The sequence below is a fragment of the Mustela erminea genome, chromosome 12 (assembly GCF_009829155.1).
Source record: "Mustela erminea isolate mMusErm1 chromosome 12, mMusErm1.Pri, whole genome shotgun sequence".
NCBI classification, from domain to species: domain Eukaryota; kingdom Metazoa; phylum Chordata; class Mammalia; order Carnivora; family Mustelidae; genus Mustela; species Mustela erminea.
The window spans coordinates 19,405,543-19,693,900 of NC_045625.1; the positions used below are offsets into that span (position 1 = coordinate 19,405,543).

The 288,358-nt window shown below is 47.4% G+C and overlaps 2 protein-coding genes and 1 pseudogene across 16 annotated transcripts in view; 1 reads left to right on the forward strand and 2 right to left on the reverse strand.

Moving 5' to 3' along the window:
• The window catches only part of AMBP (alpha-1-microglobulin/bikunin precursor), a 13,411-nt gene extending 4,397 nt beyond the window's left edge, over positions 1 to 9,014 (forward strand). Inside the window, exons 5-10 of the mRNA XM_032306328.1 lie at positions 153 to 254; positions 961 to 1,007; positions 6,461 to 6,542; positions 7,546 to 7,713; positions 8,039 to 8,212; positions 8,895 to 9,014. Coding sequence (XP_032162219.1) covers positions 153 to 254; positions 961 to 1,007; positions 6,461 to 6,542; positions 7,546 to 7,713; positions 8,039 to 8,212; positions 8,895 to 8,926 — 605 coding nt within the window. The 3' untranslated portion in view covers positions 8,927 to 9,014. The remainder of the gene's footprint in view (positions 1 to 152; positions 255 to 960; positions 1,008 to 6,460; positions 6,543 to 7,545; positions 7,714 to 8,038; positions 8,213 to 8,894) is intronic.
• Positions 9,015 to 11,891: 2,877 nt separating this feature from the next.
• ZNF618 (zinc finger protein 618) lies at positions 11,892 to 220,476 on the reverse strand. 15 transcript variants are annotated; one of them, XM_032306318.1, is made up of 17 exons: positions 220,230 to 220,476; positions 95,841 to 95,884; positions 78,104 to 78,363; positions 69,008 to 69,103; positions 65,610 to 65,687; positions 65,018 to 65,056; positions 60,157 to 60,246; positions 59,201 to 59,236; positions 59,031 to 59,108; positions 52,357 to 52,416; positions 51,723 to 51,812; positions 39,501 to 39,740; positions 35,812 to 35,895; positions 33,840 to 33,884; positions 32,782 to 32,859; positions 20,308 to 20,409; positions 11,892 to 19,686 (listed from the first exon to the last, which is right to left on the reverse strand). In XM_032306318.1, the coding sequence occupies exons 3-17, from the start codon at positions 78,270 to 78,272 to the stop codon at positions 18,170 to 18,172; spliced, it is 2,802 nt and encodes a 933-aa protein (XP_032162209.1). In that variant the 5' UTR covers positions 78,273 to 78,363; positions 95,841 to 95,884; positions 220,230 to 220,476; the 3' UTR covers positions 11,892 to 18,169. The 15 variants fall into 15 exon arrangements, with proteins under 15 accessions (XP_032162209.1, XP_032162218.1, XP_032162203.1 ...); XM_032306327.1 differs by lacking the exon at positions 220,230 to 220,476 and adding an exon at positions 195,656 to 195,815; XM_032306312.1 differs by lacking the exon at positions 220,230 to 220,476 and adding an exon at positions 195,656 to 195,776 and having other exon boundaries at positions 35,812 to 35,892.
• A 10,704-nt stretch (positions 220,477 to 231,180) lies between these two features.
• LOC116570602 lies at positions 231,181 to 231,604 on the reverse strand (annotated as a pseudogene).
• Between the last annotated feature and the right edge of the window lie 56,754 nt (positions 231,605 to 288,358).

Sequence of the window (288,358 nt, forward strand, 5' to 3'; positions counted from 1 at the left end):
TTGTGGGAGCCAATCTTTCCATAGTGTTTTGAAGAGATCGCATTGGGCTGATGGTTTTCAACTTCTAAATGAAAATCCCTGTGCACCATAATCTCAGGCCTTGCCAGTCCAGGTACCTGTGGTTCTAGGCGTTTTTTCTGCTTCCACTACAGGGCGACAGCCGCGTCTTCGAGAAAGCTTGCTGGAGGAGTTCCGGGAGGTCGCCTTGGGTGTGGGCATCCCCGAGGACTCCATCTTCACAATGGCTGACAAAGGTAAATGCAGCCCCAACCCCCGTCACAGTTCTGCCCCCTCCTCATTCTTCACAGCCCTCCGAGAACATCTTCCCATCCCCTGGGTACTTCCGAAACCCTCGGAGGTAAGTAGGGTTATAGTTCCCCCAGCACCCATCTTACAGAGGAGGCAGCCCGAGCCCCCGTATTTGCTCCAGGTCACACAGCATATACCCGGGAGAGCAGAGACCGGATCCAGTTCAGAGTCCCCCCTAGTGCCACCTGTTTCAGTAAGGTTATATCCAGAACCCATGGGCACATCTTAGGAGGCAGTTCAGTGCTGGACAGGATTTCACATGCAGCTGGAGGACTTCGGGCTACTCCGCCTTCCAGAGCCTTGCTTTCCTTATCTAAAATGGGGACTAATAATGCCTCCTTTAGACGTCATCGTGAGGAGTCACCGAAATAGCCTTTAAATATGGCAGTGCTGTGCCTGGTGTCTGCCAAGGGCTCGGTGGAGGTGAGCCGTTGCCGCTGGTGTCTTGGTGCCCGCGGCAGTGACGGCGCGGCCACCAGCCTGTCGCTTTGCCAGTCATGACCTTCAGCACGCCACGTGTGGGGAACCATTCTTGAAGTGGGAAGATGCCCGAGACCGGTCCCAGCTCGTGCCCGCCTGGCACACACAGTTAGCATGATGAAAGAAACAGAGTGCTCTTCTTACTCGCCTCTTTCTCCCATCCTGACCTAGGTGAGTGTGTCCCCGGGGAGCAGGAACCGGAGCCCACTCCACACACGGTGAGCACCTCTTTTTCTCGCTTTGTCCCCACCGCACCTGATTCTGCTGCCCTCGCTCAGGTCCTGCAGGGGGGATGGGTGGGTGGGTGGGGTCACTGAGAGAGGTGGAGAGAAGGCAGAGCTAGGCACAGGGCTTTGAAGTCAGACCCCCCCAGGGCTCAACCCCAGATCTACCATCTGGACCAGTTGCAGTCCCATCCAGACTTGACTTTCCTCTTCTGTGAAATGGGGTAGTTACCCTTACCTTCCGTGTGCTAGAATTCAGGGACATGTTGGAAAAGTTCTTAGCGCCGTACCGCCCACAACCAGCAGAATACTCGAGTAGGATAAAGTCAGTTGATCTCTTAAAAAAAAACTATAAACCTGAGAGCAAGCAGATTCTCAACCAGCTCACCTCTCCCTATTCTGCCTTTTGATTTTTTGGGGCTTCCTTACTCTTCTCATTTATTTTCCTGCCTTTACCATATTGATTAAGCTTTCTCCATTTTTTTCTGTGATTATTTGGAAATTATATATCCTAATTTATCCTACTGTTGTGTGTGTGTATATATAGGTATGTGGGTGTGTATATTTCTATATATATATATGTATATTTGTATGTATACATTTTCAAGGCTATGTTTCTAAGCAAATACATATCCTAAAAATATCAGAAACATAGGTTTGAAAATTAAAAAAAAAAATACCAGAAAGTTAAAAAAAAAAAGTGTCCCTATTCCGATATAGAATTAATACTGTTAACCTATTACTTGTTTGTGCCTGTATTTTTAAAGAAAAATTACCACTGATTTTATAAAAGTAACATATGCTCATGATAAAGAACTAAAATTAGAAAGTAAAAAAGTTTAAAAACTACATTAAAAAAAAAATGCCCCCACCCAAAAACTACCAGCATTCCCATTATCCCAGGAATCGTGACTCGCCCACATGTGGAGAGGAGGAGGATGTAAGTAATGTTCGATGGAGAGTTGCACAGATTAGGGCGTCGTGTTACTAAACGGTATTACATCAGAGATGCTATTTCTAGGTCTTTAAAGCACAAAGTGTAGTGTCATTTGAATTAAAAGGAAGTGAGTGGGCTTCTCGAACTTCCAAACAAGCGTCTGCCGCCATCTTTCCCAGGCATGGAATAGGAGTTCTGTAGTCTCCACGCTCTCTCCTAGTGAGTGTAACCACACGGCTTCTCCGTGCCCGAGTCCGGGAGTTCTGTCAATCTCTTCATTCGTGCCCCTTGTTCACCAAGTGGTGTTTTCACGGAGGGTTCTGGGCGTTTTAATTCCTGAATTCGTCCCTGTTTGAGAAAGCCTGCCCCTTTTCTTCACACTGAGTGGTATTTTGCTTGCGCATCAGTCTTGGGTCATGTTGCCATTTCCTCAGAACATTGTTTGCACTGCTGCATTGTTCTTGAGCACTAATTATGGCTCTGGAATAGCCTGAGGCCAGTCTGGTATTTCTTCTCCTTGTAAGCAATTTGTTTCTTGTGCCCAGATGCCTGGACAGACTTTATCCTTGAAGATGGCTACATCTTTTTCTTTTCTTTCTCTCTCTGCTTCTCTCTCCTCCTTTCCTTTCCTTCCTTCCTTTTTTTTTTTTTTTTTTAAATGTAAGCTCTAAGCCCAATGTGGGGCTTGAACTCACGACCCTGAGATCAAGAGTAGCATGTTCTACTGACTGAGCTAGCCAGGCGCCCTGCAGTTGGCATTCTAACTAGGATAGGTCTTGGTGCTGAGCATTCCATATCGGAGGTTTCTGGGATACACTGTGTTCTCTCCATCCACAGCTTTCCGTCTTTCCGTTTTGGGGGACTCTCTTCTACTAGATGGAATTCATCTTCCGGTCCCGTTTTGGGTTTTGCTACCTCGGGAACCCTTGCTCTTTCGTCCTGGAGCATCTTTTTGTCTTTCACACATGGCAGGCGTTCTTATGTTGCTTTTGCCGGCATTCACTGGGATTCTCAATTGTCTCTTGTAGGACAGTCATTCCATGTCACAGCGTCTGTTCTGTTCCTTTGGCGGTTTCTTAGTAGCTCTGAACGTATGTTGTCTTGGTTCTCAACTTGTTTATCTAGGCCCTCCCTGGGTTCTCTCTCTTCATCTTATTCTGTTGTTTACCATTTTGTCTTTGAGTCTTGTTTTAATAAGTACCTATTTTCGTGAAGTAATTCTGCTGCTTGAGGCCACTGAGGAATGTCCTTTGGCTTGCTGAGTTATATTCTCTCCCAAGTTGGTGTCGTAGGTGGGGTTTCCTAGATCCACACCTGTGGAAGAGAAGGGACAAAGGGAGGATTGAGCAGAAGCAGCAGAGCTGTGATGTGGTCCCGATGCCTCAGCCAGCCCTGGGAGCGTTCTAGAACTGGGAGGGCCCTTTGGAGTTGTCCCATGAGGGCCCCACGGCGGGGGCCTTAACACCCTTACGTTGCTCAGTCTGGCGAGGAAGCACGACCTCGAGTGAGAGGGGTCCTGCTGGCTGAGGCAGTTTCCAACAGGGCTGACAGATCAGGCTGGAAATGTGACTCCATTCCTAAGGGGACATTTAGGCAGTTCATGACCAGGGCCCACCACAGCCAGGCCCTGTTTCTGGTTCAGGCTAGTTACTCCTTCATTTCAGACATGGGTCTGGATAGTCCCTGTACCATTTCTTTACCTTTTCTTCTTGCTCCTGCCTCATCAGTTTTTGCCTGTCTGTTCTGATATAATTCAGTCCTTGACCCTTTCTTTCCCCCACTAAAACTGAGCCGAGTGCCCAAATGTAGTCTAAAGTCTGGGTGTTTTATGTTCCATCTACTTTACTGAAATTCAGGGAAAGGGTCAGAAGGGAGTAGTGGCGGAAGAGCTTTCCTCAGGTGCGCCATCTTGGTTGGAATACCCTTGCTTGCTTTCTCTTTTGAAGAACTTCTTAATGTCCTGTGTGGGATTCGTTTCCCCTGGTCGGGGCGGTGACGTCCATTTGTCAACACCCCCGGTGCATCAGATCATGTAGCCCCAAAACATTCACCTAGAACGAGTTGGCCGCTGGTCTGTTTTCCCCTTTCCTTCCCAGAAGCCATCTTCACTACTCCTCTGTCAGAAGAGGAAAAAAGATAGGGCCCCTCGGTTTCCTTCTCTCAGGATTTGGGAGTCTTAGGGAGAAGTATCAGAAATTTGATGACTTGGGAATTAGAGGGCAGAGTTAGGAACTGACCCTCCTCTTCGGCTCCAACATACTTGATTTCGTTCCTTCATCAACAGTTTTACTTTTTGCTTTAAACTGTGCCCCATTCCACGACTGAGTGACGCGGATGGACACGTGGAGATCGGTATTCTGAATTCACTTTTTGCTGTTAGGAATTGGAGAAGGCAACTGGAAATGAATTTTCAATTTGACATCTTAATCCAGATCCTGACGGATCTGTATTTCTTTATCAGCATCAAGAATGAAGCCGTAATGGGGCGCCTGGGTGACTCAGTGGGTTGAGCCGCTGCCTTCAGCTCAGGTCATGATCTCGGGGTCCTGGGATCGAGTCCCGCATCGGGCTCTCTGCTCAGCAGGGAGCCTGCTTCCCTCTTCCCTCTGTCTCCCTCTCTGCCTGCCTCTCCATCTGCTTGTGATAGCTCTCTGTCAAATAAATAAGTAAAATCTTAAAAAAAAAAAAAAAAAGAATGAAGCCATAACTAGTGACTCCCCTTGCAGAAAAGAGAAATGGAACACACTTCCACTTCTTCCTTCCAGGCTTCCCACATCCCCGCCTTTGTGGATGTAATCCCAGATTGATGTTTATATTTTCCACCTTTTGAGAATTAAGTTGTATGAGCTTTGTAACAATCATTTAACCTCAACTCCCTATTTGATTGGCTTTAGTTTCTATCATCTTTTCTTTGCTATCACATCCCCTGTTTTCCTGCACTTAGATTCCCTTCTCAATCAGTGGGGATTTTTTTTTTTTTAAGATTCTGAGTAATTTCTACATCTTCGTGGGGCTGAAATTCACAACCCCCATGTTCTACCAACTAAGCCCCCTGCCAGGTGCCCTGGGATATTTCTGGAAGTAGTTTTTTTTCTGGATAAACACACAGGTGGAAAACTACTGGACCCTCGCATGAGTGAAATGCCTGCCTGTGTTTAGATCACATGGTCAACAGCTTGGATGAGTGCAGAATCCCGGGGTTACCTCTGCCCTCTTACAACCCTCAGAGGCTGCTCTACGGCCTGTCCCTTAATGCTGTTTACTCCAAGGGCCACTGGGCTCTTTACCCTTGTCTCTAGGGAATGTCTAGGTGGGGGCTCTTCACTCATTCTGCCTCATCCCTTCTGATCCCTACTTATAATTAGCCAACTCAAGTCATTATTCAATGCAGCTAAGTTTTCTTTTGTTATTTCTATACTGACTGCCTCTCCTTCTAGAATTCCTACTATGAATTTATTTCTTATAATCACTAACCTGCGGTGTAGTATCTCTTCAGGGTTGTTAAATTCATCAGAATCCTTTCCAGGTCCAGTAACTTTCTCCTCCTTTCATTCTGTTCATTTCCATAACGGGCAGCCCTGTGATACCGATGCGCTGTCAGCTTGAGTGTCACCGACGGTTTCAGTTTCCTCCTGGTTCCTGCCTCCGTCCTGTGTGTGGTGGAGCTACTTCTCCGGCTCTGTAGGCCCCTCCCAAGCAGCGGCGTTGTGCACAGTGCGCCGTGATTTTTCCCTTTCCCTTCGTGCTCCCCAAGGCACACCCAAGTGCAACCAGCTTGACAGCAGGGGTCCCTAAGCACAGCCTTTACTTGTACCTTAAAAGGCGAAGGGCCGCGGTGAAGGTTAGCACGGGTGTGCTTGTTCAGAGTCCGGATGGACTCTCCCGGACTCTGGTCCGGATGGAGAGGGACCCTGGAAGGCTGCGTGCTGCTGGCTCTCGCGGCCTGGGACCCCGCCGCAGTGGGCTGTGCGCTCCTGGAGGCTCTCACCAGCATTCGGCATCCCGCCCCGCTCTTCAGCCTCTGGCGCCGCAGCTAGAGGTGTTAGGGGCAGTCTCAAGGTCCCTTCTCCATCCTCTCTATGTGGCTTTTCCTTTGCAAGGAGCTAAGGATGATGGTCTGGTCCGCCCTTCCTGCCAATCCGTCCCACCTGTTCGCCGCCGGGTAGCAATGCCCTCAGGTTTCCGGCACAGCAATGCTGCCTTTCCCTGGCAATTCAGATAGACGCCCCCCCCACCCATTATTTTATTCCTTTGGACATTTCAGCCAGAATTTGGACACAAGGGTATTGTCACACTTCACAGTTCTGAGTTTCCTTTCAGACTAGAAACCTCTCTTGTGATGCCCGTTCTGGGATGGAGGTTGATGCTTCGGGGAAGACAGTCCGTTAACCAGTGTAGTTACCGTGCTCTGTCTACACCCTGATTCCCCGAGTGTTTATACACTCCAGGGGTACAGGTGAGCCAGTGGAGGCAAAATCCCCGCAACAGCTTGTCTCCCTCTCCCCCGCAGAGAGCCCGGCGGGCTGTGCTGCCCCAGGAGGAAGAAGGATCGGGGACCGGGCAACTGGTCACGGACTTCCACAAGAAGGAAGGTAACGGCCACTCACCTCCCCACTGGCTTCTGTCACACTCCGGAGAGGAAGGGCCCATGGGGGGCTCACCCGGGCTGCCCTCATCACCACAGTCTCTTATTTGTCTGCTGGGCAAGGACTAGAACTAGAAAAGCCCAGTCAGGCCCCCTCAGAACTCGTAGGTCCAGGAGGAGCGAGTTCCGGCCCTGTCTGCAGCACTGTGTGGCCTCCCAGCCTCGGTTTCCCCCTCTCTGTGGCTGGCACAACAGCTGGCCACGGTCTCCATCAGGGCTTTTGTGGGAGCACGTTGGAGAAGGACGGGAGCACGCTGTGTGTAGCTGTGTTTGCAACGGACTCCCCACCTTGCCCCCCAAACACTGAGCCCTGCTCCACCCTGTGGGGGTACTGGGGTCACGGAAACAAACCCTCATCTTTTTGGAACTTGTGGTCCAGTAGAGGAAGACAGGCAGGGGGGAAGTCGATGGACTCAAAAGGGAAGGTTAGCTAAAGGGTTGGGGGAGCCCAGGAGGGAGGGGTAAGGGGATCAAGGAGTCCTTCCTGGATGAAAGGAAGCTTCATCCTGCTTTGTCCAGGCGTCCAGGTAGGGCTCTCTGCAGGACGGCATTTCAGGGGCCAGAGCGAGGGGAGCAAAGGCACAGGGGCAGGACTTCAGAGAAAAGGTCCAGCTGGCTGGCCAGGGAGCTGGTGGATGAATGTCTCATTGGCTGCTGTTACCGCAGTCTCGGGACGGACTAGACCAACATGGGGGAGCTGGGGTGGGGTCTGGGGGCCGCTGCGGTGCAGAGCGGAATAGCCACGGACTCTGGAGTCCAGCAGACACATCGTTTTGAATCTCAGGGCTGTGTGACCCCAGGCAAGTCACTTTATCTATCACAGCTCATTTCCTTGTCTTCCTCACAGCGCAGCGGGGAGAACTAGGCGACAGGGGGCCCGGTAAGCATCTGGCCTGGTGACAGGCACACGGAAAGTACTCAGTCCGTGCTACCATTCTGCCCCTCCCCAGACTCCTGCCAGCTGGGCCGTGCGGAAGGCCCTTGCCTGGGGATGGTCACGAGGTTTTTCTATAATGGCTCCTCCATGGCCTGTGAGACCTTCCAGTATGGCGGCTGCCTGGGCAACAAGAACAACTTCGCCTCGGAGAAGGAGTGTCTGCAGACCTGCCGGACCGTGGGTGAGTGTGGGCCCCTCGCCGCAGCGCACGCCGCAGCCCCCGGCCCGTGTTCCCAGCAGGCTACCCGCAAGGTGGACGGGGAGCGGGGTGGGGATGTGCCTGGGGTGGTTTCCCAGTACAGGTTTCCTGAGGTCACAGGAGCCATGGCCTGGGACTGGGGGATACGGGCCGGCCACTGGCTGGCGTGGGCTCCAGGTTCCCGGGGCTGGAGGGGCCCGGTGCTCTCTAGGAGCAGGTACCCTGGTTCGGGCCCTTCGCTGGGGGTCTTGAGGGTCAGCTGAGCATCAGCGTTGCTCACACTCCGCACCTGCCCCCCGCCTCGCAGCGGCCTGCAGTCTCCCCATCATCCCCGGCCCCTGCCGAGGCTACCACGAGCTCTGGGCATTTGACGCTGCCCAGGGGAAGTGCGTCCCCTTCATCTACGGGGGCTGCCAAGGCAACGGCAACAAGTTCTACTCAGAGAAGGAGTGCAAGGAGTACTGCGGGGTCCCCGGCAATGGTAGGTGGCCCCGTTGGGGGGGGGCTGAGGTGCAGGTGGGGGAGCCTTGGGAGGAGGTGGGAATCTGGAGAGGCAGTCTGGACCCTAGCAGGTGACCAGCCCACGCCCCTCCTCGGGCCTGTCGCCCATCTGTAGAATGGGGCTAAGCCCTGGGCCCTCCCCCAGCTGGGATGCTGCAGCGGGGAGGCACTGGCCAGACCCGGGCACCTGGCTGAGCCGGGTCCCAAATCTGGTGGAGCCACCTCCAGGCTGGCCACGTTGGGCGAGTGCCAGCTTGAGCCTTGGCTTTTACTTTTGTAAAGTGGGACAGAGAACCCACTTGGCCGACCTCACAGCACCTTGTGCACTTTGGACTCAGCTGATGGCAGCTGTGACCAATGCTGAGGGTGAGGCAGTGATGCCAACAGTTGTGGCATTGCGGGGGAAAAGCAACCATCTGACCCCCGTGCCTTAAAGGGCACTTAGAGTCAATGAAAAGAGGCTAAAGCCCAGACTGTTTTGCGGAATGTGCTTTGGAGATACCAAGTCGTTCCGCAAGCGGCGGTTTCTGACCCAAGCTCAGGTCCAAACCAGCCCAAGCTGCCTTCCCTCATTCACGAGGCATTCCCATCCCCGGACCGTTCCCATCCCTGGACCCCAGGGGCTCCCCACACCTACTCCCTGAGCTTCTCTGTGTCCTCAGGGGACAAGGAGCTGCTGCATTTATTCAACTGACGGGGCCACCGGATGACAGGGAGGCTACGGGCTGCTGCGTGTCCCAGGGGCCGGGTTCAAAATAAAAACCAACCTGTAGAGTCCTGAAGTTCCATGTCGTGACTGTTCATTGTCCTCATGTGTTTAACGAGGTAGCAGGGATGGGGGAGACCAAGCTGGGGGTCGGGGGGCTGGAGTAACCCCATCTTCCCCCAGAAATGAAAAAATCTGTGCTGGAAATAGAACAGTCCTTGGTATGTGAAATTGGCTCCACAAATTATGAGACCTTAATCATAGTTCTGTTTACTCCACAGTAGTATAAAATGGGACTGTTTGTTTTATTAAAGCCAGAAAAGAGGAAGGGAGAAAAACCTCTGGGTACTTACTTCTGGGAGAGGCCTGACCAGGTCATCAGCTATCCAGGGTTGAAGAGAGGACTGTGCCCTCATGTGCCCAGGCCCCGGGGCTGGTCACAGCCACTGACCCACCCTGCCTGCAGCAGTCTGTGTCCTGGGGCCACCAATACTTTCTCCAACGTCCTACCTTGGTCACAGCCCTGTCCCAGCACCAGCTGCCAGGGGATGAAAAGCCTCAGGCGGTTTCCCTACAAGGCTCTCAAGATCCCATCTCCTGGGAGCATCACTCTGGCCCTTTGCCCCATCAGAAGAATGTCACTGACCTTCACATGGCGTCTGGGACTGGCAAGGCACCGGAGCCAGGCCAGAAGCCCTCAGCCTGGCCTGGCTTGTCCTCCCTTGAGAAAGAAAATAGGCAGGCTGTCCATGGTGGTTTGGCCTCAGAACATGACTCCAGGAGCTTCCAACTGGGACTACACAGGATTTATAAGCAATTGATTTACAAATCCCTCTTGCTGGGTCCATTTATCCAGAGTGCGGAGAGGTGCTGCAGGATAACCCCCCGGTTTTGTGTCCTCTGAAGTGGCGAGGCAAGCCGTCACACCTCTTCTCTGCAGGGTGACCCGTGTGCTGAGGGCTGGCACCTAATTCAGTCAAGGGCCCCTCTCTGGCCATTAGCCCGTTTGCTTACGAGACTCCTAAGAAAGGAGGGAGGGAAGGACGGAGGATGAATCCAGAGGTTAAGGATTTGGGCACTAGAAAGCTTTGCAGCTTCCTTGGCCAGAACAGAGAGCGAGCCCCTGCTTCTCCCTAAAGTCCTAAGCTTGGAGTTTCCGGTTCCTGCCGAGGGGACTGTCAGGAGGGGACAGTGTGCGGTCATGGCCAGGACTCTCTGGGTAGGAGTGGGTGGGTCAGGGGCAGGGACACAGGTGACTATTCAGGGAGACAAGACAAGCTCTCCGCCTGAACAAAGGTCACAATGTCCTACGTCCATACCGTGCCTTACGGATCAGGGCTGGCCACCTATGGTGCTCTGAAGGGGAATATTCGGGAAGGGCACTGATGGACAAACGCCTCAAGCACAGACAGCAAGCCTCAGGTGGGAAGCAGCTGCAGTTGGAGACGGGATGCTGGCTCCTAAGGTATTTTTCACAGTTCTGAACTCACCATTTAAAAATGGGTCTTCCATTAAAAAAAAATCTAATGATTCTCCTGAAATACATGCCAGCAGCCGTGGGACAGCAGCCCGCAGGCCACAGGGCAGGGCTGAGGGGAGAAGGTTCCTCTGGCCGGGGGCTCCCCTGCGGTTCCCTAGCTGGCCTGTTGCCTTGTCAGGTCCCAGAGACGGACAGGCAGGGTTGAAGCACGTCCGTGCCCCGGAGTCCGGAGCCCGCGCCACTCACCCCTGCAGGCCCCAGAATCCTTCTGTTGAAGCTGCCCTGAATGAAGACTCAGCGTGGTTCTCAAGGATCCTTACCTGAAATCCTCTCTTCAAGATACTGGTCACATTTGGTACAAAATCAATGTGGCTGCTTTAGTAACAACACGTACCCCTCTTTTTAAAAACCCAGAGTCTGGCCCTTCAGCGGCATGAAGGCTCCGGGCCATGCCCTTGGCCTTCTGGGACTTCGATGTTGGGGCTTGGGGGAGGACTCTTAGAGCTACAGGAGGCTCCTGACTTGTTTCAGACGGCGTGGCAACTCCTCGATGAAACGATGAAATGTCAGTCAACCACTGTGGGCCATGTCCCCGGGGTACTCATCACAGGAAACTCCCAAAGGATGGTCCTGAGGGCATGGCTCACGCCCTGTGGGAGGGTGTCCAGCTCGGCAGCCTGTTGAGATGCTCCACATGCGACCTGGTGGGATTTGTCCGGCCAATCCATGCAATATCCTCTTCGGGGACTGCACCCCACCGTCTGGTTGAGGCTGGGAGAAAGCACAACAGACTTTCGACAGCAGCACCCCTGCGCCCTTCCGGCCCACTCAGACCGCTGCTCACCTTCTGAGGCCTCCCCTCTCCTTCGACCTGCCCTCAGCTTGACTCGAAGCACGGATGTGCATGTCGCGGGGGTGCGAGGCTCCGGGTAAGACTGAGCTGAAGTCCACCCAGGCTGGAACCCCAGAGCTCACTGTGGAGGGCACAGATTTTTAACATGTTTAGAGCCACAGATGTCATCAGGAATCTGGCAAAGCCGCACCCTTCCCTAGATGGAAGAGGATACAACACACAGTCACACAGGTCACCCAAGGTTGCCGAGGACAGGGCCACCAGAGGCAAGAGGCATAGCAGTGGCCACAAGGCAAATGTGGCTGTGTCCCGGAGACACCGGACATGTAGGACACAGATTAAGTTCATCCTCCTTCCGTGGGACAAGGGTCCCTAAGCAAGGCCCACAGGGGCCCTAGCACTGATCTCACACGGGCTGAGCCGACTCTGGGTCTGGACCTGTCCACTCAGCTGAGGAGACGATATCCCTGACCTCACCGTGTCCCCTCAGCACGGACTCCACCCCACTCCGTCGTGCCCAGTGGTCCTGCCTCTCGCCCGTCTCTATTCCCCCGCGCCGCGATCCTCACTGGATGACATGGCCCAACGCCAAACCCAAGAAATAAGACCACACACCGCCATCGTCCTAAAGGTCGTTTTATTGTAAAACCATAAATACAACACTGACATGAAATCATTTAAGTAACTGATCCTCTCTAACCATTAAAAGGATGTCTTTTTGCCTTGGCATCAACCAACTGGGAAATAATGTTGCAAGAATTCGGGGGATGGGGGGTGAATTCTGGGCTAGGGCTTTTGGCGATTTAAGGAACCAAGTGGAACCTTCCTCTTCTTCCTGGGAATGTCCCACTTTCGGACAAGAACAGACAGGTAAAAACAGCAACATTTAAACAGCTCAGTTTTAAATTTTATTACTCTGTAAAAATCTTTTTTTTTTCCTTTTTTTTTTTTTTTTTTTTTCTGTTCCTTTCCTCCATTTGACATCAGAAAAAGTTTTAAACATCACGAAACTGATTTGGCTGTAAATGGAGATACGGTACCAAAACAAAGTGAAACGAAAAAACCCAAAGGACAAACAGAAAACCCTAAATAAACCCTCAAGTTTGGTCTCGGGGGTTTACAGATCACAAGAACTGTCAACTCAACCCCCATGCAACGTGACTCCTTGGAGAGCCGCCGGAGCCACACCGACGACACGGGAGACCGCAAACAACGTCTTTTGTTAATTAACACAGCAAGGGTGACACTAGGTAACTTTTTTTTTTAAATACAGTACATGGTACACAGGGCCCCAAGAGGGCCCCTGCATGAACCCCTCGTGAAGACTGGAGCCAAGCACTGGCTGTTTATAAAAATATTGTGTTGCTACAAAAGTATAAATTAATGCTACCGGTATTAAGAAATATTAAACACATAAAACTTATAAGGATTAAGAAAAATATTCATTAATACCTGTAGAAAACTCTGGCCTAAAAAAGATATTTTTTTTGTGTTTGTTTTTTTGTAAATTTTTTTTTGTATTTTTTTTTTTTAAGATGACTTGAGTTTCTTGCACTCGGAGAGAGAGACACAGTCAGATGTGCCTATGGTATTGCCTAGAACATCTTTAACTACTGAGAAAGGATGGGGGTTGGAGGGTGCACGCACGTGGTTACTGAGCGGGGCGTGGGCAGGAAGGGGCACCAAGGCTTTCTGAAGATTTACCTGATGTGAAAGAATCACCGACGTGAAGTTTGCAGGGGGAAAAGAAAAAGGATCAGAACACAAATGAAAAATAATTTACGCTTTTTAAAAAATATCTCTGCTTCGGGTGGTTGTACAAAATGATTTCCTGATGCTTGAGATCTGAATGGCCCCGGACGCACTGCCCAGCAGGTCCCCTCTCTCCCGGTTGGCGAGTCCCAGCCGCACGCCAGTCCACGAGCTGGCTCACCACCCGAGGAACCCGGCCACCCTGGCTGGGCGGGAGGGAGGGCCCTGGGCAGGGACCGGCTGGCACCTGGGCTGTGGGAGGAGGCTTCCCTCCGGCTGGTCTCGGCCAACTGGACGTCAGGAAGCGCCACAGGGATCCCAGGCCCCTGAGGTTGTGGACAAGGCTGGGCTGTGCCCCTTTAAGGAACTTTGGTTCGAAGAGTCAAGGTGCCCAGTGGGGACGCACAGGTGGGTAGGACCCGTGGGTCCTGATGCTGACGCCCGACTGCAGACCTACCCAACTCTTCTCTGGACAGGAGTTGGGTCTCAGAAGCAACACCCGTGGCGGCGGCGGGGACATGAATACAGTGAACAGTGACCCCGGGATCTTCACCCTCATCAAAGCGGAAGCAGGTGCCTCCTCTCCCAGAAACCACAGGGCCCCCTCCGGGGAAAGGCAGGCCTCTAGTGACCACGACCCTCAAACCCAAATGAGAGAGGAAGAAAAACAAAACGGCGACAACTAAATCCTCCAGAAAACCCTGAAGAGGGAACCCAGGAGGGAAACATAAGAGGAAAAACAACACCGTATCATTGGTTCACCATAACTGGCCTAGCAAACATGAGCCACAGTGAAGAGAGGGGCAGGCCCAGCTGGAGCTGGGGGCTGGGGCAGGGCCGGCAGGGCTGAGCCCGGAGCCCCCGCCTACCGTCTCCAGGGAACAGCCTGGGCCAGACTCCGCCTCGCCGTTCTAACCAGCAGCCTTTCCAGGAGCTCCCCCGTCAGGTACATCACAGGAAAACGGGCGTTGCCACCATTCTCAAGGCCAAGGGCAAAGCTATGAACTCACCCCAGCTCAGCCGGGCAGGAGGCGGCTGCCCACCACACCACACCCCGTGTGCCTCCTCTTCCCGTCTTTGCCAGCGCGTCCATCCTGGTGACAACATCCAGGCACCGTCCCCTTCCCGGCTGTTGCTCACGGGACCTTCCTCCGCCATCCGCAACCCAGCTTCACTCCGAAACTTTCTTGGGAATGTCTGGCCCCCGAGAGTGTGCGCCGTATCCCTGATGTCTCTCCAGGTGGCCCCTCGCTGAGGAGTCTAGTCCCAGACCGGGCAGCAGCAGGTGGCCTCAGCCGAGCACAGGGGACCCCCGAAGGCCGAGGCTCAGCTTCACAGTGGAAAACACGCCTTGCCGAGTTCTTCCCTGGTGTTTCTTCAAAGTGCAGGAAATAAAAGAGGAAACTCAAGGGGAGAACACTTGCCAGTTTACGAACCAGGTGTAAAAAGAAAGTCCTTCCTTGGACCGTTCTCTCCTGACCAGGAAACCTTTGTACCCTTTTCCCATCAAGAGCCAAAGCCTGAACTCAAAGCCCAAGGCTGTCGGGGGGGCACGTGCTCGGGGATCCGGCAGCAGCTTTGCTCACGAGGCCCTTCCGTTTTGCTTCCCGGTTTCGGACCACTATCTGAGGCCTGGCTGGTGGGCCCAGGCACCGGGAGGGAGAACGGTGCTGGGACCGGAGCATCCGCGCCCGGGCCACTCAGATCGACCACGCATGAGGCTGCAGTCCTTGGCCTGGGCTTGGTGGTGAAGCCGGTGGACATCAGATGAGGGGAGGCCACCCTGCAGGATGGAGGCGTGCTTTCTCTTCTCCCCCGCTGGGATCCACATGTGTCAAAACCAGACCACTTCCGTCTCGGGAATCGCATGGCTTGAGTCAAGTTGTGTCCAAGTTCAGCAGACGACCACACTGAGCTGCCAAAAACATGACTGAGATGGCCCTATTGCCTGGCCCGCCAGCAACCAACGGCCTGTGGTAGGAAGTCCCGTAGTGGTCACAGAACGCGGGGAACCGAAGACAAAATCCTTCGCAAGGTCGGTGCCAGGGGAGGAGCAGGGAGACGAACTGGAAGAGTCTACCCTCAATCCTTTGGCTAAACTAGAATTTGGATAAGGTGGATATTGCTGGAAATGAGGGGCCAGTGGCTGGACCTGTGAGATCTTTGGGTTTTCCTAAGCCGTTCACTGCAGCAAGATTTGCACTACGGGAACCGCATGCATGACGCGGCAGACCGAAGGGGCACCTTGATACAGCCATTCCTGTTGGTGACATCTTTTGGGGGAAACCAGCGGCTGCAAGAGACAAAGGACTACCTGCCACCTTGTTACCGAATCCGGATGAGGCAGCCCCAGGAGACAGCTTTCAGAGCGACTAGTAGCATCTCTCCTAAACCTACAGAGCGAGCCAAGCCCAAAGGGTTGAAAGGAGGTGGGAAGTTAGAACAGAACAAGGGTGACAAGTAGGACTCGACACTTATACAGTGTAGCTAACTAGACTTACACAGACTTTCATTCTGGAGGGCAGACAGCCTCGTGTTCTGAAGAGAATGTGGAGTGCTCTGAATGAGTCTCTGGGTTTGGTCTCTGATGGCTCTGCAAGGAAGAGAAATATCTGGCCCAGTAATGGGGCAACACAGAACAGCTCTACTCTCAGGACGGGATGGTGGGCTCCAGGGCTCTGTTCCCACCAAACACACAAAGCTCTGATCCTCCATGTGTGGTGGGAAGTGCCAAGTCGTGGACCCTTCCGCAGCAGCCTCACAGCTACCTTCTGGAACGTCCCCAAAAATCAGATCAAAAAGTTCCCTGCTGCTCCCACACTCTCTCGAGCGACATGAGGTGACTGTCCAGTGCAAATGGAGGCTCTTCTAGTGGTGTGACCCCGGCTGGAAATGTGGGGAAATGCCTAGAACTTCTCCAGGAGAGGCAACGGCACACTGGTTCCTGAGACCACCGCTTGCTGGAGCGAAGGTGTGAACGGCCTGTTGTGATGCATTTCAGTCTGTCCAAGACTTGGAGGGAAAAGCTGGGTTAGTTCTCATGAGGTGACGTGAGCAGGCCTGGTCCCCAGGGACACTGTTCTGGTCTAAGATTGATCCTAAGCCTTCTCGAGTTTTTGGACCAACTTGACTTCCCGATCTGCTCACGGACCTGGGGAGGGACCTGTTGTACAGTGCTTTTTGGAATCGAGGTATCTCACTGCTAAGTAATGCTTTATTACCAGGAAAGGAGGGAGCGGACTTGGTCAACCCTCAAGATGGTGAAACATGCCTTTGCAAAGAGCCCTCTGTGAGGGTGGTCATTCTTAGCCTGAAGCCCTCAGTGTAACCATCTATCCCACTAGCCATGGCCACTGGGGGGCCAGAGGCCACCGGCGTATTACTCGTGGGAGGGCTGGGGCGGGGGTGGAGTGTGGACCCTGACAGAACCACCTCCTGGGAGGGCAAAGGGGCCAAGCTCTTGGCACCTGGACTGAGCGTGTAGAACCTAAACTGCTCACAGAGAGAAAATCCATCTTTCACAGCCTCATGTTAAATGTGGCCTGATGCCACTGTGCCCTCCATATATCAACCGTTTGGCCACCAAGGCACCAAGCTCAACTACTGTCCTGGCAGAAGGGCCGAGGCTCATGGAGGGGGAAGGACCCCCTCCCCCAGGCCTGGGGCAATGGAACTCAGAGGAACCCCATGGGGCCCCAGGGAGGGGGGAGGGGCTGTGGGTCTGAGGTGCTACGGAGGTGAATGTGGAGGGACTTGGGAGTCCCCGCTGAGCTGGAAGTGTCAGTGACGTGGCGAGTAGTGTAATGCACTCTGGGTACAGAAGTCAGACATTCGCGGTACCAGACACAGCAAACCGGGAGGGCGGGTCTTCCGCGTACATTCACGAGCACGCCTAAGCCACACACTTCCCTATGGCTTCCCCCGAACCCCACGTCCGTGAAACCTGTGACTCCAGCCCCACTCCTGGTTTCCAAACAGCAACGCCAAGTTCGTGGTCTTGGCCGTTCGAATACATGAACATGGGACGGTAGAGGGAGGGCTAATAAAAACCTTAGGCTACTGAAGGTACCACTGAGATGAGCTAGTTTACAGTGTGATTTGAGGAACAAAAAGGGCAACTGAAAAAAACAAAAAAACAAAACCAAAAACACCTCCAAAACATAAGTTACAGACATTCAGTGCCTCCTAGCAGAGTCTAAAATCAAATTTGAGGGAGGGGGAAAAAAAAAAAAGGTAAAAACTGCTAAAATGTTAGGGGAAAAAATTGAGTGGAGACAGTATCTATACTTCTTTAAAAAATGTCTTTTTTTTTTCTATCTTATATTAAAAAGCAAAAAGTCAGTTTTATATTCTTAAACTCTCCTTTCCTGATTTGGGGAGATAGATAGGTGTGTTTCTAAGGCGGCTGCCCCGGGACCCACCCCCCAACACGGGGAGGAAGCTCGGCGGCAGCAGCTCAATGCCCTGAAGGTGAACGAGAACACAGTCCAGTGCAGACACTGTCCGTCTGATGCGGTTTGGAGAATCCATGGCAGAGCAGCCGGGGTGGGAGGTGGGTGGGGAAGCGGTGTGGTCAGGAGGGCTGGGGGGAGGGGGAGAGGAGAGGGGGAGGAGGGAAGCCATGGGGGCAAGGACAGAGAACGTCAAGTCACTTCAGATCTCAGCTGCCTGAACATTTTACGACATCAGCCTTCTACCAATCTGCACACCTGAAAACGGAGTCTTTGCAGCCCCCTCACTGAGAAAGGGAGGTGAAGCGTCTTCCCTCTTTCCCACATAGCTTTCCTGACACACCCAGCTTAATGCACAGGCGCCCGCGAGCAGGCGTGTGTGCATGCACCAGGGTTGTGTGTGTGTGTGTGCACGCGTGCACGAGGCTGTGGGGAGGCTGCGCGGGAGAGCACAGCACCCCCTCCCCCGGGCTGCAAACCCGCGGCCCACGCGCTCGGACGCGTGCGCACACCACATGCACACGCACGCTGAAAAAGCACTTAAGTTTCCAGGGGGGCGTTTATAATGAGGTCCACAGTGTTTAGAACTTAAATTCCTTTTTCTTTGCGACAGTGTTGTGTGTGTGTGTGTGGTTTTCTTTTTCCTAACGTTTCTCTTCTCTTTCTCTTGTCTTCCTTGTCAGCGTCCCGAAGTCTTAAAGCATGTTGGATTTCAGAAACATGAGTTTGTTCATGTCTTCCGGACTGAGCAGCCGCCTCCTTTTGATCAGAAGTGCTTGCTCACACATATTTACACACCCGCTCCTGGCCCCCACGGCCGGAACCGCGAGCAGCCAGAAGGCCAGTTTGGCGAGTTTCGTGTGCTTTTGGGTCACGCACGACCAGTACTGGAAGAGATCGGGGGTGGCCTGGAAGAGGGGCTCCTGCAGGTAATCGTACACCTCGTTCTTCCCCAGCCGATCGTCCTCCTGAGCCACGGGGTGTTCGCCCGCGGTGGAGCGGGGCTTCTTGGCGGTGGGCTCAAAGTCGGCCTCCTCGGCCCAGGACTCCTTCACCTCGTTGATGAGCTCGCACACCTTGCCGATGATCTCCTCGTGCTGGTAGGGCGGCACAGGCCTCAGCTTCTGCTGCGGGTCCAGGATCATGGCCACCTTGTGTGCCGGGTGCACCTTGAAGTTCTCCTTGAGGGCCTCCAGGAAGAGGTGGCACAGCTTGCTAACGGTGCCTGCGTCGTTAGCCTTGGCCGTGAACAACTTCTCCAGCCGGACATAGGTGGGCAGCACTAGCTGCAGGGTGGGCTGGCTCTCGTTGCTCAGCTCGATGACCGCCTGCTTGACGGGCGTCAGGATGGCCGCCAGGTTGCTGAGCAGGTGCTTGTTGAGGCTCTGGATCAGGTTCATCTTCTTGGCGCGGCTGTAGAACTCGCAGATCTGCTCGTAGCGCTCGTGCACCAGCAGCAGCGAGTCGGTGACTGAGTTCCAGCAGGGCGGCGGCGAGGTCTCCTCCAGCGAGCCGAAGGTCTCCTTGGCCAGGCCCGTGGAGCCCGCCAGGTCCTCGCACACGTTGAGCAGCTCGATGACCTCATGCATGCTGCGGGCCTGCAGTGTCCGCTTGCTCAGCACACTCTGTACCACCGAGTTCAAGGCACAGGCTGAGCAGCGAAGGCACATGCCGGCCTTGGAGAAGGCCGACGCGCTCACCCGGCAGTCTGTCACGTACACCGTCCTGATCTCCGACATCACGAACTCTGACAGCACGTTCTGCACCCAGTGGTGCACCAGGTCACCACTGTCGCGGATGTCCGCGCCCTTGACGCCCAGCACATAGCTCTTGATGTGGTTGCCCTCGGCCTGGTAGGCCGTGAGGATGTAGCACGAGTCGGGGCCGACGCTCTGTGAGTGGCAGGTGACGCCGATGCCCAGGCAGGCGTTGCTGCCCAGGGCGCACGTCACCTTCACCTTCACCTGGTTGTACATGCGCGGCAGGTGCTTTAGCGCCAGCGTGTTGAAGTTGCCCAGGATCTCCGTGACGGAGAAGGCCCCATAGCGGGCACCGCTGTCCACCAGCGTCTGGGCCAGCTTCAGGAACTCCTTCCCGCTTACCACGCTCAGCGCACCCAGGTCGGCGCACATGACCCGCAGCAGGCGCTCTGCGATGTTCTGCCGCTCCTTCTCGGGGATCATGCTGTTGGGTGTCAGGCCACTGGTTATGGCTGGCGGAGGACACAAAGAGAGATGTCATTAAACCTGGCATCTGAGGTCCCTCTGTCCCTAGTGCTCAAGCACCTAGTATTAGAAACTGTGAGGAGGTTTCACCTTGCACACTGTGAGCCTCAGAGGAGTAATGTTCTGGGATTGACTAGTAATGCCTGCCATGAGCACGGGAAGAGAATACAGTGGGACGTGTGCAACATACTTGCTGCATGCGTCATTCACCTAGCCTCTTGAAGCCAACTAGTCTAACTTCTTCAATATAGGAATTGCCCCTAAGAAAGGAATCTCTAAAATAAACGAGGCCACAGCATCAGCAGGAAAGAGCAGCCTACAGAAGTTGCAGACAGTGGATTCCAGTTGTGACTCTATGACTAAATACATGCGCTCTGACCACAAAAAGGTCACCTCCTCTCCCCAGGCTTCCTTCTGCCTGTGCAGTGAGATCAGAATTTCCACGGGTGAGGTCTTAGGTGTGTAAGAGCTTCAGACGTGGTCTCGCACCATCATGAGAGGCACAGGTGGTGGGATGGGGGAGCAGAGGGCAGTGACCAGAGCCAGGGCTAGAGGTGCACAAGGAGGACCTCTGCGAGCCCCCAGGCTCTGGCCTGGGAGAGACCTACTGTTGTTGGCGCTATTCCTCTGGGCCTGGGGTTTCCACTTCTCTTCTACAACAGCAGGCGGCGATCGGGACTGGTTGGAGGCAATGTTGTTCTCGTTGTCCGCTGTGGGCAAAAAGGGGACAGCATGTGACCCTGAGGTGCAAGAGGCCTGCCTACTCACAAGATGAGAATGACAGCAGGGCTGGAGAAGTCCATACAAGACTTCTAGGATGCAGGCCTGGGTCCCAACCCTGGCTCCCGCTCAACCTCCGATGCTTGCAAAGCCTCAATTCTGTCACTTGGAAGAAGGAAGATGAGCACGTGGGTGGGACACATGGGCTGGAAGGACCAAGAAGAGAGAATGCAGGGAGAAACCGGAGCACGGGGCCAGGTGCAGAGTAACTGCCCAGTGGGTAGGAACTGCTGACCCAACTCGACCTGAGAGGCCTCACACCCACACACAACCCCATGTTCTAGCTCAGATATGGGTGAGGGGGGCCAGGTACAGCAAGGGACCTAAGGAACCTCACATTCTCTCACTTCTCTCAAGTGTGCTTTCTCATCTTTTCAGTTTATTGACTAAATATTTAATTAAAGGAACAAAACCCAACCAAAGCCCTATAGGATACTAAGTTCTCAACCCCTTTCCCTGTCCGAGGTGGAAAATGATGCCCAGAGACAGGAAAGGATCTGCCCCAGATCACACCAAAAAAACCAAAGGCAGGCCTGGGACAGACATCCAAGGTCCCTGATTCCTAATGCCTGCTCCATCATGTCCCTAACTTCTGTTTACTTGTGCATACGCAACTGAATCAAAATGGTACATGCTGGGCGCCCTGGGGGCTCAGTGGATTGAGACTCAGACACTTGATTTCGGCTCAGGTCATGATCTCAAGATCATGCAACTGAGCCCCGTGTCGGGCTCCATGCTGGGCATGGTGCCTGTTTAAGATTCTCTCCCTCCCCTGCCCTCTGCCCGTCCCCACCCCCAGCCCACATGGTCTCTCTCTTGCTAACAGACGGACAAAACGGCACATGCCTACTTTCCTCCCTTCACTGCCGACTCCTTGCCATTTTTATAGAATCATTTCTGAGCAGAAACGGTCTAAGTACTGTGTTTGTCATTACAAATGACCACAGAGTCTTCTGTTGTAGGATCCCCCATGGATTGCTGAACCACACATCAAGTACCTAATTTCTGGGCCGTTTCCAATAGGCACCTACTATTTCTGCTATTAACCTACTTGCCTAATATTCTACTATCATTTCTCTGTGCTTTTGTTGTGGTGGTGGGTTTCTTTCCCGGAGACATCATCTTACAGGCAGAATCACAAATGCAAGGAGATGAACAGGCCAATGACACTGGCTCAGGGTTGCCAGCATCTTCCATTATTCTCTGTTCAAGGCTTGAGGCCCTGGAAGCCAAGGCCACAATTTTCATAGCAAGGGAAGAGGCTTCCCCAGTAGCTACATGTTCAGTCCTGCAAGGGTAACGAAGAAACTCCAGGAAAAAACAAAACCAAAAACATCCCCCCCAAAACACAACAAAAAAAGAAACTCCAGGATATCCACTCAAAGAAACATATTCTAATCCCTAAAAAAGGTGGCTGCACAGATTGTGATAACAAGAGAAAAGGCATAATGAAATGATCTCATCACAATTTATACATATTATTTATATTTGTATTTTGGACTTGAAAGTCAAATAACAAATAAATCCATGCACCAAAAATAGGCCGGGGGTGGTCGAGTTGGGCAGGGGACCGGGGACTTTCACTTCTACCCATGAAGCATGACCTGCCGCAGGAATGGCTCTTTCAGTTGGAAACAACTGTGAATCACAATTCCGCTGCTTTCGGACAGATAACCCAGGTTCTGATCCCAGAAAGGGGTGAAAAAATGTGGTGAGTAATACCACTGGCCCAGCTGGCCTGAAAGCAGTTCATAGGCAGCAGCACGGGGACGGGAATGGGAACAGAGCCCAGAGGTCTTGCTGATTTGAAGAGGCAGAAGCTGATGTTTGGAGGCCCAAGGGAGCTAATATTTACAGGGAAGTACCAGAGAGGAGAAAAAAAAGCACATGCTGGAGACCTTCAGTAGGGTTCCCTGAAGTCTGCTCAATACTCATCTGCCCAAGTACAGGGTCAAATTCCACAAGACTGGGTAAAGAATCACTAGAAAGCACCAAGTGGAGGGGACAGGGAGGAAATAATTTGTATTCCCTCAAACAGAAAGGAAAACTACAATGTGTAAGGGATTGGGTAGGGTCCCCTCATTATGGGGCAAAATTAATAAAAGATTAAGGGCTGCACTAGACTTGCCCTAATACCTTTTTTTTTTCCCCCTTAAGATTTTATTTATTTGAGATAGGGAATGAGTGGCAGGGGGTTGGGGGGAGGGTGTAGAGGGAGAGGGAGAAGCAGCTGCCCTGCTGAGCAGAGAGCCTGAGGCAGGGCCCAATTCCCAGGACCCTGAGATTATGACCCGAGCCAAAGGCAGAGGCTTAACTGCCTGAGCCACCCAGGCGCCCCCTCTGCCATAAATACATCTTAAGAGTAATCCTCCAAAGTATCAAGGTAGTCCTATGTTACTAACCTGTAAATCAGAACGAAGTTCAATGTTTTTTCAAAATCTAGCACCTAACATTATAAAAATTCCCAATGTCGATTATGCAGTAAAAAATCGATCAGGCATTCCAAATAGTAAGAACATACGACCTATCAACCAGGAGAAAAACCAGTCAATAGAAACAGGGCCACAAAGGACAGAGATGATGGAATTATCCAGTAAGGAGCTTACAGGGGTGTTATAGATACCATAAATGTGCTCAAAGACATGAAGGGAAACATGAACACCATCAGGAGAGAAACGGAAGATGTAAAAAACCCAAAACTAAAACTAACCAGTTCAACTGGAACTTGTAGATATAAAAATAATCTAGGGCAACAACACACCGTATGGGATAAAAGATCAGATGCCACAGAAGAAAAAAAATCGGTGGAGAAAGAGCAAGAGAACCACCCAACATGAAAAACGGAAGGGTAAAAGGCTGAAGATAATGTAACAGAGCAGGGATGCTAGCAGACAGGCAATTTCATATACATGTAACTGGAGTCCCAGGGGGTGAAGGTAGGAAAAAATACCTGAAAAAATGGACACAATTTTTCCAAACTAGATTAAAAGTCCAAGTCCAGATTCAAAAAGCTCACTGGACTCGAGGTAGAATAAACATAAAGAAAATACCACCGAGGCACAGCATCATGACAGAATCGTTGAAAACCACTGAAAAGAAACTCTTAGAAGGAGCCAGAGAGGGAAAGAAATTACACACAAATGAACAACAGTAAGAACGACAACAGACCCAGAGGCAACGGAACAAAGCATCAACAGAAAGGATCAGCCTGAAGTTTTTTATCAATCAACCTAACATTCTAAATCCAATGACATTATCTTTCACAAATGAAGATTTTTGAGATTAAAAAATTCCAAAAAAAAAAAAAATCAGATCTGCACTGTAAGAAATATTAAAGGAATTTCTTTGGGTCTTAGCAAAAACAACATCAAATAAGAATCTAAATCTACAAAAGAAATGAAGGGTGCTGGAAACTACGCATGTTGGTAAATGTATATATATTAAAAATGTTCCCTCACTTTTGAACTCTTTAAAAGATAAAGGACTACTCAACAGAAAATAATAACAATGAACTGCAGTAATAATATGTACAGTAAACTACAGGACAAGAATATCACAAAGAGGGAGATCTGGGTGGTTCAGTTATTGGGCATCTGCCTTTGGCTTAAGTCACGATCCCAGGGATCAAGAGCCGCATCTAGCTCTCTACCCGGTGGGGAGCCTGCTTCTCCCTCTCCCCCTGCCTACCGCTCCCCATACTTGTGCTCTCCAATAAATAAATAAGTAAAATCTTTATTTAAAAAAAAAAGAAAAAAGAAAAAAATAATATCACAAAGACCAGGATGGGGAAAGAGAAGATGCTGCTGAAAGTTTCTCACACAATATGGAAGGTTGGCTGATGCCACTTGACTTGACACGAAATATATAGTTTCAAGCCCAAATAAACTGTAATAAATAAAACAAAGAGCTGGCTTGATGAATCAGTGGAGATAAAAATGGAATCCTAAAAATATCCTCAATCCAAAATGAGGCAGAAATATGAGAGAAAGAGAAACTAAGAAATGAGCTGATTAGGAAACAAGTAGTAAGATGGCAAATTTACACCCAGTACTATTGAAATTACATTAAATATAAATAGTCTCCACATTCCAAATAAAAGCCAGAGACTGTCATACTTAGTAAAAAAAAGTTAAGACTCTACCATATGTTATCTATAAGGAACCTATTTAAATATTAAGACAGGGTAAAAGGCTGAATAAAGGCACACCATACAAATAGTAGAGAAGAAAGCTGGTGATGTTTGCGATAGCATTACAGAAAAATCAGACCTCAGGACAAGAAATATTACCAGGGATAACAAGACACTCTATACCATGACAACAGTCAAAATACCAAGAATAACATAATAATCCTAAACATGGATATATCCAAACACATGAAGCAAAACCTGAAACAAGAAGTAGACAAATCCATAATTGTACCTGGGGATTTCAACTCTCCTCTTGGAGTAACTGTTAGTTAGAAATGAAGAAAAAGGACTGCACATAAATGAACGGACAGTGGATAAGATTAAGCAGCCTAATACACATATAACTTGGCTCCCAGAAAAAGGAAGGAGGCAGAAATATAGTGAAAAAACTGCAACTCTTTGAATAATAAACATCACACTTCTAAAATCACAAGGACCAAAAAATATCATAAAGGAAATTAGAAAATGGTTTGAACTTAATATTAAAACATAACCTTTCAGAATTTGTGGGTTCCATCTAAAGCAGGGCATATGTATAGCATTAAATGATTACATTAAAAAAGAATAAAGAGGGGGGGGCGCCTGGGTGGCTCAGTGGGTTAAAGCCTCTGCCTTCAGCTCAGGTCATGATCCCGGGGTCCTGGGATGGAGCCCTGCATCGGGCTCTCTGCTCAGCAGGGAGCCTGCTTCCTCCTCTCTCTCTGCCTGTCTCTCAGCCTACTTGTGATCTCTGTCTGTCAAATGAATAAATAAAATCTTTAAAAAAAAATAAGAATAAAGGTTTAAAATCAGTATTATAAGCTTCCGCTACAAGAAAGATCTAAGGAGGAAGAGCAAGTTGATTCTAAAGTAAGAAGAAAGGAAATCCTATAGCTAAAAGCAGAAATGAATAAAACAGAAAATAAATACAATAGAGAAAACTAATGAAACAAAAAAGCTCATTTTTTGTAGAAATGAAGAAAAGTGATAAACCTTTAGACAAAAAGATTTTTTAAAAAAGGATACAAATTATCAGTATCAGGAATGAGAGAAGGGGACATCACTACATATGCTACAGATATTAGAGGGATTAAAAATGATGCAACTCCTTCAGTGAGGCAAACAAACAACCTAAAACATACAAAGAACCGAAGTCCACTCCAGAAGAAACAGATAGCCTAAAGTATCTATTACAAAAATTAAGTTCATATACAGGCACAAAGAAAAATCCCGTATGGGTTAACTGGAGAATGTGACCAAATATTTAAGTAGTAATACAAATTCTATGCAAATTATTCCCGAAAACAGATGAGAGAAGAACATCTCTCATTTTAGGAGACTGGCATTATTCTGATCCAAAATTAGAGAAAACCACTTCAAGAGAAGAAACCACAAACAAATATTCCTCATAAACACACATATAAACATCCTTCACCAAATATTAACAAACTAAATACAGCAATATATTAAAAAAAAAAATCATCACTAGGTGGAATTTACCCCAGAAATATAAATTGAGGTTAAAAAAAAAAAAAATCCAATCAGTGCAATTCCCCATACTAAGAGAAAATAAGAAGAAAAATGATCTCTATGGCTAGAAATACACATTAAAATGTGAGAAAATTTCAGAGGAGCCTGGTTGCTTTGTCAGGTAGGTGTCCGACTCAGTTTCAGCTAGGGTCATACACGATCTCAGGGTCATGGGATTGACTCTGTGCTCAATGGGGAGTCTGCTTGAGATTGGCTCCCCTTGGCCCACACCCACATTGTCTCTCTCTAAAAACAAGCAAGTCTTCTTAAAAATGTGACAAAATTCAATAGCTACTCTTGACACAAACTCTAAGTCAACTAGGAAGAGAAGGAAACTTCCTGGACCTGATAAAGGAAATCTAAAAACAAACAAACAAATAAAAATCTTAAGTCTGCTGACTTGATAGAAACAAAAAAGATTTTAAGGAAATACTATGAACAATAGTATTCCAACAAACCACAAAATCTGGATGAAATAAATGTTTTTCAAAGATTTTATTTATTTGTTTGACACAGAGAGACACAGCGAGAGAGGGAACAGAAGCAGGGGGAGTGGGAGAAGGGTAAGCAGGCTTCCCACCAAGCAGGGAGCCGGATGCTGGGCTCAATCCTGGGACCCTGGGATTGTCATATAACCTGAGGTGAAGGCAGATGCTTAATAACTGAACCACCCAGGTACCCCAAACTCTTAGAAAAACATAAACTACCAAAAACCAATTCCAGAAATAGAAAATCTGAACAGACCTATAGAAGACTGAATTAGTATTCAAAATATTTTCCACAAAAAGAAAGAAAAGCTAAGTCCAGATTCTGATGAGTTTATTAGTGAATTCTAATGTTAAGGAACTCTTCACAAATTGTTCCCCCAAACAGAGGAGGGAACATTTCACAATCTATTTCACAAGGCGAACATTATTCTGATACCCAAATCAGACAAAGAAATTACATGAAAAGAAGCCACAGGCCACTATGTCTTAGGACTATAGACACAAACATCTTCAATAAAACAGAGCAGACCAAACCCAGCTATAACAAGTAGGATTTACTCCAGGAATACAAAGTTGGTTCAACATACAAATAAAACATATTAATCGAACACAGAATAAAAACCACATGATCATCTCAACAGATGCAGAAAAGACATCTGACAAAATCCAATACTTTTTCATGATAAAAACAATCAGCAAACCAGGTACGGAAGGGACCTTTTTCAACCTGACAAAAGGGCATCTCTGAAAAACCCACTGTTAACATCACATTTAATGGCTAAACACTGAAAACTTTCCCCCTAAGATCAGGAAAAAGACAAGAATATCCAGTCTCACCTCTTTTAATCAACGTGTATTAGTGATTCTAGCCAGGGCAAGGAGGAAAAAATAGGAATTTCAAAAAATCATCCAGATTGGAATGAAAAAAGTAAAATGATCTCTATTTGCAGGTGACATGGTTTATGGTACATGAATAATCTCATGAAACACACACACACACACACACGAAAAACTATTAGAACTGATAAGTAAGTTTAGCAAGGTTGCAGGGAACAAGATCAACATATATGAAAAAAATCAACTGTATTTCTTTATACTAACAAATGACCACCCCAAAAATTAAAACTAAGAGAACAATTCCATTTTATAACAGCATCCAAAAGAATAAAATAGTTAGGAATAAATTTACAAATGAAGTGCAAGATTTAGTACAATGAAAACTAAACACATGGCTGGAAGAACTCAAAGGCTTCAACAAATGGAAAGATATTCCATGTTCATAAACTAGAAGATTTAATATTGTCAAAATGGCAATTCCCCCCAAATTACTCTAGATTCCACATGATTCCTGTCAAAATCCATGCTGGCTTTTTAACAAAAATTGACAAGCTAAACCTAAAATTCACGTGGAAATCCAAGAGAGGCAAAATAGCCAAGATGTTCTACAAAAAGAACAAAATTAGAGGGCTCAGACTTCCTGATTTCAAAGCTACTGCAAAGCCACATACTAATCAAGACAGTGTAGTACTAGCATGAGGACATACAGATTAATGGAACAAAATTCAAATTTTAGAAATAAACCCTCACATTTATGGACAACTGATTTTTGACAAGGGTGCAAGGAAAATTTAATGGGCAAAAGGATATTTTCAAAAAATGGTGGTAGGACCATGGATATCGCATGCAGAAGACCAAAGTAGGACCCCCTCGCCCAATAACTCACACAAAAATTAATCTGGAATACAGTCATAAATGTAAAAGCTAAAACTCTGGTTTCTTAGGCAAGATGCCAAGAGCACACATGATGAAAGAAAAAACAAATGGACTTGACCAAAATTTTAAACTTCTGTGCTTCAAAAGCCAGCATCAAGAAAGTAAAGAGACAACCCGCACTATAGGAGAAAATAATTACAAACCGTATACCTGTAAAAGTCTTATATCCAGAAGATGTAAAGAACACTTAGAATTTAACAAAAAAAGACCAAAAAAAAAAAAAAAAAAAAAGACCAAAAAAAATTAAAAATGGGCAAAGATCTGAACAGACATTTCTACCAGGGAGATATTCAAATGGCCAGTAAGCACAAGACAAATGTTCAATGTCATTACTCGTCAGGAATATGCAAATGAAAATCATAATGAAATACCTCTTGGCACACATTGGGATGGCTGTAACAAAAAATCAAATCATAGCAAGTACCTTGAACAGGTTGGAGGAATCACACCCCTCACACAACTGTTCACAGGAATGGAAAAATGGTAGAAGGCCCTTGCAGAAACAATCTGGCCATTTCCACCTAAACATGAGTTATCATGTAACCCAGAATTTCCACTCCCAGGTGTACACCCAATAGTTATAAACATATATATATATATAAACATATATCCACACAAAAACGCATACTTGATAGTTCACAGCAGGTGTGTTCATAATAGCCCCAAACTGGAGAGAATTTAAGTAGCTATCAACTGGTGACAGGATAAACAAATTGTGGCAGGGCCAAACAATGGCGTCCCACTCCATAATAAAAAGCACTGGTTACTGATGACACAGATTCATCTCTAAAGCATGCAAAGTGAGAAAAGCCAGACACAAAAAACTAAATGCCATGTAATTCCATTTATATAAAACTCCAGTAAAAGCAAAACTAGAGCCAAGGGAAGCAGAGAGTGGCTGCCGGGGCTGGGCTCGGAGAGGGGACTAGCCACCAGGAGGCAGGAGGGAACTTCTGGATGGATGTGGTCATGTTACACATCTTGACAGCAATGGTGATCAGATGACCATCACATGTCAAAACGATCACATCATACTCTTCAAATGGATGAATTCCATGTATGTAAAATTTTATCTTCATAAATCCAGTTTTAAAATGAATGAAAAGCAGCCCATCCCGAGAGTAACAAGAGTGGGTAGCTCTGAGTAGTGAGATCATGGCTTCATTTCCTAACTTCCCCACAAGTACCCGATTTCTTTGAAGGAGTAGATATTACATTACATTTATATTACATTAAAAATGGGGAAAACACATGTTCTAGAACAGAAACCAGCAGCCGTTCTTGTTGCCTTTCTCCACCAACATACACAGTTTTGAATCGGGCTCTGCCACAGTTGTGGGCTGGGAGCTGGAGCTAACTGCTTCAACTTTCTGGGCCTCATTCCACCCCACCCCACCCCAACCAAAATGCTGGCGCAGGGCAAGCTGTAGGCTGATTCCCCTATCCTCTAGGACCTAGAATGGAGAGGACTCAACCCAGCAGTGGAGAATAACATCTAGTATTAGCTGGCTCAATCGACTTTTTTCTCCAGATCCCACTGATACTGCCTCTGATATGGACGAGGTACTTGGTAAATACCCGTGAAAAGGCTTGATTTATAGCTTGAGTAGAAAATAGCGTTTACTCAGTGTGGCTATTCCCTAAGTCCCACAGGTGCACATGCCCGACCCCATCAGCAAAGGGCTGGATGAGAAGCTGGAGTCAAGGCCATCTCGTGGGGAGGGGCCACTGTAGGAAGCAGCTGTTGGGAAAAGAGGCACCTGTTGCTTTTCAGTATGAGACTATACCACGACCCTCAATATGGGACAGATGTCATTATCAGTCCCCTCACCCAGCCTGTGAGAGTGCTGACTGGCCCACTTCGTGGATGAGAAGCTTGAGGCCCAGATTGCTCAAGTGGCTCCAAGGGAAAGTCTGGGACCGTGCAAGAGCTCATATGATGCTAGATAGCTTTTAGAAGCTCTGCAACTTTGGGCCAGTGATTCTGTTCTGTGAGCCTCAGTTTCTTCATCTATATAATGGGGATGAGAACGTCAGCTCATTCAGGAGATCTGATGGCACAGCCTTGTCTGACCCATAGTAACTGCTCACTAAACGTTAGCGATTGCTAGTACGATGACTCCCCAAACATACTCTGGAATGGACACCAGGGGCAAGACAAATTTTCCTACAGCACAGAAAAGAAGTTTATTAGGGGGAATTACCCTGTGCCATTCAGCAGCCTCTTAATGAGATTGGTGTTATTCGAGGCTGATCCCCCTTATCAGCGACACCGTGAACTGCACAGATCATGACGCTTAATTTTTCTCTATGGAGTCAATCCTTTAATCCCGACTCAGCCTGGCTGGGATTCAGGCTGGCTTTGCACTGGATTGCCCGTGAGGCATTCTTTGCCAGCAGTGGACCAGAACAAAGCGGCCCAAAGCTCTCCCTAGAAAACAAGACAGGAGGCCTGGGAGCCGCAAGGCTCCATAGGCACAGCCTTGATTTGCATTTTAATGGCCTCCACCCCACTGCCTGAGCACCCAGACAGACCCTCCCCTAACAGGCCTCAGCTTCCGAAGCTGGCAGGGGGGCAGGTGGAGGGTCCTGGTTTCAGAAGGGAAGTCAGCGGACATTGGACTGTGGGAGTCTCTGGTACAAGAGATGTGCCTGTCACTGGTTCCCACGGGGTCAAGTCTGAATGCCTTCAGCGGGCATTCGAGGCCTTCCATGGGGAGGGATGGTTGACGGCCAAGGCAAGCAAGAGGGGTGAGGCTTGCGAAGCCTCGTGGGAGGACAGCCCGACAGGACATATCTCCGAGATGGAGAAGGCTCAGACAGGGGGACACATTTACTGCCCGGGGCACTCGGCCTGGCGGTACACCAGAGCTTGGAGCTCCCATGTCCTGGCTGCCACAGTGGCTCTGCTCTGATTTTAATGAGTTCGTTAGAAATAAGTAATAGCTCCCCCGACTGAAGAGCACATGACTGAGTGCCGAGGGGCCAGCACCCACACTGCACGCCGAAGAAGGGAATGGATGGACACAATGAACGAAGAGGGGACACGCTCACAGAACAGAACAGCCCCCGCCTAAATGAGGGTCCAGTCCTGCTTCCTCTGTGCAGGTCAGGCCAGCCCTAAGAGGGGCACGAGCAGTAACGGTCACCATCAGAGACACAGCAGCGACCACTGCTTCTACACGGCCCAGTGTGTCAAGGACGTTCCTCCCACTTCCAAGCATCCCCAAACTCCACCCCAGGAGGCCTTGTAGAGAGGGGTGGCAAGGATGGCTAGCTGAAGCCCCATTCCCGTTTCTCCCGAAATGTCAGGCTGTCCCTGGACAGAGGCGCTGGGCATGCTCCTCGCCCCTGGAATGTGGGCGCACAGGACCACGTGTCACTCATGATCCAAAGTGGTATAGGAGGAAGTCTGCTGCCCTCCCGGCTGCCCCGTCTGAGACACGGAGACTGAGCAGCCACGGGGAGGACGGAGCTTCGGTCACCATGGTCAAGGCCAGCTAGCCCGGCCACCTGCGTCAGGCCGCGCTGGGACAGCAGAAGTCAGTGATTACGTGAAACCGCTGCAACTCTGGGGCTTACCCACTATCACACACAGTGGCATCCGCCTGACCAGAACAGAAACTGGACCAGAAGCGGAGTGCTGCTGCGAAAAGACCCTGAAAACGGGAGGCGTGGCTTTGAAAGCAGGATGGTAGAGGGGAGGGCGCTAATACCACATACTTGGAAGGTGGCCGCACAGCTAATGAAAAGGTCACCTAGACAGCGTGCCACTAGCCAGGAGCTTGTCCCCGGTGGCTCTCATCATACTCCCTAGACTCATGGCAGGGCCGAGGACTTGCCAGCAACGCCAGCGCCAGGCCCTGTCGCAGACCTATAGACCCCAGCATCAGGGTGGGGGGCCTGGGCACGCTCCAGTCTGAGGATGGCTGCTGTCATGTCTGGGACACTGTCACAGTGAATGTACCTCTACTCGGAGCCGGGGCTTGGGTCCAGGCTGCCCTGGCAGGATCCCTCTGTCCCGTCTGGCTCCCGCCTCAGCTCCCCGAGATCTCAAACCACACTCCCTTGCCCCCGTGAGGTCCTTCCCAGTCAGCTCCTATGGTTATGCTCGGGGGCCAGAGCCACAACCTTCAGGAAGCTTTCTTCAGCTCGTTCCCCTCTCTAACTAGGCGCCCACCACCATCTCCAGCACAGACCTCCCCTGTGGGGCCCCAGGGCTCCCTGAGGGCAGGTCCCAGGTCCTGTGCCCATTTCCTGAGACGGCCTGGCCTCCGGGCAAGCTCTGGGGGGCACCGGGCAGGAAGAGCACTTGGTACGGCCCAGACCAGGGATTCCCTTACCTGCGTGGGACTGCATGTGCTCCAGCAGATTGTTGTAAAACTGGAACTGGATCCCACAGGCGCCGCAGGTGTACGGTTCTGGGGCGGGAGGGGGAGAGACGAGGCAGCTGCATTAGTGGCAGAACGACCCTGGATGCCCGGGAACCTGCTGGGGCTCTGCGCTCGGAGCTCTGGGCCCAGACTGTCTGCCCCTGTCACTAACTGCTGAGGGAGAGGCTTGGGGGAAGGAGCAGCAACAGAGGGAGGAAGACCTGCAGATAGAGACCATCTAGTTCAATCACACAGACATTTATTGAGTGCTTACTGTGTGCCAGGCACTGTTCTGGGCACTGGGGAGGGGAATGGGGCAACACTAACGGACCAAGTGCTGCCCTGGGACAGGGACCATGTCCCACATGCCCCACAGCCCATCCTCGGCCCAGAGGAGTGCAGACGTCCCCACCGAAAAAACAAAGACGTGAGCGTATGAATGAAACGAAAACCAGGTGAAGAGCACAGAGGGCCGTAAAGGGGGCGGGCAGTGATCGGGAGAGCAGGGTAGGAGGTGGAGAAGGCCACAGGAAGGTGAGAGGACACAGGACAGGTGAGGACAGGGAAGCAGTGCGTGCGGGACAGAACCACGTGCGCAGGGGGACCTCCCACCTCTGTGTCCCCAGAACTCAAGTCAATGCCCAGCACGGGGGAAAGTGGAAGGACAAGGAAAGAAGGGGGTCAAAGAGGAGTTAAGGAAGAGACACGAGATGGGCCTGGAAATGCTGTCCTGAGGCCGCCCCCATGAGTAGCTATGGGAAGGCCTGGGTTACTGCTAGGGCCGGGGTCGGGGGGTGGGGGGCGGGCGGTGGAAGCAGGATGCCTGTAGTCAGGCTCTGCCTTGTCCCCTGTCTGGACTTCCCCCTCCCGCCTGGGGCTGGCCCCTCCTCCTGCCTCTGCTGGCTGCCAGCTCTGCCAAGGGGTGGTCCAAGGGCAAGGGCTCTGGGGAAGTCCTGAGCAGGTGGCTGGCTGAGTTCACTCCCTGCCCTGCCTTGCCCTCTCCAGCCCCCCATGGGACCGTCACTTACTCTGTAGGAGAGGGAAAGTATTGGAAATCAGGGGACTTGCAGTTTCTGCAAAAGAGAAACAGTTTAGCTAAGTCTCTTCCCATTCTGGTGCTCTGAGATGATTGTCATTACTTCTGTTCTCAGGAAGCAGTAAGCCACCGGGACTCTCGGAGGAGGAGGAAGAGGATCTGAGAGCCAGGCTCACATTCTGGGCTGCTGCTGGGACACCAGGCAGGGCAAGGTCAGCCAGGGCCATGCCTCCAGGACACTCTCAACTCTCAGAGAGTGAGCACACAGAGTTCGAATGAGGAAATGTCCCTGTGTAGCTGCCACTTAAGGAGAGGGAGCTGGGAGCTGCTTCTAGATCCTGGCACCGGCCAGGGGAGGGCTGTGCTGGGACAGGTTTTGCTTCTTGGCATTGTTAGGTGAGCCTCAAAGGCAAAAGGCAGCAGGCATCCCTTATAGACTGGGGACCTGGAACCGTGACCGACCTCTCCTGGGCCTATTTCCTCATCCAGAAAATGAGGTTAATAAGAACACTGACACCCCACCCCCACCCCGGGGCTGTGGTAAGGATGAAAACAGGGGAGACACAGACAGCTCTGAACATAGGCCAGGCACATAGTAAGCGCTCAATAAATGGTGGTTGCTAGCAGCAGCACGTCATGCTGTCCTCCAGGCAGCAGTGTTGGAGGACTGAGAGGCGGGGGATTCAGCCTGGCTGCTAAGGGGAGATGGTGCTCCCAGTCCTGGCTCTCCTGCTTCCTGTGTGGCCTCCGGCAAGCCACGCTGTCGCTTCTGGCACTGTCTTTTGGAGACTGGGTCACATCTCAGAAGGTGAGCGGCTTGGGAAAGTCGGCAAGCTCTCTATGGTTTACAGGGCTACACAGGCATTCTCAGCCCCCAGCACAGCCCATCTCCCTCGGGGCACTCCCCACGTCACCTGGTTTAGTTAAAACTACCACTGCCACCACCGCCACCAGAACACCAGCCTGCTGCCACAGGGACGTGTGCGCGAACCCCACTTCACAGCGCAGGTGAGGTGAAGAGGCCACCGGCCCCAGGCACTAGCCTGGAGGTAGAGCCGACGGGGTTTACACTTCGGCTCAAGATCAGAGCTGGAGCTCGCCATACGGGGCAGAAACGTCCACATCCAAGTCTGGGCTCCTGGCTGTGTTTCATGACAGCCCCGACTGCCGGCCCCGTCTGTGCCCAGCACGGTGCCAGGCACATGCCAGCCCCTCACCTGCTGAGCTGAACTGCAGCCGCACGGAGGCGGGGAGGTACCCTACCCTAACGTGACCCCAGCACCAGAACCGTTTTCCCATCTTGCCCTGGTTGTCACTGTGCAGGCCGGCTTGCTGCGCCTTTCTCAGACAGGGCCCCCCCAGCGCCCTGCTAGGCTAGCGGAGCATCCGTCTGGGGAGGAGCGGCCTTTGGCTGCTCCAAGGTGCGAGAGGCACGCCGCCAGGGGGCACCAAAACACCACCAGGAACCTCGGCCAAACCTCCTTCGGAGGGCAAGGGCTGACAGAGGCCCTTTGGATGGCCTCCGATTCAAAGTGGGGCCAGAACTCATGGGTCTCTGGCTCTTTGGCTATAGCCCTCTCTGCTGCCCCCTCCTTTGCCTGTCCTGGAAAGAAACTGGCTGCAATGTTTACTCTAAAAACCCAGCAGTAGCTCTCTCACTCCTCCCTGAGTCATCTGCATCTATGCTGTGGGCAATGGGGAGGGGGAGTCCCTCGTCTGGGGGGGGGGGAACGGACGAACAGCAGCAGTCCCAGAGATGCCCCGAGGCCCAGAGGCAGGTCCCTGGAAGAAAACACCCTTCCCATGTCTGCCTGGCCCCAGCCCCCTCCTAATTCCCTGCCCGCTGCGTCTTCCCAGGAACAGCATCAGGGACCATGAAGACCCCAGCCCAGAGTGCCTGCCGCCTCCCCACGTAGGAGTAGTGGAGACCACAGCACGGGATGGTTGTCACAGGGTACACTCACCGCTAGAGTTTTGGGAACTGCTATTTGTCTCTTCAAAGTGGTTTTGTGCTTTGCCTTCTACTCTCCGACTGAAAGCGCTTTCTGCTGGGTGGGGACAGGAGAGAGGGAGAAAACACCGGTGACTGGTTAGCACGATGAGGGCCAAAAGGAACTGGCTTCGAGGCCAGGGTACTCGGGAACTGCCTGGTCCAGGGTCTGGGAGCGCCCAGGGCTTTATGTGGGGAACCTGCACAGCGAGGGGCGCTGGGACCCCAAAACAGACCTCCAGCTCCTTGGGCTCACCTGATTTGCCTGATACCTCATCAGGCAAAAGATTTCCCCCTACAGCGCCGAGCATGGGTCAAGGGGCAGGCACAGGGGGCACACGTGTGTGACCTGAATGCCCACATGAAATCCAGCTGAGTGGGCGGATGGCCAACGGACCCAGGTCTCCCATCTCTGGTTAAAGAGCCACATGTGTGACACTAAGTCATTGGGACCTGCCACCCGCTACTTCCTCAGCCAGAATCTGCTGCCACAGGCTCCACCAAGGAGCAGGGAGGGTGACAGATGGTTTTCTGGCGGTGGCTCCGGCAGAGCAGGAGAGCCAGACAGCAGATTCCAGATCTACAAGCCAAGTGGTCGCTGGGTGGCAGGGAGGGCATCCTGGAGAGATGGTGTGAGCGGGGGCAGCCGCACACCCTGAGAGTCTGAAGACCAGATGAGGTCTGCTCCGAATTCATCGGCGGGAAGGACTGGATCCTTATGCGATTCGCGGCATCTCCACCTAGAGGGGGCACCTTCCTGGCGCCGTGTGAAGAGATGGGGTCCGAGCAGGAGCAAACAGACCAGTTTAGCTCCCACCCCTGCCCCCTGTGGAAGGTCCTGAGACAGAGCTATCAGAGCCTGAAGGCAGCTCTGCTTTTCCCAGTTGCTCCTGGGACAATGGGGCTGCGGCCACGCCGGGACATAAACGCTTCTGGGAGCAAGTCTGGCTGGGACAAGCAGCTGACCCAGCCCCTTTTAAGGGGAAACAACTCACACAGGGATATCAAAGGCTCTGAGAAGCTCCACCAGAAAGAGACCCGCGTGGTTGTGCAGCCTTCCCAGATACATTTAGCCACTGAGGCCCATTTTAAAAATTCCTTAGTACCCCTCAGAAATGGTGATCCCGGAGCCCACTTTGGGAAATGCCACTGCCACCCAGCCCACCCCACATCAGAAAGACAAGTGCTCAGACTGTGGGGGCTGGGGTTCTGCACGAGGATGGGGCAATGGGAAAAGAAGCCGCAGGAAGCTCCCTCAGCCCCTGCTCCATGCTTGGGCTCCCAAGCCCAATGACGCCTCCTGACTCCGAGGCTGTTGATGGCATCCCAAGAAGACCCGCTCTTCAAAAGGTGTCTGTGAAATGCCTGGGCTGACAGCTACCCATCGGCTCACCTCAAGGTGCCATCTGTAAATCAGCAAAGAAGGCCCCTCAATTCTTTGTGTGGGGTTGGGGGGGTGGGGTGGAGGATCTCATTTACTGAGCACCTACTATGTGGCCAGCACGGTCCGCACACCTGATGCCTGTGGTCTCCCACAGTCCTCCCGACGGTGCTGTGACAGCCACACTGTCATTCCCATTCTATAGGCAGAAAGACAGGCAAGTGACACTGCCCAGTCCTGGAGGTGGGTGTATGCTTAACCCACTGGCTGTTAGAAGAGAAGAGTTCGTTGCTGAGACACATGCAGTCTCCTGAAGAGGGTCTGGGGTAGTAGGGACAGGATTCCTTTCTCCATCTTATGTCCTGTGCATTCCTTCAACGCTTCCCCCCCACCCCCGCCCGCGGAGGCGTTCACTGCAGCCTGACCACCATCTCAGTAGGACGCAGCACCACAGTGCTGACAGTTAGTCCCCTAATGCTCAGCGGACCATGCAGACCGGGAACAGCTACCCCCGAATCAGCACCCTGGGTCAAAAAGCCAGGGGCAGTGCTCCCAGCGGAGTGCTGTGTGCAGACACGCTCGTACCCAAGGAGCACGACCTGTGAGCGGGACAGGGGCAAGGACAACTTCCAGATCCGATGGGCAGGGCCCTGCTCACCCACTGCTGTCCTCTGCCCCAGAACCCCCAGCACAAGCCTTCCAGGTCACATGGAGGCAGCCAGAGGCACGTCCCGTAGTTGGCTGGAAGCTTACTATGGGGCACTGAGGTCTGGGAAACACGAGAGACCACAGGGCCCTTGTAGGCACTTCTCTGCACAAAACGGTCAATGCACAAGCTCCCACCCACAAGGTCGTGAGTAAAAGCCAAGACTTGAAAGCCAGGATCCCTTTATTTAGTTGAGCCAGTATCTACCGTCACCGAGCCCGTGATGACCAGTTTGCTTCCAAACAATGTCTGACTGCTGTTGCAAAAACACAACCAAAGGCTCTTGGCTTTTCTCAGCACAGGGCCTGAAAAATCATTACCTTCAAGGCTGACGGACTACTTACTCCTCTTCCGAAAAACCTAAGCACAATAAACTCATCCTCAAACATTTTGAAGAATCAAATCTTTGTCCAAAATTGAAACACAGAGGAAAGGCAAAAGCCCAACCCGCACCTGGCTGTGTGGCGGGTCCAATCTACTCATTCACTAAACTGGATTCTCAGTCTCATTGCTGGTGTAGCTCTCTGCTGGCTCTAGGCCTCCCGAGGGTGAGGAAAGGCCCACAGCCCCAGAAGGCCAACGTCGTCACTCCTTCCGCACCCCGCACACCCCGGCAGACAGCCCAAGGCTCAGCACACCCAGAAAGGAATGAGGATTCCTGACCGTCGCCACTCAGCAGCTGCCGTGTCTCGTCAAGTCTCCCCGGGCATGGTGGCTGCTATGTACCCTTCACTGCCGGGTCCCCACCTGCAGCCACAGACGCCGAACACACCGCAGCTGGCGTCCATTGCTTTCTTGTTGGGTTAGGGCCCACGGAGGGGCTTCACGGGCAGGCACCCCCCTTCCCAGGCAGGGGGAGGCTAAGAGAACAGAGCTCTGCTTCATGGGGAGCAACTCTTCTAGAAATGAGTTTTTAGATTTTTTTCAGGAAGACGGGGGGATGTAAAGTCATGCCAAGAGGGTCCAGGCAGGTGATGTAAATGGATGAGCGGGGCTGGACGCCAGACAGACAACAGCGTGATCACAATGAGAAATGACGCCTGCCACGTGGCCACTGTGTTAGGGACGCAGGAGGGAGTGGTGAGGACCACGGAATACTGGGCAGCCTGTGCTCTCTTCAAGGTGGCTGCTGTGGCTCAGTCCCCATGCCAGCGGCTACCCTCTGGGGAAGCCGGTCCGGCACTGCCAGAGCTGACTTTCCAACGTCAGCAAGAACTCAAATGTCTTATGCAAAATCTCTTAAGTCTCAAAGGCTGGCAGTTAATTTAAAAAGAAGTTTTAACTCCTTAGGCTATGACTTGGGAAAATATAGTACCCGCTTAAAAAAAAAAAAAGAATTGCAAACTGTCACATACAAACTCTCTGATATAGGGTAAGAAAACCGAGGCTCAGAGAGGCTAGGTGGCTTGCCACGGTGAGAGCCAGCTAGAGGCACAGCTGGGACCCAGGCCTGTCCCAGAGAGCCACGGGACCTCCACTCGCTCTTGCAAGGAACAGTGACCCCAGGCACAGCTGTGGCAGGTGGGAGTGGGGTGGGGAGTGGAGGAAGTGCGAGCATGACAGAGGCCATCGGTACCTGCGGTCGCCTTGCTTGCCGGAGATCCCGAGTTTGGAGTGCGGAACGTCTGGGTTTGGGTGGCTGGAGGGGTGCGGTGTAAGAGGGCGCCACATCGGACCACGGAGGCCGGAGCTTTTTTCCCCGACTGGTTCGTCTGGGTCTTCGCTGCCACGAAGCGTGGAGACGGGGAGACCTCCGGATGCGAACACTCAGAGCCCGTGTCTGGATCGTCCGGTGGCTCCCACCCGGGGGCAGTACCTGAGAGGGTCATGCTCTCAGTCCCCGTGGGCCCTCGGAGCTGGCCGACTGAGTGGTCTCTTGGGCCACAGAACCCCATGCTCAAGGGTCAAAACCTCTTCTTGGTCCACAGAGGGCAAAGGCTCTCTGTCTCTCTCTCAGAGCCTAAGAAAGTCCAGGATTCTAGAACCTTCCCCAGCTTCTCCTTGAAGGAAGCCTGATCATCAACTAACACACTGACTAGCTCACTGGGAGGGCTCCCCCTTAACCCGAGACCAACCCAGGCTCTCAGTGCCTAAAAACGCTGCCTATGACCTGTTGGAGCATGTGAATTAGTCAACCCAGGCAAAAAAGCATTTTCTAGAACACTGGCTCCGAAGCCTCTTTTCCTTCCAAGGCAGGCTGGCTCAGAAGGAAAAACAGAAAGCAGACAGCCAGGGACACGCCAGGGTTGCCTGGTGGTGGTGGGGGGAAGCAGAGGGGCTCCATGGAGCCCCAGGGTTTTAGAGAGAAGGGGTGCTGGAGACTTGCTGCTCTCGGGGACAGTGCGTGAAGTCTACGCTGCTGCTTTCACCAAAGTCAGTGCAGTGCAGCAGTTCCCCAGTGGCACTGGGGGAAGTCTGGGTCACCATTTCCCAGACCCCCTGCCTCCCTCCCCTGAGTCCTCTGCAGAAGCCAGAGACGCTGAGAACTGGGGGCTGACACCCAGGTGGTCTCCACCTCTGGCCATCCTAGGCGGGCAGCAGTCTGCCTCCTTCATGCCGCCCGGGGCCCTAGGCTGAGCCCTGAACCTGGCCGCACTCCCACGTTCAACACAGAACAGGAGCAGGGAGGCAGTGGTCTTCTAGCTCAACGGCAACCCTCCTCCCCGAAGGCAAGAAGGGGACTAGGCAGCACGGGAAGGGGCTTCATCAGTGCTGCTGCCCCCAGCCTCTGGTCCCCATCAGTGTCCCCATCCTGGGCATTAGACAATTCACCCACTATTTTCAGAGCCAAAAAATAAAAAGGAACTTCCTGACCCTCTACCTTGGGCCATTCCTGGCAGCCACGAGCAAGCCCTGGCCTAGAGAAGCAGGAAGCAGGGCTTCGTGCGAGGCCACACAGGACCCACTCTTCAGCCCGAGACACTGAGATGAGCTCAGAGTACTCGGCTGCCCAACGTCCTCTTGGAAGTACCCCCTCCTCCATTCACAGTGGTGGCCAGATGCCAGGAGCTGGGGGACACTCTGCTCACAGCCCTCTTAATTAAGCAAGCCCTCACCCCAGCCCACCCTGGCCCCCAAGAGGAGTTCCCAAGGCCACCATCCACAGAGGATACAGGTGTCCCTCACTGTCTCAATACCCATTCGCTGGACTCTGGCTTTCTAATCACAAACTAGAGGTCTGGGTAGGGAAGGACACTTCCCTATGTTCCCTCCCTCTCTCTCTCTCCCTTTCGGAGCCAAGGACCTTAGAGGCCAATCTAAAGGGTGGCTTGTCTCACCATTTCCAAATGTTTTTAGCCACAGAACCAGCTAAATACCACACTCCATGGTGTGTGTCTAGAGCTCTAGCTCTGAGCTCCCAACTACCTCCCTGGAGCGGAGTTTGGGGACCGAACGTGCAGCAAGATGAACCCACCTTCGGATGCCATGTCCCTGCCCCTTCCGTCTCCATGGTCTTGGCTTCTTTACTTCTCCTCTCTTGACCTTAGCTCCCCCCGACCCATACCCCTTTGGGCACACCCGGCCTCACGGGGATTCTACGAGAGCTCAAGAACACACAAGCTCCCAGAAGTCCCGTGAATGGTACATGGCTCTTCACATGTAAGCAGCTACTGTTGGGACTTGGGACAGATAAGGACACCGAGACCCAGAATGTTCGGTCAGTTTGGGTCACATGGCAAGTCTGTGTCAGGATTAAGACAGAAGCTCAAGCTTGTCAAGCTACCTGCACAAGGCCGTGTGGTCCCCTGTGCCATCCACTCACACATCCCAGGAACCTGGGCACAAGGGACAGAGAATTTCTGAGCAATACACTGAGCACATGGCTTTCATTCTCAAGCCCCAGGCTCTACCCTGAAGGATGGTTTCTAGAAGGCCCTCCAGATCAAGTTCTTTTCGGGGTCTGTAATTCCTGATGTCAAAATCCTGGCCTGTGGGACAGCCTCCGCCTCCCTGATAGGGCAGGGAGCTCGGGGACACCCATGAACCACACAATCCAGGCAATCTTCAGGCACCTGGCCTGGGACCAGCTCACCTCTTGCCTTTCTTGTTCTCTAACACCTTCTCTCTTCCAAGTCTAGCAGCTCCACATATGTCATATTCTTCTGGAACAATGCTCCCTCCAGTTTTCACCTACGTAACTCGTGCTGGTCTGACACAGTGTCACGAGTGTGTCAGACTGGTACCCCTGCCGACACCTCACATGGATCCTTCCAGTCTTTCAGTCGCCCCTCTCCTCCTCCCTTCCCAGAACTGATCACCACCCGTACTGACACACGGTGTGATCTTTCGAATGGGATCTCTTTCCCCATTAGTCTCAATGTTCTGGGAGGGTAGACGCCGCCAGTGAGGCCCAACCATGCACTCAGGACCTAGCACATTCCCTGACACACAGGAAGTGGCTCAAGAGGTGTTGTGGGATCAGAGAACCACTGCGTGAACGGCCAAAGACGGGATGCCGGAGAGGAGACGTGAGAACCTGGCCCCTGCGTCACCCTCCCATCAGCCCCCAAGGCATATCTAGGGACAGATAACCTCTCCGAGCTCAGAGAGGTATGGGAACCACTCCGCGGTCACAGAGCAGGTAGGGACAGAGCAGGATGAACTTTGCAGACTCCTAACTCCTTTCACTCAACAATCTGCTCCATCTGTGGACCTTCTCACACAGAACGTTATCAGGCTGCAATTCCTACCCAAGTTCTCACTGGGAAAGAAGAGCGAGCTTCAGACAAGACTGGCTGACAGAATACCCGTGAGAGGTTTACATCTGGGAGATACTTAAAAATATGAGGGCACTGAGGTCTCTACTTTCTGTAAAGCCAAAAATTCAATAGTAGCGAAATCAATCAATCAATCAGAGAATAAAAGGATTCCAGAAAAATAACCATGGGGTTACCGAGAGCGCAGAGAGAGCAGGGGGTCTCCCTGAAACTCTCATGGGGCAGAGGAGGGTGGAGACCCATCCGAGGCAAAGGGGAATAGCGTGCTCAAAGGCTGGGGGTGGGACGGCGGGGGTCGTGGCGCAAGGGGAGTCTCATCTGGGAATGCCGTGTCCTGGGTTTTCATTTTAGTTAGAGAACGGGACAACTTACTCCTCCGGCCATCCCAGAGTCCCCAGTGTCGGACTAAGCCCTCCTCCAGATGCAGCCGTAAAGCTGGACAAAATACACAGAACAGGGCAGCGCAGGGCTGTGATTCACGAGGGAAGACCTGATGTGTGATCACTCCAGTCTCTACCTGGATATCTTCCGGACCACAGCACGGGGGTGGAGCCCAAAGAAGGCACTGCTGTTGGGATCAATGGGGGAGGCAATGGTCAGAGTTCAGGGCTTTTGAGGGAGCTGGAATGAGCAGGACAGAATAACAAAGAGGAGGGAATTTTGAAGGGGGAAAAAAAAGAAAACCTCCAGAAATGTGCAGAGGGAACCCCTTAAAGTCTGAGACTGGATGCCAGAATGATTTGTACAGAAAAAGCCTCTGAAAAGTCTGGCAGGTAACCGCTACTGAGGGCTGTTAGCTGAGCAAGGATTCAGAAGTCTCACAAGATGAGGAGATGTCTGAGTTCCCATCTGCCGGAGAAGACGGACCTTGCTGAACACCTCGAGCATTTAGTCGGGGACCAGAAAGGTCAGGCCATAGAAGAATTACTCTAACCCTAGAATAAGAACAACTGGAAACCCACCCTAACAGTTTAAAAACAAACCACTGAAGTACAAAGCTGATCTGTAAGTTAAGTAACCATTTGCCATAACAAAATTCAATACTTTTCAAAGGAAGATAACAAAATCCAGATGCTCAACAGAACACTGCAATGTGCAGCCCAGAATGAAAAATCACTTGTGAGGCAAAGCAGGAAAATGTGACTAATAACCAAGAGAAAAATACCACTTAACAGACACGACAAGGATGACGGGCTCTGCTGACAAGGGCCTTAAAAGAGCTTTCATAGATATGCTCAAAGATTTAAAGGATAATGTGAACTAAATGAAAAAAAAAATGCTATAAAAAGGAACCAAATGGAAATTACAGAGATGAAAAATAGGATAGCTGAAATGAAAAATTCACTTGACAGGTTTTTCTAATAAAAAAGATTATGGGGGCGCCTGGGTGGCTCAGTGGGTTGAAGCCTCTGTCTTCAGCTCAGATCATGATCCCAACATCCTGGGATCGAGCCCCACATCGGGCTCTCTGCTCTGCAGAGCCTGCTTCCCCTCCTCTCTCTGCCTGCCTCTCTGCCTACCTGTGATCTCTGTCAAATAAATAAATAAAATCTTCTAAAAAGAAAAGAAAAGACTGCATACTAGAGAAGAACAGAACAGCAAACTTGGAAGACAAGGTACTGGAAACCATCCAAATTGAAGCTCGAAGGGAAAACAGGAGCTTCATCACCAAATGGTTTAATACATAAACAAATAAAAAGTCTCAACAGCAGAAAAAAGATTGGGTAATAAGAATATTTACAGAAATACTGACTGAAATTTTCCAAATCTGATGAGAAATATAAACACCACTGAACCACAAAACTCAATGAACTCCAAACAGGAGACACACACAAAAAATTATACATTATAATCAAACTGGTAAAAAACAGTAACACAGAGATTTATTTAAAACCACCCAGACAAAGAAGACACATTAAATATAGAAGAGTAAGAATGATCTTTGACTTCTCATCAGAAACAACATAAACCAGAAGATAAAAGAATGTCATTTTTAAAGAGCCAAAAAAAGAAAAATTTCTCAACCTAGAATTTCATATGCAGAGAAAGTATCCATCAAAAGGACAGATAAAATAAAAACATCTTCAGTTAAGCAAATCTCTCACCAACAGACCTACAATTAAGCGTTAAAGGAAATTCTTCAAAGAATAAGGGAAAATGATAACAGATGGAATTTAGATTCATACAAAGAAAAGGAAAGGAATTGGTAAATATGTTAGAAAATTTAAAAATTTCTTAGGTAAAAAAATAATTCACTGTTTAAAGCAAAAAGATAACTGTTGGGTTTATAACTTACATACACATAGACATATCAGAAGAGCACAAAGGACAGGAGAGTAGTAAATGGAAATGCACTGTTATAAGGTTCTGAGATTATTGTGATGTTTTGAATTCATCATATATTGTAACACTAAAGATGTCTATTATAAACTACAGAATAACTACTAAAGAAAAAGAGGAGGTACAGTTGGAAAGCTAACAGGAAATTTTTAAGTTCTCAATTAATATTAAAAGACAAGAAAAGAAAAAAATAAACGAGATGGGACAAACAGAAAAAACAAGACAAAATATACAAAGTACAAAAAATATGAAATACAAAATCCAACCATATCAATAAATAATATTAAATGTAAATGGATTAAACACTTCATTTAAAAGGCAGGGATTATCAGACTAGAGAAAAGAGTGAGAACCAACTATATGTACACACTTCAAATAGAAAGACACAAAGATTATAAGAAAAAGATCAAAAGAAATATACCACATAAATACTAAGCCTAAGAAAGCCGTAGTAGCTATATTAATAAAAGATAAAGCAGATTTCAGGACAAGAACTATTACCTGTTAAATAAAAAAAAAAAAAAAATTAAAAATAAAGAGATAAAGGTATTGAACAATTTTTAAAGAGTCATCAAGACATTATGATCCATGGACGCCTGGGTGGCTCAGTGGGTTAAGCCGCTGCCTTCGGCTCAGGTCATAATCTCAGGGTCCTGGGATCGAGTCCCGCATCGGGCTCTCTGCTCAGCAGGGAGCCTGCTTCCCTCTCTCTCTCTCTCTGCCTGCCTCTCCATCTACTTGTGATTTCTCTCTGTCAAATAAATAAATAAAATCTTTAAAAAAAAAAAAAAAGACATAATGATCCAACGTGTATGCACCTGAAAGCAAAGTTTCAAAGTACATGAGTCAAAAACTGACAGTAATAAAGGGAGAAACAGCATATTCATAATTACGGTTGTAGATTTTAACGCCTGTCTCTCAATACTTGATAGAACAAGCACACTTTTTAAAAGCCTGAAAAGGAACAGAGATTTGAACATTATTAAGCAACTTCACCCAACTGACACTACACTCAGGAAATACTCTTCCCAGCTCATTCTCAGAGACCATGCAAAAGGGCATAACCACTTGGCAAACAGTTTAATGGTTTCTTAGAAGTTAAATGTCCACCTATCATGTGATCCCACTATTCCATTCCTCTAGCTGTTTACTCAAGATTAATGAAAGCAGCTGCCCATACAAGGACTTGAACACAAATGTTCAGAGCAGCTTTGTACTATAGTGCTCTAAACCAGAACCACCCAAATGTCCATCCACAAGTGAATCAAGCAAACTGGGGGATGTCTATCCATGCAGTGGAACACTACTACTCATCAGTTAAAGGGAATGAACTGAATGAACTGAATGCAATCATGGATGAATCTTAACACAATCCTGGAGAGTAAAAGAAGCCAGACCCCCCCCCCCATAAGCCCACACAGAAAGGGAACATATTGTAAGATACTACATATAAGGAATATTCTAAAAAATGTAAACTAATACATAGTAACAGAAAGCAGATCAGGGGCGCCTGGGTGGTTCAGTGAGTTAAAGCCTCTGCCTTCAGCTCAGGTCATGATCCCAGGGTCCTGGGATCGAGCCCCGCATCGGGCTCTCTGCTCAGCAGGGAGCCTGCTTCCTCCTCTCTCTCCTTCTGCTTCTCCGCCTACTTATGATTTCTCTCTGTCAAATAAATAAATAAAATCTTTAAAAAAAAAAAAAATGAAAGAAAGCAGATGGGTGTTTGCCTGGGGATGGGGACCTGGTGAGTAAGGGATTATAAAAGAGCACAGAAAGCTTTAGGGTGCTAGATGTGTGTTATCTCAACTACAGTGATAACTTCATATACACTTATCAAACTGTACACTTTAAATACGGGCACGTTACTGTAGGACAGTATGCCTCAATACTGTTTTAAAAAAACCTCACCAGAAATATTTATTTTCTTGATTATGACCATCAGTCAACAAACCACGGATATTCATGGGGCACGGCTAATTCTAGGATTGCAGCTCCCTAGCTTTGAGAAGTCAGTTAGGGGAGTGATACCAAAAACCAGGTAAAATCCTGGGGAATTTTAGATAGAAGTGATCAGAAATTGTGTTCTTAAAAGCAAATAACTCTACAAACTGCCCTAGATGCCTTTCCAAGAAAAAGGAGTTTCAAAGAAGAAAGTCACTCTCCTGGCAAAGAGGAAACATCCTAACATTGTAAGTTTCTTCAGTTCATTTCATAGTTGGGACTCTTACTGTTTTAATGTGTTTTAGTAAAGTACAGGCACAGTGATTTATTTAAGACCTATGATAACAAGGGCGCCCAAGTGGCTCACTCCGTTAAGTATCTGCCTTTGGCTCAGGTCATGATCCCAGGGTCCTGGGATGGAGCCCCACATCAGGCTCTTTGCTCAGCGGGGAGCCTACTTCTCCCTCTCCCTCTGCCTGCTGTTCTTCCTGGTTGTGCTGTGTGTCAAATAAACAAAATCTTTAAAACACAAAACAAAACAAAACAAATTAAGCCATGTAATATACCACATTATCAGAATAAAAGAATCACAGAATCATTTCAATACACGGAGGAAAAAACATAAAACAGTGATTTATGACAGAAAATTTCAGTGAACCAGGAATAAAAGGTCACCTCCTCAACTGATAAAGGGCATTTATAAAAACCTACTTCAGCTACTATAATTCTTAATGATGAAAATGATTACTCTTCATGGTGAAAAACTGAACCCTATGATTAGAAAAAAGACAGAAATACTTGATTCTTCTATTCAACATTGTACTGGAGGGTCCTAACCAGTATATTGAGATGAAAAAAAATATTAAGAATAATACAGACTGGGGCGCCTGGGTGGCTCAGTGGGTTAAGCCGCTGCCTTCGGCTGGCTCAGTGGGTTAAGCCGCTGCCTTCGGCTCAGGTCATGATCTCAGGGTCCTGGGATCGAGTCCCGCATCGGGTTCTCTGCTCCGCGGGGAGCCTGCTTCCTCCTCTCTCTCTCTCTCTGCCTGCCTCTCTGCCTACTTGTGATCTCTCTGTGTCTAATGAATAAATAAAATCTTTAAAAAAAAAAAAAGAATAATACAGACTGGAAAGGAAGTAGTAGAGCTATCTTTATTAGTAGATGACATAAGTATGTACAAGGAAACTCGTAAGAAACTGACCAAAAAGCTATTAGGACTAGTTCACTATTAGTTACCTTAGCAAAGTTTCAGGACACAAAATCAATACACAAAAATAGTGTGTTTGTGTAACGGCAACGAGTAATTGGAAAGCTAAAAATCACAGAGAAAAAACAAAGTACTCGAGATAATTTCAAGAAATATGTACACGATCTCTGCTCTAAAAAATATAAATTATTGCTGAGAGAAAAAGGCCTGACTATATCCAGAGATAAACCATGTTCATGGATTGGAATACCCAATATTATTATGACATTCTCGTCTCTCTAAATTGGCCTATGGATTCAGGGTAATCCTAAACAGAATCCCAACTGAATTTTTTATAGAAAATGGAAATTAGAAATTCCCCTAACATTTGTATGGAAGAGCAAAGTTCCTAAAATTGACAAATATTCTTTTAAAAGGACAAAGTTGAAAAACCAAGAGTACCTGAATTTAAGATTTCGTATAAAACTCCAGTAAATAAGACCATATTAGCACAAACATAAACAAACAGATTGACAGAACAGAAATAAACTCATATATACTTAAGCATGCAACTGATTTTCAACAAAGGCTGCAATGTAATGCAATGGGGAAAGGACAACTCTTTTAATAGATGATGAACAACCAGATCTCCATATGGGATAAAATGAATCAACCCCTACCTCTCACCTCTCATAAAAGTTAACTTGAAAAGATCACAGACCTAAATCCAAAGGCTAAAATTATAAAGCTTCTAAAAGATAATTAAGGAGACTGTCTTCACAATCTTGAGATAGCTAAGACATTCTGGGTAGGACCCAGTAAGTACTAACCATAGAAAAAAACTGATAAATTAGACTTTGTTAAAAAAAAAATCTATCAAAAGATACTGTATGCCACAAAGATAAACTCGAAATGGATAAAAGACCTCAACGTGAGGCAGGAATCTATCAAAATCCTACAGGAAAACATAGGCAGTAACTTCTTCGACATCGGCCACAGCAACTTCTTTCAAGGTACATCCCCAAAGGCAAAGGAAACAAAAGCAAAAATGAACTTTTGGGACTTCACCAAGATCAAAACCTTCTGCACAGCAAACGAAACAGTCAACAAAATAAAGAGGCAACCCATGGAATGGGAGAAGATATTTGCAAATGACACTACAGACAACGGTCTGATATCCAAGATCTATAAAGAACTCCTGAAACTCACCACACACAAAACAGATAATCACATCAAAAAATGGGCAGAAGACATGAACAGACACTTCTCCAAAGAACACATAAATGGCTAACAGACACATGAAAAAATGTTCATCATCACTAGTCACCAGGGAGATTCAAATCAAAACCACACTGAGATGCCACCTTATACCAGTTAAAATGGCCAAAATTAACAAGACAGGAAACGTGTGTTGGAGAGGATGTGGAGAAAGGGGAACCCTCTTACACTGTTGGTGGGAATGCAAGCTGGTGCAGCCACTTTGGTAAACAGTGTGGAGATTCCTTAAGAAACTAAAAACAGAGCTTCCCTATGACCCTGCAATTGCACTACTGGGTATTTACCCCAAAGATACAGATGTAGTGAAAAGAAGGGCCATCTGTACCCCAATGTTTATAGCAGCAATGGCCACGGTTGCCAAACTGTGGAAAGAACGAAGACGCCCTTCAGCAGATGAATGGACAAAGAAGATGTGGTCCATGTATACTATGGAGTACTATGCCTCCATCAGAAAGGATGAATACCCAACTTTTGTAGCAACATGGACGGGACTGGTGGAGATTATGCTGAGTGAAATTAAGTCAAGCAGGGAGAGTCAATTATCATATGGTTTCACTTACTTGTGGAACACAAGGAATAACATGGAGGACATTGGGAGAAGGTGAGAAGTGAGTTGGGGGAAATCAGAGGGGGAGACGAACCATGAGAGACTGTGGACTCTGAGACACAAACAGGGTTTTGGAGGGGAGGAGGGTGGGGGGATGGGTGAGGCTGGTGGTGGGTATTAAGGAGGGCACATACTGCATGAGCACTGGGTATGGTGCATAAACAATGAATCTTAGAACACGGAAAAGAAATAAAATTACAAAAAAAAAAAAAAGAATAAAGATAGTGTGTGAGAATCAAAGGGCATGCTGAAGACGGGAAGAAAATATTCACAGTGTATGTGTCTGGTGTAAGACCTGGATCCAGAATATATAAAGAGAGCTCTTACAACTTAATGATACAAACTCCAACCACAAGAAGGACAGAAGACTTTAGACCATTTCTAGAGTAAAATATACAATGGCCCCCGTGCAGACGAAATAGTGCTCAATGGTCATCAGTCATCAAGAAAACACAAATTAACACCAAAATGACCATGTCACACTCACGGGAATAGCTAGAATTAAAGAGCTCATCACCTCCAAATGTAAGATGCCACAGCCATTGTGAAAAATAGTTCTTAAGTCTTTACAAAGTTCAACCCTCTCCCCTAAGACTGAGCATTTTACTCCCTGGTGTTTATCCAAGAGAAATAAACACACACGCCCTCAAAAGCCTCCTACAAACACGTTCATAGCAGCTTCATTCTTAAGAGCCTATAACAGGAAACAACCGAAATGAACAAGCACAGGGCTAAACCAACGGTGGGCATTTTCACAAAACGGAACACTGCTCGGCAGTCAGGCAGAATGAACTGATTTATTCAACACCGTGTACGAGTCTTATAGACATTTCGCTCAGTGAAAGCAGCTAGACACAGGAGAGTACGGTTACACAACTCCAGTTGTAAGGACTTCTGTAGTCAGTGTAGGTTCTTCTAAATACTCTCTTCAGACCCAGGGTCCCCAAGCCCGAGCCCCAGGTACCACCTGAAGCCAAGCCCAGCCCCTAGTTCCGCATAGAACCCAGCAGCGTACAGACCTCCAGATCCAAAGGGCTGTTTCAGCCTCAGCAAACCAATCCTTGGTTGGATCTAGCCGAAATCTCTCATACCCTCCTAGCCCCACATTTCGGGGATCTAAGGATGGAGCCCCCTCTGACACCCAGGAGGGAAGCTGTCAAACAGGAGACTGGAAGGCTAGGATTAGAACTCTTTTCTTCCAGAAGGGCCATCAGAACTCTTTTCTTCCAGACCAAGGGAGAAGGGAGAGACTGAGGGCCAGAGACAGGATGGGGCCTGCCCAAGGTTCTACAACCCTGAGACCCAGCTGATTACAACCCAGGACTTCTGAGTCTTGCCTTAGTGTCCCTTCTAGCTTTCTACCACTCCACCAGCAAGGGCAAAGAGGCAGCTGTCTTGCCTCCTTGGCCGTGGCTTAGTGGCATCACGTAGCACCGGCTCTCAGGAACCACGACATGCAGAGGGGCTCAGAGGTGAGGACAGGACCACTGAAGGAAGCGGTTGAGTGATGCCCACCGTAAGCTAACCAAGGGCAACTCAGGCTTTCGGCTTTCCCAGCCATGCCAGCTACTACAGTTAGGTGGCCCAGGTCAGACCCGGACACCTGGGGATTGCCCCAGGGCCAAGCTCACCTTCGTGGTCACCCTCCCCTGGCAAAGCCTCCACCTTGGGGCCAGCCCACCCCTCCCCCACCCCCCCCCCATTCCCCAACCAGAGAAGGTACTCACTGATGGGGGCGTGTAAGGCCACGTGCTCCTGGTAGGGTGTGTAGTACTTGTACTGCTTTCCGCAGAATTCACAGGTGTAATTGCCAGTTTCTGTCCAAGGAGAGGGAAGCGTGGGAATGGGTGCCCGGGTCCCACTGAGAAGCAGCATGCTCCCTCCCCTCCAGCTCCCCCTCATCCTGGGACCAACTACAATCAGGAGCACGCTGGAGTCAGACCGCCTGGGTTCAAGTCCCAGCAACTCCACGTCAAGCTGTGTGACCTTGGGCAAATCTCTTAACCTCTCTGTGCCTCAGTTTTCCTATCTGTAAATGGGGGGGGGGGTAAATAATAGGACCACCTTCTAGGATTGCTGTGAGGATTAAATTTATATGTCAAGTGTTTAGAACAGTACCTGGCACACGCTATTTCTCCAACACTCCACCCCCAGGCCCTGGTGCTCAGGAAATGTGTAGTGACCTTAGCTGACCCCCCAGTGCCAAGCGTGCATTCACTCCCTTCGCAAGTCCTAGCCTCTGCAATGGTCACGCTTGGGTCCCCTTGTCTCCAGGACCTTCCCCACCCCCAAGCACCCCCACCCCTCCCCAGCAGGAGGGGTCACGTCTTCCTCTCGGGTCCCACCAGACTTTATCTTTACCTCTCTTTTGGCACTGCCTAACTTCTTTCTTCTTAAAAATTTCTGATGTAATATTGTTCACTGGGGGAAAATTATAAAATACTGATAAATACAAATACAAGATTTGAAGAGTAAGAGAAATTTCAACCATCCGTCACCCCCAAACAAAGAGCAGCAGCTACCCCTTGGGAATGGAGTGTGCAACCTTGCCATCCGCCCCAGGCCCCGCCCCTCTACTCCCATCTCATCTGGAGGGTGCTTCTCTCCCTGACATCATCTGTCTGGCTCCGGTGGGCCCTGAATTAGCCAGCCCTGATCCATATCCTCTTTGTAACCTGGTGTATGTAATCGACAACACTTTGTGGACATCTTGCTCAATCAATAAACATCGATCCCTACTGCATTTATTGGCTGCATGCATCCCACTGGACTCTGAAATCTGCTGAGCCAGCCTCCTACACCAGAGGATGTTTGGATGGTTTCAAAATTTCTCCCTTACCACAAAAAAAAAAAAAAAAAAAAAAAAAGGCTGTGATCCGCATCCCTGTAGAAATGTCTGCCCAATTTGCTCATTATTTTTCATTATCACTGCAAAATAAGGATTATTGTGCATAATTGCTGCTCATTATTTCCCCGGGATAAATTAAGGGTAGGCATTTTTAAGGCTTTTGATAACCACAGCACCAACTACGTATCAAAAGGTTGGGCTAATTTTCATCCTAATCAGAAAGATGGGCCTTATAGAAGGAACTATACGGCGCCGCTGCTTTCATTTTCCATTTGTTTGAGTTCTAAAGAAACTGACCATTTTTCATGTTTCATTAACCGGTATTTTTCCTTTTGTGACTTTCCCATTTGTGTTCACAGTCAATGTTTCCATAGGTATATTTACTTTTAATTGCCAAGAACCCCACAGACGAAGGACATCAACGATTTCATTCTACAGGTTACAAGTATTTTTTCTCAATTTTTAAAAATTCTGTGTATGGTTTCTCTCTCTCAATATGGACTTAAAATTTTTTTTTTAATTTTTTTTTTTAAATTTATTTGACAGAGAGAGATCACAAGTAGGCAGAGAGGCAGGCAGAGAGAGAGAGAGAGAGAGGAGGAAGCAGGCTCCGAGCTGAGCAGAGAGCCCGATGCGGAACTCTATCCCAGGACCCTGAGATCATGACCTGAGCCGAAGGCAGCAGCTTAACCCACTGAGCCACCCAGGCACCCTGGACTTAAAATTTTTTCAACAATAACTTTTATAACTGATTCATGAACACTGGAAAAGATCTACTATTTGCTGTCCATAGGTTTCAAAGTTGTGAGATCAACTGTATTGTATTCCTCAAACCCGGTAGGATCCTATCTGCCCACCTGCTCCATTGAAGACTGAAGGCTGTGCTCAATCCTTCCACTCTGTCGGGCTTCCACATCTGTTTTGTATATTCAGATGCAATGTTGTCTGATGCATATAAATAAGGCTTAGGAGATCAAAATCGTTACTGCTAACTGTAACCTTCAGAACACGATACAATTTGTAAAACGGTGCTTCTCAAAGATGAGGTTCCTGGACCAGCATTAGCATTGTCCGACAATCAGTGAGAAATGCAAATTCTCAAGACTTAATCCAAGACATAATGAAAGAAAAGTTCTAGGACTGGGATCCAGGAATCTGTGTTTTAACAGGCTCTGTAGAAAAATCTGATGCATGGGAAAGTTTAAGAACCCCTGCTCAGATACTTAATTATACTGTTGTATTAGCTCGCCTGACATTATTTACTAGGTTTTGATCATTTTTAAGAGCCTCCTTTCTCATTGTTTGCATGCGCCTAGAAACATTTCCCTAAATTTTCTTGGGAAAATTCATTTAAAAAAGATACATTGGTAGATGGCCAGCACAAACTGCTGAGAAAAAGGAAACATGGCTCCAGCCTTCAAGGAGCTTACAGTCTGAAGGAGGAGACCGAAAAATCAAATATGACACAAACTTAAAACTGCAACCCCAATGGGTGTTCTTAAAGAAGACTTTTATAGGGCTATGAAAATCCCAAAAGAGGATTCAATTTAGTTAAGGAAGCAAGAGGGAGCTCCCTGAGAAAGAGATGGGGAATTAATGAGCTAGGTCTCTAATAAACCATTATTTTAAATTAACTTGAGAACCTCTGTCCCCTAATAAAAGAGATGAGGCCATTTGGTTTTCTAGCTATAAATGACTTGGTTTTACTTCTTTTGTGTTTTCTTTCTTTCTTTCTTTCTTTTTTTTTTTCTCATGTTCCACCCTTCCGGGTTTGTTTCCTTAGTTTGCAGCTGCTTGATGCATGAAATCTTTTCTCTGCCTTTCCATTATTTGCCGATATTCCATTATTTTCCAATATTCTCCTTTGTTTGTTTTACACAGCATGTAAGATACATCTATTACCGTTAAGCAGAAAATGACATTTTCAAGTCTATTATCATAAAGAAAGGTAGCCTAACTCTGTGCTTCTCCAACTTTGGCAGGTTCAAGAATTATCTAGAAAGGTGGTTACAACACAGATTGCTGGGCTTCACCCCAGAAACTCTGATTCCCAGGGTCGAGGGTGAGTCTAAGAATTTACATTTCTGATAAGCTTCCAGGAGATGGCGCTGCTGCTGCTGCTGGTCTGGGGCCCACGCAATGGGAAGGACTGGTTCAACCTTCTCTACCGTATTCTTCCCCTTATTCCTTCCTTCTCGCGTGTTCTTACAAATCGTTTTTAATACTGCAGAATGATCTTTGTCTTCTGCATTCAATTTTGTGTCCAGATTCATAACACTTTAAACTTATGTCTAGGGATGGGTGGCTTAGTTGGTTAAGTGACTGCCTTCGGCTCAGGTCATGATCCTGGAGTGCCGGGATAGTCCACATCCAGCTCCCTGCTCAGCAGTGAGTCTGCTTCTTCCTCTGATCCTACCCCCTCTCTCAAGCCGTCTCTCCCTCCCTCTCTCATTCTCTCTTTCAAATAAATAAAGTTTTAAGGATATACATCTAAAAAAATAAAATAAATAAACTTATGTCTAGTTTATCTGGTTTTAACACTGACCAGAAGTCCTCCTATGCTACGAATTCATTCTTCACAACTGGGGTGTACTTGATGAATTTTTTAAAGATGGGTACATGGGGAAAACTGTCTTTTCAAGCCCTCATTTCTCCCTTTACTAATAAATTACAATCAGTCTAGATATAAAATTCTTAGGATGTAATCTACATTTCCTTTCAAAATGTATTCCAGTATCTTTTGGCATTTAGCGCTGTACGGAAGTCTGAGACAAGTCCCCCTTGGATTCATCTGTTAAAAACTGGCTTTTCTTATACCTAAATGCCTGCATACTTTTTCCTTTATATTTATAGTTTAAAGAAGTCACAAACATCTGTTGAGTTATGGGTCTTTTTATACAGAGGTAGATTATAGCCCAATCATCTGTCACCCCCGACACATGGTGAACCCTTACATCAGTATAGTGGGTCTGCCTTCAGCACATTTTTCTTCTGTTGTATCTAGTATGAGTATTACTTCTGTCCCACCAGTAAAATTACCTGGAACTGGCTCCCCAGGTTCCATAGTTAGCTTGTTTTCCCCTTGTTCTTTTGCTCTGTTCAGGTTTCTCCTCCCCGTATTTAATTCCATTTCATTTAATTCCAACAGATCAACTGTTCCAACAGATCAATTCTGGTCTTTACTACGTACCATGTAGATTTTAATTTCATTTTCTGTTTCTCTGCAGTCCTCCACCTCACTCTTTTCCCTGCCTCCTCCTTTTATCCTTGCTGCTTTGTCACCGGACAACTTCAGGCTCCTCTCTCACAGGGGTCATGCTACAGACTGAACCGTGGCCCCCCCAAAACCCCCCAAGTCAATTGTTGATGCCCCACTTCCCCACGTGAAGGTGTCTGGACATGGTGGGTAACTGGGCTGAGATGAGGTCACGAGGGTGGGGCCCCCAGGCCTGGATTACTGCCCTTGTCACAAGAGGCACCGGGGAGCTGGCCTACATCGGTCTCCCACCACGTGAGGGGCACAGACGGACGCGGGCCAACTCCAACTCCAAGTCAGGAAGAAGGTTCGAACCTGACCACGTTGGCACTTCGATCTTGGACTTCCAGCCTCCAGAACTGTGAGGAAATAAAGCTGTTTAAGCCATCCAGTCTGGGAAGTTTGTTACCATAGTCCAAGCAGACTGACAGAAGTCATATTTTCTTATACTCGGTTGCGGTGGTCAAACAGAATTTTCTTCTAGATTTCTGTAGTAAGTCATTTTCAGAGGTATGCTTTCCCTCCGAGTCTCCTAATTTCTGTCTTGTTAGGTGGAATTTTTAGTTTCATGCTTTGGGGTCTTTTTCTTTTCATTTAAAAATTTTTTCAAGTTACTCTTCCTCGGCCACCTATAAAAATCGAGTAAACTACAGATGATCCAGACTTACTATTTTCAGTAGATGTGAGCAAACTGTTCTTGAGCCTCCCATTATCATGGCAGTAAGTTATCATGGCAGCCCACAGTCCCAGTTTAATTCTCAGATTTGCAGCTGGAGAGCAGGCGGACATGCAGGACCCCTATGGCCAACTGTGTTCTTCTAGAAGGATTCTTCTGCTGTCATGGCTCCAGCAGCACCAAGTACCCTGTTCAGATCACGTGGTGGTGGGAGGTGTGCTTCCCAGCACGCACTGCTTCTGGGGTTTTCCCCTTCCCAAGTCCCTTCATGGGGCTCTGTGCCTCTCACGGCTCTGCTTACTCTACACCTTGTCACTTCTGGGGTTCTGTGACCTTGGCTTTTTGAAACCCAAGACGCAGCATTCTCATCTCATGAAGCAGCTCCTGAGGTGTAACAGGAGAGGTTCACACGAGTCCAGCAATCTTGGTCCCATAATGTCTAGCTGGGGGCGTGTAGGGAGCCAAACCCAGTACCATTTTCTCAGTTCAATTCCCACCTGCGTATGGCGTGTGACCCTTCCTCCCAGATCCAACTCGGTTACTGACAGAACAAGCTGCATGTAGTTCCGTTATCTTCCTGGGCAACAGGTACTACTTCTTTAAAGCCTTCCATGCACGTGTTCAGGACCAGACCTACTCCCTTGCAAATGTAACCTCATTCATTCCCCACGACCATCCTCAGAGGGGAGTTTTCTCGTCGTCAGCCCATTCTCGAGTTAAGGAAACTGTGGATTAGGAAGATTATAAAGCGTGTAGGACGTCATGTTGGTATTAAGTGTAGGGCTGGGGCTCACGGATGGGATGCTCTGAAGCGCCCACACTTGGCCATTTCTTGACAACATCACTCATCTGTTACACCCAGAATACAAGCCAGGGCGCTGGGCTAGTCCCTTCCTATGTGTATCCTCCACGGGCCCTACAGAACAGAGAGATGCTCTCGTCCCCAACTTAGAGGAGTCAAAGGACACTCAGAAGGGGGATAAGGAGCTCGTCAGTGGGTGATGCCCGCATTCAAACCCAGGCCTCCTGATTCCAATTCTGTTTTCATAATTATGATGCTACGAACGGCTGGAAGGGCTGTGCTCCCCGGGGAGAATGAGGGTGACAGCTGGGGGGAAGTGCTGCCTGGAAGCTTTACTGTAATGAGCCAGAGTCCACAAAGGTCTCTTCTTGCTGTTTGGTAACTGAGAGGAGGGGGAATGCGGGTTGCTGAAGGCGACCAGACACCTCTCACTGGCTGACTCCACCTAACCCATTCTTCTAGAAACAGCCAAAAAAGACTTGTAAATCTAACCAAGATTTACCAAATGTAAGTCTGACCAAGTCCCTTCCCCACTTGGGGTAACCCTCTAGCTCATCTCCCTCAGAAGGAATTCTAGATGCCTTCCTCTGGCGTTCAAGGCTCTCGAAGGCCCCAACTCAGAAACTGACTGGCCTCTCAACTCCCCAGAACAAAAGCTGCTCGCCTACCTTCACCCTGTGATGCAAAAGGGCTCATTCTCCACCCTGGTCCCCAACGCAGAAGCCTCCCCGCTTCCCAAGGCTGGAGAGGGGCCTACCCCACCATCCCCGGCTCCCAAGGCTCCCTGTGAAGCAGGTTATGCTCTAACTGTCGGGCACACTGCCTAACTGTCCCCTTCCTGGGCCAAGGACCCAAGGGCAGGGCCACGACTGCTCCATCCACTGCTATGTCCCCCCCCCCCGACTCCACACAGCGCCCCGAAAACAGGCGGGTAGCAGGTGTGGCTCCTGCCCTCAAGGGTTTCATGGGACAAGGACAGACTATCCAGGTGGCTCCCTTGAACAGCTACACTTGCCGATGAACCCCTTCACTGGCGGATGATGACAAAAGGAGTTATTTTCCGAGCACCTCTTATGTACCAGGCACTGTGCTAATAGGTGATTTACATTCACGATCTCATTTAATCCCCCAACAAACCTTCGGGGTAATGTAGTCCTCATTGACATGTGAGGAGCCGAGGCTCAGGACGGCTAACAGACCACCAGGGCACCAAGCGTGTGTGACATTCACTGCCCTGACCTTGACCCTGTGCTATTCTGCTGCTCCTCAAAAGCTGAAGTCCTAAGACTGGCCCATTTGACAGGTGGGCAAAGTAAGGTAAAGGAAGCCAGTGGTCACTGGCCAGTAGCACTGTTGCAGGATGAGTGAGGTCACCCCCTTCCAATGGCAAGACTCATCCCGCCCCCCTCAGCCGGCCCCCACCTAGCCCACCCCCAGAGAGAGGCCCGCATACTTGGCCCGATTTTCTGGAATGGTTCCGGGGGTTCCTCCTTCACCTCATCAGTAGCCACAACGCCTTGTTCGAAGGGGTCTGTGGGAGAACACATAGCCCTTAGCACCCTGGTAACCAGGTCCCCTGAGCCCAGCCAGGGACAGGGAGGTGGGCAGTCACCAAGGACTTACCTGCCCGATTCTCGGGGGCCCCTTCCACACTAAACACTGCGCCCAGGCGGTAGGCAGCAGCCGCAGAAGGAAAGAAGGAAACAGGAGCCCTGTTAGTCCCTGTCCACAGCGGCCTCTGCCCAATGCTCCCAGCCTCTCTGGGACCCAGGAGAGGCACCATGGCCAGCATGAAAACCAGGGGCCACAGGAAGGCACAGCTCAACCAGGATGCAGCTTCTGCCTCCATTCCTCGCCCTCCCCATGGGCTGGGGACCAGCCCAGAGGCAGGCAGGCTCTCTGCCCAGCCAGTTTCTGGATCGCTGGCAGCCACTCAAGGGGCCAGGACAGGAGAAAACGAGGAAGAGACCAGTTAGGAGACAAAGAGGGGATGAGAAGGACAAGCCAGTGGCAATGGGCAGCCGGGCCTGGTTGTCACAGCCCGTGACAGGCCGGGGTGCGGGGCTGGAGGAGGAGCCCCCTCCACTCTTTCCAGGTCCAAGACCCTATTTCTGGGATTGAGATTCTAAAAATAAATTACCTAAATTTATTGTTCTAATTTCTAACTCTATAACCTAAGACACTAAAATACCATCATTCATTTTAAAAAACTGGTTTAATTTCATCAGAGCATATGACTACTCAGTATGAAATTGTAAAATGCATCGATATGAAATTGCTGAAATTCGACGAATTCTGACCTACAAAAATGGCAATTTCACTTGGGCTACCCTAATCAGAATATATGGAATATGACGGGGACCTTCTCTCTCCCAGAATCCTCGAGGGTTGGTCACTTCCCTCGTGGTCTTGGCTGCTGCCTGACCTTCCTCTGGGTGGGAGCAGAGAGGGGACACCTGGGGGCTGGGAGGAGCCAGGTGAGCAGCCCTGGCACTGGGGGGTGGGGGTGGGGAATGGGGGACGGATGGGCGCTCCTCCTCACGTGACTCTCCTCCCTCGGAGCCAGGGGCCCGACTCACCATCCACGGCGTGCAGGTCCCGGTGCTCCTGGAAACAGCTGTAGTACTTGTACTTCTTCCCACAGATGTCACACGTGTACCTGAAATTGTCTGTGGGGGATGGAAAGACACAAGCAGTTACCAGGGCTTCGGTCACATGGGATGGGGATTTGGTGGGGGGGCTAGCTCATCTGCCTTAGGAACCAACATGGGACCAGCCCACACCAGCCCCAACTGGTGCCCCCTGGATAATCACACTCCTGGGAGTGTTAGGGGTTCTTTACACAAGGAGATAGGAGAGCTTGGAAACCACCTTCAAACAAGCCCCCAAACCCACTCTGTGAGAACCAAGTGCCTAAGGGCCGGGCCCCATCTCCCTTCTCGAGGTTACATGAGAGTAACTGTCACTGCAGTCACTACTTCCTGGGCACTGCACGGGCAAGGGGTCAGGCCAGGCACTTCTTCTGCCTTTCCTCCATTAGTCCTTGTGACTGAGCAGTAACCCCCTGAACACACATGTAGATGCAGGGTCAGAAGGGACCCAACCCAAGCCCCACAGCCAGGAGGGCCTGTGGTAGGCAGCTTCCCAAGGACCCTGGCCTCCGGGCGTTCACACCCGACGTGATCCCTATACTCTGAGCCTCAGGTGGGCCTGGTGACTTGCTTCTAATGAAGGGAATGCAACAAAGCGATGGGATGTCGTTTCTGAGATTCACTTACAGAAGACTGTGACCTCCGTCTCGCTGCCCAGAGTGTGAGCCAGGTGGGAAAGGTGAGGTCCTCAGCCCCCCAGTTTGGGAAAGACTCCGCCTAGTGACAGCCACGGGAGTGCGATAGCATCTCCTTCCCTGGCTGAGCCCTGAGAGGCGCCTTAGCCCTGACCAATACCTCCCCTGCCTCAGGAGACCCACAGCCGAAGGACCCAGAAAAACCACACCTGAGGTCTGACCACATAACCCGAGAAAACCAGCATTTGTTTACATCATTCAGTTCTCGGGAAACTTATACAGCAAGAGGTAACGAACACTGGGCCAGAGTTTGGATGATCCCAGGTCTATCCAAATTCTGAGGCCAGACTCTCTCATGGCATTGCTCTCAGCCCGCACCAGCATGGACCTCCCCTGTGTATTCCTTGGGCAGATCTAGAGATGCCCCATTCAACCCCATCTTCCTGACGAGGCCCTGCCCAGGGGGACGGAGTGGCTTGCTCAAGGCCGCAGAGTGGGGTGAGGAATGACCAAGATTCAAATATTCACTTCACTCCATGCCACAGCGAAGTCAGGGCACGTGTCCTTTCTCGGTCCGCACAGGCCACCTTGCGCTCCTGACTGAGGCACCAGCCTTCCTACCCATCTTCTACTCCCCAGCACTCAAAGACAGGATTTGATGGGTCTACCTCCATCCCGAGGCTGCAGTGCCAGGCAACTGTACAGGAAGGTTTCTAGTCCCTGCTTAGCTGAACTTAGGGGCACAAATGACGTCAGCCTTCTCCTTGCCTCTGCCCCCTACCTCTTCCACACTATACCTGCAGGCTCTCAACGTCCCGTCAGGTACCAGGGCCACACAGACGAACTGGTCCAAGAGAGGCACGCAGTGTCAATACACACAGTCCTGAAGGCCTGGGGACCGGGTCCTGCCACCCCCATGCCTACCCGTGAACCAGCCGGGCGGGGGGGGGGGGGGGGGAGGCGGGGCTGGAGGAAGAGAGGCCTGGTCCTGCTCTGCCTCACCCACACTGTCAGCAAGTGCTGACCCCACCTCGAGATTCAGCTTCCCTTCTTCTCCTCCTTATCTGAGGGATGGGAGGGTGGTAATGAGCTGACTTCCACGGCCTCTTCCAGGCTGCCCATTCTAGGCTTCAAGCCTGGCTCCAGCTTCAATCCGGCCTAGACCATAACCACCACCTCATGCCCCATGATGTCCCATCTAGACCTGAATTCTCTCTCAGCGGTGGATACCAGGGAATACAGCTGAAGAAGTCAAGGTTGTCCAGGGTCTGGCTCCGGACAGGACCCTGCCCCCGAAATGCCTCTCCCCCACTGGCCAGTGCTGGTTGCCCTCCACAGCTGCTGGGAGCACTTGTCTCACCTCTGCTCACAGAGCGCCCCCCACCACCTCCGAGAAAACGAGAACCCCCAGCTTTCTGCCACCAAGAAGTGCCGTCACCCTGCTCCTCCTTCTCAGCGGTAAGTGTTAGGGGTTCTCAGAATCCCACCCCACACCTCCTTCTCAATGTGCATGGGGACCACGTTCCTGGGCCCACCTAAGGCAGGAGTAGATTAGGACAAGAGAGTTATCCCCAGAGGAAGAAAAGCAAAATGATTTTTCTGTCAATAAACCACAACTTCTGAGCCTCCAAGAGAGCTCAGCGTCTCTAGGAACAGCACTGAGCAGCAGTCCGAGGAGACAGGCTCTGGGGTCAGGCTGCCAGACTCCAGCCTGGCTTGGCCACCAACCAGTGTGACTAATGCTGGACATGCTCCCTAACTGCTGCACCTCGGTCATCTGCAAAATGGGTATGACGGTCCCTTCATCTCCCAGAGTTGGAATAAAGAATGAGCCAGGACAATGCCTCACAAACAACAGATACTAGGTAGATGGCACCTAATACTGTTCTGAAAAGGGAATCAATGTAACAGCAGCAAGAGAACCGGATGTGGCGTCAACATTTATTTTCTCAGCTAAGAGATGGGTGAGTGGGTATGGGCCTCCCTTTCAGAGTGCACAATTTTTCTAATAACTAAATGAAAGACTCTGGACCAGAAGGAGGGAGGCCTGGTTTCTAGGCCCACCTGAACCACTAACAAGTTGCAGGAGTTCTCTCTGGGACTCAGTGCCCTCATCTGTGAAATGGGTAGGCTGGATCTGGTATTCTGGACACAATGCTTTTGGCTCCAGGACTCCATGGTCAGGCTCCTGTCATGAGGCCGGTGTGCGAGGACACCAGGCCTTCTGACCAGGCGCTGCTGGCTTGGGTCAGGGTGGGGATGCACGACTGAGAACAAAATAAAGCACAGTGGCCATGGGGAGAAAACTCCCTAGGCAGGAAGGCGAAAGTGATGGAAAGACTAAAAATACCCCAACGAGAGTCCTCTACATCCTCTGGGAGCCAAGGAAGCCAGACGGAACACAATGGATCATTGAGGGGCTGCCCGAGAGGCCAGGGGCCCAGAATAGCCAAGGAAGAAACGATAAATAGAGAAGATCTTTACATGTGTGGCTGACCACAGGCAAACCACGGGAGCCGGGTGAGAAGGAAGCTTCTGAAGGAGAAGGGAGCCAGAGGCCAGACTGGGGCAGGGCTCAGGAAAGAGGGGCAGGCCTACACGGCCCCCTGGCCAGGGTCCTCAGGCAGGTGTCAGGCCGGAGCCTCAGAATGTCTAGAACACAGAAGCTGAGCCTCGGCCCCGCCTGCCTCTCACGTGATACGGGAATCCAAGGAGAGAGTGGCTCGGAAAGGGCCTCAGAAGAAATGCTTTTTGGACCTAGTACAATTAAGGCCTTTCATTGACCCACACACGTCCTCAATCGGCTTTGTTTGGGATATGGGGGGGGGGGACCCATATTTATTATTTTTAAAGACCTTCTACAGCAAGAAGAAAAGGGTTTGACAAACCACGGCCTGCCCACCCTCTGTTTTGGTGCAAAGTTTGCTTCTGTATCATCTCTGACTATGTTCAGGGGTACACGGCAGAGCTGAGTGGTGGGGACAGAGATGTCTGGCCTGCAAAGTCTAAAATATTGACTATCTGGTCCCTACAAAAAAGTCTGCTGACCCTGAGACAGAAAGCTGTTCAGCAACTTCGATTTTCATAAACCAGAAACACCTGTGTCACCAGTGCCCAGAAACCCCTTCCCAAGGCTAGCATGAATCACTTTCCCAATTTTGTACTTCCTGTACAGAGATCTTAGAGGAGGGGCTCTTGTGCTGGGCTCCTTTGGCTAACGGGTCTGTTTGTGTGTAATCCACGTCGCTGGGAGTAGCCGTACATCCTTCCTTTTTGCTGCTTCACATGAGCACACCACAAGTGATTTGTCCGTTCACTTAGCGCTGGGCACTTGGGTGGTTTCCAGTCTGGGGCTGTTACGAACAGTGCTGCTAAGAATAGGCTAGCCCCCCGGGCAGCTGGGTGGCTCAACTGGTTGAGCACCTGCCTTCAACTCAGGTCATGATCCTGGGATCCTGGGATCGAGCCCCGCATCCAGCTCCCTGCTCAGCACAGTCTGCTTCTCTCTGCCCCTTCCCACTGCTAATGCTTGCACGCTCTTTAATAAAATCTTAAAAAGAAAATATCCACTTCCCATCTTTTGGTGGACATGTGGCACACAGCTCTGTTGGGGATACACCTGCGAGGGGAAAGTCTGGGTTGTGGAGCTCAGGCTCGTTGGGCGGGGAGAAGTTCCACCCCAGCCTACGCCCATGTGGCTTTTCTGAGGCCTATAGGTTTCGATCTGGGGGAGGGCAAGCAGAACCTGGTCCTCAGACGGCAAGGCCCTGTGCAGCCCAGACTGGGGTTGGGCACCCAGAGAGGAGCACCCATGGGTGCCCATGAGGTAAGACTTGAACTAGCATTTCCCAAACACCAGCACTGAGTTTTCCCGTGAGGGCCCCCGAGGAGTCTACGACAAAGAAATATGTTCATCTTGGCAGAACTCAAGGCTCAGGAACTCAAGAACTCGGGCCAGAGAACCCGTTACTGACAAAACACCTGGTAGCTTCTGCAGGACGCGTGCCGCGAACACATTTGGGAAAGGCTGCTCTGAGGTTCCATCCTCCAATGTGAAGACCCTCTGGCCCCAAAGCCTGAACCACAGCCAAGTTGTCTCCCACAGGCCCCTTAGGACAGTCCTGAGGGGGAAAGAACAAGGGGGAAATACTCACTGCCTTGGGAGGCTCCCTCCCCTGAGGTGGCTTCAGTGTCTGCATGAGAGAAAATGAGAAGGAAGTGAACAGACTGGACCCCCAGTGAGGCCGGTGCCAAAGAGCACGAGGGACTAGGGAGAGACAGTGACCCCAGCACAGCGTGCCCACGACACTCTGCCCATTCACAGCCCTTCCCTGTGCCCCCGGCCATCAGCCCCGGACCCACTGGCTGTCCTCCCTGGCACCATCTGTCCTGTCCCCTCAGCCCCTCATGTTCAGAATGGAGACAGTGCCCCGACCCCACACCCGGAGAAGCCGAGAGGAGCACACAAGAGGACATGGGAGCACCTTCCCTGTAGAGGCCGCCTCCTCCAGGCAGCCCTGAGGCATCCTGGGAGAAAGAAGACCCACGTGGAGCAGAAGGCTGGTGGCATGTCCTCCCAACCCCCCACTGGCCCCGTGTGCTCTCCCACATTAGGAGGCCTCTTCTCTCCACCTGGGTCTCCATCCTACGGCACACAGCACGGGGTGGGGGCCCTGCAGTCATCATCAGGCCAGGAAGGGAATGGGGAGGTGTGGCTCCCGTCTCTGCTCCCGGGACGCCCCTCACCTCGGTGTGCCCGGACGTGGGTCTGGAAACAGTTGTAATACTTATACTTCTTGCCACAAATTCCACACTCATAGGATCCTAGAAAACAGGAAAGGGAGGGACAGGTCAGTAAGTGCCCAACATGTACAACCATGAGGTCCCAGGAATGCCCCCAAGGATCACGAACTCCACGACCAGGGGGGCACCACGTCCTGTGGGCTGTATTAGCCCCGACAAGCAAAGACACAGCAAGGACCAGCAGACAGCCCCAGGCCAGAAGTCGGGAGCCCGGGGTCTAGTTCCAAGTTTCTGCCCCAACTCTCTAAGTGACCTCGGGGAAATCGCTTCCCATCTCCGGGCCTCAGTTTCCAAATCTGTGAGAAGGAGAAGACAACTCTTTCTTAAACTTATTCCTTGGGAGGAAAAAGGAAATGAACCTTAAAGTGCTCTTTCCCAAAATAAGGAATAAATTGCATCCAAGGAAAGAAATCAACACACACTTGAGTAACTTTTACTTCTCCTCCTTGCCGGGATGGTACAGAGATTAAGAGGACAGTCTTTGAACCAGACGGATCTGATCCCTGTCCCTGTTTTGCCACTTACCAGCATCATGCCCTAGGTAATTCCCTTAGACACATTAAACCTCAGTCTGTTCATCTGTCCAATGGGGCTATAAGCACCTACCTTACAGAGTGGCCCTATACTCCTCTTAGGACGTGCCCAGCCCTATTAGAGATGTGCCCTACGGGGAGAGTACCCCTCCTCCCCACCGCAATCTACTGAGAAGCTTTCTTGTTCTCTCAGACATACAGAGACGAACAGGGTGTAACTACTTGACCCCGGTCCTCTGCTGGCCCCTTCTCCCAGGAGCTGGGACTGAAATGGCTGAGTTCCCAATAGGCATTTCAGACAGGTCAAGGCAGAGCCTACCCATACAGAGCACACACGGAAGGCCCACAGAAGGGGGTCAGGCAGAGCCCATCGGACCCAGCCCGGCAGGGGGGCCCTAGGAGAGGAGGCCCGGCTCATCCCTCAAAGACGCCCGCTGCCACCGGAGGCTGGGCCGCATCCTTCCTAATAGAATGATCAGGAAGCTTGCACCACAGAGGCCCTGGCCCCATGCCAGGGTCAGTGCCCTAAAATGGCTGGGGCTAGGGGCCTAGGAATCTGCCTTTTACAAAAAGGTGCCTCCGTGGATTCTGAGCAGACCAGCAACCAGGTTCAGGAACCACTGATTCTAGAATAAGACAGACCTGGGAGGGATCTCAGCTCTACCATTTACTGGCTGGGCCTCTGTTCCTGACGGGAAAAGTGGATAATGCATGAGCCTAGGGGTTCAGGGAACGCCCGCATCACCAGCTCTTACTGTCTTTCCCAGGAGAGGCCTGTATACCAGGCGCAAATTCCAGGTACCAGATTAAGTCTGAGGAGCACGGAGCCTGGCGTCAGAAGGTGCACTCAACTCTGCCACGGCCCCCAGTGGACAGCAGGCACACCCCTTTTTCCGGTCAAAGCCGCAGCGGCCTTTCCTATAACCCAGGATGGTGACCCCTACGTCTCACGACCACGATCAGGACTAACAAGACACATCCTGTGAGCCGGCTGTCACACAGGTGGCCTCGCCACCTTACCACTGTGGGTCACAGAGGGGACGCTGTCATCCCAACACCAGCGTGGAACCTAGCGGCCTGTTACCCACTGGTTTTATACGTGTTACCCTTGTCTCACAGAGGAAAAAATACAAATACGGGGAGGGCAAAGATGAGACTGGGTATTTGTCTTTAGTCTACTGATCGGCACGCAATGGGGCTCAATAAATCCACGGAGTCCTGCCGTTCTACTCATCTGTCACCGAGTCATAATGACCCCGACTCCCTTCCCGTGCCTCTACCCACTCTTCAGCAGTTTTTGCCAATTCTCCTTCAACCAACTGAGAATTTGTGGAACACCTTCATCGCGGCTGGCACCGAAGCCCCAACCACGAGCAAGTCCATGCGTGATCAGCGCCCTCTGTGACAGGAAAGAGACAGTTCACTAGCCAAGAGGACAGGCAGGGTGACAGGGTTATGACAGTGAAGCACTGAACCTGGTGGGCACGGTGCAGGACCCTGATGTGGCCACAGCGAGGGGCCAAGGTCATGCGGGTGAGCAAGCAGGAGGCCGAAGTAAAGGGCAGACGGAAGGGAAGGCATCCAGGGAAAGTGGACTCTCGCCCCAGAAGACTTGAGGCCACAACAGGTAAAACTTGGTTCAGATCTGACCTTCTTCCAGATGAAGTCTCTGTGCCCCATCCTGTCCCCTCTCTGGCCACAGACCTGGGCCTCAGTTTCACCCCTATCGTCAGTGACCTCAGGACTCTCAAACTGTGTAGTAAGTACATGCTGCAGTGGGTCCCCCAACTTGCCCATCTACTTCATCCTGTGGATAACCAGGCCAGGTTCCTCCCAGCTTCACGGGATTTTCCCCTCAACCCACAGAGCGAGCTGAGGATCCTTGAAGCCTTGCTCCTGGATCTCAACCCACACAGAGTAACAGGGGGGTGTAGCCATCAGTCTTATACCCTCTCCTGGCTCCCCAGGGCAGAGTGGGGGCCCCTTGCCCCATGCACAGAGTCTTAGAATCTCCTCCCAAGGTCCTGCCTGCCTCTCACTCACCCTAAGACCCAGGCTTCAGGTGCTCTGCAGAGGGGCTGGATGCTCAGGTGGCTGGGGGCTAGGGGCCACCGCCAGGGGAGAGCGCACCAGAGCGGCAGCCCCACACTACGGTGGTGACAGCACACCCGCTTCAAATCCAGGCTCACCACCTAAGCAGCCAAGGGTCCCGAAACACTCGTGCCTCAGGCTTCCTCTCTAAGCACAGGAAAATGGTAACCACCTCAAGGGGGCGCTTGTGAGCAGTAATACTTCGGCTACTGAGCACAGTACAGAGTACAAAGCAGGCACTCAGCACAGCACAGCCGCTGTCATTATCCGCATGTTCCAGAGTTCTTCAGAACCCAACTTCCGGAACACAGTCCAGGAAAAAGAGACCTATAATGAAGCTAAGCTGGTGGGAGGCACGGTCGTCTTGGGAAGGTGGGGCACAGAGGGAACTTGGGAAGATGTCCTACAGGAACCCTGTTTAACCCCAGCCCTTCCAAAACACTTGGGCCACAGGACTCCTTTATACAGCCTTGGCTTGTTTCAAAGTTGCTGCCCACAGCAGGCACTGCCAGAATGGTCCTGGTGTTCTAGACTTGCCGATTTCCACAAGCCGGCATCCCCCAATGGCCAAGTCCTCCAAGCCCCTGGCAGGCTCAGATGTGCTACCCTCTGGCAGCAACAGGGCAGATGAGTGTGGCCCCACACGGCCCTGTCTGGCCATGCCCCACCCTCACACTGGCCCCGATCAGGTCCTCCTGTCCCTCGGCCCTCACGTACCAGATGTGTATCTCAACGCTTGGTCAAAAATCCAGGTCCCTGAATAGCGGCTTCGCACCGATCCACCGTGGGGGCTGCCTTCGGGCACTTTTCCATCTGAATTATGTAAGAAATCAGAAAGAGCCCTTGAAGTTGGGGGTGCTGGGAGGTGGGGAAGGAGCCAGGTGAGGGGGTGCCCCACATCTCAGGAAAGCCAGTCACCTGAGCTGCTGGGGCCGGGGGCCTTGGTTTCTCCATCCACACACAGGAGGGCGACCAAAATCATACGGTCTCCTTTTTTACTGGAGAACTTGTTCTGCCCAAGGGGCAGCACACCTGCCCTGGAAGGCTGAGCTATGGCAGAAAGCAGCAGCCACAGGCCCAAATCCTCCCGAAGTTTGATGTTTTCTCTGTATTCTAGCTCGTGACATAAATAAAACAAAATTATCCACTGTATGGCTATGACATTACTCCCCCAAAGCCTTCCAGCAAAATGACCCTATAGGGAGGCTATGCCCTGCCTATGCTGTGGCCCCATTGTCGTCCCCCCACCCCCACCCTCGCCACCCACAGTCACTGAGTACCTCAGTGTGGTGCAGGGGGGCGCTAGCGAGCCTTCCTGGGGATGCTCAGCTTGGACAGCCCCAGGCCCCACAACTGACTCCCTGCCAGGCACACTTCCTCACTCTGCTGGGCTCCCCAGCAACCCTTGTCCTTTGTCACCACCACAGTCTAAGTGACAGGTGCTTAATGCACTTCATTTGAGCCTCCCCTGCGTCTCAGCAGAGCTGGCCTCCGAGACCGACACACAAGCAGAAGCTAGCCAGGGTTGCAGCCCCGTGGCCAGCTCAGCTCACCCTTGTGCACCTAGCAGACAGAATGATTATCATCCCCATTTCTCAGATGAGGTAAGTAAGAGTGGCTCAGGTCAGCGGTGATCCAGCGCCTGTGTGCACATGTGTGCGCGTGTGCGTGTGTGATCGCCACCCCTCTGGGAAAGGCCCAAGAAGAGACAGTGCTTTTTAAAATGTACCATCCACTGGGGGCACCCAGGTCTTGTTCCCATCCTCTATCCTCCCAGAAGTCCTGGACTGCTTGGGACAACTCCATACCCAGTTCACTGATGAGCGTGAATGTTCTAAGGGCCAGGCGGTCCAGGGTGGGGGCTACTCAGCTCATGGCTGGCCAGCCTTCCGAGCCACTCTGCTGCCCCCACACCAAGTCATCACTGGATGCCAAGAGAGCTGGGGCTTCCCCCTCAGTCCCAGGGCTCCCCCTAGCGCAGCAGGGCAGATGACCCCCCCCCTTCGGCCCCCGCTTGCCCCACCGCGTCCAGTCCTACTGCGGGACTCCCAGAGTCCCCCATCCACTCTCACGGCCGCCTGGGGCAGCAGACAGAGCATGCCAGCACACGGCAGCCCAGCCTCTTCTTCTCCCCAGCCCCGTCACTAGTGACGCAAGAACCCACAGGCACTGAGTTGCAGAGAAAGCTGCCCCTGAGGGCCAGGAATGAGGGCAGCAAGCCGCAGCCCTATCATGTGCACCCAGCTAGCTCCAGGCCAGCTCACATACCTTTCTAGATACACAAAATGCAACGAGGTCTGCAGAAATCTGCAGCAGGTGAATGAGAGGAAAAACGCAAGAAGGTAGGGGTGTCAAGCAGTCCCGAAACCTCTCTCGGTTCCAGGACCCCACAGGAACGAGGCCCAGGGCCTGCTGGCGGACAAGGGAGCCAGAGAGGTAAATCATGGACAAGTGGGTTTCCCGAGGCTCTCTGGGCTTGGACTCAGCCCAAGTATCCTTGGGACCAGGGTCTTTCAAGTAGAGTACAAATCACCTGGGGATATGTGAGCACAGGTAGTTTTAAGAGAATCAATACCTTAATCATCAACTTTCAAATATATTCTTCGCTAAAATCAATGTGCTAGGGATGCAGCAGGGGGCGGGGAGGCCCCACTCAGCGGGCTCTCCTTCCCACGTGTCTCCTCACTGCCACCCTGATACACTACACGCAAGACGATTCCTCACTCCCCCATCCCACCACGGTGCCCACCACGGGGGCTGCCCATCTCACGGCTCCAAGCAAAGGGGTCTAGGAGGGAACCTAGAATGGGGGCAAAAGCTAATGGCAGGGCACAAGGCCTTCTGGGAATCGGGTGATTTCCCATTCTTTACTCTCAACGAAACAGAAGACGAATCTAATGGAATTACCAGCACAGAGACCCTTAAAAACAGCGTGTGATGACATACCCCATGCGATTTTCAGCACACAACTTGGGAAGAGTTCCAAACATTGAGTGACGCTCAAAACTCCATCCATCCCTGGTTCTTTACCTACGTGATTAAGCTTTCTAAGTACTTACATGTACAGAAACAAACAAACAAACAACAACAACAAAAAAAAACCAGGAGTTAAATTAATGCCGAATCTTGCCTCATTCAATAATGAGAAAATGTTAATTCATAGAAACAGGAGGCAATTGAAAAAGAAATAAAGCCCCATGCATTTCATTAAGAGATGCATTTCCAATAATTTTTTTTTTATTTTTATGTTTACTGTTTACTCCAAATTTGTTTTTAACAAATGGACTAATACTAATACTAACTCGAGCTGGGGGGAAAAATGTTTCAAAAAAATAAGAGTTTTATGATCCTGACAAATTTTTTAGAAATTTCTATTTCAATTTATGTACATCTTGTTGTGGGAGAGGAGTGTAAAACAATGATCAATAAAAGACTCTCAGGCATAAAAAATATATTACATTAGGATAAAATCCTGTGAGGGAAGTGGACTGGAAATATGAGTTCAAGGAGAGAAAAGGAAAGATGTAAAATTTCTGACTGTTAAAGATGAGCCGGTTCGCATGTTTTTAAAATGGATGATGGCAGGTATTAAACAGCAGTGGCTCTGGATTCTCTCCGATACGTTTAAAACAGTGGTTTCACAGTTGCATTTCCAAAAATGACACTTTTTTTTTTTTTTACACAATACTCCAAAAATTAGATCCTTTGCGATTATCTAAACTTTGGATAAAAATGTGAGATGTCAACTCGAAAATATGAAAGCATATACAATTTCTCAGAATTCTTTTAGGACGGGATGAGCATAAAAAGTTGAAAGCCACCAGCCCGTCAGGTTCCTGGCTGTCCAGATGTGCCAACGTCCTGAGGCTCCCGCAAACACTGCTGGGAGCTGTTTTGCATTTTCTGTCTCTCCGTGTAAAAAACTTTCATACCTGTTACCTCCCTGTGCCCCCAACATGCCTCCTGGAAAGACAGGCAGACGTTCTTACACCCACCAATCTATGAAGACAGCACGGTTCAGAGAGGTTAAGGGTCCCATCTGAGATTCCACCGCGGGGCAGATGCTGGGACTCTCGGATTTACAGCCCAGGGACCCTTTCCCGTGGGGACCCTCCACCCAGGACCCCTTCCCACCCTGAACCCACCGGCAGCAAAGCTAAGACGTGCCTGGGAGGGTGGCCAGAACCCCTCCTTCCCACACGGCTGCAGCAAAGGGCTGAGGGCTGGTTCTGGCAGGCTCCGGGGTGAGGCCTGCCAACCACCCACTGAAACAGGAAACTATCAGCTGGCCTGATATGGGGCAGGACCTGGCACCTCCATTGCCCGCATTTGTCACAGACCCAAATCCACGTGGCCAGGTCTGAACGGCTGCCTGCCCTCCTACTGCTCCTTTCAGAGCTGCAACAGAGCCACCACCCCCTTTCCCTGTGCCGCCTCCCCCGGGCAGTCCTGCGGGCATGGAAACACCTCTACCCACCGTGCTCAAAGCTCACTGCTTAAAAACACCCCTGCGGTCCTCCATCTGCTCCTTGACTCTGCCTCCTGAACCCCATCCAGTGATTTCCGGGACAGAACTCATGCCCTCCCAGGCTTGTATCTGGTTCCAGAAAGTTCCCACAGTCACAGAGGTTCCTGTTACTGAGCTGAATTCACTGGTGATGCCCCTTTACTGGCTGGGGCCAGGCGAAGCACATCCACTCCTTCTCCTCCTACTCAAATGCTTCCAGTCATGACTACCTCTATCCACCCCCTCCACTGGACCCCTAGCACCGGCCCCCACCCCCACTCTCTTCCTCCCCAGGACAAAGAGCCCTTAGCTCTTCTATGGGGCTGGAAATAAGCTGGTTGGCCCACACCCCACATCTGAAGAAGGGCCCCACTGGCTGGCTTGCTCCCTCTAGGGGCTCCTGCACCACTGGTCTCCAGGCACCTGCCGTTCTCCCTGGGCTCCCCTGACATGTAAGCTCCCCAGAATTAAGGACCAATGTCTCACCATACAGAGACGAGCACCCACTGCTGGGTAGTACCTTCTGACCACTACGATGGGATGCGAGCATCCTTCTCTCTCAGAACCAGGAAACCGCTGCATGGACTGAATGTCCTGGCTGCTCTAAACCCAGCTTGCCCTGTCTTCACCATCTAGGACAAGAACAGCAAGTAGGTTTCCGCTTGCTACTTTTCAACCCCAGCTGCCTGGCAGTGCCGTCCGGTGGACTGTGTTGAGGACACAGAGGCACACTGCTGCTGTCCCTGGTGACCCGTCAGTGACACCGGCTGCTGAGTGTGGGCGGAGGTGGCAGCAACGGGAGCACCCTGTGTTCAACACTCCTCGTGGGGTTCTCAAAACCTTAAGTGTGGATCCAACCTCCCTCGGGGCTGCTGTGCCGAGATGCGCATGTAGCCAGCCCATCAGGTGTACACAGGCCATCGGTGACCTCACTTCCTTTCACTTCTGGTTTTATCCAACAGAGTCATCGAGTTCAAGATCATCTCAGCACTTCTGGCTCAAAACCCCTGGTTTCCCCCACACTGGCTCCAATGGTAGTGACGTTCTTTCTAAGAGTGAGAGATCGCTTTCTCAGCACAGGAACTTCTGGCAGCAGGGAAACAGCCGTCCCCACTGCAAGCCTGGCAGCCAGCCTCCTGGGCACTGATGCCCCTCGCCTCTCCCAGCCTCAGAAGCTGCCAGATGCCATCGCCCTCAGGTCCAAGTCCCGGCTCCCCCACGGGAAGTGCGCTGGGTGAGGTCTGTGCCACTGGAAACTGTCTGATGGCCGCTACAGGGCCAGCGAGGACCTGCGGATGGGGCAAGGTTCCCGCACAGCACAGCACTGAGTGACCATGGGGGACACTGTTCTATTCAGTAACTGAGGCCGGCTCTGAGCCCTGACTGTGGTTGGGGGAGTGGGGCACTCCGGAGGCCCTTGGGTGCACAGAACTTCATGCTTCCCCGCCAAGCGGCTGGGGAACATGTTCCTTAACTCCACGCCACCCAGCCTCTGTGGCACAGGTGCATTTAAAGAGATGGCTCTAATCAGCATTCGGCCCCTGGCCAGATCCCCAGAAGTGCTTTCCCTCCTTGTTTTCCTTCCAGGTGGGACAGGGTCGCTGTGAGGTGGATAGTCCCTTCACGAAGTGGAAGAAAATGCCACTGATTCGCTCTGTGGACCACTCGGAGCCACTCTTTTCCTTTCTGTTGGCCTCTGTTTGCCCCTTTATAAAATGAGGGGATAAGAGGTGTCAAACCCGTAGCAGACAGAGCCCCAATGCCTATTCCCACATCTGTGGCAGACATTAATAATCGATCATGCTTAATCATGCCGCCCCTTTAGAACCTTTAACACAGAACCCCTAATAAACAGCAGCAATTACTCAGACTTGGCCCACAAGATGAAACCTACTTGCCATCTTGAGAACAGCTGAATTTGAAAGGTTCAACTCTTACATCAATTTTTATTTTAATGCTTTTCTTTTCTCGTACTGAGGCCAAGCCAGATTTCTCTGAACCTGATCTTTGACAGAAACTACACCCCCAAGGAGGAAGGTCTGCCCCGACGGATGCAAGATGAGCCTTGATAACCAACAGGGAAGGTCCAGGCCCTGCCTGCCTTCAGGGTTCCAAAACGGTGGTTCCACTCCCCCTTGCCACCGTGGCTATAGTCCTTTTTCAATAAGGATCTACCAAAAGCAGGTTACTTAGCAATGTCACCATATACCCACAAAGTCCCTGGATTCTAGGGGCAGCACTAGCAGGGGCTCCGGGGACGGGACAGGTTGTCCTGTTCAGATGAGACCGTGGAGGCTCAATTAGAACCCACGTCCTCTGACACCTCACCCAGAGCCAACTTCTTCCCCAGCCCATTTTTTCTCTACACCACCTTGGCGTATTTATTTCTTAGGCTTCAGAAAAATGCAGGAACTATTACTACTCTTCCCCCTTGAAGAGGTACTTGAAAGAGGCGCTCTCTTCCCTAGAAGAGCAATACTAATCCTACTGATAAAAGCTAGTCTTTACCAAGTACAATGCTGAGGGCTTTACAGACCTCACCTCACTGAATCTTCGCACAACCCCACAAACTGGCAGTTCTGAGAACTAAGGAACAGGGAGGTCAAGCAGCCCGCCTGACGTCCCACAGCTGTTACATCAGAGAGCCTGGATGCACTCGGAGACCGAGCCCTGAGCTCATCTCCCTTGCACAAGGCTGTTCTCTTCCATTGCCTCTTTTGATCTGCACACCCGTGAGTGGGCAGGACGGGGAGCCTCACTGAACAGAAGAGGACACTAGGGCACCGCAAAGCCAAGAACCCTGCCACTGAGCGGCCACCGAGCTGGAAACCACCATCTGTGGCCGGCAGCTGGCGCAGGGAAGACTCCCTCTGAACATTCACTGGCATGGCTGCCCTAGGCCTTCCCCACCGAACCCCGACTGCTGGCTCCGTCCCAAGATTCAGATTCACCTGCTCTTCACTGAGCATCTCCTGGGGAGGAGGCAGAAATAGCTCCTGAGTCCAGTGAGTCTTAAAACACAACCAAGTGAGCAAGGGCACGTCCTGTCTTGGGTCAGTGGCAGATCCCTAGTGGCTAACACCGTCCTTAGACCCAGGGAACGCATACTGATGGAGGAAGGCTAGACACAGGCTCCTGAAAAGGCCCTTCTGCCCCTGGGCTTATTAGCACCGGGCTGTTACTCAAGCTCTTCACCACATACTGCTGGGTCATCCCAGTTCCGTCACGGGGGAGGACGACATCTCCTGGCCACCTGCGGTTGGGTGGGGCCATGTGACTAATGTAGCCAGTGACACGGAGGGGACTTGACTCTTTTACCCTCTGGGCTGCAGCAGGTAATAGCCAGTTTGAATCCCTCCAGAGCTTGCTTGCTTTCTGTCCCTTGGCCAACAGCATTTCACACAATGGCTGCTTTCAGCCTGGGTCCAGAGCAGAGCCCCCAGATGACCTACAACGTACACGCAGTGTGACCAAGGAAGAAACCTTGGTGGTTCTGAGCTACCAAGATCTCGTTACTTTCAGGATCTGTTGTGACTGGGGCATAACCTAGCCCCATCCTGAGAGTTACGACACTGATGTCAGTACTGCCCCCTAGAAGCTGGTACCTTGCTGGACATTGTGGGGTGGAAGCAGCAAACCCAGAGACACAGATCAGACAAGTCCCGATGCACCAACCTCCATGGGCTCCTAGTCTTGTGGCAGAGGTAGGCACAGACAAGGTCCCTCTAATTTCAAACAGATCGTGGGGAGTACCCAAGTGAGGGGCAAGGTAGAAACAGAACACGCTGACTAGAAGAAAGTCAAGAAGGCTTCTGGGAGGAAGTGGCACTGGAGCTGGTCTTGAAAGACGGGCTGGATCTGGGCACGCGCACATGGGCAAAGGAACTGCAGGGAGAGGAATGAGTACCAGCGAAGGGCAAGAGATGCCGTGGAAAGGCAGCGTGTGTGCTGGAATGCAAGGTCTGAAAAGGTCATAAATAAGAAATAGGCATCAGGCTATAGGCGATCTTGATACTACGGCCTTGACCCTACACACAGTCGGGAATCCCAAGTTTATAAGCAGAGAGTGACATGGTCAATGACTTGTTTTTCCCAAGGCCCCCAGCAGCCAGAGTGGAGGTCAAGTGAGGGCAGAGAGACACGAAGGCATGGCTGTCTGCAGGATGCCACATGGCCCAGGTGGGCGGACAGAGAACAGCCAGGAAACGGAGGACGAGGCTGAGTCCTGGCAGCTGGGAAGAAGAGGCAATAGGACTCGAGTGTGAACTTGGGGACAGAGACACAGGGGAACCTCTACACGAGGCCCTGCATGCCACACGTGGGACATGAGCCCAGGAGTCTGGAGCAAGTGAGCCAGAGCTGGACCAGAGAGGACAGGGAGAGGCAGGGGGCGGCGTGTCGAAGACGGGGAGGACCGTGCGGATGGGAACAGACCCGGCAAGGCCTTGGCGCCAGGGTAAGGCCCGCAGACTTTATTTTACACACCAGGGGTTGCCAACCTGTGCCACGGAAGGACCCGGACCCCCAGATAGGTTCTGTTAGGCAGATTTCAAAAGTCAAATTAGTCGCAAACACCTAAAGCCAAAAGAATTCACATCAGATGTCGCATTTCAGGCCTGTGGCATGTCCACGGAGATCCGGCCACACAGAGCCTGTCTCCCACCTCGTTAGCGCGGCCACGGAGGACAGAGCCGCTCCATGTTTGCGCTGGGCCTCACGGGCATCTGAGTCTGTGACCCTGGTAGGGGTGCAGGCAGCCTCTGAGGGGACTCCCCTAGTGGGGGAGCAAGGACTGCTACAAAGCTCGTTTCCACAGAGCTCCTCTGAGCCTGACCCAGTCCAGAAGGGGCAGGGGAAGGTGCTGGTCGGTCGCCAATGTGATCCAGCCCGGGGTACCTGCTCCAAGCAGGACAGCACTGGAAGCCGCCTTCAGGAGCCCGCGGTAAAGCCAAGGAGGAAGAAACGCAGGCAGGCGTTTAGGACAACGAGCGATGTGTCTGTGCCAGACCCACGTGGGGAGCATGGGTGCCCCCCAACATGAGGGGTTCACCACACCTATACAAAGTCCAGGCATGTGACCTGAACAAAGTCTTAAAACACAGGCTGGGCTCTGACAGGTCAGGTGGAAAGCGCAGCGGCCCAGACCTGGGCTGTACAAGCCAAGGGCAAGTCTAAGGAGACTAGGTCCTTCCCTGAAGGCAGCGGGGAGCCACCGAAGGCTCTCTCAGCCAGGGAGAGGCAGGCCTCTGCTCTTCAGACTCCGACCACCCTGGTCCCAGCCCCGACCCTCTCAGGCAGGCACTCACCAAGGGTCTGCTGGTTGCGGACACCACCGATCACCACGCAGATCTCGGCGGGCACATCACCTGTCCCATCCTTGCCGACCGCCTTCTTCTCCTCCTTGGCCTCCCCCTGCCAGATCACCTCCTGGATGTAGTCATCAGGTAGCTCGGTCTTCACCTTCACCTCCGTCATCGTCCCCTGCTCGGCACTCAGCGAGGCCTCAGCCGGCGCGGGCTCTGGCCCCTCCACCTTGGTGCTCTTCTGGCTGCGCTTCAAGCGCTCCCTGGGCGAGAAGAGAGTCCGCTCAGTGTGGACCCGGAGCCAGCCCCCAGACCCACCTGGGAGCCCACCGGCCCAGGGGCTTGCAAAATGTTTAGCTACGTATCTCACCCTGAAGCACACGAGCCCCACAGCAGCCCCTCGGCGGTCTTCCTGGGAACCCACTGTGCTCGGAGGAACACAGTTTGAAAACCACTGGACTAGTATGGCTCCAATTCCACCCATTTTACAGATAACGGAAGCTGGGCTCTCCTCAAGAGAGCTAAACTCTTTTAACTGGAGTTACGAAAGGCCTACAAGGGCTGCTCTGGATGGCTGGGATCAGTTCTCATCAGTGTGCACACACATCAGCTGAGAATATGGGCAAAATGCCGATTCTGGTTCAGCAGGTCTGGGGTTTTGCCTGAGAGTCTGCTTCTCTAACAAGCACACAGCCGGGCCGGGGCTGCTCACCTTCAGTCTACATTCTGAGCATCAAGGGTTGAAGTGATGTGTGCAAGGTGCCCCGTGCTGTTCCTTCCCCTCCTTGGCAGAAGCGCTAGAGAGTTCATCAACGCTCCCCCTGTTCCCGGCGAACAGACAGGCCACTAGAAGCCAAAAGCCCCACTCGGACCAACACTCTGGCCTCCAGGTAGGTCTTCAAATATGGGAAGACATCCTTCAGGTCATGAGCTCGGTGCGGAGGGGGACAGGACCCCGGTTACTACTGAGCCTCCTTCATGAGGGGCCCACCGCGGCCCGGAACAGAGCTGGCACGTGTCCAGCCCCACACACGACACTGGGAGAAAGGCCGTGACAGGGAGCCGGGTCCCTGCCATCTCTCGAGCAGACGGTTCGGTGGGCTGCTATCCTAAGGGCCCCCTTGGCCTTTTGGCAGGGGGTTCATCATCACCACTGCCATCTCTGAGGTATAGGAGCCAAGGTGCGCGAGAAAGGGGAGACCACATCACGGTCCAGGCTGGGGGTGCCGCCCTGCACATCTAGCCCTCTCCATGGACTGCACCTTAAGGCCTAGGCTCAAGCCACGCTCAGGCAAGACCCACTAGCACACCGACTAGAGGTGCCAGGCTGGGAGGGAGGGACGCAGGTTCAGACCCTGGGTCTGCAGTGGGCTTGCTGTGGGACTCTGAACAAGACCTTGCTCTGCTCTAGGCCTCAGCGGCTCCATCCGTCACCAAGTGCATGAGTCTGCTCATAATCTTGGTCCCTCCCAGCTCTGAACTTGCTCTTGGGTTGGGGAATGGAAGAAAGAGAGGAGGAGGGTCCCAGCTAACGAGGAGGGAGCCAGGAGAAGGCACTGGGGAGGTGTTATGGCCTGAATTGTATTCCCCCCACCTCCGGTTCCTATGGTGAATTCTTAAGCCCCACCATGACTCTAGCTGGAGACAGGGTCTTTAAGAGATAATTAAGGTTAAATAAGGTCATAAAAAGTAGAACCATAATCTGATGGACCTGTGGCCTTAGAAGAAAGGGAAGAGAGAGCTCTGGGTCCCCCCCGCCATAGGAGGGCACGGAGAGAAGGTGGCCTCACCAAAAACCCACACTGCGGGTGCCCTGATCTCACACTCCCACCCTCCAGGACCACGTGACGATACATGTGTCCAAGCTACTCTGTCTGTGGTCTTCCGTGATGGCAGGCCGAGCAAATACACACGACTCAGATGGGACAGCTGGCGTGAAGCACAACCTGGGGGGAACAGCCAGAAGCCAGGGCTGTCCCATCAGCCACCTCCTTGCTGGGGTCACCTAAGCCGGCTGCCTAACCTTAGAGTCCGAGTTTTTCCATCTGCAAAACGGAGCTAATGGGACTGTCAGTGAGATGTCAGCCAACGAACCGAACACGCACCACAGCAGCTGGCCTGTAACAACAGCTAACGAGACACGGCCATCATAGCTATTATTAATAATGACAAAGTGTTACGGCATCTTGAGCACTCGGTGGGCCCAACGATGCTTCCTCCTGACATGTCAGCCACACTAGGGCCACCTGATGCCGTCGGAGCGTTTGCCCTTCTCCGCAGCGGGAAACCTGAATCGGGATGGTTCGATCGCCTCTGGGATCACTTCTTTTACTGATTTAATAAACTCTGAAGTTGCTTCCTATGGGCTGGGACTATGCTAACATACAGACTTCTTTTCAGCTTGGGAACAACTGCGGAGGAAGCCTTAGAATGATCTGTTTTACAGAAAAAGAAACGGAGGCACTGAAGAGGAGAAATAACATGGTCCAAGTCACACAAGTAGGAAGACGTGGGACCAAAATGGGATGCAGGCATCTTGGTTCTTAGCCTCGGTGCACTGCGGTTAGGGGAGAAACCTGCAGAGGGAAGCCTGCCCACCTGCTCCTGGGGCAGTCCCCATGTCTCCTACTCCTGACCTTCTGCATCTAGAACAGACTCAGAACCAAGGTGTAAGTGGGGAACAGGGCAAGGCAGGCCGCCTGACTTTTCTGGCTGCTGCTTCCTCAGAGGGGGCTATCTTGAGTTAGAGCCCCCTTGCTGAGGACTAGCGCCCCCTGGGAAGGGAGCAAGACGACCCATCCCCCACTTTATAGTTGTCACAGGGCCAAAAAGCCTCAGGCTCAGTGAGGCCCCAGGAGCCACAGGACCAGTGGGTCTGAGAAGTTAACAGGGGAGAGCTATGGCTTCAGGGAAGGAAGATAATCTGCCAGCCAGCCAGCTACAGAAGGTGACATCCTGGGGGCAGGGGGGTCCTCCCCAGCACCGGAGCACCAGAGCAGAGGTGCGTGGATAGCCTGGCAGGAATGGGGCCATGATGGATTCAGATGGAAGATTCTGTGAAGGTGGATGTTTGGTCACACAGCCAATCTCAGAACTGCCGCTCTCAAGCTCCGGGTTCTTGTGCAAATGACTCCAAACTCCCTTCCACACCTCAGTCTTCATACCTCTACAGTGGGGACAAACACAGCACCTGCCCCACAGCGCCGTGATGCAGAGACAAGCCAAGGTCTGTAAGGGACCCGGAACGGGGGACCCGTGGAGACATTTACGCACGTCGACTGTCTCACACAGGGGGCCGGGGAGGGAAGGATGCAGAGGACACAGGGAAGGGCCTGCACGGCACAGACATCACTGCAGGGGCTGTGGAGACTGTAAATCAACAGGGGTTCAGGTCCCATCACGATCGCATCCCGGCTGGTGACCCTGAATGAGCCTATTTCCACATCAGTGAAGTGGGGAGCCCCACATCCACTCAAAAGGTCTTGTGAAGTTCAACCGCAAAAATGTAGATCCAGGACCTCGTCTAGAGGGACTCAGAGCAGAGATGCTCATGCCGATGGCGACTGCTAACAGTTACTGAGACCGCTGCTCCCTGACCGAGACCACGCAGACACTAACAAGGCCCTGCTAGTCCTAAGGCTCACAGGGCACGGCGTGGAACATGGGGACCCCGTCAGGGCCTGAATGCCAGCCCACAAGTCTCGGGGGCTTGGCCCTGGCTCGTCCTGACCCTGACTGCACGAAGGGTTAAGCCCCAAGGACAGAGCAAAGGCACTTCCAGAACAGCAAAGAGGCCCCCTAGAGACACAGGTCCCCTGCCTGTGCTCCCGTGACAACTGAGGTCACAAGGAGGGAAGGGAATAGAACAGACTCTCCCCCTTCTTCCCTGCCAACCTTCAGAAGCCGAGCCTGAGGTCTATGAGCACTTGCCCATCCCACCTGAACGGACTCAGTGTCCCCGCCTGCTCTCAAGGACCCCACCAGCATTACAATGTGCTGGTGGGAGGGAGGAGCTGCTAGAATCAGACAAGCTGGGCATCCATACACCCTGTGACCTTGGGCTAGGCTCCCTGAGCCTCAGTTTCCTCGTCTGTTAAAGAAGGACCATGATCCCTGACAGCTTGGGGATGGGGAGATGAGCCAGGGAGACGGGCAGGGTAGATTTCCAGGCATGGCAGCTGACATTATGCCACTGTCACTAATTCATGGGGACGCCCCCACCTTTGGGAAGCCTTCCCAGCTTGCTCAAGGGGGAGTAAGACCCCCTTTCTGAACACCCACTGGGACCCCACACGAGACTCTTAAACTGGGAGCCACGTGTGCCATCCTGTCGCCCACAGACTCTCCTTTAAATGGGACAACACCCCCTCCCCCGCCCAGCCTTGGCGGCACCAAGGACACTGGCAACTTCTCTTTTCCTGGCTTCGTGCTTTAGATTTATAAGCCTAAATGTTGCTTTTCTCGGGTGCTTTGCATTTAATTAGGTGTCCTAATAACAATGGAATCACTGAAGTACTTATATCACTTTGAATTAGTGGTGTAGCATCTTCTAACTTCTTTAAAAAAATTTTTTTTCATATATCATTTTTTAAAATAGAGCTCATTATTTTAATTATATCCATTTAAATGTACAGTGGAGCCCTTGGATATTCTCAGCACGAATCATTAGGTATATTAGTGAAAAAGCACTCGGAATCTATCTCCATGCTGACACTCCATAATCTATTCTATTTGTGTCGCTGTAAAATAGATTTATATATAGATAACTACAAAATAGTTGCTCAAGATATGCTATGAATTTTATATTTAACCTGAGTCACACTTCAACATAAAATCTAAAGTCAGGCACTAAAAAGGGTATTTCTCTGTAAGTAGATATCGTCTGTGGCCACTGGTTCCTGCTCACGCCAGAATCCCAAGGGAGAAGCCAGACCCAGTGGTCCCTGCCCAAGGATTTTCCCAAGAGCACTGACCCTTCATTAAGGCAATGGCTCTCAAAGTGTGTTCCCTGAGGGCCTAGGGGTTCCACAGCGGTGGGTCAAAAGCACTCTCGAGGCCTCAATAAAGAGGGTGGCGATGAGTGGGGCTCCAAGACCCGTGCTCCCTCTTTGATTTATAGCCTGAGGTACGTATACATGGGCTTCTATCTCCCTGTCGTGGGGTAAACAGTGCTCCCCTATTCAAGATATCCCCATGTCCTAATCCCCAGAATCTACTGGAAAAAGGCTCCTTGCAGATGTATTTAATTTCAGGATAAGATGAGAATCACGGTGAATTACCTACGTGGGCCCTAAATGCAATGGTAAGCATCCACATAAGAGACACACGGGGCCTATGACGGGCAGAACAGGGGACAAGGCACAGAAGAGGAGAAGGAAACATGACCACGGAGGCCAAGACTGGAATGACGCGCCCACAAAGCAAGGAATCCGATGGCCACGAGAAGCTGGAAGAGGCAAAGGACTGAGTCTCCCCCAGAGCCTCTGAAACAGCACAAGTTTCTGGTTTAAGCTCCCCTGGTTTATGGCAAACTGTTACAGCAGCCACTGGACACTACTAGGCGGTGTCAGACTAGCCCTGGAGAACCAGCTCCACCGTGGTGAAGTCTGCAAGCCGCTCCCCTCCGTTTTCTTGTGCCTCCTTCTTACTCACTCCCAGTGCTGCATGTGGCCCCTCCGATGTGCCTGCACAGCCTGCCTGGGAAAGTTTCAGAAGCAAATCTCTTCTTCTGGGTTTTACCAGATGGTTCTTCAAGTGTTTCTTTTTTCTTTCTTTTTTTTTTTTTAAAGATTTAATTTATTTATTTGACAGACAGAGATCACAAGTAGGCAGAGAGGCAGGCAGAGAGAAAGAGAGAGAGAGAGAGAGGAGGAAGCAGGCTCCCTGCTGAGCAGAGAGCCCGACACGGGACTCGATCCCAGGACCCTGGGATCATGACCTGAGCCGAAGCAGAGGCTTTAACCCACTGAGCCACCAGGCGCCCTCTTCAAGTGTTTCGACCCTCCCCAGAGAGGCATTCACGAGAGCCCTGGAGCCAGATGCAGAAACCGAAGCCCAGCACAGGGCCCGAGCCTATTTGGTTCATGTCCACGCCCCAGGCCTGCACCAGGCCTGGGGCACAGCAGGACCTCAGTCCACACTGGGAATGAAGGGCATGCCCAAGGTCACACAACTTCCAGAGACCAAGAACAATTTTTCTGACTGCCATCCTAGTGCCATTCCCACGAAGCCAGACAGCCTAAGACAGTAGAACCAAAATAACCTGCCAGTGGACTTGAGGCCCAAAGACAAATGTCACTTTGGCCACGTTGGAGAAGGCAGGGGATGCCATGTGGCCAGGAGCCAGACAACTCTGTTCTGGGTGTAATTCTCCATCATTGAAGCTCTACCAACTCACAGTAGTTATGCGGGTTCTCCACACGCTGGACGCCACCTTGTTTTTGCCTGACTCAGTTTCCCCATTCGCATGACAAGTGCACTGGAGTCTAAGGCTGTGACAGAAGCCAGACCTCCCCCAGCAGGGTGTGTGCCCCTTCTTGCACAGGCTTGGGACCAGTGCCCCCATCTGTGTCCCAAGGCTCAGCCTGAGGACCACCCCACCACCTGCGAAGGCTCCGCTCACTCACCCCAGTACTTCGGCCCCCTGAAACAATGAGAAGGGTGGGTGCAAAAGCTCTAATCGCAGTGTGTAAATAATGACTCGTTAACTCCCACTAGAATAAAACTTCATTAAAAGACTCTGCTCATTAGGAATGAGGGTAAAGGAGCCTCAAGCTGAGCTTAAATACACTCTCCACAAATGCACAGATGTACAGGTTGTTAACGGAACTAACGCACACCTAAGCCATGACCTCCGGGGCTGCGTGGACCCCGCTGCGGAGGCTGACCACTAACCCAGTCCACCAACGCTACCCATGTGCCCACTCCTGATGACCTAAGAGCTGCAAATGACTCTTCGCTACTCACAGGTGTCAGCAGGCCCCTTCTTGGCAAGGCTTCCAAGTCCAGTGAGGTTTCTGCCTCCCCCATTCCACCAGAGCTGCTCTTCCCAAGGCCTCCCGTGACCTCCATGCTCCTAGAGCCAATGGTCCCTTCTCGTCCTCGGCCACCTCGTCCTCTGTCGGCAGCCTCGGATGAACCTCCTTCTCCCCCGTCAAACTCTGTGTGCCCTTTGGCTCTGTGCTCAGCTGGGGGGCCTCCTACCTCCTACCCTTCTCTGTCCCCTGCTGATTCCTCTTCGCCAATTCCTCACCCTCACATGCTGACATGCCCCAAGGATCCGTTCTAGAACCTCTTCTATCTTTATCCACACTCACTCCCTAAGTGATCTCATCCAGACTTGGGCTTTTAAATATTAACAATGTGATGATGAATCCCAAATTCCGTCTCCAGCTTGGACCTGCCCCCCCGAACTCCAGACCTACATACATAACTGCCGACTGGACACCTCCCCCTGGATGCCCGAGAAGCACCCATATTTAACAGGCGCCAAATGAGCTACTGCTATACCCCCTCCCCCGAGTCCAGACAATCCTGACTCCCACCCCAGTGCTCCTTCGGCTAAACCCCGCAATCCACAATACCACAATCAAACAACCGCACACTTCTCGATTTCAGTTAGGAGCAATTCCAACCCTCCAGCTTTTCAGGCCCAGACTCTAGAACCAACCTGTCTTCCCTCTCCCTCACTCCGTACTAATGATAATGAGTCCACTAGAAAATCCTGCCACCTCCACCTGCAACATGTGTCCAGAACCTGACGACCCCTTAGCAACCCCTGGTCCCCGTTGCCCTCCCCAGCCTCCCGTCTCGTCGTCAACTACACAGCCAATCTCCTGCACCTACCCCTGCCCGACACCCCGAAATCAACATTCAGCACAGCAGCCAGAGGGACCTAGTTAAAGCAAGCCAGGTCATGTCACCCATAGTCCTCAAAACCCATTATGGTCCCAGACCTCACCCAAGCAGAGTCCTGACCCCCAGAGCTCCCCGGGACATGCCCCAGGAGCCCACTGCCTTCACCAACACAGCTCCTTGCGGGCGACACCAATCTCCCTGCTGTGCTCTGAGCACAGGGGCCTGGGGCCTCTGCCCCTGCTCTTTCCTCTGCCCTTCCTGGCTGCCCCCATGGTTAGTGCTCATGCAAATATCCCCGGGCCAGCGGAGACATCCTAGCTGCTTGATCTACACCCGCACACAGCTCACCCCAGTCTTCCCCACCCCGTCTCCCCACTTGACCCGTTCTGTTCACTACTCATCCCGTATCACCCACCCATCACCTCTTGTCCCCTTTGCCGTCTGTCTCCCTGGCTGGAACGTGAGCTCCAGGAGGACAAGGACTCTCTCTTGTCCATCCCCTGTCGCCTCCCAGTGCGGACAGCTGCACCTGGCACAGGAGAAGCCATCAGCAGGGGCCTGTTCCCTGAAGGAGCCACGCAGTGAGTCTTGGAAAGGCTGGTATGAGCGTGGCCTTCAAGGTGTCTCTCCCTCGCCCCCCACCCGACTCACAAAGAACGTCGATGGTTTTAACCGCGTCAGTTAACGTTCAGAACCGAAGTCGGCGCGGTCCACCCCTGGGCCCTGGGCAACCACACGGCCCGGAGATGTTCAATCGGAGCCCCATTCTGAACAGAGAAGCTTATTCCACAAGGGCTGCGTTCTTATCCTACTCCTCTCCGGCAGGAACTTTCTCAAGTGTAATGCACTCTTCCGTCCTCCCTCCTGAAATGCTAAAAGAGGGCAGCCGGACGATGCTCTGACCCCAAGTCTTTTTCTTCTCCCGCTCTGCTGAGATATTACTGACACGTAAAGATATGGAAGGTGCAGGTGCACAGTGATGATCTGTCCTGCAAGGGGGCACCAACTCTCGAGCACGCAGACGGGACAGGATGCTGAGCTCCCAGGGCAGCTGCTGTCTCTGACATCCACCCGGAGCCTGCGGCCTCGTCCCCACGGTTACTGGGAAAGCCCCCCTGTGCCTCTAACAGGCTCTGGCTGCGAATCTGCCCTCTGATTCCACGTGGCTGAGAGCCCTTCAGCCGTGAAGACTCTATCCAATATCCGTGTATCCCTGAGTCTGGCCCCTAGCAGACAGCAGCTAACGTGTGCTCAATGACACAGACAGAGAACCACCAGAGATGCACATGTCAGCGTGAAGGTGGAGGTGACTGTGGCAAGGATGCTGTCACGAGGGGAGGAGGACAAGGGCGGCTACTTTGAGGGGCTCTGAGTGGCTGGGACAGGCTGCGGGCACAGTGCTTCACCCCAAGTCCAGGCACCGCCCCTGTTCCCAATGCCTGATAGATGCTCATTAGAAAACTGAGGATCAGAGACACCGAGTGACTTTTTCAGGGTCACACAGCTTTCCACGGACAGAACGGGATGCACCCAGATCTGCCTGACTCCATCCCCTGGGCTTTTAGTCGTGCGGATGATTCGTTTTCCCTTCTCAAAAGGAGAGATGATTAAAGAAACAAAAACACAGCACTTGTTGAATGAACAAAGTCTGGCTTATCAACCAGAAACTCCCAAGAGGTGGGGAGCATACCCCCTCGTCTCTTCCTGTATCCTCAGCATCCTGACGGAACGGGGCACGTGCCAGATACTTAACACAGTAACAGAGAAATGTAATAGAACTACGGCATGAAGGGTTCCACGTCTGCTACGGAGGAAGTGCCTGGGCTTTATGTTCCCTGTCGACCTCTAAGTCCCCTTGACGCGTTCCAAATTGGCTGCCGTGTGCAGACGTGTCCTGCGGACACACAGTCTCCTGTTTTTGGTGACAAGGACAGGAACCGTAACAGGGATAAAGGCTGTGGCTTCCACCAGCCTGGAAGGACCAGGAGAGAGAGAGAACCTACAGCGAAATCCCACTTTCCACAAACCCCAGTAACGAGGCCTGTGTCTGTCTGTATTTACTATTCTACCCGTGTTTCAAATCTTCACACCATCACCCATGCCTTCATAACCCTCAGAATTATCTGCACTTCCATTTGTCATGTATCCCTGATATATTTTAATAAATAGTCAAGGAGAAAAGATGAGATTAATAGATTAAAACTATTAACCTATTAAACAACTCTTAACAGCCTAGAAATTCAAAATAACCTACAATGCATAAATATATCATTAGTTTGAGATAATTCCCAGGCACTTAATTTTCCTTAGTGTATATTGTCAGTCAGCCACGACGCTGGGTAATACTAGTTCAGAAAGGCAGCGTGAAGATTTAAATACTAAGACTGAATTCCCCGGTTAATTTAACCGAAAAGAGAAAAGGCAGGAGTCTTGAGCAATGCTGTCAAGTCACAAACTCCGACACGTGGCAGGACAGGGCCCTCCGGGTAAAGCTGCGAACTTCTCTTAAGAGAATCAAGGCACAAGGAAGGCTGGCCTGGGCCGTTAGAAAGAATTACCACGAACAGCATGTTAAGGAACACGCCACCTTCGCTGGAAAGGCGGGTAGCAGTGGGGCAGTCTGGACCCATCAGCAAGGCGCATGGTCCTTTCAACACTCACCCTGTTGAGGGGTTCCCCTCACCCCACGGTGGCAAAGCTGCAGACTCCCGTTTTCTCACCGGGACAGAACTCCCTCACCAGGTAAGGTAGGAAGGGGAGGCCCCCGAGGGGTTCCTGCCTGTCGTCTTGCACAGATCCTCTGGGCCAGCCACAGGCTCCCATGCAGATCCCAGAGTGCAGCCAAGTCAACCAGGGGAGACTGAGGCAGCCCCCAAGCTAGTCCTCATGCTGGATAAAGAAGATTCTCCTTCTGCCACCAACGCGATTTCCCACTGAGGCTGTGACTTTGCTACTATCCCCTCCAGTCCCCTCTCTGACGCCCGGCACCTCTGACCACTGTCTCCTTGGAATGAAAGATAAAGAACTTCCCGAGAAGACCACAGCGCTCCCACCATCCTGCCCACGCTGACCACGGAGGCCCGGAGCTCCCCAGCTGCCGGCCTGCCAACGTGTCCCTGACCTGGTCCAGGTCTTCCTGAGGTGCTGGGGGCTGGGCTCTGCCAAGCTTCCTAAACCACCTACACCCCTATCTCCTCACACGTAAGCCCGAGAAGTTAACACGATCCGCTCAGGGCCGCTTAAGAGATTCGAGGGCAGAGATACACGTAAGGAAGGCAGCCGTCCTGGCCCCCCACACACAGAGAGGCTCCGTCAGTGTTAAGTTCTTTCCTCCTGTCCTTACCAAGCATTCGCCAGACAAAAATGTAGAAAGTCTGGTCAAACTATCAAAAACATCAGCTCTCGGGCCACGGATGGAGTACTCACAAATGAACACACAGGGGCAATTTTAGGGTCCTCTGAAAACAGAAGACATGGGGGGCATGGCCACCCCCCTACACCAGCAGTGACAGGAGGGGGATGAGGACACACGCTGCAGCTAAGTTCACAGCAGGATGGGCAGAAGGGAGTGATCAGGAAGGTAGGTCTGAACCTACGGAGGTTCTGAAACACCAGGCTTTGCGTGGAAAGCTGGAGAAAGCATAAGCCAGGAGAGAAGATCTCTTTGAGGTGCGGAGCCAGACAGAGGGGGAAGCTGTGGAAATTTCCCGAGTTGTTTTCTCAGATGAAGGGCCTCTGGCATCAACGGCCTCCAGAAGCAGCCAGGCCAGGTCACCCTCGTTACCATCATCAACGCTGTGCTTCCTCAGGACAAGCAGCCAAGACTTCCAGACACCCTGAGTGGTAAGAACAAGGACCCAACAACATTCTCAATCTGCTCCAGAACACAGAAGGGAGACTCCTGCTAGGAGTGTGCACTGAAAGGAGGTTTCCTAGGGACCGGTCACCTCCCTCCACTGGACTGCCCCAAGCTTGAGAGCCACAGTGCTATTGGGCAAAAATGATTCACCAGTTTTGATGTACATCAATTTGCATTTCTGCGGCTGTCTCCGCAGGGCAAACCTAAGGATGTGCCTGAATTTTCAAGAATCCGCTCTATGTGCAGAATCTAGGTCTAACAGTAATAGATCAAGCAGAAAGGAAACTCTGCCCACCAAAAAAGCACTGGCCCCCACAGGGGATGAGTATATGAACCCCAGAGTCAGCCTGCGATTTATGATCTTTGTGGCCCAACTTTGCCCCAAAGTTCGATAAGCTGAGAATTCACATTTCTGGAAATCACATCCGAGCTCTAGTAACAGCAACATATACCTAGAGTCAAGATAAAGATGTGCCCTGGCTAGAATATACCCAGAATTCTTAAATAACTCTGTGCTGCTACCGTACTGGTCACTGACTACCATTGGGCTTACTGCTACTGCCGGCTTTTGTGCAAATCAAATTAATTTGTTTAGGGCTACTTTTATTTTTACTGCTGAAAACTAAAATTCTAAACAAGAAGATGTTCTTTAAAAAAACAATTCTGTAGCTGCACACACGCGGTGATCAGATTAAGAGTCCACCCATGAAAAATCTTAGCTTCAAGGACAAGACGCGGCTAGGCCCAAAGCTATTTTACTACGCGCGTGACCTTGGACAAGCCTATTGCTTGATTCCCTCTGGGGAAGAGGGGTAGTATCACAACTTCCAAGGGCCATTGTGGGGCCCAAGGGGGATCTATGCATGATCCTGCATGACAAAGGAACTAGATTGTGGTCAGCCCTCCACCCCCACCCTCGTCCCTGACTCCAGGCCTTTCTACAGTGTCCAGACTCAAGAAGAACTCAATCGCCATCCCACTTCTACCTCCTCCTGGAAGGGAATCCAGCCTGGTGATGATAAAAATAAACATTTTTTGAATGCCTACTACGGGCCAGGCACTGTGCTAAGCAAATGAATATTACTATTATTATACTTAATCCTCACTGGCAACATTATGAGGGAAGGTCTAATATCATACCCATTTTACAGATGAGGACACTGAGGTCGGGTAAGTAGCCCAATGTCATACAACCAGGTAGTGGGTAGCCCCAGGACATGAACCTAGGCAGTCTGGGCTCCTCAACACAGTGCTAATGAGCTATTTGGCCTTTAGTGAGGCTAGAGAAAAGGCAAGGGAGAAATCTGGGAGACGAGCCATGGAGCAGCATACATTTTTTGGACACAATGCTTTGCTGAATCAAATTCCTCAGACCTGAGGAGATACATACAGCCTTTCGAAAACTCACTTCCGAGCCAAATTTCTAAGGTCCTGCTTGTCCTGAACCCTTGGCAACACCTCTTCAATCCTGCCCCTTGCAGTTTATTCACCTCTTGGCAAGTGGTATGAGCCTTTTAAAACCAAATTGTACCATGCCCACCTCTGCTCAAAATCCCCAGGGGAATCCCCCTATCTCATGCAGGGTAAAGGTCAAGGTCTTGAGGATAGCCTCCAAAGCTCTGTCAGTCATGTCAGCCTTCCTACTGTAGTTCCAACACAATGTAACACACTCCTGCCCCAGGGCCTTTGCACCTGTTGTTCTCTCTGCCTAGATGTGGTTCTCCCAAATGACTGCTCAGCTCAGTCCCTCCTTTCCTTCAGACCCATGTTCAAATGTCACCTTCTGGTGATGCACTAACTCCTTCTGTCACTCCCAATCCCCCACCCTCCCTTCCCCTCCACCCACCTCACAGCATTGTTTATCTTATGACGTACCATCCATTTTATGTATTGATTACGTCTCCTCCACCTTGCTAGAATGTGAGCCCCTCCAGATTTCTGTTTTGTTCACTGTTGTATTTCCAGCGCCCAGGTCAGATTTGTAGAATGAACCAGTGAGTTTTGGTCTTATCACTTCCCCCACCGCACCCCCAATCAGTATACTAGATCCTGATTGCTAGTTAGGCAACTGGTCCACACAACCACCAAATGAGTCCCTTAACCTCTTCTATCCCTGGTTTCTTTATCTCCAAAACGAGCCGGTTACTCCAGATTATCTCCAGAGCCCTATCAATTCTGACAGCCTTCAGTGGACCACCCCCGCCCCCGGAAAAAAAGGGCAGAATTCTTCATTACCACAAGCCTATAGCTACATTTTCTTGATTATAAAGACTGCACTTTCTTAAAACGTTCCTCAGTTAAGCCCCACAGCCCCCACGCCTCTTAGCCTAAGTGGGGCTTGGCTGCTGTTGTGCTCCGTGATTTGCAACCTGCGCACCAAGTCAGCATTAACCTCGAGTGCTGGGATCACTGGTCCTGTAAAACAGACCCCGGCTGGGTTACAGAGAAGTAAACCAAACCACATTTGGTTGTTTTGTAGGATCAGAATCACCACCACTCCTGGTCCCCCTCAATTTAACATGAATTCCTTAGCAGTCCATGCTGTTGGTTTTGGGGCTCAGCCAGAGGCCCTCTGGAGAAGTACCAAAATTAGGTGTTCTGGGCCAAAAGACAGGCGCTGGGAAGAAAGCAGAGCCCGGCGCAACAGCCGAGGGGGCCATGGCACAGCCAGGAATGGACGCCCATGTCAGAGGACCAGGGGTCCTTCAAGGTCATTCCCAGCCAGGGCTCAGTTGGCACAGCCTCACACTGACCTCAGGGAGCCTCACCCTTGTGTTTCTCCATCTAAAACGGGGACTAAATACGCCTAACATGCTAGAGTGCCAGCATGTCTAAACCCCACCCGGCCAGGCCACGATCGAATTCACAACCAGCCTCAGGTTAGGCCCACATTCAAGTTCTCCTGACGTGTGATGGGTAATTCGCTTTTCGAACTGGGTGCTGGGTCACAATACAATAACACTGTTTTGGTTTCTCAAAGACGCTCTATTACCTTTAATTATACAATCAATACAAACTCACTCGTGGCGCTCCTTCGAAGTCCCTGCCTTTCTCACAAGTCCCTGGCCCATGGCACAGCCCGGGGTCCCTAACAGACTCTTCTAACATCTTAACTGACCACTTCATCCCGAGAAGGGGGAGGGCGCAGTTGTTAAGCACACGCACCAGAGAAATCAGACCTGGGTAGGCATCCGGGCTCCATCACACATTTCCCACTGGGGAGCCTGAGGCCCGTACACACCCGTCTCTGTGCCTCAGCTTCCTCATCTGTAAAGCAGGACTAATAAGAGTACCTCCTTCACAGGGCTGTTAGAAAGACTGCATAAGTTAACAATGAACTAAATCACATAGCTCTTACTTACTGACATGTAAGTGCTGACTGAACGGTAGTAGTCATTATTATTAGAAATTGCTTCTTTAGGTCTCAAGTCACACACAACCCTAAGATTTGGGCTGGCATTGTGGCAAGAACACAGGGCTCCATCACTGAGTGTGTGCAAGCCTGAGTAGTCAGGTGGGACAAAGAGATGGCACATGTTCCATGTTCCCCCTCCTCTGACCAGGACAGGCATCGCTAATCTATCCCCGCACTCTTCTCACTCTGACTGCAGCCTGTGCCTGGTAAGACTCAGTTCAGAACTTCAGGCAGCTACTACCACTATGGAGGAACCTGCCTGCTGTCTTCCCACCTGCTGTGGGAGAAATTCTACAATAGAAAGTTAAGGACAAGGTGCATGAAAAGTCATGAGAAACAGATGGAGGTTTGTCTCTGTCCACTTCTCTAGACACTCAAGTACCTGCTGAATGACTGACTATTCAGCTTTAAATCCACTGCAGCAGGGGCCCAGTGAACACGGAGGGCGCAGTGGGAGAAGCTGGCCAGACCCTCACTCAAGCACAGCACTGGTGAGTAAAGAAAGTACCCTGCTTGGGCAGGTTTGAGGCCTGACATGTGACCCTGAGCAGGGCCATCCCTCCCCACGTGTCCAGTAAGAGGGTGGGACTAGACAAATCCCAAGGGCCCATCTAGTCCGGACATTCCAACCCAGGAAACACTTGCACTCGCTCCTAGGCTAGAGACTCCCACTGCCCCCATAGACCACAGCCTCATGCACTGCTCTTCACACAAAACTCCACAACCAGGGGCCCAGGAGAGAGACACAGGCACTGGGCAACTGCTCGCCCCATGCATCCCTGCCAGCATTCACAGGTCCCAACTTGGCAGCCCACCCCTCCTTCCCAGACTGCATCCCAGCCCTATATCACCCCCACTTCTTCCACCTCATTCAGGTAGCCATCCCATTAACTCTGAGCACTGCTAGAGGTTTCTGCCCATGGACGTGACACCCTAAGGGGAGAGGCAGCAAAAATGATACAAACATGTGGCATGAAGAGCGAGCATGAAGAACCCAGGAGGGACACAGGCCACAGGCCCTTCGAGGAGAGGCGCCGGGAAGGTTTCTCGGAGGTCAGGATGGAGTCAAGAAGGAAGAGCAGAGAAAGAACATTCCAGATAAAGGGAACAGCAGCTGCAAACGCTCTCAGGCAATGTCAGCTGAGGGCAGGGGCCGGCAAACCCCAGATTGTGTATTTATGTCTTATCTGTGTTCTTTCACACACACGGGGGGTGCAGAGGTCATCACAGAGACCTATGGCCTTCAAAGCGCAAAATATTTACTATCTAGCCCTTCACAGGTAAAGCTGCTCGACCCCTGGTTTAGAGTGTTACATACACAGAAGGTCACGGTGGCTAAGACAGACTGAGCAAGGGGAAGACTGATGCATGAGGAGGTGGGTGGGGTGGGTTTCGATGACCTCCAGCCGGGTATCTCTGCCTCCACGCTGTGCGCCCCCAATCCATCCTGCAAAGGGTTCCCGGGTGATCTTCCCAAAACACACAGCCAAACAGGTTACTCTTTCTCAAAGACCAATGGCTCCCTGTGGTTTCCCAAAGCACGTTCCAAGGAATACTTCCTCTGCAGCTGAACTTCAGTAAGAGGGTTCCTTGGTTAAGAAAGTTTGAGAAACACGGCATTCTCATCTCGGATGCCCTCAAGCACACACGTCAGTCCACGAAATACTAAGAAGTCCCTCTGCAAAGAAATCTGTTGACTTTGTTTAACCTACTGTCCTTCCAACTTGCTTGGCCACAAACCTTTTTTCCACCAAAATCTCTCAACATTCTGAAGCACTAGTGTTCATGGGCTACAGGGTGAATTCCCTGCCTGGCCTCCGTGCTCTGACCCCAACTCCAGTAGGTAATCCCAGAGCCCATTCCAGAGTTCCAGATCTCGTGTGCGTGGCCTGGAGCGCCCTCTCTGGTCTGTCCTTTGCCTTCCTATTGCCTCTGATGCCCCCAGTAAAGGTCGTCTTGCTGCTCGTGCTCTGCCCTCGCTGAGCGACAGTGGTGGGATCAGCGCTCACATTTACGGAGTGCCTGTGCCACCCACCAGGGGTGGACAGCCACTCTGCAGCCCTGTCCAGAGTTCTTCCTGCCTTCTTTGGTAACGACAGCCCAGCTTTCCTTTAGAGGCTACCCCCCCGCCCATCTCCTGCCAGTTCCCAGGGTGAGGACACAGCCCCCGTGTGGCTCAGCAGAGTATCCCCTCCCCTTGCTGTGGAGTGACTGGTTCAGGCAGACGAGCACAGGACCCAAGCTGGGCCAATGAATTCCAGACCAGGATAGATCGGGCGGCTCAGGAGTTCACAACAGAGCAGCCGAGATGGGATTCGAGCCCAGTCCTTCTGCCCACTCTTCTGCTTGTCCTCTAGTTTACTGCCAGCATGAGTGCCCAAAGGCCTATCGGGGATCTAGTCGTCCTTGGTGCATCATGGGTGCTCAGCGAGGGTAACAGGAGGGCTGGAAAGTGCTGCCCATAACCACACATCCTCTGGGGAGGTATGTGTACTTCTCAGCCAAGGGAGCTGGCTGGCAGGGAAGGCAAGGACCAGAGAGAGGAGGCTGTTGGTTGGGAAATGCGGAGAGGGAGGGGTACAACTGGAGGCAAGAGAAAGAGAGTGTACCTGCTTGCGGTGCTTTTCCTTCCGGCTGCACTGGCTCCGTCAGCCTGCAAAAGAAACCCAAAACACCTCTATCAGCCAAGGGAGGGGAGCCCAGATTGCACCCACTGCCACCCTACCAAGCTCCCCCTCAACACCAGTCTTCAGACTGATCCAAGGGAAGAGCTGGCCCAAGCCCAGTTCCATTCTTGCAGGCTGGGAAAAATCTGCCCCTAGTGGTAACAGGGAGTCAGGACACCCCCACCCCCTCACACCACACGCCCCCCCAGGCCCTGCCCCCGGAATTTGCTTGGCCCTTTAAATCTAGCAGAGCACCCATTGCCAACACAAACCCAGCAACCACAGGGCCCTGGGGACTCAGTGAAAAGTAAGTAACCAGCTAAATCTGAGATTGAATTGCACCATTTTTATTTTCATCTGGGATTTCCAATAAAACAGTAGCCGCAGATTTATTCCTACCAACCAGAGGGGGAAAATCCTATTATGTTAAAATATTCTGTTCCCCCAACCCTACTAGCAGGGAGAGACAAGAAAGTGCCGGTTCTTAATCTCTTTCACTTGGGGTTGGGGCGGGGGATGAGGAGATGTGGCTGACCCAATGAAAATTTCAGAAATCATACAATTCTGGGTCAGATGGAGAAACTGAGGCCCGGGGCCAGGAGGGAGCTGCCTAAAGTCTCAGGAGGACAGAATGACAAACATCTGGGGTTCCTGACCTCCCTGCCCAGGCCAGTGCTGGGAGAACCTCTGCTGCAGAGGCTGAAGTAGGCCATGGACATGGAAAGAAGGCACGGGTTGTAGCCACTTTCTCTGGCTTTGTTAACGCATTTATAATAATAGTAATCGCAGAATAACGCAGGCTCCAAACTCTGGCACACACGTGTTTCCAAATTCAGAATACTTCCAAGTTTAGAAAGGTAAAGTAGCACATGTGCTCTGTATTTTGCAACAACCCCGGCAGGGTCTGGGCAGCCCCCCACCAACCCCAGATTCAAGCACGGTGGTATTTCCACAGGGAAACTTGTGCAATCAGGCCCTACGGAGGTTGAACGAAGACAGAATTAGTCTCTTCTCCCTTCAGGTCAAGTCCGACCACCTCACCAGTCATGAAATTCTTTTTGTTTTCGAGTTTTGTGAATTTCAGGACTGCAGGTCTAAAATAGCGACAACAGCTACCTTTTGACGCAGGTTTTTGAGAAGTTACAAACTGGCAAAACCAGATGGCAGGCTTCAATTCAAACAGTCAATATGGAGAAATAAAAGAATTTCACCCAAAGAAGGCCAGATTTCAGCGAGTGAAAGCAGCACTTAGTTCCACGCGACCACAGTCAGCGAGAGCTGCCAGTCCCCACCGCTCCCTCTTGCCTTATACCCAGCCCTCTGGCCTGGCTCCCTGGGGTATCCGGACTCCCTAACCTCCCCTGGGGTGCCAGTGTATGCACATTTAATGCTCCTTATTCAACCCTCGGAACAGGTCCCCCAACACATACAAGGAAGCAAGGAGAGTCAAAGAATTTTAAGTCACTCGTCCAACATTCCACAGCTACAAGCCCAGGTCTGGGTCACTCCAGGCAGGGCCCAGCTTCCTAAGCTCTGGAGTATTTTCTCTCCCATCAACATTCAGAACAGCCAATTGGAAAATGAGGTAAACCCACAGCCCCCACTGCCCACAGGAGGGAAATGCAAAGATGAAGGACAAATAAGGAGGCAGAAATGTGAGGCCTGGGAGGGAAAAATTAATGGGATGCTGGTGTATTATTTCAGTGGCAGAAACAAGAAAGCGGAAAATGGTTTGCATATCATTTCACTGGGAGCAAAAGAACAGGATCAATTACAGCCTCCTTCCGACATCTTGCATTCCTCCAAACTTCTATGGAAAGTGAATGGGACGACGTTGTTTTAATCTTCATATCGTGAAGAGGCAGAAGTGGTTAAGGGGTGGGTGCAGATTCTGCCCCAGAGAGCTTAAAGAAAATTTTAAAATCCCAAATGATCTCTCATCTTTCCCACTCAACTCTGGGCACATATTTCTAGCATTTTGCACATATTGTTGCGGTGTTTGGTTTTTTTTGGGGGGGGGTCCTCTTCCTTCCCAGTTTCACCCAGAGTGGACTGCATGCGGACAGGGAACACGAGGCTGGGGAGAAGAAAAGATGCTCCGTCTCTGGCAGAGCTAGGCACTGCCACCTATGTTTCCTTTTTATTACGTTTGCAATGCTCTGCACTTCTTGCCACCAGTGGCAAGACTGAGTTTTGTTTTCCACCGATCTTTATGAAACAAAGACAAAATGCTAAAAATGTTCAAACCGTTGCCCAAAGAAACCCTTGCACAGAAACTCAGGAGAAGCCACGGGAGAAATGGGGCTGCTGGTGGGAGGAGCCTCACCTGGGCAGGTGTGATGCGCCCCAGGGGTGGGGTGGCTCCCGGCGGATCCGGGGAACTGATACAGGTGGGCCCGTGCACGGACAACAGGCTCAAGTGAGAGATGTCCACAATAGCATGTGTCCCCATCACAGCTCCCGTCGGTCAGGGCACATGGGCCTGGCTGGGTCCAGGCCCACCATAGGACCAGGGATAGCCTCTCACGCCCTCCCTGCCCCTATGGAAGCCCACAGTGCCAAGGGCACCAACCTTCAGTTGCAGGGATCAACCTTCAGTTGAAAGGATCACTGAGAAGCCAGACCAGCTCTGTCCATGTCCTCCCAACTCCTGACCACTTGAATGAAGCTGACCCTCTGACGTGGCCATTTTCCCAGCAATTTCCTATAATTCAACCTAAACCACAAACTCACCTCAACCCAGTGTAACCTGACCCGATTCCCAACTGGAACTCAAATCAAACAGCACAGGGTAAAGCATCAGACAGTGTTGCGTCTGGAGCCCCCAACAGTCCTGCCGTTTCCTAGCTATGGGGTTCTTGGCAAGCCACCTGCACACTCAAGACCTCGGTCTACCCGCATGCAAAATGGCAATAATGCCAATTCCTGGACCGATCTCCTAGGACCGACAAGGTTAACTAGTGGGGACTATGCTGACTGCACCGCAGATGGGCGAGAGGCGGAGCCAACCTTGCACTGCCCCAGGACTCTCTCCAGCCTGTCCTAGGGTCTGGTCTAAATCCTGGGCTGCAGGAGCAGGTCGGCATCTCACGGGTGCCCACCAGACCCCACAGCTCTGAGGCTTCTTGCAAAGGGCTGGTAGAAACAAAGTCAAATAAAGTGATACAGCCTATGCTAAGCACAGGCCAGCGTAGCAACGGCTTAAGCAACGGCAACACGGCAGTGGCTTCCACTGGACCATGGGCTCCTACGGACACAGCTCTGCCTGATTGTGTCCGTGTCTCACAGGCTCCTTCCTTTCCCCGGACACAAGGTTCTCGCTGGTAAAAACTAGACGAGAAGCACGAGAGTTAAATCAGATCCTCTCCTGCTGCCTGTGGAAGTGACCCAACCTTAACCAAACCCCACTATGGCAAGTGAAATGGGGCGTGGCACAGTGGGCCCATGAGAAACCCTCCCCCTCAAGCCTACCACGCAGGAGGAGGGTACAGGCATCCACTTCCCCAGCTCCCCGTAAGGGCATCGGTCCCCCTTTGCCAGCCCCATCCATTCCTCCTCCACCAGTTTCTCTGTAGGACCCGGGCAAAGCTATTTTTGGTTTCATTCGACCCTCCTCTTCCCTCCCAAATGAATGTTAAGTTGTTCTTTTCCATTCTCTTATTAAGGATTTTCTTGGAAAGAAAATATTATTCCAAACCCAGAAATTTTATTTCTGAATTTGTGCAAATGTAAGTTGTAGGACATTAGCTGCATTTCACATTTTGTGCAAATGGCAGAAACAGGCAATTCGTGTGCTACGGGATGGGGGCTGGCCAACGATTTCGATAAAATAAACCCTTTTTTAATTTAAATGCTAATGCACTGAATTAAAATTTAATAACTGAGGAAATTGAAAAGCCGAGCAGGAATATTGGAAATAAATCCAAGCAGAAACAGCTGAAATTAAAAATTCTAGAGAGTGGGAGGATAGCAGCTAAGCTGTCTTATATGATTACATTTTTTTTTTTCAGAATGAAGCAAAAAAAAAAAAAAAAAAATCCTATCTCTCGCTGGCTCTAGGGCAGTAAATCCACAGTGCTGTGATTTATTGCTCAATTTTCCTGAGGGAAAAAGGCTTTCTTTCATGCTGAAATATTTCATAAATTTCAAGCCAGCATAAATTCTTAATTTAAAAGTTATGGAGGTCACATTTAGTGCACTGGTACGGTTCCAAAATCTTAAAGCAATAGCAGCGACCAAAAAAATAAAAAATTTTAAAAAAAGCAAAAAAAAAAAAAAAAAAAAAAAAAGCAAAAAAAGGGGTAGAATTGGTTCTTTTTTTTTTTCCTTTTTTTCATTTTGGTTTTAATTCACGAGTCGAAATTTCATTATTAAAGATCCCTCCTGGATGGATGGAACCCAAGCACATGGGAAACTGGTATGTGTTTGGAAATCTGCTGCAAAAGATGAAGAGATAAAGATTTAATTCAATTATAAAAGAGGCTTTTTTTTTTTTTTTTTTTTTAAGCCACTTGAGGAATTTCTGGTAAAAATTTCCTCCCTTCGCTGCCTGGGAAGGGGTGAGGGTGGGGGAGGGTGGCCAATGTAATTGCTTCTCTTAGATCTCCAATCTTTTGTGCACACTGATATATTCATTTGTTATACAGCTGTTCAGCGGCGGAAAGAATGCTGGGGCGCCCATAATTCTAAGCAAATCAATCAAAAATTAATGATTTGTCATGCTTGCACAATGGAGGAAAACAGCTCCTTGGGTCCTGGCTGCCTGATCTCGAAGAATGAAATGCCTTTCTGCGATAAGAGAACCAAGCCGGAGGCTCAGCGAGGCTGAAGCGCCCCTGTGAATGTGGGTGCGCATGGTCCCCTGAGCTCCCAGAGGATGGAGGAGGGCCACCATCTTGAAGAGAACATCTCCAAGATGGTGCCTTGGCCAGTCAAGGACAGACGGAGCGAAGCACATTTCCCTAGAGGTATACTTAGGATCTGGCCTTCTCCCTCCCCCACTGCAATGCAAAAAGTGCTTCCTTTTGGGACACATCAGTGACTCCCCCAGCTCTCCAGCCAGATTTGACAGGTCTCTGTTCACTATCCCCCCACCACTCTTAACCCACCAACACCAGCACTTTTCACCAACTCTATGGGATGGGGACCACAGTTCCTGAAGCACCTATGTGCCCCCAGACCATGTGCTCCTCCTGGACAAAGACCACACCCCACACATGGCTGTGACTCTAGCACCCAGCTTGGGGCCCGCACGCGGCCAATCTTCCAGCAAACAGGGTTGACTCCGTTAATTATTATTTCTCCGGAAACACAGAAAACGAAGTTCCTTATATGCATTATGAACTACTAAAGAGAACAATTGATCTTAGATAATCAATCACTCCTTTATTCATTCAACAAACATTCCTGAAAAACCTACTGTACTCTGCTTTGGATGAACAGCCTCAAATCCACTGGGGGACAGTTCCAAACCCCTAACATTTACTGCTTCTTGGCTTCTCTCCAACCTCGGAAGGAAAGAGTGAATGTGAACCCACAGGAGAAGCTCCCTGCATGCTCAAATGCCTTTCAGGTCTTCTATTCTTTCTTAAGTCACGTGAATGTTATTTTTGCAAGGATCAAATGCACATTACTCCAAACTATGCCTGTGCAAGTCATACATACGTATGTTTGAATATACAAATACCATCTTATATTACCACCATGCACAACTGATCCTGTAGGAAGATGCTTAGCCTCAGCAATGAGGGAGGCCAAGGGCACTCACCTGGAGGCCTGCAGGAGGCACTGAACCTGTGGGATGCACCTGCCAGAGCCGCGGACTCCGCCCAGAGGGTCACTCTCTCCTCCTCTTCACTGAGGATGGGAAAAGTAGGCCCAAACAACCGGAGCCTCATCTGCAAACCCCTTTCCTTTCCAACAGCCAGTGGATCCCCAAAACTGAACTTGAACTTTCTATCCCACTGAGGCACAAGACTCAAATTAGGGAAAGTCATTCACTCATCCCAAAAGTATTTCATGAGCTGCTTCTACACACGAGACACTGTTCTGGGCAGTTGGGCTATATTCCTGCCTTCAAAGCGATCACATTCAACTTCGGGGAGAGAGCAACATTAGGTAGAATAAATGAGTAAAATATATCCTATGCCAGAGAGTCATCAGTTCTGTGAGAGGAAGACAGAAAGGGAAGGGGGATCGGAGTGCAGGCGCAAGGTAGGAACCACAGGCTTCAATCTTTTTTTTTTTTTTTTTTAAGATTTTATTTATGTATTTGACCCAGAGAGAGAGATCACAAGCAGGCAGAGAGACAGGCAGAGAGAGAGGAAGGGAAGCAGGCTCCCCACCGAGCAGAGAACCCGATGTGGGGCTCGATCCCAGGACACTGGGATCATGACATGAGCCAAAGGCAGAGGCTTAACCCACTGAGCCACCAGGGCGCCCCAGGCTGCAATTTTAACCAGGTGATCTGAGCAGGTGTCGTTAGGCAAACAATGGAAGGGAAGGGAAAGGAGTTGGTGTCTGGGGGGAAGGGAATGGTCAGTGCAAAGACCCAAGGGCATGAGTGTGTGCCTGGTGTGCTCCAGGAACAGGAAGCATTTCAGGACTGAGGAGAAGGGAGGAGGTTAAGGGAGGCCACTGAAGGCCTTTGGCTCGTATCCTTAAAAGTCAATGGAAGGTTTTGGCACACCGACATAATATGACTTCCATTTTTTAAAAGATCCTGGGGCGCCTGGGTGGCTCAGTGGGTTAAAGCCTCTGCCTTCGGCTCAGGTTGTGATCCCGGGGTTCTGGGATCAAGCCCCGCATCGGGCTTTCCGTTCAGCAGGGAGCCTGCTTCCCTTCCTCTCTCTCTGCCTGTCTCTCTGCCTACCTGTGATCTCTGTCTGTCAAATAAATAAAATAAATCTTTTAAATAAATAAATAAATAAATAAATTTTTTTAAAAAATAAATAAATAAAATTTTAAAAAGCGATCCTTTCTGGCTGCTCTGCAGAGAACAGACCGGGGGCAAGGGTGGAAGTAGGCAGGAGGAGGTCAATTAGGAGGTCACACTCATGGTTGGGACCCAGGGGGTGAGGAAGTGGCTTCTGACTATGCTGGAAGGTAGGACCAACAAGACCTTCTGTAAACCAGATCTGGGCTGTGACAGCAGGTAAGAGTGAGGTAAGACTTGAGAAACCTTCGGCCTCCGCACCAAGAAAAAAGGACCTGTATCTTTCTGGCACATGAGAAGATAAAAGTCACTGGGACAGCACGTTCCATGGATCGTCACACCACATCAAATCCTCCCAATAACGCTGCGAAGGAGACGCTGAAGCTTACGCATCCCTCCTCCACCACCAATCAGCCAACCACCCAGAGGGGCCCACTGGCTTGCCCAAGGTCACAAAGAAGTCAGTGGCTTGACCACGGCTCACACATCTTCTCACCCAAGTCAATGGCCATTTCCTCTACACGCTTGGCCCTTGCTGCCTAGAAGACACAGTCAATCCTGGTCCCAAACAATGGAGGTGAACTTGGCCTACAGACCCACCCAGCCCCAACTCGAGCACAGGCCGCCCCTGCTTATTGTTCACCGATGTTCTTGGAAAAGACCTATTAAGGGTGATTCTGCCAAGGCCAAACAATAGCTTTGCACGTTACAAAGAGGATCCCACTTCCAGGAAACTAAATACATTATAAATTCCCTAATTAGACCTTGTTTCTCAGATCACCTTCGGTGATAACGTCTCTAGCATGTGGTGCTTCATTTTTAATTCTGTATTTGCTTTCCACCCAAACGTGGTTACTCAAAGCCGCAGGCAGCTCAGGGGTCCCAGAGGAGGGGGTGCTGCTGGAGAAGACCTGGAGTCAGACGTGGGAATTTCAGTGGGTCTTCATACCTTGCACAGTAGATGTGTGATTCTGAGAGGGGCCATGGGGGGACCATGCATCTCAAAAATGGTTCCTATCATTCACCCAAACACTACTTGCTAAGTGCCTACTGTGTGCTGGACACCAGAGCTGTTACTAGGAACACAACAGCAGCAAGAACAGTAGGGGAGACGGGCAGTGATGACTTAATTATTTCACGCTATCGATTTATAATTACCAACTGAGATCTGTGCTCTCAAGAGGAAGGCCTAGACTCCGCAAGCATCCTTGACAACAGGATCCAAGGAAGCTGTAAGGTCAGGAAGAGTTTCCCCAAGAGAAGGATGCTAGAACAGGGCACATGGAGCTCCTGCTCCGCAGAGGGGAAGGCATGGTCTAGATGCAAATGAAGCTATGAGCTGAGTGTCAGGGAGCAAAGAGAAGGGCACCATCTTGACCAGCAGCAAAGCCTGGGCCCCTGAAGCCTGCAGGGCCTCAGCCTTCTCTGAAGGCCTTTTCCTCTGGAGGAAGGGATCAGCCCACTGACAGGCCCAGGCTCTGATCTCACCCCAGATCAGAGCTCAGAGGCCAAGGAGGCCCAGACATACCATCAACTAGCCAAGTTTCCAACTGCAAGGGAAAACACAGGGAAATGACCAGTGTCTTTATTCCTCTTGGTTACAATGCCCCCCTGCCCTCCCCAAGTCCCTGCTGTCAGAGATCAAGTGTCAAGACATAAATCAGGCTTCCTAGGGATGGAACCAGCACCGTTCGGTCAGTTTCCCAGGCACTCCAGGTGCAGGCAGGACCTTCCCTCTTTGGGGGACAGACTGGCGCAGGACCCTAATGCTGACATCATCATCACCACCATGGTCATGACCATCTCTGTCATACTATCACAGCTGGGGATTACGGAACACCTGCAAACCAGGCACAGGACTTGGGGCTTTACCCCAAGGCTCCACGGGCTGTCCTGATGGCTCGTGCACCTCTTGAAGCCACCACTGGCTATAGGCTGGAGGCAGGGAGGCCAGCATGGAAGCCACCGTCATGTTCCAGAAAAGAGATGCTCTAGAATGAAGGGCTGTTGGGAGCACCAAGATCACCTAAGATGGCCTGTGAGGAGTACCCGGACGGAGCCGGCATGCAGCAGTCACTCAATAAATGGCAGGTTTCCATTTGTCTGTTTCCAAACAGACAAATAACGGCAGCTGTGGGAAAACTCATCTTAGGCTGTGAGCAGACAACCTGGTCTCCTCTGGGCACCTGGGAGACACAGAAGTGAGAGATGAAGCTACTTCCATACCCAGGGCCTGATTTGGGGCCCTGAGCAGAAGGGTGGCGTCCTGACCTCAGGCAGGAGGGATGGTGCCCTTCCCCAGGCTGCTGTGCAGGACTTGCCGCCCAGACCCCAAGCTTCGCTCTCGTCCCCAGGTGCCTGATGCCGGCACGGCTGGAGCCCAGAGACCACACATGCATCTCCAGGGTGTTTCATGTACATAAATTCTATTCTCCCATCTGCACTGGATCACAACGGGTTCTAAGGCTGCATCCAAAATGGTGAAGCTGTTCCTGGGGTCAGGCCCCACAACGTTATTGGTTTGGGGTGTTTTTTTAAAAAAAATTTATATTAAAAGAATTCTAACGGAGTAACAGCGCAACTATGAGGAGTTCCCTTCCACCTCTCACCCAACTTCAGGCACGGGAGAGACAAGGTCAGAATTGCGTCTACGAAAGGCCTGCTAGAGGGGGGCAACACAAAGCCGTGAAGACCAGTTAAAGGCTGATGCCAGCGTCCCAGGAGGATCCGCTGAGGCTGGACCAGCAGTCAAAACCCTTAGGCCCCAAAAATAAATCGTGATGGCCACCAATAGCAGCACAAGTCAGGTGGGGTGTTAAGTCCTGCCACCCACGATGGGGACCTTGGCCTCTCAGTGCACTGACCTCTCAGTGCCTCGGTTCCTTCCTCTGTAAAATGGGAGTGATGCTGGTGCCACCTCACGGGCTGCCGTGCAGATGACATGGGCTCATCAGTCTCATGCCTGGGCAGAGCCTTCAGGGACACATGGTGCTGGCCTGTACAGTTCGCCCAGCTTGAAGGGCCTCTGACAGAGAGAATACCAGCAACCCCAGAGCAGCCAGCATCTACTGAGCGCCTCCTGTATGCCAGCCCTGGGCTCAGGCACTAGGTATACCGCCCCAGTGAATCTCCTCGATCACCCTGGGTGGGAGGAATGGTCCCCAGTCCTGCAGTCCAGGTCCCAGAGGCTTGCGGAGTGCAGGGACCAGCTGGAAAGAGGCTTGGCCAGGCCTCCAAGCCCAACACTCTGATTCCAAGTTCATGTTCTCAAACCCTATGCCACGCTGTGGCCAAGGCCCAGCGGGGTGACCTTGGCGAGCAATTTTTCCATCTTTAAGAGTGGACACGCTCCTCTGCGTGCATGAATGCTGCTCTGTTTGTTTTCTTTCCAAAAAAGAAACGCGTCTCAGTTCTTTACAGTCACACACTTAATCTCTCAATTTACAAAAGAGCGAGTCATGTGACTGGATTCCACAAAAATTCTCTCTCCAGGTTTATGATTTTACAGAAAACTCCAGGGAAAACCGCCTGGAGCGAGTTAAAACCAGATCAGCCATAAACCATGTCCTGGTACAGCCTCACCAGGCCAAGACTCAGATTACTCATTAAATATGTGATAAATATTCGCTTCAGATCAGCAGGAAGTTGGGGGCGGGAGGGGGGAATTTTTTGCTTCACAAGGGGGAAAAAAACCTATTATAAATAGAGAAAGTTACAAGCTCTAAATTAGTGAAACTAGAATTGGGGGATGGGGTTTGAAAGTCACCCCCCTTAAGTATTTTTAAGTAAGGCAGTAAAGAAAAAGGCTACTCCTCAAGTCTCTTTGAGGAGATCACAGTAAAGGGCCTGGGCCTCCTGTGACACGGCCACAGTGACGCCACTGTGCCCAGACAGGGATCAGCAGCTACATCACCATTCCAGGAGACCCCTTCCTCTGACAGCTGCCACTGACAAATTCTGCCCATTCCCCCCGTCCCCTCCGTCCGCCCACCTGCCAGCGAGGTTGCTGGACAGAGAGCCTCTCAGAAACCTTCCAGCTCTGCCCTCTGCAGTCAGGCAGCCTGGGTTCAAATTCTGCCCAAAAGCAGCTCTGAAACTGGGCTCAAGAAACATCACCCGTCAGCCTCAGTCTCCCCCGATGTAAAAGAGAGGGAAAATTCCCATGGAACACTACTGCTGGGTGGATAAAAAGGTAGAAAGTCCATCCCGTGCTCAGCTAGAGCTAAACAATGCTACAAGAGCCACAGATCTGGAGGAGGTCAGCGTCGTTACCCTGATGGTGGGGAGTAAAATTAATACATTAAAAAAAAAAAAAAAAACAAAGAAACCCAAACATATTCTGATCCCTCCAGAGGGGTGTACTCGGGACAGTATCTCCCCCCAGAGAATCTGGAGCTGGATGGCTGGGGTTCAAGCCTGGACTCCACCACTTCTGAGCCATGTGCCACTGGGGAAGTCACTTATCCCTAAGACTCGGTTTCTTCGTCTGTCAAATGGGGATAATGACAGTACGCAGTGCATAAGGTTGCATAGGGGTGAATCAGTTAACATTTATAAAGCTCTCAAAACAATGCCTGGTACATAGTAAAAGCTCTATAAATAGTTATAATTAAAATGAATTATCATTTATTGAACTTTAGCTATATAATTATCTTTCATTCAAATTCAGGCAAGTCCTGTTTTCCTGAGCCTCAGTTTCCCTACCTATCAATTGGAGGATTTTGACCTGATGGGCTCTGAGGACCCTCCTAAGTTCTGAAATTTGCTGATTCCTGTGTTTCTTCTGTCTTTGATCATGCGGTCTCACTGCCTAGACTGTGGTCTACTGAGCCGCTGGGTCCCAGGCCCTGCCCCACAAAGACTTCCCGGACCACAGTGAGCACCAAGAGCGTGCTCACTGACCACACCTAGAAACACACCACACTCTGCCTCTTTGTTCCCATCAAACTGCAACATTTCCAGGAGGGTGGTGACCTTCTTCGGGCTTCTCTCTGGCTCCATAGATCCCAGACCTATGCTGCATACAGAAGGGGCTTAATAAAGGTCAGTCAGTTGGTTTAAAACCTAAAGGAACTTGCTGCCAATATTTAGAGAACCATGGTGATTAATGGGGCCTAGAGACTCATCTAGCCCAAGAATGGCAAACAGGTTGTATTTTCAGTGCCAAGTATGATCAGTCACTAGTGGCCCCCTGGGGCAATGTGTTGAGAAGGATTCTGGGGCCACATCAGAGCTCAGCCAGAGAGTGCTGTGATTGATTATTGATGTCTGCGGTGAGCGCAGTGAAGCTGGGGATGGCAGCGAGCTTGCTCCCCCTGAACTACTCCAATATCCTCCCTTTAAAGAGAACCCCAGGTCTCCTGGCCCCCGAAGTTCCCTCTATCCAGTCACCGCATTCTGAAAGAGGAACTGTGGCCTTTCAAAATTCAGTGTAAGGGACACGAAAGAAGACAGAAGATCAGAGACAAAAGAAATCCACAAGAAACAAAAAAATCTGCATCAACACTGGACTCACTTTGGTCTGGAAACAAGACTAATTACAGAAGGGTGAAGTAGATGCCCTAAGAAAGACTTTACTCTTTTTAAAGAAAGAAAAGTCTGGGACTCTTGCTCAAAGTAGAAATCTTACAAATTCCTACTGCAAAATAACTCCAGGTCAGCCAACCACAATCTCTATAAATATATCACCAGATCAACAGCCCAGGCAAATAGGGGGAGGGGGAGAATGACTGCATGAATTTTTTAAAAGTCAAATAGTCCCTCTTGTAGTTGGACAGGAAGGAGTTCACCCATTTTCCTGTAAAATGAGAGGCCCAGGAAGAAAAAGAAAGGTTTTAATTCCTCACACTCCAATGGGTGCCTACTGAGAAATCTACACGGCCAAATTATTTTGAAATTATTCTACAATTGTTTGCTCTGCAGGGGGAAAAAAATCTGGTATCCTGAATTCATCAGGGCAGCCATGACCTCACAACGGCTCTCATGGGACTATTCAGTGGCAGGGGGCGTTGGGGGGGGCAGCCAAATGCTCTAATAGGCCTGATCTGGGACAGGGGTGGGAGGGGCAGTAATGCCCTACAGGGTCTGGACCAGGAAAAGACAAGCCAACCTAGGTACTTAAAACGGAGGCAATTTAATACAGGGATCTGAGGACACAGGTGATGAATGAGCTGAGATCAAATGGGGGACAGGAAGGCAACCAAGGAGCCTGGAAAGAAAGAAAGGGAAGAGATAGTATTACCAGAAGCTGGGGCTATTCAGCAAGGGCTAATGGGAGTGGATCCAGAGGCTGCTTACACAGAAAACACGGTGAGAAGCAAGAATGAGTGGGGACAAACACCCTGGGCTCATCCCTTCTTCCCACCTTCCAATCTCCCGGCTGGGCATCCTTCTGGCTCAACTGCTAGAAGGCCAGAGGGAAAAGGGCACCCAGGAAATGCAGGTCCTTGTCAATGAGAGCACAGCAGGGGAGCGACCGGGACAGAGCTCAGATCAGGACGCTCCAGGAGGACACAACCACGTGGTGGCAGTGTTCCGGGGGTTCCCCCCCTCCACCCCGCCCGCGTCTAGCTTCCCTGTAGGGGCTACAACTTCCTGAACTGTGTCCTCTTCCACACCAGCCAGCAGTCATGGCTCAGATCTGACGGGACACTGGAAGTCTGAGAAATGGACGTCTGGCCACCAGGTCCCAGTCTCCCAACATGTGGGATGTCTGGATGGCCTTCCTGCATACTTTTGCATCCGGCCTTTGCTCACCATCTATAATGGACAGCAAATTCATAATATGAAGGCTACTTGTTCCCAATCCATCAGTCAGAAGACCCAAGCACCCAGGAGACACTCCAGAAGCATCTCCTGACCAGATCTGGAAGACTACGTTCACAGGAAGGCTCTGCGGTACGGAAGTCTGATGCCAGCTAGCAGGCTGAGATGAAAATGCTCCTAGGGCTCCAGAACTTTCCCCCGCTTCAGGACCACTACTCTGGACTTCAGATCCACACTGAAACTTGGTGGCAATCTCTTCTGAACCATATCATGAAAGACAAGAGTGTTCCTGTCCCATGAGGACTCAACCCTACAAACTCAACCCTACGAACCTCTTGGTCCTGGCTGTGGCTACAGGCTTGGTTTCAAACTACACTGTTCAAAGAAAGGGCCCTTCCCCTTCACTGGTGGCTCCATTCCCACCTCCCCCCAGCCAATCTCCCTCCCCTGTTTCCTTAAAGCACTTATTGCCAGGGCCATTCAAATCATATTGATCAACCAGCTGAAACACTCAGTTGTCTTTTTATGACCTGTCTTCCAAGCCGGAGCATACATCTTCTTTGGGTAGAGGCCGTGCCTCTGGATTCCCTAGCGTCCAATGCGTGGCCCAGCACATCTACATGCCATCTACATGGCATCCTTCACCAGGAAAATGGCTCAGGTTCCCAGAAGCCCAAGTCTGGGGTAAGGCAGGAATAACATGGTCTCTATCAGCCCCCCACATTTGTTTAGCGATCGGCAGGATTTTTACACCCATTACTTCATTTAATTCTTTACAAAGCAGGAGTCATGATTTCTATTTCAGAAAAGAGGGAGCAGAGATGAAGGGACTTTGCCCAAAGTCAGTAGCTGCGGAGATTCAAACCCATGATTTCTTCCAAGACAAACAGCAAGTTTCTTCCCCCTCCTAGCTCTCGTCTCCCTTTCCAAGATTCCACGTCTTGCTTCTCTTTCCTGAAGTGAATTGATTTAATGAAATCATTAAGTGATAAAAAGAGTTAATAAATGTGGAGACACTTAGAACAGTGCCTGGTACGGACTCAGAGCTGGACGTAATGGCTGCCACTGCCTTCACTGTCGTGGTCACCTCTCCATCCCCATAAAACTCAATTCAAAACGTCAACCCACCAGAACACCAGCAGTTAGCAAAGCCCACAGCCGAAGCAGCAGAATATGGAAAAAGCCCATATTTAATCCAAATGGAGAAATCAGAGAATGTCAAATGACTTAGCAGTTAAGAGAAGATATTTAAAGATAGCGTAGGATTCTCAGACATCTACCCAAAGCATGGAACTCCCCTGTACCAGACAACCACCAACACTTTATTCAAAATTAGGCCAGACTCTCCCTTCCTGACTGACACCAAGGAGAACACCTTCAGCGCACCTACAGTACTTTCTCATCGGCGCACAATCTTCCTAGCCAGAAGGCTTGAGGTACGAAGAGGAAATGAAGGCCCAGGATGAAGTACCATGGGCAAGGCCACATGTGTCTGAAAACAATCCACAAGCCCCTTTCATGAGTATCAGACTTACTGCTCCCTCGCTGGGTCCAGGGTGGGACTCTGCAAATCATGGCGCCAAATATGTATTTTTGCTGAGCCACAGAAAGATCAACATTCCAGCTTCCAGCTCATGACCGAGCCTAAAGTCTTTGGGCCAATAAAACAAGCCAGCAGCTACCAGCCTCAGCTAAGAGAGAAGATGAGAAAGCAACACTGGGTCATGTCAACTCTCCCAAATGGGGTTTTTCTACAAGAATCTCCAATGCAGCTGTGCGTCCTCAACTGCCACATCCACTGCTCCCTTCGTCTAACTGTGACTTGCCACCGTCACAACTGTGTTGCCAACTCTCATCTCCTTTGACCTAGTAATCCACTTCGGGAACAAACTCTAATATTACACAAAAGAAGGAAAGGGATTCTTGCACAAAGATGCCCACTGCATTATTTATAAGGAAAACTGGGAAACAATCTCCATGTGCAATGTAAAAAAGTACTCACGAGGCGATCAGAATGGGTGTCCGCGAACAGTGGCAAGCTCCGTGCAAAATACTTGGGCATTAAAGTGAAATGACAAGAACAGAATCAAAACTCCCTGTGTAACTCTGTATAAGTCGACTCCCGAAAAGCACATGCTCTAAATGGCTCAGAAATTCTTCCTCCTTCCTGATTAGCTTTCCAGCATCACTGCTTTCGAGGGAAAACTCATCATGGTTTAACGCATGCCGCCCATCTGTAAAGGAAGGTACCGGGAAAAGGTGACTTCCTGGGATGCCTTCCTTCTCCGGAATGAAGATGTGTGACTCTGCAAAGACACCCGTTTACAGTCTGTCGTCGAGGATGAGGGCCCTTGAATAGACAGACATGGTGGCCGAACCCAGATGTATACCCAAGCTCCACCTGGGGGCTGCCCGAGATGACCAGCAGAGTTCGTTCAAGCCTAAGACTTTTCTCTAACAAACTCTGCGGGAAGGTCTTCTTAAGCTTCCCGCCTTTTTCAGAGAGTAGACCCAGAGAGTGAGGTTTTTTATATCGTATACAGCTGCACCCACAACTCTATGACTGCTACTGTGTGCAAAGAGATAGTATTACAGGTCAGCAACTCCAGAAGTCTCGTTAAATATGTCTCAACTCCTCCAACAACCTCAATTAACGAGGAATTACTCATCTACTTTACAATGGGAGAAACAGAAAGTCCTGAGAAGTGCAGGGACTTGCTAGGGTAGGGGAGTGGATCCACCAAGCGAGAATGTTCAAGATGAGCAGTCCAACCACACAGCACCGTCTGAAATGTGAATGTAGGTCAGGTATCTTTAGTAAACCATCCTGTTTTATCCTCACCACGTAACTGTGCAGTGAAGAACACTGCCGCCATTTTTCTGGGTCCTTCCAGAGCTCCTCATACTGTTGTGATTTTACAGATAAAGAGACAGGCTCAGAGGGGTGAAGCTGCTTGACCAAAAAAATCACCCGGCTGGAAAGCCACTGTGTCAGTACTTGAAATCAAGCTTTTCTGGCCCCCGAGTCCACACACTCACCCATCCTGCCACACCTAACTCCACGAAAAGGAAAGAAAATGAGAGAGCTATAAGGAGTCAGACTATATACCACAATGTAAGGAAACATGTCCAGAGCCGCAGAGGTTGCCCAGAAGTGGTGGGCTCCCATGGGGAGTGTGCCATCCGAGGGTGGACAGCCACTGGTGAAAAAAATAACCAGTGGTTATGAGGAAAAGGATGGATGAGCTCCTGGTGAGGGCCAGATAAAAGAGGCCGTGCTCTCTGCCAGGAGATTCCAGTTCTAGATCCTTCTGGAAGATCCAGCCCTTCCTAACACTCCTTCAGACCAGCCCTAATAACCTCGCTTTCTTTGTCCTCCATATTTAAGGGCCACCATCTTAGTGAAACGTTGTGGACCAAATATTTCATTTCCTTTATTCCCCTCTTCCTGGCTTCACAAGTGTAGTAAAAAGTTAATGAATCTATAAATTGCTCACTGGCTTAAAATGAAAAAAAACAGTTAATGGAAATTTTAATGAAAACGCCCCATCCGCATAACTGATGGCAAACCCAGGCCCAGACTGCCTGGCACTGCATGGCCCAAACCAAGGGCCATGGGGGCTTGAAAACATTTCCTGGAAGAAAGTATATCAGAATTGGAAAGGAAGAAGTAAGAGTCTCTATTTGCAGATGACGTGATTTTATATAGAGAAAATCCTGAAGACTCAACCAAAATACTATTAGCTCTGATCAATGAATTCAGTAAAGTTGCAGGATATAAAATTAACACACAAAAACCAGTATCATTTCTGTACACTCACAACAAATTTTCTGAAAAAGAAAGAAATCGATCCCATTTCTAACAGCATCAAAACCAATAAAACACTTAGGAATAAATTTAACTAAGGCAGTGAAAGATCTCTACTCTGAAAAGGACAAGACATTGATGAAAGAAATCCAAAAAGACACAAATAAATGGAAAAGCATCCTGTGTACATGGACTGGAAGAATTAATGTTAAAATGTCAATTTTACTACCAAAAGCATTCTATGGATTCGACGCAACTCCTATCAAGATTCCAAAGGACAGGGGCACCTGGGTGGCTCAATCATGAGGTGTCTGTCTTCGGCTCAGGTCATGATCCCAGGGTCCTGGGATGGAGCCCCACACTGGGCTCTCTGCTCAGCAGGAAGCCTGCTTCCTCCTTTCTCTCTGCCTGCCTCTCTGGCTACTTGTGATCTCTGTCAAATAAATAAAATCTTTAAAAAAAAAAAAAAAAGAAAGAAAGAAAAAGACTCCAAATGACATTTTTTTATAAAAGTATGAAAAACTCTCTCAAATTCTACATGGAATCAAACAGGTGAAGAAATTCTGAGAAAAAAAGAACAAAAGCAGGAGGCATCAACTTCCTGGTTTCGAGCTATACTATAAAGCTACAGTCATCAAAACAGTGTATTAATGGCATAAAAACAGACAAATAAACAGAATTAGAGAGCCCAGAAATAAACCCAAGGATGTGTGATCAACTAATATTTGACAAGGGAGCCAAGAATACCAACGACTGGAGAAAAAACAGTCTTTTCAGTAAAAGGCACCAGGATAAATGGATATTCACACATTAAATAATGAAACTAGACCTTTATCTTATACCATCCACAAAAATTAACTCAAAAATGGATTAGATTTAAAAGCAAGACTTAAAACCACAAAACTTCTAGAAGAAAACATACACAGGATAGGAATAAAGCTCTTTAAAATGGTCTTTGTAATGATTTTTTTGGTAGGGATACATAAAACACAAGCAACAAAATAAAAAAATAAACAAGAAAGCTTCAAAAAAGCAAAAGAAATCATCAACAAGGTGAAAAGATAACCTACAGAATGGGGAAAAATATCCACAGAATGTGCATCGCACAAGGGGTTAATATCCAAGACATGTAAAGAACTCCTACAACTCAACAGTAAAACGTAAGTAAAAAAATAATAACAATAACCCAATTTAAAAATGGACGAAAGACCTGAAGAGACATTTCTCCAAAGTAGTAGTACAAACGGCTAAGAGGTCCATGAAAGGACTCTCAACATCACTCGTCATCAGGGAAAGGTACATTAAAACCACAATGAGCCATCACCCCACACTGGTCAGAACAGCCACTACTGAAAAAGACATGAAAGAACAAATGCTGGAAGAGATGGAGAAAAAGGAGCCGCTGTGCACTGTTGATGCGAATATAAATTGGTACAACCCTTATGGAAAACAATATGGTAACTCACTGCAAAATTAAAACTAGAGTGACCGTATCATCCAGCAATTCCACTTTCGGCCATATAGCCCAAGGAAATGAAAACACTAACTCAAAAAGGTATCTGCACCCCATGTTCACTGCAGCACTACTGACAACAGCCAAGACACAGAGAAGACCTAAGCCCATCGACGGATGAATGGATCAAGAAGTTGTGGTATATGTATGCAATGGAATCACTGGCCACAAAAAATGAGGAAATCTTACATTTATGACAACACAGATGGACCCAGAGGGTATTATGCTAAGCAGAATAATTCAGAGAAAGACAAATACTGCGTGATTTCATTTCTAACTGGAATGTGGAAGAAAGGAAGGAAGGAAGAAGGCGGGCGGGCGGGCGAGGGGGAAGGGAAGAAGGGGAAGAGAAGAGAAAGAACCAAACTCCTAGAAAAAGAGATCCGACTCTTGGTTACAAGAGGGGGAGGGGAGAAGAACTGGAGGAAGATGGCCAAAACGTCCAAACTTGGAATTATAAGGTAAAGAAATCCTAGGGATGCAATACACAGCATGAGGACTACAGCTAACACCGCTGCCTGGTAAAGGAAAGTCAAGAGAATAAATCCTCAGCGTTCCCCATCAGGAAAGAAAAAATTATTTTCCTTTTTTTCTTTTTCTCCTTACGGTGTCTGAACCCAGCTGAACCAACGGTGGTCATGATTCCACAATATGCGTCAACCAAACTCACACTGGATGTCATAAACTACACAGTGATGTGTGTCCACCGTCTTGCAGTAAAACTGGGGGGAAACGTGGAAAAAAAAAAATAAGAAGGTGGGGTTCCCAAGCTCATGGGCGTCTGGAAGATGAGAAAGTCTCCAGGCTTCAAAGTGGCATCGTGAGCTACACCTACCCTAAAGGAAACGTCAGCAAGTTCCATCAACGAACTGGGAAACCCCGTATGAGAAAAAGAAAGTGGCATGGGCCCACACATGTTCTAAGGCATGAAGCCAAAAGCTCAGGGCTCCAGTCCCAAGATGGAAGAAAGTCATGTTAACTGAAAAGCCACCACAAGCCGCTGGGATTCTCAAGAGGAGTTCATCGACGTAGGGCTGCCTGAGTTCCCTTCCTCTGAAATGCTACAGTTGACAGGAGGAGAGGGTATTGGGAAAAAGGGCCCCGGGCCATCCAGGTTCCTGCACCCTCTTCAAAGTACTGCTTTGATGTGTGTTCTATGTCGGGCACTGAGCTAGAACATTAAACCATTCTGTTTCTGATATGCCCCCTACAACACGGACTGTAACAAATATGACCATCCTCAATTTAAGCTGGTAAGGAAAAGGAGGCTTAGAGACGTCAAGGGACCACCTCAAGGTCACAGAGCAAGTCCATCCCCATCCTCACAGGTAGATTACTCGGGCAGTCAGCACTCATGAAAACTCACCCAGGCTTCCTTCAAAAGCCTCCAGAAACAGACGTCCAGCCTCCATCCAAAGCCCTCCCATCCAACAACAGCCACCTGGAGCCTATTTGGTCTAAGACACAAACCTGACCCTCTGCTTCCCCTCTTCAGACCCTTCACAGACTCCCCTCTTCCCGCCAACGTAAAAGTCACACTCTTTCCCAACCCCCATTACCTAATGCTCCAGCCACCACAGGGCTTCTGTCCCGCTCTTCCCCTCCATACCCAGTCCCCTCCTGGAATCACTTCCACTGGGAAACTTCTTGACACCCCCAGCTGCCCCCCTCCACCTACCTCCTCCCACCTCCTCCGGGCAGGGTTGGAGCCCCTGGGATGCACCCTCTGCCCTGTGGCCTCGCTGCTCCAACCACCCTCGGGCCTGCCTCCTTCCCCAGGCCATGGGCGGCCCCAACACATGCACGGAGGCCTAGTCTCCCAGCACAGGGCCCGACCCAGAGGAGAGACCCAGGAAACCCTGAGAATAGGCAGGGTGGCAGGACACGTCTCCTTGTGGCATCCTTGTCACACAACACCCTCACACTCCAGGACCAGGTCCAACTCTGCCCAGCCTTCCCCAGCCTCCCCGAGGGACGATGGCCTGGACCAGCGGCCCTAACACTTCCCTCTACCACTTTTGATCTCCTGGCCCATTCGTTCCTCCCTCAGCGGCTCTACCCAGATGAACGTGGTTGAGACCAGAGTCACCACGAGGGCCAGGAGCAGCAGAGAAGGCCAGGGAGCCACACCCCGGGAACAGGAGTGCCACAGCTCAGGAGAGTGGGGACAAGCCCACGTTTGTCCTAGGGGTGGTCCGGCCAAGGGCAAAGCGAGGCAGACGCAGGGGCCAGCCAGCCAGCACCGAGGGCCCTCGAAGAACTGCATGGGGACCAGAAATACCTGGAAACTGTAACAGCTGCTTTTAGTTTCCAGAGATTTTTGAAGCCTCTTTCTCTTTGTTTTTCCCCTAAACCAGTTACAATTAGCATTGAGGGATATAATTACGTTGTTAGTCTAATTGCCTGTTTGAAGCAGGATCTACGGGGGTTTAATAGAAGATCTGAGGGGGAGGGCAGATAAAATAAAAAGTCGGGATAATCACAGAAGAGCTGTGTCACGTGACTCCCTTCCCAGGTAGAGACGAGGCCTGAACTGCGTCAGAGGCCAGGGAATTGCCTCCTGCGCCAAGTGCCTCGCCCGACGGGGCGGGGAACCGAGCTACCAGGCGGCGCGACTTCGCTGGAAATTGATTTTGGAGACGCTGACCTAATTAATCAGGAAACGATCTTAGAAAGGCCCTCGGATGTGGAGCCTTTGCACTATTATTGTCAATGACACACATACACATGGGCGGGCAGGATCTTCCCAGGTGGAGCAGGCGTGGTAGCAGCTGCAGAGCCAGAGTCCGGCCCATCACCAGGGGAGAGTGGCTCTGTACAAGCGGAGACACAACTCAGAGGGAGGGTCCTGGGCACACAACTCAAAAGGAAGCAGCTCTGAGCTCAGGTGGAACAGGAGCATTCTCCTCCAGGGAATGAGGATGGCGGATAGGTAGTGAGCACCTTGGCAAGAGAAGCATTCAAGTGGGACGATCTCTTGGTGAGCACGCGGAAGAACCAGCCATGAGGAAGAACCCAATGCCTCAGAGGGGCTCTCCAAACAGCTCCTGCCTCCAGACCACAGAGACAAATGGGGTGTGGAGCGGAACTTTACTCTCCAGACCAGAGGACACCTCCTGCCTTCCAGCACTGACCCCTTGAGCTACGGGACTTCCACCCTGAAGACCCAGCCCTTATATCTCGCGGGCAACGGAAATGTTCCTTCTCTAATGGCTTTTTTCCCAAATACAGGCAGCAATTTGCAGTAACCAGAAGCTACTTCCATATGGGGAAAGCAGAGCTCCATCGGATTAAGTCCAGGAGCAAGGCAATATCATGGGCAGTTACGGCTACCATGTTGACCTTGCTGTTACCAGGCCTTCTCCTCCACCATCCCATTCAATACAAGTGTGACATCTGATTTGGAGACCGAGGAGCCTGACTTCAAACCCAATCTCTACTACTTCAAAGTTCAGAAAACAGGCAGAGATCAACTGCCCCCCAGTCCTTCAGCGGCTCCTCGTGAGAAGAAGGGGGGAAGTGGACCGCCCCCCAATATCCCCCCAGTTCCAAAATATAGAAAAGCAGCACGCTTCCCTACCAGGCTGGGAAGCACAGAGATAATAACTTCATCAGACAGGAGTGACCCTGTGTACACACCTTCTGAAGCTGCTGGCCCTGGTACCATCACAATCCCAGGACTCCCATCTGCTCACCCCTGCCTGGCTGGCTCCTAGCACGATGCCTGGCCCACGGCGGGCACCAAAACTATGTGGATGGATAAATGTCCCAGACTGGGCACTTAACTGGCCACTACAAGATGGGTCTGATACAATAACGCATGTCCTTTTAATCCAATAAGCCTGGGTCTAAAACATCTCAGCAGGGTCAGAAAAGGCAGCCTCCAGATTCCTTCCAGAACCATCCATGCCCCATGGCCACATGCCTCCTCTGATCTTACAATGAACAGCACAGCTGTGAGGCCTGGGCGCCCTCAGCAACTCTGCTTCCAGGCAAAGATGGACACTCTTGATGCTGTGGAGTTGGGCAGGGCCGTCTCTGCTTCCCTCCCACACAGCTCCTTCTGACTAACTTGTGCCTAAAAGCAGAACTGTCCTATTCCACATCTCAGTGCTGCCTTCGAGAAATGAGTTCTACTGGGTTTTCTGCATTTTCCCCATTCAGGGTTGACAATGGCCATGGAGTGTGCTTGAGGCCCTCAGTACAAAGGGAGCGAAAATTCCACTGCGCCATTTATGAGGCTGCACTGCACATATGACCCAGAGCAGAAAGACTCATTGAAATCCAATAAAGATGAGGGGCGGGGGGAGGCTCCTCTGTTCCTGGAGGCCCACAGGATCTCCTTCCACACAATCTGCTTGGCTCCGCCATCGACTGAGGGGAAAACAAGCTGCCATTCTGACGCTCTTTGTCAAGAGCAACAAGATGGCAACTAAGGGGACTTCCCGGACTCGCCCTTCTCCCCCACATTCCTCGAGGCCTTCAATTCAAAGGCCTCCAAAGACTGAGGCAGCTGTGGTTTTCTTGGGAGGGAGTAGGGGGAGTAAAAGTTTATTTATAATGAAACATAAAAATAGAGCCGAGGCACTTCTTTTCTAGTGGAGACAATGGCTGGCTGTTTTCACGTCCTAAAAGGCCCGGAGAGCACGTACCTGCGCAGAAGCCTCCATGTCAGGGCTGGTTCTGGCCACAGAGAGCAGCCAGAGGCACGTAAAGGCCCAACAGCGTCATCTCCCACAGTCCTGACCCTGGGCATCAGGACAGAAGCCAGAACTCGCCACTCAGTTTGTCATGTGGCCACGGGAGTTGGAAGGTTCTAGAAGGAGGCTTCGTGTCAAGTCTGTAATGGATTTAATGGATACCTCAAGGAACATGCTATCTAGGAGGGCCACGATGGGGTCACCAGGAACGCACCTCGACGCTATGAGTATACTCCAATCATTTGTACCACCTGAGCATTCACTCGGGGTGCAGCTGGTGCCGTCTTGCATCCCCTCACACATCCCAGTAACGCTGTGGTAAGTATTCTATACCTCCACCATCCAAAAGAAGAAACGGAGACTGACGGTGATGAAGTATCTCCTTCAGGCAGAGGAGCCCAGGTTCAAACCCAGCTCTGACCGTCAAATTACCTGAACAATCCCAACCAACCAGTGGAGAAGGAGTCCCTAAAAGGTCCCAGGACAGAGTCTTTGTCAGGAGAGCTAAATGGGGATGAGCCTGCCCCTTCCCTCCTTCCCCATAGCCACCATGAGCCCCTCTTCTGACCAGCGCACTCTACCCCCATGATTTGAGGGAAGAGAGCTGTGGAAAATAGTAGGCCTTCACTTGGAAGGAGAGAGAGGAGAGATGCCACCAATAATCCTCAACACAGAACCAAGACTGGAGAATCACAGGCGGCCAGGAGGAGGCGAGCCTCCCCAGAGCCCCGCACAACACAATGAACGGGCTGCAGGGAAGAACAGGGTGAGGCCCATCTCTGGAAACAAGCGGCTCCTGGCCATGAATCCTGGGGTGCAAAATGGCGCCTGGGAAGGTTCCCCTGCACAACTCACCACCGGGCTGGGCTCCCCTTGGGTTCTGTGAATACAGGTGAGCATAAGGGTGTGAGACACCCAGACTGCACCCAGCACGTAAGCACCCACTACACCACCCACCTGCACCCCTCACCACACCCCTGCAAGGGGTATTTTCACCCCCCACTCCAGAGAGGAGGAAATGAAGCTCACATATCCTCACTCCTTGGCCTATAATCGGTCGAGATGGAAGAGGCTCCGTCGATGATTAACATCCCCAGCCTGCCCTCACCTCCAGCCTGCCCCCCACCTCGCGTAAGTAATTACACACTGGGTCAGGTCTACAGTCCCTCCCCGCAGGTCCCGGATCTGCTGCAATCAGGGGAATGAAGGTGGGGCGTCTTAAAGGAGTGAAGGGCTGTCTGCCTCTGTGAACTCACAGGAAATCCCAGGACTCCCTGTTTCCTTGGAAAACAGTTTCTAGACTTGTCACCTATAAATTGCCTGAATCTTTCTTTTTTAGAAGGTTTCCCCTACTTCACTAATTGCTTTCTGCTGCCTTTTGCTCCGTAAATTTAATTAACCTGCTATGTGACCTTGGGTTAGGCAAGCCACCACCCCTCTTCAAACTCAGTTTCCTTCTCTGTAAAATGAGAGCGGGAATCTCTCGGAGCCCTGACAGCTCCACCATCCCAGGATTCCATGACGGGGCTCGGGCTAGGCACGTGACCTTGACGTTTCTGGCTGCTTTGGCCCGGAGCTTCCCAGAGCGCCTGGACCATCCTGCTCAGAACAGCCCCCCAGCCCTGAGTCAGTGGCTAGCTCTAAGGCCTTGCCTCATCCTAGATGAAAAGACAGGACAGCCTAACTTGGCAAAGTCCCCTCTGTCCCCGATGGACACCCCCCCCACCTCAAAGCTCAAATTTGCCTCTAGCATTTCAGTGGAGCTGCCAGTCCCTGGGTGTAGGAGAAACTCCAGATCAGGGGCTGGATCAAGAGCATAAGCGTGAGGCTAAAATTGTAATAATAATAACTGACATTTATATCACGCCTTTCATCCCCAAATCCCAAATTAATTAACTTTTTACGAGACATTTTTAAACTAGTGCCATTTAATAAAATTCTATTAGGAGAAGTCTTTTTTTTTTTTCCCCCAGCCCTATATTTTTATTAACAGCCACCAAAAATATAATTTACAGCCAACCTAAAGCCAGTCAAGAGAGAGACAGGGAGTGGCTGATTCTGCCAAGGAGAAAGCAGCAGATCTAGCACAGGCCACAGGGGCTGACCCCCTGGCCTTGCTGTTGGGGGTCTGGGCCTCTAGGGTGGGGGTGAGGGGGAGTGGGGGCGTGGGGATGGTGGCTCTACAGGACTGAGTCTCAGCCCTGTACCATTCATCATCTTATATTTATTGATCATCTATATTCTGCAGCCACGATGGGAGCTGCCGTGCATAAATTGAGCAAACAAAGCACTGTGGTCTCTGTGCATTCTTGGGGTAGAGAAACATGAGACAGTATCTTAGGGTAACTAGGTAATTGTAATTGTGCTAGGTGCTAGGAGGAGAGAGAGAGAGAGACACGCTACTCTTCCCCCCCATCCCCCAACAGCATCAAACAGGAAATATAATCTAGCCTGGGGCTGGGGGTGGGGGGGACAGGAGACCCCTCCCTGAACTACTGATTTTTAACTGATTAAAAAAAAAAAAAGGCTTAGTGTGATCTAGGCAAAATGTGGGGGTAGAGGCAGGCGGCAGGATCCAGGCAACGGGAACAGGATGTGTGAGCGCTCAGAGGCTGGGAAGTGTGTGGCATGTCTGAAGAAGGAAAAGGTCAGTCTGGCAGCGGGGAGGGAAGAAGGAAGGGTGCAATGTGGGCTCGGAGAGATGGTCAGGCCGGTGGAACCCCACCCTGAGGAGAACGGAGGGCTGAGTGAGGCTCAGGGAGAGGAGATACACGATCAAATGGGTCCTTTTAAGTAAATGGGTCACACCTGACCTGTAAACTCTTTCGTCTGTAGAATATCACCTTTTTACGTGCACCTGTCTAATACACTTGCCACCAGCCACGTGAGACCGCTGAGCATCTGAGACGTGGCTAATCCAAAGTGAGATGTGCTGTGCGTGGAAATGCATACCGAGTTGGAACACATTGTGCGAAATTTAAAAAAAAAAAAAAAAAAAAAAAAAAACAGGTATGTTGGATTAACAGGAATTTTATAATGGCTACATGTTGAAATGATAACACACTGGAGATACCGGGTTTGAAAACTTAACATTAAGTTCACCTGTTTCTTTTTACTGAGGCTCCTAGAAAAGTTAATGTCAGATAAGTAGCTTGTATTCTACTTCTATTGGACATCTCCATGTTATGTATTTAAGAACAAAGGATTCTAAATAAAATATGTATTCCTCTATTTCGGGGGGAAGAGAAGCATTCATGGCTATTCTGGCCAGGTCAAGTCCAAGAGCATATTTTTCTGGTCCTTGCTCTGCCCTCCAACAAATCAGAAGAGGAAGGTGGAAAGGGTACGATTTCCATATGGGATCAGAACTGTGCAAACCAGCCCCAACTATCACCATTTCATTCCCCATCCAGATTTAGTTAAGGAGGAAAGAAGGGCGGGGGGTGGGGGGCTTAAAAGAAGAAAACCCCAAAACCCAAAAGTCTTTTGACTCCCACTCTCTGTATCACAATGAACCGAGGTCAGGGGAAGATAAGGTTCTTATCTTCCCAGAATCACCCAGACTCCTTTTCAGGATTCAGGGCCAAGCTCCCTTTCCTGACATTGACAATGATTGGGACAGTCAAGGCTAGGTTAGGGAGCCTAGGTCCCTCTTCATCCTCTCAACAGGTTTCACAAACAGGTGGCTTGGAATGTTTGTTTTTTGTTTTTTTCCTGGGGGGGGGGGGGTTAGTTCACACTATTTTAATTTTTTTTTCAATCAGTGCCGTAATTTGAAACTTGTGAAATTTTACATAAACGCCAGATTTAGAATTTCTCTTAAAAAAAAAAAAAAAAAAAAAAACAGAAGATCTGGCCACAGTGGGCCTATGTTCTAACATGTTCACAGTCAGCTGTAGCTGGATGGCACCAGGTGCTGTGAGATGGAATACAGACAGGGGCTCCCAGTGCTGCCTCAAACAGGGCCCCGCCCCGCCCAGATGCACCTGCATTCTTGCCAGAATCAAGTTGCGGAGCACAGCACATGTGCTTTGGAACCTCTGTTCACGCGGTAACTGTTGTCCAGAACACCCTTCCCTCTCAGGTCCATGGTTAGCTCCTTAGCTGACACTGTTCTCCCAAACACTCCGGGTCTCCCGAGGTAGATGCGGAGTCTGCACTTACCAGAGGCTACTGCAATAATTCAAGCACATCCTGATTCCTCCATTGGACACCAAGCCGTTTGAGAGCAAGGATCACATCCAGCTTCACTCCCCTGGCCCAGCAACACCAGACGGAAGAGATGCTCAAGAATGTTTGCTTGGTGGGTGCCTGGGTAGCTCAGTGGGTTGAGCTTCTGCCTTCGGCTCAGGTCATGGTCTCAGGGTCCTGAGATTGAGCCCTGCATTGGGCTCTCTGCTCAGCAGGGAGCCTGCTTCCCTTCCTCTCTCTCTGCCTGCCTCTCCGCCTACTTGTGATCTCTATCTGTCAAATAAATAAATAAAATTAAAAAAAAAAAAAAAAGAATGTTTGCTTTGCAAACCACGCCAAGAGTGAAAACATATTGGAAAATCACACCCTACCCTTGCCTCCTCCCCAGCCAGATTTCTTCTGATGTTTCTAGATATGGCTGGGACCATCATCAACCTGGTGGAACCAACCTAGAACATCCCTCTAAATAAATTACACTTTCACCAATTAAGTTAGAGGCCAAAAAAGTCATCAGAAGTTGAGAATTATATGGAGTCTGGAGTGACTTTGAACCCATGCAACCACCGTAAATAGCTCTTTCTGTTGAGCAAACAAGAATTTCTTGATTGCCCTTTTTGAAGTTGCCAGAGCCCTGTCTTGTTGCTATTAAAATGAAGTTTCACAATGGCCCTAAACCAGTTCTTCTCGTTTTCTTAAAAGAATGGACTGTAATTCAGCCCCAAATAAAATCTTCCATAAAACAGCAAATGCAAGGGGACCTGCCTGACGAAGTGAGAAGCACTTCTCTGTGTCAGAAAAATGGAGCACCGATTCACTGATGGCTCCACAAGCATTTCCTGAGCAGCTATCACATGTGAGACCCAGCATGCACGGGTGAGCAGAGCCCAGGAGAGTGGCAAGAGTCACAAAGGAGACATCAGAGGCCATGCCAGATCACGCATGAGGACATCTACCTCTTCAGTTACTCCATCCACACCAGCACAGGGATGCAGCTCGTTCTCCTCTTTAGCAAATGAAAGGCTTTTTGAACCCCCGGATCCTGCCTTCAACCAAGTGACATCAACCAGGAAGACAAAATACAATGGAAAATGGAAGAGACTTAAGATTGAGATGTGAGAAATGATCTCCTAAGCCCACTCCTCTATGTGAGATTTTAAAAAGGTATAACTGTACCAAAAACTTATGAAGCTCCATCATCTTGAGTAGGGAGAATGAGGCTCTGAGAAGGTCCTATCTTATCTGGCCTGGACGTCCCACTCAAGAGCCCAGCCCTTCCTCCACCTCTCATACCTTCGAGGGTTATGGAAAGAGAAGCTCCTGTTACTGATGACTTACTCCAAGCCAGACACTGGGCGACACATTCTGCTAGCTGTCTACGTCATCTCCCAAACATTTCATGTGGTAGGAGCTGTTTTCATCTGCCTCTTCCAGATGGCTTGGAGAAGGTTGACCAGCTGTCCAGCTGCATGTGCATCCCAAGCAATCTGGTCACCATGGCCTCAGTGGATGGATACCCAACATTGACCGGACATTCACTCATCTCATCTCTCCAGAGCCAAGAACAGAACACAAATAAAGGCTGGGGTTTTCAGAGCACAAGATCCAAGTGCTAAGGAGGCGAAATGACACAAGACATCTAGACACACCCTGATCCCATTTCCTAGCTCCAAGAACAAAGAGGAATCCTAAATGCTTCCACAGTGGGAAAAACACCGGTAGAGCAACAAGATGGTCTAAAAGCCTTACAGAACCTTACACTTGCTCATCTGCAGGGGCCAGAAGAACGCAGAAGCTACAAGACTCTTGAGAAATTGGGCCCTGAACCTAGAACGCAACAGCAAACCAGCCCATCATTCAAATGTGAGGAACAGCAATGACTTCTTCCCAGATACGAACATTCTGCTGCCACACACCCCCCCAGCACCTTTCTGAAAGCATTATGGAAAATGAATCCCAAGAAGACCTCAGAGATTTAAAAGGGAAGAGAAAGAAATCCAACAAAACAGAAAGACATCTACAACAGGGAACACAGAGCTGTGAAGCTCCAGGAGGCTCTTAGGAAATATCCAAAAACAGAATGTGTATTTTCCTAAGCTAGAAATAAAAGTCCCTACCATATTAACCAAGAGGAGCTTATGGAGAGAGGATAAGGAATGTATATGTGCATTTAAGGGCCAAAGAACTGAGGGAGGAAGGGAAAGGGGCTTGAGGGTAATTATAAATACTAATTAATTCCTACCCAAGCTTAAATGTTTGTTAAAAATTTAAGCATAAGAAATGAGAAATAGGGTCTTGACTTCTAAATCAAAAGAAGGGGGGCAAGCAGCAGCAGAAGAATTAAAAAAACAGAAATAAGGACATCAGCTAACCAAAGAAAACTTTGGCGATCTGACAGTAAGAAGGAAAGAACATGGAAAACCAAAAGCAAAAAAAGGTGGCAGAAAGAAACTGAAAACTTAGGGGTGCCTGGGTGGCTCAGTCCGTTAAGCATCTGCCTTTGGCTCAGGTCATGATCCCGGGGTCCTGGGATGAGCCCCACATCAGTGAGGAGTCTGCTTCTCCCTCTCCCTCTGCACACCCCCACACTTGTGCTCTCGCTCTCTCTCAAATTAATTATTTTTTTTAAAAAAGATTGAAACTTAAACAAGCAACTGCAATAAATATGGGTGGTATATAAATTCCCCCATTAAAAACCAGGGTATTACAAATGGGGGCGGGGGGGTGGGGGACGCAGGGTAGGCCAGGAGCTGCAACAAAGAGACCCAGAAAGGCTAAAAGCAGAAGGAAGAAGATGCACAATGTTACCAACGAGAAAGATGAGCAGTGGACACATGGGAGCTTTCTGTATTGATACGCAACTCCCTCCTTGTGAAGTCTTAAATTGTTTCAAAACAAAGTTTTTATTTTCTTAAGACTGCATTTATTATTATCATTCATTCATTCATTTATGGGGTGGTTTGGGAGGGGGAGAGACAGAAGGAGAGAGAGAACCTCAAGCAGACTCCATTTTTATTTTCTTAAGACTGCATTTATTATTATCATTCATTCATTCATTCATGGGGTGGTTTGGGAGGGGGAGAGACAGAAGGAGAGAGAGAACCTCAAGCAGACTCCACGGTGAGCACAGAGCCTGAGGCAGGGCTCGATCCCACAATGACCCTGAGATGGTGACTGGAGCTGAAATCAAGAGTCAGATGCTTAACTCTGAGCCACCCAGGTGTCCCTCAAAACAACAAGTTTTTCAAAAAACAAGGATTCACAAAATGACACCAAGGCATAGGTCAATAAAAAGCAGAAACGGCAACAGACTAAAAAAAAAAAAAAAAAAAAAAATTACGAAGGGCAAAAAGTTTAATGGATATAAAATTCAACCCCCAAAAGGATACGCAGTAATGACATTTCACATAGCCATAAAATTCATAGGGCAAAAACTGCTAAAAATACAAAGAGAAATGGAAAAAACAATTGGTTAAAACAGGAGATTGCAGCATACTTCCCCCAAAATTGACATGAGGATTTTAGAAAAAGGGGGAAGGGGGCAATAAAGGGTTTGAAAAACACAATCTGACAATTTGATATATTTTTATATGTACTTACAAGACAACACACATCTTTCCAAAAGTCCATGGAACAATCACAAACTGATCATGTGATCGGCCACAAAGAAAACCTCAACAATTTTTTTAAATTAGAAATTACACAGGCCATATTCTCTGACCACAAAGCAATAAAACTAAAAATTAAACAGAAAGAGCCACAAAAAGTTTAACCACTTAGAAATGTAACCCAAAGGTTATTTAGAGTAGTTCTTTTTTTTTTAGGAAATTAAAACAAACTGCAGGCTGTTTAAAAAATGAACAATGAAAGCACTATATAGCAAATCCCGTGGGATACTTCCAAAGCAGTAACTCAGAAAAGAAAGAAAAAAAATCAAAATAAACCAAAAGCAAAAAATGAGCAAAAATAATTAGAAGCTAAAGAAACAGAAAACAAAAGACCAGATAATAAAAGCAAGAGCAAGTCCTTTGAAATTACTAATAAAACAGCCAACCCTACCCCTCCACACCCATGCGTCCAGCCAAGAAAACCAAAAATAAATTTAAAGTATTAAGAAATGAGAAGCTGGCTGTGACTACAGAATTAGAGGGAGAGATAGAAGGAGAGAGAAAGGAATACTTTATATATTTTAAATTTTCTATTTATCTATTTTTAATGCATACAAAACAAACTCGTTCCCAGATAATAAAAATTACCCAAAATTGACTCAAGAAGAGATAGAAAACCTGAAGAGATCACTAATCAGATGAAGAAATTTGACTTACAAAGTTACTGGGACTATTCAAGTAATTTTACTGGCAAATTCTATCAAATCCTCAATAAACTGATTACATCTATGTTTTCTAAATTGCTGGAGGGGAAGGGAGCATTTCAATTCTCACTACAAAGCCAACATCTTTGTCCTATTAAAACTGGGTAAGAGGCTCCTGGGTGGCTCAGTTGGTTAAGTGTCTGCCTTCAGCTCAGGTCATGATCTCCGGGTCCTGGGATCAAGCCCCACATCAGGCTCCCTGCTCGGCAGTCAGTCTGCTTGTCTCTCCCCGTCTGCTCTTTCTCTCTCTCAAATAAATAAAATCTTTTTTAAAAAATTAAAAATTAAAATTTTTTAAAAAGGGGGGAAGGATAGGGAGGCCTGGGTGGCTCAGTAGGTTAAACGCCTGCCTTTGGCTCCGGTCATGATGCCAGGGTCCTGGGACTGAGTCCCACATCAGGCTTCTCGCTCAGCGAGGATTCTGCTTCTCCCCCTGCCTGCCCCTCACCCTGCTTGTATGTACCCATGCCCTCCCTCTCTCTCTCTCTCTCTCTCTCTCCATCTGACAAATAAATACAATCTTTAAAAAAAAAAAATCTAGATAAGGATCATTTAAAAGATAGAATATTGTAGATAAATTTTATTAAGTACAGATGCAAAATTCCTACATCAATGTTAGCAAATAGGAGATGGCACTAAATTACAAAAGTGATCAGCTCCAAAAATAAACATCAACCTACATCTTCTGGGCAGTGTGACACAAAAGAAAAAAATTATATAATTCACTAGGAATTTTTTAAAACCTCTGTAAATGGTTCTCTCTCAAAACTCCTCCTCAATCTTAATAGAATGCCAGAGCTACCAACTAAAGTTAGGAATGATCAATAATGCTCAATGTCACTACCCTGTCACTCAAAACTATTCTGGAAATCCTAGTCAATGTAGCCAGAATGGAAAAAAGAAACAAGAATATAATTACTGGAAAGGAAGAGACAAACCTGCTATTCTTTGCAGATACGATTATCTGCATAAAAAATCCAAGAGAATCAGCTGAAAAACTATTAAAAGAATTTAGCAAAGCAGTCAGAAATAGGCTGAATATTCACATCAATGGCTTTCCTACACACCGACAATAATCAGTTAAAAATATAATGGGAGGAAGAATCCCATTCCCATGAGCTACACACGTCATAAAACACCAAGAAGCAAACCTCACAGTTAAAAGGTATACTAATTAAGACAGTAAACAGCACAGAATTAAGTAAACTGGCCAATTTAAAACAAAAAGGTGTCCAGAGGCAGACCCACATACACCTGTGCATTCAGACACTGTAAACATGTCACTTCGGATCAGGATGGACTCATTCAGTAGCGGTGCCTTGTGATGTGACGCACTGAGAAGGCCAGAGCATCACTCCTGGGTCTTCCTGCAAAACACTCTTCACCTGTATCTAGTAATAAGGGAACACCAGACAGACCCAAAGTGAGGGTCGTTCTCTAAAATAACTGGCCCACACTCCAGAAAAAAAGACAAAGGAAAAAAAAAGTCAAGGTCATAAAAGACAAAGACAGAAGAACTAATTCAGATGCAGAGACTAAAAGAAAAAGAACAAGTGAACGCAGCAAGTGATCAGGGTTTTCTCTGCTCAGGAAGGACGTTACTGGGACAGGGACAGGAATAAGGTCTGCAGATGAGCTCACAGTATTCATCAGTGGGAAGCTCCGGCTTCTGACCACTGCGCTCTCGTTATGTAAGCGAATGTCCTTATTTTTAGGAAATACGTTCTGAAGTATCAAGGAGTAAAGGAACAGCATACCTGCGATTTTGTCTCAAATGGTTTCGGAAAGGAATTACAAGAAAGGGCGGTTTCTCTGTATATACAACTAAGAGTGTTGCTGGGGGCAGGAAAGAGAAAGGGAATGTGGGAAATGTTATCATTTGGGGAATCAGGGGGAACGTGATACAGGAATTTCTTTGTACTGTTCTTACAACTTCTCTGTAAGCCTGAAATTATGTCAAAGTAAGTTTTTAAGAAGGAAAATATGAGTTGCAAGGTCCCTCAGGACAGTTGTGGTTTCATCCCTATACAGCATTATTAGAAAACGTGTCTTAGAATTATAAACACCCAAATTCTAGATTGTTGTTACCTCTGGAGAGGGGGGGAGACTGAGCCTGGAGAAGGGGGTTTCAACCCTCTGTAAAGTTTTATTAAATAAAATCAGATGTGGCAAAAAGGAATAAATACAATTTATAAATAAAGAGTCAGACACCTGGAAAAATACACAAAAATAAATGCCAGATGGATTAAATAGCTAAATAGGAAAAAAAAACACTAAAAAATACTAAATAAATACAAAAGAATTTTTTTAAGTAACATTAGAAGAGGTATTTCTAAGCATCCTCAGAAAACAGAAAGTAAAACAAGGACAAAAAAATACTAGTTCCCAATACGCCAAGTTCTGTTCCAAGCATTTCATATACATACTCTCTCAACTGACCCTTATTACAACCCAATGATGTAGGTTCTATTACTCCCAGTACAGAGATGAGATTCAGAAAGAACCTTTAGTCACGCCCAAGACACCTACCTCCCAGACTCCAAGCTCCACACCCATCCCCATCCTTCTATGCTACTCATGGCAGAAGTCCCCAGTCCTCTGAAACTGCCACAGAACAGAAAAGAACTCAGGAGCAGTCAGATTCTAGAAGGTTCCTGAAGATTCCTGTTTGCTCTTGCAGTAACATTCACTACTCCTTTTTTTAAAAAAATCTCCATTTTTGGCACCATAGTAGACACTTATTTATTCCTCATGCCACGGTGAGGGAGCTTTGTACCTCTTTTCAAGCTGAGATAACAGCAGCTCAGCCCCCTGCCAGGGGGTGAGTTACTCGGCAGCTGGGTGTGGCAAAGCTGGGATTTGAACCCAGGGCCTGGTCTCTGACCACGGAGCTGCATCACCTTTCTACCCCTGCTCAGTATGCCAAGCTCTGCAAGAGACTTCCCCTGGAGAAGGGAGATCCCACTCTGTGATTTCAAATCAACAACTCCCCCCCCACTCACTCCCACTCCCGGATGTTGGAAAGAACAGGCCCAACCTGTCTGTGGGGCAGCAGCTGGCCCTCCAGATACCAGTGTGCACAGACAGAGCTCCAAGTAAGCATGAATGGGATCCATTAAGCAAACATTTGTTGAGCAGCTACTATGTGCCAGGTCCTGGGGGCACAGTGGGGAGTGAGAGAAAACTTCATCCCATCCTCAAAGCGCCTGTAGTCCAGAGAACTGAATATCCAGCCACCACCGCAACGGATGAAGCCGAGGAAGATGAACTGGATAGAGGGGAAGAAGGGAGCGAAGGTGGCTGCATGGAGACCCCCCACCCTTTCTTTTTTCAGAAGCAACGGAGGCCCAGAAAAAATTATGTATGCAAAGGTCACACAGTCAGGAAGTAGAGCTCACATTCAAGGTTTGCAACGCCAGTCCTGGAGCAGTGCCCCTTCTCTGGGGTAAAACAACACAAGACACAGGGCGCAGCGCTAGGGGTTTCCAGCGCTGGGTCGAGAGTAGGCGGTGTTTCTGGGAGTAACTCTCATCCCGATGCAGCCTCATGGGAGGCTGGCCAGCAACCACTGGCTTGGCCTCCCCTGGACCTGTCTCTTGATTGGGGGTCTCCCACTTTAGCTCATAAAGCGGCACACTTAACCTTGGCCAGGAGCTCCACTCAGCAAGCTTCCTGCAGGGGCCACAGTGTAGCCTGGAAGGAAGGGTCCATCTGCTTCTACGCGGGCACTGGCCTAAAAGGTCAGAGCGGCAGCCCCGGCCAGTCTCTCCGTCCCGGAACACCCCCCAAAACCCACGCCACCACGCCACTTCCAAGCAAAGAGGGGAGCTGCCCACGGCCCCACACCAGCCCCAGGGCCTCCAGCTGGACGGCCCGTGCTCCCCATCATCCCTGACCTGCCCACCAACCTGGCAGCCATTCATAAAATCGGGGCCCTGGGTCTGGAGTCGATGCGACCTGCGCTTGTGGAGGGCTCCTGAGCATCACTAGGTCGCCATGAGCCCCCTTCTCCTCCTCCACCCACCACAGCTGCCTCACACAACCGTGGCCAATGCGTTTACAAAGCATAAAAGGGCTGTACAAACAGGATAGCCCAGCAGTCCCCAGCCTTGCTGCGCTCCGGCCAAGGCCAAGCATGTGCTCCGGCCCAAGGTCTCCCTGCCTCCTCGTGTGCCTGGGACAGACAGAGCTCAGGAATTCATACAATCCAGCTCGCATCACAAGCCAGCTGCCCAAAGACCGCCGCTGAACCAACGGGCCAGAAGGCCCATGACCAAAAGGAGAGATCCCCTTCCTAGTGCCGCTGGGGGGCTGTGTCCGCACACCAGCAATCCCATTTGGGGGAACACATCTGCACATCGTCCTTCTCACTTAAGGATGGCTCTGCTCTGGTGAAAAGGGCGACCAGTCTTGGGGTGTTTACCATAAACCACACCCCGGGCATAAGCGTGCACCGCGCCTTCTGCCCAATGAATCCCCGCGGTCAATGGAGAAGGCCAATGCCATGGTTATGCTCACTTTTCAGACAGCGAAGAGTCACCTGTCCAATGGCAAACACCAGGGGTACAGCGGAACCTGGGGTGGGCTTCCCGGGCCTGTGGGTGTCCTCCCCACTACTAGGCCACCTCCGGAGCCTTTCTCCTCTAGCCTCCTTGGAAAATGAGAGTAGTGCAGAAGCACAAGGCCCAGGCAACCCCTTCCACCAGCCCCCCTGTGGCGTCAGCCGCAGACACCACAGGCTGAAGACTTTGGCCTCCCGCTCAGCGTCCCTCCCTCCACCGTGAGGTCTTCACTTTCAGCAACAGGAACGGCTCCTGTGTGTGACCTTGGCCACTCAGTTCTTCAATCTCCTTTCTGCCAGTGGCCTTCCTGTCACCCCCCAACCCTGCCACCAGTTCCACCAGCCACTCTCACCTAGATACCTGGACCCTGACCTCGCCAAGGACCCACCACCCTCACCATCTCAATCGTGAGTACCCCAGAACCCTCCACCATGCCTGCCCCAGTGGGCTCTCCAACCTAGCACCCCAGCTTCCCTTCCTCTCCCACTCTCCCACCCCCAACCTACTCCAGCTAAGACCAGCCCCCATGGGCATCACTCCCAAGCTCTGCTATCCTTTTAATCCCCCACAAAACCCCAAGTCAAGTCCTTGCCTACCTTGTGCTGGAGGAACGTATGCAACCGCGCAGATTGTCTCGCTTTAAATTTATGACCACAAACCTCAAGTGGGCCCTTAGCACAACCCAACCATTTCCCTCCTCAATCCGCTCTCCTACATGAGTATTTGAGACTCTCCCCTTTCCCCTCAAACCTCAGACAACCTGCTCTCTGCTGATGGCTACTTTCCCTGAGAAAAGAGAAGTGAAAAGAAGGAACTCACCCTCCCCCCAACATACACACCAAATCCGACAGGTTACTCCGGCTGTACCAAGGAGTCCCTCTTCCTGCCAGTCACCCTGGATGAAATCTACCCCCACCTGGGCCAATGCCCCACGAGGGTGCTGGGCCCCATCCCTTCTTCCCAGCCCTCTGGCAAGTCCCCCTTCTCTCCCCTTCAACATCGCTTTCCCTCCTCTGCTGCATCCTTCCACGACAGGAACCGGCGACTGCGCCAGCCCAGGGCCAGGGCCCCGTCCATACCTGTCCATGCTTGAGGTCCCCTCCTGGCCCCCATTCTTTGGATTCCCCTCCACTCCACCCTTGTCCACAAATGGCATGGAAGTACCTCCCCCCTCGGTCACCAGCAACCCACCCTCTTGTTCCCAACCCCACGACTGATCTCTCCTTCCTTCTTCAAACTCCCTCTTCCTGGCTTTGAGGACCCCTTACCTCCTGGTCTCCTCCACCTTGGTCCCATCTCTTGGCTGGGTGTCCTGTCTCTTCCCCAGTCAGGGGCTCGCACTGGGATCCCTCTCACCCACGCGTGCATCCTAGGTGACCGCAGAGAGTCCCAGAGTGAAAGGCCACCGTCTACTTGCTGATGATTCACCGACTTCCTGGATTTCAGCCTGGCCTCTGATAGGCCACTCGCTATCTCAGAAGCATCTTACACGCTGCGTGTGGACAGGTTCCCGTTTCCTACCCACCCCAGCGACCCCCGTTCCTCCCCAAGCCTCTGCCCCACGGATCTCCAGGGCTCAGCCAGCTTCTGGCCTGCAGTAGCCGCGCCTCACGCCACCTTCCCCGCACTGTCCATCCAACCCAGCAGCAGGCCCCTGTTGGCAGTGAGGCTGATACTCACCTCACCTCTGACCCCACCTCCACCCCCGCCCGCACCCCCTCTCCTTCAGCTCCCCTGCCCTCTCCTCCCAGCCAGCATCAGCTCTCCTCTCCCCTGGAATGCCCAACCAACTTTCATTTTTCTTCTCTTTACAGCCGCCGGGATCCTTTTAAAATTATCAATCAGCTCCTGTCAACACCCCTGTTCAAACCCTGCTAAAATCCTGCTCCCTCCATGGCGCCCTCCAAGACCCTTCCAGGATCCCGTCTGCCTCATCCCACTCTGCCTTTCGCTTCCCCCATCCAGACACCCTGGCCTTTCACTATTCCCCCAACATTCCAAGCCCATTCCCACCTCAGGGCCTTTGCTCACTGTTCCTTCGGCCTAAAATGCCGTTCCCTCTCCCCACCAAGCCTAAGACAGGTTTCCTCACGTCAGCCTATTTGTCAGTGGCCTTTCCTGATTTCCAATCTCAAAACAGCTCTCCACACCATTCCTTGTCTTTGACCACTAGATCCCAACCCTGTTTCCTTTATCTTCACGGCACTTAACATTACCTAAATTCCGTTACTTATCTAGATGCTCAGTCCCTGTGATGGCAGGGGCCTTCTCGAACTCACTACTGTATTCCCAATGCCCACAACAGTCCCTGGCCCTCAGGAGGCGATCTATAAATTGGCGTCGAAGAAATGAATCCGCAAATGAATGACTCAGTCATTATACCAAGCAGCTTTCTATCTCCCAGGGACTAGAACACCTCACAGCCCAACAGAAATGTTGTATGAATCCTATATAGGATTTAAAATCTTTTAGTAGCCTCATTTTAAAAAGCAAATTTAATTGTATTAATGTATTTTTATTTAATACAACATACCCACAAAATGTTATTTCAACATCTAAATATTGAGAGAATTATCGGTGACGTATTTCACTCTTTCCTACCAAGTCTTTGAAATCTGATGTGTATCTTACACTTACAGGATGTCACAATTTGGACGAGGCACAGTTCACGGGCTCAACAGCCACCTGTGGTGGAGGGCTACTGTAGCAGCCAGCACAGATCCAAAACGTGAATATGATCAGACCGCTCCTGAACCCGAACCGTGCCCTGACACCTCACCACTCTCAAGATACAAAGTCCCAATGATTCCCTCAGGCGTGAAAAGCCCCCACTGGCCTGCGCCGCCAAGCTCTCAACAGCCCTCTGTCCTGAGAACACCCTCAAATCTCTCACTGTGCCAACTGCTCGCCTGCCTCAGAGCCGTCTGCCTCAAAGGCTCCTTTCCTATTTATCTGAAGACCTCCTAAACAATCTACAATGCCCCTTCAGCCAGCACATTTTCACTATCACCCCAAGCTTGGGAGCGCCTCTGTGCTCCCAAACTGACCATCTCCCCAAAATGGGTGTTCCCCAAGGCCGGGGACCAGCTTGGTCATCTGTGCTGAGCACACAGCAGTTGCTCTGTAATCACTTGCTGAATTAATGAGTAAAGAAAGCTCCCCTCCCCATCAGGCCATGACCCCTCCCCACTTCTGCTCACTCTCACTCTCAGTGTGTCTCCCTGCCCTTACTCACTAAACAAAGAGAGACCCGGTCCTGTTCCCAATTCTACAACTTCCCCTATTCCTTCTCAAGCCAATCATTTTCCGTGAATTTTATCCCAAGAGAGGAAAATCCCACACTTCCCCCAGGATTCCGATTTGTGGGAAATGATTAACATGAATTATTTTGAAAAGTTTTTATTTATTTATTCATGAGAGACGCACAGAGAGAGGCAGACGGAGAGGGAGAAGCAGGGTCCCCAAGGAGCAGGGAGCCCAATGCAGGCCTCAATCCCAGGACCCTGGGATCAGACCTGAGCCGAAGGCAAACGCTTAACCGACTGAGCCACCTGTCAGAAGAGAAAGACAAGAGGTCTCACAAGGAAGGCAAGGCTCAGAGCCTTTTCTCTGCTTGTGGTCACCTTCTGGTCAAGCTCTGATGGGCAGAAATACAGACCTGTTCTTGCGCCCACTAACTCACTTGACAAACACTAATGAGTATTTCTTCTTTGGGGGCAGAGCACCAGATGCTGGGAAACAGGGTGAAAACTACACCTGAGTTTGTTTTCCTAAAATGGCAATAATTTTTTGTCCCTTTAAGGACCAATCTGCTGCTTTTGAACAGGCTTCAAAGAGAAAGGACAAGGGGGAAGGGAAAAGACAAGGAAGGCGGAAGAAGGGAAGAGAGGGGAAGAGGAGAGGATACCCTTGAACCTACAGAGTTCACGACCATAAGATTCGGTGCAGGTCCAAAATCGTAAGCATTTTTTAAAAGATTTTATTTACTTATTTGACAGAGAGAGAGGGAACACAAGGGGGAGCAGCAGGCAGAGGGAGAGAAGCAGGCTCCCCAAGGAGCAAGGAGCCCGATGTGGGCTCAGATCCCAGGACCCCAAGATCATGACCTGAACCAAAAGCAGACGCTTAACTGACTGAGCCACCCAGGTGCCCCAATTATAAGCATTTTTAAAGGAATTTGCAAACAGCAGAATTGAGATAATGACTTAAGCTAACTGTAGTTTTAAATGTATAAACCTTTTTGAACAAACAAAACATGTGCAATGCTTTTCCTGCCCCTAAATGACTTAAGTGATATCTTATTTAAGAAAATAAACAAAAGATAACCCTGGCATATACTTCAGTTCTGCCCCCCCTTCCAATTTTGTTTTCCAAAAGGAAGGCAGTTCCCCCAAGTTTTGGCTTCGGAACCTACAGAGAATGGGGAACACTGGGTGTCCTCCGAAAACAAGGCTGAATGAAGAAAACCACTGGTTTATCCCACCCACGCATGGAAGCCCCAGAAGCCAGGCCTGGTATCAGAGGAAATGCTCTTTTTAAAACACACTCATCCTGGGAAGAGAAGTCCAAGATAAACACACTCTGGGTCCCTGGTTATTCATTTGCCCTCACGTGACTGCCATTCCCACCGTTCCTACTAGGAAGCCATTTTATTACTTAACTGCATCAAGAAAGACAAAGTTGGCATCTGGAAATACTCCCACAAAACACACTTAATACAAAATCACTCCCTCCTCTCTGGTGAAGCACCCACTAAGAGTGGTGGTATTCTTGGAAGAGCAGAGTGCCCTCCCCACTATACAGCTGAAGAAACTGAGGCCCAGAGAGCACAGCTCTGACCTGAAAGCAAGACGCCTGGCCCCGCTTCCTTCACTCATTAATGTCTCCCTCCCACTGTTGAGAGGCATGAGTACCACACACCACAGACTGTGGCCGGCCTGGCCAGACCAACCCAAGCAGGGCCAAGCGCAAAGGGGGAAGGCAGCGGGCATCAGGATATGCCCAGAACCTGGCGGCGTCCCCATCTCCTGCAGAACTGAAGGGCACCGTCAGGAGAGAAGAGACCGCCACCCCCACCCCCACCCCCTTGAGGCCTTCTAGTTTCAGCTCTCACATGCAAAGGGCACAGAAGTCACCACCCAGTCCTCACAAGAAAAGAGCTGAACTGAAAATCAACTTTTCTTTCACTGGAGAACTGAGATCACAGAGCAAACCACCTGTGAACATCAGAGAGGCAAACGCAGAGAAACAGAGCTTACCGGGGACTAGGGCAGAGAGGCTGGAGCTCGTGAACTAGTAAGCTAGTAAAGGGTACAACTTAAACTGTCAGGGCTCAGTTGCTCAAAGTGTGGCAGGGACTAGCTGGAGAGTTCGCCATCCTGGGGTCCCAGTCTTAGGGGAGCCAACACACTTTGTGGAAAACTTAGTAGGTTTGGGCTTCTGTATGGAGGGGGGAGCGGGAAAGTAACCAGTTCAAAAGAGCACAGAACTTTCTTTTCTCCAGAACAAAAGCCTGTCCTCAAGAGCCAACACTTTCTCACAGGCTTATCTGAGCTGGGGGAGAAGTAACTGGATACCAGCCCCTAGAGTTTTCCCTGTCTTACATGAAGGGGGAAAAGGGAAAGGCTCAGAAATGCTTCCACAAGTCACATCCCAGGGACTCAGGCCCACTGGAAAACCCTGAGATGTCATCCTAAGAATACAGACCCTATTCCCCTCCCCGATATCCTACTCACCATGCCAGAAAGCCTAGAGTCAAACCACAAGAGTGTGTTACAACTGAGAGCTGCAGAACACAGGTTCTACTTAAGAAGGAGTTCTTAGGGAAACCCAAAGCCAACAGGAAAATGGAGGGGACAGGAGGAAGCTGGGGCCCCCAACACCTCGCAGTAGAAGCCTCACAGCCTCAGTTCCACTGCCAACCTCCTGTCTGGCTCTCAACAAAAAATTATCAGGCATGCTAAAAGGCAAGGGAAAACACACACACACACAGTCTGTAAAGACAAAGCAAGCATCACAACCAGACTCAGGTGTGACAGATTTTGGAACAGGACTTAAAATAACTGTGATTAATATATCAAGGGCCCTAATGGAAAAATCAGACAACATGCCAGAAGAGATGGGTAGACTACTCGAGAGACGGATACTTTGGGGGGGGGGGGGGTTAATACTTGAAGTCAAATATGCAGCAACAGAAATGAAGAATGCTCCTGATTGGCTCCCAAGCAGACTGACCACAACTGAGGAGAGAATCACCGAGCTGGAAGACAGGGCCACAGAACTACCCAGAAATACAAAGAGATTAAAGAATAAGTGGATACGAACTTCCAGTTTCCACTTGGAAAGAGCCTGGCGGTCATCACACCCATCCTCACAACAAAAACACTGCTGGGCCAATCAAAAATCAACAATCTGTGTTAGGTCCCTCAGAACTTAGGTCACAGGGCAAACGACAAGTGAATGAAGAGAATCACCGTGAGCTGAAGCCGCCCCAGGAGCCAGCAACTCTGAGAACACTTGGGGCAGTTGCTGGAGACTAAGCTGGAGAGAATAAAACCCCTGGGTGTCCAATGCTCTCTTAAGTTTTCCTCTGGGAGGCTCCGCAGCTTCTCAGAGTTTTAGGATGGAAGAAATATCCCTCCCTGGCTCCAGCGGATAGGGAGACAGTAAAAATTCTGAAATGTACCCAGAGTGTACTGTCTCATTCAACAAAGGCCTATCCCCATGGGAAGCTATTTGCCAGAGTCGAACCAAAAAGGGGGGCGTCGGGGGGGGAGGGGGATTCTGAAAAACACTTATGAAGGTCACAACAGCACAGAGGCACAGGCCCACAAAAACACTCAGAGCTAATCATCAAATTCCAAAATGCTTCTCTGACACCAATGGCTATAGAAAATGTTAACACAGCCTAACTCCTCGTCAGATAGACAGAAAACCTTGAATGAAAACACTGATTACCTCAGTTCATATTATTAGATGTATCCCCTCTCTGGCTTTCCAATTTCAAAAACACAGAAGGCAAGCAACATACAGTCTGAAGAAACACAACGGCATCACCACCAGACTCCAGTAGGACACATATTCTGGAATTATCAAGCAAGAAACTTAAAATAACTATGATATGCTAATGGAAAAGGTGGACAAGATGCAAAAACAGACAGTAATGTAAGCAGAGGGACAGAAACTCTACACTTAGGAAAGGTGTAATAATTATAAAAAGTATAACACACATGCCCAGTGGGAATACCAGAACGAGGAGGGAAGAAAAAAATGAAAGGAAGAAATATCTGAAGTAATAATGGCTGAGAATGGTCCAGAATTAATGACAGACACCAAACTACAGATCCAGGAAGCTCAGAGAGCACGAAGCAGAGTAACAAAAACAAAACAAAACAAAACAAACAAAAAAAAACCCCACATATATTCAAGCTGCAGAAAAACCAAAGACAAGACACCCTGAAAAAGCCAGAGAGGGGGGAGAAAAGGTTTACCTACAGAAGAACAAGGATATGAATTACATTCGATTTCTCTTCAAAAGCCATGCAAAACAGTGGAGCAGAACATTCGAAGTATTTGAAGAAAAGGAAACATACCCGCCTGAAAATCTACCTCCTCTCATGTTATCCTTCCAAAATGAATGAGAAATAAATACAAAATCTGAGGTAATTAGTTACCAGCAGAACAGCCCTGCGAGAAATGTTAAAAGTTCTTCAGAAAAGAAGGAAAATTACAGAATTTTCAGAAAGAAGGAAAACTACGTAGGTCGGAAATTCGACCTACAAAAGGAAATAAAGTGTTGGAGATAGAAATCATGAAACTAAACTGAAATCCTCTTTGTTCATCCTTAATCCACTTAATAGGTAACAGGGAATTAAAAATAATAATAGCAACAATATATGGATGATCATAGCTTATAAGCAAGTGAAATGAAGGGCAGCGATGTTACAAAGGAAAGTGGGCGACTGACAATACTCTGTTACAATGTACCTGTCTAGTGTGAAGTGGTATAGTGCTACTGAAAATAGGAGTCATGGTAAATGCACATTGCAAAGCCTAGGGCAATGACTAGAAGAAATTTTTGAAAGAACTGAGATGCTGGGGTGCCTGGGGGGCTCAGAGAGTTAAGTGGCAGCTCTTGATTTGGGCTCAGGTCATGATCTCAGGGTCCTGGGATCGAGCCCTACATCAGGCTCCACGGTCACTGGGGAGTCTGCTTGACATTCTCCTCCCCTCCCTCACCTCTCTTCCTGCTCACACACACTCTCTAAAATAAATAAGTAAACCTAAAAAAAAAAAAAAAAAAAAAAAAGGAACAGAGATGCTATAAGAGGGGAGAAAATAGAATCATATAAAATGCTCAGAACCAGAAAAGGCAGGAAAAAAAGTAGCAGACAAAAAAAGAATAAGGGCAGCAAACAGAAAACAGTTCCAAATAGGAAAGATACTAATACAACTATATCAATAACCACGTTAAATGTGAATGGTCGAAATACACCAATTAAAAGAAAGAGACTGTCAGAGTGGATTAAAGGAAAAGAACAAGACGTAACCAGATACTGGACACATTTTTAAAAATCCACTTTAAGTACAAAAACACAGATATATCTGGATTAAAAGAAACATACAGAGAAAAAAAATAAACCATGCTAATACTAAATAAAAGAAATCTAGAGTAACTGTATTCATTTCAAAGTAGAAATCAGAACAAGAAAACCTGTCAGAGATAAAAGAGTGGCGTCTCATTAATGACAGAGGGGCCAATTCTCTAAGACATAACAATCTTTTATGTGCAGGTACCTAACAACACAACATCAAAGTGTGTGAGGCACAAACTGATGAACCGCAAGGAAAAACAGACGAATCCACCATCAATATCCTCTTACCAATAACTGACAGATCCAGCAAGCAGAAAATCAGTAAGGATATAGTTAAACTGAACAGCTCCATCAATCAACTGAATCAAACTGACATTTATAGAGTACTTCATCAAACAACAGCAGAATACACATTCTTCTCAAGCTCACATGGAACATTCAACCAAGACAGATCACATTCTAAGCCATAAAACACACCTTAACAAGCTTTAAAAAAAGAGAGACCATACAAAATATGCTCTCAGATCACAATAGTTTTAACTAGAAATATATAACGGGAAAATTGTGGCTAAATTTCAAACCGTTTGCTGGACGTATCACTAGAGAAATCCAAAATACTTGAAAATTAAACAACACGCTTCTAATAACACAATGATCAAAGCAGATGTCTCATGAGAGACAAAATGTTTTGAACTAAAATAAAATGAAAATATAACTATCAAAATTGGTGGGAAGCAGTGAATGCAGTGCTTAGAGGGAATTATAACACTGAATGTATATATTAGAAAAACCAGAAATATCTAAAATCAATAACCTATATATCCGCCTTAGGGAATGAGAGAAAGAAAAGCAATCAGAAGATAAGAAGTAATAAAAATCAGAGCAGAAATCAATGAAACTGCAAACTGGAAGTCAATAAGAGGAAACTGATGAAACCAAAACTGGGTGTTTGAAAAGATCAGTAAAACTGATAAACCTCTAGCCAGGCTAACCAAGACAAAAAACAAAACACATATTAATATCAGAAGTAGAAAAGAACCCATCACAACTTATCCCGTGGACACCAACTGCTCCCCCTGCTTGTACTCTTTCTCTGTGTCAAATAAATAAATAAAATACTTAAAAAACAAAAAAGGATAATGAAGGAAATGATGAACAACTTATTTGCCTTCAAATTTGGTAACTTAGAGGAAACAGACCAATTTCTTGAAAGATACAATCTCCTAAAACTCACATAAGGAGAAACAGATCATCTAAATATGCCTGTACATCTAAAAGAAACTGAAACAATCATTTAAAACCTTTCAACAATGAAAGCACCCATATAGTTGGTTCCAGCAAATTCTAATGAGCACTTAAGGACAAAATGATACAACCACCTCCAGGAAATAGAAGAAAAGAAAACACTTCCTAACTTGTTACATGAGGCCAGCATTACTCTTCAATACCAAAAACAGATAAAGACGTAAGAGAAAAGGAAAACCACAAACTAACCTCTCTCCTGAACACTGACACATAAATCATCAACAAAATATTAGTAAATCGAATCCCACAATGTATAAAAAGAAGAGTACACCATAACCAAACGGGATTTATTCCAGGCATGCAAGGCTGGCTTAACATTTGAAAATCAATGCACATAATCCATCATATCAACAGGCTGAAGAAGAAAAATCACATTACCACATCAAGATACACATTTGACAAGATCCAATACCCATTCATGATATAAACTCTAAGGAAAGTAGGAATAAAGGAGAACTTCCTTAACTTGATAAAAGAATGTGTACCATCTCTCTGCCTGCCTCTTTGCCTACTTGCGGTCTCTCTCTGTCAAATAAATAAATAAAAATCTTTAAAAAATGTATTATGAAAAAAAGGTACGCCTGGGTGGCTCAGTAGGTTAAGCCTCTGCCTTCGGCTCAGGTCACGGTCTCAGGGTCCTGGGATCAAGCCCCATATTGGGCTCTCTGCTCAGCAGGGAGCCTCCTGCTTCCTCCTCCCTCTCTGCCTGCCTCTCTGCCTACTTGTGATCTCTGTCTCCATCAAATAAATAAATAAAATCTTTATTAAAAAAATTAAAAATAGGGCACCTGGGTGGCTCAGTTGGTTAAGCGTCTGCCTTCAGCTCAGGTCATGATCCTGGAATCCCAGGATCGAGTCCCATATCAGGTTCCCAGCCCCATGGGGAATCTGCTTCTCCCTCTGACCTTCTCCCCTCTCATGCTCTCTCTCTCTCAAATAAATAAAATCTTTATTTAAAAAATTAAAAATAAGTATTATTTTAAAAAGAATGTGTACCGAGAAAAACTACAGCTAACATCACACTTTTTTTTTTAAGATTTTATTTATTTATTTGATAGAGATCACAAGTAGGCAGAGAGGCAGGCAGAGAGAGAGGAAGGGAAGCAGGCTCCCTGCTGAGCAGAGAGCCCGATGCAGGACTTGATCCCAGGACCCTGAGATCATGACCTGAGCCGAAGGCAGCGGCTTAACACACTGAGCCACCCAGGCGCCCCTAACATCACACTTAATGGCGAGAAACTGAATGCGTTCCCCAGAATATCGGGAAAAAGGCAAGACTGTCCCCTTCTCGCTACTCTTTATCAACACCGTATCGAAGTGCTAGCTAATGCATTAAGATAAGAAAATAAAAGGTGGCTAGACTGGGAAGGGAAAAATAAAACTGAATAAATACGACCATCTATGTAGAAAACCCCAAAGAATCGATAAAGAAGAAAAACTGGAATAAGTGACACTAGAAGGTTGTGGGATACAAAGTTAATATAAAACACCTAACTGAGGGGCGCCTGGGTGGCTCAGTGGGTTGGACCTCTGCCTAAGGCTCAGGTCATGATCTCAGGATCCTGAGATCAAGTCCCGCACTGGGCTCTCTGCTCAGGGGGAAGCCTGCTTCCCCCCAACCCCCCGCCTCTCTGCCTGCCTCTGCCTACTTGTGATCTTTCTGCCAAATAAATAAATAAAATCTCAAAAAAAAAAACCCCACCTAATTGCTTTCATATATGTATCAACAATGAATAACTGGAATTTGAAATTAAAAATAAAATACCACTTATATCAGCACCAAAAAAAAGAAAAAAAAGGACTATTTTGGTACAAATCTGACAGGATTATTTTGTATAGGCTATATGAAGGAAACTACAAAACCAATGAAAGAAATTGAAGATCTAAATAAGTGAAGGAATATTCCATTTCACGGAAGACTCAATGTTGCCAAAATGTTGATTCTTGCCAACTTGATCTATAAAATCAAGACAATCCCAATCAAAATTCCAGAAAGTTATTTTGTGACTCTCGACAAGCTGGTGCTCAAGTTTATATGGAAAGAAAAAAGACCTACAGTAGCCAGCACAATACTGAAGAAAAACGAAGTCAATTTACACTACTGACTCTGAAACTTACTATAAAGCTAAGATCATCAAGACTATGGTGTTTTCAAAAGAGAAGACAAACAGATCAATAGAACAGAACAAAGAGCTCAGAAAAGGACCCATACAAATACAGTCAAGTAATCTTTGGGGAAAAGGCAATTCAACGGGGAAAGGACAGCCTTCAACAAATGACGCTAGAATTGGGCACCCACTTGCAAAAACCCCTCTCAGGCTTATCCCTGGTTCCCCAGCATACAGCCATCAATCGCCTCGACTTTCTTTGGACAGGATGTGTTAGCTATCCCAGCAGCTGCCAACTTAACATCCCCTCTTGACCGACCCAGCCTGTTTCACCCCCTGTTGACCTCTTTCACCACTCCTGAGTCCAGTCAAAATTCCCAGAGTCCATGACAACTTTCACTATCAACTCCAGGCCTTTCCTGAGTCTCACTCCCACGCCAGTATCTTCCCTTCTTTTGGTCTACATACACTGCATCCTGGAGGAACTGTATCTGCTTTTTGGTCTCAGATTCCTTCCTAGCAGGTGCACACAGTAGACAATAAACACTTCCTAAATGAATAAGCTTCTAAGTTATATACATATCCTGTGTCTACTGAGTACTTACATCGAAACATCAATGTATCAAATATCAACACCCAGAGTGACTATTTCCAGGTGGGAAGGTTATGGGTGATCTGGGGGTTTTTATTCCTTTTTTTGCTCATCTGGACTTCCTAACTGTTCAATAGTGAACATGAATTACTTCTGATAATAAAAATAATAATAGAAGCCCCCCCCCCAAAAAAGGCAACAAAACACAACATAAGAAAGGTCAGGTTTGTACAAAGGAAACACCAGGAGTGATGATTCACTATATCCAGAAGGCACTCTGGGCTTTGTATAGGCTTTGTCATAAAAATCTTTTATGAGGAGTAGTCCAAAAAAGGATTTGATTTGCAGGGAACTTTTCAGGATGGTGTAAAGTTCAGAAAGTACCATTTCCCCCTACGAGAACGAAGAAACTGTTCCTTCTTCCTTCCTCCTAGCCTCTTCTCATCAAGGGAGGTCACAGCATATTCCCAGTTCATGAGTTCTTAGCTCAGTGATTCCTGACCCCAACAACCTCTGGGGGTTTCTCTTTCAGATGTGGGGGTTTTGGAACTCCAGAAAAAGAGCCTGTGTTCTCAGTGGCTACAACCAGGAAGGAGGCTTCAGCCAACTGGAGACAGACAGAACACTCCACCCTGACATGCAAAGAAAGGCCACGGCAACTCTCCGGGTCTCTGGGTTCTGAGCAGAACCTATGTGTGTTAACACTAACCTGATCTGATGGGTAAAGAAACAGACCAGAGAGGTGAAGTCCTTTCCCTACAGTCCCCAAGCTATTATGTAGAAGAAATAAGACTCAAGACTCCAGCCTGGTCCGACAGATGCCAAATTTTCACAAGAAATGAAGCTTTATGTTCAAGTTACTCTTTAAAACACAAAGGCACAGAGTGCCTAATCTGTACCAGGTTCTGTGCCAAGGACGCCAATGAAAAAGCCACCGTCCCTCTGGGTTTGTATGCTGGCAAGGGAAAGCCATCACACAACCCCCAATTACCACACAGCTGACCTCCGCCGGTGCAGTGGGCTGCCCAGGTAGAGTCTGTGCTCTTGGCCAGGTGGGACGCAGACATATGGTGAACTAGCCACCAGGCAACCTACAGACAGTTCCGTGGCTAGACCTTACTAATGCCACCACCAACTGTCGTTGCTGTGGCTCCTCCTGGGTAACAGGCACTGCGGGTGTGCTGCACATCTCATGTTTTACTCAATCCTCATGACCACCTACAACGGGAGCTCATTTTCCCCCATTTTATGGGCAAGTTGAGACTCTGAAAACTCAGGAGCTACTTCTCTTCCAGTACCTTATAGTAGCTTCTGGTGGCACAGCAGAGAACTCCCCCAGCATGGGCTGCACCCTGAAGGACCCCATGACCCCTCGCCACCCCCCCCACACACACACATGCATGCACTTGCACACACACATCATGGCTACAGAGCCACCTAGCCTCCAAGGAACCTACACGGATGGCTTCTCTTGAGGTAAAATTCTCAGAGACCATGAGGTGAGCTCTGCATCACCATGGCAACGGACTGAGCGAGGCCTGTAAGAAACATAGGGACACCAAGGGCTCTGAAAGAAGAATCCAAGCATGGGAGCTCTTCTTCCAGCAGAGTCTCCATTCTGGACCCAGGAGCTGCAGAGGACCCAGGGCCCCAATGGCTCCCCACATCCAACCTGGTATCAGGGCTGTGCCCAGTCAAGATGGGACAGGACCCTGGCCACAGGCCCTTAGCACACGCACTGACTCAGATCTCGGTGAGACAGGGCGGCTGGGGTGATGGGTGAGGCTCCAGCCCAGCTCTGCCACAGACTGACTTGTATACACTTCACCGGGCCCTTCCTCGCTGCAGCATTGAACACATGGGCTCCTAGCCAGCTCTGCTCCCTGTCAGCAGAGCCAACGCAGAGCCTCAGTCTTCTGATCAATAAAATGGAGACGATGAGAGCACCTACTTCATGGAGCTGTCCTCAGAGACATACACATACAGTACAGACAGGGCATGTCTCCTACACATCCCCGGACTTCCACCATGACAGCGCTTAGCCTACTTGCTGAACAAGTTTACCTGTTTGTTCACCTGTAAACCCCACAGGGCAGGAGACCTAGCTCAGCCCTGTGCCTAGAACAGCCCCTGGTAGGCAGACAGCATTCGAGAAATATTTCTTGGATACATGGATAAATGATGGGAAAGAATGCTGGAACAGGACCCTATTCTGGGCTACTGGTGTTTTGGGCCGGGGGATGGGGTTGGATATGCTGAGCGCTAAGCTGGGGCATCCCAGGCTGGGCGAAATGCTTGGCTCAGCTCACGGCTACAATCCCAAGCTGAGCAAACAGGCCTCCAGCAGCCACCACCAGAGACTAAAGAAGGCCCTTGTCCTTGACAGGTGGTCTTCTAACACCTGTTGGAATCTCCCCACACCCTTGCCCAAGTACCACATAGTAAGAGCTCAATAAACACAAGTTCTCAGTAAGCTCACATAGCTCTCGCCCTCCCCAGGGCCTGTTCCAAGCAAATGCAGTTCCTCCTCCTGTTCCTCCCTCTTCTCCATCAGTCACGTAATCTCTGCTCCTGCACCCCACGCAGGAGGCCCCTGCGAGGTCAGTAGCTCATGTTCAGGTGTCCCCCGCAGCTCCACCCAAGTACTGTGACTTTTTTTTTTTTTTTAATGCGTTCACCATTTTCAGGAACCCTCAGCACTATAGAAAGGCTGTTACTCCCCTTTTTCTGTACCTCAGTTTCCTCTTTTGCAAACTGGGACAACCACACTTGCCTAGCCCGCTCTCTAGGACCACCATGCAGAATCAGCAAGAATGCAGATGCCAATGAACCACTGAATCAAGGAGGTTATCAGTGCCCTTAAGGCCCGATTAGTTAAGGATTCCACCTTGAGAAGGTTCCACCTCAAGAAGGGGCCAGTGCCGTTCTTGGAGGACACCAGCATCAGCAACCCAGGAGCCAGCCAGGCCTCTCTGGACTGTGAAAAGGCTACCTACCACTCGCCAAGTGTGCTCCTGGCACCAGAGTCTGCCAGAACTGATGGCAGGAGAGCCTGGCAGCCAATCTGCCTCTTCAGGGGCATGCACGCACAATTCGACTCATAAATAAAAATCTGATTATCACAGGCTTTTCCAAAGCCTATGTGACGGAGTTTTAATCTTTCATAAAGAAAAATTCATAAAATATTCAAGCGAAGCCTGCATCGGGAGACCAGAAGTGGCTCTCAGCAGCCCCCAGCCACAGACGGACCCACGGGGGCCCCAGGACCTCTGCCATCAACCACTGGAGAGCATCCTGCCCTCCACGGCTGGGGTCCAACCAAGTCGTTACCAGGGAGCGAGGCCGGTTCTGGCAGCTCCAGCTCATTCTCCCGCCAGCCCGCTCTCCTGGATGCTCTCCACGCTTCCAGCTCTTTCGACTCTAAGAGATCGGGGATGCCCTGGGCTCCTTTTCAGACTGTCCATGCTGCAAACAGGCTGCAAGGGACAAAACGGGACTGTCTAATCTCTAAGGTGCACAAGGAGAGGAAACAGGAAAAAGACGCTCCCCTTCTAGAGCTAATTCAGGCTCACCAGGAGACTAGTTCAAGGATAAACTTCAGCTCCATAAGCTGGCCTAACCAATCTTCCTCTCTAGAATCCATTCACTCACTCACTCATTCACTCATCCGAAAGTATCCGCTGTGACCTTACGATGCACCGGACACTGCGAGCACTGTGACTGTAACAAAATGAGGGACACAGACAGGAACCCCTTCCCCTCCTGCGTGGAGGAAAGGCTGATTCCAGAGTGGGGGCAGGGACACTGCCAGACGAACCTGGAATATCTCGTCGAGTAGAAGAAAAACGCTCGAAAAGAATGATGGGGACTTGTCAAAAGGACAGAGAGCACTGCACAGAGGGGCTGCCACTATCCAACTCTGGGAAAATCCGAGCAGCACCATGATAGTGATGAATTACAGCCCATAAGACAAATAGCAAGGAATCTAAGCAGACGTAAGTTAGTGAACAAATGAATAAACAGTGAAGAAAGGAGAGTTCTTTCTAGAGCAGAATTCACATTAGCAACTGTAGAAGGAAAGATAGAAAGAGGAAATCACCATCTGGCAAACACCACGGTAATATCTATTGCAGGCAAGAACCATTCAAGGAGGGGCGCCTGAGTGGCTCAGTGGGTTAAGCCTCTGCCTTCGGCTCGGGTCATGATCCCAGGGTCCTGGGATCGAGTCCCGCATCGGGCTCTCTGCTTGGCGGGGAGCCTGCTTCCCTTCCTCTCTCTCTGCCTGCCTCTCTCCTCTCTGCCTACTTGTGATCTCTGTCAAATAAAATAAATTAAACCTTAAAAAAAAAAAAAAAACCATTCAAGGAAGCTAATACCAGCGGACAAAAGGTATGAGAAGGAAGAGATCTGTACAGTTGCTGAGTCCCTCCCCACAAAATACTTACTCTTGCAAAGATAAGGGAGTAGACACCACAGAGGCACCACCTTCGCCAAGTGTCCAAAGTTACCATCACTGATGGTTAAGTCTGGTTAAGTCGCAGGAATCCACCGAGGACAGCATCCCTGCTGCTGGGGCTCCCACCACCAGAAAGGCTCAGCCCTCATCAGCGATCCAACAAACATCCCCCACACACCCCCCACTGAGGGGCACTCTGCAAAATAACTAGTCTGGACTCTGGAAAGGGGTGAAAGGCATGGAGTTCTAACAAGCACCAAGGATCTGTCCCAAACTGAGACCAAGGAGACAATGCAACCAAATGCTAAGTGGGACCTTGGATTGGATCCTGGGCCAGATAAAAAGGCCATTAGTGGGACCACTGGCAAAATCTGAATAAGGTCTGTAGATGTATTCACAGTATTGCATTACTATTAATTTCCTGTATTCATATTAACGTCCTAGTATAATGTGGTCATGATACTACGGTTATATAAGGTGTTAAGTGGAGTCAGGGGGACATGGAAACTCTGTTATTTTTGTAAATTTTTATGTAAGTCTTTCCAAATGAAAACTTGAAAAATGTTTAAGCGCTGCCTTCACAATGTTTACATTCCTGGGAAGGGTGAGGGAAGAAAAAAGAAGTATAATTAGAAAAAAAAAAAAAAGAAGAAGAAGGGGCGCCTGGGTGGCTCAGTGGGTTAAGCTGCTGCCTTCGGCTCAGGTCATGATCTCAGGGTCCTGGGATCAAGTCCCACATCGGGCTCTCTGCTCAGCAGGGAGCCTGCTTCCTCCTCTCTCTCTCTCTCTGCCTGCCTCTCTGCCTACTTGTGATCTCTCTCTGTCGAATAAATAAATTTTAAAAAAAGGTAAAATATATACTCTTAGATGGTAAAATACAATGGACAAAAAAAGAACAGAAAAGGAAGATGGGATGCCAAAAGGTGTAATTTTAAACAGCATGGTCAGAGAAGACTTGCTGAGAAGGACTATCCAAGTTAGGGAATGAGCAAAGATAACAATGGAGGAATGCATTCTCACAGAAGAACAGCAAGTGCAAAGGCCCTGAGGTTGTAGTACCAGGAGTGACAAAGGAAAAACAGGGCCAACAGGGCCAAAGTAAACCAGCACAGTCTCTCAACTCCAGCCCTGCTTCCAGGGGAGCCAGCCCCCTCATTCTAATCTCTCCATGGCCCCGCCCTCCTGAACAAGCCACCAGATCAGCTCCCTGAAGGTAAGGCAGAGTCACATCTTGGACAAGATAAAGCAGCACATAAACCTGAAATCTTACAGTTCAACCCTCCATCCACTACTCCTTAGGAAGTAGGACATGCTGGACAGACTGCATTCCCATTTTTCTAGAATTCCAATGGCCAGCTTGTCCTCCAGAGCTGGAGCAGAGCAACGGCTTCTCTGGTGGAGCACCAGACGAAGGTGCTGGCTTGCATCAAGGGACCGGGTTGTACAGAAGACACACGTGTCACATCACGACAATCATGGTCAGCTGGGCAAGGTGCACTCACTGCAAACAGCAGTTCTCAACTTCTGGTCATCTCACCCCGGAAGCCCCTACCACCTGCACAATTCTTATTCTCCTGCTGAGACGCTGTGATACCCGTTCCTCAAATCATGTCCCTGCTTTAACCCCTCCGCACGGGACGGTTTCCAGGTGACCCTGACCCGTACACTTTACTTCTACAAGACTACACAACCGTGGACATGTCCGAATGGCAAGGAACTGCACACCAAACTCCCCGCTGGGCTTCTCTTCTATGAATTTTCTGCTGGGACCTGCTATCTCCTATCTGCAGCTGAGCTCATCGTTGGTGCCGCGAAGGAACAAGCAGCAGGGAGCGGCGGCAGAAGGACCCAGAAGCACCTAGCCCTGTCTCCATTGTCAGCCTGCTTTGTTTTCTGGGCCTGGCTCGCGCCAGTGTTTTTTTTTACTGCAGTCCTGTAACACGGTCATATTTTCTGCTACTAAAATTGTCCCTGGGTCATACAATGGAATCAAATTGATCAACGTTTCATGGTGCTGTTACCAAAAAAGCTTTCTGGCATCCCTGTGCCTCCCTCCAACACCACAATACACACACACGTCTGAGAATGGCCTATCTTACACGGGTACAAGAAGACAGCACTACCTCCTAAGGCCGCCATAAAGAGAAATGTGACAGATACCAAGTACCTTCGTTCACTCACTCAACAAATATTTAATAAGCATTTACTATGTCGGGCCCTTGCTGGGAGTTGAGGACACAGTGATGAGTAAGAGACACAGACCATGTCCTCATGGGACTTAAAGCCTGGTCCTATTCATTTCTGTGGTTAGCAAATTCTCCACCTGGTTTTTACGGTCCTCCACAGGGACACCCAGTATCTGTCTGTCCATCTGTCCAGCCAGCCATCTACATCTCTCTCTGTTCCTCCCCCTTCTCCCCCCCACATACCCGACATCCCACCACTCCCCAAATAGTCGCTGTTCAAATAGACCACCTGCTATTTTCAGTCTTCCTCAAAAGATATTTTTAAGCATTGTGAAATATCATTTGCATATAAAACCTCTGCTAATTATAATCTTTCTACCTCTTTATTAGCGCCTGGGTTAGCCTCTCCCTTCCCCTCCCTTCTCAATGTTAACCACACCACAAGGTCACACTCCTCCTCCAGCAGGGCTCCCTGACCTCCCCTGAGCCCCATCAGTCCCCCCCCTTTCCCCAGACACACACGTTGGCATCCCCCAAGTGAAAGGGACACTTTTCCTGAGCTCTCGGGACTCCTGCTCCTGCTCCATCTCGTCTCGTCTCTCTGTCAACAGCAGGTCAAGGACAAGGACCACGCTGACGGTTTCAGAATCCTCTGCCTCCATCCAGCACAGGACAGGCAGGGCAGAAACCCCGGGTGACCCGTGGGCTGGGGCTGCAAAGCAGCCACCCTCGCCCTCCTCAATGGCACCGGGGCAGGCGGCCGGCTCTGGCAGGCAGAGCCGTGGTTCTTCTTGGCACCCAATTCCAGCACCTCGCACAGACCCTGGTGTATGTAGTAGGAGCTCCATCGATAAGGGCGGGTTGTTGCTGAAACTGCTCCTCTCTCCAATTTTGCTGAACAAGGCACAGGACTTCCGCTAAGGCCAACGGAGAGGAAATGAGGGATTATACGCTAATTGTGCAACTAAACTAGAATCCTGGGGAGAATTGTTCTTAGAAAGGCAGGGGTGTGCACTGCAAGAGATCAGGGCCCTGCAGGTGACTCCCACTCATCACCCAGGCTGGGGGCCCGGGCTGGGAAAGTAAGGAGGCTGCTGGTTGCTGTCACCTGCCGCCGGTGGGAATCTGCCACCACCCACAGGTCCAGGTCGTCACAACAAATGGAAGATGGGACTTTTTCCGGTGTCGTGTCCAGTGCCTGATCTCTGACGTAGCCAGCCTCTGCTCAAACATTCCTTCCCCCACTACCCTCGGCCCATCCTGTTTACACTGGTTGTGAACAGAAAAGGTGTTTTCGTAATGAGCACCGTGTCTGTATTCCAAGAGGAGCTTTCAAAAAAAGAATTAAAAACAGACGACTCCTTACACACCTTCACCACCCCCTCCCCACCCCCTCCCCACCCCGAAAGACCTTGTTTGGAAGACCTTGTTTACAAGAGCGTTTCTGTTCGCAAACCCTTCTTTGAAAAGGTCAGCTGCAGTTCACACATTCTGAAACCGGCAGCTCAGAATTACTGGGATTTTGGAGCACTCCCTGAGGCGGCTCCCAAGCCGTACCATGGGTCCCTTGGATCTCCCCCCACCGCCGCCACCGGCTCCAAGTTCTACTACTAAAGGGCTCACCAAGGGAGGACCCCCAGGTAGGGTATATGCCCTACCTTGAGGACCTGGCTACAGAGGGCTCCTGGAAGCAAGAGAGGCTCCCGGAATTTGGCAGACCTCCCAGATCCCAGAATGAACTTGGACTTGGGTTGAAGAAACCTCGACTTTGGGGATGTAGTCGCCACCTTGCTAAGGGACAATTTCCCCGATTTCCTTCCAGACAGGGTGTTCGCATGGCAGAAAGCAACCACGTTAAAGGGCACCTCTCCCCCAGGGGCACAGTCCAGCGCACCCATCTTTTCCCCTTAGCCAGCAGGTCATTAAACAAAAGATGTGCTTAGAGAGGGAAAGAAGGGCTGGTGGGGGGGGCGGTAAACAAAATTAATCTCCCCTCTTTAAGGAGGGACTTTCCCGAGCCTGTAAAGATCTAGTGGCCACTATGGAGGTCTCAGACGGAGTAGGATCTGCTCACAGGTCCGCTGCTAAACTCAAGCCCTCGCTCCCTTCTGCCCCTCGCCCAGTGCGCGGCGCGCCTACCGAGCACGCTGCCTCAGCTGCCTTTCAACGAGAGACAAAGCGAACGAGCGTCCCTTGCAGGACAGCAAGGGACATGTCTAGGAGCCACAGCTGATTAATGACGCAAGCTGCTCTCGAACCCAGACAGGCCTACTGGCTGGGCTGAACTGGAGGCGGTATGGCGTAAGATGGGAACCCCAGCGTCCATGTGCTGAGGAGAGCGATTCCTACTGGCGTCCCCACCTGCTTCTCATCACAAACTAACGCTTACGTACCTCCGGGGACCGGGATCTCTTTCGGGTTTCACACGGCTGGATTCTGGCCAGAGAGAGAGAAGGAGTATGTCTGGTGTTTTCTTTTCCAAGACTGCAATGCTGCGTGCTGCAGAGCTCAGCCCGGGGGTGCCCCTTTGTTTCAAAGACATCTGCAGGGGCGTCTGGGGGCCTCAGTCTGTTCAGTGGCTGCCCTCGGCTCGGGTCATGATCCCAGCGTCCTGGTATCGAGCCCCACATCAGGCTCCCTGCTCCGCTGGGAGCCTGCTTCTCCCTCTGCCTCTCTCTCTCTCTCATCTCTCATGAATAAGTAAATGAAATCTTTTTAAAAATAAAGAAAGACATCTGCAGAAGAAAACAGTCAACCACAGGGACTATGGGGCCTGGCAGCCCTGAATTCGAATCTCAACGTCACCGGTTACCTGCAGGTAGCCGGCTCTGAGCCCGGGAGCCGTAGTACCCTCCCCTATAAAAGCAGGGGCCATCACACAGCTGCGAGGGGCTGGGTGCACGAAAAGGCACACGGCTATTACGTATCATGGGCTAAGCTCACTCCCATCTCCAGAGCTCGTACCTCCCCCTCCCCTTCGGCTCACCTGTCCTCACAGCTGCCTCAAGAAACTGCCCAAATGAACTTGCTGTGAAGGAAAGGCAGACACCAGTAAGGGCGTCTGCAGAACAGCTGCCCTTGACCAGAAGGGACTAGAGAATCCTAGTAACTCAGGGGCCAAAGGAGTATTCAAGAGCCAGTCCATCATTTAACTGAACAGATGGGGAAACTGAGGCCCAAGGGTACTGCGACCTGCTTCAGCAAAGGCAGCAGATTGGCAGGGGCACCGGACCTGCACATCGGTCTCTCCTTTGGGGCCCCCCACTCCCCGAGGTGGGGAGGGGACGAGGGGAAAACTCTAGGAAGGCAACGCAGCACCCCCAAACCTTCACCAGGTTCCACTGGGTTTTTAATAGACTTTAACAATTTACTGACACCAGCGGAGCTTATGAAGTAGTTTAATTGAATTAATTAGGCAGTCAGGACTTACTCCTGAGTTCCCCCCTTTGGCTCGGGGGAGGCTGTGCCAGCCGCCTGCTTAACCCCTTGCATCCTAGAAAGGCTGTCACTCGCTCTCACTTACAACTCACTGCAGACTTCACTGTTTCGTTCCTAAAGCGGCTCTCACCCCAGGGCCCACCTGTAAGCCAACCACCGAGCTCACTGGAACAATTAAACAGGGGAGGCCCCCTTGGGTGGGCGAGTGCAGGTCACAGGGGCAGCAAGGGAAGGGGACAGCAGTGCCCCAGCGTGGGAACCGTCCACGGACCTGGCCCAGGCCGTGGCTCCCCCCCACCCCCGTCTCCTTATCCTCAACTTCCCTCCCCACAACGGAGAGGCTGGCTGATGTCCCTCCAAGTGTGCCCCGACCCCAGCAGCAGCAGCCGGCCCTGGAAAGGGAGTCAGAATGCAGACTCGGGGCACCACCGCAGCCACTGAATCGGGGCGGGGGGTGTGGTGCAGAGAGCTGTGCTCGCCCTCCAGGCACACACTACGGTAGAGAAGCAGTCTGGGTGATCCCTGAGATTCTGGGAGAAGTCGTCTGGGAAACAGTCCAAAACAGGAAAACCAATTCACTGTCAAGATCCTCTTCACAGCATTATTTCTAATGAGAGAAACCAAAACTGCGAAATATCCCCCGAACGGGGGTAAACCAGAATACTGGCCTTTTCACGGAACACCACACAGCCAAAACCGCAGGGTTTACAAGACAGTTGGGAAACTCCAATCTCAGAACGTCAAGTTTTTTTTTTTCTTCCTTTAAGCAGGAGAGAATTCTAGCGATTGCACGTATTGGTTAAGACACACACACAGAATAATTAGAAGGAAAAGGATCAGAATGTCCTAGGGGTGAGCTAGGGATCTACAGGTGGTTTTCTTCCTTCCTCATACTTTTCTGTATTTTCCAACTTTTCCTATAAAGAGCATTTGCTACTTTAAATAATGAAGTAAAACAAGCTGTTGCACACAAAACAAAGATTCTGTGAGAAGACACTGCTGGGAAGGCAGAAGGTGGCACAGCGACTTGAAATTCGCTCAGCATTTGGCCTGGTCCCTCCCGCCAGCCTGAGCTCTTGGCGGCTGGGACAGAAGTGGCTGTGCGCACGGTGGGTGTTAAGGGAGGGAGGATGGACAGATGGACGGAGAGAGGACGGACAGATGGACCGAGAGAAGTGGGGTCCCCATAAACCACTCTACGAAACGGCATATAATGGTAGTATTTAAGTTAAAACGTAATGGTGAGAGAGAAAATAACCCTGAAGAGCCAGACTCGAGGGAAAGGAAAATTCATCTGCGCCCACAAGGATGTCCCGTCCAGCCCGGCACGCACTCCCACTTTCTCCTGTGCACCCCTGGCACAGACACGCTCATCAGGCCAGCAGAAAGCCACTGTTTCCAGAAACGTCGGAATCCCTGAAGCTGGCAATGGGGCGGCGGGTCCGCTCCAGCTGGCTCGTGGTAAGTGGCCACAGCAGGAATCGATAGTTAGAAAGCAGAGAGCAGAAGCCAGGTGAGCAAACACCAGCCGTGGGCCAGAAGCTGGTTGGGCAGGACACTACCCCACTCAGCAGCCGTGATGGGGACCCACCCTCCAGCCTCTCTGGTGTGCGGCCTGGAAAGCCATCACACCTGTGCCCAGCAGGAAGACGACATGCGGCAAGGCAGCGCCGAGCAATCCTGGGTGGGTCTAGGACTAACACTTAGTACGGCAGGGACAAGAGGCAGCAGGGGGGAGGTGGTAAGGTCCCCAAGCAAGCCCCAGGCAGAAAAGCACGTTACCAGGGGCACCTGGGTGGCTCAGTGGGTTAAAGCCTCTGCCTTCGGCTCAGGTCATGATCCCAGGGTCCTGGGATCCAGCGCCCCACATCGGGCTCTCTGCAGAGCGGGGAGCCTGCTTCCTCCTCTCTCTCTCTGCCTGCCTCTCTGCCTACTTGTGATCTCTGTCTGTCAAATAAATAAATAAAATCTTTAAAAAAAAAAAAAGAAAAGAAAAGCATGTTACCAGCCGGAGTGTGACAGCACACAGCACCACGAGGGCACCGAGCAGCTGCCCACGGGGCTATGAGACAGCCAAGTTCACCTAGTCTCGGGAGAAGTCCATGAGCCGCTGAATGGGGGACAAGGGCTGCGGGATCACCCTGAGCCAACTGGGCATTCTCCTTCATCACCCCCACATTTTCTCCACACCTGCTATCAAGGCAGAACTAGGCCCAGGTGGGGGGACAGTGCGCACAGGGCTCTTGGCACCTGACCTCCAAGCAAGAGCCAATAAGCTCTCTACCCCGGGCTGTAGGCACCACCTGCCCAGGACAAACCTCAGTGTCCTGTTCACATCACACACAGCAACATGTGAGAGGACCATCACAGCCGACTCGCTCCTTTCCCAAATGCAATACCTCAAAGTCAGAGACCAGAGTATCCCTGTGCTGTCACACAGCAGCCGAGGGGCGGTGCTGCACTTCGAGCCCCACACTCCTTGACTCCTAGCCCAGCTCAGCAGGGGCCAGGCCCTTCCGGGCTCTCCGGCGGATGAACAGCGACTGACCCACAGGCTCGCTGGGTACCATGAAATCTTACAGAAGTGGATCAGAAAAGAGAACTAATACTGGGTAGTGAGTTCCCCATCCCAAGAGGAGTTCAAGCAGAGTCCAGACAGATGACCACGTGGCAGGAATGATGCTTAAGAGACTGAAGAACAAAGCCTGGGTTTGGCGGGGAGGAAGAAAATGACTCTGACATTCCCCCCTTAATGGGATTACCTTGTGATTCTTGCCCGAAGAGGCAGGCCAGTGGCTGGTAAGATCCAGGAGAGGAGTCTCAACAAGGTCTTCAAACTTAGTTCGCCGGGGACGCCTGGGTAACTCAGCCGGTTAACCATCTGCCTTCAGCTCAGGTCATGATCCCAGGGTTCTGGGATGGAGTCCCACATCGGGCTTCCTGCTCAGCAGGGTCCCTGCTTCTCCCTCTGCCTGCCATTCCCCCTGCTTGTGCTCTTTCTCTCTCTGACAAATAAATAAATAAAATCTCAAACCAGGTTCCCCTCCTCCAGCCTGCCTCTGGGGCAGCCCACGAGTGGCCAGGCAAGTGGGACCCGTTCCTTCAGCACCAACCTCCCTGTCACAAAGAGGAGTCCCAGCGCCCAGGCCCACAGACCTTCAAGGGCCCACAAAAATACTTTAATTTCTTCTAAAATCAGAATAAAGAAACTGAACTCTGAGGTCAGAGAAAATGTTGAACATATAATATTAATACACTCATCTTTATACCAATGCGGTCATAAGACATAATTTTTAATATTTTTTATGGAGGAAGGAGCCCACAAAGGCAAAAGTGCCTACGGCCCACAAAAGTCATAACGTGGCCCTCCCTCCCTGATTAGAAAAATTGCTTTTATCTATTCAATATACTGGGTTCCTATATAAGACTTCATTTATAAAAGAGTTCTTTGCCTAGGAAGATTTTTTTTTTTTTGAAATCTCATAGCAGGTGAAAATCATGTTTTTCACTCCAAAGTTTTAGGGTCTTGACTTATGAACAGATGAAATGTGGTGTCCTAGTACTCGACAGCTTTTCCAAGCCAAAAGGCTCCATTTCTCTGGCACGTCGGCGCCTCCCAACTCTCATGACCAACCCTGACACATCACTGGCATAACCACTGTTTCTTAGTAAAGACATGTAGGCACACTGTGAGTTAGCCTTTCTTTTCAGGCTATTTCCAAGGTACATCTTGAGACAAGGAAAGTGCCAGATGGCCTCCAAGTTCAAATGGTGACACCCCCTTTATTCTGGAAGGAGCAATTTAAATCTAAAGGAGGGAAATCCTGAAAACTGGATAAACTCATTAAACAGTCCCATCAGGAGAAACGAGAATCCCTTAAAGAAAGACCTACCAAGGAAAACTCAGTTAGTTCAAGGGCGGTCCCCCAAGTGAGGCTCTCAGCAGGTGGCGTGTTGTCAGCACTGCTGGCGGAGCTGGTGGGCTTGAACTCACAACCTCCCCGTCCCCAGACTCGGAACCAGCAGGTCAGATGACCTGCTGAACCTGCCAGCTGCCCGTTGCCAGAGGTCCTGGACCTCCCTCGGAGGAGTGTTCTCTACTAATGATGAAGATGGGCTTGGGGTGTCCCCCAGCCATGTTGCAGGGCCTTTATTTCTCGGTGCCAATGACTGGGTAAAGCATAACTTTGTGGGGCCTCTTATTCAGTAAGTGGCCTCAGAAGTGGAATGGGCACAGCATGCTGGGTTTCTCTCCTGACATGCAACACACACACACACACACACACACACACACTCTCTCTCTCTCTCTCTCTCTTCTTATGCTCTCCCAGCCTTAAACTCCCCGAGACTGCTCATCCCCACCTTTGGACTAAAGAACTGGGGCTTGGGCACTAGAAAACCAGAGCCCGGTTACTCCCCCCAATCTGCTCCGTCTCAACATGGTCCGGTTCTGGGTGAGTCCATCCCTGTGGAGAGAGTGAGGGCAGGAGGCCTCACCTGCCAGAGATGGTAAGAGGAAATGCTGATGGCCAGAACCTGGGAGGACAGAATGCCACTGTGGAACCAAGGTCAGACAGGAGAAATGGGCACTTCAGGTGTTGCCTCTTCAGAACCCACAATCTGAGTGGTTTCAATGGGCTGTTCCCAGGCCCCAAATCCAGGCAGAGTCTTAAATGACCCACATCTACCCAGTACGAAGCACACACTCTCTTGGCACCAAGACTGGCTCCGGGATGAAACTGTAACCCACGACAGGCCAATGGGAGCCTTTCCTGGGCCTTTTTGGTTGAAATCCTTAGGAAACAGGTGCTCCCTTTCCACTGGGGTCCAAAATCCGCCTGGAGATGCTGCCGCCATTTCTGCCATCACCCAGGGAGGGCTTGCATTAAGTCTAAGTCAACACCAGGAAAGAGGAGCAGAGACATGGAGAGCAGTGCCGTTTCTAATAACCTCTTCGAAGTAGCTGGGTCCAGGCCTGAACTCTTCAGGAGGCAGAACAAGAAATGTCCCTTTGGGCTTAAGCAAGTTTGAGATGAGTTTCTGTCTCGTGCAGCCTAAGGGGTCGTGACTGATGGTCTGCTATATGAACCGGCAGATTTGGTTTAAAGGCAGAAAGAATCTTCGTTTCGCTGGGAATTAGCTGTGCGATTCTGGGCGAACCACCCCACCTCTCTGTTTCCATTTCATGCCAAGCTCCCACGGGTTGTGGCAGAGAATTAAACTGTATCACAGTGACTACACGTAGCACTTGGGACGATGTTATTTAGCATCCGCAGGTGCTAAACAGATGTCAGGAAAGAAAGCAGTAGCCTAACAGAAGATTCTCCCCCAGGCAACCCTGCTTGCTAAGGAAAAAATATTAGTCCTACAGGGCCCAGCCTGAGAATAGCTTGGCAGAGCAAAATGGTCATCAGAGACCCAAGTCAAAAGAGGAACAGCTAGGAGAAGCCCTTTCTTAAGAGCCATAACCCTTGGCCCGTTGCCAACTCTTTACAGCGCTCAAAGTGATTTCCTATCATCATCTACCCCCACAACCCCTGCTTATTAGAATGAGACTCTCAGAAGCACAATGGCACAGCCCTTACAAAGGCCAATTTGACAGTATCGTTAAAATGTAGGATCTCTGACCCCAAGAAGCCTCTTCCAACATGCCATCTTCCAAAAGTAGCCTCATAAATGCAAAATAATATTGACGTAAGTGGCTTCTAGTGATGAAAGAGCAAGAGGGACCAGATTTACCCCTCACCTCAAACCACCAAGAAACTGGACAAAACATACAAAATAAGGATCTCCAACCACTCGGCAAGGGGCAGCACAGGACAGTAATCGCTGAGAGGAAAAGCAAACAAGGCGGGTCCCACAACTGTCCCAACAGACGACCTGGAGCATTTCTAGGTGGTGGTGCAGGGAGGGGGACCCCAAGCAGAGTTCAGGGGACTTCCCTTGAGTTAGGGCACGATTCAGAACTACGGAGGGTGAAGCAGCAGCAATATGGAGGGCAGAGAGTCAGAGAACACAGAGGTGCCCAGAGACCACACTCAAATTCTTCAGTGGCTTTCTTAGGAATCAGCACATGAGCCTAAGGAAACCACCTGATGCTGGCCAAGAATCACCAGAAACCACCCAGTAGGGCAAATCTCAGAGCTCACACAGAACAGTTCACATTTCCAAGAGCCAAAGTGGGGAAAGATAATAACTAATGGCATCGGGTTGAATACTCAGGAGGAAAAGATTAGCTCTAGACCAGGGCCAAACAGTCAGTATTTTAGGCTCTATGGGTCACTGTGGAATGAAAGCAGTCACAGACAAGACATAAGGGAATGAGCATAGCTGTGTTCCAATAAACTTTTCTTTACCAAAACAGGTGGCAGGCCAGACTTGCCCAACGGGCTACACTGTAACAAACCCTGCTCTATTCCACAGACAATCTGTAGATTAGCTATTCTGCTAGCAGAACAACCACACCAAGATCTCCACAACCGAATCACCGGTGGGTATGTTAGGATCCAGGCAAATGGAATGAAGCTTGCTAATCAGATGACCTTGAGATGGGGAGATGATCCTGGATTACAGGGTTGGGTGCAGTGTAAGGGTCAGAACCAGAGACAAGAACCAGACAAGAACAAGACAGAACCAGAGACAAGGCAGGAGGAGAAGGACTGCGCCCAACACTGCTGACTTTGAAGATGGAAAGAGGGAGTCACACCCCAGGGAATTCATATCACCTCTAGAAGCTAGAAAAGGAAACAGATCCTCCCCTAGAGTTTCCAGAAGGAATGCAGCCCCGCCTACACCTTGAGCCCAATGAAATCCAATCTCCAGAATTATAAGATAATAAATTCACATGTTTTTCAGCCATTATGTATGTCATTGTTGTGGCAACAATTAGGAAACAAGGATGACCGCAGTAACAGAATAAAGCACAAAAATATTTAAAGGGGGGCGCCTGGGTGGCTCAGTGGGTTAAGCCGCTGCCTTCGGCTCAGGTCATGATCTCAGGGTCCTGGGATCGAGTCCCACATCGGGCTCCTTGCTCAGCAGGGAGCCTGCTTCCTCCTCCTCTCTCTCTCTCTGCCTGCCTCTCTGCCTACTTGTGATCTCTCTCTGTCAAATAAATAAAATCTTTAAAAAAAAAAAAAAATTTAAAGGAATACTGAAACATCCAGTACTGTTCAACACAAAATTCACAGTATCTGCCAATCAAAAATTCCTATGTATAAAAGAAGCAGGAAAACTCATTAATAGGAAGAGACCCAGGAATGATATAGATGATAGACTCAAAGGACATTAAAAGAGCTATCATAAATGTACCTAAAGTCAAGAAGGGAGGAAAAACAGGAGCATGTGAGAAAGAGACGCAGGCAACATGACCCATATCAAACCACCAGAGATGAAAAATACAATGCCTGGGATGAAGAACAGATTAGATACCGAGAAAGAAAAGACTCATGAACCTGAAGACACAGCAACAGAAACTCTTAACAATGAAACACAGAGAAAAAAGACAGATGAAAATAAACTGGGCATCCATGAGCTGTGGGATGACGTCAAAAGGCCTAATATATATGCAGCTGATGTTCTGAAGAAAGAGGAGCGAGGGCGAGGAGAAAAGGTTATCTGAAAAATAATGGCCAAAAGTTTCTAATCTGGTGCAACCTATAAACCCACAGAACCCAGAGTTCAATGAATGCCAAGTAGAACAAACACACACAAAAAACCCACTCTGGAGCACATCACAATCAAACCGATTAAAACCAGAGATAAAAAGAACAACTAAAAAGTTGTCAGAAATTTTAAGAAGACATTAACATACAGAGGAATAAAGTAAGAATTACAGCTACCTCCTCACCAAAAACATTAAAACAGAAGACAGCAGAGCAACATCTTTAAAGTGCTAAAAGGGGGTGGGGGGGGGGAGTACACCCATCAACCCAGAATTTGAGAGGTAGCAAAAGTATTTGTCAAAAATAAAGAAGTGTAGGGGCGCCTGGGTGGCTCAGTGGGTTGGGCCTCTGCCTTCGGCTCAGGTCGTGATCTCAGAGTCCTGGGATCAAGCCCCGCATCGGGCTCTCTGCTCAGCAGAGAGCCTGCTTCCTCCTCTCTCTCTGCCTGCCTCTCTGCCTGCTTGTGATCTCTGTCTGTCAAATAAATAAAATCTTTAAAAAGAAAAAAAAAAAAAGTGCAAAACCTAAAGGAATTCAGCACCAGCAGAACACCACCACAAGTGCTGATTCTCTGACTGTAACACCCAGAAAACTGGCAACACCCAAAATACCCAGAAGGGGACTAGTGACATAAACTAAGGCAGATCATTTTTTTGTTTTTTGTTTTTAAGATTTCCTTTATTTATGTGACAGAGTGAAAGCGCACAAGCAGGGGGAAGGGCAGAGGGAGAAAGAGGCTCCCCACTGAGCAGGGAGCCCAACGCAGGGCTGGATCCCACCCAACGCAGGGCTGGATCCCAGGACCCTGGAATCATGACCTGAGCTGAAGGCAGATGCTTAACCACTAAGCCACCCAGGCGCCACACTACAGAAGATCCTTAAAATGGAACAGGGAGCACTGATTAAAAACTGAAGCACGTCTACTGGGGCTAACATGAAATGCACAGCCCTATGACATCCTACTAAGTGAGCAAAGCTAAGCTGTAAAACGGTATGAATGGTTCACACTTGCGCCAGGAAGTGCGTAAGGAAAGACCTAGCACGACACACTGCACTGTCATCAGAGTGCCTATCTACTGGACCGGAGGCTTAGAGGAGGATGGGGAGCAATGCCAAGGGGCTCTCTCCATTTTGTTTTTTATACTACTTACTTCTGGGTCACCTGAATTGTTTTCAAAGACCGGCTATTCATGTGATTTCAAGTTGAAAGTACGAAAACAAAGAAAGAAAGAAAGAAAGAAAGAAAAGAAAAGAGGTCCTTAGCTGAGAATTCAAGGCAAGCCCAAGAGACAGTCAACTTCTTGGCTAAGCACTATTTATGATTTACTTAAATTTGGGGCATGAAAACATCTATTCCTTTTGCTTCTTTCAAATATCCTCGATGTCATTCTGTCTCAAATTCCACAGCCGGGTACACATCATAACACAAGGGTCTCATGGAGGTCCACCTGGGGGCATGTATAAGGATGCTCGCAGCAGCTTTACTTGGGCTGCGGGACATTGAGGCCTGGTTATCCATCACTGAGAGGTGGGAGGCAAAATCCATCCAGCAGCTCAATGTAATTATGGAGCTCAAACCCTTAGAGCTGAGGGTCAAAAGCGAGCAAGAGGAAGAGATTTGGACACTATGGCACTGATGGACACTTTTTATACACGTATACAAAACAACAGCCCATGTTTTGCAAGAACACACATACACAAAAAGATGCATGTTAAATATATATAGAATATTGGAGACAGCAGAGGAACAGAGCCAGGAGAGGAGATGGGGATAAAAAGAAATAACTAAATAAATCAAGGAGGGACTGTAATGCACCAAAGAGGACCCTGCACCTAAAACTGAGTATGTTAACTTAACCTACTGCACAGAAGATTGAAAGACAAGGGGTTGGGGACAACAGGTGACATTGTGACCAGGTGCCGGATGCTTTACGTGTATTAACTCATTTACACTTCACTAGTAACTCTCCCATCAGGTTAGCAATCTGCCCTAGGTCACACAGAGAGGAAGCAGCAGAGGCAAGACTGGAATCCAGAACGGCCGCTTCCAGAGCCTGTGCTTTTCGGCCCAGGCTGAAGACTAGGCAGCCTCTGACTCGACCTACCTCACTTACGATGAGATAACGGAAGCTCAGCCTTTTCTCAGAGTTCAGGATATTAGAATTAGAGTCTATATTACACCTTATCAGACCCCCTTTATGGAGGTACATAACAGGCCCAAGAAGGTACGCAGGAGCCACCTCGCAGCCAAGAAAACGCAGGCCAACCCCTTCCCGCTGCAGCCACGCTCAGTCCCACTGCCTTCAGACCAGCTGGGAACATGAAGAAAGGAAACAACACAAAAATATCTGAAGAACCGTATCTGGAACAAAAGACATGAAAAGTTAGAGACCAAGGGAGGTGCAGGAGAGAAGACCAAACCTGCTCCCAAGTCCGCGACCCAGCCATGAAGAGACGACAAGATGCCTGGCATGGGGCCCGAGAAGGTGGCATTTGTGAGCAACAAGACCCCATGAGAACCCCGTACCCCGGCTCGGCCTGCCCCTCGGCCGGGATGGGGACTCCGGCCAGGGAACGAGGGACTTTGCCGGGCCTGAGTTCGTCACGTCCCGGAAAAGCCCGCGAAGCCCTGGCACGGGCGCTGATGTATCAGCTAATGTCTCATTCAAGTTGTCAGCATTTTGTTAGAGCCAATTCAGTGGGTAATTAAGGAAAAAGTTGGGACCAGATGGGGAAGCAGATGCTAGCTCAGCCGCGAGTACAGTTCCCTGCGAGTGTCTGGGAAAGCGCTGGGCTGGCCAAGTCCGGGAGAGAAGGGCTAAAGCGACAGACCAGAGAGGAGTAGGAGAAAGGTGAGACCCATTTTAAAGATGCACAAACTGAGGCCCAGAGAGGCCAGGGGACTTGGGGCTGCTGGAAGAATGGCAGATAATGAGAATGCAAAGAAACCCAGAAGACTCGTAAAAGAGGGGTTAATTTACCATGAGGCAGAACTGGAGACAAGGCAGGACCCCACCAAGTGGAACAAAGGACCTCCCGAAAGAGGGTAGGTAGAGAGTTCTAGCTCGGGTCCCTGCTTCACAAATGCTGAGGATGGGCATCGCAATGCCTGGGTTTGGTTCTGGGCTTCCCTAGTTGCCACATGTGGGACTTACTTCACTCAGCCTCGATTTCTCCACCTGTAAAATGGGAATAACAGTACATGCCTCACAGCTACGTTGTGAGGACTTAGTAACTTAACGAGACTCAGAACAGTGGAAGGCACAGCATCAATGTTCAAATCACAACCCCCACTACAGCTACCGCGGAGCCAATAAAACATGACCACCAGACATCCCTAGGGTGAGCGAGAAATAAACACCAACGTTTCAATGCTAAATGAGAAAGGCAGGATATAAAACTGTAGGCGCCGTGATGATCGCTGTATTACACAAAGGAGAGAAAGACCCTAGAAAAAAGACAACGGAGAAATGCTGACCGTCATTATAAAATGGTAAAATGATGGATTTATTTCCCCCTAATTCTCTAGATTTCAAAATTTTAATGTATGAATAACCATTTTTGTAACAGAAAGGAGGGGTTCAATACACGGAGTTTTGAATGTTGGGGAAATGCTGGAGCTTTTCCACTCGGTTCCTCATTCATAACACAAGCAGAACAGAATGAAAATGAAGACCAAAGGCAGTGGTTGGCGAATCTGACAGTGAACCCCAGACCTGCAAACGGGTGAAAGAGGAAAGTCCTATGTGGCAGAGGGCACAGGAACCACCAATGCCTCCTCTCCTCCCACTCCCAGAGACTGACTAAGGGAGTACAGAAATAGAAGGTACTATTTATATAAAAGTCTAGAGCAGGTAAACCAGTCTAATGTGAAGATAATCAGCGCAGCCATGGCCTCTGGGGAAGAAGGTGGCAACTGACAGTGAACCCAAGGAAACAATGTGGGTGCTGGAAATGTTCCATGTGGCCCCTGGGGTGTGAGTTACATGCATCCATTTATCCAAACATTCAGCTATGACTCTCCATTTTACTTATATGAGGTTTTCCTGAAACAGTTGTAATAATGTAGTAACCGGGACTCCTGGGTGGCTCATCCGGTTAATCCTCAAACCCTGGATTTCAGTACTCAGGTCATTGTCTCCAGGTCATGGGATCAAGCCCCACGCTGGGTTCTGCGCTGGGTATGGAGTCCGCTTGTCCTTCTCCCTGCTCCTCCCCCCACTCACACTCACACACTCGTGCTCTCTTTCTCTCTCTCAAATAAATAAAATCTTCAAAAAACTACCATCACCAGCACCATCACTGAATGAGCAGAGCAGGTGGAGGTCTAGGCAGTAAGGGAATGGCAACACGTTGATGGCTGCTGAAGCTAGATCACGGGATGTGGTGGGCGCTGTGCAACTGTTCACTCAGCACACTTCTGGAACTTCCCACACTTGTCCTAATAGGAGAACACAGTTATGGTGGCTTCTCAAAAAACTGAACAACGCAATCCACTGTGTGATCCAGCAATGCCACCACGCGGGATAGACCCAGAAGACCCGTTCCAAAGTGGGATCTGGCAGAGATGCTGGTAGACCCAGACTCAAAGAAGCATTATTCGTGACAACGAAGAAGGAGAAGCCGCCCAAGCGTCCACCGATGGATGAGAAGATAACAAAACACACAGGTGCATACGGCCGAATGCGATATGGCCTCAGGAAGGAAGGAGATTCCATGTCCTGTGACACGAAAGAGCCCCGAGGACACTCTGCTAAGTGACATAAGCCAGCCACAGAAAGACAGAGAACTGTACGATTCCACTCGTAGGTGCTACTTCCGGGAGTCAAGTTCACAGAGAGAAAGCAGCACAGCGGTGGCCTAGGGCCGGGGGGAGGGGGAGCTCTTTAGGGAGAGTTTCCCAGATGAACAAGTCTGCACACGGGTAGCAGAGTAATGCACGCGCACTTAACACACTTGAACCGCACATTTGACGGTGATCAATTTTATGCTATATGCTGTATTTTAACATAATTAAAAAACTTAAAAAGGGGGTGCTTGGGTGGCTCAATGGGTTAGGCCTCTGCCTTCGGCTCGGGTCATGATATCAGGGTCCTGGGATCGACTCCCTCTCCGCTGAGCAGGGAGCCTGCTTCCCGCCACCCGCCTCTGCCTGCTTCTCTGCCTACTTGTGATCTCTGTCCGTCAAATAAATAAATAAGATCTTAAAATAAAATAAAAATTAAAAAGCGTTTAAAAAAAAAAAAAAAGGGGGAGGTCCTGAAATCTAGGAGGGGATTTCACACACAGGCCACCCCTCGAGGGATTTCTGCCACATGGGAGGGAGGGAGGACACATCGAGGGCATCACGCTGAACCCTCTCGCAGCTGCCCTCCCTGAGATTCTAACACAGAACTGGTACGATGAAAACCAAACTTGGCAGGGGACCCCGGGGGGAACGGGACCTACAGGGACTGCCACCTGTGGAACCCCAGACATCCCAGGGGTGGCTTATCTTCTTCCACTTTCTGACTCAACCCTAACCCCATCAAGAAAGACTCTGGGCACAGACCACTGGGCCCTTCACAGTGTGGCCTTACTAAACCAAATCATGGGGGCGCCTGGGTGGCTCAGTGGTTTGGGCTGCTGCCTTCGGCTCGGGTCATGATCTCAGGGTCCTGGGATCGAGCCCCGCATCGGGCTCCCTGCTCCGCAGGAAGCCTGCTTCCCTCTCCCTCTCTGTCTCTCTCTCCGCCTGCCTCTCTGCCTACTTGTGATCTCTGTCTGTCAAATAAATAAATAAAATCTTTAAAAAAAAAAAAAAAAAAAAACAAATCATGGAAACCAGACTCAGAAAACCTACAGTCCCAGCCCCGCCCCTCCCCAACCTCAGGGGGCTTCATCGCCCGCCCATCACTTATGATATGTGGCCCTCCCCTTTCCTCCCAAGACCCGAGGAGGCAGCAGGTACTGGTCTCACCGTAAGGTGTACCCCATTCCAAGTCCTACCCCTTCCTTATTTAGAAGGAATAAATGTAGTGAACGGGGGGAGGGCAAATGGAACAAAACTATGTGACAAAAAAAGGGAATAAGCATCCTCCTACTCAAGATTCGGAGAAGGAACACGTTAAAAACAGTTTTACTCTAGGAAGCTAAAATAAATTTGAGACAAATTCTCCTTTGCGCTCTCAACAAAACTCAAGAAAACAAGAACAGAGTCAAATGGAGAGAAAGCTCAAGGAATTCAGAAGTGAGTGCCAGGAACCAAGTAATGGCACGGAATCATAACCCGTATCAGGAGTGGTGACAGGCAGAACTGCCAGCGCAGAAAAGAGAGGTAAGTCGTGCAAAGGAGACACCTGAGAAGCACCTTCAAACCTCCAAAGAAAGAAAGAGAGGCTCGGGGCGCCTGGGTGGCTCAGGAGGTTAAGCAGCTGCCTTCTGGCTCAGGTCATGATCCCAGGGTCCTGGGATAGGGCGTCCTGCTCAGCGGGGAGCCTGCTTCTCCCTCTCCCTCTGCCCCTCCACCTGCTTGTGCTCTCTTTCTCAAATAAATAAATGCAATCTTGGGGCGCCTGGGTGGCTCAGTGGATTAAGCCGCTGCCTTCGGCTCAGGTCATGATCTCAGTGTCCTGGGATCGAGCCGCGCATCGGGCTCTTTGCTCAGCGGGAGCCTGCTTCTCTCTCTCTCTCTCTGCCTGACTCTCCGCCTACTTGTGATCTCTCTCTCTGTCAAATAAATAAACAAAATCTTTTAAAAAATAAATAAATAAATAAATAAATAAATAAATAAATGCAATCTTTAAAAAAAAGGGGGGGGGCTCAAATCAACACAAGAGATAATACATATATTGCATATATACAGATATATACGGTAACTCCCCATTCCGAAGAGAAATGACCCCAGAGGGACACATGCAATAAAAATGTTCTTATTCTTAAGAGCTTAACCTGTGGGGCACCTGGGTGACTCAGTGGGTTAAGCGTCTGCCTTCAGCTCAGGCCATGATCTCAGGGTCCTGGGATAGAGCCCCCCAGCGGGCTGTCTGCTCATCAGGGGGCCTGCTTCCCTTTCTCTCTCTCTCTCTCTCTCTCTCTCTCTCTCTCGGCCTGCCTCTCTGCCTACTTGTGATCTCTGTCAAATAAATAAATAAAAATCCTTTTTAAAAAAAAGTTTAATCTGTAGACAAAGTACATCCCCTGCACCTTAGCAAACTAATGAAAAGGCACTAAAACCTGGACACTGCTTGGAATACCCCTTGAATTTCAAGGGGGAGAAAGAATGCTACGGACATTAAGGAAGGCCGACAGTGGGAGGACGGCGGAATCAGCCATCCCAATAAAATCTCATGTGGCCTCTGCATTACCCAGTATGAACCACCTAAGACTACAGCACATCTACAGGGTACTGAGTGATAAAATACATAACCCAAAAATGCTCTATTCATCCAAGCTGCCATTTACAGGAGAAAGCATCAAAAATACCTTCTTATATAAGTACTTGGAAAAAAGAAAACTATAATTAGATGAAAGAAGTTTAAAAAAACCACATTAGGTATAATAAATATAACTGGGGGTAAGCTCCGTATTACATGACAGAGACACTCAGACTCTGAGTTTTTAAATATAAAAAACTACAGGCTATCTGAAAGAAAGACAGTGATTTTTTTTTTTTGAAGGGCACAGAAAGGTTAAAAGTGGACAGTAAAATAAAAAGTTAAACGTAGAATTATACCAGGTAAATTCCAAAAACAGAAAACAGAAAGTGCTTTAGAAAAATCACTTAAAGGTGAAATCGTGAAATGTTTTACAAAAATTAGGGAAACTACAACTGAAAGCAGGAAGCAAAGAACAGGTCAAGGAGGCCACCCCATAATAAAATGCTGGCAGGCAGGTATCTATTTCTGTTAACTACCCCAGCAATAAAATATATAAAGTAAACTAAAATGAATCAATGGTAAAACCAAAAGAAACATTATATTATTGAAAGACATTAACAGATTCTCAAATTCTTGAAATAATAAATCAAAAAAACAGTATTATTAGGTCTCTATTGGGAACCTAAAAAAATGAGATTAATGTCAATGACATACAGAACTGAGAAATACACATACAGGTAGCAACAATAAACCCCAAAGGGAAAATTGCTTATGCTGCAAGCAAATGAAACATTTACACTAACTATTATTTTAAAAAAGGAAACCAAAACTTTCTAGGAATCACCAAGAGCAAAACTATTATTGGCAACATTCTCTCACAATAAACTAAAAATAAAAATAAAGACTAATTTTTAAAAAGAGAAACACAAAAATTTAAATTATATTTTTAAATAAATTTTATAGACTAAAGACAACATCCAAACAAAAACTATGGAATATTTAGGAGAGAAAAGAGTTACAACAATTCGCAGTACACTTATGGGATGTGACCAAAAATGTACTCAGAGGAAAATTCATTGATTGAACACTTTTACAACTAAACAGAGAAAAATAAAGAGCTAAGGATTCAAATTAAAAAAAAAAAAAATCTGAAGAAGGCAGAAAGCTCGATTTAACAAACATAACAATGTGGAAATGTTTTAAATAGTTAGAATTGACAAATACCTTCAAAGTATTAGGAAATGAATATAAAAATAATAAACAGGCCTGGATATTTGTATTCAACCAAAAAATAAAGAAAAACTCAATTACGAGAAAATCAGACGAGAAAAATACAACCAGAAGACATGTTTTTAAGTTATTTTCTATTTCTAAATAGGGTTCTATATTCTAAATAGGGTTCAAATGCTTGATCAGTTTCTAAGAAAATGTAAGTGACCAGAACTATTTTCGACAAGAGCAAAAGCCAAAATAAAACTGAAGAAAGGATTAAGTGGAAAATCATCATCCCCCAAAACATAACAAGATAGAGAGTTTTAAAGGCGAGTCCTTTTAAACTTTCAAAAGTTAGATAATTCCCAAGCAATATAAATCATTCCTGGCAGGGACTACAAATAAACATCTGGCACGCATGCTTAAACTCTCATTTCCTACACTCTTACAAAACACTAAATTGTTTACACATGACAGGACCTCAGAATCCTTCTCAACACAGCAATCTCAGCAGCTACTACCAACAGGTACACAGTTTACAATGTATTTATCCACCTTGTTCCAGATCACTGAAAATGATGGAAAGCCTCCCAATTTATAACCCATTGTACTAGCATAATCCCCACTTTAAAAATGACAAAAACAGCACTCTAAAAATAAAACCACAGGACAATCCTACTAAGGAATATAGACACAGAACACTGCAAAATGGATCTGAGGTGTATTAAAATAATGAAACACCATGAACAAAATGGGTTCCTTCCAGGATGGTTTAATATTAAAAAATCTATTAATACAACTTATCACATCAACAGATCAAAGTAAGAAAACCATATGGCCATCTGGGTACATAATGAAAAGGTATTTGTTTAAAATTCCTCATCCTTTTCACCTCCTCTTATTATTAAATAGTTTTACAGTGGGGGAGGGGAGGATTCACACTCCTCTGCAGAAGAATTCAAACACAAAAGAGTGAAAATCACTCCTAAATCATACCACTCACTTCCATCTTGAAAAATAAAAACAAACACTGAGCAACTCAGAAAATGCTTAATGATAAAGAATATGTATCAGAAACCAAAATAAAACTTCATACTTAATCAGAAAATGCTAGAATCCTTCCCACTAAAAGAAGAAATAAGATAATACAAGAATACCTATTATCCCTATTATTCAAACTGCCCAGAAGGCCTAGTCAACATGTAAGAGAAGAACAAAAGGACAATGGCTATAAAAGAAGAAAGGAAATGAGTATTATCTCCATATGTTATCATCTTTCTAAAAACCCAGAAGAACACTGGAATTAAGAAGACAGTAAGTTATCCACTAATACACAACATAAAAACCAGTAGCTTTCCTATATACTTTAATTAACTAGGCAAAATACACAATAAGGGAAATTATCCCACCTACAGTCAAAAATATCAAATATCAAATGCTCAGGAATGCATTTTAAAACAAGCATCCAGAACTTGGGGTGCCTGGGTGGCTCAGTGGGTTAAGCCTCTGCGTTTGGCTCAGGTCATGATCTCACGGTCCTGGGATCAAGCCCCGCATCGGGCTCTCTGCTCAGTGGGGAGCCTGCTTCCTCCTCTCTCTGCCTGCTGCTCTGCCTACTTGTGATCTCTGTCAAATAAATAAAATCTTAAAAAACAAAATAAAATAAAATAAAACAAGCGTCCAGAACTTATCTGGAATACTTTACTGTGGGTCACACATGGGAACATGGGAATGAAGAAACAGACCACCTCACTGGGCAGAAAAACATAATACGGTGAGACTGTCCTTCCTACTCAATTCAATGCATACATTTAATGCAACTGCCATCACAACACCATTTTCACCTTTAAAAATGATTCTGGTGTTCATCTGGTAGAATGTCTGTGAGACTAATGAAAGTTTTGAAAAAAGATTAATGGGGAGAGATGTTTACCAAATATTATAGTATTTAAAAAGCGAAATTAAGCAAAACAGGATGGTCCTGGAACGGAAGTTAACACAGAGCTGCATCTGTTGAGTCTTTCTGGGCTATAATCTGTTAAAATCTTTCTGCCTGTAAAGGATTATGTCAGGTCCACCTTCATTCAGTTACCAGAGCTTTAAGATATCTTAATATATGCACTGAGGAAAATATGGACTCAGATGCACTCATCTCTTCATTGCAGGACTAGACAGCCAACTTCTCAATTCTTTATAAACCTTCAAACCACCCAGCCACCCACGAAGCCATCAAGCTCAGGAGTAGCAAATCCGAGTGCAGTCACCACCACCCTGTCTTCCCAGTGGCAGACATCACTAATCAATCTCAGCACCTTGCCCACAATGGCCTATCCATGGAATCAATAAAGGCCATAGCTGGGCTTCATAAGGAAATCCCTCCATCATCTCTCAAGTCCAACCCCTTCATTTTATGGGTGAATGAGTTTTTATCCTGTCAATTATTCATGACAATTCTGCAAGGCAGAGCAGAAATAGTTCATTATCTCATATTCTCGACAACAGTATTTCCAAGAGGGAAAAACGTCACCCCAAACTCAGCCCAAGTCTGGCTAGGGGCAGAACCCTCAACACGAGGCCTCCTGCACCCAGCCCTACCGTCCTTCCACCTTCTGTGTCCTATACCCCAAACAGACTCAGACATAGGACTAGTGAGCCTAAAGTTTCCGTGTTCTGTTCAAGAGGGGGAAAAAAAAAAAAGCATTCGGATGGAACTGGCCAGTTAACCCTTACATAGGACTTACTATGTGTTAAGCACTGTGCTAGGGCCTCTTACTATGAACCCCACTCAGTATCACTATGGCCATTCTGATGCAGAGAGGGGCTGAGTAATTTGCCCGGAGTCAACGTGGCCTGAAAGAGGCAGATGTGGGTTTTGCAACCAGGAAGTCTGGCTACAAAGGGGACATCCTTAGCCACTTGGCTGTACTGCTTCTCAGAGCAGCAATCTAATAATGACTGTTTTTCCTGGGGGCATCATGTAACACAGTACTCAGAAACAATGTCCCCACCATGCCCCCACCCCCGCCGGGCCTCGAACTGGGCTTTGGTAAACTACACTGTAAGGAACATCTTCGTATATAAAATATCTTTATATTTTAAAATCCTCTCCTATGGCTCAACTCCCAAAGAGAGATTTCTTGTACTAAGATTTGGGAATTTCTATTGATTTGGAAAATACAATAAACTCTTTAAAAAGTGTTGTGGATTTTTGAACTCATTTTGTTATTAAACACGAAAGAGGTTCGTGTTCCATGAAGAAAACTTAGTGTATGCAAAAGAGAATAGAAAAAAACCGTAATCCTGTGTTTCTCTAAGATCATCTCCACTAACGGTTTTCTTCCCTGGGACTCCTTGGAACCCCTGAGACATCTAGTTGCTTGTGGGAAGCCCACCTCCAAGTTCAGTTCCCCCATCCAGGAGCTCCCCAGGGACCTGCTTTGTGCCCTCACATCTTAAATGGGAAGTTAGAGAGATCAATGTTCATCCCGAGAATGGGGGAGCCAGGGAGGCAGGCAGGACATTTCCGATCAGTGCCTGACCTGCTGGACAGGAGGGGTAAAGGGGCTCTAGGTTCCACATGCTGAGGACACCTGGGAGATCCTGGCAGGAGAAACTGGAAGACGCAATGCTGCGTCTTGAAATCAATTTAATGAGTCACAGCCAGCATTTTTTTTTTTTAAATAAAAGAGAGAATTAAAAAAGTATCAGAATGTACCGCAAGTGGTTAAGCGTAAATATCATTGCCTGCTTTTGCTTTACTGAGATGAGTCCACGTGTGTAAGATGGTGACATAAAATGTATTTCTTCCATTGGGTTAGTCATGAAAGTATGACTTGCCACTGCCCAGCAGGGCACAGGCCCTCCGCAGGTCAGTCCTGTCTGGATACCAGGAGGCAAGGAGGCCACATCTGCAAAAGCACTTTGTGAAAACACTATTCTGACCTGAGGCCAGATTACCAAAGACTCGCTTTCTTCCTCTAACTTCCCCTACCTGCTATCTTTCCCTTCTAAACCCCCCACCATCCCGCACCTCCTCAGCGACAAGAGTTCTGTCTGATTAACTTAACATTCTGGTGGGCCCACATAAAGGATAAACACATTCGGGCAGAATTTTATGACTCACCAGCTCTTTGAAAGAATTAGATGTATAGTAATAAATACTCAATGCTAAAAAAATCACTGAAGTTCATCTTTCTTTGATGATTCATACTATTTCATTGGCCCAGAATTCTCTGCTCCCTCCCTTTCTCCCACAGACCCATCTTTTGACCCTCAAATCCTATCAGTCCTTCAAAACCACACTCAGGAATACCACTTCCTCCAGAAGTTGCCCCAGATCCTCTTTACTAGGATTCATCTTTCCCTCCACTAAAACTCAGCAACCAGTCTTAGAACAATGGAAAATTTCGACAGCACCTTATATACGGCTGTGAACAGAATCCATATTGATTTATCACCTCGGCACCTATCAAGGATCGTCACCCATAATTAGGACAAATATTTAATGGCTAAATAAATTCAAAAGGTGTTTAAGATCTTGAAAGAGGAAGGATCATCATCCCAAAATGGTTTTTCAGCATAAATGCAGAAAAACAAGTTATTAGAGAATTCTGGCTAGTAAAATGAGGTTAAAAATAATTTACTGAAAAATTAATGCTTGTTTAAGTAAATAATTAGCTTACTGAAATAATTAATGAAATTAACAGCTCATCTTGAGAAGGTATGCAATTATAAAAAGTCTTTTCTTTTGAGGCGCCTGGGAGGCTCAGTGGGTTAAAGCCTTTGCCTTCAGCTCAGGTCATGTTCCCAGGGTCCTGGGATGGAGCCCCACATCGGCCTCTCTGCTCAGCAGGGAGCCTGCTTCCTCCTCTCTCTCTTTGCCTGCCTCTCCATCTACTTGTGATCTCTATCTGTCAAATAAATAAATAAAATTTTTTTGAAGTCTTTTCTTTTATGCATACATATTCTAGGTCTCCTCATTGAACATGAACCCCTCTCAAAATAAAGTCAGTGAAACACTTTTTTAAAGAATTTACTGGGGGCACCTGGGTGACTCAGTGGGGTTAAGCCTCTGCCTTCGGCTCAGGTCATGATCTCAGGGTCCTGCAGTCAAGCCCCACATTGGGCTTGCTGTTCTGCAGGGAGCCTGCTTCCCCCTCTCTCTGCCTGCCTCTCTGCCTACTTGTAATCTCTCTCTCACTCTGTCAAATTAAGTAAATAAAATATTTTTTTTAAAAAACGAATTTACTGTATTTCTTTTCCAAAACAACAGAAGTTCTAAAGCCTGATACCAACAATTGGTCCAAAATGGGGAGGATATACGGAAATGTGTCAAACTAATTTCTACCCTTGATCTGGTAATCTCTCTTCAGGAATATATCCAAAGGAGATGGCTTTAAAATATCAGGAGTACCGGGGCGCCTGGGTGGCTCAGTGGGTTAAAGCCTCTGCCTTCAGCTCAGGTCATGATCTCAGGGTCCTGGGATTGAGCCCCACATCGGGCTCTCTGCTCAGCAGGGAGCCTGCTTCCTCCTCTCTCTCTCTGCCTACCTCTCTGCCTACTTGTGATCTCTCTCTCTGTCAAATAAATAAATAAATAAAATCTTTAAAAAAAAAAATAAAATGAAATACCAGGAGTATCTTATTTATGAAATGGTTCATTACAGTAGAACTTTATAAAAGAAAAAATTAGAACCAGCCTAAATGTGCAAAAACAGAGTATGGGTTCAATAAACCCTGTTCATTCTTTTCTGTGAATATCATGCAGCCTTTAAAAATGGCAATTAGGAAGACAAAGTAAAGATGGGGGAAGGGAAAGGCAGGAGGCAAAACTAATACATTATGATTCAAAAAATAAAAATATGCTCATAAAATAAATTGAAGGAAATACACCAAAATTTTAATATGACTATACGAGGGCTGGGATTTATTTAACAAAGTCTTTTCATTTCCTTATTTTCTGATTTCTTTATAATATCATTAGGTTCCTTTAATTATTTAAAAATTAGCTGATTAAAACAAATATTAGCATGTATCTAACTGCAACCAGGGAATAATCCATTTAGAGATATCTGTTTTGAATAAGCCATGACGACTGCCTCCCATGCACTTTAGCATGTATGAGCACCCTCTGTTCCAGAGCATATATGGTCCCCAAGGAGAGAGATCCGGGCATCTGAGAGAGCCAGCGTGTTGTTAAAGAACTCCGAAGACTCAGAAGTCGGACTCAGGCTCCAATCTCACAGGGAACAAGATCACCAATTAGCTACCACCTACAGCAAGTTATTTGACCTCACTGAACTTCGGTTTCTGTATCCACAGTGGCACTGAGGCCAGTCTGACTAAGAAAGAGAGGGCCCCCTGGAAAAAGCCCACCAGAAAGCAGCCCCTTTCTGTGAGTTTCATGTATGTAACACATATGGCACTGTACATGCTAATTACAGGTTACTTCTTAAGATACCATTCTCATGTTCAAGTTTAATCTAGAGGTGACTAAATTGAAACAGTATAATACCTGTATACCCAGGGAACAGAGAGTCCAGAAAGAGACCCAAGTACATGTATATTTAATGTAAGGTAAAGACGGCATTTCAAATCCAAGAGGAAAAGATAAGATTATTCGGTTACTGGTGTTAGAGCAAGTAGTTAGCTCTTTGCAGGGGGGCGGGGGGGGTGGACAGAGCCTGATCTCTACTTCTCCTCTAAAGCAAATATATTCCAGACAGATAAACAATGTAAGTGCAAGAAAACAATCTGTATAAAATAACAGAAGAAATAAGGATGTTTCTTAAAATCATTTTTTGTTTCCAGGTATTGAATCTTATAAACAATTACAAGCACTTGCGTACCTCTCACATGGTATACAGACACTCCTCCGTGTATGTTCCTAGAAAACAAACTGTTGATCTGCGAGATGACATAAATGTTCAACCTTGTTTTTTCCCCACCTTGGCTATTTTTAAGTGTTCAGTTCAGGAGTGCTAAGCAACTTTACCCGAGGTGTGCAACAGATCTCTAGAACTTTTCATCTTGCAAAACTGAAACTCTATACCCACTGAACGACAACTCCCTATTTCCCCCTTCCCCTGGCAACCCCCATTCTACTTTCTGTTTCTATGAGTTCTGACTACTTTCGATGTCTCATGTGAGTGGAATCATACAGTACTGGTCTTCTCGTGATTGGCTGACTTCACTTAGCACAGTGTCTTCAAGATTTATCCATATTTTATCATGTGACAGGATTTCCTTTTTTAAGGCTGAATAATATTCCATTTTATATACACACCACATTTTGTTTATCCATTCATCCACCAACGAAAATACAGGTTACTTCCACCTCTTGACTATTGTACATAACACTGCAATGAACACGGGTGTATAATTATCTCTTTGAGATCCTGCTTTGAATTCTTTTGGATAGATACCCGAAGCAGGATTGCCAGATCATATGATAATTCTATTTTTAATTTTCTGAGAAACCACCATACTGTTTTCCATAGAAGCTGCACCCATAGTACCCAGGGTTCCAAATTTTCCACACCAACACTACTTTCTGGGTGTGATATGATAGCTCATTAAGGTGTTAAACTGCATTTCTCAAATGATCAGTGATGTTGAGTATATTTCCATATGCTTGTTGGCCATATGTCTATGTTCCCTGGGAAAACGTTCAAGTCCTCTGCCCATTTTTTAAAAATCAGGTTATTTGGTTTTTTGTTGTTGAATTTTAGAGGATTCTTTATATATTCCAAAAACTAACCATTTATCAGATATATGATTTGCAAATATTTTCTTCCACTCTGTAGACTGCCTTCTCGCTATAAATTCTTAATGTGTGACACCAAAAAAAAACCACATAGAATCCAAAACACAAAAATGAAAGTATTTTAAAATTTAATGCTTTAGGAGCACCTGGATGGCTGAGTCGGTTGAGTGTCTGCCTTAGGCTCAGGTCATGATCCCAGGGTCCTGGGATGGAGCCCCACATCAGGCTCTCTGTTCAGCAAAGAGCCTGCTGCTCCCCCTGCTTGTAGAGGCCCGTGCATGCGTGCTCTCTCTCTGCCAAATTAATTTTTTTTAAAAGTAAACATTTTATTCAACCACTTCTAAACAGCACTTTAAAAAAAAAAAAAAGTCTAGGATAAGAAATAGTTGGAATCTGAATAGCAAAGAGTCAGTATCTCTAAAATCCAAAGAGTTCTCAAAAAAAAAAAAAAAGGAAAAGATAAACACCCCAAGAGAAAAACAGGCAAAACGCTTGAACAGGCAAGTCACAAAAGAAGAAATGAAAGTGGCTAATACAAGTATACCAAGCAATGTTCACCCTCATTGGTTTGCCCATCAAGATCTCAATGATCAAGAACAGTGGCAATACAAGGTGATGGCCACAATGTGTAAGATAAGCACTTCCAATCTCTCAGCAGCAAGGTCAACTGCTATCACCAGCAGGATATGAATATGCTAGGATTCAGAAATTGGCCTTTTAGAGAGACTGATGATAAAGAGATCACCACACAAGCAAGAAACCCCACGTGTAAAAATATTAGAAATAACCAAAATCCAATAGGGCACTGAGTTCGGGGACATATATACAGTAGAAATACAATGTAGTCAATAAAATAATAATGAGGATCTCTATTTACTGATGCAGAAAGAGATCCAGGAGTTTAAAAAGAAAAAAGAAAGCAGACGCAGAACAGCATGTAGAATATAATCCTATTTGAATAAAACTGTAATCATATATATTTAAATATGCAGAGAGATGACTTAAATAATGTTCATCAAATGTGAACAGTGGTTGTCTCTGGGTGGTAGGATTTGGGGTGATTTTTTGAAGAACATCATTATTTCTTTCTGTGCTGCTTTAACGTTCTTATAATGAATGTATTATTTTTATAATCGAGGTGCGGGGGACCTGTTTTCACTTGGAAGGAAAATGAAAGTGAGATTCGGCTCTTTGACAGCAATCTCACACTTAAAAATCAGAATGGAGACAATGTGGGACAGTGCAAACTGCTAAGTCCTGAGTTCGAATCCTGCCTCGGACACTAATTACCTGAATGACCCCGGGCAAGTTATTTAGCTTTGCTGTGCCCTGGTTTCCTCACCTATAAAACAGACATGATGAAAACTCTGTCATGGAGTTATTTGGGGGATAAAAAACTAACATTGAAGAAGTTCTCAATAATTATTAGCTTCATTCTCCCCTCTGAGCTCATCAATGAAAGCAATCTAGTTCTATCTGGCCCATATTAGGTACTCAAAATGTGTCCAGTGAGTTAAATGGGGCAGATGGATGGATGAACAGGTAATCGTGATAACACCACACATCTGAGGGCAGAAAGATTATATGGGTGAACGGGGCGGGGGGGGGTTGAAAAGGTTGGAGAAGTAAATAGCTAGAGAGATGGACTGATGTGTAGATAGATGGTATGGCAGCTTGATGACCATATCAAGATGCGTCCCCTCCTGGGGCACCTGGTGGCTCAGTGGGTTAAGCCTCTGCCTTCAGCTCAGGTCATGATCCCAAGGCCCTGGGATCGAGCCCCACGTCAGGCTCTCTGCTCAGCAGGAAGCCTGCTTCTCCCTCTCTCTCTGCCTGCCTTTCTGACTACTTGTGATCTCTCTCTATCAAATAAATAAATAAAATCTTAAAAAAAAAAAAATGCGTCCCCTCGTACATGTTGAAAGCGATGTTGCCACAACTCCACAGAGAGGCGGGGCTTATGTCTCTCCTCTTGAAATGGGGCATATCTCTGTAATGGGCTCAACCTGTAGATTGAGGTCAAAGTTATGCTACATGACTTCTGACACTAAATCATAAAAAGAGACACTGGATCTGCTTGGCTCTATCTCTCCTGGGACATGTGCCTTGGGAGACTCAAGTTACCATACAGAAGTCAGGCCTTGTATGAAGCCTCCATCCTGGAAGACCCCATGAGACAGATGGATGGATGGGTGGATCCCCAAAGAACTCCAAGTGTTCAAGTCTTTCAAACCCTGGCACCAGACAGGAGAGTGAAGACTTTAAGATGACCGTGGCCACTGAATGACCATGATCATAGAGACCCTACATCAGACCAACCAACTGAGCTACTACCAAATTCCTGACCCACAGAAACGATGACAGACAATAAGCAGTCGTGTATTAAAGCCACTAAGTTTGGCGGTAAGTTATCTAATAAAGATGGTAAGAGGAGTCTAAGGCTGAATGCCTGACCTCTCTCTGGGGAGCCCTGGAAATCAGTAACATCTTGTGCTCAATTTCAGGTCTGGTACACTTTGTCTGTTCCAATAGCCTCCTGCTTACCCTCCTATTCCGCTACTCAGACTTCCAAAAGCCAGCCCTCTGAGCTCTAACTTGGATTAACTGTCCTCCCGACCCTGAACAAACTAACAGAACACGCTTTCAAAGCAACCAGTTCAAGCCCTCACTGCCTAAGAAGAGAAACTGAGGCTCAAAGAGAGAAAGAAATTACCCCAGACTCTGGCTGAGTTAGAAGCAGGGCTCAGACTACAGACTGTGGTTCCTACCCTGAAGCCCCGAGTTATTTCTCCTCCAACAGCCTGTGGGCTCGACGTAACCCCGAGTTTTGAGTCCTGCCTCCACGGCTTACTGCCAGTGACGGGAGTCCCATCAGGGCAGCCAGCATCACCGCAGGCCCTGGCTAGGACGTGCCAGGGCTCTTGGCTCCAAGCACACCTTACATCTGTCTGGGCATAAATTTGCATTCTGAATCCAGGAGGCCCCAGTTCCAAGTATGTCAAATGTAATTAATTACAGCAAACCTTCTGCAACTGTTTTCAAACGCAGTATTAAAGGCTCTGTGCACATGAAACACACAAGCCACTGGCCCACGGAGGTTGGGAATGCGGGCCTGGGAGGCCCAGATCTGGGCCCCACGGAATGGGGAGGGCAAGTTCCCAGAGACACCGGGGTCCCGTTCAGCCCCACAGCAAAGGGGAGGACATCCGAGGGAGCTGGATTCAAATCCTAGCCGATCACCAATGCCACAACTTGGACAAATAACTTCATCTTCCTTAACTATAAGGGTGAATGGTAAGACTCTGCAGCTCAAAGGGCTATCGTGAGCCTTGTCTCTGGCAGTCATCTGAATTTGAGGCCAACCACCCTTACCAGCTGTGCACCCTTTCACCTCTGATTCTCAAGTCCCTCATATTATAAATAAATAACCTTACTCTCCAGGGCTATTGTATTAACTGAGATAATAGATGTTAAATGATGAGTCCAGCGCCTGGCATCTAAGAACCACTTAGCAAATGCACAATGATTACTGTACTTCAAGGCAGAAAAATTCTATTTAGCAAAAATCAAGTGAGATAAGTAAGAATGCTCAACTTCAGCCTTTCAACAGAAACAGATCCTGAGCAAAACAAGTTTGTAAGGTTGAATTCCCAACACGAGGCTCAAACTCCTTTCGGAACACTAAGAGCAAGAGAACTAGGCTACAAAGTTTGAGAGACCTGTGTTCAAGTCTAGCTTTGTCGTTCACTGCCCTCTCTGCCCACCCCCACGCTAGACCCCCGAGATCCAACTGGGGCTAGCTGAGACCACCCAGACCAGGCTGGAGATCAGGGGAGCTAGATGACCTTCCCCACTCCGCCAGCTCTGTCCTCTAGAGCAGTGTGCCTTCTGGGTCTTCCAGGAGCTTTACTTTCCGAATCTGTACATGGAGCAGACATGACTTAGGAAGACAATGGCCTGTGGCCACTCAGGACCCTAAATAAACAGCCCCTAATGTGACCCGGGTTTCTATGCCCAAACCAGCCCTGAAATGCACTCTGATTCATAAACCCCAGTTAAACCCCAAAGACTAAATAGACTGGAATTTTTTGGCAAGTGGAGAGATTGCCAGGGGTAATCTTTTAGATTTGTTTTTGCTTGTCTTGTTAGATGTACTTTCTTCCAAAGTGTTTAATTAATGTTTAGGGGAGTGGGTAAACAAAGTGGAAAACAGTTTTTCTTCCTAAATTACCAATCTCTTTCTCTCTCTTTCTCCTAAGTTCTGTCCATTTAACCACCTACTTGTACTGATTGATGCCTACACCACTGTATCAGCCTTCTTCTCAATCCCAAACTCTGAATCTGGCATTCTTCACCAGTGACCTGATGAAGCAAGCTGCTATGAGAAAGCCACTCTCCCTCTCTGGGGGGAGCACATTTTTAGAATAGCACTGCCCAGGAGAAATGTAATACAAGCCACAAAATAATTCCAAACTTTCGAGTAGCCACATTATTTAAAAAAAAAAAAAAAAAAGTGAAATTTATTTTAATAATTATTTTAACCCAATATATAAAAGGCTATTATTTTAACTTATAATCAATTTTTTTTTAAAGATTTTATTTATTTATTTGACAGAGAGAGATCACGAGTAGGCAGAGAGGCAGGCAGAGAGAGAGAGGAGGAAGCAGGCTCCTGCTGAGTAGAGAGCCTGATGCGGGACTCGATCCCAGGACCCCGAGATCATGACCTGAGCTGAAGGCAGCGGCTTAACCCACTGAGCCACCCAGGCGCCCTAATCAATTTTTTTTTTTATTTCTTTTTTTTTCCAGGTTTTATTTATTTATTTGACAGAGATCACAAGTAGGCAGAAAGGCCGGCAGAGAGAGAGGCGGAAGAAGGCTCCCTACGGAGCAGAGAGCCCGATGCGGGACTCGATCCCAGGACCCCGAGATCATGACCTGAGCCAAAGGCAGAGGCTTAACCCACTGAGCCACCCAGATGCCCCTAACTTATAATCAATATTTAAAAAATCATTACTGAAGTCTTTTACAATCTTTTCTTTCTAACGACGCCTTCAAAGTCCGGTGTGGATTTTACATTTCTCAGCGAGCCCCATGTCAACAGCTCAACAGCCAAAGGTGGCAGTGGTTACCAATACACACTGGAACACACAGGCACAATCTCTCTACAAACCTTTTAGCTCTAAACTGCCCAGATCCAAAAAGATGACTAGCCTCACTACAAATTCCACTTCTAGCAGGTAGCCCCGCCACCCAAAGTCACCCTTCCCTGGGGCCTACTTCCAGGCCAGTTTCAGTTTTCTTTCAGATCAGTTTCACTTTCTGCTTTTCCAGCATACATTCTAAAAAACACCCACATAAACAAGCTTAAATTTTTAATTATTTTTCCCAGCTGATGGAAAAAAAAAAAGCTTCAGCATCCAAAAAATGTCTCTATTCTCTCTGGGTAATCTTAGTGCCCAGCTAGGTCCACTGAGTTCCCAAATCTCTGAACCCAAAATAAAGCAAAACGCCAACTCTCTGCAAAATTTCACCTGATAAAAATTCCCATCCTTAATTCACTACAAAAACACTGGGGCTGGTGGGAATTTGGCAGAGTGATAGAATCGCTAGCCCCTGGGGCATGCTGTCTTGGACAATAACATACCCAGGGAACTAGCCAGAACAACTCCGACTTTGAATGTTACCAGCAAACTGCCAGCCAAGGGCTTGCCCAGGGCCACTCCCCCACCTCCTCCACTTTGCAGGACTCATTTCCACCCACAGGGGTTTGGTCCCCCACCCCTGGATCCTGAGCCTCCCCCAGAGAAAGGGCTCACCCCTGGGAATCGAAGATTCCATTCCTGATACAGAGCTCCCTTCACTAGAAAGCGGTTTTCTCCCCGTCTTCTATACTGACTGGGGCGCCAAGCATCACCTGACTCCATTTATTCTCTTTAGCGTATATACGAAGCCTCCTTCTGCTGTGTCAGCCAAAATATTTATATCACTTTCCTGTGAACTCAATACTGTCTTCACCTCAGCCTCCCTCCTTTCCTTTTTAAGGAAAGAAAGGAGTTGTCGCCAACATGTTTCTCTAGTTCTTTGCTGTTTATGAAGCACTTCTGAGTCCATTAACTCACGTGATGCCTGCAGGAAACCATGAGGGATATACAAGTGGACTGTACTCCCACTTAGCGGATAAACAAACAGAGGCTCATCGCCCAGTGGCTCCTGGGGCTGGGCAGGTCCCGTATGTGACTGAAATGTGGGAACTGGCTGGAACAGGAAAGGGCATACCCTGTCCAATGCCTACAGATCCCAAACTTTTTAAACCATGGGCCGGCAGGTAAAATGAAACAAGCTTAGGGACCAACTCACCTCATGGGCACCCATCTGTGATTCCAAGTTTATATAATCTCCCAACAAGGCAGTTACAATTAGTGAACTAATGCTAGTTAGAAAACTCCATGTGTAAAAAAGTTAACACCTATGTAGGGCTGTTGATCTAAAAAGCATTTTCAGGGGTGCCCCTGGGTGGCTCAGTGGGTTAACCCTCTGCCTTCGGCTCAGGTCATGATCTCAGGGTCCTGGGATCGTGCCTCACACATTGGGCTCTCTGATTGGCGGGTAGTCTGCTTCCCTCTCTCTCTCTGCCTGCCTCTCTGCCTACTTATGATGTCCCACTGTCAAATATATAAATAAAATCTTTTTCAAAAAATAAATAAAGGGGCGCCTTGGTGGCTCAGTGGGTTAAGCCTCTGCCTTCGGCTCGGGTCATGATCTTGGGGTCCTGGGATAGAGCCCCGCATCAGCCTCTCTGCTCAGCAGGGAGCCTGCTTCCTCCTCTCTCTCTCTCTGCCTGCCTCTATGCCTACTTGTGATCTCTGTCAAATAAATAAATAAAATCTTTTAAAATAAATAAATTTTTAAAAAAGCATTTTAAAAATAAATAAATGAATAAATAGGGGCCCCCGGATGGCTCAGTCGATTAAGCGTCTGCCTTCGGGTTAGGTCAGGGTGCCAGGCTCCTGGAACTGAGTCCTGCATCAGGCTCCCTGCACTGGCGGGGGGCGGGGGTCTGCTTCTCACTCTGCCTCTCACCCAGCTCTCATGCTCTCTCTCTCAAATAAATAAAGTCCTTTTTAAAAAATAAATGAATAAATAAGCATTTTCAAATACCTCCCCTCATTTGATTCTTGTGGAGGATGATTTCTGTCCCATTTCCCAGATGCAGAAATCAGGACTCTCAGGGGCTGAGAAATTCGTCTGTAATCTTCAAAGCGTACAAACAGCCAATGTGCTGCAAACCCAGGTTATGGTCCAGGAACCCGAGTGCCCACCTTGCCCCTCTACCATACTATTTTCTACTACACGAGTGAGTGAGGGACACTGCCCAACCGAGTGGCCCAGCCACCAGCATCTCGCCCTCTGAAATCTGATCACTCCAGGATCAGGCAAAGAAACGGGTCACCTAGCCCTGCTTTGATGACAACCCCAAGGGTATCTAATTATAACAGGGAAGGAAGGGAGGAGTCAGAATCCTCTCACTATTTCTCAAGACCAAATTAACTTTAATTTCTTTTGACACAGCGCATGTGCAAATAATAGGAAAAGCAATGGATGACGAGTTAGGAGATCTGAGGCTTGAAGTTTACCTCTACCTGGTCACTGAGGTTTGGGGCAAGGAACTCCACCTCCTGTCCTGGGGCGGGGGGACACACTAGATCAGGAATGACAAACTGGCTTCATGTCCCATGCTAAACTCAACTGACTGGTTGCACCATACTAAGAAGGACTCTGAGGGCACCGGCCAGACTCAATGGGAAAGTGCCAAGATCGATTAGCAATGTCTGACACAGGCTTGTAAATGGGGGGCAGCGGTATGTATACATTACTTACTTACCATTCCTGCTATAGGGATGATGTATTAAAAAAAACACGATGCAAGTGAAAAGCACTTTGCCCTTTACAAAACTTTCTTCTCACCACCCCTCACAACTTTTTACAAGAACCCAGTGCTGAGGGTATCATCCATTCCCACCCTCCTCATCATCCCCACTTTACTCATAAGGAAATCCAAGGGCCGGGAAATGAAGAACTCTGGTAAAGACCAAAAAATGATTAAGCAGCAGAGCCGAGAGGGAAGCCAAGCCTTATCCCATCAACTTCAACTGGTTCATTCTACCCTTGGAAATGTCAAACTGGTATTCCACCATCCGTAGGACACTAAACCTCCCTGCCACCGACTTCTTACACCTTCTAGAGAAGGGGCACAGTCAAGTTATGAAACCCACCCAAAGACATGGAAGGAAAGGGGTACTAATTTAAAGTTCCAGATGCTTGTTCCCAAAGACAAGTCCTGCCTTCACTGCACAAGTGGAGAAGCCACACGGAGAGCTAAGTGAGGTAAACACGAGCAGGACTTAAAAGTCCCTCACATCACAGTCCACCCTACCAGGAACAGGACACTCTACCTCAATTCCAAGATGCCTTCAAATGCTAAACATACCATGGGTTTTATAACATCCTTTGGTGGAGAAGAAAAGAAGAGGGAATGTACTAACAGGAAACTTCTATTGTAAAACATACCCCAACTTCAGAAATAGGAGTATGTGAGGAACATGACCATCGAGGAAATAATACGGTCTCCCTCAGACTGGGATCCTGTGCTCACTGGCTGGGCTGGGCCGGAAGTATTAAAAGGGACAGTGTTTTATAAAGCTTACAGAAAAAAAATTAAGCAAAAAAAACCAGAATGTTCTCAATTTTCTCCCATAGATTTTCCTCGAATCTCTGGCTTCTGCACACCATAATCCAACCAAAGATGGTGTCTGACTGAACATCGAATCACACATTTAGCTGCTACACAGATAAGGTGTGGCGAGTTCTCTACAGAGAGCCCCCTGATGCCCCCGTTCCAGGACCCATGACCAAGACAACCAGTTCCCAGAGCAAACACAGGGGCCTACCCAGCCCCTTGTACCTCAAGGTTTTCCCCCATTTCCACCTCTTTAGAAACGCTGAGACCATTCACCACTCCTGCCGGATCAGCCATCTGGATAATGACCCTACCAGGCCCTTCATCCAATTTAAAGAAATCGTTTATACAAGAGGAGTGAAGAGGGAAGGCAACTCTTCTAAAACTCCCCAAGATGTGTACAGTCAAAGCATGTTACTGCCATCCAAGGAGTCCCCTCTGATTGATTACACCAGCTCTAAAAAAAAAAAAAAAAAAAAAAAAAAAGTGCTTAGGGCTCCCTCATAAAACAGTGCTTTTGACCGAATGGCCAAACCCAAATTGGTCACCTACTCTTCACTAGACTCAAATCTGACTGACCTGAGCTATTTCCAAAAATCAAATTAAGTCATCAAATATTTATCGAGCTGCCGCTCTGTGCCAGACCCTAAAATGAATAACCCATGCTCTCTACCCTCAAGGAACTCACAATTCAGCTGGAGAGAGAGAACGGCAATCAAGCTACTCTCATCTGTGGGCCCACAGTGTTTGGGAAGTACTTCGGGGTGGGCATGGATGAACTCTGGGGGGGGGGGGGGTGTCAGGGGCTGCACAGAACAGGACCTGCAGGGGGTCTTGGGATGGGGTGGGGGGAGTGTCCGGAGAGGAATAAAGGGAAGGGCCCTAGAGACAGGAGGCCCAGGGGGAACAGAACCTCAAAGGCACACAGTTCACCCGGGATGAAGATTTATCCCTTTTAAAGACTGTGCCACAGGCTTTGAAACAAATCCAGGAATATTCAGAGGACCTAGAGCATCCCTGGAATGAAAGCATTAAGAACACTTCGACAAGAAGGATGCATAGGTCTAGGAGATGTCTCATCCTCGTCTGTTTCAGATCAACAAATAAAAAAGTGGACAGTTTCTATTGTTACCTAACTCCATCCTATTGAAGATAAGCTCCCAGGTTTCCAGAACTACCAAAACTGTGGTCACTGCGACTCGATCTCCCCCAACAGAGACCCATAGGACACTGGGTCAAGAGGTAGCCAACAGGCCTCAATCGCCTTCTAAGAACCATCTTCCAAGGACTGGCTGGGTCTTTCCCCAGGTGCTGCTTTGTTTAATTGTAAATCAATCCATCAAGGTCGGAATTATTTACCCTCCTTTTTCCAGATAAAGAAGCTGTGGCTCCAAAACCAGGAGTGTCCTTCCAAATTAACGCCAATGTTAACCATGCCATGGGGTTGGATTCCAAACTCTGATCTGTCTGACCTCAAATTCCGCTTTCCATTACACCAATTGGGCGGAGGTCAGAAACAGTCTACACCTCTGACCTAAGGCCCTGAGGCCTATCGGGGCAGGGGATTCTAAGGTGATCCCATGTTCAGTTCAGACATGGATCCCACTGACAGACCATCTTTCCCTCAATGTCCTCCCTCCTCTCAGATCCCAGCCCTGGCCCCTCCCACCTGCTGTCTTTTGGCATTATCAACGTTCTTCAGGCCATACTTTATTTAAAACCCACCTCCTGCACCTGCACTTCTCAACCTCAAGGGCACGCACGTTGAGACACATCCTCCAGGGGTTTCTGGCCATCATTTGTCATGTTTAACTAAAGCATCTGGCCTGATCCTGGCAGAAGACTGAAAGAAGGGGTGTGGACCACTTCAGCCAGAAGACGCTGAACGATGGAACTCTTCACCACTACAGGCTGAACCACCACAGAGCATCTAGGGCTCAGGAAGGAAGTCCCACCAACAAAACCAAGAACTTTGAAAGATGTGTCACTAACCTACCGAGGCCACCCGTTACAACAACTAGACGGAACGCTGGTCTCTCCCTGTGCTGTCCAAGACGGAAGCCACGAGCCACATGTGGCTACCAAGCACATGAAATGTGGCTAGTCAGAAAAGACTTAATAGCTCCCAAAGAAAAAATATAAAATATCACGTTAGCAATTCTTTGTAAGGATGAGACACTGCAAGAATGGTATGTTGTGGATATATTGTGTTAAATAAATTATATTATTAAAATTAATTTCAGGGCGCCTGGGTAGCTCAGTGGGTTAAAGCCTCTGCCTTCGGCTCAGGTCATGATCTCAGGGTCCTGGGATCGAGTCGACATCAGGATCTCTGTTCAGCAGGGAGCCTGCTTCCTCCTTTCTCTCTGCAAGCCTCTCTGCCTACTTGTGATCTTTCTCTGTCAAGTAACTAAATAAAATCTTAAAAAAAAAAATTTTTTTTAATTAATTCCACCTGTTTCTTCTTACCTTCTTCAGGTGTCACCAGAAAGCTTAACATTATGTGTGTGGCTCACATCTGTGACTCAAATTCTATTTCTACCGGGCACTGCCACTCTGAGACACGGAACAGATGAGGAGACAAAGAGAAACTCGGGAGTTTTCTGGAAGCGCATACACCAAAATACAGACACTCGCAGAGTCCGACTCAAATTTAAACACAGCTCAAACACAAAGGCTGGAACTCCTGAAAAACTCCTACGGCAATGTGAAGTAAAGTGAGGAAGACAAAGTTAAGTGCGGCTGCTCGCTCTCCCACCGAGACAGGCATTCCAGGCTTCTTAGAAAATCTCCTTTCTGGCGGCCTTCGCCTCCACACCTGTCTTGCAGGCTTCTCCAAGGCCAACAAGCTGGGGTTCGTGCCCAACTACCATGCAGCTGAGACTTCTTCCCAGGGGGCCTGAAAGGCAGGCTGGGGGGGGTGGGGACGACCTTGTAGCGCAGGACACCTACTCCACAGGGTTCATGTCAAAATCAACTGGGATAATAAGTGAGAAAAGAAGAGACAAAGTGGGAAAGTGCAGGGTATTTGCAGCACATCAAGGTGGGTCATCAGTCCAGTATCTTGCCAACTCCTTATAGCATGGTTCACGTAGGTATGTCATGCACATGGACTGGCAAATGGAAATAAAGCAAAAGTTTCATGAGACGACACTTACCTTTCAGAAGTGCTATGCCTCCGCTATTTTCGTGTCCTCCTATGTTCTAGCCCATTCTTTTTTCTTTTTCTACGCTGACCACGAGCCACTAAATTGATTTTACAGTGGTCACAATTTTCAACCTAGCCCGGGGTATGGCGAATAAGAAGTGTAGTCCTTGCTCTGTGATACACATTGCCCACCACCGCCCCCCACCTCGCCCCCAGAATCCGAGCTTCCAGATGTGACTTCAGAATCCTTCTCAACACAATGTCTACGTAGCTACAGCCAATCACTTGAAGTCAGAATCAGAGATGAAACCTATTTATTAATATCCTGACCCAAAGCTCTCAAAAACTGAGGCTCAAAAGAGTGATTTGCCCAAGGTCATACAGCAAGACCTTGGGTAAACTAGGACTCCTGTGGACCCACAAAGCTACTTCACTTAAATCACCAGGGAGGAGACACAACTGACCCCAAACCTAACAAGAGCATGGAAAAAATTTCAATTTTCACCACAACCACGAAGAGTCAGCTTATACATCTAGTAAAACATGGCAGGGGAAGTTCTTATCAACCCACCAAGGAGAGAAGACAGGAGGATTCTGAGGTCAGAGGTAGCAGCATGCCAAGAGCTGAGTCAAAGGTTGGGTTAGGGGGGAACTTTATGCAACAATGGAGGAGTTTTTCAAACTCTGTTTCTCAAATGAAACAAACCATTGGCTGTTTATTTTCTAGAACCAGGGAGAGGTCAGCCTTATGCTGACCAGCCATCTTTGTTGCCTTTCTTCTGCAAAGCAAGAACCCTTGTTCAAGTTCACCTCTGTGCAGGGCTGAAAGCATAAGCAAACCCTTTTTCCTAGCTTGGTCCAAAGTCAAGCTATAAAGCAGGCCCTTGAAATTTCAAACCTTATTAGAAAATAAAAAAAAAAAAAAGCCCTCCTTAGGCAGAAAAGCAAAACATTAAGTAATAAGAGTCTCTACTGTGAAACAGTATAAATGATCTTTCACCAAAATAACTCAGCCCATCATCAAATTACCACCCCTCAAGTCCAATTTGCCAGATTTTTTGCCCAATATTATAAGAGAGTTTGGTGAACAGACATAGGCTAATAAAAATGAGCTCATATATCCATTTCTGGTCACACTTCCATCTAAAATAGGAGGTGAGAGAGGCCAAGGCCTAGGTCGGATCTCAGTCCTGGGAGACGCCAATAGAAACAAAAGAGAACTGACCCCGCCCCCAACAGTACCATCATGCACCTCTATTTCCTTTACAACAAACATGATCAGAATAACCAATTTTTTTTTTTAATGAAAGGAAAAAAACAAGTCTACAAAACAGAAATGATTTTCAATTCCTCGCAAGGGGTTCCCTTGAAACCACAGACAACACAACAAAATTTCAGCAGAATGGAATTGAAGGAATCTGAGTTGTGTGTCAGGAGACCCAGGACACACAAAGGGAGGTGCTGCAATATTTTTAATTCCTTGCACCAGAAATAACCTGTTATCTACAACCCTGACTTTTTCTCGCATGCCCAGTAGGGGTGCCCACCTCCCCTTCCCCAACCCAGGGGAGAGCTCCCCTCCATCACCTGCTAACTCAGACCTGTCTCATGAGGCCTCCCAAGCCCTTGGAAATTACGAATTCTTTGACCGTCCTAGGCATTGGCCTAAATAATTCAACAGAAAAAAAAAATTTTTTTAATTATGTTACTTTAAAAAAAAAAAAACGAAAAAAAAAAACACCTCATTCCAAATATGTCAGAATGTGGCCAGTCAGCCCTGAAGGATTTCGTTACTAAAAAAATAAAATCTCCCAAATGCAATGGTGATGATGGGAAATGTTGAACCTCTGCCATGGTCAAATATATTTCACAGAATTCGCATCCCCTCAGAAATCTGAATCCCCACAAAACGGGGTGGGAATCCATGAACTGGGGCCACCATTTTTCCCAAGACCAGCTGGTAGCTAGCGAAAGGGACACAGGGTTTCCCGTCCTAGCCCTGTGTGACCTACCATTAACCCCCACACAAGGTCCCACCAAGATCCCACCCTCTCAATACTAACAGTACTCGCCCCCTCCTCTGAACAGAAAAATTAAAACTTTTTGGGGGGGGGGGTGTTTCAAAATCTCCATCAAGTTCAACCATAAACTAATTCATCACAAATAACCCTTCAGCTCTGGGTGGGTTATCTTATTTTCCTCTGTCAAATTTCAATCCAGTCAATATTTGTCCTCTAAAAATAAATTTTTTTTGTTTTCACCTTCATTTGATTTCATTTTAATCCCAAGAAACTACGTCAAATACTGTCTGCATTTGTGCTTTCATGTTCCAAAGGCAAGTACCTTTGGGTTTGGCTTTGTGTCTATTTTAATTTTTTTCCTTTAAAAAAATTAAATTTTGATGCTACAATCAGCCGAATTGGTGTTTTACCCCATTTTTTCAGCAAACTTAAGTGTTCCACTAGAGAAGATGGATAAGAATCAGAATTTTCATCTCCTCTCTGTCCTCCCTTCTTTTATCTTTCCTTCTTAAGTCAGTAAAATTTGTGTTTTTTCAATATCACAGACCCCCCCAAAATGATCAAAGCGAATGGATTTTCTTTTCCCCTATGAAAGTAATCAAATTTGTGAAAAATACCAAATGCTAATGAACTACCAACCCCACATCACAATCAAAGAGGCCTAAAACCAATCTGGATTTTTTAAAAAATAATAAATTTTTCAAATTGGAAGAGTAAGCAAGCACAGAAAAGGGAAAATTCTCTCCTACCAAGGATTCTTCAACCCTTGTCTTTATCAACTGATTCAGTTGCATGTCATAAAAAATGAGCTTCTGTGAATCCACTGTTAGTTTTTTCATAATAATGTTAATTATGCATATCTTATTTTAATGGCGGTCTCTCCTACAAATCTGTGGGCTACTCAATTTGTATAATGTAATGAATTTACATTTTTTTCATTGAATATTGCTCAAAAAAGGTTCCTGACATTTTATGGATAAAACAACAACAAAAAAAGAAATGCCTAGACCTTTCAGGAAACAAAATCAGAAAACAGTCTTAATTATCTCATCAAAACAAAAAAAACAAAAAAACAAAAAAAAACAACACAAAACCCAACAAATGCAGGGGAAAAACACAGAATTTCACTCTAACTTTTTCAGTTTCTGTTTTTCTTTAGAACCTTGGGATTTAAATGCAGTAAAATGTATGTGCAAAATTAGAAGAAAAAAAAAACTACAATTTTTGGGTGTGTCCAAAGCCAACATTTTAGGATCTATTTTCTCTTTTAAATCCTTCCCTCTTGAAAACAGAAAAACTTTAAATATTGCCAAATGGTTAAATTAGTCTTTTCTGCCCGCTGGGCTAAACAAGTTCCAAATTACAATGAAGTACAATTTCTAATTGCTTCATAAAGCCAATTCTCCAGTTTTCTCTAAACTCACAATTTCCCTTCTTTCCTCATTCCAATTAGTTTTTTTTGTCAAACTAAAATGAGTTAGGAAGCCAAACTGACTTCAGTTTTAGGAGGCTTTCTGCTTTTTCCCCCTCAAAAACTGAATTCATTCAAATTCCAGCTTAATTTTCATTTACATATTATCTGGATTTGGCTTCAGAAATAAAAATTGTCTCCATGCTCCCAGAAAGATCAAAGTGAAAATTTTCACCCAAAAAAAGAAAAAAAAAGAATCCTTTCCCCCTCCACTGCCTTACAGTGCAAACTTTTGAAAAAATAAGAAATAAAAAATATTTCTTTTCAATTTTAATTTCTTTTTTTATTTACAAAATAGTATCCTCTAGGTGGCGTCGTTTTAATGGGAAAAAACTACCGTTTGAAGAAAAATTAGAAAAAAAAATTGAGAAAGGGAAATATGGCCTAAAAAAAAAAAAGATTGTTGCAAAGATGGGGGGGCCAGAGGGGAAAGATCCCCCGGGGGGTCATCAGGAACCCCGAGCGCAGAGGGGGTCAGGGGGAAATTGCAAATTTGGGGGGGAGGGGGGGAGAGCTGGAAGGGGTTGCATTTTTGCAAAATGTGAATTGTCCAAACTGAAATGGCTGCTCTGTTCTCTCGCCGCTTTGTTTTCTGGGCTCCGGTCCGAGCCCGGGGCTAGAGGGGGCGCTGGGTGGGGGCCCGAAGAGACCCCCGCGTCACCCCCAGCCTCCTCACGCCCCGCGGCGCCCGGGGGGGGCTCCCCAGACCCCGACCCCCCGGTTTGCGCCCACAAAAAGCCCGCAAACGTGCCCAGGCACTTTGCATTTTGCAAATCTTGCAATGAAGTGGCGCAGCGCCCCGGGCCCCAGCCCCCCGGGGTCCCCCGCGCGGTGCATGCCCCCGGCCCCCCGTCGTACCTGCGGAGCCGCCGCGCCGCCCGGCTGGTTCATGGGTCCGTGCGGGAGGAGGCGGCCCCGGCGCGTCCTGCTCCTCCCGGGCCGGGCTGCTGGTGCGCGCACAATGCCGCTGCCGCCGCCGCCGCCGCCGCTGCCGCCGCCGCCGCCGCCGCCGCTCCCTCCTCCGCCCGCCCCGCTCAGGCCGGGGGGGCGGGGGCGCTGGGGGCGCGCGGGGGGGGCGCCCGGCCCTCGCCCCCACCCCCGGCCCGCACCGGCCGCCGCCGCCGCAGCCGCCGCCGAGCCGCCCCTCGGGGGGCCGCCGCCGCCCCCCGCCGCCCTGCCCGCCCCCGGGCCGGCCTCGCCGCGCGGCCCGCGAGCTCCGGGCCTCGGCCTCGGCCTCGGCCTCCGAGCCGCCGGCCTCCGCGCCGCACACAAAGCCGGCCGGCCCCCGGGCGCGCCGCTCCGGTCCGCCCGCCAGCCCCCGGGCCGCGGCGCCGCCGCCCCCCAAACTTTCCCGCGCCGCGCCCTGCCCTCCCCGCGCCCCCCGCGCCCGCCCCCCGCCGCCCCTCTGCCCGCCCCCAGCTCGCCAGCCCCTAGCAAAGGTCATGTTCGCAGTGGAAAAAAAGTTTGGGGAGCCGCCTCTTGGCGGAACACAAGGGGTTAATGGGAACTCTTCTGCTCCCCCCACCCACCCCCCCCAAAAATCAGATTGGTTTTTTAAATAAAGTTTGAAGAGCTGGCCTTATGGAGGAATTGCGAGGCTCAGTGGGGACGTTCCTCTTGCCCCTGCCTGCCCCCTCCTCCAAAAAAAAAAAACCTCTAATGTCATTTAAAAATAAAAGTTTGAAGAACCAGCCCTGGGTCAGACAAGAGGGCTTAAGGGGACTCTTTTTAACCCCCCCAGTCAGATGGATTTAAAAAATAAATATTTGAGGAGCTGCTTTTATGTGAAATGCGGGATGAAGAGAGTATTTCTGTCTACCTTTGTCAACATAAAGAACAGATCTATATTAAAAACAAAAGTTTAAAGAACTGGCCCTGGGTGAGACACTAGGGGTTAAAGGTTAAGGGGAGCTAGTCCCCCTCCCATATCCCCCAATTAATTTGATATTAAGAAGAAAAATTTGAGAAACTCTATGTGAAATAAATTGTGAACAAGAATATTTCTACCCAACTCTAAGTATCAGATTTTTTTTTTTAATTGAAGGAACTGCCTCCCTATGACTTAGGAAGGTCTAACCAGGATTTTTTTTCCCTGTCCTCACCTCCCCCAAAAATCTAATATATATAATTTTTTTTTAATTAAAAGTGTGATGGATCTTGCTAGCCAGTAACAACACAAGAAGGATTACTGGACCCATCCTATATCTCCTACAGATGACTGATTTTTTTTTAGAATAAAAATGTGAAGAACTGCCCATATATGAGATGAGAGAAATCCTTCTTTACCCCTCCTAAGAGAAAAATGTAAGGGTACTTTTAAAAAAATAAACCCACTAGAAATTAAGAATAGACAGGTATCTTTCCTCTGCTCCCACTTTAAAAATTTTTTTTTATTTTTTTCTAATGTTCAAAGAGTTGAAGTGATAGGAGATAGGAAGAGGGTTTTTTTTTTTCCCCCAGAAATTTTTTCACTACACCCCTCAGAAAAATTATTATTTTTTAAACGTCAGGAAACTAAGGAACAATATGGGAAAATAATCTCTCTTCCTGGAGAAGGAAAATATGGGACTGGAACCGTACAAAAAAAGGCAGAGAGAATCAAGAGACGCAACTCTTCCCCAGACCAAACACACAAATAAAGTTAAGAGGAGCCTTCCAACGATTCCCTCCTCCGTAAAAGGCTGGAGTCATTAGAAATAAAAAGTGGCCATTTCCCCCTCCCAGGCAGCCTGGCAAGTGCGTCCCTGGCAGAGATCTGGCAGCCTCCGCCAAGACTGCTGTCAGGCAGGCACTAAAGGGAGCAGGTCAGCCGGTGGAGTCTGGCAGAATTGGGCTCCCACGAGCCCCCCACATATGTGATGGCCAGGCAACCCCCTGCCTGTCCGCCCCTCATCCGCCACGTGGCTGAGGCCTTGTTACCCAGAGAGATGTTCCAGGTTTGATGTCTTTCTGGCTCCATCCCTATGTGAAGGTTTCTGTGCACCTGCCTCCGGGCTAAGACCTCTTCTCTCCCCAGTAGAGCTAAGCCTATCTTCAGGCACCAAAGTTGAAAGAAACTGGACCGGAATGACACTGAGTCTGGGTTCCTAGGGGCTCAAAACTGTAGGATACCAAAGTAAAAAAGAAAGAACCCCTGCCCTATCCATGTGGAAAACACGACCGGGTAAGTATTCACTGAGCTCGTACGGTGTGCCAGGCATGTTGTGTCTAGTAAGGCAGACACACCAGAAAGAAAAGGATTGCTTGCAGCCGCCCCCTTCAAACTTCAGGAGCTCTCGGGGAGGGCCTGTTCAAACACACAAATTTACCGGGCCCAGACCCAGAGTTTCTGATACAGTCAGGAGTAGGAACTGAGAGTTTGCATTTCTGACAAGTTCCCAGGTGATGCTGATGCTGTTGGTCTAAGGTCCACACCGTTTAAACCATTGCAAAATGGTGCCAACAGCCAAATCACAGGTCCAGAAGAAAGAGGAAGGGCTCAAACCAGGGGAAGGGGAGATGCAGGAGGTGGGGGTTGTCAGCAAAGACTCCATGAGAAACACCATCCAGCTGGAAGGGTGAGGAGAATCAGAGGGCAGCCTCTCTCAAGATCAAGGATCCTTAAATCCTTGGATAGGTTTGGGGATCCATAACTAAGCAATTTTATGTCTTAAGAAAATTCATGTCTATAGGTGCATTTAGGGAGAGAAAAGCTCTGCCTTTCACCAGTTTCTCAAAAGGGTCAGTGACCCCAACCTAGAATGATCGGCAACCTAGAACAATTTCCAGGGAGAGGTGCCTGGAAAATCATCATGGGTCTTTCTCAACCTTCTCTTTCTGGAATCACTGCAAGTCGCTTCTGCAACCCTATTACCCACAGGCCACAGGTACGGGGCTTCCTCTCCCATTAGCACACCCCGACCGAGAGCCCACGGTGCATTCAACACCAACTAGAAAGGCATGCCTCAGCAAGGGTCCCAGGTCTGGAGGGTCTGTCCCTTTTTCACTCTGTCCCTGCTGCACCATGAAGGGTATGCAAAGAACACAAAGACTGAGCCTATTACCTTCCTGACAAAATCCAGTTTCTAAATGAACACCCTTATTTCCCAGCCAATAGCGGAAGCCACCCAGCCACCCAGAGCTGTGATCTATCCCTACTCTGGAGGTAAACAAAGGGTAGATTCACTACAATCAGGGGTCTAGGAAGATGGACGGACAGGGAGAAGAGCATGTAGTGAGATCCCAGTGGGCAAAACCCAACCCGTTCAGTGATGGAACAGGCGCTATAATATCACAGAGAAGGAATGGAATGGCTGTGGGTTACAATTACTGAAAAACAGACACATACCTGAGGTGGCAGCTTAGTCCAGTGGGACTCCAAAGGCTTACCCATCCGCTAAGGGTCCATCATTCAACTACAACCATGTGTTCATCAGTTTCTGGAAACTTCTGCCCCTGTCCAAGTCCAGTCTACTGCCTTCTGAATCAACATGCCACACTAACACCTACATACCATCATTATTAAGAGCCCAGGCTGTGGAGTCAACGGCCTGATTTCTGAGCCTGGCTCTGGCCCTCCCATACCACCTGATCTGAAGAGACAACGCAGCCTCCCCTTGCCTTCAGTGCCCCGTCCTTCAAATGGCCCTCAGTAGTACCTGCCTCACAGGGGCCCGCTGAGGATGCAATGAGAGAAGAGAAGTAAAGCTTTGAGAAGAACGCACCCCATACACATCCTCCACTGGAATCACAGAAACGTGTTTCTCACCACTACCACTGAGTGACTCACTCCGTGGTCCTGGGCTCCTGGCTTAACCTCTAAACCTTCGTTTCCGTCTTTACAAAATGGCGGTCCCAAAACCTACCAGTCTTATCAACACTCTTTTAGTTGTAACCAGTAGAAACGAAATCATGCTAAACTTAAAAAGGGGGGTGGGGGTGTTTTGTGACGTTAGGAGGTAGATCACCGTACCCACGGGCAGGAAATGAAATGAAGCTTCAAGAAGATTTGGAGCCAGAAACTGGAAAGTTATCAGGAATGGGGCTCGCCTTCTCCCTCCCTCTAGGCCATAGCTTTCTTTCCCTCTTTTTTTTTTTTTCTTTTTTTATATTATTCCCTAAATGTATTTTTCTGTAGGGAGAGAGGAAGAAGTCTCTGCACTGAGTCTCCCAACTGAGCAGGGAGCCTGATGACGTGGGGCTCAATCCCTGGACTCTGGGATCATGATCTGAGCAGAAGGCAGATGCTTAACTGACTGAGCCACCAAGGCACCCCTCAGGGCCACAGGTTTCTTGACTTCGCAACCCTACGTCATTTTCTCTGTCTCTTTCTCCCTCCCACCCTCCCTTCTTCCCTGCCTGTCTCCAGATGGATACTCTCTGCATCTCTGAGCACACAGTCAAAATGGCTGCCCCATAGTCCTCTAGGTGCCAACAGGTGCTGACCAAGTATCTCTGTGCTTCAGTCTCAGGGCAGAGGATGCGATTGGCCAGACTTGGCTAGACGCCACCAGGAGCCAATCACTCATGACGGAAGGGAGGAGGATCACATAATCCCCATAAACTTCTAAGACCAGTCCCTGAGGGAAGGGGTGTGATGGGTGGGCAGATCCCTCGAACACTGAGCCTCTTAAAAGATTGTGAGGATTTGCTGAGATCAGGAGTGTAATGGTGCCCAGCTCAGGGCCTGACACGCGGACACACTCAAAAGGTATGCTTCCTCCTGCTGGAGTCTGGAGACATTTGAAATAACCAGGGGTTGAGGATAGCGAGATGTTTGACAGGTGTCAAGCTTTTGTCACAGGCTGCTGAAGAAAAAAAGAGACAGGAATTGTCCCCAGAAGTCACCCTTGGGTCCCAAACAGAACCTGAGGTTTGGCTAAAATTTTGTGGGTACAGTTTGGTGGAAAAGATCATTTTAGGGTGAAACAGTAGGTTCTCAAGAGTGTGAAACAGAAGGAAGGCAGGGAATTCACAAAATGGCGTCCCCTTCCCCAAGCTGAGCTTCTTTTTTTAAGCCCAAGCAATGAAGGAAGTACTCTTTTGTAACAGCCCAGCCAGGGAGACTTGGGCTCCCCGAGTCTCTACTCGATGGAAGAAAACCACACAATCCAATCTTATAAAATCTCTTAGCAATTTATCAAACAAGATGGCAGCATTTTCTTACTTGACCCACTACTTCTCTGGAGTGGGCAGAGAAGACACAATCACCCCCATTTTAAAAAAGATGAGGAATTTGAGGCTCAAGTCCTTGGCCAAATCAGCCAGTGGCACCCAGGTCTGATTCGTGCTCCCCCTCTTGTACCCCCACTGCCCTCTGTGGACCTTTCTGATGAATGGAATCAAAATCAACAGATTCTGTAAATCATCTGGCTTTGGCCCTAGAATTCTCCGCTTTTCCTTCCTCTCATGCCTCTCCCTTCCCTCCCTCAGCTTGGGAAGATGTGGTAGCAATTTACTTCCTCAAGAGAGATCCTTGCAAATAATGAAGAAGTCTCTGGAGAGGAAGGTGTCTGAGCCCTTGGCAGTAGCTCAGGGTGGTAAGTCCAGGATGAAAAACCAGAAAGGAGGACCCAGCACAGAAGACCAGGGAATCGAAAGAGAAAGATCAAGCTGATGGCCCAGACCAAAAGTCAGAATCAGGGCCAAATGTGAGTGGTCCAACTCTGGATTCAAGACCAAAAGCTCATATGCATCTACAGTGTCCACAGTGTTTCATAAGCCTGTTCCATGGAGCCTGCCATCCCATGAAACCTAAAGATAGTCTAGCATCCAAGGGAAGATCTCGCCCTGTCTCTGCAGTTACTCCTGTATAGGAATCCCCACCCTATAGTCACCAGATTGTAATCTAAGCCACCATAAAAGCCTCAGTTTCTTCATCTGTAAAATGGGCACAATAAGGCACAATAAGGCACCTCACATAGAACGTATTAAAGGATTAACTTATGTTATGCCCTAAACACATGGTAGTTATTGTTCTAGTCCTGGCCCATTTTCATTTTAACATATATAAGGAAATGCAGGCACGGGGCAGGCGGGACAGTGGAGTTACCCTCATGTGGGCAGGGTGATCCAGCCAAGAAAGGAACAAGGTCATCTTTGGAGGCACCTCCCCCAAGTCCAGGAGGTAAGCCCCTGGAGATGGCATCAATCCTGATTTTAGTTTGCTGGATTTCAGAAGTGGAGAAAGACCCAGGCCAAGCTGGTAGAAGCTGGCTCATTTCTTCTCCTAATGCCAGTTGGAGGACCCCAAGGAGGCTTTCATCTGTCCTTTCTGCTGAGCAGGGATTAGCTGACACTGTGGTATGATGTGGGGTCAGGCTCTGGATTCAGACCACACCAGGCTCAAATCCCAGCTCGGCTCCTCTCCAGCCAATGAGCCTTAGCGTCTTACCTTCCCATCTCTGAGCCTCAGTTTCCCTAACTGCTAAATGGGAGTAACAACAGATAGACCCATGTTTTCTAGGAAGATTAAACAATGAACGCCAGCACACAGTAGGTATTCTAGATGTTGGTGATGATGACTAATGACGAGAAGCTCTCCATGGCTTTTATCTGCACAACTGTCTCGAGGGTGGGACGTGTTTGAAATGACAGCTCAGCCATGACACCGTTCAACTATGCTCCTTGGATCTCTCCATTAACAGATGAGGACAGTGAGGCACAGAAGGTCAACGGAATGTACTTTCGCCAGTAAACGGACACACGGACCTGATGTGCCTCCTGATGCGAGGCACCGAGAAGAACCAACAGTGCTTACATCGAATTCCTGCCAAAAATGCATAACCCAAATCTAATCAGGAGGAAACATCAGATAAACGCAGATTGAGGGGCATTCTACAAAACAACTGGCCTGTATTTCTCAATAATGTCAATGTTATGACAGACAAAGAAAGGCTGAGGAACTGTTTCAAATTAAGGGAGACTAAAGAAATATGACAACGAAAGGCAAAGAGTGATCTGGCATTGGACCCTCGAGCAGAGTGAAAAAAAACTGTTCTAAAGGACACTGTGGGGACAACTGGTAAAACCTGAAAATGGTAGGCTATTAGATAATAGTATTTGTGTCAAATTTCTGAATTAATAAATGGCCTATAGTTGTATAAGAGGTATTATACAACCATAGACTATTTATTTATTTAACGCAAGAAAATGTTCTTACCCTGAGAAAGTACACACTTCTTTCAGTTAGGCATCTGCCTTCGGCTCGGGTCAGGATCTCAGGGTCCTGAGACTGAACTCTGCATCACGTTCCCTGCTCAGTGGGAAGTTGAAGTCTGCTTCTCCCTCTCCCTCTCCCTCTGCCCCTCCCCCCTTCTTATGTTCTTTCTTCTCTCTCTCTCTGTCTCAAATAAATAAATAAAATATATATATTTTTAAAAAGATGTGATGTCTGCTCCTCTCAAATGGTTCAAGAAAACAAATTTTATGTCTACCCATCTATCCATCTATCTGTGTATGCCCGTATATGCCTATATATCAGTCTATGAGATAAAGCATTAATATATGACTGCATATTAATAATTAACGAACTTGGGTAAAGACAATGCAGGAGTTCTTTGTCCTATCCTTGCAACTGTTCCATAGAACTTTGAAGCTATTTTCAAAATTAAGAAAAGTCATATATCTGAAATATGTGAAAAAGCCAGAAGCCTACCCTGAAATTACTTTCATCAGAATGAACTCTTTTTTCATTGTATGTTTGACAACAAAATTTCACTCATTGATCACTGCTTGGTCCACATCAAAACCTGCTGATTATTTTTTTCTAACAACATGAGTTTTCTTTTGTGACCACTATTCTTACCACATCCAATTGTTGCAGGCAAATTTTGTGATCTAAATTTTGTCAAGCAGATTTAGGGTGTCCCATCAATTTTTAGTCAATAACATTTACTGTGTGCAGAATCAATCTTTGTCAGTGCCTTCCCCCCGTTGCTTATTTCTGCTAAGTAAAAATGTTTCCAATTTTTGTGATTTTTAGTGTTATCAAAAACATTTAATTCTTCAAACAGGTTTGTGTTTTTTTCTTTCTAAAATTAATTTTACCATGTGTGGTTTAGTGGGATTCTCAACCCTGGCTGGGCATCTCAATCACCAGCAGGGCTTGGGAACAAGACAGGTTTCCCAGGCTCTAACCACAGCAACCCCAAGATTCTGAATCAATATGTCTGGGGTGGGACCCAGATATCTGTATTTTTTTTTTTAAAGATTTTATTTATTTATTTGACAGAGAGAGAGAGATCACAAGTAGGCAGAGAGACAGGCAGAGAGAGGGGGAAGCAGGCTCCCTGCTGAGCAGAGAGCACAATGTGGGGCTCGATCCCAGGCCCCTGAGATCATAACCCGAGCCGAAGGCAGAGGCTTACTTAACCTACCCAGGTGCCCCCCGGATATCTGTATTTTTAACTGACCCCCCAACTCCCAAATTTTTAGCAGTCACTGGCCCATCGCTTGGTGTGGTGCCCCACTTGCCTTGTGTGATCGGGAGTAAAATAATTAAACTCTCTGGGCCTGCCTCTGGCCATGCTATCCTCATGGCAACATCCCACTTCCCTAACTTGACTATGAGGTTCGTGGGGGAGAGGCAACAAGCTGATGGTTTCTGAATGGCCTGCCCAGCCCATTACTTGTTAGGTTAGGCAGAGAAAATATTAACTGCATTATCGCCGGCTCAACCCAACACTGAATATCAACATCAAGAGAAGGAACTTCTTTTTCTTATTGTAGTAAATGTATATCCCATGAAATTTACTATTTGAACCATGTGCAAGGGTACAGCTGAGGGACGTTAAGTGCCTTCACACGGCTGAGCGACCAGCACCACTGCTCATCTCCAGAATGCTAACTCCCTTTCCCCTCTCTCCCAGCCCCACCCCCCGGGCGCCATAACCTCCATTCTACTTTCTCTGTGAACTGGACAACGTGAGTTACTTCATGTCAGTGGCATATAATGTTTGTCCTTTTGTGTCTGGCTCACTTCACTTGGTGTGATCTTCATTCATGATACAGCATGTGTCAGAATTGCATTCCATTTTTTTCTTTAAAGATTATATTTATTTATTAGGACACGAGAGAGAGAGAGAGAGAGAGAGAGAGAGAAAGTAGGAACAGGGGGACCAGCAGAGGGAGAGAAAAAAGCAGACTCCCCACTGAGCAAGAAGCCAGAAGGGAGGCTCAACCCCAGGATCCTAGGATCGTGACCTGAGCTGAAGGCAGACATTTAACCAACTGAGCCACCCAGGTGCCCCAGAATGATATTCCTTTTTCCAGTTCAATAATATTCCCCTGTATGGATGTACCACTTTAACTTATCCATTTTTGCCTTTCAGTGGACATCTGGGTGGCTTCTACCTTTTGGTGATTGTGAATAATGCTGCGATGAACCTGCGTGTCCCCAGATCTGTTCAAGTCCTTGCTTTCATGTCTTCTGGATAGCTACTCAGAAGTGGAATCATTATATGGCAATTCTATGTTAATTTTTTTGAGGAACTTCCTTAATATTTTCTCAAGCAGCTGAAGAAAAAACATTTTGTAAAACTGCTTTAATAAAGGTAGAACAGGGGCGCCTGGGTGGCTCAGTCAGTTAAGTAAGTATCTGACTTGTGATTTCAGCTCAGGTCGTGATCTCAGGGTCAGGGGACCAACCTTGGGCTCTGCGCTGGGTGTGGAGCCTACTTAAGATTCTCTCTCTCTCTCTCTCTGCCCTTCCCCCCACTCCACTCACATTCTCTCTCTCTAAAAAATAAAGAAATAGTAAAATAATAAAGGGAGAACAATGATTAATCCTTTCTGACATTTATCCCAAGTCTACTGAAAAACAAAATTCATACATCTATCTTTAGTAACCTTGGAGGATCATGGGATGCTGATTCCCCTTTCGTTCCATCTTAGACTGCTTACTTTGAAAGCCTCACCTCTGCACATCTCTCTGCATTTACCCTCTGTCATGTGACTCTGCAGTTCTTCTCACCCAAAAGGTGAAGTCTCTTTCCTCATCCCTTGAGTCTGGATGTTGACTGTTGGACCTGCTCTGGCCAACAGGATGTTAACAAATTTCATGTAAGCAGAGGCCTTAAAAGTGTTTGTGTGCCTGAGTACGTGTGTCTGCCTTCAACCATGAGAAGGTAGCTCAGGCTAGCCCTCTGCAAGAACAGGAGAGGATGGTCACCCCAGATGACCACCTGGTGTGTGAGTCCTGAACCAGCAGTGAGCCACTCCCCGCACCCCCACCTCCCGTCCAGAGTGTGAGAGAGTGCAGAGGAAATCAGCAGAATCATCCAGAGGAAAACCCCAACCTGCAGACTCATGAGTGAAATAGATGCACACGGTTATATAACACTGAGTTTCAGGGCAGTTTGTTACACAGTAGTACTGTGGCAACAGATAACTGGTACATCTCCCCTCCGCCCTTGTCAACTGCTATGCTTCCCACATTGTCAAAGGGTGAGGAGACGACTGAGTTCACCAACTTCACAGAGCCTGCATGAGAGGCAAATGCCGGAATTGGAAGGTCTAGCATCAAAAGGCTGACTTCTCTTCCCTCTTGAAGTTTACCCCCTCCAGGGCAGCTGGGTGGTTCAGTGGGTTAAGCCTCTGCCTTCAGCTCAGGTCATGATCTCAGGGTCCTGGGATCAAGCCCCACATTGGGCTCTCTGATCGGTGGGGAGCCTGCTTCCCCCTCTCTCTCTGCCTGCCTCTCTGCCTACTTGTGATCGCTCTGTCAAATAAATAAATAAAATCTTAAAAAAAAAAAAAGGTTACCTTCCTCTAGTTTATTGGGAAAGAAAGATATGGACAGCATCTGTTCTCCACTGCCCCTCATTCTAGTGACGGGATCTCAGTGTTCCTTGGAGAACAAGACATCTGCTCTGCTTAGTCTACGTAATCTGGGTGGAACTGCTCTATTCACCCCTGAGTACCATCAACAAATGCCTCAGGCCTATCCAATCAATGTATGCCATCCCCTTGCCCCCAATATGGCTCACGAATGGTCACAGGGCAGGCCAAGCTCACGAGATTCAGTTTCAAGAATATAAATGCAAAGTTTCCTTTTCCACTGAGACTACTGAGATATAGTTGAAGTCTAGAGGAGCCAGGGACTACCACGTGGAAAAAGCTTGCCTAACTTGCTAACAAAGAGAAAAGCAAAGCCCGGAGATGAGAAGAAACAGAGCCCTGATGACACAGTTAAACCCCTAGATCCAGCCATACCTGAAGCTGTGGTCCTTTGAATTTTTGGTTATGTGAGTCAATAACATTCTTGTTCTGTTTTGTTAATTTGAGTAAGGACTCTGTCCCTTGTAACTGAAAAAAATTTTTTTTCATTTCTCCTGGGTCACCTCCCTGACTGCATTTTTCCCAATCACCACAGGCTCCTCTATAGTGCTCTTAGCCCCACTGTTGTGAAGAACCACTGTGCTTGTCACCGCCGGTCACCACCTGGGACTCCAGGAAAAGTCCACCTCGTAGAGGGATATTTCTTCCAAAAAGGCTCCTTTGCCCTGACCAGCTCTGATTTATGCCTGTGGTCCCAGCATGATTACTAATAGCACTCCCTTGCATTGTTGATAGTGTCATCGTTTGGATAACAAATTATACAGTTCTTTTTAGCAAGCCACACTTCTTTTCATTGTGTCATCACTTTACTCTCCACTGCCCCCCACATCAAGCTGGAGAGGGGTTTCAGACTTTACCAAAAGGTTGAAATAATAGCACAGCAGGTACAGCAGAATCCAAAGATGGCTACAACAGTATCTCCCATCCCACATGTTCTGCTGCAACATGACCTTGCCTCTGCCCCTCAAGAGCTAGACTGATTCTCTTCCCTTTGGATTTGGGCTTGTGACTGCTTCCTCTACGAAATCGCCGTGGAAATGATGTTGAGTTACTGAAACATGGAAGGCAAAGTAGCTTCCATCTTATTCACAAGAACGCTCATCCTTGGAGCTGGGAGCCATCATGGCGGTAGTCCAACATCCTTGGGCTGCCATGTTGTCAAGAAGCTAAGCCATACCAAGAGGCCATGTATAGCCTCTCCAGTAGACAGCCTGACAGAGAGACTAGACTCAAAGATGGTACCCACCTCTTAGTATTCATACCCTTGCATCATCCCTTTCCCTTGAGTGAGAGTGAGACTTGCTCCTAATCAACAGAATACTGCCAAGGGGATGGGTTTATGGAGACGATTTTGCGACAGAAGACCATAACCTCTGTGTGGCTGGCAGGCTCTCCACATTGCGGGCTTCGAGGAAGGGAGATCCACATGGCAAGGGATGGAAGACAGCCTCCAGTCAACAGCCACTTAGTGACCTGACCCTCAGTCCAATAACCCAAAAAATACCGGGTCCTACAACAACCTTGTGAGTGAACTTGGAAGTGGATTCTTCCCCAGGTGAGCCTTCACGGAGACGCCAGCCCTTCCTGGCAGCCTCATGAGAGACACAAAAGCAGATTCCTGACCCACAAAAGTTGTGAGGTAATGTGTGTATGCTCCGTGCACCCCAATTTTTATTACAATAATTTGGAATGGGGGCACCCGGGTGGCTCAGTGGGTTAAAGCCTCTGCTTTCGGCTCGGGTCACGATCCCAGGGTCCTGGGATCGAGCCCCACATCGGGCTCTCTGCTCTGCGGGGAGCCTGCTTCCTCCTCCTCTCTCTCAGCCTGCCTCTCTGCCTACTTGTGATCTCTGTCTGTCAAATAAATAAATAAAATCTTTAAAAAAACAACAAACAAAACAAAAAAAAACTCTGCCTTCGGCTCAGGTCATGATCCCAGGGTCCTGGGATCGAGCCCCGAGTTGGGCTCTCTGCTCCGCAGGGAGCCCGCTTCCTCCCCTCTCTCTCTCTGCCTGCCTCTCTGCCTACTTGTGATCTCTCTATCTCTGTCAAATAAATAAAATCTTTAAAAAATAATAATAATAATTTGGAATGGAAATCCTTCCTGGCCTCTTAAACAATGGATAACATCATTCCTTTCCTGAAATCTCACATCAGGCACTGCCCCAAACCCTAGTAAGATGAACTGATCTGGGGGCGTCTGGGTGGCTCAGTCAGTTTGCCTTTGGCTCAGGTCATGGTCTTGGGTTCCTGGGAACGAGCCCCGCACTGGGCTTCCTGTTGAGCAGGGAGCCTGCTTCTCTCTCTCCTGCTCCCCCTGATTGTGCTTTCTCTCTCTCTCTCAATAAATAAATAAAATCTTAAAAAAAAAAAAAAAGTTGAACTGAGCTGAAGGTACGTGGACAATAGAGTGAGTTTTTCAAAGGAAACCATTTTTTTCCAGATTTTTTGAGAGCTGTTGAGTATGCATTCAGTTCTTTAGAAGCCATTATTTGACTATATGAAATGAGAAACAGCCTTCCATGATCCAAATGTATCCTTCCTACCAAAAGACAAATGTAATCCCCAGAAGTCCCTCAGGACTCACTAGCCTGTGGGTATAAATGAGGTCACACTTTATTTATTTATTTAACAAATACTTTCCTACTGCTTGTAATGAGCTATTCTAAGCACATTTAAATCATCAGTCCTTGCAACAACTTGGTGAGGTAGGTACTATCTATTATCCGCTCTGTTTTATGAGTAAACCGAGGCACAAAGAGGTTAAAGAAACTTGCCAAGGAATCCAGAGCTCCTAAGGGCATCTGGGTTTTGGACCCAGGAGTCTGACCCCAAGAGCCTATGCTTGTAGTTACTTTGCTCTCCTGACTCTCCCTGATTTGGATTCCCCACCTGCATTGCGGAAGCATTTGAAACTCCATGGTAGGCTTCCCTCCTTCCCCTAATTATCACGCTTTTCAGAGTCCTTGAGGGTGTCACATGGGGGCTCAGCATTCCTGTGGCTACTGTTCCTGGAGGGCAAGTCTGCCACTAGTTTATTCTACCAGAGATCCATTACTGCAGTACCCCGTAACAGATAGGCGGAGACTCGATGGCTTCAAATAATAAGCAAGAACTCAGCTCACAATGTCGGTCAATAGAAAGGTTCTTCTGATCTTGTTTGGGTGCAGTCACATGGCTGGGGGGGTGGCTAGCTTGTAGCCAATCTGTGTTGGCCGTGGCTGGGACAACTTGGGCCACCTGACTCTGGTCCACACACTTCTAACCCGCCAGCAGGCTAGCCCCAGGAACATTCATTTGGCAACACCAGAGGAGAAAAGCAGATAAACCCAACTGTGCAAGCACTTTTCTAGCTTCTGTTCCAAGCCCCTTGTGAGCATCCCATTGGCCAAAGCAAGTCATGCAGCTGGGTCCAGAGTTCAAGCGCGTACGGGGCTTGGACGCCCCAAAGGCACAGACCTGGGTCATTATTGCAACCAGTGTGTTTCACTTAGCCTCAATTTGCTTTTTTCTCAAAAAAATGTCAGAATAAAATTAAATTTCAAAGTGAAAAACCATTTAGATAAAAGTGCCCAAGACTGCACAAATTATAGGCTCTGAGAGCTGGGAAAGAAGGGAACCAAACCAGGGCCAACATGCACAAATGGTCTCTTGATGAAAGGAAAGCAGCAGCGTTCCTCTGTAGCAATAAGAAGTGAAACCGAGAATTCAGAACTCGGCCAGGGAGGCCCCCATTCTGGGGGCAAAGTGGCCATCAGCGGGGTACGCGTTGTGCAGGCCTGGTGTCCCAGCAATAATGTTAGTACAAAAGTCCCGTCGCCCTGGGCCTATGCAAAATCCACTCAGTTAGCCACTTCTTAGCATATCCATGTCTTACTTTGTTTCTCAGGCAGAAAGCTCAAATATTGGCTTGCCTGAGTGAAAATTGGCCCGGAGGCCACTCTGATTTTTTCAAGAGAGTATAAATGAATGTATACTTTATTCCCATTCCTGGAAAGCAGGAGCTGTCATTTTCTGGGCTCACACACCCTACACACAGCGCGGTTATAATTCTTTCTCGGAGAGATGGAGGAGAACTGCTAGACAGCCAGACCCAATTCCAGGGTCCCTTTCTTCTATAGCAGGAGTTCACCAGAAATAGCCTCCTCCCTGAGGTGGCAAAGGTCAAGCCCTGGGGACAAAGAGCAACGGATGTGTTTTTGGAAATATCTGAGAAGACTCAGCGGAAGCTAAAACTTAGCAAAAAGAACAGAGCAAAAGGGCCTGGAACAGTCTGCTTTTCCTTACGGAGACAACAGGACCCGGACAATGGCCTTCCAGTGGGAGAGAAATCGACACCCATCAAGCAGGTCCCCCTTCCCAGACTGTCAGAGATGTGGGAACCTCCACACTCCTCGGACCCCTTCTTGGATATGCTGTTTGCGGTACATGGCGTGTTTTTCACACATTACTTCAATGAATCGTAAGGAGCTATACACAACCTCATTTTCCAGAAGAGGAAATGTAGGCACAATGCTTCCCTAAGTTGCCCAAGTCACACGGAACATTGGGGTTTAGACATTCTGACTCTAGAACCAGTGCTCGTGGATATGACCCTATGAAAGCCCCCATTCGGGGTGCCCTTCAGATGCCATCCAGCCTTGTGCCTTCAAATTAGGAGGGACATGCACTGGGGATACAATTTCCAAGTAGTCGATACAGAGTTTTGTGAAAACGCACGTCTAGGTTCTCAACTGCCCTATGTTCTGTTTCCTACCACTGACCTGCTTGAGAACTGTGCTGAGGAAATACCAACCTGGTTCTCCTTCCCCATCTTCCCTTTCTCGGCTGCCCTTCTGCCATTACACAAAACAAAAGGGCACCCTTTACCCATCCAAATTTTCTGGTGGGGCATTGCCCTGGGAGGACCACTCTGGGTTGGGGGCTGGGAGGGAAGATTCCAAAAATAGGGAACAGAATTTCTTTTAACCAAGACTCCACTATCCTTCTCCCATCCATCTCATTAAAAGACAAAATTCTATTACTATTTCCTTTCTGTGTTTAGCAATTACAGAAATTTTCATCAGCGGCATCCTAAAATTAATTCAGAAACACACTTATCAATCCATAGTAACTTAGGACTCCCGGAAACAGAAACATTTTAAAATTTCTACCTACAAACACATTTTTAAGGATTTAAAAAAAAAAAAATGTCATGTATTTGAGAGAGAGAGAGAGAGAGCACAAGCAGGGGGAGCAGAGGTAGAGGCAGAGGGAGAAGCAGGCTCCCCACTGAGCAGGGAGCTGGATGTGGGGCTCCATTCCAGGACCCTGGGATCATGACCTGAGACAAAGGCAGACACTAACCCACTGAGCCACCCACGGGCCCCAAACATATTTCTAATTTAGATACAATACCAAGATGATCCATATGAGACTTAGAAGCAGAAAAATACATTACATTCCCGTAAAATTCTGTAGGGAAGTGGAACAGAACAAGTGATTTAAAGGAGAAAAGGGAGCATCACAAAATTTCTAGCTGTTAAAAGTTTGTTTGTCTTGGGACGCCTGGGTGGCTCAGTTGGTTAAGCAGCTGCCTTCGGCTCAGGTCATGATCCCAGCGTCCTGGGATCGAGTCCCACATCGGGCTCCTTGCTCGGCAGGGAGCCTGCTTCTCCCTCTGCCTCTGCCTGCCATTCTGTCTGCCTGTGCTTGCTCTCTCCCCTTCTCTCTCTCTGATAAAAAAAAAAAAAAAAAGTTTGTCTTGGGGCACCTGGGTGGCTCAGTTGGGGAAGCGTCTGCCTTTAGTCCTGATCCCAATCTCCTGGGATTGAGTCCTGCTTTGGGCTCCCTGCTCAGCGGGGAGTCGGCTTCTCCCTCTCCCTCTGCTGCTCCCCCTGCTGTTCTCTCTCTCTCTGCCAAATAAATAAATAAAATCTTTAAAAAAAAAAGTCTATTTTTTAAATGGATGACGTTGGGTAGAAAATCACTATGATGCTTGAATGTCACTGGATGTATTTTTTAAAATGATGTACCAGTTTTATTTTTAAATGCTAATATTTATAATATGCAGGACTTGGCATCCTTTACAACTCTTTAAAACAAGGAGGACAAATTTTTTATCTACATGATTCTGTGCTTTTTCCAGAATTCTTCCGGAAGTACTGGAGCAAACAGAAACAAACAAATGAAAACAAATTCCCCCACCCCACAAAGTCCTCTTATTTTACCCAGCCTCTTCTTTTACAGATGAGGCATTTGCAATCCAAAGAGTAAAAAGGATTTACCCAAGGTCACGGGGCAGAACAGTACCTGAGCTTGGACCAAGAGAAAAGCTTCAGGACTCCCTATACCGCCCAGTTTTCCTTATCAATGCTGATTTCCTGTGTCATTTGCAGCCCCAGCAGGTCCTGGCATTTGAAAGCCAAGAAAGGCTTTGAAAGGCAAGTTAATCACTTGTCTATTTATGGAGGTGAGGGCAGGGTCAAGGGAAAGCCACAGGGCCTGGCCAAGTAGCAATGACTAGCAAAGGTGCAGAGCCATTTCCACCCTTGGGCTGAAGGGACAAAGAGAAAGACAGTTTACCTGGACTCTGTGGGGCCTGTAACTGGAGGAGAAGACTACCTAGGCCAGGAACTTGTCTTAAGTAGAGGAAAAGGATCTCCTAGCAGGGATAGAGCTGGGGGAATCAATGCAATGATCTCCATCTCCTCCATTGGTCCAATCTCGAAGAAGCCAGAGGGCAAGGGAGCTGGCTGACACATTCCTTAGAGGTCAACCTGCAGGGCCCAGAACAAAACGGAGGAGGGCGGAGAATATCCACCATGCTTATTTTGAACTTGACATTTGTATTTAAACAAAAAGATTGGGTTTTTCAGTCAAGGTAAGCTGCGCCACAGTAAAGAGCTCTGGCCTCAGAAGAATCCCAAAACCTATGTTTGTGAGGCAGGAGGAATTTTAGGGGTGTTTAGAAGGATTTTTATTTTTCATTTTGTAACTGTGATACACACAGATAGCTACTTACTTTAATACTATAATTTTTTTGGCATCTCCTTTCATTGCAAACTGATCTTAGTTGTCTAACAATTGCCTTGTTAAATCCCCATTCATGGATGCTTTCACAGATCACTACAGGCTCCAACTCAAACCCAGGAGTTGAGGGAGAGTCTCTGAGAAAAGTAATGTAAATGGACATTTTAAACAGAACTGTATTATTAAAGATAACAATATAAATTATTAGTAATCATCTATTAAAGACAGATTAATCCTTCTATAATTAGATTGAAAGAATGCATGCAATTGCCAATATCCAAAATGCTATAAATTTAAATCACCTTTCTAGGCAACCTGTGGTTTTTGGCTAGAAAGAGCAGCGCCACCTACGGGCAGGGAGCGCCAATCACCTAATGCCCTTTGACCTGTGCTTTTTCAATGGAGGAGTAAGGCCATCAAAGGGGGTGTGGTGGAGTCAAAGGGTGATAAGGGAAGAAGGGTGGGGAGTGAGGAGGGTTACTCTTACCCCAATCCTCCCCCAGACTGCAGGCTATTGGGTAATGTACAAAGAAGACCCAGGTTCTAGTTCAGGTAGTTGTTGACTCATGATACACCTTTGGTCAATGTCCTTCTCTGAATCCAAGTTTTCTCGCTTGTAAATACTCATCTCCAATGGGATGCCTGGGTGGCTCCATGAGTTAAGCCTCCAATGGGATGCCTGGATGGCTAAGCCTCTACCTTTGGCTCAGATCATGATCTCAGGGTCCTGGGATCAAGCCCCGCATCAGGCTCTCTGCTCAGCGGAAAGCCTGCTTCTCCCTCTCTCTCTGCCTGCTGCTCTACCTACTTGTGATCTCTCCCTCTCTGTCAAATAAATGAATAAAATTTTTTAAAAATCTTAAGATTCATCTCCAATATTTCTTATGTATCAATTGTCTTAGCTCTAAATCTGGAATGATAAAAACAAACTTTTTACAGTCTTGTCTTGGGCACCAAATACAGTTAATACTTGTGGGGGAAAAAAAAAAACTCGGGTGCTAAACCAGCATAATGGAGGTCACATGCTGTGGTACAGAAAACACACGTTCAGGATCAGTTAACTACTATGAACTATAGCCTCAAATTTAGACATTTGGCTATGGCCACATAAGGAGATGAAGAAATATAAGTTATTTGTGGAAATAATAGCAGAAAACTCCAAATTTGAGGAAAATTTTAATTTAGACATCCTGGAGACAAAAAGTACCCCCCGATAGAATAAATACAAAAGATCCACACCTAGACACATCAGAGTCAGACTGGAGAAAGACAAGACAAAGGGAACACCTTGAAAGCAGAGAGAAAAATGACTCAGCACATACAAGAAAACATCAATACTTTCAATTACCGACTTTCCACGTGAAATAATGGAGACTAGAAGGACATATTAAAAGTACTGGGAAGAAAAAAAAAAACCCTATCAACCAAGAATCCTAAGTAAAACTACCCTTCAAAAGTGAAAGCTAAATAAAGACATTCTCAGATTAAAAGAAAAAATGGCTGAGAGAATTCATGGCAATTGGAGTGCCTTACCAGATACTATAAAAAAATCCTTCAGGCCCAAAGGAATTGACGCCAGATGGTAATTTGAATCTACAAGAAGAAATAAAAACTATCAGAAATGAAAAATATGTAATAAGAGTTAAAATAAAAGAAGAGAATTAATTTGAAAATCTATTTTATTCTCTTAATGTTTCAAAAAGACATAAAATTATACAATTTTATAAAACAATTGTATAAATTGTATAAATTTATTATATAAAGTATAAAACTATTATTATATATATAACATATATATATAACATTTATATAAAAAACAATAATAGCATAGGGGGAAAAGGAGAAATGGAGCAAGGTTTCTATATTTTGCCAAAATTAAGTTCATATTAATTTTATGTACACTATGATAAGTTGACATGCATATTATATTCCTAAAGCAACCAGTAAAAAGATAACTAAAAAAATATACAGGAGTTAAAATAGCACACAGAAATATTTAATACAGGATATGAACTATAGGAGAAACAGAAAAACAAATAAGAGATCCATAGAAAACAAATTACAAAATGGCAAATGTAAATGGTCCAATCACTTCGATTAAAAGGAAGAGATTGGGGGCACCTGGGTGGCTCAGTTGGTTGAGACTCTAACTCTCAATTTTTGACTCAGGCCGTGACCTCAGAGTCGTGGGATCAAGCCCTGAGTGGGGCTCTGCACTCAGCATGGAGTCTGCTTGGGATTCTCCATCTCCTTCTCCCTCTGCCCCTCCCCCAGCTCATGCTCTCTAAATTAATTAATTACTCTTTTAAAAGAAAGAGATCATTAGCTCATGATCCAAGCACATGCCCTCTATACAAGACATACAGATGCATAAGGCATGCACGTAGTAACCAGGAGAGAGCTGGAGGGGCTATATTAATACCATAAAAGCAGACTTTAGGATAAGAAATAATACCAGGGTCAAAAAAGGACATTTCATGGTAATACAGGAAAATGTAACAGTTATATATGTACCTTGTAACACACCTCATAATACATGAAACAATACTCACAGAATTGAAAGGAAAAACAGACAATTTAGCAACAATAGTTGGAGAATTCCAGACCATGCAAGTTCCAGACCATGCAAGTCCCAACCCATGCATTTGGGAACATTTACCCCAACCCTAGCTCCTAACCACCATGACCCCCCCACCAAACCAGTCTCCTTTCCTTGCCCCTCTGAGGTTCTTTTATGTCTGCTTGGCAAGTTTCCCTAGTCTCTTCAGAAAGCCTCCAGGTGTGAGTAATAAACCTTTTGCTACCCTTGTTGGTGCCTGTGTAGCATCATCTGATTTGAATGCAATAATCCTCAACGAAATACTAGAAAAGAGAGGCGCGTGGGTGGCTCAGTCATTAAGTGTCTGCCTTCGGTTCAGGTTATAATCCCAGGGTCCTGGGATCAAGCCCTGCATTGCACTCTCTGCTCGGCAGGAAGCCTGCTTCTCCCTCTCCCACTGCCCCTGCTTGTGTTCCCTCTCTCACTGTGTCTCTCTCTCTGCCAAAAAAATAAATAAAATCTAAAAAAAAAAAAAAACACCAAAAAACTAGCAAAGTGAATTCAGCAGCACTATAAAAGTATTAAACTATAAACACTCATAAACCTCATAATATATGTTTATATAATATAAACACTATAAAAGTATTAAACACCATGACTAAATGGGTTTTATTTCAGAAATGCAAGGTTGGTTCAATACACAGATGTCAATCAATACGATGCATCTTATTAATAAAATAAAAACAAAACAAGCACAAAACCATCTCAATAGACACAGAAAAATCACTTGACAAAAATCTAACAACAGTCCACGATAAAATGCAACAAACTGGGAAAAACAGGCATCTGCAAAAATATCCACTGTTAACATCTTACTTAATGGTGAAAGACTTAATGCTTTATCCTTTTTTTTTTTTTTAAGATTTTATTTATTTATTTGACAGACAGAGGTCACAAGTAGGCAGAGAGACAAGGAAGCAGGCTCCCTGTTGAGCACAGAGCCTGATGTGGGGCTCGATCCCAGGATCCTGGGATTATAACCTGAGCTGAAGGCAGAGGCTTTAACTCACTGAGCCACCCAGGTGCCCCTTATCCTTTTTTGTTTGTTTGTCTTTAAAACTTTTATTTATTTGACAGAGACAGAGCGAGAGAGAGAACACAAGCAAGGGGAGTGAGAGAGGGAGAAGCAAGCTCTCTGCTGAACAGGGAGCCCGACGCTGAGCTCAATCCCAGGGCCCTGGGATCACGACACTTAAAGACTGAATGCTTTATCCTTAAGATCAGGAACAAGGGAAGGATATCTGCTTCCTCCCACCACTTTAGAATGGTACAGGAAGTTTCTGCCAAGTGCCGTAAGGCAAAAACAACAAACAAAACCAACAGCAACGGAGAAATTGAAAAGGAAAAATGTAAAATCACAGATCACACGATCCTTTATGTGCCCAATGCCAAGGAGTTCACAAAAGAGATGTGACAGCTGAGATACAAATGGAGAAAGGTCACAGGATACAAGTTCAATGTGCAAATATTAATTATATTTCTATATACTAGCAATAAACCATCCAATTAAGTGATTCCATTCACAATGAAAAAGAATAAAATACTTAGGAATAAATTTAATAAAAGGAGTGTTAGACATGGAGACTACAAACCATAAAACATTTCTGAGGGAGGGGGCGCCTGGGTGGCTCAGTGGGTTAAGGTCTCTGCCTTCGGCTCAGGTCATGATCCCAGGGTCTTGGGATCGAGCCCCACATCGGGCTCTCCGCTCCACGGGGAGCCTGCTTCCTCCTTTCTCTCTGCCCGCCTCTCTGCCTACTTGTGATCTCTGTCAAATAAATAGAATATTTAAAAAAAAATTTCTGAGGGAAATTTAAGAAGAACTAAAATTGGGAAATATCCAATGCTCACGGATTGGGAAACTCAAAATTGTCATCAATTCTCCCCAAACTGATCTATAAGTCTGTTCTCTTTTTAAGGATCTTGCTGAAGCCCTTTCCTTATCTGCAAAATGGACACGATAATCCCTTCCTCATGACATGGTTGGGAGGACTAAGTGAGATAATGTATGTCAGGTGATTTGTATAGTATGCAGCAAAGAACAAGAGGAGATACAGGAGATGCATATTAAATGGGAGGAGGAAGACGGGGATATCCAGATGGCACTTCTGATGGAGGTGAGCTATTGTCAGGACTCGTCTGCATTTCTGTTTCAATTTTGGTCACAACTTTCGCTTTTGCGAAATTTTGTCAGACTATTTTCAATTCCCATTTCATGGAGCCCATAGTAATCTGTGCAACCAAGTTGAAGCTATACCAGTTGGCTCATGTCTGAGACAAAGATAGTATCCCAGACCACTTTGGGGCTGACATCCAAGGAAACTTGCTTACTGAGGGGCTGGGCACTGAATTCTTTTGCGGGAATGTTCATTTGTTCAACAGCATCTACTGATCACCTATTATGTGCCAGAGAATGCAAACACAGCCGCGCAGAAGACATTTCCCACCACAGAGCTCACAGTCTAGAGAGAGAAAAATATCAATATAAAATATAAATATAAAGATACTCTTATGTAAAAAGAAAAAATATAAAAGCAAACATAGCACAGTGTGATAAGTGTTATGGAGAAACACAAAGCAGGGTGAAGATAGAGAGAAATTCGGGGTGCTGTGTTAGCCAGGTGGACCAGGAAGGTCCTCTGAGGAGACAATTCATCAGAGACCAGGCAGAAGGGAGGAAACCAACTACGTTCATGGCTATTTTCATTTGTAAAAGGTAGTATTCCAGGGCGCCTGGGTGGCTCAGTGGGTTGAGCCACTGCCTTCGGCTCAGGTCATGATCTCAGGGTCCTGGGATCGAGTCCCGCATCGGGCTCTCTGCTCGGCAGGGAGCCTGCTTCCTCCTCTCTCTTTCTCTCTGCCTGCCTCTCTGCCTACTTGTGATCTCTCTCTGTCAAATAAATAAATAAAATCTTTAAAAAAAAAAAAAAAGGTAGTATTCCAGGTACCCTATGACCCGGCAATTGCACTACTGGGTATTTACCCCAAAGATATGGATGTAATGAGAAGAAGGGGTTGGGGCGCCTGGGTGGCTCAGTGGGTTAAGCCTCTGCCTTCGGCTCAGGTCATGATCTCAGGGTCCTGGGATGGAGCCCAGTGTCGGGCTTTCTGCTCAGCAGGGAGCCTGCTTCCCCCTCTCTCTCTGCCTCCCTCTCTGCCTCCCTATGATCTCATTCTCTGTCAAATAAATAAATAAAATCTTAAAAGAAAAGAAAAGAAGGTCACATGCACCCCAGTGTTCATAGCAGCAATGTCCACAATAGCCAAACTGTGGAAGGAGCTGAGATGCCCTTCAACAGACAAATGGATAGAGAAGATGTGGTCCATATACACAAAGGAATATTACTCAGCCATCAGAAAGGATGAATATGCAACTTTTTCATCAACACGGACAGGACTGGAGGAGATTATGCTGAGTGAAATAAGTCAAGCAGAGAAAGGCAATTATTATATGGTTTCACTTATTTGTGGAACATAAGGAATAGCATGGAGGAAAAGGAAGGGAAATATCAAGGCAGAGATATCAGAGAGGGAGAGGAACCATGAAAGACTTATGGACTCTGGGAATCAGACTGAGGGTCTCAGAAGGCAGGAGTCTGGGAGATGGGTGAGCCCTGTGATGGGTATTAAGGAGGGTACGTACTATAGGGAGCACTGGGTGTTCTACACAAACAATGAATCATGGAACTACAGCAAAAAAACTAATGATGTACCATACAGTGACTAACATAATTTTTTTTAAAAAAGGTGGTATTCCATGATCAAATAAATTTGGAGAATGCAAATTCAGCGTTCGTTGACAGTTCCCTTCCTAAGCCTTTTTCGGGGGGTTTTATGGTGCCTACTGGCCACAAACGTCTCCAGGAGGGAAATACAGTTTGCACACCTCCCCACGTTTCTGAGCATGGCCTCCTCCATCCCAGAGTCTCTTGCAGAACCACTGTTCCTCAGGGCAGAGAAATGCTGGGCTGGGAACCTCAGAGGATGGGAAACAGGGATCCTTACCAGCTGGTGGTGTGGTTTCGCTGGAAGCAGGCGCTGGCATTCTCACACCCCAGCCTTCTGCGCTCTGGGTTCAGAAGCCACACGAGGGTGATGGCTGTGTTCCAGCCAATAGGCATCTGTTTCCTGAAGAGAAGGGGAGCCTGCCTCTGCCAGCTCTTCGAGTGTGCCTGTGCAGGGTGTAGCAGCGAGAGGCAGCCGAGCTGAAGTTAGCAAATGTAAAACATGCAGCCTTAGAGACCAGCCCAGCTTCACCACCCACTGATGGCGCAAAGACAGCTGTGTGGGCCAAACACAAGGCGAGGGAAAGAGGGGAATCCCCTCGTCTTGGAACTTCCATTTTTTTTTTTTAAGACTCGCCTTTTCTTCCGAGAAAACATGTGGCCTGGGCGGAAGGAGGGACTTGGGAGTCTCGATGGCCACAGCAGGCTCTCTGGGTGACCTTCACCAAGTCACATTTCCTCTGGGCCTCAGTAGCCTTGTCGGTGGAACGAGAGGTCTCAAGGCTCCCCATGATGGGAGGTCTCAAGTCTCCCCATGACCCAAGTCTATGGGGAATGGCAGGTAGTGGGGCAGGGGGTTTCTCAGGCAGTTCTTCAGTCTGACCAGAGTTGACACATCTAATAAATGTAATTAACCACAAGACTAATAAGAGCAACAAGGGAAACTCCACTTCGGAGCTCAAGTCTGTGATCTTCGTATACATTATTTCACATAAAATAGAAACTATTCTGTGAGGTATCCACTATTATGAGCTCCAAGTTTACAGGTGAGGAAGCAGGCTCAGAGAGGGAAAGTCAGTTGCCCAAGGTCACACAGCATTAAAGTGATTGAATTGTTATTTCATCCCCAAATCCTATGCTCTTGGAGCATTCGGTCCTAAGCCTTGGCTCACCGGTCTTGCTGAGGGAGCCAGGTGGAAGGAGTAGGAGGAAGGCTGCCAGCTCTTTCTCAATCCATGCCAAAACCTCAGTCCCTCTGGCTTCTCACTAGTCACGGACAAGGTTTTTGCCAGCTGTTGGTGAGCACTACTTAGGCAGAAAAAGCAGATTAGGTTAGGATGTCCCAGGCACAGAGATGAGCCTCATTCCTTCGTGAATACTTGTTGAATGAGCGAGTGGTATTGGGAACAGGAGGCAAAACGAGATTTCATCCCAAATTTTCACAGGTTAGTAAGGGGTTTACTGCATCTGGCCAAGTGCGAGGGCCTCAGCTACAAACCAGGTATCTCCCTGGGCTAGTGGAAGGCCAAGTCTGACGGAAGAAGATTCAGGTCCAGAAGCAGTTAATACTGTGGGTGATGAATCGCTTGGCTGTGTTCCGGGCAGGGGGGTCGGTGAGGATGGAAGCTGCGAGCGGTAAACTGGGCGTGGCCACGTTCGCCCTTCTCAGGGGCATGGTGGGACCTAAAGAGGAGTGGTGGTCAGTTGTCAGCAAAACAGACAATGGGCGCGTCTGGATGGCTCAGTGGGTTAAGCCTCTGCCTTCCGCTCAGGTCATGGTCTCAAGGTCCTGGAATCAAGCCCCGCATAGTGCTCTCCGCTCAGCAGGGAGCCTGCCTCCCCCCACCCCCACGCCTGCTTCTCTGCCTACTTGTAATTTCTGTCAAATAAATAAAATCTTAAAAACAAAACAAACACATACCAGAAAATGGAACCAGAGAGGCCGGGGGGCAGCGTGGAGCCCATGTGCTCAGGGACCCATGTCTGATCCCCCGGCAGAGGGAATGGAAGCCTAGATCCGTGAGACGAGGGCAACTCAACACACAGATCGTTCCTGACTGTCTGGGGCTTTCGAGGGAGCTTTTTTTCCAGCCCGAGAAAGACGCACATGGGCTGCAGCTCCCCAGACACCCAGACAGCCTGGCAGTCTTCTCGCATCGTCTATTTATACCGTTTATAATAGCCACGATGCAGTCTCCCAGAGCCTGGGCCAGCCCTTCGTGAGCCATCCCCTGGATTTCCCTCCACGTGGAGCTGACAGAACACGGGTTTCTGAAGTATTAAAGACCGAACTTAGTTGGGTGGCAGCCTAAGCATGATTTAAAAGAAATATTATTGGCAAAAGTCCTCCATGTCTAGTGTTAAAAAAATCAGCAAAAATGGCAAAAAAGTAAAAATCATTTTAAGCCTCCCACTAAAGCTCCTGAATCTTAGTATTTTATTGTACAGCCTGACAAATACTTTCTACACTTATATACAATACAGATATGTAAGCAGCAAGCTTTTAAAAACAATGAAGTGGGGCGCCTGGGTGGCTCAGTGGGTTAAAGCCTCTGCCTTCGGCTCAGGTCATGATCTCAGGGTCCTGGGATGGAGCCCCGCATCCGGCTCTCTGCTCAGTGGGTAGCCTGCTTCCCCCTCTCTCTCTGCCTGCCTCTCTGCCTGCTTGTGATCTCTTTCTGTCAAATAAATAAATAAAATCTTAAAAAAAAATAAAAACAATGAAGTAAGATTCTATGTGCTGCCTGGTTTGGTCCATTTACAGCTGTGTCATGAACCTGTCTCTAGGTCAATAAATATGTGTTTTAACATTTTAATGATAGTATAATATTTCATTACATGGATATGCCATCCCCTTATGGTATGGTACATATGAGACAATATATGGTATATCAGAATATGCCAAACCTTTATTAAATGGAATATATATATGCGCCAATATACATATATATCAGATATATATATATGTATATATACACACACCAAACCTTTATTATTGATCATTTAGGTTGTTTCTGATATTTTCATTGACAGAGATAATATTGTGAAGAGCTTCTTGAACATTCCTTGTTATGAACCTTACTGAATATTTTTTAAATGGAATTGCCACATCAGAATTATGAACATTTTAAGAATTCACCGAACTAGGAGCACCTGGGTGGCTCAGTGGGTTGGGCCTCTGCCTTCAGCTTGAGTCATGGTCTCAGAGTCCTGGGATCGAGCCCTGCATTGGGCTCTCTGCTTGGCGGGAAGCCTGCTTCCCCCCATCTCTCTGCTTACTTGTGATCTCTGTCAAATAAATAAATAAAATCTTAAAAAAAAAAAAGAATTCACCAAAATAACTTCCAAATTCACCTCTACTCTATCCCAAACCATCGTTCTGGCTTAAATTTTCTCTTCTCCAGGGCGCCTGGGTGGCTTCAGTGGGTTAAAGCCTCTGCCTTCTGCTCAGGTCATGATTCCAGGGTCCTGGGTTTCAGCCCCATATCGGGCTCTCTGCTCAGCAGGGAGCCTGTTTCCCCCTCTCTCTCTGCCTGCCTCTCTGCCTACTTGTGATCTCTGTCTGTCAAATAAATAAATAATTTTTTTTTTTCTCTTCTCCACACATTACCCGGTGGATAGTATGACTCATTTGAACTCTTGACCAGTGTGCAAGATGAAAACTGATACCTCCTTCTTATGTCAGTCTTTGATAAATCGAGTTGAGAATCTTTTCCTGTGCTTTCTGGCCACTCCTGTTTATTCGTAAATCTGCCTATAGCTGTCCATGTTTCTACTGGAATGTTCAAGTTTTCCCTATTGATCTTTGGGTCTTTATTTTGACTCTATTCATTTTTTTTTAAAGATTTTATTTATTTATTTGACAGACAGAGATCACAAGTAGGCAGAGCACCAGGCAGAGAGAGAGGGAGAAGCAGGCTCCCCACTGAGCGGAGAGCCCGATGCGGGGCTTAATCCCTGGATCCTGAGATCATGACCTGAGCCAAAGGCAGAGGCTTTAACCCACTGAGCCACCCAGGCGCCCCTCTATTCACTTTTTTAATGCAATTTTTAAATTACTGTGTGGCCAAGTCTTTTTTTTCCCCTATGCTTTGAAGAGCTTTTTCTATTTCAAGATTATATAAATATTTCTCTGCATTTTTGCCTAATTGCTCTATCTCCTTGATATTTAAATCTTTGATGCTCCTGGGATTCATTTTGGTGTATGATATGACTTAGGCATCTTTTTTTCCTCCAAAATGACTAGCCAGTTGTACCACCATTTATCAAATAACCCTCTTTTTCCTTTGAATTTGAGATGTCCCCTATGGTACATCCTAAATTGGTACATACCCGAAGTGTTCTGGGGACTTTCTATTGTTTCAATAATGGACCTATTTATTCTAGTCTCAGAACTACGTTATTTTCATACAGCAATTTTTAAAAAAAGATTTCATTTATTTATTGGACAGATAGAGTGAAAGAGCACAAGCAAGGGGAGCAGCAGAGGGAGAGGGAAAACAGGTTCCTTGATGCGGGACTCGATCCCAGGACCCTGAGATCATGACCTGAGCCGAAGGCAGAGGCTTAACTGACTGAGCCACCCAGGCGCCCCGATACTGCAGATTTGTAATACATAGTCACCTTTAATCAAACAGACCCAACACTCACACACTGTTCTTCTCCTTGAGATTTTGTTTTGCTCTTCTTGCCTATTTTTTAAAAATCAAATTTAGTTCTCCATAAACACTTTAAAATAATTTTATCAAGTTCAATATTAATAGCATTATTTTGACAGAGCTATGTTAAAGACACAGATTAACTTGGGGAGCATTAACAATATTGAACCCTCTCATTTAGGATAATGATACAGCTTCTGTCAATCCTCAATCTAGTTCTAGTCTTCATATATGTTCTGCATATATTTATAAAGTTTGAATGGTCTTTGCTATAAAGGAAAAGTATATATAGGGGTATATCAATATAAATGTTGATTCACACACAAACACACAGACACAATCCCATTTTTATTTAGCAATAGATTTTTCTTAGCAAATGCGTGACGTACTCTGAATTTTTTGTTTTATTTTCTTGTCTTTCCCATGTCAGTACATCACCACCAAAGAGTGATGATTCTAACTATCCATCTGAAATATTTATAAGTCTCAGCAGAGCTGATATTCCGTACCTGGTAGTTATCGGTCTGATCTACCCATCTTTAAATTTGGAAATACTTCCCTACCAATTGGTAAGGAGCGTATCCCTAACAGCAAGGTACAGAAAGCCAGTTAATGCTAGAGATTCCAATGTAACTCCATTAATTCAAGCCAATGGCTGCAGCATTGACAAGCCATGGGCAGTGGGTCTCCCATCAGAGTGACATCTGAGCCATTCATGTCGCCTTCCATGCCAGTCTGGCCAGTTTCATGGAAGGCAGCAAGGCTTCCTGGCACATTCTCTGAGAAGCACTCCGTACTTTAGAAGTGGTTCTCAACCTGTGGGTTGGTGACCTCTGGAGGTCTCTGAGACCCCTTTAGGAATCTCTGAGGACAAAAACAAATGATACCAATGTATCATTTGCCTTTTCTGCTCTTTTCCCCATGAGGGTGAGTGGAGTTTTCTAGAGGCGACGTGATGTGTGATATCACAACAGATTGAACCCAGAAGCAGACCTCGGCATCCAGCTGAATTCTATTAAGCCTTACATTAAGGAGATTTGCAAAAATCTAAAACAATGGTGGTACCCTCTCACTATTTTTTTTTTCTTTTTGGAAAACAATTATTTTCATAAACTATTTTATGATAACCTTCACCAGGTTATTACTGTTATTTTTAACCAAATAAATAAAAAAAAGAAAAGTTCTCAGTTGTAAATTTTTTTTTAAAGATTTTATTTATTTATTTGACAGACACAGATCACAAGTAGGTGGAGAGGCAGGCATAGAGAGGGGGAAGCAGGCTCCCTGCTGAGCAGAGAACCCGATGCGGGGCTTGACCACTGAGACCATGACCTGAGCTGAAAGCAGAGGCTTAACCCACTGAGCCACCCAGGCACCCCTTGGTTGTAAATTCTAATAGCATAAACATCTGATAGATACCACCCACATAAACAAAAGACCTAAAGTTGCCCTAATTTTTAACTCTGTAAAAGGCTCATGAGACCAAAAGTTTGAGAACCACTGTTTTGGGAGAATTCATTATTTATTATTATGCCCAAATTATGTAATTGCCCCTCGTCTAAATATTTCAAATCTTACATTCCTCTTACAGTTAGTGTGCTATAATTCTTTGTATAACTTATCGTGTTGCAGCGTTCTGATGTTTATAAACTGAAGAATAAGACATTAAAAAAGAAACCCAGAGTGAAGATATCGTAGAGTCTGGATAAGTTTCTTCATGTTCTCTTAAAATATTATAAACATGAATCTTCTGACTGTGGAAGACCAAGAAGAAATGTTAATCATGAACCACTCCAGCAACAACTTCTTACACTAAATGGAAACCAAAACTCGGGGCATCTTTTGATACCGCGTAAGAAACAAAGGAAAATAAAATGAAGAAGTCATATAAACGGCATGAAAACAATGCAGTTACTCCAATAAAAATAACCTGAGTGACTATAGTTAGCATGTAAATGTTGCTCAGATGACCAGCGTGCAAACGTACAGAACTAAACGTTGGAAGTGTGATACTTTCACCAAATGGCAATTATGTTCTGTTAAAACTCATGGTTTAAATAAAGAAAAGTTCTTCTCCTTGATGAGGAAAATTGTAAGAATGTTATAAATCAGTTTTGCATAAAAAACATGGCCTATAGCAAAAACTTCTGAAAAATGTATCACGATATTGATAAAGCACATGAAAAGCATCTAGAAAATACCATCCATGTGGTTAAAACTAATTGAACATTGTCAAATATAAAATATTAAATAGAACTTTTAAAAAGAGCGATATCAATATGGGTTTACCATAACACTCTAAATTTATGAACTTGTTTGTTGCAAAATATTTATCTGCCGGTATGAGAAAACAAGTTTTTGGAAAATGTATAAATCAAGGCAGTAAAATTTCAATCATTATTGATGAAGCTTCAACTGTTTCATATAAACTAGTTTTAATAATTTACTTAAAATGTGAAATTCAAGACTTTGAAGATAATTTAATGGCTTTTGTTGATCTCACGAAGCAGGAAGGAACAACATCTGAAATAATTTATCAAAATTTATTGTTGACACATGAGAAAAATGGTTTCAATGAAAAATATTTTCATGAAAACCTTATTGGATTTTATACAAACTGCCTATGAATAGCAAGGGACACAGCCTGCAGTTACAGCCAAAATTTAGGACAATTTCTGAATGTTTTAATTTGGCACTGTCCAAGTCACTGAATTCAATTATCCTTGAATGATGCAATAAAATACATAAAGTAAGTAAGTAATTATAAATGTTTTCTTAATTTATTACCGTACATCATGTAATGTCAGGAAAAATTTAGAATCCGTCTGAGGATTCGGGTATTGAGACCATGAAAATTAGACTGGTTGGCCAGAATGCTAGGATTACAAAAGCGATTTGAAATTCATTTCAAGTTGATCAACTGAACAAAAATTATGACGCGAAGCAAATGGTTAACAATTCCTCTTTTTTAAAAAGAGATTTTAGGGACGCCTGGGTGGCTCAGTCAGTTAGGCTGCTGCCTTCGGCTCAGGTCACAACCCCAGGGTCCTGGGATGGAGTCCTGCACTGAGTTCCACATCCAGCTCCTTGCTTGGCAGGGAGCCTGCTTCTCTCTCTGCCTCTGCCTGCCACTCGTCCTGCTTGTGCGCACCCTCTCTCTCTCTCTATTTCTGACTGACAAATAAATAAATAAATAAAATTAAAAGAGATTTTGCTTTGAGCTAATTCATTCATTATCAATGATGTGTTTAGCTTAATAGAAAGTTTTATGAAGTATAGGGGATAATTAATGCCCCCAGATTAAAACTTAATTTAAATATATAAAATCAAAGAAAAATGGAGATTTTATAGAAATAAAGTATAGTCTTTTAAACAAGGTAAAGGATTAATTCAAAGAGAAAATATATTAAATTGATAAATTATCAGAAATGTGTTTATTGTTTAACAAGTAATATTTTAACTTCATTTACCTTATTTTATTTTTCTTTAATAGATTGTATCCTTTAATTTACTAAATTATTAATGTTGCTTTGGCCATTATTTGACCAAAAATAGTGTTTATGAAGCCCATGGATTAAAAATAAATGAAGATTAATAAATGATTTTTATAACTAAATGCAGCATTATAGAAAACAAGTTTGTGGCTTATTTAATAATAGAAGTTAAATATATAAAATCCCAAATATTCTATAGGCAAAATAATTCAGCAGAAGCTGAGATGAGTCACAACTGTGTACAGTATTTTGGACCATGTTTTTAGGAGCACCCTGGTGGTTCAGTCAGTTAAGCACCTGCCCTTGGCTCATTTCATGATCCAGGGTCCTGGAACCAAGCCCTGCATCAGGCTCCCTGCTTAGCAAGGAGTCTACTTCTCACTCTCCCTCTGCTCCCTACCCCTGCTTGTGGTTTCTCTCACAAATAAATAAAATCTTTAAAAAAAAAAAAAAAAAAAAGACATGCTTTTAACCAAGTCAGTCACTGACTGCCAATTAATGGTAAATTGTGTAAAGAATTTGGTCCAATTCATGTGTCAGATTGTAGCTCAGAGAGAGCATCATTTAATTAAATGGTTGTGTTTTACAACATTGCACCAATAGTTTCTAAAATTCAGCAAATGGTTTGGAAATTATTACAATTGTCTATCTTTTTTTTTTTAATTTTATTTGACAGATAGAGATCACAAGTAGGCAGAGAGGCAGGCAGAGAGAGAGGAGGCAGCAGGCTCCCCACTGAACAGAGAGCCCGATGCGGGGCTTGTTCCCAGGACCCTGAGCTGAAGGCAGAGGCGTTAACCCACTGAGCCACCCAGGCACCCCGACAATTGTCTATCTGATTAAAAAAATATTTACTTATACCCTCTATTAATTGGCAATTTTATATCTTAGTTTCCTTAGAAAGTGAAAGGGACTAAATTTTGATGTTTTTAATGAATGTGTTGGTTTATGTTACTATCTCATTGTTAAATATTTTATTTTATTTTATTTATTTTTTAAAATGTTTTATTTATTTATTTGACAGAGAGCACAAGTAGGCAGAGAGACAGAGAGAGAGGAGGAAGCAGGCTCCCTGCCAAGCAGAGAGCCTGATGCGGGACTCGATCCCAGGACCCTGGGACCATGACCTGAGCTGAAAGCACAGGCTTAACCCACTGAGCCACCCAGGCACCCTCATTGTTAAATATTTTGAATATCGCCCATGCTTCTGGTACAGTTTATTATCTAATCATGTTAGGAACACTTATATAACGAAGTCAAGTAACATTGATGATAGAGGACCTTGTCTTCTTTCTGATTTTAATTACAATGTTTCTAGTGCTTTGCCATTAAACATAATGCCAACATTTGATTTGATATAGGTTGAAAAAATAATTGTATAAGTATGATCTCAGATACATAAAGAGTTTAATATGGTTTCCCATCTTTGACATTAATATGATTAGTTATAATAATGACTTTTAATATCGAATTGACCTTCTAGTCTCATAATGAGCCTATTTGGTGGTGATATTATTTTTTTAAGGTACATCTGGATCCAATTGTGCTTTTATTTTTTTTAAAGAAATTTTATATCCATAACCCAAAGCATGACTGGTTATTTGTTTTCTTTTCTACGTATGTGTATATTTTATCAGACTTGAGTTTGAAAGATCTACTGATGAAGCAAGATAGATTTAATGCCTTTTTGGTACAATTCTCTGACAACCATCTTGAATTCAGCTGTGATTTGTAGTCTATGCACATTTTCTATTTCTTTTTGTATCCATTTTGGGGATACATAGTCTCATAAAATAATCTAGTTCTTTCACATTTTAATTTTTGAAGCATAGAGCACTTGCTAATTTCTATGTAATATGTGCTTATAAATAACATTTTTCCTTCTAGACCTTTGATTCAAACTGCCTTATTATTCCCAATATTGTAAATTTTTGTATTGAGATAAAATTCACATATCATAAAATTCACCCTTTTTAAAATGAACCATTCACTGATTTTTAATATAGTCACAGCGTTTACAAGAATTGCTACTATGTAATTCCAGAATATTTTCATCACTGCAAAAAGAGATCTGACACCCACTAAACTGTCACTCCCCATTGTCCCCTCCCCCTCAGCCCTTGGCAGCACTGATACACTTTCTGTCTCTATGGATTTGTCTAATCTGGACGTTTCGTACAAATGGGATCACACAATATGTGGCCTTTCATGTCTGGCTTCTTTCATTCAGTATAATATTTTCAAGATTCATCCACATTGTAAAATGTATTAGTATTTTATTCCTTTTCATGACTGAATAATATTCACCCTCGACGAGAGTTTGGGTTGTTTCCATTTTCTGGCCATTATGTATAATGCTGAACATTCATGTACAGCTTTTTTGTGTGAACGCATGTTTTCAATTCTTTTGGGCATACACTTAGAGGTGGAATTGCTGGGTTGTATGGGAACTCTATGCTTATCCTTTTGAGTAACTACCAAACTGGTTTTCAAAACAGCTTTATCATTATACATCACTTCCAGAAATGTATGAGAGTTCCAACTTCTCCACATCCTTGTTAACACTTTTCATTGTCTATTTAGGGTCATCCTGGTGGGTATGGAGTAGTAGCTCATTGTAGTTTTTATTTATAATTCCCTAAAACGTGTATTCTTTGGAGAAATGCCAATTCACATCCTTTGCCTATTTGGTTATCTTCATTTGAGTTATCTGTCTTTTCATTATTTTTTCATTATTATTATTATTATTATTATTATTATTAGTTTAGTAATCTCTATACCCAGTGTGGGGCCTGAACTTACAACCAGAGACCAAAAGTTGCATGCTCCACCAACTGAACCAACTAGGTACCCTTCCTTTTTATTGTTAAGTTATAGAAGTTCTTTATATATTCTGATACAAGGCCATTATCAGATACATGATTATCACATGATTTACAAATATGTTCTTCCATCTTGTGGGTTGCCTTTTCAATTTCTCGATAGTGTCTTTCAAAACATAAAAGTTGACGAAATTTTTGGAATATGAAAATTGATTAACCTGTTTTCTAATTAACTAACCTGTTTTCACCATCAAAACTTATGATCTTGGTCTTTCTTTCTTGCCTTTGTTCAAGGCCAAGAAAAACGCTGGCTACACTGACAACCTTAAAGTGAACTCCAGGAACGTCACCTACAGCACAACCTTTGCGATCAAATCCAGCAACCAGAACTTCATCATTTTCCTCACTAAAATTCAAACAACCATCATTGAGTACAAAGGCTGTGATTTTTTTGCCACTCTTGGTTAGCTGGACCCTGACACATTTCCTGATGGCAGAATCTGTTTGGCTCTACCCCTATTTTTTTCCAGCACAATTCCCTTTGTATGGGAAGTGTCTTCAAAAGGGTTGGTCTTCAGGGCTATGCCCAAATGGGCTTTCTTGTACTGTTTATAATGATACTTTGATCTCATCGGTGGCCACAGAGCTTCCGGCGGTACAAATACCTTGACACTTGCCCATCCTGCTGGAGCCATGGGCCTGAGCAAAAGATGAACTTAAATTTTGATAAAATTTATTGACTTTTTCCCCCTTTGGTTGCTTGAGATTTAGATGTTCTATCTAAGAAAATAATGCTTAATTAAAAAATCACAGCTATTGAAACTTAGTTTTCTTCTAAGAGTTTTCTAATTTTAGTCTCTGTTTTACCTGTGATCCACTTTGTGAAGTAGATCTATATGGTACGAAGTAGGGCTCCAACTTTATTCTTATGGATGTGGACAGCCACTTATTCCTGGATAATTTATTGAAAAGACTATTTGTTCCTCATTGACGTTTCTTAGCACCCTGTGGGAAACCAGTTGACTATAGGTGTATGGGTTTATTTCTGGACTCTCAATTCTATACCACTGATCTATATGTCTCTCCTGATGCCACTACCATGATGTCTTGATTACTGCAGCTTTGTCCTCAGTTTTAAAATTGGAAAGTAGGAGGCTTCCAACTTTGTTTTTCCTTTTCAAGGTTGTTTGGCTATTCTTAAACCCTTGTATTTTCATGTGAATTTTAGGATCAGCTCGAGAATTTCTGAAGGAAAAGAAAAAGGTAGCTGAAATCTTTTTTTTTTTAAGATTTTATTTATTTATTTGACAGTGAGAGAGAGAGAGAGATCACAAGTAGGCAGGAGTGGGGGATGCAGGCTCCCTGCTGAGCAGAGAGCCCAATGCGGGGCTCAATTCCAGGACTCTGAGATCATGACCTGAGCTGAAGGCAGAGGCCTAACCCACTGAGCCACCCAGATGCCCCAAGGCAGCTGAAATTTTAATGTGTCAGAGATTTTTCAAAGCCCAACACATATCTCATTCCCCAGGTTCTTTTATTAAGCTTTTTTGTTTTGTTTTTGTTTGGTCCAACTATTTTCCACTACCTCAGGGAGCCAGAAAGTTTAAAAATTGCCTGTAATTGTTTTTGACAAACACCTCTAGGGAAGAGAGTTCTTGCGTGGGGCAAGCACTGAATCAGGTCAAAGACAGTCCTGAACATGGACTTTTCCAAGCACTCACCTGATGGGGCAGATCATGAAAAGTGAGTGGGAATAGGCTTTAAAGTAGGTATAGTACTGCTCTGCTCCATCTTTAGCCATCAGGCTACTGGTTTTTACCCCAAAGGTAGTCTGTTAGTTTTCAAGACTAATGCAGAGCTGGAGAATGGAAGATCAGATTAAAGCAATTAAAATGCCACACAGTTTTCTGTTCTTACTGGGATTCAGCTGTTTTTCTCGAACAAACACTTCCCACATAACTGCAAGCCTTTGGTGAATTTCCAGAGTTCTGAAAAAATTGGTTCTGACCACTTTTGCCAGTTCTCTCATTATTTTTATGAAGGAGCAAATTTCTGGATGTCCTTGCCTTGACATTTTCATTGACATCACCCAAATAATGTTAATTTAGCTTTTCTTTCTTATCTCTCTCTAACCCTTGATTAGTTTTGCCAGAACTTTGTCTTATTGTTACTATTTTTTAAAACCAAATATAGGCTTTCTTAATTCTTGGTTTCCTTTTTTTCCAATTCATCAAATTTAACCTTGTTAATTCTTTTCTCTTTCTTTAGGAAAATCCATTAAATTTCCCTTCTTTACTTCCTGAAACATTTAGTTCATTTATTTTGATTCTTCTTTGTTTCATAGTAAATAACATTAAAAGTTATGAATTATTCTCTGAGCATTACCTTAGCATCTCATAAGTTTGATACAGTGTTATCATAATTATTTTCCAGCCTGTAGTTGCAATGTTATTTTGTTTTTGACTTAAGCTTTATTTATGAGGGCATTTTTAATTTTCCAAGTGATGTTTATTTATTATTTTGCAATCCATTTCTTATTTTATTACATTACAGTATATGAATGTATCAGTGAAATCCTACTTCTATAGGATTAATTTTTTTTTCTTGGTAACCTATGAGATCATCAATTTAAAAACTGTTCTGAGAATAATGTGTGCATAGAATATTCTATTCATTTTTCTCTCTCTCATCTATCATAATTAAATATAATATTCAGTTCCTCTATTTCCTTCTTTGATCCATCAAAGACTGAGAATTGTTTCTTTTAAATCAATTTTATTGATTTAAACAAAAACTAATTTGTGTATAAATTACATACATTAAAATGTATTCATTTTAAGTGTACCTTTTGATTAGTGTGACCCATGCTCCAGTCAGGAGAGAGAACATTTCCATCATTCCAAAAAGCTTCCTTGTGGCCTTTCCAATTCATCCTCTTCCCTCTCCCTTCAAAGTTGGTCCTAGACTGAAACTCTTCCATTTCTTGTTACCAGAAATTAGATTTGTCTCTTCAGAATTTCATATAAGAGGTCAAATGGAGATTATACTCTTTTGTGTCTGATTTCTTTGGTTGGCGTAGTATTTTGAGATTTCTTCAAGTAGTTGCTAGTATCACTAGTTCATTTCTTTTTGTTGCTGAGTTGTACTTCATTGTATGGATATACCACAATTTGTTTATCCACTCACCAGTTATTGGGCATTTGGATTTTTGCCAGTTTGGGTTATTACAAATAAAGCTGCTATAAATGTCTGTGTACAAGTCTTCATGTGACACATGAGTTCATTTCTCTGGGTTGTATTCTTTTTTTGAAGATTTTATTTATTTATTTGACACAGATAGTGAGAGAGGGAACAGAAGCAGGGGGAGTGGGAGAGGGAGAAGCAGGTTTCCCACTGAGCAGAGAGCCCAGTGTGGGGCTCCATGTGGGGCTCCATCCCAGGACCCTGGGATCATGACCTGAGCCAAAGGCAGAAGCTTAACAACTGAGCCACCCAGGAGCCCCTCTCTGGGTTGTATTTTAAGTGAAGAGTTAACTGTATAAGAAACTGCTAAACTTGTTTCCATAGTGGCTATGCATTTTACATTCTCATCAGCAACATGGGAGTTTCAGTGGTTTCACATTCTCACTGATAATCAGTGTTTAAAATTTGGGCCATTAAAATGAATGTGTAGGGGCTCCCTGCTCAGCAGAGAGCCTGCTTCTCCCTCTCCCACTCCCCCTGCTTCTGTTCCCTCTCTTGCTGTGTCTCTGTCAAATAAATAAATAAAATCTTTAAAAAAAAACCTTAAAAAAATGAATGCATAGTGATATCTCACTGTGGTTTTGATTTCCATTTCCCAGATGATTGATGATGTTTGTACACTGACACTTTAAACATCTTTTGTGAAATCATGTTTCAATCTTTGCTCATTTTAAAAGTTGGGTTTTTTCCCTTTTATACATAAGTTGTGAGAATTCTGTATTCTTTTTTCTTTTTTTAAATTTTAAGTAGGCTCCACACCCCACATGTGACTTGAACTCATGACCTGAGATTAAGAGTTGCATACTCTACCAGCGGCTTCAATCAGGTGCTCCACTTTGTATATTCTTTTTAAAAATATTTTTATTTTAATTTTTATTTTATTTATTTTTTTAAGATTTTATTTACTTATTTGACAGACAGAGATCACAAGTAGGCAGAGAGGCAGGCAGAGAGAGAGGGGGAAGCAGGCTCCCTGCTGAGCAGAGAGCCTGATGCGGGGCTCGATCCTAGGACCTTGAGATCATGACCTGAGCAGAAGGCGGAAGCTTTAACCCACTGAGCCACCCAGGTGCCCCTCTTTTTTAAAAATATTTTTTATTTTTAAAAAATTTTTAGATTTGTAAAAAATTATTTGAGAGTGATACAGAGACAGAGACAGAGAGAGCACAAGCAGGGGGAGAGGCAGAATGAGAGGGAGAAGCAGATTCCCAGATCAGCTGGGAGCCCAACATGGGGCTCCATCCCAGGACCTAGAGATCATGAACTTAACTGAAGGCAGATGCTTAACCCACTGAGCCACCCAGGCTCAGTACTTTATGTACACTTTATATATTCTTTTTCTTTTTTAAGATTTTATTTATTTATTTGACAGACAGAGATCACAAGTAGGCAGAGAGGCAGGCAGAGAGAGGAGGAAGCCCTACGCAGGGCTCGATGCCAGGACCCTGGGATCATGACCTGAGCTGAAGGCAGAGGCTTAACCCACTGAGTGACCCAGGTGCCCCTACTTTATATATTCTTGATACAGGTTTTTGTCTGATAGAGGTCTTGATTACCATAGCTGTATGTCTTAAAATTTGATAGATTGATTCCTTCCACTTCCTTTTTCAAAATTGTTTCAGCTATTCTAGTTTCTTTGCCTGTTCAGATACATTTTTTAAAAGTCCTGTGTATATCTAGAAGATCTTATTGGGATTTTGATAGAAATTTCAAAATTTCATATCAGTTTGGGGGAGAATTGATATTATGTTGGGTCTTTCAAAACATGAACATAATATGTTTCTCCATATATTTAGATCTTCTTTGATTTCTTTCATCAGCGTTTTATAGTTTTCAGGATATAAGTCTTCTATATGTTTTGTTAGATTTACACCTAAGTATTTAATTTTGTTTTGAGCAATTGTAAGTGGCATTGCATTTTACATTTTGGTGTCCACGTGTTTACTGCTAATATTTAGAAACACAACTGACTGAGACACTCGCTTAAGTATCTGACTCTTGGTTTCAGCTCAAATTGTGATCTCAAGGTTGTGAGTTTGAGCCCCTCATCAGGCTCTGGGATCGGCGTGGAATCTGCTGGAGCTTTTCTCTTCCTCTCCCTCTGCCCCTCCTGGTTGTGTTCGCTCTCTCGCAAACAAATAAATAAATATTTAAGAAAAAAGAAATGCACTTGATTAGCTTTTTTTTTAAACCATAGAACCTGTGACCTCACTAAGCTCACTAATTAATTCCAGGATTTTTCTGGAGATTCCTTGGGATTTTCTACATAAGCACTTATGTCCTCTGTAACCAGGGACAGTTTAATTTCCTTCTTTCTGATTGGCATCCTTTTTATTTTTTTCTTGTCTTATCGCACTGACTAGACCTTTCAGCACTAAGTTGAATAAGATTGACATAGCAGACATCCTTCCCTTCTTCCCAGACTTAGGCAAAAAGCATTTATTGTTTCACCATCAAGTATAATGTTAGCAGATTTTCTTTGTAGATGTGCTCTATCAATCTGAGGAAATTCTCCTATTCCTATTTTTCTGAAAGTTTTAGTCATGGATGGGTGTCAAATTTTGTCAACTGCATTTTCAATGTCACTTGATACGATCACATGATTTTTTTGTTTAGTTGATCACATTGACTTTAAAATATTGCAGCAGCCTTGCATTTTTGATTAATACATTGCTAAATTCTATTTAAGAAATTGTTTGCCTAGAGTGCCTGGGTGGCTCATTGGGTTAAGACCCTGCCTTCGGCTCAGGTCATGATCCCAGGGTCCTGGCATTGAGCCTCGCTCAGCAGGGAGCCTGCTTCCCCCTCTCTCTCTGCCTGCCTCTCTGCCTACTTGTGATCTCTGTCAAATAAATAAATAAAATATTTAAAAAAAAAGATATTTATTAAAAAATATTGATGAGGGATATCAGTCTCTAGTTTTCTTTCTTTCTTTCCCCCCCTTTTCTTTGGGTACTTCTTTGTCTGGTTTTAGTAGAAGAGTAAAACTATCTTCATAAAAGGCATTTGAACTGTCACCTTCCTTTCTACTTTCTGGAAGAGATTCTGTTAAATTTATGTTAAATGTTTATATGTTTGCTAGAATTCTCCCGTGAAACCCTATGGGCTTCATGATTTTTTGGGGAGGAATTCTGATTTTATTTTATTTTATTTATTTTTAAGATATTTATTTATTTGTCAGAGAGAAAGGACAAGCAGAGGGAGCAGCAGAGATCATTACCTGAGCCAAAGGCAGATGCTTAACCCACTGAGCCACACAGGTGTCTTGTGAGGAGTTTTTAAATTACAAATTTAATTTCTTATCATGTATAGGTGTATTCAAATTATCTATTTAATATTGGGTTGTGGTAGTTTATATGTTTCAGAGTTTAGTCCATCCCATCTATATTTTCAAATTTATATATGTAGAGTTGTCTTTAGTATTCCCTTAAAACTCTTTTGATTTCTGCAGTCCATAGTGATTCCTCTAAACATGTCATGTTACTAAACATGACTTCTCTCTCTTTTTTGTTAGTATTGCTAGATATTTCTCAACTATATTGATCTTTTCAAAGACTGAGCTCTTTGTTCATTTATTATCTCTATTGTTTTTCATTTTAAAATTTTATTCATTTGTATTCTTATATTTATTATTTCCTTCATTCTTTTTTTTTTTTTAAGATTTATTTATCTATTTATTTGACAGAGAGAGAGAGAGAGATCACAAGTAGGCGGAGAGGCAGGCAGAGAGAGAGGAGAAAGCAGGCTCCCCGCCCAGCAGAGAGCCTGATGTGGGGCTCGATCCCAGGACCCTGAGATGATGACCTGAACGGAAGGCAGAGGCTTTAACACACTGAGCCACCCAGGTGCCCCTATTTCCTTCATTTTTGCTTTGGATTTTTTTTCCCTCTTTTGCTAGATTCTTGATGAGGGAGCTCAGATGATTGATTTAGGACCTTTCTCCCTCTCTTTCTTCCTTTTTTCTCCACACCCAACGTGGAGCCCAATGTGGGCTTGAACTCATGACCTTGATATCAAGACCTGAACTGAGACTGAGTCAGATGCTTAACTGACTGAGCCACCCAGGTATTCCCCTTTCCTGTTTACTAATGTATGCATTTACTGTTCAAAGTTTTCCTCTCAGGACTTCCCTAGCTTTGTCTCACAAATTTTGATATATTGTATTTTTTACTTTCATTCACTTCAATGTGTTTTTTTAAAAATTTCCTTTACAACTTCCTTTCTGACCCATGGATTATTCAGAAGTCACTCAGTGTTTTTAGTTTCCAAGATTTTGGAGATTTCCCTGTTATCGCTCTGTTATAGACTTCTAGTTTGATTCCATGTGGTTGGAGAACACACTATCATTGCAATTCTTTTAAATATGTTGATATTTCTTTTATGGCCAAAAATGTGGTCTTTCTTGCTATTTTTCCAGTAGGCAGTTGAAGAGAATGTGTGTTCCTCTCTTATTGGGTAGAATGTCCTATAAATACTGTCCTATTAAATATTGTTGGTTGGTGGTGGTATTAAGTTCTACATATTTGTTGATTTTCTGTCTAGCCATTCTCCCAATTATTGAGAGAGGATTGTGAAAGTCTCCAAATGTAACTGTGGGTTTTTCTATTTCATCTTTAAGTTCTACCAGTTTTTGCTTCACATTTTGCAGCTTTGTATTTTGGTGCATACAGATTAAGGCTTATTGTGTCTTCTTTGTGGATTAATTTTTTATCATTATATATGTCTTTGTCTTAATAACTTTCATTCCTCTAAAGCTTCCTTTCCTTGATATTAATATAGCTATTCATGGTTTATTTTGATTAGCATGATAGAGCTTTTCATATCTTTTTCCTTTCAACTTGTCTATATCACTATATTTGAAAAGGTTTTCTTATAGTTTGTTCTTGTCTTTTAATCTATTGTCAATATCTATCTCTTAATTGGTATATTTAGACTGTTTACATGTAATGGGATTATGGATATATCAAGGCTTAAGTTTCTCATTTTATTTTTCCATTTTCTGCTTGTTCTGTCTTTCATACCTGTTTCCTATTTCCCATCATCTCTGAGTTTCTTGAACATTTTTAGAAATCCATCTTGGGTTATCATGTTATCTATAGTGTATTATACCTTTGTACAGATTTTTGGTGGCTGGTGTATTAGATATCTATAGATATTATACACATAATACATATCATATATATGTATATATCTATATTTATATATAGATATATATATCTTATCACAATGTACTTACTTCCCTTTATGTCCTTTTACCCTCCCCTATTTATATTAATCATCATCAAATATATTTCCTCTACATGAAATTCAAGGCATATCAAACAGTGCTATAATTTTTCTTCAACCATCAAACATAATTTAGGAGATTCAACAGAAGGAGAGTCTCTTGTATTTACCCATATTTTTGTCTACTGTGTTCTTTATTCCTTCCAGATGTTCCAAGATTCCTTTGTTTATTGTTTCCTTTCTGCTTAGAGAAATTTCTTTAGCCTTTCTTTTAGGGTAAATTCTCTAGTAACAAATTTTCTTAGTTTGCCTTCATCTGAGTATGTCTTGATTTATCCTTCATTCCTGAAGGATGTTTTCTCTGGATATAGGTCCTGAGTTGATAATTCTTTTCTTTGAACACTTGAAAAATACTGTGTCACTTCCTCTGGACTCTGTGCTTTCTGATCATAACCCCTTTGTCATCCTAATTGTTTTCCTAGATAAAGTGTCTTCTAGGGCTTTCAAGTTGTTTTTTGTTTATTTGTTTCTTTTGTTTTTAGTTTTTTGAAATTTGACTATGAAACTCTTGGTGTGGATTTCTTTGGGTTTTGTTTAGGGGTCACTAAACAAATCTGCTGTTAATCCCAACTGCAGTATGTTTTATCTAAAATATTGTAATTTTATCTCTACAATGTTGCTTTGGATCATTTTTTATATCTACTGTGTCTGCAATGAACTTACTCTACCTTTTCTAGCTTCTTGAATGTATGAAACACAGTTATAATACTGTTTTAGGGTTCTTGTTTATTCACCTATATCATTTCTGGGTCAGTTTCAATTGACTGATTTTTCTCTTCTTTGTTGCTTGTATTTTTAGATTTCTTTAGATTATTGGTAATTTTTAAAAAGTTTTATTTATTTATTTTTTTTAGTAATCTCTATACCTAATATGGGGCTCAGACTCACTACCCCAGGAGAGTCTCAGGCTCTTCCAAATGAATTAGCCAGAAGCCCCCATAATTGGTAATTTTTTTTTTTTTTAAATCTCAGACTTGCCTGGATTCAGTTGCCTCATGTATTCTGTTCAGTTTTCTAGATGTTTATGGCAGGAGGCTTGGTCTGATTCTATTTACTCCATCATGACCAGAAATGAAAGTGTGGGTAGTATTTGTAAAGCTTCTCATTGTGAATGTCTGTTTTGTATATCACAACGTCATGTTATTTAGTGCCTAAAGTTCCAGACATCATAAATGAGAATTTTACTTTTATCAAAGCAACTTAGTCCTCCTATCTTATTTAAAATTTTGGTTTGAATTTAACTTTTTTTCCTTTTTAAAAAAATTTAAGGGGCGCCTGGGTGGCTCAGTGGTGTGGGCTGCTGCCTTCAGCTCGGGTCATGATCTCAGGGTCCTGGGATCGAGCCCCGCATCGGGCTCCCTGCTCCGCAGGAAGCCTGCTTCCCTCTCTCTCTCTCTCTCTCTCTCTGCCTGCCTCTCTGCCTACTTGTGATCTCTGTCTGTCAAATAAATAAATAAATAATCTTTAAAAAAAATTTAAATGCAATCAGCCAACTTTAGTTTCAGATATAGTGTTCAATAATTTTTCAGTTGTGTATAACACCCAAAGCTCATCACATCACGTGCCCTCCTTAATGCTCATCACCCAATTAATTACCCATCCTCCCACTGATCTCCCCTCTAGCAACCCTCAGTTCATTTCCTAGAGTTAAGAATTTAATCATTTTTTAAATACAAAGTATGTATACTTTATTTCACTATTTAAAAAAAATATTATTTGTTTAAGAAAGAGAGAGAGACCACAAAAGGAGAGTAAGAGGGAGAAGCAGACTCTCCACTGAGCAGAGAGCCCTATGTGGGACTTGATCCCAGGATCCCAAGAGCATGACTGGAGTGGAAGGCAGATGCTTACCCAACTGAGCCACCCAGATGTCCAATAATTTAACTTTTGATAATAATATTGTCTCTGTCTTTTGCAGACTAACAGTTGCCTTATATTTTTTTTACCCATTCTTTTACTTTAAACATTATATTTTGAGTTTGCTTTTAGAATATGATGATCTTTGTCTTTTTTCTTTTTTTTTTTTTTTAAAGATTTTATTTATTTATTTATTTATTTGACAGGCAGAGATCACAAGTAGGCAGAGAGGCAGGCAGAGAGAGAGGTGGAAGCAGGTTCCCTGCTGAGCAGAGAGCCCCGATGCGGGGCTTGATCCCAAGACCGTAGGATCATGACCCGGCGGAAGGCAGAGGCCTCAACCCATTGAGCCACCCAGGTGTCCCGATCAAAGCTGTCTTTTGATGGAGAAGTTTTGAACTGTTGATCTATTTATTGTGATGACTAATATATTCTTAATTCTGTCATTGTCTTTTATGTTTCTTCTTATTTTCTTTCTGTCTTTGGTTATAGTTTCATATTTTTCATTTTCTCATTTTCTCCTCCTTCAGAAGTTACATGTATTCTCTTATTTTTATTTGGTTGATCCTATTTTTAAAATTTTTGACCCCTTTCCTGCTTGTTTGACATTTGGAATTCTCACTAGGCTGTGTCTAGATATATACTCCTTTAATTAATTTTACCTGCTTTTGGTGGCTGCTTTTCTTTCAAACTCATCACCACTTACAGATTTACTCTGATGTTTTTGCCCATCTTCCTTCATTTCACTATGCTCTCAGAATTCTAGGAGGATTTCTTTTTTTCACAGCCAATTTAAATTATTAATTCACTTTTCTTCAATGTTTAATATGCTCTTCATTGCCCCTGCTACATTTAAAAATTCTGTAATCATGGTTTTTCATCTTTTTTTTTAAAAGATTTTTATTTATTTATTTGACAGATCACAAGCAGGCAGAGAAGCAGACAGAGAAGTAGGCAGAGAGAGAGGAGGAAGCAGGCTCCCCTGCCGCCCAGCAGAGAACCTGATGCGGGGCTTGATTCCAGGACCCTGGGACCACAACCTGAGCCAAAGGCAGAGGCTCTAACCCACTGAGCCACCCAGGCACGTCTCATGGTTTTTCATCTTAAGTAAAATCGTCTTATCTCCAATGACTACCTGTTCATAAAAACATTTTCTAATCTCATGGAAAATATACCTTTTATACAAAAAAAATTTCCTCCTGTTTCTTGGAGTCTGCTTTATAGGGGAACATTTGTTCACATTCTATATCTGATTTAATTCCAGTTGGAAGTAACAATTTGACGCATGTCCTTGTTTTACTTATGCTTCGGAGGTGGGTCTCCAGACGGGTTTGCAGAGGAAGTTTGTTGGAGGAGCCCATTCAGTTCTTTTGATCTTAGACATGGAGAAAGAGAAATTTTACGTTTCTGAAGGTCTAGGTGGCTAGTCTGGGCATTTGAGGTACCGCATGCTGTAAGTCTTAACTATTTATAGGCAATCATTTGGTAGAGAAGCGCCTTTCTCTGTGGAACATGTCCTTTCACCCTCCCTGGATATGGGCATGGGCAGATCCATGGGTGACCCAATGGGCAGCCATTCTTGGGATTGAGATTACCTCTCTTCACTGCCTCTTGGCTCACCCTCAACGCTAATCCCTGATTCTAGGCATCTGGATGAATTCTTAGGTCCCCATGCCAGTGGGGATAGGAAAAAGATTCTACTAAAGGGCCCTATGGATCAGGGATATTCAGGGTTCAAACAAATATATCTTGCTTTTAATATTTGAGTTAGTTGGGGGGGGCACTGGTTCTTCTCGAACTACTCTATCTATCTCAACGTAGTGTACCACATTTTAGTGTACCTCAGGGGAAAATGGGGGCAAATTCAGCAGCCAAGTGCCCTGAGAATGGGCCTGGAGCAGTTCCTAAAATCTTTTGATTTGCCACTTTTGACCACCATGTGGTCCTCCATAGCCACGATTTGCTTAGAGTTTTAGGATTTTCAAGCTTGCTCGTCTTTGTTTCTTAGATGGCTCTTTTTTTTTTTTTTTGTCCCATCCCTCCATCCATCCATCCATCCATCGAGCCATCCATCTCATATTTACTGGTCAGTTACTATGTGCCCAGTACTGTTCTGGATGCATAAGATCCAGTGGTGGAAGAAGACAGAAGTGGATCTTGCATTCTAGAGAAGCATTGTATTACGTGATGTGGGAACTTTTATCTCCCTCAATCTAAGCTCATTTAAATCACATTACATTAAAATATTTTTGTTTTCTAGGAGTAATACAGATGTTTTGAGTGCTCTGTGAGTCTGATAGGATTTGGGAGGTAGGAAGCTCAAATCATGATTATAAAGTAAAGTATCACCTGCTTATATGAAAGAAGAAAGAGGAAAAACAGAGAAAGGGAAGGTAAGGAACTAACAGTTCATCATAGAAGTTCCTAGGGTTCTACTTCTCTCAGATAGCTCATGTGCACCATTAGATGAAATAGAAGGTCCTGGATTTGAGTGGCAACCCCATTTGTCTCTACCATTCCTCCCTTTCTCATATTCTACTCTACTATGATGTCCTCTCCATCCTTGGTATAAAGCTTTTCATGTATTACATAAAGGGCAATTAAAAAAATAAATGTATCATTCACCATCATTTATGTAATAAAAATGATACATTTTCATTTAACTTTTTAATTTAACATATCAGAATCATTTTTAAATTTTCATCGTTTTCATTTTAATGGCCATATATTATTCCATTATGTTGACTTCTCAAATTGTTTAGCTGTCCCCTGTCTTTTCTTGTACTCTTTATAGGGTTCTCCTTTGGCACTGCCACTATTCTTAAATGGTGTGATGAAAGTCTTTGAGAAGCTTTGTTCCTGAAATTTATTTCATGAGTATGAATTCCCAGAAGAAGGACAGTTAGGTCAAAAAGTATTGATGTTGTGGGGCTCTCATTAGGTATTTTAAATTACTTTCCAAAAGGGACCAGCAATGTGGCAATTTTCCTGAAACCTCATCAACATTAGTTTGCTTTTTAAAAATCAGTTTCATACCAATTTGATAATTTAGTAGACAAAACTGGAGCATATTTTATGCCTATTGATCATTTGTCTTTGTGTTTACTTTCTTTATCTCCTTTTCAGTGAATTGTTTGGTCATGTCATCTGCTCACTGATTTGCCTTTGGGGTATTCTTACATATTTTAATGTATTCTGTCTAGATGAGGTATTTTTAATCTTGGGGTCACAGAGAGCCTTAGAAAGTCCACCAGCCCCATATCAGTATACTGACCATTGAGGTGCATCTGTGTCTATGTATGTGTAGGTCTTTATGTGTCAGTGTGAATGGGTGTGTGTTCCTGGAGGTCTTTGTATGTATGTGTTTGTATGCATGTCTACGTATATATGTGAAAAGCTACTAAGTTTCTTGAGATTGTCAAAAACATCAAATTTTTAATCTGAAAAGGTCTGTCTCTTTAGATTCTCAAAAATACCAAATTTTTAAAAATAGTTAAAAACTCATTTGATAGCAGTCTTCTCCTTTATAATATATTCCTTTTCTTTTCCTTTTAGTTTACGTTTGCATTCAGTTAGCATTGTGATATTGCTTACTCTATCATTTTTTCCTCTTTGAATCTCTAATTTTTTCCTCTTTGAATCTCTAATCTTCTATCTTGGCCCATTATTATTTCTTAGATAGAGTAAATTTACCATTGTATATTTCAGTGCGTCATATATATATATATATATATATATATATATATATATGATTTTATTTATTTATTTGACAGAGAGAGAGATCACAAGTAGGCAGAGAGGCAGGCAGAGAAAGAGGAGGAAGCAAGCTCCCCGCTGAGCAGAGAGCCGGATGTGGGGCTGGATCCCAGGACTCTGAGATCATGATCTGAGCCGAAGGCAGAGGCTTAACCCACTGAGCCACCCAGGCGCCCCTGGGGCTTCTACATTGATTGATCCATTTTAAATCTGGAATTTATTTTTAGGTATACATATAAACTAAGTTCCCTGCTTGTCTACTGTCCAACTCCTTCATTCCATGGTGTTTCCTTTCCCTATCATTTTGTGACATCCTTTTTATATGCTAAATTTTCTTTCTTTTGTCATAGACTGCATTTGGACCTTTGGCTTTATCAAGTTAATAGATATACTTTGCTCAAGTACTACTTTATTTCAGGTATTATTTATTAGTGACTTACATATTTTATAAGATTTTATTTATTTATTTTAGAGGAGGGAGGGGCAAAGGGAAAGGGAGAGAAGGGATCTTTTTTTTTTTTTTTTAAGATTTTATTTGTCTGAGAGAGAGAGGGAAAGAGACAGAGAGAGAGCATGAGCAGCAAGGAGGGATAGAGAGAGGAGGAAGCAGGCTTCCTGCTGAGCAAGGAGCCAGGCACGGGGCTTTATCTCTGGGATCATGACCTGAGCTGAAGACAGACACTTAACACACTGAGCCACCCAGGCGCCCCAGAGAGAAAGAATCTTAAGTAGGCTCCACAATCAGCACGGAGCCTGACCCATGGCTCAACTTCATGACCTGAGATCATGACCTGAGCTGAAATCAAGGGCTGGATGCTCAACCAACTGAGCCACGCAGGTGCCCCTCAAAATTATTTTTAAATGCAAGTTATCAAATTCTGTAAGAAATCCTTTTGTACTATTCTGAGATTATCTTGAATCACTAAATCAGAAAATTAGAGTATTTATACTTTTTGTTGAGAAACATGAAATTTTTCTATTACTCAGATTTTCTACTATGCTTTCCAAGAAAATTTTCCAATTTTTTGTGTCCCATGTTTATGTCTGAATATTTAATTCATTATGTTTGATTATGAATTGGATCTCATTCTTTGTTTCCTGTCTTGTCTTTGTATTTAGTTAAGAAAGTTATTGATTTTTAAAATACTTATCATGTATCCAGAGCTAGCCAGTTATTGAATTTTTGTATTACTGCTAATGGTGGTTTAGATGAGAATATCAGATTTTAAAGGCTATAATTATGTCATCTGCAAATGAAGCTTTCTATCTTTCTAACAACTATTCTTTTTTTTTTTTAATAAATTTTATTTATTTATTTGAGAGAGAGGAGGTGAGAGAGAACATGAGCAAGGAGAAGGTCAGAGGGAGAAGCAGACTCCCCATGGAGATGGGAGCCCAATGCGGGACTCCATCCGGGGACTCCAGGATCATGACCTGAGCTGAAAGCAGTCGTCCAACCAACTGAGCCACCCAGGCGTCCCACTAACAACTATTCTTAAGGTTTCTTTTTCATGTCTTATTACATCAGCCAGATTTATCAATATCATATTAAATAATAATGGGGATAGAGAGCTTATTTATTTTATTCCCTTTTCTAATGGGAAAATCTCTAATATTTTTCCATTAAAAAGGATGCTGGCTTGGTTTTAAACAGATCCTTGTCATGTTAAGGAAGTGTCATTCTATTCCTATTTTTAAGAAAGTTTTGACATCTATTGAAATGCATTTTTTGGCATCCATTAGGATGAGCATATGGTTCGTATTATTTAATCTATTGATCTGATGTGTTGTATTAATAGATACCCTTGTGCTGAACTTTCTTTGCGTTGCTGGAGAAACCCTTTGCGGTTATGGTGTTTTAGTCCCTTAATGTGCTGCTGAACACTATTTGCTGGGACTGTACTCTCAAATGATATCGGATCCTGTTTCCTTAAAAAAAAATTCCGTATCACGGCCTAAAATCAGGACTGCATTTGCCTTGCAAAATGAAATAGCAGTTTTTTAGAAACATTTTTTCTATGTTAAAGAATAATTTATGTAACATGGAAATGCATTCTCCTATAAAATTTGGATAGATTTCTCTAGAGACTTTAGGGTTGGTACAAATGTCCTGTTCAGGGGTGGAGTGGGTCATTCTTGAATAAATTTCTCATTCTCATAGAGTTTTCCTTGTTTGCTGATCTAACTTACATTTCTTGTTGTAGCCGTTGGATTATTTTATATTTTTGTCACCTATTGTCTGTTTGATAATTTAAAATAAATTTTTAAAAGAAATATGTACAATGTCACCCCTTGAAATTTTTAATCTGTTAGATCTGTCATTGTAATCCCTTCCTCATTTCTGATTTCATTGGGGCCTTTTATCTTGATTATCTTGTGCTAGTGGCTGGTCTATTTTACTACCTCTTTCAAAGAATCAGCTTTAGGTTTTATTCACTGCTTCTCTTGTTCTTCTGTTTCTTAATTTGTTTATTCTTGCTGTTATCTTTCTTTCCTGTGTACTATTGTCCTTCCAGTTCGTGTATTTGGTGGAGGTGGGGCAGGGAATTCTGTTTTCCAAGATCTAAAGCAGTAAGCTTAGGGCCTTTTTTTTTTTTTTTTTAAATTTACAAAGCATCTAAATTGGAATTTGCCCCTAGTACTAACCAAGTTGCTTCTCATGATCTTAACATGTCACGTTTTGGACCCCTGTCTGTCAGTCCAATGCATAATGTGGTATGAACTTATAGCGGGCTGTGCTGTCATGGCAGGGGCGGGGGCAGGTAAGGGTTGGTGGTGATATGTGACCCAAACCCCAAATACGAACCTTGTTGAGATTCTGTGTCACTTCCTCATCTTGGGCTCCATGGGTGGCTGTTTGTGTTCCTGTGTTTATAAAAAGAGAATCCTTTTCCAAAAAGAGAGTGATGCAGTGTAGGACACTTACTTATTAATAAAAACAGTTCCCAGGGTGCCTGGGTGGCTCAGATCCTGATCTCAGGGTCCTGGGATCAAGTCCCGCATTGGGCTCCTTGCTCAGTGGGGAGCCTGCTTCTCTCTCTGCCTGCTGTTCCCCCTGCTTGTGCTCTCTCTCTCTCTCTCTCTCTCTGACAAATAAATAAATAAAATCTTAAAAAAAAAACACAAAGTTTCCAACACCTGCACGTGTCCTTAACTGGGGGTGTACAGTTAGAATTCAGGAGATTTGTAAATTTGAATGGGGGAAAACTATGTTTATTTTTCTTTGCTTTCACTGATTTTGTAACAGAAATACAGCATTTTGTCCCGTTTGAATGTAGGCAACAAAACACAGTCACATTAGCAGGTTTTCACAGATGGTTTTCTATCACAATACAGTTGCGGGAGACACCTCGAAATATCAGTTAGGGTCATCCTTATTTCAGAATCATGTTAGCTATTAGACCTATCGCGAGAACTGGTTATTTAATGCATTAACAAGGCAACCTATCTATTACTATTTTCCATATTTGTTCTTTTAATATGTTGAAAACGATATTTCAATATAATTGATTGTCTTTGCCATCTTAGATTTTCATCAAAAAATCATATTCACTTACGTATATATACATTCTTTCCATTTAAAAACATTATTCTGAGAGGGGATCCATGAGCTCCCCCAGACTGTCAAAGACATCAATGGCCCCCCCAAAATGGTCAAGAACTCTGCTCTGATGCCTGGTTGTGACAGGGTCTTCCTGACCTCAGTGGGATTTCAGGAGGATTCAAAGAGCATTGTCAACTTTTTGAAAAGATATACCACCCAAAAGGGGAGGAGAAGGGAGTTCTTCCAAATCTGACTTTAAAATATTGCCACTTTCATTCTTTCTTTCAAAATGAAGTGTCTGCGAGGTGCCCAGCAGAGCCAGAGTCCTTTCCCTCCTAGTGCGGGCAGGACAGCAGGCATACACAGGAATCACCTGTTCCCACCTCTGCCCCCAACCTTCCTGCTTAAGGCAGATGCCTAATAACAGGGGTGACTTTTGCTTCGAATCTCTCCTTCCGTTTTAGAGGCAGGCTGTGTCTCCTCAGTTCCGTATCCTCTGCACCCTGAGCTGGGGGTGGTGTGGGGTAGGCAGTAAAGACATGGTTGTTCTGGGTCAGGAAATGGATCTAAGCGATCTGCTTTCTGTCCTGTGGTTTCATAGGAAAGCCCTACCATTTGTGTCGACCTTTACAGAACTCAATCACTTACGCCATTTCGCTTGACCAACCCATTTTACAGATGAGGAAATGAAGTTTCCGAGATATTAGGCGGACTATTCAAAGGGACAGCACTCATTGGTAACAATGAGTCTTGGTGACAGTAACTCTTACCAGCTGAAGTAAGAGTTAAACTCAGCTCTTCTGACTCCCAGTTAACGGCTTTGTGTGCTTTGCTGCAACACTTTCTGTAAATTTTAATTTTCTCTACTCATATGTGTAACGCAATGATTATGGGAATTTTTCTTCATTTTCAATATTACTCTATTCGTGTTTTAAATGGGATGCCCAAATATGCTTGAGGCTTTTCTAGGTAATGGAGATGACGCCCACCAATCTTCTGCTTTAATCCGATATGTCTCCCCTGAGCTCCGGGGAAAATCTACAGATCTGGAAAATTCTCCCTTTGATCCATCTTTGTTCATAGTCACAATCCTTCCCACTGGAACTTTTCTTTAGTGGAAAGAAAAAATAACTTATCACTCTTCAGGCATTTGTTCAAAAATTTTAGTTGAACACCTACTATGCACAAGACGCTCCACCTGTAATGACATATTCACTGTAGAAAAGTGTAGAAACACAGAGAAGACAGCCCGGATGTCCACCAGCATCAGAACGGGTATGTGAATTGTAATACAGACACAACGTTTACCACTGCCCAGCATAAAAATGCACCAACTGTAGCCACACGCAAAACAAGGACACATTTTAGAGACCTAATCTTGATTTAATGATGGCATACCCACAAAATACACACGGTATGATTCCATTTTTATGAATTTCAAAAATAGGAAAAAACTGATTATTCTTTTGGGACGTCTTCTCCAGGAGTAGAACTATGAAAAATAAAAACAGAGAAACAAACAGCTGCCTGTCAAAAAGCAGGAATGGGGGCGCCTGGGTGGCTCAGTGGATTAAGCCTCTGCCTTCAGCTCAAGTCATGATCCCAGGGCCCTGGGATGGAGCCCCGCATCGGGCTCCCTGCTCAGCAGAGAGCCTGCTCCTTCCTCTCCCTCTGCCTGCCGCTCTGCCTACTTGTGCTCTCTCTTTTCAAATAAATGAATAAAATCTTAAAAAAAAAAAAAAGGCAGAAATGTTTTGTCCAGCATTGGGAGGCCTAAGGGGTGACAATGAAGGCGGTCCACTTTACAATTATTTCACCTTATTTGTATGTGTGCCTAATTTCACTAAAAAAAGGGGGGGGTGTTAAAATTTCAGTTGAGAAGGAAAAATAAAATAAAGGCCTTCCCCCACCACCAAAAAAAGAGGAGGAGGAAGGTGAGAAACGAAGGAGGAGGCAGCGGAGGAGGGGGGGGAGAGGAAGAAGGAGGAGGAAATTCACAAGATTCTACCCCCCCCCCCCAACATTTTGGGTGTATTCTCCCTGCCAGTTTCCCCTGAGCCTATACTGTTTTCCCTAACAAAAGTGAGATCACACTGTAATAAAATTTTGATTTCTCATTTTGTTCTCTCATCAAAGATTCTGACCCTCCCTTCCCCCAGGCGCCCTCCGACAGGCATAGCGCACAGGGCGGGCGCTAGACGGTGGAGCTGCCCTTCATCAAAGCGAGCGAAAGGACCCGCGCCGGACTTCAAGTCGCTGAACTTGCTGCCGAACGACCGCCTGTGAGCGTGGGATGGGAGCCTATGCCCCCATCCTTACACCTTACAAAGCAACGCCCTTGGACCCTGTCCTGCTTTACAGATGGAGGGACAGAGGACCAGAGAGTGAAGTGACTCGCCCAAGGGCACGGAGCAAGCAGGTCGGGGGCACACCTGGCACCCCCTCCCCCCACTCGCTGAGCGCACCCTCCCCCCACTCCCGCGCCCGCATCTCCAGGGCGTCAGGTCGCCTCCAGGGAGCCTGAGCTGTGCAGCCACCCCTCCGGGGAGGGAGCGGGCATGGCTCCGGGCTCTGGCTCCCGGGCCGCGCCTGCCGGGGCTCCGGGAGCAGCTGATTGCATCATCACTCACGCCTTGTCAGGTCTTATTGCTCCAACATCCCCTAAATGACAAAGTTGGATTCATTAAGTGTAAATTCAATCAAACTTGAGAGTGAGAGAGAAAATAAAAGTGACTCGGAAGAAGAGAAATGGAAGCGCTGGTAAGCGGTTGTTACTTTTGTGGGGAGAAAGGGTCGATGGCCCTGTGCTCCAGGCAGGCAGGGAGGTGTCAGGGTGGGGCTCGAACAGGTGCAAGCCCCCCCTTCCCCCCCACCCCCGCCCGCGAGCAGCGTCACCTCCCTGAGCCTCCACCTTCTCATCTGTAGGTGGGGTACCTTCAGCCCATCGAGACCGCATCCAGGCTAAAATGGCCTGACGCGGGCTAGCGGACTTACATCATGGAAGGTAAGTGCTTCCCAGGTCCTCCCGCTGCTGAGGAAGCCAATAGCTTCACGTGGAAATGAGGGGGTGCCTGGGCAGCCTGGGCCAAAGGGCAGCAGCTACTGGATTGCAGAATACGGAGCTGGAATCCCTGTCAGATGTAAGATGAAACCCCTTTTATATCAGGCATTTGGGGTAGTAGACCCATGCACGTGTGTGTTTGTGGATACAAAATTGGAACAATTAATGTTAGCTGTACTATGACAGATTTATGCTAGTATTTTAAAAATTCCTTTCCTGCAAACACCCACCCACGAAAGAGATTTCATGATCTACTGAGGATGGTTTTGGCCAAGGTGACCTAGCGAGCTCCAGGTGAAAAGGGCTGGAGCCGGATCGCCGCAGTCAGTCCGGGGTGCCTTCCAGCACCTCTCCCTGCCCGGAATCCAGGCTGGGCTGGGTGAGTACTCATCCGAGGGAGCATCGGCTAGGAAGCAGTGGGAGGTGGCAGGTAGGGAAGTTGGACGGGACTGGAAATCGCCCAGACTCGAGCTATACATTTCGTGGCAAAGCACACAGCATTTGTACCCACTAGGAATCTGATCAATAGGGGCTGAAGGACAGATGATATTCAGAGAACACCTAGGCCTGGGGTATGATCCCGGTTCTGCCATTTCTGCACTTCTACCGTATGGGCTTCACTTTCCCCTTTCCGGACGTGTGTATGGGGTGGGGGTGGGGTTGGGGGGAGGTTCCATACGCTTGGAGAGCAAGGGTTAATAGGAAGTTCCTTCAGGCATCCCACGGGCCGCTTTGAAGCACTGCCACCTACCGGTAGCTCCCTCTCATTACACCCCTGAGGGCTCTACCTTGCAAGAGTAGCTCCTGAAAATGCTTGGTCTTTTCCAAAACCCACCCATGTCACGCATGTTCTCTGAATCCTCAGAGCAACCCTGTGAGAAAAGCTGGTATCCTTATATTTACCTTACAGAGGAATTTGGGGGTCAGAGAGGTTAAGTGACTCTCCCAAATACACACAGGATTTGCATAGGGATGCCCTGATTTCCCAGTTAAGTGCTTCTGCTGCCCATACTGGGTAAGGACCCCCAGGACGGTGGTGCAGGGGTGCAGATTTCTGACTGATCAGAGGGGAGGGGAGGGCAGAACAGCTTATTTGGGCAATGAGTGCCAGATCAGAGGGGAGGGGAGGACAGAACAGCTTATTTGGGCAATGAGTGCCAGGAAACCCTGGCTAGCCTGTCTTGCTTTGTGCACTCCAAGAACTGAGACAGAGGAGTGCTTCCAAAGCAGTATCATCTGGCTTCATTCTGTTTGAGGTGGTTTGGGATATGACAATGTCCAGGTTAATTTGGTCCATGTAGACAGCTGAACTGTCCAGCTGTCCAATAAAATGGGGACACCAATAGAACTTTATCTCATGGGCTGGAGTATGAATAAAAGGGGCTAGTGTATATAAAGCATTAGAGAGTAACTGCATGGTGACAGGCACTTAATAAATATTAAATATTTTTATAAGACTTGAGAGGAGGAGTTTCAGTTACGCTGACCTGGATTAAAATCCCAACTTTCTTACTCACTTTGCAACCTTGGGCAGTCCTCCCCCTCTGGGGGCCTTCCCCATCTGGACCACCCTGCTAGGCTGTCCTCTGACTCCCGTGACCACTGGGTGGTGGCCATGTGACAGTCGAAGCCCACACTCAAGGTCAGCTGGGGGGCGGGTTTCCCTGGTGTGCAGGAGGGGTGGGCGGGTTGGGACACATCTGCTCCCTTGGCTAGAATTACGCTCTTCTATTTTTCCCCTTTGGAACTATTTTATGCAGCAAGGTCAAATGAGCAGGACTACAAATCAATTTAAACAAAAGCGCTGAGGCAGGTACCCTTGAACTCCAGTGACTTAAAATAGCCTCATCGTCATCCTTAGCCAAACCCCCAGTACCTGAGTTCACTTAGCCTGTCATCGCCAACTAATAAACCATCCCCCTCATGGAAACCGACCAGAATGAAACCTTTGAATCAAAGTGGATGTGAGGCCTGCTTGGATTAATAAAGCTGCGTTGGCCTCCCCCTATGTCCCCGGGATTGCTAGCGAGGTTGATGCATTCTTAGGGAAATGAATATCTTATTCATTAATATCAGGGAAGACCAGCCCAGCCATCTCAATAACCATCCTGGCTGTTCTGTGAGTAGCCAAGCATAGCTCGGCCTCTTTCATGGAAAGCCTCAAAGTTCTACCTTAGGAGCTGGGGTGGAATTGTTTAAAGAGGGGTGGGGGTGGGGAATGTTTTTGGGAAAGGAAAAAAAATGGACACTTCATTCTTACAGTGGGCCTAGCCCTAGGCTCCAAGCTTTAGCTACAAGGAGTCATTTCTTCTCCACGATTACCCTGTATGGTGGATGTTTTGATACCAGCTTTTAAAATAACAGCTTTATTGAGGGCTAATTCACATACCATCTGTACTAGTCAGGGGTCTCCAGAGAAACAGAACCAATAAGATATATAGATATAAATATATATATCTATACATCTATCTATATATACACATATAACATACATATAAATGTATATTTCTAAGAGAAATATAAAAAAAAAAGGAGGTTTATTATAAGGAATTGGCTCCCGTGACGGTGGAGGCTAAGTCCTACAATCTGTTAGTGTAAGCTGCAGAGCCCAGAGAGCCAGCGATCGGTTCCAGTCCCATTCTGAAGGCCCGAGAACCAGGAGCACCAATGGTGTTAAGTCCTGGTTCAAGGACAGCAAGAGATGGATGTCTCAGCTCAAGTGGTCAGGTGGAGAGAGAGAGAAAATTCAGCCTTCTGCTTTTTTGTTCTATTCAGACCCTCCGTGGGTGGGATGATGCCCGTCCACATTGGGAAGGGGGGGTCTGCCTACCCCAGTCCACACACTCAAATGCTAATCCCTTCCAGAAACACCCTCATGGATACACCAGAATCATGTTTCTTTCTTTCTTTTTTTTTTTTTTTTAAGATTTTATTTATTTATTTGACAGAGAGATCACAAGTAGGCAGAGAGTCAGGCAGAGAGAGAGAGAGAAGCAGGCTCGCGGCTGAGCAAAGAGCCCGATGCAGGGCTTGATCCCAGGACACTGAGATCATGACCTGAGCCAAAAGCAGTGGCTTAATCCACTGAGCCACCCAGGTGCCCCAAGAATCACGTTTCTTATTACCTGGGCACCATGTGTCCTAGTCGCATGGGCACCTACAATTAACCATCCCACCATCAAGTCACCTTTCTGAAGCAGACAGGTCAGGGGCTTTAGTACAGTTACTGAGTTGTGCAGCCCTCCATGTCTACATTCAGAACCTTTCAGCACCCCACAAAGAAATCCCACACCCTGGGGCGCCTGGCTGGCTCAGTTGGTTGGGCGTCAACCTTCAGCTCAGGTCATGATCGCAGGGTCCTGGGATGGACCCCCGTGTCAGACTCCCCACTCAGTGGAGAACCTGCTTCTCCCTCTCCCGCTCCCCCTGCTTATGCCAGCGTGCGCACTTGGGGGCTCTCTAATAGATAAAATAAAATAAAAAGAGAAAAAAAGAAATCCCACACCCATTGCCCCTCCCCTCAGCCCCTGGCCCACTAACCCACTCTCCGTTCACATGGAGCTATCAAATCCAGACAGTTAATATAAAGGGAATAACATTGTATGTGGCCATGAGCGATGGATTTCCTTCACTAAGCGTGATATTTTCAAAGTTCACCCATGTGGTATCGTGGGTCAGTACTTCATTCCTTTCTGTGGGTGAATAATATTCAATTGCATGGACATAACATACCTCACTTATCCATCTTTCAGGGACGGACATTTGCTCAGTGTCCACTTCTTGCCTATTATGACTAATACCGCTATAAACATTTACACATACATTTTTGTGTGGACCTCTGCTGTCAGTTCTCTTGACATTGGGAGTAGAAGTGCTCAGGGTGCGAGTTCAGGGTCATGCGGTCACTCTGTGTTTCAGTTTTGGAGAAATGCCACATTGTCTCCCCAAGGAGCCGTGCCATCACCACCAGCCACGTGGGAAAACTCCATTTCCTTCAGGCCTTCAACTAGCAACTTGCTTGCTAGTGCCCATCCTTTTTATTGTAGGTACCCTAGAGGACACGAAATCAGATCTCACTGTGCTTTTGATTTGCATTTCTCTAATGACTAATAATGTCGTTAAGCATCTCACTACATGCTCATTGGCCATTGGCATGTCCTCTTTTGGAGGATGTGTGCATTTGAGAAATGTGTATTTCAAGCCTTTTGATATCTGATTAAAAAATCCAATTTTAATTGGGTTATTTCTCTTTTTATTGTTGAACCGTAAGATTTCTTTATATATTCCCTTATCAGATACGTGATTTGCACATAGCTCATTCTCTCTGTTAACTTTCTTGATGCTGTCCTTTGAAGTACAAAAGTTTTTAATTTTGATGAAATCCAACTTATTTTCCTTTTGTCACTGATGTTTTTGATGCCGTATCTAAGAAATCATTGCCTAATCCAAGGTCATGAAGACTTACATTTATGTTTTCTTCGAAGAGCTTTAGAGTTTTAGCTCATACATTTAGATCTATGATCCGTTTTCAGTTGTTTTTGGGAAAATGTGGGAGGTAGGGAGTCCAACTTCATTTTTTCACATGTGGATAGCCAGTTGTCCCAACGCCATTTATCCAAAGACTCTGCTTCCTCCATTTCTTGTCTCAGCACCTCTGTTGAAAAATTAGTTGGCCATAAAGGTATGAATTTATTTTGCACTCTCACTTCTGTGCTATTAATTTGTATGTTTTTCCTTATGCCAGGACCACACCGTCTTGATTACTATAGCTTTGTAGAACGTTTGGACAGGGGGAAGTTGTAGTTGAAGCTGTGAGCTCTCTGATTTTTTTCTTTTTCCAGATTGTTTTGGCTATTCTGAGTTCCTTGCATTTCTATATGAGTTTTGGGTTGGCCTGTTAATTTTTGAAGACAAGTCCTTGGAGTTTTGCAGAGATTCCATCAATTATGTAGCTCAATTGATGAATATTACCATCTTATCAATATTAAGTCTTCCATGAACACAGGATATCTACATTCATTTAGGTCTTCTTGAATTTCTTTCAAAGATGTTTTGCAGTTTTTAGGGTATAGGTCTTATACTTCTTTTGTTAAATGTATTTTTAAGTATTTTATTCTTTTTTTAAAAAGATTTTATTTATCTATTTGTCAGAGAGAGAGCGCAAGCAGGGGGAGCAGCAGGCAGAGGGAGAAGCAGGTTCCCTGCAAGAAGCCCCATTTAGGACTTGATCTGAGGACCTGGGATTGTGACCAGAGCAGAAGGCAGACACTTAACCGACTAAGCCACCCAAGCGTCCTTATTTTATTCTTTTTGAAGCTATTATAAGTGAAATTATTTTCCTGATTTTCTTTTTGGATTGTTTTTTGCTAGTATACGGAAATAGAGTTGATTTTTATATATTAATCTTGTACATTAATCCTACAACATTGCTATGGACACTGTTTTACAGATGAGAAAACAAAAGACCAGATGGCATGAGTGACTGATTTAAGATTACATGTTTTTTTTTTTAACTTCCCAATCTCGTTTTCTTTGCGAAACCACTTTTCGTGGTTGCATGGAAATCCTGCTCAGTCTGTCTACTGTCAGGCTCATTCTAGCTCACCCTAGGGCTGGGCTATGGCCATCTTTTCCCATCACTGGAGAAACCCTGCTGGGGAATGAAGTCACTATAGAGGAAATCACAGCTAAGAGTTGGGGAGAAACAGAGTCTTGTCATCATCATTGAGCACCTGGATCCAGCCATACCTAAAGCCAGTGCCTTTAGGTTTTTAGATACATTAACTAATTATTTTTTTTAGCTTAAGATAATTTCAGTTGGGTTTTTGTCTCATGTCATATTCTTTTGGTGAAATGAATCCCGACTTACACAGCTAGTAAAGGGCAGAGTATGGGTTTGACACCAGGCTTATATGACTCCAAAGCTGTACTCACTCCACTGCCTCTGTATTGCCTCTTCCAGACACTGAAACTGGTTGGGTGAAGATTTGAGTGGCTTCCAGGAAGAAGTGGAGCTTGCAGTAGATTAGCAACAGGGAGACTGGAGTTCAAGATCCCTGAGACATGCACGTGTGAGGAAAGGCTCAGGAAACCAGGCACCAGTACAGCTGGGGTCAAAGGCAGACCCCAAATCTGCCCACCTGTGGGGTCTTGGCCAGCCTCAGTCTCTCTGAGGTACAGTTTCTCGGGATCAGCCTTTTTCTGGTTGTTTATCAGGCCTATCTTGGGCACAAAGGCCCCAGAAGAAATTAGGACGGCTCCTGAAATGCCCCTGCCTATCACCTTATGAAATTCCCAGGGGAGCTCTGGGGGGCCCAAAGGGCAGGTGATCTTGACCATTGTATAGATGGGGAAACTGAGGCTAGACAGGGTTTGGTGACTTATTTAGAGACTCTCATCTCCTAAAAGACTGAGTAGGGCCTGGGTCTTATGTCTTTGTGTCTAATATTCTCACAGTAAACCAGGGGAGGCAAGAGTGTCTCCTTGGGATTTGCCTGGGGCCTGAGATTTCCCATAATCCAATTAATAAATTGTCCAAGATGGAGGGCCAGCTCCCAATTAGTCCTCCTCCCTCCCTGGTGCCTCTCTGAGCTTTGTGGGTAGCAACTCCCTGGAAAGAGGAGAGGGGCCCCCACCCTGCAAGCTCCCTCCTTGGGAATGAGGGGTCTAGAAATTAGCTGATTCTTGATAAGCCCTAATTATAAATTAGGTCTTATTATCTGTGGCTCCTGAAAGTACGCTGGGTGAATTAAAACTCTAGGAAAAGGAATATTTCAATTAACCATATGAACTCAGGTAATTGCCTACCGAGGAAAAGCCCTTACGAACAAGTCCTAGAGCGGTTAGGAGGACATCAGAAGGGGAAGGCCGGAGCCCAGGCGTGCGTGGTCTGCGCCCGCCAGAAGAGAGGGGTGGGCCCCTCGGAGGCAGACATTTTCTAGGGACGCGTCCTGGAAATGGCAGGACCTGCAGGTGCCTCATGGCCAGTGCCCGGGGCTTGGGATCAGAGGACCAGGCTAGTGGTCCTCTCTCTGCCATCTGTTGCTCTGGAGATGCTGTGCCTCCATTTTCTCACCTGCAAATGGGCAGGTCCCAGCCAGTGAGGACCACGGGAGGGGTCTGTCGGCTAGAGAGTGTGGCGCGTTCTCCAGGCATGACGGTGTGGGTGCCGTGAGATGCCATCAAAGGAGAAGAGACAACGAGGGAGAAGGGACTGCAGGATTCTCACTGACTTCTGAAGGCAGGACGGGGTGATCTGACAAGGGCCCCCGCCTCTGTGGACCTTCATTTGTTTGTTTCACCGAGGTTTCAGGCACGCTCCGCATGTGCCAGGAGGGCACCAAGCTCGGTAGCTCGGGGCACGGAGGGTGGAGGAGTCAAGTGTGTAGGGAGAGAGACGGGAAGGCAACCAGGCCAGGCGCTCAAGAACAGGGTCTGCCGGCAGCTGCCCTCCGCCAGGATATATTGGATGAGGGACCCTGACACCCACGATGACCCTGGGGCCCCTTGAACAAAACGAAGATCAGCATGAAGTCACCTGAGATTTTTTTCCCCAAACAAAGCCCTACTTTCCCTTCCGGTTTATACACAGAGCCAGGGAGCCACGGAGAGTCCTAAACTTTCTTTGGGGAGTTCCAGAAATCCCTGAAGGAGTTCCACGCCCCCTACCCCCCACATCGGCTCAAATCTGACTCCTGAGGTCTACAGGGAGAGGGAGATGCCAGTCCTGTGACAAGGTCACTCCTTGTTGTAGACACAGAAGGGACTTAATCCCCAGAGTCCTTCCCCACGCTCTTGACCACTCTCTTTAAGAAGGCACATCAGAGAAGAGACAAGTCTGAAGTTTAGAATTATGTTCGAGAAGATTCAGTGTGAAGTGTATGCAGTGACTCAGAAGAGCCCGTCACATCACTAGGCCTGCAGCGATGAGTGACCAGAAAAGATCAGTGACCAGAATGGATGAGTCATCTGAGAGGAGCGCAATTGGTGGTAAATTGGTGATAAATTCCCCTTATGACCTTCCTTGTCACTCTTGCTAAAAGAGGTTCCCATGCAGGTCCCATACACAAATCTCTGCACCTTAAAAATACGAATCCCTGCTCCAGTGTTGGAATCCCTTTTATAGCTCAGCAGTTTATAAGCTAGGCTTGAATACCACCAGCAAAGGGGGACTCACTACCTCAAAAAGTTGTTCAGTCCATTACCAGACGGTTGTCATCATAAAGTCCCTCTTTATGATGGACTGAAACCTCACTCTTGCTGCATGGGTGGGGAAGGAGACAGGGCCAGGATTTTTGCTGGATGAAGTTAGTAAAGAAGTGAAAGAAACCTCCTTCCTCTTATTTGCTGGTGCAACCAAACATTTAATTACAAAAGCTTCTCTAAGGCAATAGATGTTAAAAATTAAGATGAATACACTCATTTTGGCCAATGGCACACACTGCTATTATTCTGAAAGTCCCAATTCATTACTGTATATTGTAACGGAACATTAACACTCACATAACGACCTCAAGACCTGTCTTGCATGCACAATCAGTACGCCCTGCCCAGTCTCCGTTATACCCAGGAAAGAAAGGAAGAAAACCCAGATGCCCTCAGAAAATTGCCTTTCCAATGGAAACATGAACAGACCTTTAATTACAAGAGCTCACCATGCGCAGGCTGACGCCACAGCGCAATCCCTGGGCCCAGCCCAGGGGTGTGGGGGCAGGGGAGGGAGGCAGGGGAGAAGCTGGGGGTTCTCTAGATCTCCTGATCCACCTGAACACCCTGCAGCGGCCATGTCTCTCCACCCACCAGGGGCTGCCTCAGTCTCCCTGCCCAGAGCGCCTGGGAGAGCTGGCTGAAAGTCAGGCAGACACCTAGGGACTGTTCTCCATGGACTCCACCCTTTGCCCCAGGAACATCCGGGTACCTTGGAGGCAAAGCGCAGCTCTCAAGTGGACCTTATCCTCCTCCACTTGAAAACTTTTAATGTCTCCCATCACCCTTGGGATAAAATTCCAAATCCTGATAGAGGCCCAGCGGTGGTGTGGTTGAGTCCCAGACTAGCTCTCTGGCCTCTTCCTCGTCCCTTCCTACCACTCTGGTCTATCTTCTCTCTCTCTCTAAACTCTTCCCTGACTCAGGGCTCTTGCACATGCTGTTCCGTCCACACTGTTCCTCTCACTTCCGGACTGGTGAATTCTCCCTCCTTGGTCAGGTCTCAGCTTGAAGGTTCCCCCTCAAAGGGAGAGCCAGAGTAATAGGGACATATATGACTGGGCCATGTTTCTCTCCAACCTGCTCTACATCAAGGCCTGTTCATCGCATCAAATCAGCCATGCGGCTCGAGAGCCAAGTCTTCTCAAACAGGAATTTTCTTAAAAGCACAGAAATAGAACCTCATGCCCATCCTAATTTGTTAACAGGATGAACTTGTGGACAGCCAAGAGAGGAGTTCCTCCTTCATCCCTGCCCCACGGCGCTGTGGCCAGGACAGGGACCTCTGGTCCCAGACAGGTTTTTAAAAATTTTTTTAAAGATTTTACTTATTTATTTGAGAGAGAGAGAGTGAGAGAGAGAAAGCACGAGAGGGGAGAGGGTCCGAGGAAGAAGCAGGCTCCCCGCTGAGTGGGGAGCCCAATGCAGGACTCGATCCTGGGACTCCAGGATCATGACCTGAGCCCGAAGACAGATGCTTAACTGTCACCCAGGCGCCCCCAGACAGCTTATTTTGTTTTAGGTGGGACAACGTTCTGCAACAGAAATGAGTATTTTAGAATAGTATTTCCGTTTGCCGCTTGATCTTTCCCTCATTGCCGTCACCCAGGCTGGTACTGTGTGGGGTGTGACCTGTCAGTCAGTAATGACGTCAATATCATAGGTGGCAGCAGGAGTGGTGGCTAGAAAACCCCCAAAATGTGTGGGACACGAACCAGTGGGTCCTGGGCTTCACATCCCAGGGAGAGCCTTAGAGGGCTGGATCCCCAGAACCCAGAGGGGGTCCCAGAGAGCAGGCCGGGCCTTAACTTTCTCCTCGACGCCCCTGCACCCAGGCAGATATGCCAAAGACGGCCCCAAAGAAGTAGCCCCTCAAGGGCCCCCGTAGAGGGGACATGGAAGTAACTCGGTGGCCCCTGGCATGGGGCCACGGCTGAAGATGGGGCACACTTGTCTCTGTCCTGGCAGGTGTCCCTAACACCTTAACACTACATAAGGGCCTTGAACTTAGAAACAGGCTCAGAAAAAGAGGGTGTAGGGGACTGGCAGGGGTTCAAGGGAGGAATTAAAGTCCGTGATACAAAAATATTTATATTAATATATGTATTAATGTTATGTATATGTATTAATATTAATTATATTAATTAATTAATATATTAATTAATATATTAATTAATATTAATTAATGTTAATATATGTATTTGCTACCACATTCACTACCATATTATGATATGCATTTTATTTTATTTATTTTTTAAGATTTTATTTATTTATTTGACAAAGAGACACAGCCAGAGAGGGAACACAGGCAGGGCGAGTGGGAGAGGGAGAGGGAGAAGCAGGCTTCCCGCTGAGCAGGGGGTCCAATGCAGGGCTTGATCCCAGGACCCTGGATCATGAACTGAGCCAAAGGCAGACAGTTAAGGACTAAGCCACCCAGGCGCCCCTATGCTATCCATCTTAAATCCGGGGAAATGAAGGCCTGCAAGGATATGGATGCCAGCTGCCATGTGCCGGCCGGGTGCCACGGACGAGGCGCTGCGTAATGATCATGGGGCCGGGGTCTGCCTCTGTCCACCATAGGATTCCCCCGCCTGGCACGGTGGCCAGCATCAAATTCGTGTTGGATATGTAATAATTAAATACACAATTGAATTTCCCGTGTGCATAATTCCTGCCATCTGATTTAATTCTCCTGGGACCTCCGTGAATTCGGTATAATCATCATCCCTCATTTTGTAGACGAGGAAACAGCACGGAAAGCTGGGACAACTTGCCCCAAGTCCCCCCGGCTACGAGAAGCAAGCCTAGGATTCAGAGCTTAATTTTCCTCTGTGTGATGCCTGCTTTCAAGAAGGTGCTATGGGGGCGCCTGGGTGGCTCAGTGGGTTGAGCCGCTGCCTTCGGCTCAGGTCATGATCTCAGAGTCCTAGGATCGAGTCCCGCATCGGGCTCTCTGCTCAGTGGGGAGCCTGCTTCCCTCTCTCTCTCTGCCTGCCTCTCCGTCTACTTGTGATTTCTCTCTGTCAAATAAATAAATAAAATCTTTAAAAAAAAAAAAAAAAAAAGAAGGTGCTATGGACGTGTTGGGCTCAGCACAAACACCACGTCCTCTGAGAAGCCTTCTTTGATTCTCGCCCTGATCACATGTGTCATGGCCCCCTCTTTGGACCTCCTAAGGCTGACACCGCCTTGCCATCCTTCATGCATGTGTCCAGGGTAGTCTCACCAAGGCTGATCTGTTTATCTCTGCCCCTGAGTGCTCTGCAAAAGTTTGCTGGATGATGGATCAACCTAGAGACTCTAGCAATGGGCCAGAACTCTGGTCTGGGGTTGGGGGGTGGTGGGACGGGCAGGAAGTGGGCACTCATGACCTAGCTTCACTCCAGCAAAGGTGAATTGAAATCTGGCCCACAAGGGAAAGGTCAGGGGGCACTAAGCTCCCAAGCTCACCTTAAGATGCTCTCAGAAATCAGGCTGTGGTGCTTGGTCATACCTTTCAGGCTTGACTCTTCCCAAAGACATCAAAGCTGAGGTCCAAACTGGCTCCCTTGCCTAACACTCCGTTTACTTGCTGTTCCCAGTAATATACTACTCCACCCATGACTTTCTGAAACAACGAAAATGTAAAATTAAAGGGCCCGGCTACGAGGAGAAAGATGAATGATCAGGACTGATAAATTTGATTTAGTATCCATTTCTAAGTAAATGGGGGAGTGCCGACGTTACTCAGAACACCCTGAACACAGATTCTTCTTTCCCAAGATTTCTGGGAACAGAAGGTCAAACAGCCCCCACCAACCCTTCATTGATTTAAAGGTTTTCCAATTTGTAAACAAATATATTTAGAAAAAGACCCCCAGTGGGAGAATGAAGTCAAATTCCTTTCGTCAAGGAAACTTGCCACACATATTTTTCCCTGATTCTCCAAAGCCAGACTCTTAACCTTGGCTATCAAGATGGAGTAGCTATAAAAAAACATGAATGTTAATTCTGAAAAATCCCAACCTCACCATCCTTGGGGAAGTTGGATTTGCCGGAACCACGTTGCCCCTTGTGTCACAGTTGTCACTATACATGCATTCTTTAGCCTTCTCTCTAGACTGTCAGCCCCTTGAGGGAAGAGTCCATTAAACATTGGCATCCTTTGTCTTTCGTGATGCCTGAGTCCCATACGCAGCAGTGGCGAGCTAGTGGCCCCTGGCGGAGCACAGTGGGTGCCCGGGTTAAATGGGAGAGTCTACCCCCACCTCTGCCCCACACCTGGCAGAGGAAGGTTAGCTTGTATCTGGTGATGGGGAAAGTCAGGGTGACCAGTCATCCTGGCTTGCTGGGGACTGAGAGTTTCCCAGGATGGACAGTCACGGCTGATCCGAGTCCTGGGACGGCAGTGATTCCTGAGTGTGGCTAACTTGTCAGGAATGGCGCTGGGTAATTCACATGGATTGTGCCACTTAAGATCCCACAAGAGCACTGTGAGCTGGCTGTGATGGTCTCATTTTACAGAGGCAACAATGAAAGCGCCGTCTTACGGCTTCAGCCATTGGCTCCTTACCACTTAGAATACCGATCTTTAAACAAAGACATGAATTATTTGTTGTTTCGTGGCACTGGGCTGGGTTGAACGCCTCTCTTCCTGAGGATCCTTCACTCCTCTCTGCACCCACACCCTTGTCATGTGACTTGGGTTTGGCCTTGAGACTTGCTTTGCCCAACAGCATGTGGGCAGAAGTGTCCTATCCTCTCCCAGCCCCAGGAGAAGAGCAGATCCTGGGCCAACCTGCTGATCCTAGGAGCTGGGAGATACACGGAGCAGAACTGCCTCACCGAGTCGCACACTCGCAGTGAGAAGAGGTGCCCAGAGAAGCCCAGCTTAGATCAGCCAGACCCCTGCTGACCAGCAAGATGGGTAAGAGCTAAAGAAGAATTCTTTCTAAGCGCCTGAGTTTGGAGGTTTGTTATGCAGCTCTAGCTAACTGACAGATCCACCATCTTGCCGTAACGGTGGGGATGAGCAGATAACTAAAGGTATCTGATGAGCTAAACTTATGCATTGAGTCTGGCTAAGTGTTCCAGATTGCTGGGTCTTTAAATTCAGGACTGTTGCTATTCCTTTCGGGGATATTTCTAAAGGTTTAGAAGGGAAGTAGAAGGAGGATGCTCACTGTGTGCCCAGGGCGGTGCTCAGTGTTTTCAAATGTTTCTTGCTTCAGTCAAGGGGCGTGGGTTTGATGCCGGCCCTGAGCGCGCCCATCCCTTTCCGGGTCTTGTCGGTGTCACCATGGCTAGCTAGCGTTTGGCACTGGCTGTGAGCCCTGCCAGGGAACACAGAGCAGCTGTGTGTCAGGTGGGTTTTGCACAAAGGTTCTAGAACCAGACCTGGGTTTCTGTCCACCTGCCTGCTTTGTGTGCTGTGTGAGCTTGGACAAGCTGCTTCACCTCTCTGATCTCAGCTGTCCCCTCTGTAAGAGAGTCACTGTGAACTCTGGATGCGGTAACCTAATGAGGGGCCTGGCACAGGGAGGCCCTCAATGAGGGACGTTTGTTATTACTAACACGGTACAACTGGTTAGTCTCCTGAAATCAGTCATCTCGAAATAGCAATCAGTTACTTTCAACAGAGTAAATATTTTTCTCCTTCTGCATCATTTCAAGCGTTTCCTCCTTAATTTTACAGTTGCACTTATAAAAGAGTTATTTACAGTGCAAAGGGACAGGACGGGCTGCCTCCTGGAAGCAGCTTCACAAATTCCCTCTGCTTCCTGTTAAGATATTAGCGCCCAGTAATTGTCGCTCTATATAAATGTGGAGCCTCGGCTGCGAACGCGCGCCCTGTAGTAATTGTGAGTTGTCTTGACGCTAATTACATAGGGGAGCCTGTTTAATTGCCAGTTAAATTGACTGTGTGTGTTTTCTCTAATCTGTGTTTCCGGGCAAGTTGGATGACATCAGCTTCTTGTTGGACTAAGCCTGAATTTGGAAGACCCGGAGAGGCCGCTGCGGGGAGGAAAAGTGAGGTCGGTGGAGGGCGGGTGGGGAACGGCAGCCAAAGACCACGGGACTGTGTGTGGTTCATGGGAGCCAGCCTGGGTCTCCTGGGATTGAGGAAAGGAAGCCGATCTGGAGGAAAATTGAGTTTGGGTCGCACAGGGCAGGACACACCTCCGCTGAGCCCACCCGACAGCACCCAGATCTGCCAGAGTGTCGCTGGCCCCCTCCAGGCCTCTGCTGATGCTGGTCCTTCTGCCTGGAGGAAGGCTCCCAGTCCTGGGTCCCCCCACTTTTCTGACTCCACATCTGTAGTGTCGTTTAATGCCACCTTTTCCATGAAGCCTTTCTTGATTTCCCAAATGGGAGAAAGGATCCTTCCTTTCTGGTCCAAATCCCCAGAACTTCTTTGTCTTCTCCTGAGTCTGTGCCCACTTTCCTCCTTATATTTGAACTAACTGAGAACCAGAATATGAGCTCCCTGAAGATGGGTCATGCCTCTTACAGAGTGAGTGCCTAAGCAACCAGAGGCAGGAATCAGGAGAGAAGGGGGGGACCGGAAGAGGTGGGGGGGGAGGAGAAGGAGGGGCAGGGGGAGGAGGGAGAGGTGGCGAAGGAAGAAAGAAAAATTGAGGAGTAAGAATAGCAACTAATACTTTGTGAGGGGTGTGTGTGTGTGTGTGTTCGTGCACCAAGCACGGTCCTCAGTACTCCGTCCTTGTGAATTTCATTAATCTGCCCCACAATCCTGACGTAGGCTCCCTTATCATACCCATTTCACAGATGAGGGAACGGAGGACTTTGAGAAGCAAGGCAACTTGTTAACAGAGCTTAAGTGGTGGATCCAGGGCTACCTGGGAGCTTTCAACTCCAAGGCTGAGATATCTTGAAAGAAGGAAGGGAGGCCAGGAAGAGGGAGGGAGGGAGGGGGGAGGGAGGAGAGCTGAATTCCACAGCACGAGTTCTCCTGATGTTTAAAAACCTCTCCAGCCTTCCACACACGCTTTCTCCTTAGCTCAAAAGCTAAATTAGAGTGGATTGCACTCTCCTCACTTTAGTAATTTAGATAAAAGTAAAATTTTGTCTGAGAGCAGAAGCAATTATAGCGCGGGTTTTGTGATTAACTTGATTAACACTGTTTCACTCTAAAAATGATCCCCCCTCCCTTTGCTGGCGTACTGTAATCAGAGCCCCGTCTTTCAACTGTGCTACAGCTGCTCTCTCCCCCCCCCCCACTCCCCAAAAAGGATTTTGACATAAATACTTATTAGGGAGAACTCTAGGCTCTGGCTGGAACCGTGGAGCAAGGGGGAGGGAACCATCTCTCTCCACATTAGCATCTGTAGCCGGTTAAAAGGCTGTTGCCCCGCTACCCCCAGTTACTGACAAAGATCCCAATTATGCGCCAATGAAATATACATACGTGATACAGGAGGGCTTATACATTTTTAATTTTTTTTTTTTCAAAGAGAAAACGTTCAGAGCAAACTCTAATTAGAGATTTCGGGGCTTTAAGAGGAAAATGATATGTGGTTTCAAGAAAGATTATTTGGGGTTATCGGTGGGCAATTGTGAATCCTTCCACTCCCAGGGCTCTGCTCCTGAGAAAGAGACTGGAGCCGACTGGGGGACTGGGCGGTTATGGAAACGCTGAGCTCTTTGAGATGTGAATCCCAGGTGGGTTTGGGGTTTGGGCGCCTCGCCTCCTCCCCTGGGATGCTCCTCTGGGCTCCCGGCACCCACACTCTCCTCCGTTCTCAGAGAGCTCAGGTCCCTTGCCCAAGACCACAGAGTGCTCAGTGGTGGAGTCGGATTTGAACCCACGCACGCTGACTGCAGAGCCTCAGCTTACTCTCCTGGCTGTGCAGACGTTTGGAGAATCAGAATGTGACGGCTCAGAGGGACTGTGGAGAGGAGTGACCACTCCATTCAGCAGCAGAGGAAACTGAGGCCCCAGAAGGGGAAGGGACTCATGTCTGGCCACAGAGCCTAGAGTCTGAGGTAGGCTGGATGCCTGGCTCTGGCCAGCCTTCCTCTGTTCTGACCTGTATGAACTGGATTTTGTCCACAGCCCCCTCCCCAAATTCATATGTTGAGGACTGTATTTGGAGATCGGGTCTTTAAGGAGGTGATTAGGTTAAACGAGGTCATGAGCGTGGGGCCCTAATCCAATAGGACCACTGTCCCTGTAAGAGGAAGAGACCCCGAAAGTGTGCTCATGCAGAGAAAAGGCCATGTGAGGACAGAACGAGAAGGTAGCCACCTGCAAGCCAAAAACCAGCCCCGCTGACACCTGGAGCTTGGACTTCCGGTCTCCAGAACTGCCAGGAAGGAACTTTATGTCGTGGCAGCTCCCATCTGTGACATCTGCCTGGCAGCCCGACTCAGACAGTGTCTAAGGCTTGCCTGCTCTAGCGTCCGCGCTTGCCCCGGGTGGGAACAAACGCAGGAGGGGGCTCCTTTTCCTGGAATCCACAGGCTTTTCCCAGAGATGTGTTTGCCATTGCTGGCTTCTGGACCGGCTCTAAAACCTTTTTGGACCCTCTGAGACCAGTGTGGACAGAAGTCCCCCGTGTCACAACTTACCCCTGTCCCTGTCTCTGAGGTTTATCTAGAGCCGAGTTTCTGCACATTCATGTCATGGATGGGCTCAGAGTTTTCAGTCCATCTCAATCTCCCATGTATGTGCTCCATGCAGGCGGTCACATCTGGACACCTAGAGCCTTCTCTCTGTCTTTCTCACCCCGTGCACTGCGGTGGTGTCCCCCCCACTGGGGAAGGCAAAGCAGAAGGGACGTTGGGATGTATCATAGAGAGGAGATCTGGGGGTCCACTGGGTTCAAATCCCAGCTCAGCCCCCTCCTCATCTTGGTGGCCTCCAGCAGGTTCACGGACGTCTCTGGGCCTCAGTTTCCCCATCTAAAACACGAGGATGTTTTAGATTACATGTCTCTAATTGTACAGACCTCCGAGGACCAAAGTTCAATCAGGTTATTCGTTCACGGCACACAGACCGAGGCACGGAGTCGACCGTCCACGTAGCGCAGTAACTGTCCCTACGGGCATGCCTAGACTGAACTGGTCCTTCTGCAGGGTAAAGCTGGTAACACAGCTGTGGTTTCATATCTTCCAACCTAATATCTACCGAGCGCTCAGTAGCTAGTAGATGCTGTACTTGACAGACACAGCCTGGGTAAGTGTGTGCGGAGGGGGATGCCCAGAGAGGGCCGCAGCTGGTGGAGAGCAGAGCAGGGATTCAAACCCAGGCCTCCTGGTCCTCAGCCTCCCGGACACGCAGACATCCCCTGGCAGCCTGAGCCCCATCTCTGAGCCCCGGGTCCAGCTGTCTCCCCTGTGCCTCTCTCCTCCCTCCCAGAGGGAGGCAGCCAGGCAGCCTGTGGGCTGAGAGGCGGGGCTGGCAGAGTTCATCCTCTTCCTCTCCATCCCACCGTGGTGAGGGGCCCCCAGGGGTCCATCTCCACCACCAGGACCCTCCGGCCTCATCGGCCCCCTCCCATCCAGCCCTCAGTTGGCCTCCTGATTTCCCATCCTGTGCCACCAGCCTCCTTCCTGCCTTTCCTGGGGCGGGCTCAGGCCTGGCACCACTCCAGGACGGCTTAATCAGAATAAATCCTGAGAAAGCACATGTATTATTTATTCCAGCAAAGGTTAAATAATTTGATGAATTTCTCAGGACGCTGCCGGAATGCTGATGGCCTCTTGGAAAAAAAAAAAAAAACAAAAAAACAAACCTTACACACACACAAACAACAACAAGAAAAAAACCCAACACATTTCCCTACACACACACACATACACGCACACACACACACACACACACACACACACGTGTGCGGCAGCTATGGTCACTTGCCCCATGTTGGCTCACGCAGGACATCGGTTGGGCAGCTTGGTGACACCAGCACTGGGGCCCAGGAGAGGACACAGATTTTCCTTCGTGGTGACTGGAGATGACAGCTCCGCCCCCCGGCCCCTCTGGCAGGATGCATTATCTGGAACCATGCCTTTGATTCTGCAAAGAGCTAAGGAAAGCCTATTGATTCACCCACCCCAATGATGGCCTTGCCTGAAATATATTTGTTTATGGAGTTCCTGGCCTTTGAGGCTCTGGGGCCGTTGAGATCAAGGAAGGGACTTTCGGGGAGACAGGAGAGCATGGGGAGAGCCCCTGCCTGGGGACCGTGGGTGACCAGGCTGGTCTTGCTCACGGCACAGTTGGCTCACCTAAGCCAAGTGGGGAGGCCAGACTCAGAGGCAAGTTGAAGCCGGTAACAGGTATCCCCTGTTCTCATTCCTTTCCTCCCCTTCTCTGCCCCCTAATCCTTCTCCTGGCTCCCAGAGTGGCTAACAGCCACTTACCACTTACATGTGCCAAGCAGGGGGCTGAGTGTTTTATGTCCATCGTGTCCTGAAATCCTCCCAACAGCCCTGGTGAGCTGGGCACTTGCATTTAAATCTCCATTCAAGAGATAAATAGTCCCGGAGAGGTTCAGTGAGTTGCCAAAGGGCACGGAACCATCAGGGAGAGCCAGGCTTCTCGCTACCTCTCTGGGCACCAGGCCTGCAGTCTCCGCAGGGGGAAGGAGCGTGGGCTCTGGAGGCAGATGACCGAGGGGCAGAGCCTGTTTCCACACGGAGGTGTGGGGGCCCTGTGATGCTGCAGAAAATCCTCAACACCCTGTCCCTGTAAAATGGAGATGCTCCTCCTCCCTGCCTCCTGGGGTTGGGGAGAGGATTGTGTGGGTTCACGTCATGAACGATGCTGAGAGCTGTGCCTGGCACAGACGCAGAGCAGAGCGCCACTGACCGCCCTTGTCTTTGCTCCGCTGCTGTAACCAGAAACCACACCCCATGAATTTGACACGTGCTTCTTGGTCACCTGGATTCATCCAGTCCTGAATTCCTAGACCCATTTTTACAGACAAGGAAAAAGAAGAGCCGGAGAGGTCTGGTGGAGGTTTGCCCAGTTTCAGAGGACCTGCAGGGAGGCAGTGGACATGGGGAATGGAGGGTATGCAGTCCTTAGGCCGCACAGACCTGGACAGGAGTCATGGCTCTGGCCAGTTTGTGGCAGGAGCAGGGGAGCCTAAATCCTAGCTCTCTGACCTTCCATTTCTCTTCAGGGGAAAATACAACCTTTGTCATAGAGTTTTTCCTTCTGTGGACTGGCAGTAGGCTAAACACCACACAGGTGTTTCAGACTTGACCTTGACCCATGGGGATGTCCCGCCATCCCTGTTGTGTGGTACTCAGCAGATCGCGGCCGCCACTACCCTCCCGCTGAACTCTCCTCCTAGCCCACCCAAGTCTGCTGCCCTAAAAGATCCCTCCCTCTGCCTCTTGGCTTCTTTGGGCCCTTAACCTCCTTATCCCATCCCCACCAATGCCCTCCCGACCACTCCCCCAAACCAAAATTGTTTTAATTCCCTACTCCAGAGGCATCTGGGTGGCTCAGTTGGTTAAGCGATTGCCTTCAGCTCGGGCCATGATCCTGGAGTCCCAGGATTGAGTCCCACATTGGGCTCCCTGCTCAGTCTGCTTATCCCTCTGACCTTCTCCCCTCTCATGATCTCTCTCTCTCATTCTCTCCCTCACATAAATAAATAAAATCTTTAATTTCCCACTCCACTGTTGCCCTTGAACTTTTCTTCTGCTTGTTCAGCCTTTTGGACCTGACCGTGGAGCCTGCCCTTTGGTCTGGAGCTTGCTGTCCTCAGGGACACTGCCTTCTGTCCCACTTAGTTTAGTGCTCTGTTCCTTGGCAGAGGACAGATGTGTCTTCCTTTGGTTTTTCCTGGGTGGGATGGGGGCCTGGTCCACAGACACTCTACGAAACTGCTGAGCTTCTGAGGATAGAGGGTAGAGACTTCACAAGCCTCCCCCAGACTGAGTGTTCCTCTGAGGCCAGCATGGGGTTCACCTCTCTGTTTCTGGCAGCCCTTCAAGGGACCCAGAACACAGTAGATGTCCAGAAAATGCTTGCCAAGCCCCAAGCTAAGCCTGGACCCAGGGCCCCCAGCATGGCTCCCACAGCTGTTAATCTTTCCAAACAACATCCTGCCCCGAACACAGGGGATGTAATTTATCGAATTAGAGCCTACATTGGAGTCATTTCAGAATGCGGTTCTTTAGTGAATTTGTGTTAGTCGCAAATACTTCTGAGAGCCACCTTGTAGGGTGGAACTGAATGTTAATCCACTGGTCATGCGGTCAGAGCTGCAGCTCTCTGAGAAGCATCCAGATTATAGGATGCCTGTAGAGGCTTCTTCTCCAAGATCTCAATCATCCGTGAAAGGTGAGAAGAAGTGGTGGAAAAGCTACCAAGATGGATGTGGAACAGTTACCAGAACAGCATTGATCCATGGGCATTGCTTCAAACTCTGGGTGAATAAGATGTATACCCAACTTTCCACTCATCCATCCATACCTCCAACCACCCATCCATTCATCCACCCACCTACCCACGCATCCACCCACTAACCCATCCATCCATCCATCCATCCATCATCCATCCACCCATCCATCCATTCATCCACCCACTGACCCATCCACCCACACATCCATCCATCCACTCATCCATCCACCTACACACTCCCATCCACCCACTCCCATCCATCCATCCATTTGTCCATCCACCACCCATTCATCCAACTAACCATCCATTCATCCACCCACCTACCCACCCATCCAACCACTCATCCATCCATCCATTCATTCACCCACCCACCAACACATCCACCACTTATCCACCCATCCACTCATCCATCCACCTACTTATCCATGCATCCATCCATCCACCCACTCACCCATCCACCCACCCATTAATCCACCTACCCATGCACCCATCCACCCATTGATCCATCTAACCATCTATCCAGCCATCCAGCCACACACAAGGTGGATGAGGGGTCAGCCATCGTCCCGCCTTGCTACAGTGCATTGGCTTTAATGCTTCAAAAGGATTATAAGACCCTTGTATTAGTCAGGTTGGACTGCCTTAACAACATTCCACAGGTTCAGTGGCTTAAACAACAGACACGTGTTTTTGCACAGTTCTGGGGGCTGGAAGTGTGAGATCAGGGTCCCCACATGGTTGAGCTCTGTTCTCTCTCCCTGGCTTACAGACAGCCCCCTTCTCTGTGTGCTCACATGGCCTTTCCTCAGTGCATGGTCATGAAGAGAGAGCTCTCTTTCCCTTCTTCTATAAGGCCACCAATCCCATTCGGTGAGGACCTCACCCTTATGGCCTCATTTAACCTTAATTGCCTCCTGCAAACCTTATCTCCAAGTTCAGTCACATTGGGGATTAGGGCTCCAACTTGAATTTGGGGGAACACAATTCAAACCAATGCAACCCTCAAGGACAAGAATATCTTACTGAGCTCTCTCCTCCCACACTCACAGCTTAGTAGGATACAAATGAAAGAATATCAGCTACTCTACTCTTTGGCCTTGACCAATTCTCTCCACAAGACCATGGGAAGTAAGAAGTGCAGGCTGGAATATTTGGCATCAAGCAGATGTGAATTTAATTCCAGGCTCTGTCTTTCAGCTGGATAAATTAGAGCATTTAATCTCACATTAAATCTAGAAACTAGGCATCTAGTTTCTCCATCTGCAAAATGGGCCTAATTATACTACCTATTTCATAAGATGAGGTCCCTTATGTTAAGCACACAGCATAGCTTCTGAAGTAGGCATTTAACAACTTGCAAAGTTGACTATTAGGAAGGGGCCCAGGCCCAGAAAAGAGCATTTCGTAAAGGTGAGAGGCAGCCGAGTATAGTGATTAAGGGAGAGAGCTCTAGAGCCAGAAAGCCGGAGTTTAAATCCTAGCTTTGCCTCTTCTTGTTGAATGACCTGTGGCCTGTGCCTCAGTTTCCTTGTCTGGAAATATAGAGGCACTAACAGCAGCTTATCTCATGAGAATGGTAGGACTTAATACCTCCAAGTTCTTAAGACAGTAAAAACTAAAAATATTGGCTATGATGATCTGAGATCCAAGGAACTGTGGCTAATCTCCAGGGGGCAACATTGCTTCCCCTCAGATGCACTCTGTTAATTCGCAATAATTTTTATTAACTTATACCCCTTGCTGGTGTGAGACATGGGGTGCTCCCCGAGGCATGTCCCCATGTCTTCCCTCCCTCTGCACCTCACCCGGGCGAGCTCTGCCTGGGTCAGGAGCACAGGCCCTGGGGCAGATTCCCTAACAGCCCCGGAGCCCACTAGATCCAGTGGGCCAGGCCCCAGTGGAAAGATATGATTGGAGAGACGACATGCTGTTCCCCCTTTTTAATTACCGCTTCCTTAATTGAGTCACAAGTGGTGTTTGTGTTGCCATCAAACCCACGAGGACCTTGTTGTTTATGTGAATGACTCTCAGTGGAGTGACAGCTCTGAAATGTGAGATGTTCTGTTTGTACCAGTTTTAACAAAGTGGCGGGTGTCGGCTACACATTTCCTTCTTAACAAATGGCCTGGGAGCTCATAACAGGGGCTGGTCTTCCCTTTGCAAAGGATGACATGAAACAGAACAGAACCTGGTGTCACAGGACCCCGGAGCCAGGGGACATTAGCGCCATGGAACCTTAGAGCCTTTGAGCCCTAGAAGGTCTCCCACCTGCTGCTAGATGCTCCTAGAGATGGTGAGCTTTGTATCTTCTAAGGCAGCTCCTTTCCTGCTGAGGCCCCTGGTTGTTGGGAAATCTCCTTGCTCACTGAGCTCCTCTTGCATTGCACGGACGCGGAGTCCTCTGAAAAAGTCCTCTCTGGAGGGACAGATTGAAGGGGGCCAGGACACATGGAGACTCAGATTTAAGTCAGCAGCTACATACCAAGATTTACTAGGGGCTGTGCTTATGGCGGCAGCTACAGAGAGGACAAAATGTGGTTCCACCAGGACTCTGTCCTTTCGAAATCCCCACACAAGCTGGCAAGGGCCACACTCACGGAACAATAGTGGTGGTATTTGAGAGAATTAAGAGCAGGGTCTGGCAGCATGTATTCTACATGTGACCAGGGAAGGAAATCAGGGAAGGCTTCCTGAAGGAGGAGGGAACATGGTATGAACTAGGCCATGAGGGATGAGCACAGTGAGGAAGGATAGGGAGGAGGAGGAGCAAAGGGAACAGGCAAGGTCTCTAATCCTCAGTGTGTGGAATGCAGGCACGTCCCATGCACTGTCCCCTCACACGCCCCCTGAGACCCTGGCCAGCCACCAGCCCAGGAGGAGGCTGTGTCTGCGGAGCTTCCCACTTATTTATTTATTTTTTCGGTTTATGAAAAGATAATTCAGGAGACATTATTTCAATCAGACCCCTACGCAGTTGAGGAATGCTAATGCTTCCTCTATTAAAAAGGTGTGGAATAATTAGGATGCTGATGAAGACTGGGGGCGAACTCTGGAGAAATCCATTACCCAGTGCTCAAGGCTTTTCCCGTCCCCTCCGTATCCCCGAGTGACAAATTAACACGAAACAGAACAACGGCTGCTAACACTTAGGGCACGTTTAGCTCGGATTGGAAGCTAGGATTTTCAGAAAATGAAGATTCTCATGGCTCAACCTTGGAACAATTTGGGATCGCAGAAAGGAGCCAGAAGAGGGTGAACAGTGTAGAGACCAAGGGCCAAGGTGGGGAGGCACAGACACTCGAGGCCATGGGACCAGCACTGGGATTCGGGAAAGAGGTCTGGGTTTTGATCTTGTGGACTTGCAGTGTGACCTTGAGGTACCACAACCTTCTATTTGGGGACAGTGAAAGAGAGAGCCTCATTGGACGGAAGAAACAGGGAAGACTTCAAAAAACATAAAAATAATAGTAATTAACATCCACGGAACACTTTTTATGAGCCAGGCACTGTTCAAAAGTTTTACTTGTTTGAATTCATGTAACGCTCCCTACAATCTGCTGGAAGTAAGTACTGGTATTATCCCCATTTTAAAGATGAAGAAATTGAGGCATAGAGCACATCAGTGACCTGGGAAGTGGCAGAAGAGAAATGGCAACTCAGACATAACCATGAGCAGTGTCATAGCCAGAACTGCGACTTCCCAGGATAGGGAGTGTGGCACAGCCCATGAAAGGCCTTCCAAACCAGGTGTTACAGGCTGAGTGAGTCCACCTAAAAGATGTTGAAGTCCTAACCCCCCTACCTGTACATGGGACCTCCTTTGGAAATAAGGTGTTTGAAGACGATCTGGTTAGAGGCACCTGGGTGGCTCAGTGGGTTAAGCCTCTGCCTTCGACTCAGGTAATGATCTCAGGGTCCTGGGATCAAGCCCCGCATCAGGCTCTCTGCTCAATGGGGAGCCTCCTTCCCCCTTTCTCTCTGCCTGCCTCCCTGCCTACTTGTGATCTCTCTCTCGTGTCAAATTAATAAATAAAATCTTTAAGAAAAAAAAAAAAGAAAAGATGATCTGGTTAAGAAGTTGTGAGAGCCGGCCCTCCTTCAGTATGGCCAGTGCCCTCCTGAAAAGGGAAAATGTGGCCACAGAGATAGACACACACAGAGAGCAAGGTGAAGACACAGGGGAGAATGCCATCAACCAGCCAAGGATGGCCCAAGGCTCCAGGAAGCTAGGAGAAATGACAAAACATGCCCCCTCCTCACCCTCAGAAGGAACCAACTCTGCCAGCACTTTGATCTTGGGTAGACTTCCCAGGGACCTGGGCGATGGAGAGCTACTGCAGATCTCAGAGCCAGGGAATCACATACAATCGGCACTTGAAAAAGATGACTCTAGTGGCATGGAGACCTGTCTGGAAGGGCGGAAAGGGGGGAGGCAGGAGAAGAGCTACCACGATCTTGTGTGAGATGGTGTGAGAGTCAGCTGGGGGCGGCGTGGGGACCGTGGGGGTGGTGGCAGGAATCGTGGCATCGTCAACAGGAAAGGGATAGTGCCCCCTTGCAGGTCTGCGGTAATAATGATGTTAAATAACTGTATTCACTAAATCAACTACGCGCTTTCATCGCTTCATCCCCAGGGAAGACTGAAATGCTCTGAGTTAATATCTAAAAGAAGAAAAAAATAGAATTCAGGGATCAAACAACTTTTTTGATGAGGGAAGTGTTATTTCTACCAAGCTAAGACATCAAAGCCTGTGAATGGCGCTTTTTAGGTAATATTAAAGTGGGCTCTAAATAATGTTCGACTATTTCTCTGCTTTTCCCCGGGGATCACAGATAGTCAATCCTAGAGGAAGAACACCAGTGATGCCCCAAGCCACCCTGCTCGCCAGGAGGACCAGTGGGTTTCCCTGGAATGCAACCGTTGCAATAAGTTGCATTTAGCAGCCCAAGCATTAAAATTCATTGCTCTAGGCATAACATGCATTTCTGTAGATTACATTGGCTAACAGCTTGACAAATAATTGAATTATGTTCTGACAGTTCTATCCACTTGGATGGCCCTTGCATTAGGAAATATATCTGCATTATGACAAAGTCACCTATTGAGTGAGTTTCTGAAAAGCAAATTTCATTTCCTCATTATTAAATGGCAAAATAACTTTCCAATCTACTTGTAACAGTGAGTTTCTGCTGGGTAACAAACCATCCCAAGGCCTAGTGGCTCATAACAACCACCATTTTCTGATTGTTCATGAATCTGTGGGCCAACCAGACAATTCCGCAGTCAGCTGGTGGGTCTCGAATGGGTATTGGCTAGAGGGAGCAGCCACCTGTCTCTGCCCATCCAGTAGACTAGGCCAGTAGACTAGGCTAGACTCCCTCACACGACCCTAGTTTCAGAGTTCCCAAGTATATTTTGCAAGTCTCTGCTGGGCCAGTTGTTGGTGAAAGCCCCATTAGTGGAAGCACATCACATAACCACACCCAGTTCCCACCCAGAGACAGACATTCTGCCTCTAGAAGGGAGGAGAGGTAATATCACTTTGCAGGTGGGTATGCTACAAGGATGGGTAAAGTCTGGGCCAATCTTGCAATCTACTATTCTCTTTCTCCTTGTAAAAATAAAGGAGGCTAGTATATTTTAACTTAACTCTGTGCCAGCATGGTTCTGTATAAGTTAGATCTCATTTAAGCAGAGAAGTTATGTAACTTAAGATCACACACCTAGTCATCCCTGGAGTCAAGATTCAACCTCAGGACTGCTTAGATCTTATGCTATTCATTTCTGTCTCCCAGTGGTCGAGTTGAATTTATCATTTTTGGGTTCTTAGAGCACATTATTCAACTCTTCATTATAATTTAGTTTCTGTTCGATTTTCTTTTTTTTTTTTTTTAAGATTATTTATTTATTTATTTATTTGACAGAGAGAGATCACAAGTAGCCAGAGAGGCAGGCAGAGAGAGAGAGAGAGGAGGAAGCAGGCTCCCTGCTGAGCAGAGAGCCCGATGCGGGACTCGATCCCAGGACCCTGAGATCATGACCTAAGCCGAAGGCAGCGGCTTAACCCACTGAGCCACCCAGGCGCCCTCTGTTCGATTTTCTTTATTGTTAGTCATCCAGTCTCCACTTGCCTACCTCCAGGGACAGGAAGCTCACTACCTATCCGGTCAACCTACTTTGAGTTAAGAGCCCAATCTATTACAAGTGTCTTTAAAATCAAAATGAGATGCTAAAAACCCTGGGTGGGAATGAGGGGAGTTGACAAAGTTCTGCTGTAAGTTTTCTTTTCTGCTTTTGTATCTACAGTTTATCTTTCTGAGCTGCCTGGTTTTGTAATTGTGGTTATCTTTTGTTCTACATTATTTGGAAAATGCAATTTGCATTGAAAGAACCGACACAGGAAACTTTTGATTAACTAGGTGAGGATTTTTTTTCCTTAAAGAAAAGAAAGATAAGAAAACAAATGTTTAAAAAGGCTTATTTATAAAACAGGAACAATGATCATCGCCTGCCTGGAACTCCTAGGGCCATTCACTTGTGGTCGTCTCTGACAGTACACATTCTGTCTGGGAAGGCCAGGGCTGCGTGTGGGGGAGGATGTTCATGGAATCATTCATTCGTTCATTCATTTATTCATCCAACATGAATAGAGGTTACTATACTCAGGACACTTTACTGGGTAAACTAGAGAGTTTACGGATTATACACAGCCCTTACTCAAGGCTTTCCAGAGCCTAGAAGAGGAGTAAGGCAGACGGATCTGGCCTGAGGAAAAATGTGCCAGGGGCTTCTTAAGGGTACCAAGAGCAGCAGGGGCTCAGATGAGGATGGGATTACATTGCACCGGATCATTTGTGGGTCTCTCCCCTTCATTTGAAGGCAGGAAACTGCTCATTATACCCTGCATCCAATTATTAAACTGAGCCCTTGAGGGCTACCCTTCTCTAAAAGCCCCTACAACAACAACAACAACAACAACAACACACACACACATACACAATGTGAAATCTCAAAAGTCAAGGCTGTTCCTATGCAAATGCAAAATTCAAAAGGACCCAGAGATGAGCAGCCCTGTGGTCAGCCTCCAGTGGGTGGAAGGAGCGGTTCTGGGTGGTGGTGATGTTGGGAGAAATCAGTCCCAGAGCCGGGGCACTCCTTGGGCTGCTTCAGCTTCCCCCCTGCAGATGGTGTCAGATGTTCTCTCAATAAAAATTACCACTGGGCAAACACAAATAAACTTAACGGATTTAACTGACAGAGTTAAACAAGCAGAAGATAGGATTTCTCTTAATGAGAATAAACTACTTGCATATGAAAAAGATTTAAAACTGAGGCTCCAAAAACTCACCAGAAACTTGGAACAGATTCACAGAGCTGGACGGGGAGATGGAGGGGGGAGCCCTCCAGGCGGGAAAGCTCCGTCTGGAAAGCGGGTGCTGCTGAAGGACAAGGCCACGCAGCAGGAGGCAGTGGGAAAGGCACGGGCGGTGGGACATGGGCCTATAATGGGCTCCGGCTTCCAGCCACTGACCGGCAGACCAGGAGATACCAGTAAAGGGTTTCAGCAGGAGGGGGTTAAATGAAGTCTGTGCCTTTGAAAGATCACTCTGCTCCCCTGCATGGAGAGGGGAGAGGCGAAGAAACGGGTCAGGAGGGGGTTGTCAGGCTGGGAGATGATCCAATATCAGGCTTAAGAGTAACATCAGAACCTGGCCACTGCCACTGCCTAGCTGGTGAACTTGGCCCTTACCTTATCACAGCGCTTTAGAGAACACCACCTCCCTAGCAGGGTCTGTATAAGGATTCTAGGAGGTAAGACTCACGTACTATTTTATTTTAACAAATATCTCCTGAGAACCTGCCTCGGGCCAGGTACTGTTCACAGCACTGAGGGTCCAGTAGTGAACAAGATGGATACAACCGGCTTTGGACACCTGGGTGGCTCAGTCCAGTAAGCGTCTGCCTTTGACTCTGGTCATGATGCCAGGGTCCTGAGATCGAGTCCTGCATCCGGCTCCTTGCTCAGCGGGGAACCTGCTTCTCCCTCTGCCTCTCTCCCTGCTCGTGCCCCTCCCCCACTCTGACAAATAAACGAATAAAATCTTTAAGAGTCTCATGCTCTACCGACTGAGCTAGCCAGGTGCTTGAATAAAATCTTAAAAAAAAAGAAAGAAAGAAAGAAAGAAAGAAATGGGGCACCTGGGTGGCTCAGCGAGTTAAAGCCTCTGCCTTCGGCTCAGGTCATGATCCCGGGATCCTGGGATCCTGGGATCCAGCCCCGCATCGGGATCTCTGCTCAGCGGGGAGCCTGCTTTCCCGCCCCCCTCCACCCCACTCTCTGCCTGCCTATCTGCCTACTTGTGATCTCTGTCTGTCAAATAAATAAATAAAATCTTAAAAATAAATAAATAAAAAATAAAAAAAAGAAAGATCGATACAGCTCTGCTCTTGGACAGTTATGTTCTCATGGACCTTCGACTCTAATGCAATCATTTGAACTTTTTGTTTGCCATGAACAGAAACTCAACTTGCTCCTGGAATGGACTGGTTCCGATGGCTCAGAGCATCGGGAGTAGCCCACTGAAGCTGAGGAAGGGCTGAAGGGACCAGGGTCTTGGCATCTGGAACTGAGGACTGGGTTCTGAAACACCAACTGTCCCTCTGCAAGTGAATCTTGTCTCTGCCTTTCCGCATGTCGGCTTCTTTCTCTCCTGGCCCGAGACGCCATCCTGCTGAGGTGGGGACCTGGCCACGCGAAGCCCGAGCTTCCCAAGCCCAAAAGAGAAAGTGCTTCTGTCTCCCAGCACCTGCATGGCCATCCCAGAGAAGGTCCCTCTAGACCCTTCTTGGGTCACCTCCCCCCACCCCCAGAACTAATTAGTTATTGTCGCCAGGACGATAAAGAAGCACGATTGGCCAGTGGGGGTTTCCTGCGTACCGCCATCAGTGGTTCCACCAGAAACACATGGAGACGAGAAGGAATGTTCCCCCGATAGAAGGGAAGCAAGGGGACCAAACAGCAGATGTCCTCCCATGAAGTACATTCCCCAGGGTACGTGTGATAAGGGGTGGCCTGAAGTGGCGATCGTCCTTAGAAAGCACTGGGAGAAAACTCAGGTTGTCCTTATGTTTTGCTAATGGAAAAACTAAGGGCCCAGAGAAGGAAAGGACCGATCTTGGAAGCGGGGATGCAATCGTCTTTGGAAAGTCCAGTCTGGGATCTCAGATGCTTCTCTTTAACCAGCTGAGTCACCTGTGGAGAGGGGCCACCTACTGGACCTCTGGATCTCAAGCCCAGAGGGGGCCGCTGAGAGCCACCCGGGGGGTGCTCACGTGGCCGCCATAGGATTAAGTAAGAGGGCGAGAACAGCACACAAATACAGGGCAGAAACTGAGTCCTGGCAGCTGTAGCCTAGTCTGGTCCACAGATGTTTTGCTTGGCTCATCCAATGTTTGCAAAGAGTTGAGCCAACATTTAATAATTGGAAGATTTTACACTAAAAATGCAGATTTCTGGCTCCTCTTGAAAAAAAGTCAAGAGATCTGACAGCAGCAGATCTGAATTCCCACGTGGCAGCCATCAGCCGAAACCGAGTCGTGACTGTCCTTTAGACAGGCCCGGTGCCCGCCGCCGCTGCCCCCTACTGTCCCCACCACTCCCTCTTGTCTCTGTCACTGAGGCCAAGACATAGGCACAGTTTTTCACTGTGCTTGCACTGTTGTTTTCCGTAGTGGAGAAATGTATCTCTTTCAGAATGCAAAATCAAATAGAATTGGGGGGGGTGTGTGTCACACGATGTTTCTTATACCCAGCGCACTTCTATTCCTGGCCCTTCTAGGCATTTCAGCTTGCGAATATTGTTGTATGGGATTATTACTTTTATTAGGTTATTATTTCCCAACCAAGAGAACAACAGGCAGGCATGGCAGTAACCTTTCTAGAAATAACAATAGCAAGCAATTTCTCAGCATTCAGATGCCAGACACCATTTTAAGCCCTTTACATACAGTATTTCAGTGAATCCGCAAAACAACCCTATAACATGGGTGCTGTTATTCTTCTCGTTTATAAATGGGGAAACTGAGGCACAGAGAGGTTAAGGAACTCGCCCAAGGTTAGCGTTGCAGGGATTTGAACCCACATCACCGGGTCCCAGAGTCCAGACTCTCAACCAGAAATTCTATCAAGACTGCTGATGGGGACACGTGGGTGGCTCAGGTGGTTAAACGTCCGACTTGGTTTTGGCTCAGGTTATGATCTCAGGGTCATGGGATTGAGCCCCGCATCAGGATCCACACTGAGCATGGATCCTGATTGAGACTCACTCTGCCTCTGCCCCTCCCCCCAACTAGTGCATGCTTTCTTTCTCTCTCTAAAATAAATCTTAAAAAAAAAAAAAAAAGATTGCTGATGCATGTAGGTGTGGGCGGACAAAGACTGTGTGTTCTTGCATCTGTATACAAGTGTAAGTCATAATGCTGTAGGTTGTACAGGTCGGCCCACAGGATGGCTGCATGGAAAGGACCAAAATATCATGGAGTTGAGAGCCGAATTCCGCTCTGGAAAGCAGACTCTGCCTGGATCTCAGGCGTGAGACCACTGCTCACTTGGGCAATCTCCCCATCAGCGTGGGCTTCAAAGGTTCCATCTCTATCATCAGGTGAAGGGTTTGGATTAAATGATGTCTAAATAGTCTCTTGGCTCTACCGTTCTGTGCTTCTCTTCCTTTCTCTCCTCTCTTTCCAACTGTTACCCAGAGATGAACCGTGGCCAAGTCGGAGCCATGTGTCAGCTTGGAAAAGGCAGGGAAGCTCTGTCCAAGCTGGTGTCTCCATTCAGGCTGTGCCAGCGACAGAGTGTGCCATTCACTCCGGGGGAGCCTGCCACTGCAGATTCTTAGCAGCTGGAGCCTGCGACAGCCTGCCAAACTTCCAGCTGGCTTGCCAGCGTCTCCCCTGGGATTCCTTGGAAAACTGGAAGATATGTTCCTTAGCTACTTGGCTTCTGGTGGCAGGGAATTTTCCAGATTTTGAAAGAGTGATGGCCTGGCAGCCTGGAGACCTGAAACCTACTTCTGGCCCTTGTGGGGTGCCCTGAGGACCTGTTGCGGCTCTCATTCTTCGTGTGACTCGCCCCCTTTGGCCCTGTTTCCTCACCTCCCTTGCTTTAGCGATCTCAGCGGGCTATACAGGAAGAAGGGATAATTGACCTTATTTGCACAGAAGTCGATTTCCCCTTCAACTGGCTGGGACCCTGGACTGAAGAGAGACCTCTGAGAAAGGGTGACTCTGAGGGGATGGAGCACTGGGCTCCCTGCTAGAGCTTGTGGGGGAGAGAGCAGTGAGGAAGACTGGATTCCTGCCACTTCCATCAAAGAGGGCAAAGTGGCCCCCACCCCCAAGATAGCCACCCTCCACTCACTAGCACCTGTGCGCGTGTTCTGTTATAATGGCAAAAGGGACTTTTAAAGCAGGGAGATGATCCCGGGCTATTCAGGTGGGCTAGTCCAGCCACAGGAGGGCTTACAAACTGAGAACTCTCTCTGGCTGGGCTTGGAGAGAAGCAGCAGCAGCAGAGAGAGAGAGAGAGATGAGAGAGAGATGGCGGGGAGGGGGGTGCTGCTGGAGGGAACGACATGGAAAGTAGCCACAAGGAATGCAGGCAGCCTCTGGCAGCAAAGACCCAGGCCCAGTGGGCAGTCAGCAGAGGGAACGGGGACTCAGTCCTACAACCACAAGGAACTGAATTCTGCCAACAACCCGAATAGGTTTATTAGTATAATCTGCCCTGGATCTTCCTGGTGAGAGCTTCCTGGTGAGAGCCCTTCAGCAGAACACCCCACTGGGTGTTGTGCGCTGACATCTGGCCCACAGAGCTGTGAGATAATGAATGGCCGTGCTTTTCAGCCACTCAGTTTGTGGAATTTGTTACGAAGCACTAGAAGGTGGATACAGACCTCTTGTTGAGGCCATCAGTTGAGACCAGTGGGAGAGAAAATGGCAGCACACAGCTTCGTGAGGTTCTGACTGGGTGGGGTCGGGAAGTGGGCTCAGAAAGGGGCAGCAATGGCCGCCGGCTTAATGGAGCGCACTCCCCAGGCAGCAGAGCTGGAAGCTATGGTCAGATTGGGAGACAAAGGAGCAAGGGCAGTTCCCTCAGAGGGGAGGATTTTGCCCAGTCCCCAGAAAATACCCACGTCGGTGCCATGGAGAGCCTCGGGGGGCTTGAATGACCCTGCTGAGCAGACAGAGAGGGGTGTATCATGGGAGAGCAATCTTTAGATGCCGGAAGCATCCCTGAGTTCGTGAACGTTCTAGGGAATCAATACCCCTCTTCAATGAACATGATAAATGATTGCACTAATAGTTCACATTTTCCCTCTATTATGTATTTCCTTCATGTCTGAAAGGCCATAGAATCAAAATCAGAAATGGAAATGACCAGAAACAGAGGATGTTTGGAGGATGAAATTCTTCTGTGTAGTCACAAAACGATGATAAGTTGGGGCCCTCCACCAGTTCCTCCTTTGTTGCATTTTTATCCCACAAAGTCTAGGCTGAAAGGGCTTTAAAGGAACAGGAAGGTTACATACAGACTTCTCTGCTGACTCAGTACAGGCCAGCAAGCATTTATTTCACACCAGCTGTATGCTCCCTGCTTTGCAAGGAAAGAAGTGGGATAATGATGTCTTGAAAATCATGGTGGAGTGGAGGTTTGTGCTTGAACAGGGGACTCTCACTGACCTGGTCTCATCATGACCAGTTTTGTCTTAAAGTAGATTAGTGAAGATGGAAACAGAGCTGTACTTCCTAGCATTCATACATTCACACGTCCTGTTCCTGTCCCCAGGCTTCTGCTTCCCTACTCAGACCTTCTGCTCCAGTTGGAATCCCATCTGTTGGGACTGGTGGTCTACAGTTTTTAAAAGCCTCAACATAGTACTCGCCCTTGGACTCTGCAATTTACCTTCTAGGAATTGATCTTTTCTTTTTTTAATGAAGATTTTTATTTACTTATTTATTACAGAGAGAGAAAGCACAAGCAGCGGAAGCAGCAGGCAGAGGCAGAGGGAGAAGCAGACTCCCCCTGAGCAGGGAGCTTGACGTGCGGCTGGACCCCAGGATCACAACCTGAACCAAAGGCAGACACTTCACTGACTGAGCCACCCATGCGCCCCTAGGAAACGATCTTTTAGAAAGAATGCTGGATATGTGCAATGATGTCTGTCCAAAGTTACTCATCACAGGTTGAAAACCACCTAGATAGCCACTGATAGAAAACTGGTTACACAAATTATCATGTATCCATAACACAGAATATCCATGTGGCCCTTCAAAATAGTGTAGATGCATGTTTATCGTTACGGAAACAGAGTCATCTTGCAATGCCCGAAGAATCCAGTCTCCAGAATAATACAGCACTATCAGTTTTCCAAGACCTGATGGTGATTTACCCACAGTGGAGAACCTCTCCAGGACAGTAAATCAGAAATCTCTTCTCCATAAAGAAACATCCATAAATATGTTCCAGTTCAGAATATCAAATGGGTCTCTGGATGCCAAGAACCTGAAATTTTCAGTTTTCTCAAATTTCAAAGATACCTGATACCCAGCCACAGTTTTCAAGTATCCCGTCTCCAAAATATAAAGGAAGGGCTATATGCTGAGTCTGCAAAGCCAAGCCACGGGCCAGGAGCACAACCAGAGGTGATGCCAAGATCTGGGAAGGAGAGAGCCTCCTTCCCTCTGGCTTTGGAGTTTATCAATGAGAAGAAGAGAAAGGCAAGAAGTGTCGGGATCTCTGGCAGAGGAAAAGCCACAAACGAATAAGTCCCCAGACTAAGTGCATCTTTGGGGAAGACAATAGACTCAATTAAGAACCAGACTCATAAAAGTACGCAAATTTCCCAAACAAAACATAATTGAGCGGAGAGATGAGACCTGATCCCATAAATAACCCACCGTAATTAGAACATATCAACAGTTCCTATTAAAGAAACATCAGGCAGTCAGTATTGGAAGTCTGGGAAAATTGAGTTCTTAATTAAATCCTCATCAGAATTACTAGTCCCCATATCTTCCACATCCCATCTCCCCAAGTCTCAAGTGTAGGTGCAGCAGGAAGTGGCTTGGTTCCGTGTAATCACATGAAATGAATTCTTCCCCCTTCAGTCCTAACAAGGACCAACACAGAGGCACTGGGTCCTAAATCTTGAAATACTACACTTTAGAGAAATCTGCCTGAATCTCAGTATTCCCAGAAAGGACCCATGCATGCAGTCATCTTTGGGGGAAATATTTTTTTTTGTCTTCTCTTAATTACACTCCTCTTACTCAACACCCTGCTTTGGTTCCTTAATGTCTATGGAGTATAGTAGGAATTCCTAGAACTGGAAATTCCAAAGACTGCCTCTCTCTCCCTCGATCCCTTAACATGGCTCATTCTTCATTGCCCCCCCCCTTTTTTCTGATCGTGTCTCCTTAGCCTGGAGTGTTTTTTCATTCTCTGCCATCGAAATCTCACTAAGATTCCACTGACCTTGACATATCAAGGTCACCTGCCATGTGCACTCTTCAGCCCCTCTGAGCAGCATCTGGTCTGGGTCCTTCTCGAAAGATTCCTTATGTCTGTGACTCTCTTCCCTCTTGGTTTTCTTCCGTTTCTCTCTTGAGGCTTCTTTTATGCTCCTCCTCCCCTCGCCCAATCTAAAGAGCTGTGGTTCCCTGGGTTCTCTCCGTCACTGCCTCAGTGATGTCTCCCACACCCAGTTTCTATGTCCACGACTCCCCAGCCCGACAGGTAGGAGTGGGAGTCCTGGGTGGGAGGTGTGCTCAGTTCTCTGAGGATATCACTGCCTCTGGACCTTCTCAGTTGACAGATCAAGGAAACATATGGCTGTTTCCTAATGCATGTAATACACATATCTATAACTTTTTCAGTACATAACCATCTGTATCTATGTTAAGCTGACCATGAGTTAATACTGATCTTGTCTTTATTGTATTGTTCTAGACTTGACTTAGGAATCAAGTTCAATGTGGAAAGGAGCAGGTGTCAGGCATCATTTGCCTTGCAGATTTGAGCAGAGATGAGATAGGTCTAGAGCAGCTTCAGGGCGTGGCGGAGGTGGCCTTCTGCTGGGAACAGAGCCAGCATGTTTCTGAATCCAGTGTGCTTCCTGTGGTGACAGGAACAGCAGCTCCCTTGGTGGCCCAGTTCTGCCACGTGGCTCTAGAAGCTGTTTCTCCCCACCTGTGCTAGGCTTCATTTCTCCATTAACTGCGCAACAAAGCTCTTTCTGTTTACAACTGGCTACAAAGGATTTGATTCTCTGCAGTGGAACGGTGACAAACGCACGTGACAAACGTACTTGAAGGGCTGGTTGAAACACTGAAACGATTTAATCTGGCCAGCGGGGTGGGGGGGGCTTTTCCTTACCTATTAAATGGGAATGCTAATGCTGGCTTCATATGGTTATTTTAAGTATTAGATGAAAATGAATGCTTAGTCTCACATCAGAGAGGGTGCTCAAACTTTTAGGAATTAAAATTTACTTACCTTACATTTGGGTATACTCTTAGGTGTTAATAATTTGGCCATTTTATTCATTTTTGGTTGCTTTATTTTTAATGGTCCTGAATAAGATTTCTGGATGGTTAAAAAAAAAACCTGGTGAAATTTTTTCAGTATTACTTAAAATTATTTTTTAATCAAGGACAACGTCAACTAGAAAAAAACAAAAAACAAAAACCGAGGGTATTTGTGAAAGTGGGATCAATTCCACAGCGGCAAAATCTTAAGCAGGAGAGTGCTAATCAAAGCCACTGCAATATGAGGTCAGCAACAGCTACTGTTTCAGCCACGAACGGTATTTTGCCTAGAAGTGTTTTCCACTCAAGTTTTTGAGTGTGTTGGTGAGGCTTTTTTTTTTTTTTATAAAGCAAGTTTTGCCAAAAATAGCATCATTTGATTCATCATCTTTTTTGACAAATATATAATAGAACAGGAAGTAACTTTGAAAGCCCTCTTAACTGCACTGTTACACATTTGTTTAAGCTGTGGTGGGGGAGGGGAGCTAGATTGAAGAAACTACTAAGAAAATACTGGGTCCACCCAC

What these genes read in the sequence shown, in the direction of transcription:
- ZNF618 (XM_032306327.1), bottom strand. Translation starts at nt 195,688, where the DNA reads ATGAACCAGCCGGGCGGCGCGGCGGCTCCGCAG. An exon ending in GGACCTGCACGCCGTGGATG is followed by an intron (nt 59,237 to 60,156) that starts GTGAGTCGGGCC and finishes GCCTGGGCGCAG; the next exon opens with TGTTTAGTGTGGAAGGGGCC. An exon ending in GAGGAATAGCGCCAACAACA is followed by an intron (nt 19,687 to 20,307) that starts GTAGGTCTCTCC and finishes GTCCTCCGCCAG; the next exon opens with CCATAACCAGTGGCCTGACA.